General features: G+C 45.6%; 9 protein-coding genes and 1 pseudogene across 29 annotated transcripts in view; 6 read left to right on the top strand and 4 right to left on the bottom strand.

Annotated features, from left to right (window-relative positions):
* Positions 1-637, bottom strand: part of LOC135376151 (legumain-like) — a 4,278-nt gene extending 3,641 nt beyond the window's left edge. Inside the window, 3 exon segments of the mRNA XM_064608751.1 lie at positions 1-38; positions 41-143; positions 623-637. The exon segment at positions 1-38 is cut by the window's left edge and continues 195 nt beyond it. Coding sequence (XP_064464821.1) covers positions 1-38; positions 41-143; positions 623-637 — 156 coding nt within the window.
* Positions 638-3,181: 2,544 nt separating this feature from the next.
* Positions 3,182-5,599, top strand: LOC135376143 (putative nuclease HARBI1). Its single transcript, XM_064608721.1, has 5 exons — positions 3,182-3,548; positions 3,724-3,993; positions 4,064-4,176; positions 4,267-4,402; positions 4,987-5,599. The coding sequence occupies exons 1-5, from the start codon at positions 3,365-3,367 to the stop codon at positions 5,400-5,402; spliced, it is 1,119 nt and encodes a 372-aa protein (XP_064464791.1). The 5' UTR covers positions 3,182-3,364; the 3' UTR covers positions 5,403-5,599.
* A 4,278-nt stretch (positions 5,600-9,877) lies between these two features.
* Positions 9,878-11,368, bottom strand: LOC135376148 (legumain-like). Of its 2 annotated transcripts, XM_064608748.1 has the most exons (2): positions 11,233-11,305; positions 9,878-11,180 (listed from the first exon to the last, which is right to left on the bottom strand). In XM_064608748.1, exon 2 carries the CDS (start codon positions 11,105-11,107, stop codon positions 9,995-9,997), a length of 1,113 nt encoding a protein of 370 aa, XP_064464818.1. In that variant the 5' UTR covers positions 11,108-11,180; positions 11,233-11,305; the 3' UTR covers positions 9,878-9,994. The 2 variants fall into 2 exon arrangements, with proteins under 2 accessions (XP_064464818.1, XP_064464817.1); XM_064608747.1 differs by having other exon boundaries at positions 9,878-11,368.
* Positions 11,369-22,136: 10,768 nt separating this feature from the next.
* Positions 22,137-27,449, top strand: LOC135376150 (uncharacterized). The gene has a single exon (XM_064608750.1). The coding sequence runs from the start codon at positions 22,137-22,139 to the stop codon at positions 27,447-27,449; it is 5,313 nt and encodes a 1,770-aa protein (XP_064464820.1).
* A 9,784-nt stretch (positions 27,450-37,233) lies between these two features.
* LOC135376149 (putative nuclease HARBI1) lies at positions 37,234-38,120 on the top strand (annotated as a pseudogene).
* Positions 38,121-48,432: 10,312 nt separating this feature from the next.
* LOC135376144 (papilin-like) lies at positions 48,433-118,780 on the top strand. 16 transcript variants are annotated; one of them, XM_064608722.1, is made up of 32 exons: positions 48,435-48,535; positions 53,962-54,013; positions 54,082-54,162; positions 56,657-56,830; positions 59,781-59,843; positions 63,814-63,987; positions 68,742-68,795; positions 71,366-71,542; positions 73,388-73,450; positions 73,967-74,140; positions 74,835-74,894; positions 75,402-75,572; positions 78,858-78,917; positions 79,411-79,581; positions 82,660-82,719; positions 83,234-83,404; positions 87,707-87,766; positions 88,250-88,420; positions 91,681-91,740; positions 92,246-92,416; positions 95,501-95,560; positions 96,075-96,245; positions 100,253-100,312; positions 100,829-100,999; positions 102,403-102,462; positions 102,977-103,147; positions 104,414-104,473; positions 105,730-105,900; positions 107,219-107,293; positions 111,759-111,932; positions 115,840-115,902; positions 118,661-118,780. In XM_064608722.1, the coding sequence occupies exons 2-32, from the start codon at positions 53,980-53,982 to the stop codon at positions 118,681-118,683; spliced, it is 3,408 nt and encodes a 1,135-aa protein (XP_064464792.1). In that variant the 5' UTR covers positions 48,435-48,535; positions 53,962-53,979; the 3' UTR covers positions 118,684-118,780. The 16 variants fall into 16 exon arrangements, with proteins under 16 accessions (XP_064464807.1, XP_064464808.1, XP_064464793.1 ...); XM_064608723.1 differs by lacking the exon at positions 68,742-68,795 and having other exon boundaries at positions 48,434-48,535; XM_064608732.1 differs by lacking the exons at positions 75,402-75,572; positions 78,858-78,917 and having other exon boundaries at positions 48,434-48,535.
* An 8,353-nt stretch (positions 118,781-127,133) lies between these two features.
* On the bottom strand, positions 127,134-228,765 carry LOC135376146 (kunitz-type serine protease inhibitor C3-like). 4 transcript variants are annotated; one of them, XM_064608745.1, is made up of 7 exons: positions 228,720-228,765; positions 223,089-223,153; positions 222,962-223,021; positions 215,523-215,693; positions 208,551-208,727; positions 205,412-205,450; positions 127,134-127,183 (listed from the first exon to the last, which is right to left on the bottom strand). In XM_064608745.1, the coding sequence occupies exons 2-6, from the start codon at positions 223,123-223,125 to the stop codon at positions 205,425-205,427; spliced, it is 471 nt and encodes a 156-aa protein (XP_064464815.1). In that variant the 5' UTR covers positions 223,126-223,153; positions 228,720-228,765; the 3' UTR covers positions 127,134-127,183; positions 205,412-205,424. The 4 variants fall into 4 exon arrangements, with proteins under 4 accessions (XP_064464815.1, XP_064464813.1, XP_064464812.1 ...); XM_064608743.1 differs by lacking the exon at positions 127,134-127,183 and adding an exon at positions 159,233-159,264; XM_064608742.1 differs by lacking the exon at positions 127,134-127,183 and adding an exon at positions 201,069-201,124.
* Positions 141,337-142,846, top strand: LOC135376153 (legumain-like). Its single transcript, XM_064608753.1, has one exon. It carries the CDS (start codon positions 141,386-141,388, stop codon positions 142,727-142,729), a length of 1,344 nt encoding a protein of 447 aa, XP_064464823.1. The 5' UTR covers positions 141,337-141,385; the 3' UTR covers positions 142,730-142,846.
* LOC135376147 (legumain-like) lies at positions 170,959-172,496 on the top strand. Its single transcript, XM_064608746.1, has one exon. It carries the CDS (start codon positions 171,022-171,024, stop codon positions 172,363-172,365), a length of 1,344 nt encoding a protein of 447 aa, XP_064464816.1. The 5' UTR covers positions 170,959-171,021; the 3' UTR covers positions 172,366-172,496.
* A 6,086-nt stretch (positions 228,766-234,851) lies between the features above and the next one.
* LOC135376145 (kunitz-type serine protease inhibitor bitisilin-3-like) lies at positions 234,852-284,224 on the bottom strand. 2 transcript variants are annotated; one of them, XM_064608741.1, is made up of 9 exons: positions 283,986-284,224; positions 280,041-280,092; positions 279,888-279,968; positions 278,739-278,912; positions 275,054-275,116; positions 265,061-265,231; positions 262,264-262,440; positions 248,092-248,130; positions 234,852-234,902 (listed from the first exon to the last, which is right to left on the bottom strand). In XM_064608741.1, exons 2-8 carry the CDS (start codon positions 280,072-280,074, stop codon positions 248,105-248,107), a joined length of 726 nt encoding a protein of 241 aa, XP_064464811.1. In that variant the 5' UTR covers positions 280,075-280,092; positions 283,986-284,224; the 3' UTR covers positions 234,852-234,902; positions 248,092-248,104. The 2 variants fall into 2 exon arrangements, with proteins under 2 accessions (XP_064464811.1, XP_064464810.1); XM_064608740.1 differs by lacking the exon at positions 234,852-234,902 and adding an exon at positions 238,078-238,133.
* Positions 284,225-288,358: the final 4,134 nt, after the last annotated feature.

The raw sequence follows: 288,358 nt of genomic DNA, 5'->3' as shown, positions 1-288,358 counted from the left end.
GTTGTGGAGAACGTGGTACGCGTGACAGACATCCGCTTATGCCTATAGTTGTAGTACGTGTTAGAGCCAGCTACGAGAAGCGCCCATATCTTGTCTTCCTGTGGTGCAGCATCTCGGAGAGATCCTTCTAGAGTAACCACAGGCTACGACAATCACGGCCAGGAAGGCCAACGTCAGCAGTGCAACTCTGGTCATTGTGGGTATTGACTAGCGTCGGGTCGAGCTACAAACCGGTGCGTCGTGAAGTGCTGACCGCCGGTCACGCTCACGCTTTATGGAAAGTGAGTGAGAATGGAAGATAAGCTTGCTGTGTCTGGAGAGGGAACGCTTGTTTCCCGCTATCGGTAGACACGTAAATACGTCTGAGGCGTGAGGTGTTGGACAGAAGGCCCTGTATTTTTGACATAGAGATAGCTTTCATGCTTTTATCTTTTGTCAGGTAAGTCGCGGCTGTCGTTGTTTCTGCAGGAAACAGATCTCGCGTGTAAATTGAGTCATATTTCTTGAAGCATCAATGGGCGGAAGAGGGGGAACTGATGATGGTTCATATCGCAACACTGCAGCACTCAGACAGGGCACGTCGCGTGGGATTTTACATTATGTATCAATTTGACCAGCTCACTTGCATCGTAGCCATCTTTTCATTGCCAATTGTCCCGTGAGCTCCAGTGTTGCGATATGTACTTGAAACGTCCACCTGCGAGCAGATTTGCAACCAAGAGGGTGGTCGTGATTGCTATACAAAAGTGAAGCCTCTCCGGAGTTGATTTCTGAAACATGAATTTATGTCGAGGCATACGAAAACTCATCAACCTTGGTACCAGTCTAGCTGGGATAAGGAATCCCGAGTCGTTTTTACAGGTCTGGGATTTGTGAATTACTAAATGTCGGTTCTAGGATCACGGGGCAGGAGTGTGATTTTTCGCAAGTATCGCCACGATGTCGTATGACCACCTACTCATCCCAGGATTTCGGGATCTCGGGATCCGAATCCTATTCGAGCGGACATGCTGATACAGGAGGGGGTACTGAAAAGTTATCGATCGAAAAGGAAGGACGCGGCCAATAGAGTAATGAACATTTAATTATACTCGAACATTGCTCGCTCTGTAAGTGAGGTTGGAGATGAAAATAAAACGTGTTCACAGCATTCTCTCGTTTCGTCAAGACAGTTTTTTGCGAAGCTTCGTGCAGAGAAATGTCGCGTTGAGGAATACAGCGACCACAAAATTCGAGCGACTTCTGGACAAAACCATGTCGAACAGTACGTTCTGTAATGCGATACAAAATGTGAGACGGATGAAAGGTACGCTATAGCCTAGGACAAAGAGAGCGCACTCCGAAAAGCTAGCTGTGTCGACAGTCAGCGTTTTTACAATCTGCGTGAGAAGTTGATCTTGTACGAGATGAAACAGCATCGCATCCGAGTGTAGAACCAAAATTTTACTTTCATCATGTGATGAGTATTCTCGGGAGCGAATTTAAATGGCGAAGGGAGGACAGCTTCCGCCGCGCCGTGGCGAGCTGCCGAGCGGAGACACAGCGAGTAACTTGACGGGACCACGGCCAACACGTCATCGTGACGGTCCCGCCAGGAGCATGCGCCATAGGATCCCGCGTATGCGTTCATCGGGAGTGGAAATCTCCATGATGACCGCGCGATGCTCGCAGTCTATCGCAGTCGCATCCTGTGGTTTTCGTCGACATGCCGAGACTATGTTAGATCGTTGGTTGCCCTAATTTACGTCAATATTCGCCCTGCATCTAATGTCATATATTTCCCAGTGACGAGACAGACAGCTTTTGATGCCACGAAGCAATCGGACTGCCGGAGTGGAAAGACAATGCGGTGTCATCGACTCCTCGTGTTTGTAGCTGACATTTCCATGATTGAATTTACGAAGGGTACGCTGAATCTCTGCAACGTACTGGATAACGAGCTCAGTGTCGTCTGAATCAAGGTGTAGCACCATCACAATACCTGTCCACACCGGGGAAAGAACATCCACCTAAACGGCGCAAAAGTGTGATTATTTTTCTTTATTGGGGCTAACAAAGGTCTCAGTCCGTGTGGTTCAAATGCTATCACAGATTTCAGGATTGTGTAAATGGGTTAATTCTCATCTGCATGACTCTGAACTTTTCCGCCGCTTACGGCACAGAGAGAGCAACAAAAAAAAAAAAAAAAAAAAGACAAAATAGAAGTTACCGAATCTAGTCCCTAAGCTCAGGTGGTGCACTGTTGATAAAAGTATACTTCGTTTAGCATGATCTTAGAAACCATACTTCAACAGAATATTTATGTAATATGTTGAACATACGTGTCCGTTCTTTTCTCTTCACTCATCTGCTTTCATGTTTGCAGGTGACTTCCTCAGCGGAGCCTGAAACCCCTTAGGTGAGACAGCATGGTCATTGCAACCCACTATTCAGAGCAGACAAATGGTGTGCACCCTCTTTCCAGATTCCTCTTTGATGCAGTGTCTTTCCTACCATTCGGACTCTGTATATTGTTCAATAGCATTTCCCGGCATGCGCGCTGCTCCTTCGAACTTTTGCAAATGGCCTATTCATTGTGTGTGTTTACAGTAGTGATCTGTGATCAAGTAGGCCAATAGCGAGCTACGATGCTTGATGCAACCCTGGTTTTATACTCTGGTAAGTGCAGTGACGATCTGGAAGAGAGGCGGTTGGGCTATCGTACCCCCGAAAAAACAACAACATTAGTTTACGCATTGCATTTCCATTTTTCCCCTCCCCACTACGCGCTTCGACAAAGAAACCACCCTCTCCCTTAACCATAATGGTGTGGATCCGCCTTAGCTGTTGAATTCATCATTGTTATTATACATGTAAACTAGTTTGGGGAACTAATAAAGGACAAGCGTTGATTATGTCAGAACAAGTGAGCATTTTCTGTTGTTTGATGACCATAATCTCTTCAACAAGGCTCTTCTCAAACAGCATCGATCAGCACATGTCCTGATCGATGCTGTTTGAAAACCTCTACCATGTTGAACGCTGTAATAACAATAAGGCTAGCACCTCCGCAGAGCTGACATGCTGTGCAGGGAAGCCCACTTCGAGTGAATGCATAACCTCCTGTAGCGGGCCGTGGACAACGACGACGATGGCCACGCGCCTGGGGCGCGTTCTTGGCCACGATCGCTTAGCGCAGCTCGTCACCGTTGCCACGGCAACGGCACGCGCACGTGACCCCTATCGTCACCTGCACGTGGAACGCCGTTCTTGGCCATCCTCCACCGCAGCTGCGCATCTCGGTAACCGTCATTTGGGCGAGGGTGACAGACGACAGAAATCTTTGCGTCGTTCGTCCTCAGTGAGCGTCGTCTGCGAAGAAAACATGGCGGAGCTCTACGCATTTTTCGAGGATGTTGGCGTGCGTGAGGACGAAATAACACGCGTATTTCGTTCTAACAGTGACGCATTCACTGTCCTGTCAGACGATGCGTTCATCAGGCACTTCCGGCTTTCTAAAGAAGCAGATCGAGAAGTCTGCGATGCCGTCAGGGAAGACTTGAAACGACGTATGTATTGCTTTTCGTTTATTCATGGCGAGGTGCTGTCATTGTATTGCCTCTACGCGATCTTCAACATGTTAAATATCGCTAGAGCGAGTAGAGTAAGAGTAACATATAGTAAAGTAAGGTGGGATAACTTCACTGTGGATAGTATCTGTACTCACAATCGCAACACTTGCAGCGCAGCAGTGGCGATCCACCACGCTTACCGTCGAACAAAGGGTGCTCATGGCACTGCGTTTCTACGGGACCGGGGCCTTTCTTGGTAATATAGCTCATGAAGAATATTTCACCACGACCAAGGGCCCTGTCTCGGAGTCTCTACACGCCGTCAGCCTGGCTGTGATAAAACATCTCGCACCCAAGTACCTGCGCTTCCCACAAACACCGGAGGAGAAGCTGGCCGTGAAACGTGGGTTCTACGACGTTGCAGGCCTGCCTGGATGCCTTGGTATGTTGTAAAAGAACGCTCAGGGCTCAGGTGAATGTTATTACGACCTATGGGGTCCCTATTCACGCAGGTGCAGTCGACGGCACAGCGGTCGCAATCATAGCACCCAGCACCAAGGATCCACGTTTCACTGATGGCAATTATTACAGCCACAAGGGGTACCATGCACTGAACGTGCTGGGGGTACGTGATGGGAATCATGCTTTTTAGAATAGATGATTGGTAGAAATGTTGCTATGGAAAAAAAATATCAACGTTACTGTTCATGCACAGATTTGCGATGCTAATCGCAGAATCCTCCGCCTAAATGCACGCTATCCGGGGAGCTGTCACGACGCTGCTGTCTGGTCAATGTGCAGGATACGGCAGAGGGCTTCAGTCCTGTTCGACCAAGGGGGGTGGCTGCTGGGTAAGTTACATGTTTGTGGGCCAAATAAACTCACAATCTATGTACACAAATATGGGACATTTATTGCTAAAAGAAAGGATAGTGGTAGAGACAGTAAAGAAATATACGCCATGTAGAAAGACATAGCTGGAAAGTTTGAGCATTACTATTTGTACACAATGATGGATGTTACAATGAATGTTAGCATTAATGTACGTGTCAGATAAGACAAGGTACAAAGGCTAGTTATGGAATATTTGAATAGTGTAACAAGTTAAATAGATACACGAACACTATACATGTTTAATAATCCTATACATGTACTATATGTAGCAGGAAAAGTCAGAGGATGACAAAGAGCTTACAGAAAAGCACAAAGGGGAGTTTAGTAACACCGATGTGGGTGAGGTGTTGGCAGACAGTGCCACAGTCCAGGAGGACTGATCGAAGGCAGCGGTAAACATTGACCCCAGTCTCTATCAGTGTTAATAAATTCCTCTGTTTTCGTGTAAGCTCTTTGACCCCTTTTGACTTTTCGTACTTGTATGGAGTATATATATATACACACACACACACACATATGTAACACATCATTTTCTTCAAAGGAGATCTTGGCTACCCCCTTGAGCCATGGTTGATGACTCCATTCCGGGCTCCGGCATCAGACAAAGAAGTGGCATATAATGCAGCTCACAGCAGGACTAGGGTTCGAATCGAGCAATGCTTCGGAGTGCTGAAAATGCGATTCCGGTGCCTGCAAAGGTACCGCACCCTTCACTTTGCACCAGACAGAGCCTGCAATATCATCACTGCTTGTGCTGTGCTACACAATATGTGCATTTCATACCATTTGCCTGAGCCTGCAGAGGAGCCTGAACCGGCAGCTACAGAACATGACAGTGCCACAGTTACAGTGACTGAGGACGAACCCAGCGAGGAGGGTGAACCCATCAGTCGAAATGACTCCTTCATATCACAGGCAATGCGCGTACGTGAGACAATTGTCAACAGGTACTTCTAGCAGCCTGTCAAGAAATGTATATACATCATCACAACTGCTTTGTCGTTTGTGCATCACCTTTAATTGTTAGTGTATGCTTTGAGAGCAGTAAGTCTTTTTTCACACTTTACAGCCTCTCCATTTTCGTTTGATTTTTGCAACTATGGTTGTCACAAAACGTTAGAAAGCCGTCTGTTTGTTTCGCTAACATGCCGTTCAACTGTGTTCATGCTAGGGTGGCCAGATAGTTGTCGAGCCACCTTCTGTTTTGTTTTTGCACCTACTGTTATGTATGTCAATATGTTATGCCATTACTTTGTTGCGTTGGGTCCATGTTTAACTTTGCAGTTGTACACTTTAGCTATCAGTATGCATTGTGAATTTTGTTGCATCATGTCAGCCACGGTAGCACCTCATCTCAGTTTGAGTTGGATAGCCTTGCATACCAAACTACTCAGTTTTGACTTCAGTTCACAGCTCTATACATTGAACTGAAAAACTCGGCTTTTCGTTTCCGTTTCCGTTTCTGGAGGATTTTCGGTAGCGGTTTCTATTTCCGTTTCCGAGGTAACCGAGGTACTGGTTTCTGTTTCTCATTCGGAACTCGTACTGTCTGGTTTTGACTTTTTCATGTCAGATATTCTAGTTACATAATAGATGCTAAAGGACAGCCACACCAAACACAACCACTAAAGACTTTAATGCAAAGTTCGTCACGAATCTTGTACACCGCAAGTAGATACCTCTCTAGGTTGCGGAAATTTAAGTTTCAAAAGTCTGCGCTCGTGCGCAAAAATAACACGTCATCCAAAACTTTCGCGTCCGTCTTGCTGCGCAGTGAGCTCAACAGAGAAGAAAGTCCCGAAAATAAACGAATGAATGAATGATGACTGGAAGAATATAGTGCGGATATATATAATTTTCATATTAATGCGAAAACACCGAGGGAAACATTCTGCGAATTTGGTTTCCGTTAACGTTAACCACTTTTGAATTTCGTTTCCGTTTCGGTTTCTGGTAGTGGAAACTAAAACAATTTTGTTTCCGTTCCCATTTTCGTTTCCTGTTGAATTTCGGTAATTACCGTTTCTCGTTTCCGTTTCCGGTAGCCAACCCTGGTGATTACACACTTGCATTCACATTCAAGAGCAGTTGCCGCTCAAAGTTCCCGTCACTGAGCCTAACACGTTTTTTGGTGAACGTATCGGCAGACACACATGACGGAACGGCGGTATTCAGCTTGAGGAACGCCCCGTGCACTCTTGGATAACCCTGCTTTAACGATGTCAAATTAAAGTTATCTGGCACAAAGAGGTACTGAGTAAGCTCACGATCAGCTGGATCTGCTGTAGAAGTTGACTCCCGAAAAGAAAAGAAATCATCTGCATGGAGCTCGCTCATTGGATTCCTCGGCGCGCTCACTTGGTTCGACCGAACACCTTAACATTTCGTTTACGATCAAGCTGGTTACTTCCTTTCGTTGGTTTTCATCCTTGAGCCATGAGAGCTTGAACCTCGGGATTAAGACAGCAGCGGTTTGAAGGCTGACATGAATCGGTCGAGCCTAAAGTGAATAGCATGTATCGTTACCGATTTCGCAGTTGAATACGATACGGAGCATGTAGTAAAATCACCTTTAGACGCTAGAATATAGCGTCTAATTTATTTTATTTTCTCCCTCAAAAGTAGCGGTAGCGGAGGCGGTTCCGCTACTCAAAACTGTAGCGGAAATTACTTTCCCGCTACAAATAACAACTCTAGCGGAATTACACCTCCGCTACTGAAAAAAGTAGCGATTACAGTAGCGCCGCTACACACAACACTGGTGTGCACCGATGCTGTTTGTCGGCGGCCAAGTTCACTACTGCCGCGCTTTTCGAAAATTCCGATTGCTGTGAAATACCAGAAATATCGGTGAGTCTCATAACAGAATCCGTTTCAGTTTCTTTTCTGTGTAGGTACCAAAGTACTTACAAGTGATAGAGTGCTTAGAAAGCACCGATTGGAATATTACGCATCCAGAAAGAAAAATCTGAGTCTGGAAGCGAGAAAGCACCAACAACGAGACATCTTTTTTGTCCTTCTTATGTCGACATGCTTTCTCATGATGGGGGGTACGTAACTTGAACCGTCGACACTGAACCTCAGGTTGGAAAAATCCCGGCTTTGCTATGCAAGCACGACAGTTGGCTGCAGCTAATTAAAGGTACTATAAAGCAGTCGAGGGCGAACCTATGCAATCAGCATGACGTGAGAGTGCTTGACTCAAAGGCTCAGCACAACGAGCAATATGTTCAGGAGTTGACTCTAAGTATTTTTAATCGGTAAATAAAAACGCAGTCAAGAATGTCGGGGCGACGCCTGGTGGGAAGAAGCCCTCAGTTTGTCAAGCAACCCTGTAAGCAAGGAGACCGATAAACAGATGGCTTTCCTGTCGGGATTTGCAAATACTACCTTTTGAGAAAAATGTAACGTGTGTGAAAGAAAATAAACACAAGCCGAATCTTGCACTCAGTAGCTAAGTTACACATGGCGCACATGGTTCCAAGTTCCAACCTATCAAGTACTTCCGTGGCGCCCGAGGTGCCGCTGTGTTCGGCCCAGAGTCGTGCGCATGAGACATTTTCGCCGCCGTACTTGGCGGAGTGGACGTTTCGTCCGTCTGCTTCGCCACAGTGTTGCCAGTAGATTTTAATTTTGATTTTTTCGGGATCTACAACGTCTATGTGAGAAAATTTTGCGGCATTTTACTCCTATAAATATGAGGTTGCACCTCGACTGCTTTATGGTACCTTTAACATTTCGCAACCAAGGGGTAGTATAAAAGCCAATTTAGAGAATGTCTTAGTAATAATGTCAAAAGTAGAGGGAACACTGGGGAATAAATGCAGGCAAAAATATTCATCTGTGAACTTTGGCCATACAGAGTTGGTTTTATGCATTTTAACTAATTTATTCAATGGCGTCAGCTAAACCTCCAAGTCTGTAAAGTGGATGTAACTTGAGGATGAGTGCGGGAATGAAAATTCGTACCCCCCACCCGCACAACCTGCACCCGCAGCAATGTCATTTGGCTCAACCCGCACATCCGCATCCCGTCGATATACCCGCTGCCCAAAGACAGCGCGAAATGATTTAGTAATGCACTTTTCCAACGCGTAGTCTGGATGGATGGATGAATGGTTGGTTGGGCATTCAAGATATAATCATAAGATCATAATAACTGAATCCATATTTACGAGGCACAGCTGTACCACGATATAGTGTAGTATACGGAAATGCTTGTCTCTTCATTACAGGACCTCAATAGAAGAGGACTCCAGGTACCCACGGTGACCTGTTTCTAGCAGCAGCTTATGTGTTACTGTCCAAGGACTATCCCTGATGTGCCATCAGCTGTGTCATTGCAAATAAGCATCTACTGGGTTTTCAACATCGGATATGCCACGCCATTGCAGCAAACATTTGCTTAGCTTGAACACCCTTTCACCGAGAGCTGCAACTGTCTTGTCTGCATCATAAATGCATGTACAAAATGATTTGTGTTTCAAGCCGCGGAGCTGCCGCATGCTTCTGTAGTTCCTCATTTGATGAAGCACATGATATAATGTGCGACAGTGGTATTACCTGATTTGCATTCTTTCACTCTCAATGCACAATGTACACTGTAAGGAGTGAGGATGCCTCTTCCAATGGCATAGCCTTTCTTGAGGGGTGGATCCGTACACTCCATAAGGGAGTTGTATTACCTCTCAAAAAGGTGTAAGAACACACCCCTTTTTCTTATAGTGTAGTTGCAGTGCCTCCTTACCTGCCATTATGCGATTGACTGCTACCGGCGCGAAGGAAATACCAGATGTGACGTCACAAGTTTCACTTGACGTGGGCAGACGACGCTTGTATGTCAAACAGCAGCTCGCTGCATTTTTGCGCGTCAACTGCGAGGTATGCAACGTGACACAAATCGCCTTCAGATAAAACTCATCCTTGAATTCTTCACCGAGAACTCAAAATTCCCGGGAGTGTTTTTATTGTCTCATAAAAAAGTGTCACGAGGGAAGGTAAACGCAATCCTTCTTTTATTTTATCTGCAGATTTCCACGGCCACCTAAACACAGAATGCCGGTAGATGGCCTTCCGTGAAATGAACGTCGGCTACAGCACAGTTTCTCCCTCAGCAGAAAGTATACAAACAGCTCCACAGACTTGCCTCGCGGTCCCGTTATCAAACCTGTAACGGTAGACAGTGTTGAGAATAAAAATATCTCTCTCATTACCCACCCGTAGTGATGTAGCGAGGCTGGCCCGACCACAGGACGTTATTTAGCGGACTAATGAAGATAAGTCTGCCACGATCAGACAAGATCTGCACGACAGGATGCAAAAGAAAGCAACATTTGAAAAGCGAGAGAACAGGGTTTTCTTCTACTTTTGTTTCCGTGGTAAGTGTTGTAAACTAAATTTAAACAAGAGTCACGAGAGTTTAATACCATCGGTATCATTAACACTTTTATTCAGACATCGTACAAACTACTAAGGAGGGGCTTCGGTTATAACTGAAGGAGTAAATGTTGCTCAAAACGTGATTACAATTTACGAGGTAAGCGAGTGTTTCAAAGTGCTCCGACTATTGAATCATGCGTGCATACAGCCTCAATAGCAGCACGAATGGAGGCCGGTGTATGGCCGAGGGCACAAAGATTGCTCAGGAGTCCAAGCTTGGCCAAAGCGTAAGGGTTGTCGGAGAGATCGAAGCAATGTGCGTCGAAGTGACGCACGGACGCCTTGTAACACAGGTGGTCGGCGTCACCGCGTAGCGGAAAACGGCTGTTGAGCACATGGCGCAGCCTGATGTTTTCCCCGAAGGTTGCTTCCTTCGCAAGCTCTTCTACCGTCATATCGACAAATAATCTCTTAGACAGGATGTCTTCAATCTGCTTCGCGATACTTTCTCGCTCTTCCGGGGCTGCAGCTGCGAGCTTCTTTCTCAAAGTGACCAGGGCAACTTCTCGACTGTCAACTTCATCGAATGGAAATTTCGGGGCAACAATAGGTTCAGCCTGTTTCTCTCCCTGAAATTCGCTCACTTTCGACTTGGCCAACCGCAAATCTCCGTACTCGCTCACGTGACTCTTTTTGGTTTCATTTTTCACGATACGAAACTGCTTCTCCAGGCTCTCTTTGTGTAGGTCTTCCTTGTCCGAATCCTCCATCCAGTTGATACTGTAGCAATCACCCAGGTAGACGCCTCGTTCCACGTCCCAGTAGCAGGCGTAGGATGACTCATGATTATTTGCTGCAGTTGTTGCATACACGTTGATATCAGGCGAAAGGATGCCTTCAAACATAGACCCAGACTCGCAAGCTTCCACGTACAGGACTAACTTGGAGTACCTCTTCTGGCGGTGGAGATCAAGAATGGTGTCATTCAGGTCCTTCGCGTGCAAATCGTCGTTTGGGAATGCAATAAGGCCTGGAGCGCCGTGGTCGGCGAAATAAACGAAGACATGGTCGTCGGGGCCGCTGTTGATCACTTTGTGACTTCCCTTGGTGTGCTTGACGAGATCGGCCCTTCCCTGTAGGACGTGTAAGAAATTCTGCGGCGTGACGTCGTCTCCCGTGTAGTCTTTGGGAACCTTAAGGTAGACGTTCGGTCCGTTGGGGGCATTGATGATGATACCAGGAGTAGGATTGTTCTCATGGTAGGCGATGTCGTCGTACATCATGACGACAATTTGCTCGTCAGGGATGCCGTGGTTGTGGAGAACATGGTACGCGTGGCAGATGTCCGCTTGATGCCTATAATTGAGCCATCTGTTAGAGCCAGCTACCAGAAGAGCCCATATCTTGCCTTTCTGTGGAGCAGCGTCTCGCAGAGCTCCTTTTAGAGTAGCCTTACCACAGGCTACGGCAATCACGGCCATGAAGGCCAACGTCAGCAGTGCAACTCTGGTCATTGCGGTATTGACTGGCGTCGGCTCGAGCTACAAACCGACGCGACATGAACTGGTGACCGCCGGCCACGCTCGCGTTTTATGGAACGGGAGAATGGAAGATAAGACTGTTAGTAGGGTGTCGGGGGAGGGAACGACTGTTTCTCGCTACCGGTAGGGAGGTTAAATGCGTCAGATACGTAAGGTGTTGGCACTCTACCTTTGACATAGAGATAGCTTTCATGCTCTTATCTTTGGATCACAGCTGCCGTTGCTTCTATAGGAAACAGATGAGTCGTATTACTTGAAGCTGGAGGTCACTATAGTGAGTTGAAGACTGCAGCACTCGCATGGGGTTTTACATCAACTTGACCAGCTCACTTGCTTCTTTTCTGAGTGCTATATGTGCATCCACTTAGGAGTAGTTTTGCAACTAAGAAGGTGCTCCTGATCATTAAACGAAACTGAAGCTTCCCTCTACAGAGTCTGTTTCTGAAGCTTGAATTTATAACGAGGCATACGAGAACTCATCGTCCTTAGCACCAATCGTAACAAGGGTTAGGAATCCCAAGTAGTTTCTGCAATTCGGAGATTTGTGAATTTGTAAATGTCATTTCTGGGATCACGGATCATCAATTGTCTCCACGATGTCGTATGACACTGTATCCACAAGCGACGCGAGTGTCAAGAGGCAAAAGAAGACTACCACGAGAAACAAACAATCTCTGAATGTCGTACAAGCCTCCAACATCACTCTGTCCTTCGTGGCATTGGCCGGTTGAGCGCAAGAAATAATTTCAGTTCGCCAGTTGCCGTACTGCCGATCTCAGGTTCTTCCTTACGCAGGGCTGGCGTCTACGGGAGGCAGGAGGGGCAACCGCCCCATGAGCCTGCCTGAAGGTGCGCAAAAAAGATACCTTTCGAAAAGTAAGAATACGAGGAGGGGGGGGCGCAGATTTCCCATTTCTCTCCCTGGAGGCGAAAAATAGACGCCAGTACTGGTGAGTATGAGGCGAGAATTGTCTCGAAATGTTTTAAGGAATCGTCTCTGCCTCACGTCTGAGACTTTACTCATTTCATTACGAACTCAGCGTGGATAGTTCTCATCACGGTTTTGTTCAATATGCAAACGGCCCTCGTCCTCAACGTGTCAGTGGCACTATAAAGGGTGTCTCTTTTGAGCTGCAACAAATTTCCCTAAAATGGGGAGCTGCGTTAAGGAGCTTTTGCTTTTGTCATTGGAGTACTCAACGGGCTGTCTTCTCAATTAGGGGATTAATTACAAGAGATACTCCAAAAAAAACTTTTCAATTACTGATTTTAGGGAGCACATTGCAATTGCGATACTAAAGACCGATCTTCACATGTCCTGCTCGAACCGCTGATGTATCGCCCTGGTATCGCCACCTGGCTGGCTCTAAAGAAGCGTGATTTTCAGCGACGTGACTTTATATGAATGGTAATGTATCTCCAACAATATGACATGTTTCGCCAGCGTATTAGAAGAAGGACCGAAAATAGTATGACAGGACAAGGCTGTAATTTCAACTATAAGCAAATATTTCGAATAAGGGGCGTTCAAATAAATCTTAAAATAAATATTTCGATCCTCGCACGCGTGCAACCAACAGAACCACAACCACGACTGCAACACGTGACAATCTCACTCCCAACATAAACGAAGTATGATTCATTATCTCCAAGAAGGCATCTCGTGATATTTTTGCAGCACAATGGGATGTTTCATCGTCACGAACACATAGCGTCGGCAGTGACGGGTCAACATGATAACTGTTTGTTGGCAGAGGAATCTTTTTAGGAGCTTTTACTTTTGTCATTGGAATGCTCAACGGAGCTGCTACTAGGAAACCGCAGTTAGGGGATTAACTGCCAGATGTATTTAAAAAAAAAACTTTTCAATTACTGATTTCAGGGAGCACATTGCAATTGGGATAATAAAACCTGATCTTCACATGTCCCGCTTGAACCGCTGATGTATCGCCCTGGTATCGCCACCTGGCTGGCTTTAAAGAAGCGTGATTTTCAGCGACGTGACTTTATATGAATGCTAATGTATCTCCAAGGATATGACATGTTTCGACAGTGCATTGGAAGGAGGACCGAAAATAGTATGACAGGACAACGCTGTAATTTCAACTGAGCGAATGTATCGAATAAGGGACTTTCAAACAGATTGAAATAAATATTTCCATCCTGACACTAGTGCAACCAACAGAACCACAAACACAACTGCAACACGTGACAATCTGACTCCCAACATAAACGAAGTATGATTCATTATATCCAAGAAGCCATATCGTGATATTTTTGCAGCACAATGGGATGTTTCATCGTCACGAACACATGACATCGGTAGTGACGGGTCAACATGATAACTGTTTGTTGGCAGAGGAATCTTTGAAATGGGGATCCGTTCTTGGGTGTCACTGAAGATGGCGTCACTAGAGCGCAGTATGTCTTCCCTTAATACGAACAAAATTATATGAAACGCGTAACTGTCTTTAGAAAAAGAATGCGATAAATAGGGTACATTTGTGGATATATACAGGGTGTTTCACCTAAAGTGATAAAAAAAAATTTAACTGGCGACGTACTCGTCGGAGGATCGTGAGATTTTCGGCAATTTTTTTTATCACGTTAGGTGAAACAACCTGTATAAATGGGAAACCTCATGACCGCACCAGCAACCTCTCAAGGTTACTTGTTTCTAGATAGTGTTTTCAATCTGATAGATAGTTGTTTTCAATCTGATTTGTAACTAGTTACTTGTAACTACGAGTAGTATAGAAAGGAGTCCTATAGCCAAGAGTTTTCTCTAATCCAATCCAATTCCAATCCAATTCTAAGCCATAATCCAGTTATAATCCAACACAATCCAGTTCTAAGCCAACACAAGCCAAATCCAAAGCCATCTGATTGGCCTCCATTAGCTCCGCCCACTTCACGTTGATTGGCCCCTGCTAAGCCTACTGATCTTTGATTGGCTGACCGTAGCTCCGCTCCTTTATGCTAATTAATTGGCTTGGCTCCACCCAGTTCGTGCTGAATGGCCCGTGCTAAGCCTACTGATCATTGATTGGTTGACTGTAGCTCCGCCCCTTTATGCTAATTACTCGGCTCTTCACGCTGATTGGTGCATGCGTATCGCTGAGCACGCCGCGTTATGCTAATTAACCGGCTCCGCTGATTGGTCTATTGTAGGCCTACTGATCACTCTCCCACGCTTTCTAAGCCCTCTGATTGGCCGTCCCCACCGATTGGCCCATTCTAAGCCCACCGATTGGCCCGCTGAACATAGCCTTCAGTAGCGCCCGCCAGACGGCAGCGGCCCCGCTGCGGCTTTATCTCAGATGTTCAAACTTACCCATGCCCCGGGCTAGCGGGTGGCCTAGCCTTCACCGGCGCCCGCCAGATGGCAGCGACTCCACTGCGGCTTTATCTCAGATGTTCAAACTTACCTTGTGGTGTGCTACTTTCCGCCCACTTCATGCTGATTGGTCTGATTCAGACGTCTAAGCCTACTGATCACCCTTCCAATGTAAGCCTGCCGATTGGCCCGTTCTAAGCCCACTGACACCGGATGGTGCAACCCTTTACTGGCTCCGCCCACTTCACGCTGATTGGCCCATTCTAAGCCTACCGATGGCTGGCCCTGATTGGTCCACGCTAAGCCTACTGAACGGTGATTGGCTTACCTGTCGCTCCTAAGCAGCTTCAGACAAGACACACGACAATTGTTGATTTCAACCTTTATTTGGTACAACAGCCTCCTGGTCCAGCTGTGGGTAGGTTCAGCTGCATCAGAGAGATCATTGGTCCATAATTCCATGTGGACATCTCTCACGCTCTCTCGGCTCCCTCGGTAGCTTCCAACTGTTATTGGTTCATCTGACTGCACGTGACCGCTCACCCAGCTCCTTATTGGTTCTAGTCGGTCACTGCTCCCTCATAGGCTCCAACTCCGATTGGTCCATCTAACAGCAAGTGAACAATGCTATTGATCCATTGAACCGCAAGCCACTCATTGGTCACTCACACTCATCTCTAGAAGAGATAAATTTAACTGTGGAACTTTTACCATAAGATAACTTTAGCGGGGGCTGGTAGGCTCCAACGGCTATTGGCCCGCGCTAACCGCATGCCTCCACCCATTGGTTCACAATGCGCATGCTCTGACGGCGCCGAAGAAGGTTCCCTACACATTTAATAGAAATTATGCTATTGGTCCAGCTGCGTCATAGGGCACGGCTTGGTTCTGCTGTGGCTGGCCCTGATGCTACTTACTTCGTGGCGCAACTCTTTAATGGCTCCACCCACTTCGCATTGATTGGTCCGTTTTAAGCCTACTGACTTCTAAGCCAGTCCACGCTAAGCCTACTGATCACTCTACCAGCGCTCTGATTGGCCGCTACCAATTGGCCCTCGTTCTAAGTCCACTGACACCAGATGGCGCAACTCTTCACCAGCTCTGCCTACTTCATGCTGATTGGTCCATTCTAAGCCTACTGACTTCTAAGCCGAACCACGCTAAGCCTACTGATTGTCCCTTCACACCAAAGCCTACCGGTGTCTGGCCCTGATTAGTCCACGTTAAGCCTACTGAAGAGTGATTGGCTAGCCTGTCGCTCCTAAACCACAATGCAGCAGATTCAGACAAGACACACGACAATTGTTGATTTCAACCTTTATTTGGTACAACAGCCTGTGGGTAGGTTCAGCTGCATCAGAGAGATCCCGGTCATCTCTTGCGCTCATTGGTCACTCAGCTCCCTCGATAGACACCATATGGCTCATCTAACTGCAAGTGCTCATTGGCCCATCTGACTACAAGCCTCTCATTGGTCACTTATGTCTAGGGCTCCCTAACAGGCTCCAACTGCTATCGGCCCATGCCTCCATCCGCGGCTGCTCACTGGTTCACAATGGAACTTTTTCACATGCTCTGCCCTACACAGACAAGAGATGGCGCCGCTTGTCTTTGCAAAGATGGACAGCTGCCATTGCATTGGTGACTCATTTCTATCCAACTGGTTCATACTTCTAGAGAGCCAGCGTGCTGAACAGCTTACATGCCGCCGCCTCCCGCTATTCACATAGCCACAGTTGGAAATGGGGAAAAAATTTTTTTTTCAGAGTACACATCTCAAAACACACTCTACACGAGTAAAGTTGGCTTCCCCCGGTTGCACGCGGGCGTTAGGTCAAGCCCGTCCCATCCGCGGCTGCTCACTGGTTCACAATGAAACCTTTTCACATGCTCTGCCCTGCACATACAAGAGATGGCGTCGCTTGTCTTTGCAAAGATGAACAGCTGCCATTGCATTGGTGACTAATTTCTATCCAACTGGTTCATACTTCTAGAGAGCCAGCGTGCTGAACAGCTTACATGCCGCCGCCTCCCGCTGTTCACATAGCCACAGTTGGAAATGGGGAAAAAATTTTTTTTCAGGGTACACATCTCAAAACACACTCTACACGAGTAAAGTTGGCTTCCCCCGGTTGCACGCGGGCGTTAGGTCAATCCCACCCCATGAGAACAAGCTTAGGATCGTTTAGGATGTGTGTGCTTTGCAGTTCAACCTAAAAACTGTCTCAATCAAGCAGAATGGCAAATGATGCAATGGAGCGCGTTCATTCTTGAGAACGAATTTTGGGACAGAACATAAACAAAACAAAACATTTCAATGTGCAAAAAACTCATCGTGATGCTAATCAGGGAAGCCAGCACGCGTTCGAAATAAGCAAGAAGAAGCACATGATCAAGAAAACAACGATAGTTGATGTTGTGCAGAGAAGCTGGTTTGAGGGAAAACAGCTTGTATGATCAATAAACCCCATAGAGCTTGGGCCTGTTTTTATTTTAGACAGCGCGCATTCAACACGCGAAATTAAATAAATCGAGCAGAATGACAATAGCATAGTGGCGCTATGTGGTGAAGCTCAAGACGCACTGACACTCCAACGCTTATTAAACAATGCTATGCACGCACGTACTGAAGCTAAAAAAGAAAAAGGCTGACTCAACCCAAGCTGAGTATGAAGAAACACAATTTCACACTGCTCCCCTGAGAATACTCTGTTCAAACATAGCCAGTGTACACGACACAGCTCGCAGTCCTGGAAGCACTCTTAGAAATATAAGTCCAAGGCACAACGCCGCACTATGAACGAGTTCACCTCGGAAAAAATGCGCGCTCACCTTCGCAGACGGGCACATAGATTCACGAGCACCATGCCGCAATATCTGAAACATGCGGCGCGTGGACAGCTCACGCGACTTTAGCCAGCCCATGTTTTCGCAAGTTTTAGACTTCAACATAAGAAATTAACTAAATCAAGCACAAAGCACAGTGATGCTATGTCGTGACTGACGCCCCAACGCTTATTAAACAATGCTATGCAGTGAAGCTTCGCACGTACTCAATGTTAAAAACGGACACTCAACCCAAAACTGAGTATGAAGAAACACAATTTCAGATTGCTCTCTCCCGCAGAACATCCCGTGCACCTCCGCGTTCCTTCTCTATACTGGAAGCGGCAATATTAAGATCGTCGCACTATGAACAAGTTCATCTCATAAAAAAAGAAAGGGCTTACCTCATCACACCGGTATTACGCACGTAGACTCTTGTCGCATGGCGCGGTACAGCAGGGTAGGGAAACACGGCCGCGTGGACAGCTCACACGATTTCAGCCTGCCCGCGCACACCTCACAACATGCGCCGACACACCCAACATGTCGACCACTTACCGTGCCAGCCGCACGGAAAACTTGATAGCCGAAACACAGGCGCGTAACACACCCCTCCGGTTGGGACCATCTCTTTTATATCAGTGCTCGCTCGTTTCCGCAAGGTTGCAAGCCCGAGAAATTGGGTCACCTTGAAGATGTGTTGGAGCCATCTGTTTTATATCAAAAACGCACTTCATGGCCAAACTCTGCGGCGGACCCTAGCGGAAAAAAATGTTGCGTCAAGGTGATGTAAATAGGCCTTCTCCGAGAAACTGGGTCACCTCGTAAATCATGTTTTCCGAGGCCGCACGTATTAAAACCAGTGATCACACCATGCTATGCAAAGGGAAAAAAAATATCCCTATGAGCCCACCTGCTCATTGCCGAAACAAGCTTTCTCTAACCAAGAACAAAGGGTTCGCTTATGCAGTTTCCAAGAAGTTCCAAATGTCCTTCGCAGCTAACGGGCGCGCATCACGGGCCGTTCCTGCGTGATTGTGTAAACAAAATCGCACCAGCCTCCAAGGGCGCATTTGAGTTCCGTCCATCGGTCGACTCTGGGTTAAGCGCACAACGAGGAAGATGAGGAAATTTCTCATTTTCAGTTCATTCGGCACTATTTCCTGTTTTTAGAGGGGAAAATTCTGTGTTGTGTAATGGAGAAGCTATATAGATAGGTGATAAGGAGAAGGATTATATAGCACGTACTCATCGACTAAACGAGTATAGTTTGTGTAGAGCGCCACGCTATTTTAAAGCCATTTTATATCATATCCCAAACGTTCTGCGCGATCGAACGGAAGAAGAAAACCGTTTCACGCATCACGGTGCGTGCGCGTTTCAGCGTGCTCAAACAAGTTCTGGCTATTATTAAGAGAAGTAGTTTTGGGTTCCCAGGCGGGTTCTGCATGGTGTTTCCAGCGCATCAGGCGATGTTCTACAACAACGTAAACTGTTCTGCGCGATCAAACAAGTCCCGCTCCCACGCGCGTACCATATCATAACTTGTTTCAGCGTGCTCAAACAAGTTCTGGCTTTTGTGGTGAGACTCGTATGATGGTACAGATGTGTAAGAAACACTGAAGAGATTCAAGGATGATCCTCCGACATGAGAAAAGTGATGAGCAGCGACTTGACAACCGCGAAACTGCGAAGCCTCAGTGTGTCGTGTGAGATGGATCAGTTCGTATGCAAACGCATGCTGGCAGGTTTACAATGCCTACACAACTTTTTAAATGGACACGGAGAAGAGAGTGATTTTAGTGACATTTTGAGAGCTATTCCCGTGCGGAGCACCCATAAAATAAGACAGTTTGTGAGATACAAGTTGGAACTGTTGGAGCGATATAGAAACGGAGAACCCATCGACGAGACAATCATAAATGCCGGGTTTTCCATCCCCGTGGTGCGCGACTACTGGAAAAAGAACCACACGAGCTTGGACATTACCGTCGTCGAGGGAAATGAACGTGTTGTCTCCACGTTAGAAGACGTCCTCGCTAAAGTGTTGTGAATACAGTGTTTACCACAAACAATTTTTTCATAATCTCTATTGTTTGTGACATAAAGTTCGCACGAAATAAATGCGGGAATGAAGCAACCACTATAGTTTTATGGTATAAAACAAATCCACCTCGCGAACTACGCCGGGGTCTTGCCACCCATTGAGTAGATATCTAGTGACAGCGCGAAATATTCATTGTTTACGCACATTGAGATCATCCATAGATTTTTTATGAAAAGAAATGTTTATTTGCCTGTGCTGTGTCACTCAATCCTTGGAAATATAAACCGACCGCTCACTTGGTAAATCGTACAACAACAACATTGATTCCACCGATAGACCAGCATGCGTAGCAGAAGGAGAGCTTGAAGAATATCTACAGGTACAATGTCTTCGTAGCTCGACCTCCTTAGGACTTCATCGAGATTACGTGATATTTTGAATAGAAATGAGACTCCTTGCTTTCGCTCGATTACATAGTACATGCGTAAGATCTTGTCCACGGCGCTGTCTATCCTGTCATCTGCGCTGAATCTTTTGTTGATGAAAGCTTCATATATTCCTTCCGGCACTTCCTGTTCAGGTATCCATTGGAAGAAGGTTGTTACAACATCGAGGACCACGCGTCCTACAGAAAATGTGATTTTCGTCAGTTCTGTGATGAGAGGGCAAGAAATCGATTTACCCCTTCTTCTATCAAACACCATGCTGTGTCGATGGTCTATCCCGAATGGTGTGCGGTGGGAGCTCGAATTGCACAGCGTGTTGCCTATTTACAGATATAGAGGGAGAGTATTTTCGCACACCAGGCTTCGATAGTACCTTATTCCACGTACTTTGTTTTAGAGTTACTCCATGTGTGGTTATAAAGATACGCGATGTCAAACGCCCGCGTGGCAATTTCAAAAAGTGCGTCGAATGAGGTAGGCTGGACGTTCGAAACCGTCTGTTCATGCATTCAAAAATCTTTTGTGCGGACGAAAGAGCTTTATTTTACGTGAGGATTACACAGCAGTTTCACTCGATCTTTAGGGGACAGCCATCCGGTTCGTACATGATACGACAGCATTCATTCCAGAGGTAAACTAAGACGTGCAGCAGATGAAGAGCTTGAAGAATATCTATGCCCGCGATGTCTCTGTAGCCGTATCTCTTTAGGACTTCGCCGAGATCGCGTGATATCATGAATAGGTTCGCATCTCCTTTTTCTAGCTCAATTTCGTGGTATACTCGTAGGATCTCGTCCACAGCATCGTCTACCCTATCGATGGTGGTGAATCGATTCCCGATGAAAGCTTCATAGAGACCCCGCAGTACTGCATCTTCCGGAATCCAACCGAAAAACGCCGTCAAAACATCGAGGACCGTTCGCCCTGCAGAAAATAGTGCTTTTGATTAGACAGCGAGGATAAAATCGCAATACCTTTTCTAATTCGGCCGTCGATTTCCATTGTGTGTGCCCTTGAATCTCTTCAGTGTTTCTTACAAATCTGTACCATCATACGAGTCTCACCACAAAAGCCAGAACTTGTTTGAGCACGCTGAAACAAGTTATGATATGGCACGCGCGTGGGAGCGGGACTTGTTTTGATCGCGCAGAACAATTTACGTTGTTGTAGAATATCGTCTGATGCGCTGGAAACCTTTTACTAATAGCCAGAACTTGTTTGAGCACGCTGAAACAAGTTATGATATGGTACGCGCGTGGGAGCGGGACTTGTTTGATCGCGCAGAACAGTTTACGTTGTTGTAGAACATCGCCTGATGCGCTGGAAACACTATCTATGGATGATCTCAATGTGCGTAAACAATGAATATTTCGCGCTCTCACTAGATATCTACTCAATGGGTGGCAAGACCCCGGCGTAGTTCGCGAGGTGGATTTGTTTTATACCATAAAACTATAGTGGTTGCTTCATTCCCGCATTTATTTCGTGCGAACTTTATGTCACAAACAATAGAGATTATGAAAAAATTGTTTGTGGTAAACACTGTATTCACAACACTTTAGCGAGGACGTCTTCTAACGTGGAGACAACACGTTCATTTCCCTCGACGACGGTAATGTCCAAGCTCGTGTGGTTCTTTTTCCAGTAGTCGCGCACCACGGGGATGGAAAACCCGGCATTTATGATTGTCTCGTCGATGGGTTCTCCGTTTCTATATCGCTCCAACAGTTCCAACTTGTATCTCACAAACTGTCTTATTTTATGGGTACTCCGCACGGGAATAGCTTTTTGCAGATTTGAGTTAAGTAACTTCGTTGTCGTTGCCGTTCGTAAGTAGAGGAGGACGATGTGGGCTCTCGGGGACCTTAAATAGCGTGTGAGCCAATGATTGGGTGATATTTTCTTGTTTGTTATGTTGCTGTTGTTGGATGGAGCGAAGCGCTCCGACCAGTTCCATAAAGAAGTTTGAAGTTTTCTCGAAGTCGTGGGTCCATTCTTGAATATTATTGGTGCCGAAACCCGGGACGTCGACTCGGTGACATACCGGAACGATCGATTCGAGGACCTGCTGACTTGGGAAATCTACTATCGAAGGTTCATCAACGGCCAGCACTGATGGAACGTCTGAAGGTCAAGCGAGGAGCGCGACGTGGACAGTCAACGAGGATTATCAATGAGGCGACGGCTGCCCTCGCAGACACGGGAACTACGGCACATACGTACAAGTCACTGTTGGAGAGACTTCTTACGACCAGCAGAGAAATCGGTCAACTCGACTCGGAGCTGGAAGCGTTGGTGGCAACGGAGAGCCTCGCTGAAGAGTACGCTATGGTCCTGGAATACGAGGATCGCATCGCTCACACGACAGCGCTGTTGAAGGCGAAGATTGCGGAGTTAACGGAAGGTGACCGCAGACCTCCTGCGGCCTCTGCAGTAACCGAAGAGGGAACGAGAGGTAGGTCAAAGAGGATAAAGCTACCCAAGCTACAGCTACAGACCTTCCGTGGAGATTTGGATCGATGGCTCCCTTTCTGGGAACAATTCTGCGAAGCGGTGCACGAAAATGACGATCTCACAAAAAGTGAGAAATTTCAATACCTGCGGACGCTCTTGTCTGGACCACCCGCTGCCGCTATAGCTGGTCTGCAAGCTTCGGAGGCGTGCTACGAGGACGCTGTCAAGATACTAACCCATCGATTTGGGGACCGGAAAAGGATCACCCAGGACCACCTTGCGAAGCTCCGGACTCTCCCAGCGGTGACGTCACCAAGTGATGTCAGAGGACTTCGACGGCTGTACGATCACACGCAGGCTCATATCCGTGGTCTGCGAGCTCTGGGAGTTGCCAACTCAGCGTACGCTGCTTTGCTGGTGGACATCCTTCTCAAGGCGCTACCCAGCGACATCACACTGGAGTACTATCGCCGATCAGCACGTGCAACCACAGCAGTCGCTGTTCAACAGGACAGTGCATCGGGAGACGGTCAACGAGAAGTACAGCACGAGACCTCGTACACCGAAAAAGAGTTAGAGAGAGTGCTGGACTTCCTGCGTATCGAAGTGGAAAGCCGTGAGAAGTCCGGTATGGTCAGCACGAACAGAGACGGGCCACCCAGAGGTGGAACCCTGGGAAAGAGTCTGCGGAAAGAGAAGAACGTCCCAGCCGCGGCCGTACTGCAGTCATTAGCGAAAGCCACGTCAAAGTGCATCTTCTGCGACTCGGAAGACCACAGCAGTGGAGATTGCAACACACCCATTGAACTGGAACGAAAGAAGAAGGTACTCGCGACGGACGGCCGCTGCTTCAGGTGTACCGTCAAGGGGCACCGAGCTAAGGACTGTAGGCGAAAAGTCACATGCTTAACATGCAAGGGGAAACACGTGACCTCCATGTGCGACCCTAAATGGTCGGGAAGCTCGTCAACGAAAGCGAAAGAAGTTGACACAGTTGCCATGCACGCAGCAAGCTCCGATCGAGACAGGGTCAGTGCCACTGTACTTTTGCAGACGTTCCGCTCATGGGTCATCGCTGGCAATCAGTCCGCATATATCCGAGGTATTTTCGACGGCGGCAGTCAGAAAACGTTCGTTCGAGAAGATGTGTCACGGCAGCTGGGGCTACCGGTACTGGATGAAGTAACCGTGCGACTGAACACATTTGGGGACCCAGAAACGTCAGTAAGTTCACACACAAGACTGGTCCAGGTGCGTTTGCGGAGCCAGTACGATCAGAAAGAGCATCTGATTGAAGCCGTAGAAATTCCTTTCATCTGTAAGGACCTGGCAGAAGCCACGGCAAATGACAGCTTCGTGGACGCCATCAGAAGGGAGGGCGGTTCCATTGCCGACGAAATGTTCTTCCCAGGAGCGAAAGCCGAAGCAGGAATCTGTCTTCTGATTGGAGCGGATCAGATGTGGAGGTTCCTAAAGTCCGATGTGCGACGGTCAGGGACGGACGACCGTACAGTTGCGGTGAACACGCAGTTAGGCTGGACGTTCCAAGGTCCCACCGCTGTCCTGTCGTCAGTCACCGGAGACGTCACGCTAACCTGCGCGTTACACGTGGAGGCAAGCAACGAGGAAAGGCCGTTTGATCTCCGAATGTTCTGGGAGCTGGAAGGTCTTGGGATAACAGACGGCGCAAATGACCAGCGCTCCGAGGACGACGCAGTGTGGCTACATTTCCAGGACACCATACAAAAGGAGGACGGCCGATATAAGGTGAGTTTGCCGTGGAAGACTGGCAGTGCCACGCTGAGGGACAACCGGGAAGTGGCTGAGCGTAGGCTGAGAAGCCTGATGAAGAGACTTCGTTCGAACAAAACTCTTCTGCTGGAGTACGATTGTGCGATGAGGAAGTACCTCAACGACGGACATGCAGAGGTAGTTACCGAAGCGGAGCAAGTACCAACAGAGCATATTTACTATATGCCACACCAGGCGGTTGTCCGGGAGAATTCAACGACAACGAAGCTCAGAGTTGTCTTTGATGCTTCTTCGCATGCCCCGGGGACCGCATCTCTGAACGCGCATCTCGAAAAGGGACCGAAGCTAAACACGGAACTACTGCCGCTGCTGTTGCGCTTTCGGACGGTCAAGGTCGCTCTGGTGGCGGACATTGCCAAAGCGTTTCTCCAGATTGTAGTCAGGGAAGAGGATCGTGACGCACTTCGTTTCCTGTGGTGTAACGAAACGCCGAAGGAAGATGGTCAGCTGCCCAACGTGGAAGTCTGGAGAATGACCAGAGTACCGTTCGGTACAACCTCCAGTCCTTTCCTTTTGTCGGCGACAATACGGTACCATCTAGAGAATGTGGAAGAGCACCTACAGGAAACGGCAGCGCATCTTGCAAATTCCTTTTATGTGGACGATCTATTGACTGGCGCTTCAAGCGAGGATGAAGCTGAACAACTGTACAAGGACGCGAATACCGTCATGAGGGCGGCTGGGATGGAGTTAAGAAAGTGGGCATCGAATTCCCCTGTTCTCAATCGCCTCTTCGCAGATCACGAGCCACGCTTAGAAGAGCACTACGCTGCGACCATAGAAACAGGACTTTTGGGATTACGGTGGAATCGACACACTGACAGCATCAAGCTCGCGGAATGCAGCCCACCCAACACCACGTCGGCGGGCAACACGAAACGGTCGGTGCTGCAGCTCTCAGCCTCGATTTTCGACCCACTTGGTGTTGCCAGTCCATTCACGATACGGGCTCGCATGCTCTTCCAGCGCATCTGGCAGCATGGTCTTAATTGGGACGACGAACTACCTGAAGAAATAGCTTTGGAGTGGAAGCGCTGGTGCGAGGAACTGCCGGACATGGCAAGAATCGAAATATCTCGGTATGTGAGCCAAGGGGTTGAAGACATTGCGAACGCAATCCAGGTGCACGTCTTCACGGACGCCAGTCAGTCGGCTTACGGAGCCACCGTATACCTGCGCACAGAGGACGTCAATGGAAAGGTCGTGGTCACGCTGATGGTTGCTAAAGCACGAGTTGCGCCGCTAAAAACACTGACCCTACCCCGCCTAGAACTCATGGGAGCTCTAATAGGATGTAGGCTGGCCAAAAGCCTTTTGGGTTCGCTCTCTCACCTTCCCCTCCAGCTAATCTTCTGGACAGACTCGAACATCGTACTCTGTTGGATTAAAGGATCGGCACTGCGGTGGAAGCAGTTTGTACGCAACAGGGTGACAGAAATTCAAACTGCAACCGATCCAGCTGCTTGGAGGCACTGTCCAGGGGAGCAAAATCCAGCGGACCTGCTCACAAGAGGTGAAAGCATGGAGAAACTGCTACACAGCAAGATATGGTTTAGAGGCCCTGCATGGTTGTCGGAGTCGGCGGAGTTATGGCCCAGCGGCACGCACGAACCACAGGTGAACGAAGAGACTGTAGAAGCAGAACGGGTAAAGATACAAGTGCTCTTCGTGGACACAGACACTACTACTTCCAGCCTACTGAGGCTAGAGAACTACAGTAGTTGGTATTTCGTGTTGAGGCTCACAGCATGGATTCGCCGCTTTGCAGACCGTTGCTGGCGAAAGAAGAGGCGGCAAGGGCCCCTAACTGCTAATGAGATTCATGAGGCGGAGGTCCATTGGGTTAAAGAGGCACAAAGGTCCGAGTACTACAAGGAGCTGCAGGAGCTCGCAGGTGGGGGCATGGTGAGCCAGAAGTCTCCGATCGCCCTCTTGCAGCCAGTTCTGGACCAGGATGATATTTTAAGGATCTCGGGACGGTTGCAGCACTCGACATTGCCAACGGACGTAAGACATCCGGTACTCCTCCCGCACGGACACAGAGTCACCGAACTGATCGTTGAGGCGGCTCATCGACGGCTTCTCCACGGGGGTGTGCAAGACACCATAACCGAAGTGCGAGAGCGATATTGGGTACAGCGATGCCGGCAACTAGTCAAAAAAGTTCTCTTTCGATGCAACGCATGCAAACGACACCGGGTAAAGCCAGCGTCGGCACCTGTTGCACCACTGCCCAGCGAGCGGGTGACTGAGAACCGGCCATTTCAAGTGGTTGGGATAGATTTCGCGGGACCGTTGATCATCACACCAGCAGGTGGAGGCAACAAGAAGTCTTACATAGCGCTATTTACATGCGCAGTCACCCGTGCAGTGCACTTGGAACTAGTATCGGATATGACGACTCAAAGTTTTCTCCTGGCGTTCAAACGGTTCACTTCCCGGCGAGGGCTTCCATCGGTTATCTACAGCGACAACGCCGCAACCTTCAAGAAGGCCGAGAAGCAAGTGTGGAAAGCACTGAAAGACCCAGCCTTCCAGGACCACCTCACCACCGTAGGAATTAATTGGAAATATATCGTCGAACGCGCGCCCTGGTGGGGCGGTTTCTGGGAGCGACTGGTGAGAAGTGTCAAGACTGCGCTAAGACGGACGCTCGGGAAGAACTGCTTCAGCTTCGAGGAGCTCACCACTGTTTTACATGGCGTAGAGGCAGTCATCAACTCTCGCCCTCTGACGGCTGTGAACGATACACCAGAAGACAGAGAGCCACTGACACCGGCCCACTTCCTGGTAGGGAAGCGGGTGACTTCTTTGCCACCTTTCGACATCAACCTTCAGGGGCCGACCACCGACACGCGGGCGTACTGGAAGCTTCATCAACAACTACTAGATTGTTTTTGGAAACGTTGGAGAACTGAATATCTTCTGCAGCTGCGGTCCGCCCATAGTGTCAAATCCACCGGTGGAACGACACCGCTTCGCGTCGGGGACCTGGTCATAGTGCACAATGAAAAGTTGCCCCGGCACATGTGGAAGACAGGACTGGTTGTGGAGCTGTTTCCCGGAAGAGATCGTAACGTCCGTGCGTGCGCTGTAAGATTGACTGATGGGACAGTGCTACGGAGACCAATTCAGTTGCTGTATCCATTAGAGGTTTATTGACTTAGTTATCGTGTGTTAGAAAAATGAGACTTCTCATTTTGCCGGGGAGGATTTTGCAGATTTGAGTTAAGTAACTTCGTTGTCGTTGCCGTTCGTAAGTAGAGGAGGACGATGTGGGCTCTCGGGGACCTTAAATAGCGTGTGAGCCAATGATTGGGTGATATTTTCTTGTTTGTTATGTTGCTGTTGTTGGATGGAGCGAAGCGCTCCGACCAGTTCCATAAAGAAGTTTGAAGTTTTCTCGAAGTCGTGGGTCCATTCTTGAATATAGCTCTCAAAATGTCACTAAAATCACTCTCTTCTCCGTGTCCATTTAAAAAGTTGTGTAGGCATTGTAAACCTGCCAGCATGCGTTTGCATACGAACTGATCCATCTCACACGACACACTGAGGCTTCGCAGTTTCGCGGTTGTCAAGTCGCTGCTCATCACTTTTCTCATGTCGGAGGATCATCCTTGAATCTCTTCAGTGTTTCTTACACATCTGTACCATCATACGAGTCTCACCACAAAAGCCAGAACTTGTTTGAGCACGCTGAAACAAGTTATGATATGGTACGCGCGTGGGAGCGGGACTTGTTTGATCGCGCAGAACAGTTTACGTTGTTGTAGAACATCGCCTGATGCGCTGGAAACACCATGCAGAACCCGCCTGGGAACCCAAAACTACTTCTCTTAATAATAGCCAGAACTTGTTTGAGCACGCTGAAACGCGCACGCACCGTGATGCGTGAAACGGTTTTCTTCTTCCGTTTGATCGCGCAGAACGTTTGGGATATGATATAAAATGGCTTTAAAATAGCGTGGCGCTCTCCACAAACTATACTCGTTTAGTCGATGAGTACGTGCTATATAATCCTTCTCCTTATCACCTATCTATATAGCTTCTCCATCACACAACACAGAATTTTCCCCTCTAAAAACAGGAAATAGTGCCGAATGAACTGAAAATGAGAAATTTCCTCATCTTCCTCGTTGTGCGCTTAACCCAGAGTCGACCGATGGACGGAACTCAAATGCGCCCTTGGAGGCTGGTGCGATTTTGTTTACACAATCACGCAGGAACGGCCCGTGATGCGCGCCCGTTAGCTGCGAAGGACATTTGGAACTTCTTGGAAACTGCATAAGCGAACCCTTTGTTCTTGGTTAGAGAAAGCTTGTTTCGGCAATGAGCAGGTGGGCTCATAGGGATATTTTTTTTCCCTTCGCATAGCATGGTGTGATCACTGGTTTTAATACGTGCGGCCTCGGAAAACATGATTTACGAGGTGACCCAGTTTCTCGGAGAAGGCCTATTTACATCACCTTGACGCAACATTTTTTTCCGCTAGGGTCCGCCGCAGAGTTTGGCCATGAAGTGCGTTTTTGATATAAAACAGATGGCTCCAACACATCTTCAAGGTGACCCAATTTCTCGGGCTTGCAACCTTGCGGAAACGAGCGAGCACTGATATAAAAGAGATGGTCCCAACCGGAGGGGTGTGTTACGCGCCTGTGTTTCGGCTATCAAGTTTTCCGTGCGGCTGGCACGGTAAGTGGTCGACATGTTGGGTGTGTCGGCGCATGTTGTGAGGTGTGCGCGGGCAGGCTGAAATCGTGTGAACTGTCCACGCGGCCGTGTTTCCCTACCCTGCTGTACCGCGCCATGCGACAAGAGTCTACGTGCGTAATACCGGTGTGATGAGGTAAGCCCTTTCTTTTTTTATGAGATGAACTTGTTCATAGTGCGACGATCTTAATATTGCTGCTTCCAGTATAGAGAAGAAACGCGGAGGTGCACGGGATGTTCTGCGGGAGAGAGCAATCTGAAATTGTGTTTCTTCATACTCAGTTTTGGGTTGAGTGTCCGTTTTTAACATTGAGTACGTGCGAAGCTTCACTGCATAGCATTGTTTAATAAGCGTTGGGGCGTCAGTCACGACATAGCATCACTGTGCTTTGTGCTTGATTTAGTTAATTTCTTATGTTGAAGTCTAAAACTTGCGAAAACATGGGCTGGCTAAAGTCGCGTGAGCTGTCCACGCGCCGCATGTTTCAGATATTGCGGCATGGTGCTCGTGAATCTATGTGCCCGTCTGCGAAGGTGAGCGCGCATTTTTTCCGAGGTGAACTCGTTCATAGTGCGGCGTTGTGCCTTGGACTTATATTTCTAAGAGTGCTTCCAGGACTGCGAGCTGTGTCGTGTACACTGGCTATGTTTGAACAGAGTATTCTCAGGGGAGCAGTGTGAAATTGTGTTTCTTCATACTCAGCTTGGGTTGAGTCAGCCTTTTTCTTTTTTAGCTTCAGTACGTGCGTGCATAGCATTGTTTAATAAGCGTTGGAGTGTCAGTGCGTCTTGAGCTTCACCACATAGCGCCACTATGCTATTGTCATTCTGCTCGATTTATTTAATTTCGCGTGTTGAATGCGCGCTGTCTAAAATAAAAACAGGCCCAAGCTCTATGGGGTTTATTGATCATACAAGCTGTTTTCCCTCAAACCAGCTTCTCTGCACAACATCAACTATCGTTGTTTTCTTGATCATGTGCTTCTTCTTGCTTATTTCGAACGCGTGCTGGCTTCCCTGATTAGCATCACGATGAGTTTTTTTCACATTGAAATGTTTTGTTTTGTTTATGTTCTGTCACAAAATTCGTTCTCAAGAATGAACGCGCTCCATTGCATCATTTGCCATTCTGCTTGATTGAAACAGTTTTTAGGTTGAACTGCAAAGCACACACATCCTAAACGATCCTAAGCTTGTTCTCATGGGGTGGGCTTGACCTAACGCCCGCGTGCAACCGGGGAAAGCCAACTTTACTCGTGTAGAGTGTGTTTTGAGATGTGTACCCTGAAAAAAAATTTTTTTCCCCATTTCCAACTGTGGCTATGTGAATAGCGGGAGGCGGCGGCATGTAAGCTGTTCAGAACGCTGGCTCTCTAGAAGTATGAACCAGTTGGATAGAAATGAGTCACCAATGCAATGGCAGCTGTCCATCTTTGCAAAGACAAGCGGCGCCATCTCTTGTCTGTGTAGGGCAGAGCATGTGAAAAAGTTCCATTGTGAACCAGTGAGCAGCCGCGGATGGAGGCATGGGCCGATAGCAGTTGGAGCCTGTTAGGGAGCCCTAGACATAAGTGACCAATGAGAGGCTTGTAGTCAGATGGGCCAATGAGCACTTGCAGTTAGATGAGCCATATGGTGTCTATCGAGGGAGCTGAGTGACCAATGAGCGCAAGAGATGACCGGGATCTCTCTGATGCAGCAGAACCTACCCACAGGCTGTTGTACCAAATAAAGGTTGAAATCAACAATTGTCGTGTGTCTTGTCTGAAGCTGGTGCATTGTGGTTTAGGAGCGACAGGCTAGCCAATCACTGTTCAGTAGGCTTAACGTGGACCAATCAGGGCCAGACACCGGTAGGCTTTGGTGTGAAGGGACAATCAGTAGGCTTAGCGTGGTTCGGCTTAGAAGTCAGTAGGCTTAGGCTTAGGCAGAGCTGGTGAAGAGTTGTGCCATCTGGTGTCAGTGGACTTAGAACAAGGGCCAATTGGTAGCGGCCAATCAGAAGCGGCCAATGCGAAGTGGGTGGAGCCATTAAAGAGTTGCGCCACGAAGTAAGTAGCATCAGGGCCAGCCACAGCAGAACCAAGCCGTGCCCTATGACGCAGCTGGACCAATAGCATAATTTCTATTAAATGTGTAGGGAACCTTCTTCGGCGCCGTCAGAGCATGCGCATTGTGAACCAATGGGTGGAGGCATGCGGTTAGCGCGGGCCAATAGCCGTTGGAGCCTACCAGCCCCCGCTAAAGTTATCTTATGGTAAAAGTTCCACAGTTAAATTTATCTCTTCTAGAGATGAGTGTGAGTGACCAATGAGTGGCTTGCGGTTCAATGATTCAATAGCAGTGATCACTTGCTGTTAGATGGACCAATCGGAGTTGGAGCCTATGAGGGAGCAGTGACCGACTAGAACCAATAAGGAGCTGGGTGAGCGGCCACGTGCAGTCAGATGAACCAATAACAGTTGGAATCTACCGAGGGAGCCGAGAGAGCGTGAGAGATGTCCACATGGAATTATGGACCAATGATCTCTCTGATGCAGCTGAACCTACCCACAGCTGGACCAGGAGGCTGTTGTACCAAATAAAGGTTGAAATCAACAATTGTCGTGTGTCTTGTCTGAAGCTGCTTAGGAGCGACAGGTAAGCCAATCACCGTTCAGTAGGCTTAGCGTGGACCAATCAGGGCCAGCCATCGGTAGGCTTAGAATGGGCCAATCAGCGTGAAGTGGGCGGAGCCAGTAAAAGGTTGCACCATCCGGTGTCAGTGGGCTTAGAACGGGCCAATCGGCAGGCTTACATTGGAAGGGTGATCAGTAGGCTTAGACGTCTGGATCAGACCAATCAGCATGAAGTGGGCGGAAAGTTGCACACCACAAGGTAAGTTTGAACATCTGAGATAAAGCCGCAGTGGAGTCGCTGCCACCTGGCGGGCGCCGGTGAAGGCTAGGCCACCCGCTAGCCCGGGGCATGGGTAAGTTTCAACATCTGAGATAAAGCCGCAGCGGGGCCGCTGCCGTCTGGAAGGCGCTACTGAAGGCTATGTTCAGCGGGCCAATCGGTGGGCTTAGAATCGGCCAATCGGTGGGGACGGCCAATCAGAGGGCTTAGAAAGCGTGGGAGAGTGATCAGTAGGCCTACAATGGACCAATCAGCGGAGCCGGTTAATAAGCATAACGGGGCGTGCTCAGCGATACGCATGCACCAATCAGCGTGAAGAGCCGAGTAATTAGCATAAAGGGGCGGAGCTACAGTCAACCAATCAATGATCAGTAGGCTTAGCACGGGCCATTCAGCACGAACTGGGTGGAGCCAAGCCAATTAATTAGCATAAAGGAGCGGAGCTACGGTCAGCCAATCAAAGATCAGTAGGCTTAGCAGGGGCCAATCAACGTGAAGTGGGCGGAGCTAATGGCGGCCAATCAGATGGCTTTGGATTTGGCTTGTGTTGGCTTAGAACTGGATTGTGTTGGATTATAACTGGATTATGGCTTAGAATTGGATTGGAATTGGATTAGAATTGGATTAGAGAAAACTCTTGGCTATAGGACTCCTTTCTATACTACTACTACGTTACTTCCCACAACAACAACAGCAACATAGATGAATGGATGATGATGATGTGGGATGTTTCCCTGCGTTGAGTGCAGGACCCTACCCCATTCCAAAAAGGTTCACATGAAACGATGACGAGGGAAGGAAATTCCTACAGTTCGTGAAGGAGGCCGGTGGCAGTCAGAAAGAAAAGAAAAGCGCCAAGTGCACGACCACTGATGTCCAGGGTTACTCCATGGGCTGAGAACTTTGCGGATGTCGAATGGCCTCTGATCCAGCATTTCAAGTTGACATTTAAAGGCCCGTCGCTCGCGTACGTACTGGCTGCAGTCTTCCAGAATGTGTCGGATTGTTGCCGGGAAACCACAAGTTGTACACAGCGCCGTGTTGCTGTGGCCCAGGCTATACCGGGGTGCAGGGGTGAATGCGACGCTAAGTCGTAAACGACGCACGAGAGACGTAAAGAGGCGAGGGAAACCGCCTTGCATTTCAAATAAAAGCGTTGGGTCAACAGCATACAGAAGCGACCACCGGGTGATGTCATGGCACCATTCCTGATGGGCCCAAGGCGACGTCAACGCGACCAAGAGGGAGCGCCTATCCCCATTCGAAAGTATGATGGAGACTGCTGACCGGCGGTGGTGAGCCGCAGCAGCTGCCCGATCCGCTGCCTCATTGCCTCTTATTCCAATGTGGCTAGGGACCCATTGGAGGGTGAACCGGTGGCCCCTGTCTTCTAAAACCTTGAGCGTCGTCAGGATGTTCACTACCACCGGAGCCAAGGAGCCACGGATGCCCATGTTGTCTATGCACTGCAGCGCTGCCCGCGAATCTGTGTAAACCACCCAGAGGCGGGGGTGGTGATCCAAAATAGACTTTAGGAATAGCAGGATGGCAAACAACTCCGCAGAGGTGGCCGAGGTGCGGTGCGATAGGCGGAACCCCCGTGAAATTGACTCCTCTGGAATTACAAATGCCGCAGATGAGCCGCCAGTAGTGGAGGAAGCGTCCGTATATACGGCGGTTTGGTTTCCGTATGCAGCGTCAATCCACTCCAGAGTATCCGGCTTGAGGACTGGAGCAGGGGTTTGGCTCTTCGACCCCTTGATCCCCGGGATGTAAGACGAGATGGATGGTTTCGGCAGTGTCCATGGTGCTACTGAAGTAGTGGTTGTGGCAACAGTGAAGGCAGGTATATGGTCCGTTAGTTCTTGCGCACACTGCGCGATTTTGCTGCGGTTCCGCTTACGAAGCTTATGAACCAGTGGGTGACGGCGATGATGAGCGCGCAATCGCAAATTGTGGCGGAAAGTTCCTCTCTTGCGGAGGACGCTAATTGGGAGTTCCCTGGCTTCGGCTACCACCATCCTCGTCTCAGCGCAACGCGGAACGCCAAGACATTTCCGCAAGCTTCGCGCCAAGACGCAGCGGAGCTTGTGGTCGGACGTCCGTGATAGTCTGTGCAACACAGGAAGGCTGTAGACTACTGAGCCACGAACAAGCGCTTTGTGGAGTGCAAGAAGGTCCCGCTCAGTACACTCTTAAAACAACCGTGTACTTTAACTCCTTTCCTTGCCACATATATAACACCCTTTTGGAGAGTACAATTACGCTCAAAAGGGTGTCTCCTCACTCCCTCAAAGGAGTAACACCTTCTCACTGCAGGGGAGTAATATTACTCTCCCAAGAGCAGCATTCCGCGACACCCCCCTCCGAAACCCGGCTTGACATGATAGCAGAGGACTACACAAGGAAGGTAAGTTTAGAAGGTGGTGCGTGAGTACGTGAGGAGGAACAGATTTGGGCAGGGAGAGGAGGACATATCTGAGCCGAACAATTCCCTTTTCGCGCCCTGACCTGATAATAACACCGATAACACGCCCGGGAGCTTTGGCGTAAGATAAAGAATAAGACGTGATGTACAACTGTGGGAACGAGTATGAGACTTTCCAGATATCGGGAGATTGCCGGATGAAATTGGCAGGCTGGGGCCTGTGGTAGCCTTCTGGACGACAAATTGACTAAATGCGAGTTCTAAGGGTGCAGCAAGGACAACAGCTACGGTCCGCAGACGATACACATACTACGTAATTTTATGATGATACCGTCAGTATCAAGTTGGTATCAAGAGTTATTACGAGCTAAAATAGAGGAAACTGACAATTTGGCGCCAGTGAGTTCCACTTGGGCGACGATTTCGCGAAATGTCTGAAGTATATAGATTGGGCTTGTTGGTGCAAATCCACAAGCGACCAAAAACAAACACGAAACAGCGACTTGTGTGTGATCTTGTCTCCTGTTTGTTCTTTGGTCGCTTGAAAATTAACGATTTGACCAAACGCTACTTCGCAGGCTGTATAGCAAAAGAAACAGGTATGTGCCGCGGACTCATAGCTATACGCTCTGCAAGTAACCGAGCGTTCTGCGCATATCTCCTCTCCCGGTTACTCCACTCGGGAAGCCCCATTGGCTACGGCGGCACCCTCCCCCTTCCCTCTCACTGCCTCCTCTCATGCGCAGAGACGCACTTGCACACCGTATTAAGTATGGATATACAGACTAAGCAATTGAATGATGACATCGAAGATGTCACGTTGATATCCAGAGTTATTATTAAATGAAATGGAAGATATGGACAATTTGGCGTCTGCGAGTGCTGTGGCGATGCGAGTGGTGGCGTCTGCGAGTGGCGATGATTTGATCAAACGCCACTTCGTTGGACCAGAGATTTTGGTGCAGAACTAAATACATTCAGAATCGAAGGCGTGTATATTCCCAAATCCCAGCAGTGGGTAGGAATACAGAAGGTCACCGACACACGAGGTGGTGAAGAAGTAGAGAACACTGAGTGAATTTTATTTTAGTGTATTTACAATACTGTTTACCCATACTTATAGGTATAGTCGCAGGTGGATAGGTCTCACGGCAAATTACAACAACACAAGAACCCCTGTCAGATTTTGCCTTCCGCAGGTAGGAAAATTTGATTGGCTGAAGTTTGGGAAAGGAAAATGAGTGACTAAACCAAAATATCATGAAAATGAGCATTTTTCTGGGGGTTCATTTTGAAACGTGTTCGGTGGTGTGTTATCGCATCTCTGAATGACAATACACGTCTGCCCCCCCCCCCCCCCCCCCCGCCTGGAAAGGAAACATTTCCGTGACGTGATCTAGCGGGTGAAAGTATTTCTACCGAGGTGACATTCGTCCCTTACAACTACAAATGTAGGATGCATCGGATGCACCGTACGGATCTTGTTGTATTGTATTTGGTTTTTTTTATTGCGTGTTAGCGCTGCGAAGAAACTGCGGCTATGAGCGCCGCACAGGCGTTGACGTTGACGTTATGCGTGGAAAATGTAAGGTGCTCCAAAAATAAATTGCCTAGCAATCAGCGAGTTTAGATCAGCTTGAAACGAAACAACAATAACGCGTTTGATGGTGCGACCCGTTCCTCCAGTTGCAGCCTATACCTTTCAACATGGTCTCCAATGTTTATTGTAGATTTCCAATAAGCATTTGTATGGATTCATGGCATGAAGACTGGCATGGGATTGAGTATAGCCTGTATAGGGAAGTAGAAACTGGAACAGAGTAGAATATCGCCTGCGGCGATTAGACACCCCAACTTCAAAAATAAAGTTGTTCATTAGCAGATTTGGAGATAACGCTAAACAAGTGTTACGAGCCCTCGAGTACATTATTTATTTCTCGCTTAAGATCAAGCAATGCTTAGATCAGGGTAATCAGGGCTCTCACACACGCGGGCTGCATGTGCATGGCTTGCAGTCATGCACATTTCAGCAGTCAGCTATTCTGTGCCCCGAGGTCTCTTGACCACTAAATAGAATAAAACTGCCCCCCCCCCCAACAATGAAGAATTCGAAATGAATGGAATGACCAGGTTTTCAGGCATTGTTTTTGCCCTTGTTCGATGTAGTGCTGCTCCTGTCGACGTTACGAAGTACATTCCATAGGTCGGCATTTTCCTAAGAATTCATTCAACATCACATCATGGCCAGTTTTCTGCAAAGCCAATCACATCACATCACCGTCATAAATCATCACATCACGAGCCCGTAACTCAACTTTAACTTCAGAATTCATCACTTCATAACCCATCATTCAACTTCAACTTCAGAATTCATCACATCATAACCCATCATTCAACTTCAACTTCAGAACCCATCACATCACATCACATCACATCATTCAACTTCAGAACCCATCATCGACTTCAACTTCAGAAACCATCACTGACTTCAGAGCCCATCATCAGAATTCAACTTCAGATCCCATCGCGGTTTTGAAGTTGAATTCCTATGATGGGTTCTGAAGTCGGTGATGGATCTTGAAATTGAAGTTTGTGATGGGGCTTTGAAGTTGAATTCCTATGACGGGTGCTGAAGTCGGTGATGGGATTTTGAAGTTGAACTCCAACAAAGGCCTACGTGGGGTGCGTCCGGCTGCAGGATTACGACGCTAGCGTCCTGGGCTCGCTTGCACGAAACAAACTTAGTGTAATACTTAACGAGTTCCCCACTTAGTGTAGTGCCGGAGCCGTAAGTGGCTTGCACGAAACTTCTACAACACTAAAGTGGTGGCGCTCGCTCCGCGCAATTTAGGACGCTGGCCAAGGGTCCTAGGAGCACCCTAAACTACCGCACTAAAGCTTAGGACTAACATGTCGGCCGCCATGAACCGAGCAGCGAGGGTTCGTCGTCGGCACCAACTGTATCTCGCATTGTCCCTGTCACGACAGAGAGTGTACCGGGACCGAGAGAACCCGCTGGAGTACCTGGAGGACGGTGAACTGCAAAGACGGTTTCGATTTACGCGAGAGGGGATATTCTTTATCACCTCTCTCGTCGCTCACGACATCGAGCCCTCGACCCGTCGAAGTCAGTCGCTTCCGTCGTCGCTACAGGTACTCCTCACGCTGCAGTATCTCGCAACCGGGAACTTTCTAATCACGGCAGGTGACATTGTGAGTGTGCACGAGTCGACGGCGTGCCGCGTTCTGCACAGGGTCGTCGCTGCACTTTGCAGGCGCGTGAACAGCTTCATCCGGTGAGTATACGTCTATGCTCTTTTTTGACCCTTACTTTCTGTTGCGATCTACAATGCGATCTACAATATTTATTCAGATGGCCAACGGCTGAGGAAGTAAGAGCAGCGCAGCAGGACTTTTAAGAGTTGGCTGGATTTCCTAGGGTCGTGGGAGCTGTAGATGGCACGCACGTCCGCATCCAGGCACCGTCGGAACACGAGGGATCCTACGTCAACCGCAAGAACTACCATTCGATCAATGTTCAACTGATCGTAGCGGCTGACTGTAGGATCTTGGATGTGGTCGCCAACTGGCCAGGAAGCACCCATGACTCCCGGATTCTGCGCGACAGCACCATAGGCAGGGAGTTTGAACGTGGGGTCCACACTGGACTTCTTCTGGGGGACAGTGGTTACCCATGCAAACGCTGGCTCATGACTCCGTTCCTCCAGCCACGAGACAGGCCGCAAGCGAATTACAACACTTCGCATTCGACAACGCGGGCTGTCGTTGAACGGTAAGCTCATTGACCCTGTACCTTTTGTAACATTTCATTGTACAACATGGTTGATATGTACTGCACGACGAATGGCCAGCTGAAGCGGCGGTTTCACTGCCTTCACTCTGAACTGCGTGTTGCAACCCGGCACTGCTGCCCCATCATCACGGCGTGCTGCGTGTTGCATAACATCGCCAAGCAGTTCGGCAGCGAAGTGAGGGAGTCCCCCAGAGATTCCGACGACGACGACCCTGTAATGGTGCCTCGTTACGAGGGGCAGCAAGATGGCTTCCTTTACAGGAATGCAATCGTGCGGCAGCACTTTACATGAGTGTAAGTTGACTACTCAACACATGAGAACCATCAGCTGAACAATATTTATATGCAAATATATACATTATATACAAATTGTTCACCGGTAATTACATGGGATTCGTCACAACATTTATGCAAGTATGTATAATATAGAACTACAGGGTGTCTAAAAACTTGGAAAAGGGTGATTACAAGGGAAATTGGATGCTAGATGGAAAAATCAAGGGATGGTGAGTGAATTTGCTACAAAGCAGCTGAAGTCAGGGAAAATAGCCCACAAGTGCAGCAAATTTCGAGACCACGTGGCTGAACAGCCACACCGCCACAGTGTAACCCGAGTGGCACATCGACAATACGACAACCTCAGAGGTAGAAAAGTAGGGCATCCTCAATGTTACTCAGTCAATTATGTTTTATGAAGTATCTGCATGAAAACGTTACGGCAAGCAGCAAGTTCCCTTTTGGTCAGGGACTTTGCTTGAAATAGTAAGTGAAAACATGGAAAAGTCAGGGGACTGAAAGACTGCAGTTTCGTAGGCACCCTCAATAAATGTTGTGATATACATACAATATATACAAGTGTAAAAAGAAAAGAAAGTTAAAAACAGAGAAAAGGAGATACAGAGGAGGCACACAATTAATTAAAGTTGCGTCTCGAGTTTTTCAATCTCAAGGCGCAACTTTGTTAGTCGCAGCCTCTGTATTTCCTCTTCCATGGAGAGGACCCTTTTTCGTACAATTTCATTTTGAAATCGACATTCCTGGAACTCTAGTTCCTTTAAAGCAATCTTTCGCTTGATTTCAAGTAGTTGCTGTTCACACCTCGCGGTCTCCGTGTCCGCTTGCGGGAGCCCAGCATAAGTTTCTGTTACACTTTCTGCAGTGCCACCCCTTGTTGCCCGCCTTTGCCGTCTCCAGTGGCGTATCTAGGGTGTGGCAGGTGTGGACAGTTGCCATGGGCGCCAGGTGAACAGGGGCGCCATTATGTAGTCGGGTGTGAATGTGCCAGGTCGTGCACTCAACCTGGCACATTCATAAATGATCTAAAGCACCCGCCATTAGAGAGGTTATAGTGTGAAACCTAGTGCGGACCACACGAAAACGCATCCCCAAGGACCATGTTAACCATGTTGCCATGGGCGCAGGTAGCTCTAGATACGCCACTGGCCGTCTCCGCCGCTGTTCCGGCTGTTGCTGGTCGCCCTCCTCACTGCCAGTGAACTCCGGAGAGGGGGAGATTCCTGCACCCTGCACCTCGCAGGACACGACGACTTGGCCACCCTGATCCAACACGTCGAATGGAACGACATCCTGGACCAGGGCGTCGCTCCTGTCATCCTGTGATGTGGAGGGCAAGCTGGCCATTATATCTTCAATCACAGCAGCACTGCAGAAACCTTTGTTAATAGAAAATTAATTTGGACGCTTGCATAATGTACTAGTAAGCATATGTGTGTGTGTGTATATATATATATATATATAAAGAGGGGGAAAGCCATTAAAAGATAACTAAATGACGCTAGACGTGTTTGAAATTCAAACTTACAGATTAAGATGGCTTCTATGGCTGCACGTAGAGAAACAGATACTCATGGAACGATGCGACAGCACCAGAGGACACGTGTTTCGCCGTGTTTGCGGCTCGTCAGCCCTGGGTAGCTGCGCATCGTTCGTGATTGGCAAACCAGGGGTCACTCAGCGAGCGAGTGACCCCTGGCTTGCCAATCACGAACGATGCGCAGCTACCCAGGGCTGACGAGCCGCAAACACGGCGAAACACGTGTCCTCTGGTGCTGTCGCATCGTTCCATGAGTATCTATCTATATATAGTTTTCCTTTATGACAAATGTACATCATTTCTTAACTAGCTCATTGTTTCAATACAAAAGTACGTATAAATGCATGTTTTTCATCTTACAATGCACAGCGCTGGAGCGTGCATTAAGCAGCCTTCCCACACACTACTAGTGTCCATTTTTACTTGTATTTCTTCTGTGCAGGTTGCAAATTTGTTAATAACTTTTTCTGTATATGTAATGCATACATGTATGTATGTGCTTCTCTAGTTTATCCAGGGCATACGCACCACTGAGCATTGTCACGTTGTTCTTAGTAACCGTTTTGTTACAGTAGTGGCCACCACTCCACAAGTTATCGTGTTTCGTAAACTTTTGTCCTAATGTGTAGTATTCTATTTGTGTTCATCAATCAAGGGAGTGTGAATACCGGGCTCAGCACAGACAAAGACAATAGTCGTCTATGCAGACGACTTGTCCATGATTGTTCAGAGTGAAAAGGACACATCGAGAACACGTTGCGGGTTTTAGCAGGTTATGGGACAAGAAGTGGAGCAATAATTAACAAAGAGAAATCGAAAATGTTGTACATGGGGGACGAGTACCGAAGGAGAGATCTAGGGCTGAGGATTGTTAATGAAGTAAAAATTTTAGGTATCCTATTTGATAAGCATGGAGCGTCTTGCAGTAATTGGTCCTACTTGAAGGCAGCAGTCGAAAAGATTATGGAAGATCACGACGAGCCTGCAATGTCACCGATGGCTAAAGCACAGGTCATTAAAGCTATCGTGGTGCCAAAGTACACATACTTGTTCTCGGCCATTCACCCATCTCGGGATGTATGCCGAGGAATAGAGAAACGTTGTTTTAGCTTCATTTGAAGTGGAAAGACTCAGTGGGTGGCGCAAGGAAGATTAAAGCTTCCACTAGGGGATGGTGGCCTGCGAATTTCGGACTTTCGACATTCGCCACAGGCATACGCTGTACATGGAACTTACAGGGTGCTAGCTCAGGAAGGTTCCGGGAAACTGTTATCGAGATTTTGGCTGGGGACTAACATAAAACGTTTTAGGCAAGAAAGCATTGATCATAGAGTGCCAATGTCCAGCTTAAAAAGTTGAACAATAAGAAGGACTATGGCGATTGGAAGGTCGTGGAAATCTACAAAGACTTGAGGAAAGAATTAGTTGAGAGCTCCTCTTCCCAGATAACACGAGAGGGATGGAGAAGACCGAATAGCTTCTGGTTGTATAGTAAATGGAAATCGTTGTTGTGGAGAATAGGGCATGGAGTACTACCTGTGAAAGACAGATTCTATTTATGGGGTAAGACCAGTAGACGGAGCTGCGCACTTTGTAGTCGCACAGAAACAATAAAACATGCAATTTTTGAGTGTAAAGTGCCTGCATACCTGTGGTTATGCTTCAAAAAATATTTTGGATTAAGTAGTCTAACTTTTGAACAAACTGTGAGGATCCATTTCGGGCAGGTAGTTAAGAAGCAGCAAAGACTCTATATATTGATGGCCGCAGAAATTGTCTATCAAGTTTGGCTTAGAAGATGTAGGGTTGTTCATGGAGGTGATTGTTGGAGCAAGGCGAAATTTAGGAATCTTGTGAGCTATTATGTGCGGATGTGGCGGAAAGGTTACGTTTGGGGCCGCAAAATTTCTTCAAGCAGTGGCAGAAATAGGCTTTAGGGTGGTGGAAGGGATCATCAAGTTCCACTTCAGTGAGTACGTATGAATGAAATTATGTTTATCCAGCATTTTAAAGCTATGCAGGGTGGTTTAAGTGTGAAGCACAGTGGTGTTGGCACTCCTCGAGAGTGTACGATGGGATGCTGCACTTGACTGCGATAGCAATGTGGCAGTGTTTTAGAACTTGTCTCAGTTGTTGACTCTAGGATAAAAATAGGCAAGATACGGATAACAAGCGGGATAAATGGTTAGGGAAAGTTTAGGAAGATGGGTACACAATCTTCTGTGGCTCATCTCATAGAGTCAACAATACAACAACAACAACTGTTAATGGGACAAAGACTGAGGACGAAGCTACCCAGGAGGGAAGCCGTCATCGGTTCGCCTGAAGACAGTAGCCGAGCAGCAGGCAAGCAACTTTAGCTACCGACATCGGACTCCCCCAGTGCAAGACGGAGATCGAGTGTGGGTGGTTGCAGTCACAGAGGGTACCGGCAGTCGTACTAAGGCCCGCTCAGCGCCCAAGGTCGTTCGATAACTCACAGAAAAAAGGGTGGAGCCGTTATACATTTCAGGAGGTAATAGTTGTCACATCTGACTCTCTGCCACGAATGATAGGGTTCCCACTTCTGATTCGGTGAGCGAAGAGGGCGTATGCCTTTTTGTTGCAATTGGGATAGATGGTAATTGCTTTTACCACCCTTTTACGCCCTTTATCAGACGCTATGTTGATCTAGGTGGTAACTATACAAGTTACCACCTTTTCACACCCTTTTTTTCTTAGAGTGATAGTGGATGGCACCATACTCCAGAGAAACCGAAGAAACTTGGTACCATTCGAGCAGGAAGAACGGTTGACGGCAGGACCTCCTGACCACCAAGTTGATGGCGCGACACCGCAGGATTGTCTACCAGAGAAGAGACCCAAGAACGAGTGGACATTCTCAGTGAAGGCCTGAGAACGCAGAGTGGTCGACTGGTCGTTAGACCTCAGCGTTTGGACTTTCAAAAACACGCGGCCTCGTGCGCTTCCTTCAAGAAACGGCCCTCGCGGAAAGACCACTCTAGCGCACCTCTCATCTACAGTGTGCTTCCGTCCCATCAGTATCGGTCATCCTGCCTATGCATCACTTTGAAATCGTCAACTCTCCTCTGCCCCTCTTTTTTCTTTTTTTCTTTTTTTTTTTTGCTATAGTCGTGACGATGTCCACTTGAGTGCGGCCAACAACGGCAAGCTACTTCGACACCCCCCTCCTCGGATTTGTGAATTCAGAACTTGTCAACTTAGAATTAGAATTTGTGAATTTGTGGACTTGGAACTCCTTTCGGACAAAAGGGGGGAAATGTAGAGGGCGCTGCCCATTGTTTGTTTTGACAGGTTTGGAGTTGGCAACCTGTGCTGTGACATTGGCTATAAAAGAAACTTGAAAGGAACTCTCTTACGTCGTTTGCACTCGTGGGTCTCTGACATCGTCCACGCCTCTCACAGCCACAGTTGCCTCGCGGCGCTAACACGGAGTTAAAAAAGAAACAATTTTCTTGCTAGAGCGAACAATGCCTACTAGATTGGACCGGGACAAGATATCATCGCCGTTCAAAACAGTATCTATATAAAAATGGAGCTTTTACCGGCACGGCTTTAAACTCCGGTACGAATCGATACCGTATTTGATCTTCATAACGAACCATGAAACTGGGGGAAAACACACTAAACAGGAGTCTCGGGTTCGTTATGAAGATCAATTATCACCAGCTCGCCTACTTTCTCGTCGCTCTTTACGATACCGTATTTGTTTAATTGTGTTATCCTCTCGAGGTGATTTTAACTTTCGTCAATAACTATCAATATTAATAACATTGTATTATCGGCTGGATGTTCCCTGCTTTCTAATCTCAAAACAGATATGGTTTCGCTGACGTTCAGCCTCATGAAAGCTACAGCTGCGTCGGACGATCTACTGCCATGTTTGCAAGACTTGCAGTCAGTAAGCGCACTTGGAGTAAGTAGCCGCTCTGGACGAGACTTTTGTACCATTATTGACTCACTCACTCGGAACAGATAAGAGAAGTGAAGATTACGCACTCTTCGCGTAAGGTGCTTGGGTTGTCGTTATAGACGCTGTTGTGTAGGAAGCACTTGAGCTAGAGGGCCATCTACTCAGCACATGGAAAAAGTGCTTTTCGGTTTCTAACACGTCTTGCAACGTATTGCTTGACTCCTAAGTCGTCATGTTTATTCATTACAAAGGCTGCGTTTGATACTACGACAGAGACTGAGAGCTACGTTGCAGGAAAATGGCACAGGACGGGCTGTTTTCCTGCAGCTCTCTGTGTCTGTCGCGGTGAACAACCAACTAACCCAGCTGTAGACTAGACGGTGCACTTGATATTACGAAGCCTTATTGATGAGCAATGGATATCGCTGAACCGGAATTTCAATTGTAAACTGCGGCAGCTGCTCTGGATTTTGCGGCAAAGTGTGGAATGGTCCTGCTGGCCATAGGCGATCTACTAGAGAATCACGTATTGAGAACGCGTATAATTCAGTTCTAAGTCGTTGATAATGTAAATTAGCTCGCCCCTAACGGTTATTAATTACGCGAATTAAACTAAGGAGGGCTTCGCACGAGCTAAACCTGTAATTAGCAACTGTAGCATCCGCTGCGTGCCCCCCAGTGTTGATATGGAACTGGAGAGTTGACAGACGGAGTCAAGTGTTTTTATTACTTTCGAGCTTCAGAATGTAGACCGTCTTATTAGGGTAAGCGGGGGAACATCTTCCCCTTCCCCGGCTCCGACTTTCACGTCTGTTCTATTGGCTTGGCATGCAACACTGCGCGCGTTAAGAGCGCCTCTTACGCTTTAGCGGAGCGAGTTGGACGTAATCCGGGCACATAATTGCGTTCACTCATCGCGGAATATCGGGACATGACTGCATCGCTTTTTCAAACAGCAACAAGCAACAGAAACCCGGGAAACCTGACGTCGCATGAAACTTGCACGGAATATATAGTGACCGGCGGGGCAGATGCCTGCTGCATTTTTATCTCACATCTATTCTCTCAATATTGGTCTTTCAGGTAGGTAGTAATGCCCCTCAAGTCGGCCCAGGATACATACCAATCTGTATGGCGCTCATAGCCACAGTTGCTTCGTGACGCTAACATGAAATAAAAAAGCGATATTCCGTCCTATCTAGTGTTCTTCGTTGTTTCTGAAAATGCGGGTTGTCAGATGTACGAGGGGTGTTCAAGTCAAACCGGGTCTTTCTGTCTCCTGAGTGTACAAATGGCTCGCGATACTTCTTTTTCGTCATTTTCGCACGCGACAGGCCTCCGCGATCACCACGTGGTGGTCCAAAGTTTGCGCAAAACAGAAGACACGTGCTGGACAAGGTGGCCGACAACGAGGTGAGCGCGCACATTGAACAGCGAATTGTCATCAAGTTTCTCGTGAATGAAGGCGTAAAGTCATCTGAAATTCACAGAAGACTTCAGGCTCAGTATAGCCACGATAGACTTAGCCGCAGCAAAGCGTTTGAGTGGTGCAAACGGTTCCGAGACGGCCGTACATCAGTGCAGGACGATCCCGGCCGGGGCGGTTCAACGCCCAGTGTCAGAGTTCCTGAGAACATCCAACTTGTGGAGCGCCTGATCCTCAAGGACCGACGGATAACATGTCTCGAACTGGTTCGAAAGACGGACCTTTCTGTGGGACCTATGCTCGAATTCTCGCCCGCATGGAGAATACTGTTACGCTTTCCCTCATTGCACGGGCAAATGACGCAAGCTTTTGAAAGCGAACACAGGACGGTTACGATTGTCGAATTTCAGTGGAGTTTCTGTTGTGTGTGGATGGTGACACTTTAATATATATAACTCTGATATATGCGCAGCTACTTTAGAGTGACGAGTACTGCCTTGTGATCTGCGAAGTGAGTGGTGATGTGTAGAGCTGGAATTAGCTGGTCAAAAATTGGGACTAAAATAGGGATAAAATCTAGAAGGGAAACGCTGAAGAATAGGGACACTTACTAATAATAATTGGGTGTTTACGTCGCGAGACAACTGAGATCATGAGCGACGCCACAGCGGTCGGTCTGTGGATTGATTTTGCCCACCTGAGGGTTCTTTAACGTGCGATGAAAGCTCACCACACGGCACCCCGTATTTAACGTCCCTCACGGAAGACGGCGTGTCTAAGCAACTTGTACCCTGCCACCAAGTTGCTGGCGTCCTCGGCCGGGTTCAAACCCGCGATCTCGGGATCAGAAGGCGATGGACGCTTACCGGATCAACGTGCCCACATCTGAGTATGTCAAAACCGCTTTTATAAGCTCTACATTATTGTAACTCGTTTTGCACCCAGAAACCGAAACTGAGAGTTTTGAGATTTCCCAAGACCTTCCCGGTTAACAGCTACCGCTGTAAAACAGGAAGAACTCATGTTCGTATCTGCCACAACGTTGTCGTGATACCCAGAAAACGATTGCGATATATTCTCTTTCTTTCGCGCAAGCCAGAAGAACGTACACGTCGTCCACTCCCTGCTTACAGGTACAGCTCACGTCAACCTTAATAATAACGATGAAAAAACTTGGGTCTCATCTCCGAACGCGGCAACAGGCACCCCAAGAATGTTAAGTGAACAAAATGATTGCGTTAAACTAACAGAATAATTTGTAAACTTACAGAGACCTTGTTTGTGGTGTCATTTTTTGTCCCCTCGTCTCGGGTTTTTATGTTATGGGTAACAATTTTGTTGAATTTTGATTTGATTATGACCACAAGAGTTGCTGTAATAGCGTTCGGGAACGAGACCACATTTTCCACGATAGGCAAGCCTGAGCGATGGGCAAGACACGTAAACAAACACAAACACGAAGGCTCAAAAAGCCTTCTGTTTGAGCCTTCGTGTTTGTGTTTGTTTACGTGTCTTGCCCATCGCTCAGGCTTGCCTATCATGGAATTTATCCACCAGTTAGCCTGCATTTACGCCATTCTGTCGAGACCACATTTACTAGTGTTATTATTCAAGTTGTCGTGAGCAGAACCAGCCTTAACACGGACTTATTCCAATGACTTGTACAGTGAAGCGTAAGACACACAAACAGTATTCATGAAAGGAAAGGCAAGCATAAAGGCGGTGGCCGCAGCGGGGACGGCAGACGAGCAGCCGCTTCTCCGCTTTGGAAGCGAAGGTGTCGAACCTACATTTGCACTGTAGTCGCACTCTCCTGAAGTAGTGCCGACGGTACAGGCCTAATCGAAATAAAGTTGGCGTTCCTTCCTATCTTCATTTTCGCGCTTGTGCAGTGAAAACGAAATAATTATGTGCGACACATATTTTTCCGTTTGCCTGTAATGTATGCAAGCAGCAAAAGAAGATGCTCAGCATACCCACTCAGCAATGCCAGTCGATCCTGTCCAGAGAGTATCGCACGTGACCTTGAAGTTGGGTTGGGCGGCATGAGAAGCTCAAGGTCAGCAGGGAAAGCTGCTCTCAGCTGTATTCTAAAACTTGCAGGAGTCAGGCATTTTCTTTTTCTACTTTTATCCGCTCCCTGATAATTTTCCGACAGCCGACCATGGATAGCCTGCTATCGATAGTACAATCGATAGTTTTCCTACTATCGACAGTCAGCTATCGATAGTGGTATCGATAGTTTTCTTACTTTTTTTTATTCCGTATGAGCGCCGCGAAGCAACTGTGGCTATGAGCGGCGTACAGACATGGACAGATGGAGAGAGGACAGCAGGAAGGACTGGGGGAGTTTTCTTACTATCGATAGTTCGATTCTCATACGACCGTGATAGTATCGATAGTACTAGCGATAGTTTTGCACTAGTACACATCCCCCGCTAGACGTTGTCGTGATCGTGCAACCCGTCACCCGAGGGTTGCTCCGTAAAATGGTAACTGGGTGGCAGCGCTGAGCAGGGTTGTTGTAATCGATTGGGTCCCTTATAGAAAACAAGAAGAAGGAAAAACGAAGCAACGATGAGATATCGTAAATGAGGCATATAGCTACCTGTCTCATCTTGAAAGGGACTTTGAAGCACGACAAGTTGGCTCATATTCGTGGTTACCTGCCTTCAACGTCCGTACTGTGCAGTACTCAAAAAAGATCCCGCTTTCCCCATTGGAAACTAAAGTGAAAAGCGAAATAAAACATCACTCTACATTAGAAATCTGGCACCCAACAGAGGCATGTTGCGATTTGCGAGCTCCTCCGATAGGATCATCATTCCTACAAAAAGAACCCAAGCTTTGGCGATTGTCACGCGAAGAAAGAAAGAAAAAAAAAAGAGCTTTCGCTTCACGCTCTAGTCTGTCAACTACAGTGCTTGCACATCGTTTCTAGAGTGTCTTGATATGTTATCTGTGGGAAAGTTCGAGGAATGCCACGCACCACCATGTAAAAAGAAAAACAGAAACACTTGGAGAACACACGCGTAAGACCTGTCGTTCAAGTTCTGAGCCAATCAGGAAATTTGCTCGTAAAGTTATCTTCCCCACGGTACCCCGAAAGGAACATCCTCCGTGGTTAGCGCAAACAGCGAAGCATATAAGAAGCCCCATTCGCATCGGCGACTTCGGTGGCACTTCGCGGTCTGTTCCTGAAACGTAAGTGTTTTCAATATTTCAGCTGCTCTTTCCTCTAAAGGGAGACTTCGGAAGGATTCGAAAAAAAAAAAAAAATAGGTGAGCATCATACCGAACACGGGTCGCTCCCTTGATACCGAATACAACATTCGCATTCAGTTTGTGCGACTAATTAATTCGTAAATGATGACAATACCAAACACCGAAACCAACATGCAAATGGCATAGCGGTTCGCCAGGAGGGAAGTACTGTGACGTCACCCGGCATTGTCGTCTGCTACGATGCTCCCATTCTTCTATGCAGGATGACGTCGGCAATGTTGTTTCGGCTCCCTCTTGCTTCACGGAGGCCGAAGCGCTCACTTCGTAATAATTCGTTCGAATAAAATCTGCGCACTCTGGGAACGCGATATTTCGTATGTATGTTCCTGACGGCGCAAGGGTTACTGCTATGTCACAATCGTTGTGGTGACTTTGTTGCGGGGTCACACTTTAAGCACCAACGGGTCAACGGGGACTACATGACCCGTCCCATTCATGAGTCCCTGTCGGGATTAAATGCGCCGACATTTCGGGGCTGTCCGCAACGCTCGGGAGTAAATATCGGGGACTACAATGAGAGTGTGTTAGTTCCGAAGAAAAATCCTGCAGTATCAGTCTCATTCTGAAAGAGCGTATCTGATCTGAATGTGCAAGACGGTGCGTGAACCTTTTTGAGGAAACGCCACTGCGAAAGAGAAACAACCCGCATGGATCGAGTGCACGGCATGCAAGAGACGCCCTTAATTGGGTTCACACTCGGTGGAGTACTAATGCAACATACACTGCACAGTATCGCGTACCAGCATTGGAAAAAAGACAACAACAACAACAATAAATGAAGAAGTGATGATGACATGGGATGTTTCCCCGTGGTAGCCTCAGGACACTACCCCATTTCACAGTGGTTGATATGAGAGGATGAATTATGGTGAGAATGAAGCAACAACAGGTCGGAGTTCTGTTTAGAGCTCTTCAAGGAGTCCAGTGGCCTGCATGAAAACAAAAAGGGAGCGAAGAGCCCGGCACTGATGTTCAGGGGAGCTCCATGGGCCAAGTACTTTGGACAAGCTGGAAAAAAGACGCCACATGTGAAACATGCCGAATGCAGCAATCTACTCTATTATTGTGCCTAGTTAATAAGATTGGAACAATTAGCAAATTTTTAGCGTTGTAAATACTGGTTTGTGCGTACTAAACATACATATCGAAACACAAAGTTTCTGCAAGCTTACGAATATATTGAACCATGACATTTTGCTTGCTTCTTTGAAGCGGCCTATCGCATAGCGCGGCAAAGTTTTGCTTCACGGCCGCAGGCGACGCCACCGTCCAAAGCTCACATGGCCTAACATATCCTCAACAAATTCCCATAACGAAACACGAAGGCCACCAGCGTAGTGCTATTGTCGTTTTGTTCCCCAAGATACTGTTTTTGTGTTTGCAGAATGATTTGTGCTATTGGAATTTTAGGCGAGTTAAAAGCAGCGTTTATAGTTCAGCTAACAGATATATGTTAGTTGGCGTCGTTAGTATTGACTCTGATCGCTGCTGATCGGTTGTGATCAACAGTTGTGCTGGGAAATGAAATGGCTCGCAGTCAACTGCAGTGGACAATTTCGTTCCCCTGGGGAAATGGGAAAGAGTACGGAACCTGTCGCTTCAGCAATTGCAGTCAAAGCGCTTCCCTGGCACTCGATACGTGTATTTAAGGATCTATGATCGATATAAAAAATACAAGAATCTAAGAGGAGCGTTGCAACGATGTCTTCAACGTAGCAGAAAACGTAATATGCCTACGAGTTTAAAGATGAAAATGTCAGCTGCGCATGACTTTCGCCGAACGAAGGTCATGCTGAAAGGACACTCCGACGAAGGCTTATCTGACAAGGCAAAGCGGTTCATCTGGCTCTGGCCACCAGATCCTTCAATCTTCTGCATAGTTCCCGTGGCCCTGAGACGTGGAATGAGCGCTGTACTCCTCGTGCTCCAGACAAGCGCAGTTTCGGTTTCCTTCTCATCTATTTTGCATAACAAAATTCGGCCATGGATATTTCAGTGCACGTGCGCGTTTCAGGGAATGGAATAGCTTTCAAGTCAATGGAATAGGATCGACTTCCATTCACCTATTTCGCTGTTGTACGAAATTCCCTAATTAAACGGTGAATTAACGAATTTTAGGTTATACATACTCTCTTCGAGACGATGTCCACCTGGCCGGACCCGACTGCAAAAACGACATCTATGCTGCTCCCGTAGTTTTTTTAAGGAAAAAAACCGTAAATGTTAGAAAGACGCACTGTATATCCATCTTTAAATAATCTACTAGTAAGAAAATATGCAACTTTTCGCGCCATGCCCCTTATGCATGCAAATCACTATGAAACAAAGTCAGTGCATTATATTTGTATACAACTCTTCTACCTCCTGCCACACACAATCAGGATTGGTACTCGATTATGATCGTGGCTACCCGGGTCAACATTGCTACGCCGTCCGACAAGTTGATGTTCATATTGGTGGTGGGTGTGGAAGGGCTCAACGTCGCGACAACGTCACGACTAGAGTTGCGGAGTTACAACTCCGGAGCTGGAATGATTCCGGAATGATTCCAGATTTATGAAAGCCTGCAATGGAATGGCGGAAACTGCCGTACGGATGGAATGGGAATGGAATTGGGATGGAAAAGTCTGAGTGCCCAGGTGGTAGTTTTGGTTTCAACCCGGTTGTTTCTGTCCCCTTCTGCCCTGAAATAACCTCGTCTTTGCGCTTTTCCGTGCTGGGTAATGTCAATCTCCTCTAGCACTGCTAGTCTACCCAGCACGGTTACCGGTCCTTTTTCTTTTATTGATGGAATTAAAGGAATTGAATAGGGTTGCCAAGCCATTCCAGGAGTGGGAACTGACCATACCTTTTCATTCCGAGGAATTGAAAGGAATGGAATTATCGCAAATGCCCATTTTCGGAATGGAATTGGAATGGAATGGTTGACCCCATTCCGCAACGCAGGTCATGATTGACGGCCTGGGAATGCGCGTCCTGGGCCGACTTCTAAGGTAATATTGCCGACATTAGCACCGCGGGCACTTGTTTCCCGTTCATGAACGGCATTAAGCACTCCTAGGATCATCAGCCCAGGCTTCTTTTTTCCCTGTCGGGGCTATACATTTGAAATATGAATGGTATCAGACATTTCGGATACTATACAACGAAATATACAGGCAGTGTTTTTCGCGGCAATTTTCTAAACCCTGGGGATCATACGCATGTAGTTGTTTTATTTTAGTTTGAGACCAAGTTGTGACCTTAATAATTCTTTCCGCGTTAAAATTTTATAAGGTTATGACAGTCGATCACAACTCAACGTGGTAAGTCTGGAGCACCGCATTTGGTAAGAGGTGCCTACACACCTTATAGTTTAATCTTGGTTTACGCTGATGGCATATTTCCAAAGGCGCATGATCCCAGGGTACATTCTATGTCCTTTTTCCGCAGAATTATGTTAAGCGATGAACGTCCGCCTATTTTTGCGTTGAAAACACGCTGACGTTATACGACTCCAGCAGCAATTTGTACCTGAAGCGTATTGCAACCTCCGACTACAATAATGAACCACTCAGCTACACTGTTAGAAAAGTCTATACCTGTTCATTCATTCATACATTCTTCTGCATTGCCCACACTACGTACCATCCGACTCTATTAACCAGCTGGGCCTCTCGCCTGCCCTCCCCTCCACTCTCTCTCTCAAAATTACTTGATCTCTGGCCACATCCATCCCACCATCGCTCTGTCCTCAAAGCTTTCTCGTCCCTTCTGGATACCACAGGGCATCCATCCTTCTTGCAAAGAGTATCATTATTTCATTCCCCACACCACCACCAGCAATACGAGGTATAGGATCGCCGCTGGCGATGAAACTTTCTATTCATCATCTTCAAAGTTAAGTTGTTGTTGATATGCCTTTTTGGGTAGAGACGGCTTGTCGTATATCGTCTGAGGCATCCTTCGTCAAGGTGTGCTAATTTTATACCTCCCTGAAGGAATATTATTGGCACCTCAATGTATAAACATATACCCTTAGACAGTACCTTCTGAAAATGTAGTGGTATTATTTCGCAAAACGGGAACATTCGATTTATTTCCGCCCTGTGTAGAGAGTGGCCTTTCCAGTCCCGTTTGCAACAAATTGGAAAAGAAAAAGAAATTTGAAGAATATGCGCTTCCATCACAACGATCCCCGCAGGCACAAAAAAAAAAGTTCAACACGCACGCAGAAAAGCACGTAAGATCACCTCATGAGTCCTGGCCAATCTCCCTTGCGGATAAGCACCATCCCGCTCGAGGAGCAGCAACAACAACAACAACATTGAGAAAATATGGGTATGAGAGGAAAGCTCGCGCAGATTACTCTTTATTGGTACTTGGATGAAGGGATAAGACCCAATAGCTGACCACATCGCCTTGCAAAATGATTACTGCCCTCGTCCTAAAAATGGGCAGCAGATTACTCGCCACGAACCAGCAGAACGTGAGGGTATTTTGCATTTGTTGGGTGTAAGGTGGGTTATTTCAGGAACAACTAATACGCTGCCATAAATCACTACCCCTAGCGATCAAAGTACTACTGCGCTGACGACTGCGTTTTTAAATTAAGTTGCCGCTTAACTGAGACGATACCGTCCCTAGCGCAGATCAGTGTGGAGCTAAACCTTACCCATGGAAAAGTATTCAAAATAACGAAGGTATAAACGTAATAGAGAAGTCGCTGGAAAGTATATAGACTCGGTGATGTGTACTTTGTCGGTGGTTTGAAAGCAGGGTATAAACATTGGTTATAAGCAACAAGCATGGTATAGCCCGGATTTGTACTTTTTATACTTCTTCTATAACCTTTTTTTTTTTTTTTTGTACAGGGTGTACATTAAACACACGAGCCATAACGAATGTAAACTTAGACAAGTAGAAATCCAGCGAGCCGTTAGGAAAGTGCTGATATTTCGAACAGTCTCTGGCGAAATATTGGCGCCTCTCGTCCTGAGGCAACTCCCTTCAAACAAATGTCAAGTGCTACATATCGATCATATTCTCCGGGTGACTTGCAAGTTTTCCATGAAGTCGAACTGGCGCGTGTACTCTCTACCGCCTGTCCTCATAGCGAGAGTGGCCTCCGCGATCCTCGCACGAAGTAAAAACATGCCCGGATAATTATGTCCTCGATTACCCAACGTTACATTTGTAAGAACAGACTTATGAACTTGTAGGGTTTCCGTGTGCGTCCGTATCCAAGGTCTTATTTCTACAATGTTTTTGTTCCCTTTGCTGAAACAAGCAACATGATATCTTCATATTTCGAACGTGCACCTACACTATAAAGTAACGGTATCATCTTTGTTTGACCCACATAGCCAAGCAAGAAGACAGCCATGAAGAGAGCGCTCTCGTTGCTGGTAGCAATATGTGAGTAACTATCGACAGTTCCATTAATGCGGACAAAATATCGTTGTGACGATTTTTTTTTTCTGCAGGTATTGCTATCCAGTCTTCCGTAGCGCAGGAATACAGCTACACGGACCAGTTGCGTATGGCTCGCGACCAGGCCTACGGAGGTGAGATATTTGTTTTTTATTCATTGCTTCGAGGAAAAGTACGACGAAAACACTTATCGATAAGTATATAACGAAAGAACAAAATGTTTCCTAACGAAGTCACCTGAATTGAGGGGAATATGATAGGCAGAGGTGGACCTCACTGGTAGGTCTCAATGGTAGGACGGACAGAGGTGGGTGGCATACAGGGGGCTCCGGGGAAGTGCAAAATTGTTCCATTCGTCGTACCAGGTCAGGCGCGGAATATTCCAATATTCTATTGGAGGAGGAGAGGTGAAACATTTGCACACGGGGGCAGGACTTTCGCCAGTTCCATTGGGAGTTCCAGCCTGGACCCATACCAAAATTTTCCTCTCTCAATGGAACTGACAAATGGAACAGGGCGTAGTTCCGCCTCAACTTCAAATAATTACAAATTGGACTGGTCGACCTGGAGCGGGCATCCGGATCGGCTGCACAACGGCAAAGCCAGCCACGGATGAAATCACCGGAGCCTTACAACCATGCTCTGGCCAAGGACTTGACGGACGTCGCCGACCACATCCGGTAAAGTCGCCGTTTCTCGGCCTTGCAATATCCGGAAGTGACGACGGGGACTGTTTGGACTTCCGGGTTTTGAAATACGACTCAGTCGCAGAGCAGGAAAAGCCGCTCCAGTCCATTTGTTTTTTTTTTTTACTCGAGCACAGCATTGTAACATTATACCAAACACCTGGCGTCACTTCATATAGGGACACATTGTAAGATTCTGGTTGCTTCCGCGTAATTGAGAACAGCATGGTTTGTACTGTTCACATTGTAGCAGACTGACGCAAAGATCCCGCATTGATGCGACCTCGCTCAAGTTGGCGACGACGGATAGAGCACAAGTGTTGATTTTATCACTTGTCCTAGATAGCGACGTCCAACATAATTCAGCATCCAGCAATGTCGTCACAGAGGAAGTCAATCATTCCCGTTGGTTCCGATAAACGCGTGACCTTACCCGCGGTCCCGTCAGTCATAGTTTTGGTATTTGCTTTGCTGGGTTTTCACAGTCTGTATATTGCCTTCCCCTCCTTTGCAACGGGTTGGACTAGGACATTGCACTGAAAGTAATCGTTGATTATAGCGTACGACTTTATAGTCTGTTCGGCACAATATCTGGTCAAGCGCGACAACGGATGAATAATTCAAGCTGGCTGCCGCTTGGTGCAGGCATAATAAGATGATACATCGTAAAATGTCAATCCACTAAACCTCCGTTCCATGGCTATGGAAGACGTGAATGTGGTCCAGGGTAAGTTGACATGCAACGACAGGTGGTATGCTGTTTTTGTTAGCAATGCCAGGCACAGAGCCATGTACGATGGGCTGATTTAGCGTCCACGTAGGTGGCGTGTACTCAGCAGAGGTGACACTGTGAGGGATGAGCTCCTAAGACGAAACAGAGCACGACAGAATGCGGACGACGGACAAATCACAGATAATGATGCACATGTCGGCTGACGAATCGAGCGGATGCCCCAAGAGTTTTTTTTCTTCTTTTTTTTTGTCGCGCAGAATCTGGCCTGGAGGTTCTCGCGCCTCTGCCAGAACCATAGAACTCTCATAATAACTAGAAACCAAGCCAGCGATGGGGGGTCTCTCAACATGGGAGCCGCCATGATCGATACGGTAGGCCTAGCGTTTTACGAACGGTGTCTCCTACGAGTTCTGTGCGCCGTTCTTTCATGTCGCAGCACAAGGTTTAAACCATACAATGCTCGTTCCCTACGGAATCCAAGCGCACAGGTGATGGCAAACAAACACATTTCGCACATGACATGACACACGGAGCTCAGCGGAAGCGGAAGCGACTTGCATTGGATTGGGTACCGTTGCGGCGAAAGCACCTGGTCTTCACACGTGGAAATTCCATGACCTACTACTATACTAGAGACCTGGACATCCGCAGTGCTCCCAGCACCGGGGTAGTAGTTCTGGCAATCGCCACTTGGCTATGGGATTTGGCGCTAGCTCGCACTATTCGTTACCACGTGACTTGTCGAAACCGCGGCGATGTATGGTAGGCTGTGTTGACAACGACGAAGCAGGAGAGATAATAGCGCGTGCTTAACAACAGCCTGTGCTTCCCTGCGTAGCAGACTAAAGGCGGTGGCAAGGGTGATTCCCTCTCCCCAATAATGCTATGTGGCGCTTGCAGCGGTCACTAACGTAACTAACCCGTGACCCGTCTCTCCCATAGGAGATCGCCAGCTGTCCAGGTCTCCAGTATAGAGTAGGTCGTGGGAAATTATGTGGCAAATCCGGCCGAATCCAAAATATTGATCATGGCGCCTGCCCGGCTTGGACATTGGGAGAGGGTCTTGCCCTCGTACAGCTCCTTTGCTCTCCTCCATCACTCTTTCGCCCAGCTTTTCTTCTAGCCTGTTCTTATGATTTCTATGGCCAGAGCAGAGTTCATAAACCGAGGGTTGACGGTATTCTAATCACAAGCTGTTCCTTTATGCAGGAGAGGCGTCAGATGTCTGTAATCTGGAGAGCGATATGGGACCCTGCAAGGGATTCTTTCCCAGATACTACTTTGATGCGCATCAGGGTAAATGCACACAATTCGTCTACGGAGGTTGCTATGGGAACCTCAACAACTTTGAGACGTTGGCCGAGTGCCAAAGTACTTGCGACGGTAAGTCATTCTAAGCTTCTTCGAGGCTATGTAAGTGCGTAAATACTGGTATTTGTGACTGTCTGCCATCTAGCAAGGATGGCCCACATGCCAAAAGGCACAGGCCTTCCTGTTTTGTGTGTGTGTGTATAAAACCAGTACAATAAAGTCATTATTAGTTAAAGCAAGTCAGACATAGTTGTAGGCAAGGTTCAACGCCATCTAGATACAGAAGTCCTGGTGAAAGATGAAAGTCACTGAAAAGGTTAGTCAGCTGTAGGATTCGAACCCACATCTTCTGGATTACCGGTCCAGACCTCTTACCAATTGAGCTAAGCTAACACGCCTCCCCAGTGACTTCCAAGGGAGCATCACCGTTCATTTCTTAGGCAATTTGAGGCTTGTATGTGTTTGTCCTTTCTATGTTGTTCCAGCCTCAGAAAACCAGTTCTCTCTTGTTCAACAGAACGACTGTTTATTGCCTCCTCTCAGTCCTTCGCTGCGTGGACATATAAAGTCAGAATTCGTCTTCTAGTGCGATTTGCCGTTCTGCGAATTCAATAACTCGCAAATGATTGGAGCTAACTTGGAACTTGTTGCCCTGAATCTGTAGACAAAAAGTGCAGCACGCTTTCCAGAAAATCAGTCTTGAGAAAGGTACGGGACCGTTTTGCGCTTTATTTTAAAGTTTTCCCATTTAGTATCGCAGAGGCGTTCAGTCAGTACTCGCAGACGACGGTGGTCTGTCTCCAAGGCTACGAGCGCTTAAAGCACGTTCGTGATTGGTTACCGCTTTTGAAGACACGATCCTGATTGGCTAACTCTTAGTTACTACGTCACGTCGACACGTAAGCAGGTTTTCTCTATCTAGGTGGTGTTTGCAGGTTACTGTTATGCCTGATTACATTTTTCTCGTCCGCGTTTTTAATGGTGGCAGAACGGACCCATTGGAACCTAAGGGGCTCGATTGCTCTTAGCTTTTATTTTTGAAGCAAATGGACGACAAAAACGGACGTGTGAAGGAGGCACCCCATGTTCCCCTCCTTCAGAGCCAAAGAAGGCCACGAGTGGACTGTCGGTGGTGATGCAACTGTTTGTCGTAGTCGGCCACGCTCAACGCCATGACCCGCGGGGGAACTGTCGCCATCCATAGAGGCTGGCACGTTAGCGTGGCGCGCGTTCTCACGTGGGACTTTTTTTTTTTCTGTTTATCTATTCATTTCTCAAATGTGGTCGGAATCCGAGATAAGATTTAGAAATTGTATTTATTTATTTGGCCCTAGGAGGAGCGGCTTCCGTGTCCTATACAGATAGCAAGAAAAGTGGTGGGTGGTGGTGGTGGTGGTGATATGGCTTGCCGTTGTCGGCCTCACGTGTGTGGGCAACGTCACGACTCACGCCCTGGGGGAATGTGCGTCCTGGGCCGACTTCTAAGGGAACAGTGCCGACATATGTCTGAAAGCGTCTGAGGAAAACCCAGGAAAAACCCCAGACAGCACAGCCGGCACCGGGATTCGAACCCGGGTACCTCCCAGTCTGGGACAAAGTGGTGGGACATATGTCGGTGCGTCACGAGAGGCGAGCCATTAGGATGATGTCTTCTGGTGCCCGAGATTACGGGCCTGATTCTCACGGACTCAGTCGTCGTCGTCCTCTGCACCACGCCACATTTTTACTATTTATTTACATTAAGCTAGTGCTAGGTTTTCAAATTCCATTACATTCGAGCAGGCCATATCACAGATAAATATACAGGGTTTCCCAGAAAACGTGTCATTGAATTATAATAAAAAAAAACTACACCACCTAGAATCATGCGGTCAACGGCATTTGTTCTTATTATACGTTTTTGCCACCTCCTAATGTGAATGTCACGTAACGTAAGTTTAATAGTGTAACTTTTTGCGAACTGAACCCGGAAATTTGCCAAGTAAAGGTCACTTTTACTTAAGCCACCAATATGAAGATCCTACCGAATTTACTCGATTTCATGGTAATTGACAGTGATATTCAGGAGCTATCCCATCTGAAAAAATAACAAAACACGTTGCTTTTCGGAGCACACGAACATAGCGCGCCGAGGACTTTTTGAGCCCAATCGCTGTCAGTCCGAGGAAAATATAGAGTGATAGAGAAAAAGTGACAGTTCCTGAAATTGGGAGAGGGAAGGCATGATCCCAGCGGAAACCGGACGCGATTCTCTATCTACGATGCCGGCGTGGGATGGTTTCCTAACCTCCTTTCGTCGGACTGACAGCGATTGCGCCGAAAAATTCTTCGCGGGCTATCCTCTGGAAGCTCCATAAAGCATTATGTTGGGCTATTTTTGTCGATTTGATAACTCCTCAATATCCCAGTCAATTATCATTAATTTGAGTGAACTCGGCACTCTCTTCACGTTGGTGGGGTAAAGAAGTGACATTTACTTGGGAAATTTTCGACTTCAATTCGCAAAAATTTACACGAAATATACGTTGCATGACATTCACGTCAAGAGGTCGCGAAAACCTAGAACCTTTTAAGAACAAATGCCGTTCACCGCATGTTTCTAGGTGGTGTACTTTTTTATTATCGTTATAATTCAATGAGACTTTTTTTTAGCACACTGTATAAGCTGCACCGTTTTTTAAGGTAAAAACAACTTGGACTTGTGGAAATTCTGGCTCGTTTCTCGCGATGCACGCTGTACATGTAAACCGTATTTACAAACATACAATAGAATAACAAGTGGCGAAGATATCAAATGAACTTTTCGGGTGACTTGAACGGATTAAGGGAGTCTTTGTTGTTCGAATCATCGACAGTTTTCTAAAAAAAAGGAGTTCCTAAACGTACCTTTAAGAGCATAAGTTGGGTTAAATGATGTACAGGTACGTTGTATCGTATCTCCATAGCTCGTATGTTAGATGTGTAATTGGTCAGAATTAATTTTTCATTTGTGAGTATAAATTACACGGCATCTCGTATGCAGGAACCTCGAGGAAATTCGGTCCCAAAGCGTCGGCACGTGGTCTTGCGTCGGAATCCGAAGACGGTAAGTACCCCAGGAAAATAAATCCTAGTCAATTTAATTTGTTTCACCCTCGAGAAGTATGGGCAGAGATGAAAGCTTTGTGGACACCGATTGACGGAAGGGGTGCCCTTACATCGTGGAACGCTAATAAGAGAATTCCTAGCATTCAATGGCCAACGCATGGTTAATTACCCCGACCATAAGGAGCAATCGCTGTACACTACTTACACGGTTAATGATGGCGGCGGGAATATTTAGGTGTTTAGTGTGGGATTGATGGCCTGAAGTAAATTTTGTCCCACCCTTACCAGGCTGCCTCAAGGTACTTGGCATTCATTTGCACATTCGGTATTGTTACTCATTATAAGAAAAGCCTCACACTCAGCGTCAAGGCGACTGACACCACAATGACCATTCAAAACTGCACTCTGAGAAAGATATTACTATGTTTCCAGTCTTTCTGGATACCACTAGGGGCACTGCTAGACGTATTGAGGGCTAATTGAATATCGCAGAGTGGGATTGCACCATTGGGTACATTGTCCATGTACATAAAAAAAAAATACGTGTAACTGGTAGGTAAAGTTGTAAATCGAAATTATTTGTCAGGAAAGAAGCATGATTTCTTACTGAGTCTGCAAAAATTGCTGGTGATCTATGAAAGCCCCGTCACGTTGCATTCAGTGGAAAATCCTTATAGGAACTGTTTGCTGCGCTAGGGAGTAACTTTCAGGGTGAGAACATTAAAATGGGGAGTGTAATTACAACTCACGGTACTGTAATTACTTACTTACAGTTATATATTACAGTTACTTATTACCAGTGATGGCCAGTAGTTAACTACATGTAGTTAAACTACTAGTTAAACTACCAGATTGTAGTTAAAAAGTAGTTATCAACTACTTGCAGAAATGTAGTGGCAACTACTAGTTAAACTACTATTTCAAGTAGTTAACTACAGTAGTTAGGTTACTGAAGGCACGAACTACTTCCGATTTTGCCCAAGCTTTACGGCACGATTGTGCTTCCCACTTTTACCTTGAGCTACTTGTTTGATGAGAACGGAGGTGGAGAACAATTGTGTCGTGCATGTGCACTAAATCTTCAGTTTTAATGCTCGTCCAGCAGTGTTGCGGATTGAACGAGTCGAATTGGATTTAAATTAAATCCATGATTTTCGGAACACCGCAAATCAAATCCAAATCAAGTCCGGATTTAAACTTGAGGCGACAAATCAAATCGTTTTAAATCCAGATTTGTTTTTGGTGTGCTAAATCAAATCCGGTTTTAAATCAGGATTCATCAAATCCGTCAACGAATCCGGGAGCTAAAGTTCCCGAAATAACTGTAGCATGCAGCTGACCATGTCTACAAGGTACAATTACTGCATGCATTTGCTGGGTAAGACCCGTGACATGGTATAAACAACTATAAATCTCACCTGCAGCGAAGAGTATTAACAGTCAATATAGCGATACGAAGGTTGACACTGACATTTTGTTTTCACCTGGATATCGGAGTAAGATATTTGTCAAATACGCTTACTCGGCACTTATGATAAAGCCAACTGCCGGGAATTATGTTGTGTTAAATGTGATGGCTGCGTGCTGCACACCGCAGTCGTGTTATAACAAACTCAATGGTACATCCGCCCAACACGCGTAAGCAGTCTTATTCTCTCAGGTTCTTGTTTAGAAAGACCAGCTGCTCCAATGTAGCTGGTTGCAGCCTGTTTCTTTTCACGGTCTTGATCAGGCTGGCTGCAGAGAGCACTCGTTCAACTGCTCTAGAACTTGCAGGTACTGCAAATACATGTTTCGCTACTTCCGAAAGCAGCGGGTAGCGGGCCACACCAAGTTGACCATAAGCAAGCCACTATGAAAAAGGGCAACCAACATTCACATTCCTGTTCCTGGACACAATGACCTCATACAACTGGTTCTCATGTGGACATTTCGGGACTTATTTTAGCAATCTCTGGGACACCAGAACGCGACATCAGTCGCAGTTCCGAACCAACAAAAACAGACAAAATACGTGTATGGTAGTCCTTTTCTCGAACGTACATTGCCTGAGCTCGGTGGACCAGTGGTGTGCTTTCTCCAATGCGTTCCATTTCTAAGGAATTATTGAAAGCTGTGATACCGTTGTGAATTAGACATCGAACTACCCATGTGATTATGTGTGAGAGTATTGCATGACGTACCTTTAGTGCTCGGAAGGGGAGATGGCTATAGGCCTTAGAGGTGGTCTGTCTGACAGACAAACCAGCTCTTAAACTTGAAGCAGTCTACAAACAGTGTCCGTAGACTGCTTCACGCAATCAAAAAATCATGGGATTTCTTTTTAAACGAAACAGAACTTTTGGCGGGACATTGGGAACAGAGATGGCGGAATGCAAGGCAACCCATCTCAAATCCAAACATTTTTTAGACCTTCTCCTCATTAAGAGTTACATTGTATCATGTGTAAACATATGTGAAATGCAATTCAGCCAAATGTCTTGTAAAAACGTAATTACAGAGACGGACTCAGATACGACTGACAAAGAATCTGCCCGCCCGTCAACGTCAAATTTCGCAGCAGTCAAAATCCAACCATTTTCCTTCAGGAGCTTGACCAAATACACATCCAATTCCGTCGAAAAAAAAAACATGATTCAATCCAAATCATCTGTCAAAAGTGTGATTCAATCTAAATCCAAATCGTCGTCCTATTTTCCCCGTAAACCAAATCCCAAATCAAATCCACGAGCCCTTTGATGAATTTAAATCAAATCCCTGGATTCAAATCCGCAACACTGTTGTCCAGTGAACCCTCATTTGCTGTGAAATAATTATGCAACTTAGTTTATCGCGTAGGCACAGAAAGAATCCCGCCGCAAGCTTTGTATTTGACGATCGTAGCAGTGGCTTGAGCCAAAGTTTATCATTGCTTGTGATTCATATCTAGGTGTCTAAGAACACTACATGGGATTAGTGTTGATGGACAACGTTAAGTAGTTATAGGTGTAGTTAAACTACATTGCAGTAGTTAAAGAAGTAGTTTTAACCACTCCCCTGAAAAGTAGTTGAACTACTAGTTAAACTACTCCATCACGAAGTAGTTAGTAGTTATAGTTAAACTACTGTAGAAGTAGTTAGTGGCCATCACTGCTTATTACAGTTTACTCGTTATTGCGGTAAAGTCTGGCACAAAGCCCGTTTCCCATTTTATGGCACGACGTAGCTTGCGGGATTCCAACTTTCTCACGATGCTTCATTGGGAAAGGAGGTGACGCTTTGGAGACGCTTATACGCAAGATTGTTTTATTATTTCTTTCATTGGTGTCTCGTGCGTGGGAGTTTTTCTTAGAAGGTGTAAGGGCCGCATAATTCTCCCTCAAGTGGCGCTACACCGACAGGCAGATTTTTCTTTTATTTAGTTTATTTCCCATTCCGAATACAATGACCGGGGTGGTGGCGAAAAGCTTCAGAACCAGCTTGACGAGCCCGCGGACACCGGCAGGTATTAGAAGATGTACACATGTAACAAAAGATTGCCACGGGAACGGTGTTAGTAAATTATAATATCCTACATCATCCTACATATTACTACATGCAACAAGAAGAAATGGCACAACGAGGTAACATTAGACGCATTGACAAATTAAAACATGACGCAGCAAATGTCACAAATGAAAAAAAAAAAGGAAGTTTACGAGAAAAGCCTTACGGTTTTCGCAAACTCCCTCAATCACCTTCATCACTTGGCAATGATCTGCAGCACTTGTTTACCTGAGGTGTGTACAATATCTACATTAAGGTCAATGCAATCGGTGGTAGTCTATGGCGCAGACTGTGTATACCATAATTTACTCGGCAAGCATACGTCATCAACCAACCATCCAATCAATATAGAGCGTTAATGCTCCACCGAGATTCTCAGCGATAGTGTAGGCTATTACAAACGTACGAGCTACGTATCATCTTTTCTGCTCACTCCTATGCAGCCAATATACCGAGCATCTGCAACCAGCCTAAAGAACGAGGACCATGCGCCGGTTACTTCCCGAGGTACTACTACGACTCTATCGGAGGTACCTGCAAGGCCTTCGTCTATGGAGGTTGCCTAGGAAACGATAACAACTTTCCTACCATCGAGCAGTGCAACCAGACTTGTAGTGGTGAGCATAAAGTTTGTCGTCACTTTCGGAGGTACTTGTCTGAAATATCTCACTGTTCCTCCCTTAGCAGCCCTTTTGCTGACATACATCGTGCGCATAGCTTGGGTTTTTCACACAATTGAGACATACCACACAATTATGTCGCAGCAATTCCATCATATACCCTCTCGTCGTCTGTGACTCCTCCTATATTCTTATACTGGATCTTTTATTTATTTATTTTTTTAATCTATAGTTCTCCCTTCACCTTCACGGGTTTGGGTCCCTAACTTCATTATTCGCGACTACTCTTCTTTTCTTTTAAGTTCTTCTTCTTTTGTCTTGTTCTTCTTTTATTATTTCAAATTTCAGTACATTGCAAAGGCACAGTGAGGGTGTTTCATGGTCGGAGGGCAAATATACCGAGTGTCTCAATTAAATCGCCGGGCTAAATAACTCGCGAACGGGTGCACCAATCGACGAACTTTCTTTTTTTACGGTATCTGTCCGATACCACCTACAAGCTGCGTACCGTATGAATGAGTGGGAGGCGCTCATTATTTAAATAAAAATCCAAATGAGTTTCATAAAAAACATGACTTCCAAAGCAGGCCGCTGTCGGCATTAAAATGGGTACCACCCCTTTTGGAACCTTCAATAGACACCTTTTAGAGAAAAACCTCCAACCGAAGCGGGTCATTTATTGCAGTAATTAATTGGTTTCGGTTTACATATTTTGTCGCAGCAGGTCGCGGTGAAGCGCAAAAGGACGTAATTCATTGGCGTAATTCATTTGTGTAAGGGCATAATTCATTGGTCGATAAGGGAGGGGAGGAGCGTCCTTTTGCGCTTTACCGCGACCAGCCGCGACAAAAATATGTAAACCGAAACCAATTAATTACTGCAACAAATGACCCGCTTCGGTGGCAGATCTTTCTCTACAAAGTGTCCACTGAAGGCCCCAAAAGGGGTAGTACCCATTTGAATGCCGACAGCGCCCTGCTTTAGAAGTTAGTTTTTTTGTTTGTTTTTTTACGAAACGCATTTGAATTTTTACTTAAATAATGAGCGCCTCCCAGTCATTCACACGGTACGCAGCTTATAGGTGGTATCGGACAGATACTCGTAAAAAGTTTTGTCGATTGGTGCACCCGTTCGCGAATTATTTAGCCCGGGGATTTAACTGAGAAACCCGTATATGCGGATAATGCAAAGACAAGAACAACTTTATTTGAATGATGATGAGTGGAGAGTTTCATCGCCAGGGGGCGATGATAATGCAATAGTACGATGAAAGCAGTCACCAACTCCTAATTAAACAACTAACACGTAGAAAGCGAAGAAAGTGTATTAACGAGGGGAGGCACATGTGGTGTAATGCATAACGGAAACCTTCAGAGTTGTTATGATGACAAGGTTGCCAGGGTAAACGATTTCATTGGAACATATCTGGAAAGAAACATTTAATGAAACAAGTCCTGCCCAGGAGAGCGATCAGGCATTGAGGAAATGTGGCTTGGTGGTATACGTGCAGTATTAGAAGAAGAGCAAAGATGCAGTATAACAAGGTTGAATCATTAGAAATGCTTTGCAGAAATAAATTCACCTGCTGCAGTTGGTCGCATCAACGAGTCCAGCTTCATGTTCAGCCGGTAGCGTGGCTTCTGAGCTTAAAGAAACTATGAAACGATTTTTTTCTTCGTTTCGTTCGAAAGAAGACATTTTTCTGAGTCTAGAACCGAAATTTTACTTTCGTCGCGCGAGCGGATTTCTCGGGAGCGAATTTAAACGGAGCGGCGAAGGGAGGACAGCTGGCGCCACGCCGTGGAGAGCTGCCGAGCGGAGACACAACGGGCAACTTGACGCGACCACGGCCGGCTCAGCAACACGTCATCGTGACGTGTTGCCGAGCCGAGGAATCCCACCAGGAGCATGCGCCGTAGGATCCCGCGTATGCGGTCATCGGGAGTGGAAATCTCCATGACAGCAGCTTTCGCGCGATCGGCAGATTTCGGCAGTGGCGGCAGCCACAGCGCGAGCTCGCGGCATTACTTGCCATTGTGCAACACCGGTGACGTAACGGGGAACCGAAGAGCGGTCCGTACAGTTACACCATCGGCAGGGAAATATGCGCGGGAGAGGAGGAACGCGGAAGAGACATTTCCAGCGCGCGCTCCTCGCAGAGTGGAGCGATTTCGTCCGGAAACATTTGTGGCATATTAGTTTCTCTGCGGGAAGAACAGTTTCCATCGAAAAAAAGTATGGGGGTTCGGGAAATTTCATAGTCCCTTTAAGATCGCAGGTTTCATTCCGGCCGAGTGAGGAGGAGGTAAACATTGCTTCCAGCACCGGGTGTCGGAAATTTCCGGCGCACGGCAAAAGAACCCCAGGTGGTTGAAATTACCCGCAGTTCTACCCTGCAGCATGTCGCCACACAGGCTGACACACGCTACTTTTAAATCTACTCCAGTTACTTCAAGTGTCCAACTACGTAATGCTTTCCGTATTCATCTATCGTAACATTTCGGATCATGCAGACTCCCCTTTTCTTTAGGTTTCAACAACAATAACAACTTTATTTCGGGATAATGGGTGGGGAGTTTCATCGCCGGGGGAGATACTCTACCCCATTGCTGGAGGTGAAGCAGGGAATGAAGTAATGGGTCCCGTTACAATGAGGATCTTTAGGTTTCAAATTTAAACATTCGCACGCAAAATATGGTTTTCTTACAAGATGGCGGAAAGATGTTGCATGAGTGTTACGATATGAATTTATTCGTGTCTTAGAACGGCCACATGGGCCCTGATATTCGTCAAATTACAGGGTATGGGCTACTATACATAAAACGCACAATATTTCATCAAATATAGACACTAATATAACAAAACCATGTAGTCAGGCAAAGGGGTGGGCACCTTGACGTCGTAATCTCTTATCTCCGGGAGGTTGAAAGCGACAACGAAACCGACCTGGACCTTCCTCTCAGTTCCCCGCGTTTCAAGTTGGCTATCAAAAGGGTGATTCACTCTGCCTCGTTTGCGTTGCCAAAAGGGTGAAGTAGAGTCACAGCACTACATACTACAATTTGTGGTGATCGGTAGTAAAGTACAGGATTCATCTCTGGGTGTATCAAGGGCACCAGCTTGAAGTGCCTAAGTTTATGGCTAATGAAAGCAGGCATTTGTGAGGTCTATAGGTGTCATTACGTAAGTTAATTCAGTTACTATCGTCCAATGCTGCAGTAATAGACCTCTACCCAAAAAACGTCACCGTGACGTAATCATGACGATGGTGGCTCGGACGGGAAACCCCGTTCTTTCGCTAGTCGTATTCCCTCACGAAGGTCGTCTCTTCGTATTAATGGCACACACAAATGAGGTCACGTTTTTAGTGGCTTCGGTGTCTCTAGCAGCATCCGCTTCGCGTTCTCGGTCCGTCACCCCAGGGTTGGATCTCACCATTGTGGCATCAACGAGTCCACAGCTTCATGTTATTCGCTAATTTTGATTTTCGCTGGGACCTCCGTCACCTTTACGAAAAGGAACTCAAGGGCCTACTGCATAATGCTTTCCTTCCGTATTCATCGTATCGAAACTTTCCGGAAGAAGCAGAAACCTCGTTTCTTTAGCTGTGAAATTTTAACATTCAATTCCTCGCCGCCCTCCCCCCCCCCAAAAAAAAATGAAAATAATACGAAAAAGATGATTCTCTTATAAATTTACATGATGATGAAAGAAAGATCTTGCTCATGTATTATCCTCTTTACAACAAAATGTGAATTCTGAAAGCGCGGCCTTCGTGCACATATAATAGAATGTTATCAGTTATTGTGCACCTTGTCCGCGTAGGTTCTAATGTTTACGTTCGTAGTAATACGCCGGGTACGAGCTACTACAGAGTTTTAGGAGAACGTTGAAGTTACGCATTAACGTTCTCGAAAACATGATCGCCTGATTCCTTTGGAGTGGATGACATCACGTTGCTGATATGTGATTGCCTGACTGCGATACGGAGTCGGCATCGGGGGGCGCTTACGATTTTCTAAAACTCCCCACTTAAGGAACTGGAATAAAGATTAAGAGGCTTTTCCCCTGGGAACCGGGTCTGGCCCAAAGTATGTAGTCTCGATCACCTTTTCTTCGCAGCATGATGTCACGAGTGTTAAGACTCAAGCCTACCTTTAGTGCAAACAACGTTCATTGCTGAGTTCACACGACCGATCCATCGAGGCAACATCATCTCAAACCGCGACGCCAACAAGGATAACGCGGGAAGTGTTCGCAGTCGCTTGACGTCAGCAATGCCTTCTCTCTTTTGGTTTGTCGAAAATAGGAGGCCTTTTTGTCAACATGGCTTAACTCCTACGCTCAACTCAAACCAGAGGCGATGGCACTGTGGTTGGCATGTAGAGCTTGTTATGCGGTCAGGTCTCTGCGTTTAGAGTGTCACTTCCATGTTTCTGTGGAAGAAGTTGCACAGGTTAGCGTAGATAACGTTTCTGCGACGTTGCACAGTGTTCGTCAGGCGGTGAATCCTACAAGATGTCAAAGTACTTCGCCGTTTGAGCTGCCCAGAAAAAAAGTTTCTACGAGCGTACAACACAAATTTGATTTAATGTATATCGACTTCGTTTCTGGCAAAATGATTTGTGAATATACAGTACTGGATGACTGAATGGAATATGCTGATATTTTACTTTTTGTTTTTGTTCTTTGTGTGTGTGTGCAATTATTCCGGATTTCTAGCTGATAACTCTTGGCACTGTTTGTCACAGGCGCTTCTCAGCCAGAATCACGCAAGATGATACCTTCCTTCGTTATCAAATCAAGTAAGTCATCGTGACAGTATAGATCAATACTAAATAATAATCACATATATATCGCACTGGCATATCTTAACCGTCAGTGGAGCCAAATATGCAATGCACACCCAAAAATGTTTTATTATTTACTTTGTTGTATTTAGTTTGATTTTTCACGATTACTTTATCATAAAACAAAGCCACCCTGAGTCAATACAAGAAATACAACTGCCACCTTTTCTCAAATTTCTAAATTGTTTTTCCAATTATAAAACCGAAGTTCCATTGTGTCGTGATTTGACCTACAGAAGCATCTTGTAACGCACCCATGCTCAAAAACTGCAGTCCATAGGCGTTCCGCAAAGAACACGTACGTTGTGCTTTTATAAGAGATGTTTCAGTATGGCCCGCATACATCCCAGCGTGTGGCCATATTCAGCACAAGGTTATCAAGAAGCTGTTGAGGCAATGGAATCCCATCAGACTTCTTCATAGGTCGTAAAGAGCGGATCACGTTGTGGAACCAAAGCGTCCCACGCATGCTCAATGGCAAAGAAGTGACATTTAACGAAACCCTGCTTCATCCGTGAAGCTGTCCACCAGAAGTCGCAATGCAAAATATTTTCGCTCTGCAGCGTATTGTCACCGCGCAATAAAATATACAAAAGACAGTTGGAGATAGCATTCGCAGCCGAGAGACACGAGCCCCGCGTGACGTACAAACTGCCTTTCTTTCTTCTCGGCTCACGCGCTGCTTGTAGAACAGTTCCGTTGGACATCACTGGTCACTCGCCGGAGCCCGTGATGCGTCACGACTTTTCCGCGTTCGCCGATGTGCCCTTTGCACGTGGAGAAGGTTTTTTTCAAGGCGGAACAGAGCCTTGCGCGTGCTCTGTAGGGGACATGCACACATCGTTCTTTGGCAGGAGCACATTCTATTCGTTGCAGATGATGTTGCAGTGAAAAACAAAAAATAAGGATGTTTTGGGGTCCACTTCCATGCTCCTTTAAATCCGGAGAGTGAGCGGCTGATATTCATTACGTGGATCAGGCTGGAGGTGACTGTTGTCGTTATGGAGCTGCTTGACGTAGTCTGCAACGTCACGACTATCGCAGAGGGGCATCACGCGTCTTGGGCCGACTTCACAGGAAATTGTGCCGACATTTGTCTTAAAGTGTTTCAAGAAAGCCCAGGGGGAAAACACCCATACAGCACAGCCAGCGCGAAGCCGGTTCACCTTCCCAGCCTCCAAGTGGGGATCACCTTTGTTATCGCCCGTGACACCAACCAGTCGCGGGCAAGGGAGATATGTCCCTGAACAGATTTCAAAAACCGGGCATAGATATTTTGCAATAATAGCACAACACGTCATGAGAAATATATCTTATCGACATTCGGAATCTCTCATAGATATTCGAATCTCGGTATTCTCGACGTAAGGAATAATTCGGTGCTTTTTGTCTCTGGCAAATGCGGATAAGTATAGCTCGTACATTGTAAGTGAAAGCACATACCAAATAAATTAATATCAGCGTAGCGTAGAATTTAGCGTTTCGGACTGGACAATCGTCAACCTTCTCCACAGGTTGGATCAACTCTAGCTAATCGGTACGACGGATACACTGTAGATTTCGTGGACCTAGTTGTCAAACTGAATTGGTATTTTCCACGCTTGCAGATTCATGAATGAAAAGTCTGAGTCAACTCTGAGAAAAATCCGACAAAATCTGAGTGAAAAGAACCGTTTCACCAGTTTCGTATGGTGCTGCTGGTGCTACCTTGGCCACCTCACCAGTACCTTTTCAACACTAAAAAGTCGGTTGTCAAGTTCCGCGAGGGCGTTCTTCAGTGTTCGCCGACTAGAGTCAAAGAGCGGCCGGTGACCAACACGTGCTCCGTGTTCTCCACAGTTCCGCAACTTGAACAGTTCGGCGATCCAACGACACCTATCTTCGTATAGTTTCGTATCAAGTCCGACTGATAGCAGAAATTTAATAGAGCTCTGAAATGTATTTTGATTTGCAATCGAAAGAACAGGCTCAATTGAAACCTGGCTTCTTTCATTGGGTTTACTTCACGTGCGTTGTGGTAGAGCGAAACGTAAAGCCAGTTGGCAGCTTCACAGAGTCTGAAGCCGCACCAGTTCCAAGTTTGCAAATATTAATTCAAAATTGTAGAGAATTGGCTCAATCAAAAAATTACCCGTTATAATTTTTCTTAGTTTCTATTAATTTCAATTCAATTCAATTTGTCATGTACATAATGGTCGAACAAAAGTTAAGCATACCCACTGGCAACCTGCCAAGCGTTCCGTGGTAAAGTTTTTGGATTTTGAAATATTCGTTTGATGATCACACACAGTTATAGTTACACAGACATCATTTTTCAGGTGCGCCTTATTTCGGTGAGGTCGAGTTAAAATGGGTCCTTGAACACTGTTTTTTGATTACAGAAAGTGTTACGATACAAAGGGTCTTTGTCAGATTTTATTTGTTGGTTTAATGAATTAATGAAACGCTAAGCGACCTCTATCAGTGATTGTCGAATCTGCGCAGTGTGTGTGTCGCCCAATCATGATACATTTTCCTCCACACAGGCAGCAGCAGGATTGTGATCTGCCATCTGAAACCTGACAGAGGACCGTGCCCCGGGTACCTCCCGAGATTTTACTACGATCCCGCCTCGAAAAGCTGCAACCAATTCAATTATGGTGGTTGCCAAGGAAACGCCAACAACTTTGAGTCGACTGATGAGTGTATGAAGGCTTGTGCGGGTAAGTGGACCCGACGGGTGTTCCTCTTTAAACATCGGCTGCCGTACATTCCGCCGGTGCAGTTGTACTAGGACCCAGCAGATCCCCCATAGAGCTCATAGTTTAAAACAATTCACACGACACTCAAAACAATACCCAAACGCCAACACAAATGAAATATCACTCTAGCGAGGTTCAATACCAACTAAAACTGGGAAACCTGCAAGGCTGCGCCCGTCCTTAAAGCTGGTGGCCCTAAATGTCCTCCGAATTACATATCCATATCCCTGCTATTTACCAGCGGTAAGAGTCTGAAACACTACATAATCAATCAAGTAATCACTTATTCTCGAACACGGCTTCTTTTGGCACGTCCAACACGGTATTTTCAATCCATTTGCCTCTTACTTTTCCTCCTCGCTTTTTCACGAGCCACATTTTTATATCTTTGTAACTTGCCTCGTGAAAACTCAACCTTTCCGGGTTTGAGTCATGTTTTTGTCCTGTCCCTCTGTTTTTTTTTTCCTCAGGCTTTTCGCATTGCTTTGTCCACCACCTGCCCTGCATCTATATCATACCCTGAGTGAGACACAGATTTCGTCGACGTCTTTCAATCGTAGCGCGATTTGCTGAAACATAGTTCATACAGTCCAAGCAGTTCAATGATTCGAGGTTTTACAGAGGGTAGGTACAGGTTACCACGTTGTTAAGCGCCAAAAGTCGACGCTATCTTCCAGGATTTCAAAAAAGGCATTTTACAGAGTATTTTACCCCATACTGTTGAGGAAACTAGACGTCATAACACAACACGATGTTCTGATTAGAGTCAGTAAATAGAGTACAGAGTATCGTATTCCTTTTCCGTACCGGAGCCGCCGTCCAGTGTTCGCCATTGGGCCGATTGTGTCAGGTGGTTCCCCTTCCAAGAAATCGTCGTCCATGTTGAGTCCCCTCCACCCAAAATCCGGTTTCCTGGGTTACGAGCTGGATCGACTGAGCGTTGTTCTCCACCGGTGAAGGGGGAGATTGGCGTCCCATTGCTAGGCGACGCAGACGCGCCGGACTCAATATGGCGGGCTCGCTCGCCGGCGTGGCTACTAAGTGTCACTACTCTACTCCCTATTTAGTGATTCCAGTTCTCATTAGATGGCTCTCGTTCTACCTTCAGAATACACCTCCTCCGAGGTTGCGGAGTTACCACTCCAGGGTTGGAATGATTCTGGAATCATTCCAGATTTATCAGAGCCCAGAATGGAATTGGAATGGAATGGTGGAAACTGTCCTACGAATCGAATGGGAATGAAATTCAGCATCTTTCGCGGACGGAATGGAATCAGAATTGAACGTTCTGGTTGCCACGCGGTCAAGGGCGAAATAATCTTGTCTTTGTGCTTTTTCCGTGCTGGGTAATGTCAATCATCTCTAGCACTGCTGGGCTAGCCAGTACGGTCCCTTTTCTTTTGTTGGTGGAATTAAAGGAATGGAATGGGGTTGCAAAGCCATTCCAAGAGTGGGAACTGACCATACCTTTGCATTCCAAGGAATTGAAAAAAAAAAGTTTTCCATTCCTCGGAATGGAATTGATGACCCCATTCCGCAACCCTGGTATCTATCATCTCGGGTGTTCTCCGTGGCTCCATTTTGGGACCGATTCCTCGTCTATTCCACATACATGGCATCGCAAACATTGTGTCTGTACCGAAATACGTTATTCGCAGATGATTGGGTTCTTTTGAATGCTGTTTAAAATTCCGACGATCCTGAAGATTTACGCTTTCGGATGACAGTGAGCCGTTGCCAATGCCTTTTCCATATTGCTTTTCGGGACGAATCGTGCCTAATGCAGTTTAACTACTTTTTATGCAGAAGTCTCAAGAATCCCCGTGAACGAATGGTCTGCTCGTAGCCTCATGTCTGAGTCTGAATTGGGTAAGAGTTTCTGCGAAACAGCCAGCACTATATTATTCCTATCTCAGCATTGCGTGTTTATTCGTACGTCGACTTTGACCGATCGACCCCTAACCGATGAACAGAGTGTGTGGTGAGCGGACAATGTCTATAACTCCAGAGGATGATATTCTGGAATCGACGTGCGGAATCTTGCGGAGTGCGTTTACGGAGTAATTAATAACTGATAAATCCTTACGAATAAATATATGGGAGACCTATATTCACCCTTGTTCTACTACTGCTATGCTTCTACTACTATATTGGCACTGTTTTCTAATACTCGGCAGTTTTCATGCCGAGGGGGTCGACTAACATCCTTGTCATAACGTCAAGGTTAATATACCGGTGAAAATAAGGCATTCTCGACATTCTGAATATATCTTTTTTCTTTGTCGCTCTGATGCGTGGAGAAGTATGGTTCTTATATCGTAACTGCGCGTACATACTACAAATTAAATTTTATTCTTTGAGCATGTGTGTAATCTCTATTTACAGCGGAGAAACCCGCTATCTGCAACCTGCCGGTAGACAAGGGACCTTGTTTGGCCTTCGTTCCAAGTTACTATTTCGACACTGCGGAAGGTATCTGCAAAGAATTTATTTACGGTGGATGCAAAGGAAACGACAACAACTTCCACACAATTGAGCAGTGCAACCAAACCTGCGGCGGTGAGTTTGGATCAACTATACTGCACTTGTCGTAACATCTATAGACCAGCAACGCCACTAGTAGTAAATAGTCATTATGTCACCGGCTTTCTCAGCACTATTTCTTCTTTGTTTTGGCGATGTTACGTATGTCTTTACAGCAAATACGTTATTTGACTAATTCTAACGACTAATACCTTAACCTGGAGCCCTATTCTTGTCAACGTAATCGACCTCGATTACTTTGTGTCTTTGCCTGTCATTGGTCTTTACGTGAAGGAGTGGCCACTAAGGTCTAACGACCAATGATATGCGAGACACAGAGTAATCGAGCTCGATTACTTTGACGAGAATAGGACCCCAGTACGAACTAATACCTCGACTTCATAAGTTCTGGTACCTTGTGTGTTCGTTATTTCAAAACGGTGAATATATAGAGAATGTCCTCCACGGCTATGGGTCTTTTGTACCTCAGCCATGCAAATCTGCACATCTGTTTCTTTTTTCACGATGCATAGAGAGTGAGGTCGTGTTTTTTTTTTTTTTGTCCTCTCATATAATCCCCAGTTTTGAAGCAAGTTCCTTATCTTCTGAACTCTTTTTAATGATGTTTAAAATTTCGTGTTCTGACAATCAGCAGCTGCCAATGCCTTTTCCATGTTCCTTTCCGTGACGAATCATGCTTAATGCAATTGAACAACTTTTTATCCACCAGTCTCAAGAACCCCATCCGAAGAATGGTCTCCTCGCAGTCTTACGTTGGAGTCTGATTCGGGTAAGAGTTTCTCCGAAACAGCCAACTCCGTATTATTACCGATCTCAATATAGCATGTTTATTCGTATACGTCGACTCGGTTAATCGGAAATATTGATCCGAAATTACGCCTTGAACTGCAATCGTGAACAACATGTGTGATGAGCGGAAGATATCTACAACAGCGTATTTGATATTCTGGAACCGGCTTGTGGAATTTTGCGGAGTACGTTTACGGAGTAATTAATAACGGCTGGTATTGAAACAAATTCCTCCTTACTATTAAATATACTGTGGTTGTTGATTCCTAATACTGGGCAGGTTTCATGCAGTATAAGGCCGACCAATATTTGTGTCATAAGGTTAACATAAGGTTAAAATAAAGTATTTGTGCCAACATCTCGATATGCGGAACACCGATACTCTACGAATACTCTCTATCAAAATTGCACTATATTGTAACTGCGAGTACATACCAAAAATGTAATGGTATTCTTTGAGCACGTTTCTTATCTCTATTTACAATAGAGAAGCCCTTTATCTGCAACCTGCCGAAAGCCACAGGACGTTGCTTGGCCTACATCCCAAGGTACTATTTCGACTCCGCGGAAGGAATCTGCAAACAATTTATTTACGGTGGTTGCGAAGGAAACGAAAACAACTTTGAGACAATTGAGCAGTGCAAGCAAACCTGCAGCGGTGAGTTGCAATCAGCTATATTCCATTTGTCGTCACACATCGTTGCTAGTTGTAACTAGTAATTCCTTCACCGCTGCACTGTTTCCTCTGCTTTCTTTTGGTGATGTTACAAATGTCTTTTCGGAAACTATTTCATTTTACGAAATCTATCGACTAACTCCTTAATTTATACTATCTAATACCTCGACTAATTCTTGGTAACTTATGACCTTCGTTGTCGCTGCGCCAAAATAATCCCAATAATCAATCATTCAATCTTCGTAAGTTCTAATACCTTTAGTATTCACTATTTCACGACGGTCAATATGGAATGTCCTCCACAGTTATGGGTTCTTTGTTCATCAAAAATGCCTCTTTACCTCAATTATAAAGAGTTAAACGAAAGTTTTACCTAAATTATTAAAAACAGTTACTTAAAAGTACTTCAGTTGGACCTCTTTTTCAACGATGCATAGACAGTGAGGTCGCTTTTTTTCCCGTCTCATACAATCCCCAGTTTTGAATGTTATGTATCGAATTTATGAACGGTAGACTAGTGGCGAATTCGGGCTGTCATTTCATGGCAACACGACCTAGCACTAGGAAATCGCTAGGTCGGCGCCCCCGCGTGAGTCACGTCACCGTTGCCACAGGAACCTGAGTCTCAGGAATCTGGCCGTTTTAGAAGCATGGAATCACGCCAGGGGCATCGCGGTCGCTCCTCTTCCGGTTCCGTCGTCTGCTAACCCACGTCAACTTGGTCGTGTGTGCGGGCCAATGAGGGCCATCGTCACCCTCGCGATGTGAAAGTGAACACACCGCATGTAGTTGGGATATCCACTGCCCGGTCTCTTCGATGCCGGGCCAGAGCGCGTTAGCTGGCCAATTCGTAGCACTCCTAAGGCGCCACGCGAACATGCGAGATTTGGCAAAACTGGCGACAACAGGCGGGATCTGGCAAAAATAGTTGCCACGAAATGACCGCTCGAATTGCAGAGAAATCATCTACGGAGGCTGTCATGGAAATTAAAACAACTTTGAGACGTTCGAGATCTGCAACCTTATTCACTAGTAAGAAATGGTTTAGTTCAATCACGATGGATTAATCCCCATACTTAGATAAAGCCACGATCCTTCGATACTACGAGTATATAGACGACCTGAGCCCGTGACGTAATTGATTACGTAGCGCCGCCGCGCAAAGCATGTTGCTGGGCACTATCAGCTTTATCGGCCTATCCACCGACGCGTTTTTGCCGCTTGTTGTCCACCACCCCAATATATAACCTCGAACCTGTCTTCTCATGCCGTCACATGTTTGTAAACACAAGGTGGTCTATTGAAGGGACGTGATAAAGCCTCGTCTCCATTATTAGGCAACAAGAAATTCCATTCTTTGTTCCGTTGATCTTCCTGTGGCGTCTATATTGAGTGTCCTTTTCGTTCTTCTAAGGTCGTGGAGGTCTCTTTGAAGTGGGACTCCGCAACAAAATCTCCACAAAGGTTGTGGCATATCCCTAAACTTTGGGATGTCATGAACATGTGTACGAAATATCTCGTTCCGAAACTGCGTAGATTTTATTCCAACGAATTTATTACGGAACGAGCGCTTCGCCACTGTGAACTTAGATGGCACTGAAAGCAAAACAGTGATGACATCATCCGGCAAGGGAGAATGCAGGCTTCGTAGCAGACGGAAATGCTGGGTGACGTCACGGTGTCCTCCTCCGGGAGAAGCGCCATAGTATGGGCCTGTTGCACTAAAGCATCGTCTGGCGACCGCAGCGCCATCTGTCCTCCTCTTGTGTAGAGCGCCCTTACTAGTGGGTCGTGTCCCGTATGTGTTCTGCCTTACCGCCGTACGGGGAACGTCATCTCTTTTGTGGAAATCCCTGCGCCACGATTTCTCAGAGCCGCAGTGTAGGTGATAGATGCCCATGTACGGAAAAACATCCGGAGGCACTTCAGAATACGGTTCGTAGTTCCCTCATACGTCGTGAAAGAGGCCCATGGGGCTCTGTTTTCTGCTTTTCGCATTTCGGTTTAGGTGTGTTTCGGTTTCGCCAAGGCCTTCCAATCGTAGCGCGTTTTGTTGAAACATCGGTTGAAGCAATTCATATATTTGCTGAAATATTAAGCGCGAACCACACTCTCTCGATCTCTCAATCAGCTGGAATCTAGCCCACTTTCTCTCAAAACTTCTTGGTCCCTGGCCAGATCCAGCCCAACAATGCTGTGCCCTCTAAGCTCTTTTGACCGTCTTGGACACCACATGACTTGAGTCCTTATTGTGAATGGTCTCATTATTTCATTCCCCTCGTCACCACCAGCAATCGGGTAGGGTATCGCCCGTGGCGATGAAACTCCATTCATCATATCTCCATAATGTTGTTGTTATTGTTGTTAAAGGAGCCCAGAAAGCCATCCAAAAGAATTTCTGTTTCTGGCGAATTACCAACGGACGTAACTTGGCGTGACAACTAGCACACACACACAAATCCTATGTACGCAGTATTTTTCTTGGAATAAAACACCCCTGAACATCGCCGCGCGCGTTCCCGCTCTACTCGCTCTGCAGGCCGAAACGAGGAGGAGGAGGAGGAGGAGGTGGTGGTGGTGGTGATGAAAGGGCTCGCCGTTGTCGGCCTCACAGATGTGGGCAACGTCACGACTGACGCCCTGGGGGAATGTGCGTCCTGGGCCGACTTTTAAGGGAACTGTGTCGACATATGTCTGAAAGCGTCTGAGGAAAACCCAGGAAAAACCCCAGACAGCACAGCCGGAACCGGGATTCGAACCCGGGTACCTCCCAGGAGGAGGAGGAGGATTGCGATGTTATCGTGGTTGCGCTCCAATCGGGGCCGGCGCTTTTCCCACTTTTTTTCTTTTTCTTTTCTACTCCCACTTTTCTCTCTGTGTAGCAGACGACACTTCTCCAAACAAGCAAACCAGTTAGCGGGCTGCCCCGCAATGACGTCAAAGCGACCCTGGCGGGTATAGTTGCGGGCATTGCCGCCGTTGCGCGCGTTCGCGATTTGTAGAATCGAATTCCGCGATATGTATGCATCTGTCGAGTGAATCATTTCGCATGGAGCGTTTTAGCAGTTTTCTGTCCTCTTTAAGTGCCAAAAGTCGACGTTATCTTAATATGATGTTTATAGGATAATGATAGATAATTATGTTTAAAATTCCGATGATCCTGAAGGATCACCGTGTTCAGACAATCAGCAGCTGCCAATGCCTTTTCCATGTTCCTTTTCGTGACGAATCATGCTTAATGCAGTTGAACAACTTTTTACCCACCAGTCTCAGGAACCCCATCGAAAGAATGGTCTCCTCGCAGTCTTACGTTGGAGTCTGATTCGGGTAAGAGTTTCTCCGAAACAGCCAACTCTGTATTATTACCGATCTCAACATAGCATGTTTATTCGTAAACGTCGACTCGGTTAATCGGAAATATTGATCCGAAATTACGCGTTGAACTGCAATCGTGAGCAACATGTGTGATGAGCGGAAGATGTCTACAACTGCGTCATTGATATTCTGGAACTGACGTGTGGAAATTGGCGGAGTACGTTTACGGAGTAATTAATAACGGCTGGTATTGAAACAAATTCCTCCTTACTATTAAATATACTGTGGTTGGTGATTCCTAATACTGGGCAGTTTCCATGCAGTATAAGGCCGACCAATATTTGTGCCATAAGGTTAACATAAGGTTAAAATAAAGTATTTGCCAACATCTCGATATGCTGAACACCGATACTCTCTATCCAAAGTGCACTATATTGTAACTGCGAGTACATACCAAAAATTTAATGGTATCTTTGAGCACGTGTCTTATCTCTATTTACAACAGAGAAGCCCCCTACCTGCAACGTGCCGAAAGACAAAGGACCTTGCAAGGGCTACTTCCCAAGGTACTATTTCGACTCCGCGGAAGGGATCTGCAAACAATTTATTTACGGTGGTTGCCAAGGAAACGAAAACAACTTCGAGACAATTGAGCAGTGCAAACAAACCTGCAGGGGTGAGTTGCAATCAGCTATATTCCATTTGTCGTCACACCTAGATCAGCATCGTTGCTAGTAGTAACTAGTAACTCCTTCACCGGCGTTGTTAGCACTGTTTCCTCCACTTTCTTTTGGTGATGTTACAAATGTCTTTTCGAAAACTATTTCCTTTTACGAAATCTAACGACGAACACCCTAATTAATGCTATCAAATACCTCGACTAATCCTTCGGAAGTTCTAATACCTTTAGTATTCACAATTTCACAACGGTCAATATATGGAATGTCCTCCACAGTTATGGGTTCTTTGTACATCAAAAATGCCTCTTTACCTAAATTATAGTGTTAAACGAAACTTTTACCTAAATTATTAAAAATTGTTACTTAAAAGTACTTCAGTTACACCTCTTTTTCAACGATGCACAGACAGTGAGGTCGCGTTTTTTTTGTTTTTGTTTTTTTGTCCTCTCATATAATCCCCAGTTTTGAAACACGTACCTTATGTTATGTATCGAATTTATGAACGGTAGACTAATGGCGAATTCGGGCTGTCATTTCATGGTAACACGACCTAGCACTAGGAAATCGCTAGGTCGGCGCCCCCGCTGAGTCACGTGACCGTTGCCACACGAACATGAGTGTCAGGAATCTGGCCATTTTAGAAGCATGGAATCACGCTAGGGGCGTCGCGGTCGCTCGTCTTCCGGTTCCGTCGTCTCCTAACCCACGTCAACTTGGACGTGCGTGCGAGCCAATGAGGGCCCTCGTCACCCTCGCGATGCGAAAGTGGAGACACCGGATGTAGTTGGGAAATCCGCTGCCCGGTCTCTTCGATGCCGGGCCAGAGCGCGCTAGCTGGCAAATTCCTGGCACTCGTATGTTGCCACGAAATGAGCACTCGAATTGCACATATTCATCTACGGAGGCTGTCGTGGAAATCAAAACATCTTTGAGACCTTCGAGATCTGCAACAACCTTTGCTCTAGTAAGGAATGGTTTAGTTCAATCACTATCGATTAATCCCCAGTCCTAGATAAAGCCACGATCCTTCGATACTACGAATATAGACGACCTGAGCCCCTGACGTCATTGATTACGTAGCCCCTCCGCGCAAAGCATGTTGGGTTGGTGGGCGCTATCAGGTTTATCAGCCTATTAACCGACGCGTTTTTCCCGCTTGTTGACCACCACCAGAATATGTAACCTCGAACCTGTCTTCTCATGCCGTCATATGTTTGTAAACACAAGGTCGTCTATTGAAGTGACGTCATAAAGCCTCGTCTGCATTATGAGGCAATTTCCTTGTTCCGTTGGTCATCCTGTGGCGCCTATATTGAGTGTCCTTTTCGTTCTTCTAAGGTCGTGGAGGTCCCTTTCTAGTGGGACTCCGCAACAAGATCTCCACAAAGGTTGTGGCATATCCCTAAACTTTGCGACGTCATGAACATGGGTACGAAATATCTCGTTCCGAAACTGCGTTGATTTTATTCCAACGAATTTATTACGGAGCGAGCGCTTCGCCACTGTGAACCGGGATGGCACTGAAAGCAAAACAGTGCTGACATCATCCGGGAAGGGAGAATGCAGGCTTCGTAGCAGACGGAAATGCTGGGTGACGTCACGGTGTCCTCCTCCGGGGGAACCGCCATAGTATGGGCCTGTTGCACTAAAACATCGTCTGACGACCGCAGCGCCATCTGTCCTCCTCTAGTGTAGAGCGGCCCTACTAGTCGGTGGTGTCCGGTATGTTCCCTGCCTTACTGTCGTACCGGGAACGTCATCTCTCTTGTGGAAATCCTTGCGGCGCGATTTTTCAGAGCCGCAGTGTAGGTGATAGATGCCCATTTACGGAAAAACCTCCGGAGGCGCATCAGAATACGGTTTAGAGTACCCCCAAACGTCGTGCAAGAAGCCCATAGGGCTCTTTTTTCTACTCCTCGCGTTTCGGTTTCGCCGAGGCCTTCCAGTTTCTCTCTCTCTCTTTCTCTTAACAGCCAGACGACGAACGAACAGGTTAAAAAAATTGTCAGCCCGTTAAGGGCAAACTCAAAATAGCTGCTACAGATTACCTTACACCTTTATCTGACTTCCGCACCAGGAAAGAGCACAATTTACAATTCAGACATTTTTTGCCACCTAACGACTGTTACGAATTTAGTTATTTCCCGTTGATCGAATGGAATCGCTTGTCCGCAGATGCTGTCAATGCTAAAAATGTTGAATGCTTTGTTAAACTGGGGGACGGGTCGTGACATCAATGCGTTATTCATTGTCTTCGTTTGTTTGAGTACACACCTATACTGTAGCCCTCTCCTGCCTTGGCCCCCAACAGGGGGCTGGCAGTATGTCGAATAAATAAACAAACACCCCCGAACATCCCCGTTCCCGCTCGACTCGCTCTGCAGGTCGTAACGAGGAGGAGGAGGAGGAGGATTGTGACGTCATCGTGGTTACTAGAGAGAGACTGCGCTCCCAGTCGGGGTCTGCGCTTTTCCCACTTTTTTTTTTCTTTCCTTCTCCCGCTTTTCTCTTTGTGTAGCAGACGACACTTCTCCAAACAAGGAAACCAGTTAGCGGGCTTCCCCGCAATGACGTCAAAGCGACCGTGGCGGGTAGTTGCGGGTATTGCCACCATTGCGCGCGTTTGCGATTTTCAAAATCGAATTACGCGATATGCGTGCATCTGTCGAGTGAATCATTTCGCATGGAACGTTTTAGCAGTTTTCTATCCTCTTTAAGCGCCAAAAGTCGACGTTATCTTCGAGGATGTCAAAAGGGTGTTTGATAGGTTACGTCACCCGATACGGTTGAGGAAACTAGACGACGTAACACAACAGGATATTCTGATGAGATGTCTTCTCATTCTACCTTGAGAACAGATTGCGATGTGTACACCTCCTCCAAGGCATCTGTTATCTCAGGTGTCTCCTTGTTGTGACCGATTCTCTGTCTCAACTCTTTTTAATGATGTTTAAAATTTCGATGATCCTGGAGGATCACCGTGTTCAGGCAATCAGTAGCTGCCAATACCTTTTCCATGTTCCTTTTCGTGACGAATCGTGCTTAATGCAGTTGAACAACTTTTTACCCACCAGTCTCAAGAACTCCATCAGAAGAATGGTCTCCTCGCAGTCTTACGTTGGAGTCTGATTCGGGTAAGAGTTTCTCCGAAACAGCCAACTCTGTATTATTACCGATCTCAACATAGCATGTTTATTCGTAAACGTCGACTCGGTTAATCGGAAATATTGAACCGAAATTACGCCTTGAACTGCAATCGTGAACAACATGTGTGATGAGCGGAACATGTCTACAACTGCGTGATTGATATTCTGGAACCGGCTTGTGGAATTTTGCGGATTACGTTTACGGAGTAATTAATAACGGCTGGTATTGAAACAAATTCCTCCTTACTATTAAATATACTCTGGCTGTTGATTCCTAATACTGAGCAGCTTTCAAGCAGTATAAGGCCGACCAATATTTGTGCCATAAGGTTAACATCAGGTTAAAATAGAGTATTTGTGCCAACCTCTCGATATGCGTAACACCGATACGCTCTACGAATACACTCTATTAAAAGTGCACTATATTGTAACTGCGAGTACATAAAAAAACTTTAATTGTATTCTTTGAGCACGTGTCTTATCTCTCTTATCTCTACAACAGAGAAGCCCTCTATCTGCAACCTGCCGAAAGAAGAAGGACCTTGCAAGGGCTACTTCCCAAGGTACTATTTCGACTCCGCGGAAGGAATCTGCAAACAGTTTGTTTACGGTGGTTGCCAAGGAAACGAAAACAACTTCGTGACATTTGAGCAGTGCAACCAAACCTGCAGCGGTGAGTTTCAATCTGCTATGTTCCATTTGTAATCACACCTAGATCAGCATCGTTGCTAGTAGTAACTAGCAATTCCTTCACCGGCGTTGTCAGCACTGTCTCCTCTACCTTCTTTTGGTGATGTTACAAATGTCTTTTCGGAAACTATTTCATTTTACGAAATCTAACGACTAACTCCTTAATTAATACTATCGAATACCTCGACTAATTCTTCGTAAGGTATGACCTTCGTTGTCGCTGCGCCAAAAAAATCCCAATAATCAATCAATCTTCGTAAGTTCTAATACCTTTAGTATTCACTATTTCACGACGGTCAATATGGAATGTACTCCACAGTTATGGGTTCTTTGTACCTTTACCTCAATTATGAAGAGTTGAACGAAAGTTTTACCTAGATTATTAAAAATAGTTACTTCAAAGTACTTCAGTTGCACCTCTTTTTCAACGATGCATAGACAGTGAGGTCTTTTTTTTTTCTTTGTCCTCATATAATCCCCAGTTTTGAAACAAGTTCCTTATGTTATGTATAGAATTTATGAATGGTAGACTAATGGCGAATATGGGCTGTCATTTCATGGCAACACGACCTAGCACTAGGAAATTGCTAGGTCGGCGCCCCCGCTGAGACACGTGACCGTTGCCACAAGAACATGAGTGTCGGGAATCTAGCCATTTTAGAAGCATGGAATCACGCTAGGGGCATCGCGGTCGCTGTGTCTTCCGGTTCCGTCGTCTGCTAACCCACGTGAACTTGGACGTGCCTGCGGGCCAATGAGGACCCTCGCCACCCTCGCGATGCGAAAGTGGAGACACCGGATGTAGTTTGGAAATCTGCTGCCCGGTCTCTTCGAGGCCGGGCCAGAGCGCGCAAGCTGGCAAATTCCTGGCACTCGTAAGGCTCCGACGCGAACATGCGAGATTCGGCAAACCTGGTAACAACAGGCGGGACCTTGCAAAAATAGTTGCCACGAAATGACCGCTCGAATCGCGGAGAATTCATTTACGGAGGCTGTCATGGAAGTCAAAACAACTTTGAGACGTTACAGATCTGCAACGACCTTTGCACTAATAAGAAATGGTTTAGTTCAATCACTATGGATTAACACCCATACCTAGATAAAGCAATCGTCCTACGGTACCATCAGTATAGACGACTTGATCCCGTGACGTCACTGATTACGTGGCGCCGCCGCGCAAAGAATGTTGGTGGGCACTATCAGCTTTATCAGCCTATCAACCGACGCGTTTTTCCCGCTTCTTGTCCACCACTCCAAAATATAACCTCGAACCTGTCTTCTCATGCCGTCACATGTTTGTAAACACAAGGTCGTCTATTGAAGGGACTTGATAAAGTCTCCTCTCTATTATTAGGCAATACGAAATCCTATCCTTGGTTCCGTTCGTCTTCGTGCGGCGCCTATATTGAGTGTCCTTCTCGTTCTGCTAACGTCGTGGAGATCTCTTTTAAATGGGACTCCGCAACAAAATCTCCACAAAGGTTGTGGCATATCCCTAAACTTTGGGATGTCATGAACATGGGTACGAAATATCTCGTTCCGAAACTGCGCAGATTTTATTCCAACGAATTTATTACGAAACGAGCGCTTCGCCACTGTGAACCGGGATGGCACTGAAAGCAAAACAGTGCTGACATCATCCGGGAAGGGAGAATGCAGGCTTCGTAGCAGACGGAAATGCTGGGTGACGTCACGGGGTCCTCCTCCGGGGGAACCGCCCTAGTATGGGTCTGTTGCACTAAAGCATCGTCTGACGACCGCAGCGCCATCTGTCCTCCTCTTGTGTAGAGCGCCCCTACTAGTCGGTGGTGTCCGGTATGTTCCCTGCCTTACTGTCGTACCGGGAACGTCATCTCTGTTGTGGAAATCCTTGCGGCACGATTTTTCAGAGCCGCAGGGTAGGTGATAGATGCTTATGTACGGGAAAACCTCCAGAGCCGCTTCAGAATACGGCTCGGAGTGTCCCCAAACGTCGTCAAAGAGAGCCATGGGGCTCTGTTTCCTGCTCTTCGAGTTTTTGTTTCGCCGAGACCTTCCAGTCGTAGCGCGTTTTGTTGAAACATCGGTCGAAACAATTCATATAATTGCTGAAATATTAAGCGCAAACCATACACTCTCGATCTCTCGATCAGGTGGACTCGCGCCACCTCTCTCTCAAAACTACTTAGTCCCTGGTCAGATCCAGCCCAACAACGCCGCGTCCTCAAAGCTCTTTTGACCTTCTTGGACACCATATGACTTCAGCCCTTCTTGTGAAGAGGCTCATTATTTCATTCCCCTCATCCCCACCAGCAATAAGGTAGAGTATCCCCTCCCTCCCGGTGATGAAACTCCCATTCATCATCTCTCCATAAAGTTGTTTTTGTTGTTGTTGTTAAAGGAGCACAGAAAGCCACCCAAAATAATTTCTCTTTCTGGCGAATTACGAACGGACGTAACTTGGCGTGACAACTTACACACACAAAAATTCTCTGTACGCAGTATTTTTCTTTGAATAAAACACCCCCGAGCGTCGACGCTCGTGTTCCCGTTTAACTCGCTCTGCATGCCGAGACGTGGAGGATGAGGAGGAGAAGGAGGAGGAGGAGGATTGTGATGTCATCGTGGTTACAAGAGAGACAGCGCCAGGGAAGGGTAATGGTAACGGAAACAGAAACGGTATATTACCGAACTTGGAGATAGTAACGATAACGGAAACGCGTACCACTCTCCTGCATTACCGGAAACAGAAACGGGAACGAAAATTATCGTCGGGTATTGAATTCGGGTAATGGCTATTACTGTTGTGCCATGACATTTCAGTGACTTTTCATGTTACTCTTTTTTATTTTTATAACTTTGTTCCCTGTAATGCTCTAAATATTACACGACAGCACGGAAACAAAGTGCTATATTGGATATCGAGGGCGCACCACTCGCTTACCTACTCGTGACGTTACCTAAATACGTGGCATCAAGAAATGAGACTTACACAACATAGACTCAACGCACTCTACTCCACCATACCACGAGGATGACAGCGTATGATTTCTTTTTTCTTTTTGCTTTCTTAATTTCACCGTGGCTATGGTAGTATTGTTTGCTACTGAGAACGTCCGCCTATGAATGCAACATTGGAGGAAGGTTACGCCAATCTTGGGTTGCTCAACTCAGAATTACTGAAGACATCCCAGGAGAAAAATGTTTGTAATCCAAAGTGGTTTATGAGAGGATTTCCACTGGAAATCACTCTGAACCACTTTGGACGTAAGCGGTTTCAAGTGGAAATCCTTTCATCAACCATTTGGGATTGCAGACGTTTTTCACCTGGGATGTTCATCTTGCAAAATGTGCCCATCCCAACGGATTAAAATTACTTGTCTAGTGTGTACGCGTAGCACCGAAGCAGCACTTGGGCAAAACAGGGTGCTGACAGAGCCGGACGGGCTGTCCTCCTGCAGCTCTGTAACACCCGTTCCATTACCAGAAACGGTAACGGAAACGTAACGGAGACGAAATTAAAAGCTGGTATGAGAAAGGGATAACGGAAACCAAAATGCAACAGTAACAAAAATGGAAACGGTAACAAAAATATGTCCGTTATCCCTCCCCGGACAGCGCTGCAATCGGGGCTGGAGCTTTTCCCTTTTTTTTTTTTCGTTTCTACTCCCACTTCTCTCTGTGTAGAAGACGACACTTCTCCAAACAAAGAAACCAGTTAGCGGGCTGACCCGTAACGAGGTCAAAGCGACCCTGGCGGGTAGTTGCGGACATTGCCACGGTTGCGCGCGTTCGGGATTTTTAAAATCGAATTCCGCGATGTGTGCATCTGTCGCGTGAATCATTTCGCATGGAGCGTTTTAGCAGTTTTCTATCCTCTTTAAGCGCCAAAAATCGACGTTATCTTCGAGGATTTCAAAACGGCGTTTGATAGGTTACGTCACCCGATACTGTTTAGGAAACTAAACGACATAACACAACAGGATATTCTGGTGAGATGACTTCTCGTTCTACCTTCAGAACAGACTGCAATATGTACACCTCCTCCAAGGCGTCTGTCATCTCATGTGTCTACTTGTTGTGACCGATTCTTTGTCTGGAGTACATGTATGAGATCGCAAACGTTGTGTCTGTGCCGTATATGTTATACGCATATGATAGCGTTCTTTTTAATTAGGTTTAAAATTCTGATGATCCCGAAGGATCACCGTGTTCTGATGACAATCAACCGCTGCCGATGCCTTTTCTTTGTTCCTTTTCGTGACGAATCATGCTTAATGCAGTTGAACAACTTTTTACCCACCAGTCTCAAGAACTCCATCGGAAGAATGGTCTCCTCGCAGTCTTACGTTGGAGTCTGATTTGGGTAAGAGTTTCTCCAAAACAGCCAACTCTATATTATTACCTATCTCAACATAGCCTGTTTATTGGTAAACGTCGACTGGTTGTACTGCAAGCGTGAACAACATGTGTGATGAGCGGAAGATATCTACAACTGCGTCATTGATTATTCTGGAACTGAAGTGTGGAAATTGGCGGAGTACGTTTACGGAGTAATTAATAACGGCTGGTGTTGAAACAAATTCCTCCTTACTATTAAATATATTGTGGTTGTTGTTTCCTAATACTGGGCAGCTTTCATGCAGTATAAGGCCGACCAATATTTGTGCCATAAGGTTAACATCAGGTTAAAATAAAGTATTTGTGCCAACATCCCGATATGCGGAACACCGATACTCTCTACGAATACTCTCTATGAAAATTGCACTATATTGTATCAGCGAGTACGTACGAAATGTTTAATGTTATTCTTTGAGCACGTGTCTTATCTCTCTTATCTCTACAACAGAGAAGCCCTCTATCTGCAACCTGCCGAAAGAAGAAGGACCTTGCAACGGCTACTTCCCAAGGTACTATTTCGACTCCGCGGAAGGAATCTGCAAACAATTTGTTTACGGTGGTTGCCAAGCAAACGAAAACAACTTCGTGACATTTGAGCAGTGCAACCAAACCTGCAGCGGTGAGTTTGAATCAGCTATGTTCCATTTGTAATCACACCTAGATCAGCATCGTTGCTAGTAGTAACTAGTAATTTCTTCACCGGCGTTATCAGCACTCTTTCCTGGTGATGTTACAAATGTCTTCCCGGAAATTATTTCATTTTACGAAATCTAACGACTAACTCCTTAATTAATGCTCTAGTACCTCGAGTAATACCTTCGTTGTCGCTGGGCAAAAAAAAAAAAAAAAAAAAAAGAAATCCCAATAATCAATCAATCAATCTTTGTAAGTGCTATAACCATTAGTATTCACTATTTCACGACGGTCAATATATGGAATTATGGAATGTCCTCCACAGTTAAGGGTACTTTGTACCTCAAAAATGCCCCTTTACCTCAATTATAAAGAGTTAAACGAAAGTTTTACCTAAATTAACAAAAATACTTACTTAAAAGTACTTCAGTTGCACCTCTTTTTCAACGATGCATAGACAGTGAGGTTGCTTTTCTTTTTTTTTTTCTTTTTTTTTGTCCTCTCATATAATCTCCAGTTTTGAAACAAGTTGCTTACGTTACGTATGGAATTTATGAATGGTAGACTAATGGCGAATTCGGGCTGTCATTTCATGGCAACACGACCTAGCACTAGGAAATTGCTAGGTCGGCACCTCCGCTGAGTCACGTGACCGTTGCGAGACGAACATGAGTGTCAGGAATCTAGCCGTTTTAGAAGCATGGAATCACGCTAGGGGCATCGCGGTCGCTCGTCTTCCGGTTTCGTCGTCTCCTAACCCACGTGAACTTGGTGTGTGTGTGGGCCAATGATGGCCCTCATACTACGGATAATTGAGATAACTCATTCTCATATGAGATAATTCATCTACGGAGGCTGTCACGGAAATCAAAACATCTTTGAGACGTTCGAGATTTGCAACGACCTTTGCACTAATAAGAAATGGTTTAGTTCAATCACTATGGATTAATCCCCATACCTATATAAAGCCATCGTCCTACGGTACCACCAGTATAGACGACTTGAGCCCGTGACGTCACTGATTACGTGGCGCCGCCGCGCAAAGCATGTTGGTGGGCACTATCAGCTTTATCAGCCTATCAACCGACGCGTTTTTCCCGCTTCTTGTCCAGTCCACCACTCCAAAATATAACCTCGAACCTGTCTTCTCATGCCGTCACATGTTTGTAAACACAAGGTCGTCTATTGAAGGGACGTGATAAAGTCTCGTCTCTATTATTAGGCAATAAGAAATCCTATCCTTGGTTCCGTTCGTCTTCGTGCGGCGCCTATATTGAGTGTCCTTTTCGTTCTTCTAACGTCGTGGATATCTCTTTTAAATGGGACTCCTCAACAAAATCTCCACAAAGGTTGTGGCATATCCCTAAATTTTGGGATGTCATGAACATGGGTACGAAATATATCGTTCCGAAACTGCGCAGATTTTATTCCAACGAATTTATTACGGAGCGAGCGCTTCGCCACTGTGAACCGGGATGGCTCTGAAAGCAAAACAGTGCTGACATCATCCGGGAAGGGAGAATGCAGGCTTCGTAGCAGACGGAGATGCTGGGTGACGTCACGGTGTCCTCTTCCGGGGGAACCGCCATAGTATGGGCCTGTTGCACTAAAGTATCGTCTGGCGACCGCAGCGCCAACTGTCGTTCTCTAGTGTAGAGCGCCCTTACTAGTCGGTCGTGTCCGGTATGTTCCCTGCCTTACCGCCGTACGGGGAACGTCATCCCTTTTGTGGAAATCCTTGCGGCACGATTTTTCAGAGCCGCAGTGTAGGTGATACATGCCTATGTACGGAAAAATCCTGCGGAGGCACTTCAGAATACGGTTCGGAGTGCCCTCATACCTCGTGAAAGAGGCCCATGGGGCTCTGTTTTCTGCTCTTCGCATTTCGGTTTAGGTGTGTTTCGGTTTCACCAGACCTTCCAGTCGTAGCGCGTTTTATTGAAACATCGGTGGAAACAATTCATATATTTGCTGAAATATTAAGCGCGAAACACACTCTCTCGGTCTCTTAATCAGCTGGACTCTAGACCACTTTCTCTCAAAACTTCTTGGTCCCTGGCCAGATCCAGCCCAACAACGCTGTGTCCTCAAAGCTCTTTTGACATTTCTGAACACCATCAGACTTGGAACGTTATTGCAAAGGGTCTCATTATTTCATTCCCCTCGTCACCACCAGCAGTAGGATAGAGTATCGCCCCCGGTGATGAAACTCCCATTCATCATCTCATAGAGTCAACAATACACACATTCGTCATATCTCCATAAAGTTGTTGTTATTGTTGCTAAAGGAGCCCAGAAAGTCATCCAAAAGAATTTCTGTTTCTGGCAAATTACCAACGGACGTAGCTTGTCGTGACAACTTACACAAACACACAAAAAAAAACATCTGTACGCAGTATTTTTCTTTGAATAAAACACCCCCGAAATTCGACGCGCGCGTTCCTGTTCGACTCGCTTTGCAGGCCGAAACGTGGAGGAGGAGGATTGCGATGTTATCGTGGTTGCGCTCCAATCGGAGCCTGCGCTTCTCCTACTTTTCTGTTTCTCTTTCGTTTCTACTCCCACTTTTCTCTCTGTGTAGCAGACGACACTCCTCCAAACAAGCAAACCAGTTAGCGGGCTGCCCCGCAATGACGTCAAAGCAACTCTGGCGGGTAGTTGCGGGCATTTCCACCGTTGCGCGCGGTCGCGATTTGTAGAACCGAATTCCGCAATATGTATGCATCTGTCGAGTGAATCATTTCGCATGGTGCGTTTTAGCAGTCCGGTTAACCGCTTGGTTTGAAAAAAAAAAAAATGTCGTTATTGAAGCGCTTTCTGTCCTCTTTAAGCTCTACAACTCGACGTTATCTTCAAGGATTTCAAAAGGGCGTTTGAAACGATATTTCACCACATACTGTTGAGGAAGCTAGACGACATAACACAACAGGATGTTCTGATGAGATGGCTTCTCATTCTACTTTCAGAACAGACTGCAATATGTACACCTCCTCCAAGGCGTCTGTCATCTCATGTGTCTACTTGTTGTGACCGATTCTTTGTCTGATGTATGAGATCGCAAACGTTGTGTCTGTGCCGTATATGTTATAGGCATATGATAGCGTTCTTTTTAATTAGGTTTAAAATTCTGATGATCCCGAAGGATCACCGTGTTCTGATGACAATCAGCCGCTGCCTATGCCTTTTCCATGTTCCTTTTCGTGACGAATCATGCTTAATGCAGTTGAACAACTTTTTACCCAACAGTCTCAAGGACTCCATCAGAAGATTGGTCTCCTCGCAGTCTTACGTTGGAGTCTGATTCGGGTAAGAGTTTCTCCGAAACAGCCAACTCTGTATTATTACCTATCTCAACATAGCATGTTTATTCGTATACGTCGACTCGGTTAATAGGAAATATTGAACCGAAATTACGCGTTGAACTGCAATCGTGAACAAAATATGTGATGAGCGGAGGATATCTACAGCTGCGTGATTGATATTCTGGAACCGGCTTGTGGAATTTTGCGGAGTACGTTTACGGAGTAATTAATAACGACTGGTATTGAAACAAATTCCTCCTTACTATTAAATATACTGTGGTTGTTGATTCCTAATACTGGGCAGTTTCCATGCAGTATAAGGCCGACCAATATTTGTGTCATAAGGTTAACATAAGGTTAAAATAAAGTATTTGTGCCAACATCTCGATATGCGGAACACCGATACTCTACGAATACTCTCTATCAAAATTGCACTATATTGTAACTGCGAGTACATACCAAAATTTAATGGTATCTTTGAGCACGTGTCTTATCTCTATTTACAACAGAGAAGCCCCCTACCTGCAGCGTGCCGAAAGACAAAGGACCTTGCAAGGGCTACTTCCCAAGGTACTATTTCGACTCCGCGGAAGGGATCTGCAAACAATTTATTTACGGTGGTTGCCAAGGAAACGAAAACAACTTCGAGACAATTGAGCAGTGCAAACAAACCTGCAGGGGTGAGTTGCAATCAGCTATATTCCATTTGTAATCACACCTAGATCAGCATCGTTGCTAGTAGTAACTAGTAACTCCTTCACCGGCGTTGTTAGCACTGTTTCCTCCACTTTCTTTTGGTGATGTTACAAATGTCTTTTCGAAAACTATTTCCTTTTACGAAATCTAACGACGAACACCCTAATTAATGCTATCAAATACCTCGACTAATCCTTCGGAAGTTCTATTAACTTTAGTATTCACAATTTCACAACGGTCAATATATGGAATGTCCTCCACAGTTATGGGTTCTTTGTACATCAAAAATGCCTCTTTACCTAAATTATAGTGTTAAACGAAAGTTTTACCTAAATTATTAAAAATTGTTACTTAAAAGTACTTCAGTTACACCTCTTTTTCAACGATGCACAGACAGTGAGGTCGCGTTTTTTTTTTGTTTTTTTTTTTGTCCTCTCATATAATCCCCAGTTTTGAAACACGTACCTTATGTTATGTATCGAATTTATGAACGGTAGACTAATGGCGAATTCGGGCTGTCATTTCATGGCAACACGACCTAGCACTAGGAAATCGCTAGGTCGGCGCCCCCGCTGAGTCACGTGACCGTTGCCACACGAACATGAGTGTCAGGAATCTAGCCGTTTTAGAAGCATGGAATCACGCTAGGGGCGTCGCGGTCGCTCGTCTTCCGGTTCCGTCGTCTCCTAACCCACGTCAACTTGGACGTGCGTGCGAGCCAATGAGGGCCCTCGTCACCCTCGCGATGCGAAAGTGGAGACACCGGATGTAGTTGGGAAATCCGCTGCCCGGTCTCTTCGATGCCGGGCCAGAGCGCGCTAGCTGGCAAATTCCTGGCACTCGTATGTTGCCACGAAATGAGCACTCGAATTGCAGATATTCATCTACGGAGGCTGTCGTGGAAATCAAAACATCTTTGAGACCTTCGAGATCTGCAACAACCTTTGCTCTAGTAAGGAATGGTTTAGTTCAATCACTATCGATTAATCCCCAGTCCTAGATAAAGCCACGATCCTTCGATACTACGAATATAGACGACCTGAGCCCCTGACGTCATTGATTACGTAGCCCCTCCGCGCAAAGCATGTTGGGTTGGTGGGCGCTATCAGGTTTATCAGCCTATTAACCGACGCGTTTTTCCCGCTTGTTGACCACCACCTGAATATGTAACCTCGAACCTGTCTTCTCATACCGTCATATGTTTGTAAACACAAGGTCGTCTATTGAAGTGACGTCATAAAGCCTCGTCTCCATTATGAGGCAATAAGAAATTCCATTCCTTGTTCCGTTGGTCATCCTGTGGCGCCTATATTGAGTGTCCTTTTCGTTCTTCTAAGGTCGTGGAGGTCCCTTTCTAGTGGGACTCCGCAACAAAATCTCCACAAAGGTTGTGGCATATCCCTAAACTTTGAGATGTCATGAACATGGGTACGAAATATCTCGTTCCGAAACTGCGCAGATTTTATTCCAACGAATTTATTACGGAGCGAGCGCTTCGCCACTGTGAACCTAGATGGCACTGAAAGCAAAACAGTGCTGACATCATCCGGGAAGGGAGAATGCAGGCTTCGTAGCAGACGGCATTGCTGGGTGACGTCACGGTATCCTTCTCCCGGGGAACCGCCATAGTATGGGCCTGTTGCACTAAAGCATCGTCTGGCGACCCAGCGCCATCTGTCCTCCTCTTGTGTAGAGCGCCCCTACTAGTCGGTGGTGTCCGGTATGTTCCCTGCCTTACTGTCGTACCGGGAACGTCATCTCTCTTGTGGAAATCCTTGCGGCGCGATTTTTCAGAGCCGCAGTGTAGGTGATAGATGCCCATTTACGGAAAAACTTCCGGAGGCGCATCAGAATACGGTTTTGAGTACCCCCAAACGTCGTGCAAGAAGCCCATAGGGCTCTGTTTTCTACTCCTCGCGTTTCGGTTTCGCCGAGGCCTTCCAGTTTCTCTCTCTCTTTCTCTTAGCAGCCAGACGACGAACGAACAGGTTAAAAAAATTATCAGCCAGTTAAGGGCAAACTCAAAATAGCTGCTACAGATTACCTTACACCTTTATCTGACTTCCGCACCAGGAAAGAGCACAATTTACAATTCAGACATTTTTTGCCACGTAACGACTGTTACGAATTTAGTTATTTCCCGTTGATCGAATGGAATCGCTTGTCCGCCGATGCTGTCAATGCTAAAAATGTTGAATGCTTTGTTAAACTGGGGGACGGGTCGTGACATCAATGCGTTATTCATTGTCTTCGTTTGTTTGAGTACACACCTATACTGTAGCCCTCTCCTGCCTTGGCCCCCAACAGGGGGCTGGCAGTATGTCGAATAAATAAACAAACACCCCCGAACATCCCCGTTCCCGCTCGACTCGCTCTGCACGTCATAACGAGGAGGAGGAGGAGGATGATTGTGATGTCATCGTGGTTACTAGAGAGAGACTGCGCTCCCAGTCGGGGTCTGCGCTTTTCCCACTTTTTTTTTCTTTCCTACTCCCGCTTTTCTCTCTGTGTAGCAGACGACACTTCTCCAAACAAGGAAACCAGTTAGCGGGCTTACCCGCAATGACGTCAAAGCGACCGTGGCGGGTAGTTGCGGGTATTGCCACCGCTGCGCGCGTTCGCGATTTTCAAAATCGAATTACGCGATGTGCGTGCATCTGTCGAGTGAATCATTTCGCATGGAACGTTTTAGCAGTTTTCTGTCCTCTTAAGCGCCAAAAGTCGACGTTATCTTCGAGGATTTCAAAAGGGCGTTTGATAGGTTACGTCACCCGATACGGTTGAGGAAACTAGACGACGTAACACAACAGGATATTCTGATGAGATGTCTTCTCATTCTACCTTGAGAACAGATTGCGATGTGTACACCTCCTCCAAGGCATCTGTTATCTCAGGTGTCTCCTTGTTGTGACCCATTCTCTGTCTCAACTCTTTTCAATGATGTTTAAAATTTCGATGATCCTGGAGGATCACCGTGTTCAGGCAATCAGTAGCTGCCAATACCTTTTCCATGTTCCTTTTCGTGACGAATCGTGCTTAATGCAGTTGAACAATTTTTTACCCACCAGTCTCAAGAACTCCATCAGAAGAATGGTCTCCTCGCAGTCTTACGTTGGAGTCTGATTCGGGTAAGAGTTTCTCCAAAACAGCCAACTCTGTATTATTACCTATCTCAACATAGCATGTTTATTCGTAAACGTCGACTCGGTTAATCGGAAATATTGATCCGAAATTACGCCTTGAACTGCAATCGTGAACAACATGTGTGATGAGCGGAAGATGTCTGCAACTGCGTGATTGATATTCTGGAACCGGCTTGTGGAATTTCGCGGAGTACGTTTACGGAGTAATTAATAACGGCTGGTATTGAAACAAATTCCTCCTTACCATGAAATATACTCTGGCTGTTGATTCCTAATACTGGGCAGCTTTCATGCAGTATAAGGCCGACCAATATTTGTACCATAAGGTTAACATCAGGTTAAAATAGAGTATTTGTGCCAACCTCTCGATATGCGGAACGCCGATACTCTCTACGAATACTCTCTATTAAAAGTGCACTATATTGTAACTGCGAGTACATACAAAACCTATAATGTTATCCTTTGAGCACGTGTCTTATCTCTCTTATCTCTAAAACAGAGAAGCCCTCTATCTGCAACCTACCGAAAGAAGAAGGACCTTGCAACGGCTACTTCCCAAGGTACTATTTCGACTCCGCGGAAGGAATCTGCAAACAGTTTGTTTACGGTGGTTGCCAAGCAAACGCAAACAACTTCGTGACATTTGAGCAGTGCAACCAAACCTGCAGCGGTGAGTTTGAATCAGCTATGTTCCATTTGTAATCACACCTAGATCAGCATCGTTGCTAGTAGTAACTAGTACTTCCTTCACCGGCGTTGTCAGCACTGTTTCCTCTACTTTCTTTTGGTGATGTTACAAATGTCTTTTCGGAAACTATTTCATTTTACTAAATCTATCGACTAACTCCTTAATTAATACTATCGAATACCTCGACTAATTCTTCGTAAGGTATGACCTTCGTTGTCGCTGCGCCAAAAAAAATCCCAATAATCAATCAATCAATCTTCGTAAGTTCTAATACCTTTAGTATTCACTATTTCACGACGGTCAATATGGAATGTACTCCACAGTTATGGGTTCTTTGTACCTTCACCTCAATTATAAAGAGTTGAACGAAGTTTTACCTAGGTTATTAAAAATAGTTACTTGAAAGTACTTCAGTTGCACCTCTTTTTCAACGATGCATAGACAGTGAGGTCTTTTTTTTTCTTTGTCCTCATATAATCCCCAGTATTGAAACAAGTTCCTTATGTTATGTATAGAATTTATGAATGGTAGACTAATGGCGAATATGGGCTGCCATTTCATGGCAACACGACCTAGCACTAGGAAATTGCTAGGTCGGCGCCCCCGCTGAGTCACGTGACAGTTGCCACAAGAACATGAGTGTCGGGAATCTAGCCATTTTAGAAGCATGGAATCACGCTAGGGGCATCGCGGTCGCTCGTCTTCCGGTTCCGTCGTCTGCTAACCCACGTGAACTTGGACGTGCCTGCGGGCCAATGAGGACCCTCGTCACCCTCGCGATGCGAAAGTGGAGACACCGGATGTAGTTGGGAAATCTGCTGCCCGGTCTCTTCGAGGCCGGGCCAGAGCGCGCAAATTCCTGGCACTCGTAAGGCTCCGACGCGAACATGCGAGATTTGGCAAACCTGGTAACAACAGGCGGGACCTGGCAAAAATAGTTGCCACGAAATGACCGCTCGAATCGCGGAGAATTCATTTACGGAGGCTGTCATGGAAGTCAAAACAACTTTGAGACGTTACAGATCTGCAATGACCTTTGCACTAATAAGAAATGGTTTAGTTCAATCACTATGGATTAATCCCCATACCTAGATAAAGCCATCGTCCTACGGTACCACCAGTATAGACGACTTGAGCCCGTGACGTCACTGATTACGTGGCGCCGCCGCGCAAAGCATGTTGGTGGGCACTATCAGCTTTATCAGCCTATCAACCGACGCGTTTTTCCCGCTTCTTGTCCACCACTCCAAAATATAACCTCGAACCTGTCTTCTCATGCCGTCACATGTTTGTAAACACAAGGTCGTCTATTGAAGGGACGTCATAAAGTCTCGTCTCTATTATTAGGCAATAAGAAATCCTATCCTTGGTTCCGTTCGTCTTCGTGCGGCGCCTATATTGAGTGTCCTTTTCTTTCTTCTAACGTCGTGGAGGTCTCTTTTAAATGGGACTCCTCAACAAAATCTCCACAAAGGTTGTGGCATATCCCTAAATTTTGGGATGTCATGAACATGTGTACGAAATATCTCGTTCCGAAACTGCGTAGATTTTATTCCAACGAATTTATTACGAAGGGAGCGTTTCGCCACTGTGAACCTTGATGGCACTGAAAGCAAAACAGTGCTGACATCATCCGGGAAGGGAGAATGCAGGCTTCGTAGCAGACGGAGATGCTGGGTGACGTCACGGTGTCCTCCTCCGGGGGAACCGCCATAGTATGGGCCTGTTGCACTAAAGCATCGTCTGGCGACCGCAGCGCCAAGTGTCTTCATCTAGTGTAGAGCGCCCTTACTAGTCGGTGGTGTCCGGTATGTTCCCTGCCTTACCGCCGTACGGGGAACGTCATCCCTTTTGTGGAAATCCTTGCGGCACGATTTTTCAGAGCCGCAGTGTAGGTAATACGTGCCTATGTACGGAAAAACCTGCGGAGGCACTTCAGAGTACGGTTCGGAGTGCCCCCATTCGTCGTGAAAGAGGCCCATGGGGCTCTGTTTTCTGCTCTTCGCATTTCGGTTTAGGTGTGTTTCAGTTTCACCAGACCTTCCAGTCGTAGCGCGTTTTATTGAAACATCGCTCGAAACAATTCATATATTTGCTGAAACATTAAAGGGACTATGAAACGATTTTTTTCTTCGTTTCGTTCGAAAGAAGACATTTTTCTGAGTCTAGAACTGAAATTTTACTTTCGTCGCGCGAGCGGATTTCTCGGGAGCGAATTTAAACGGAGCGGCGAAGTTAGGACAGCTGGCGCCGCTCCGTGACGAGCTGCCGAGCGGAGACACAACGGGTAACTTGACGCGACCACGGCCGGCTCAGCAACACGTCATCATGACGTGTTGCCGAGCCGAGGAATCCCGCCAGGAGCATGCGCCGTAGGATCCCGCGTATGCGTTCATCGGGAGTGGAAATCTCCATGACAGCAGCTTTCGCGCGATCGGCAGATTTCGGCAGTGGCGGCAGCCACAGCGCGAGCTCGCGGCATTACTTGCCATTGTGCAACACCGGTGACGTAATGGGGAACCGAAGAGCGGTCCGTACAGTTACACCATCGGCAGGGAAATATGCGCGGGAGAGGAGGAACGCGGAAGAGACATTTCCAGCGCGCGCTCCTCGCAGAGTGGAGCGATTTCGTCCGGAAAAATTTGTGGCATATTAGTTTCTCTGCGGGAAGAACAGTTTCCATCGAAAAAAAGTATGGGGGTTCGGGAAATTTCATAGTCCCTTTAAGCGCGAACCACACTCTCTCGATCTCTCAATCAGCTGGACTCTAGCCCACTTTCTCTCAAAACTGGTTGGTCCCTGACCAGATGCAGCCCAACAATGCTGTGCCTTTAAGCTCTTCTGACATTTCTGGACACCATCAGACTTGGAACGTCATTGCAAAGGGTCTCATTATTTCATTCCCCTCGTCACCACCAGCAATAGGATAGAGTATCGCCCCTGGTGATGAAACTCCCATTCATCATCTCATGGAGTCAACAATACACACATTCATCATATCTCCATAAAGTTGTTGTTATTGTTGCTAAAGGAGCCCAGAAAGCCATCCAAAAGAATTTCTGTTTCTGGCAAATTACCAACGGACGTAACTTGGCGTGACAACTTACACACACACAAAAAAAAACATCTGTACGCAGTATTTTTCTTTGAATAAAACATCCCCGAACGTCGACGCGCGCGTTCCTGTTCGACTCGCTTTGCAGGCCGAAACGTGGAGGAGGAGGATTGCGATGTTATCGTGGTTGCGCTCCAATCGGAGCCTGCGCTTCTCCTACTTTTCTGTTTCTCTTTCGTTTCTACTCCCACTTTTCTCTCTGTGTAGCAGACGACACTTCTCCAAACAAGCAAACCAGTTAGCGGGCTGCCCCGCAATGACGTCAAAGCAACTCTGGCGGGTAGTTGCGGGCATTGCCACCGTTGCGCGCGTTCGCGATTTGTAGAATCGAATTCCGCGATATGTATGCATCTGTCGAGTGAATCATTTCGCATGGTGTGTTTTAGCAGTCCGGTTAACCGCTTGGTTTGAAAAAAAAAAAAAAAGGTCGTGATTGAAGCGATTTCTGTCCTCTTTAAGCTCTACAACTCGACGTTATCTTCAAGGATTTCAAAAGGGCGTTTGAAACGATATTTCACCACATACTGTTGAGGAAGCTAGACGACATAACACAACAGGATGTTCTGATGAGATGGCTTCTCATTCTACCTTCAGAACAGACTGCAATATGTACACCTCCTCCAAGGCGTCTGTCATCTCATGTGTCTACTTGTTGTGACCGCTTCTTTGTCTGATGTATGAGATCGCAAACGTTGTGTCTGTGCCGTATATTTTATACGCATATGATAGCGTTCTTTTTAATTAGGTTTAAAATTCTGATTATCTCGTAAGATCACCGTGTTCTGATGACAATGAGCCGCTGCCGATGCCTTTTCCATGTTCCTTTTCGTGACGAATCATGCTTAATGCAGTCGAACAACTTTTTACCCACCAGTCTCAGGAACCCCATCGAAAGAATGGTCTCCTCGCAGTCTTACGTTGGAGTCTGATTCGGGTAAGAGTTTCTCCGAAACAGCCAACTCTGTATCATTACCTATCTCAACATAGCATGTTTATTCGTAAACGTCGACTCGGTTAATCGGAAATATTGATCCGAAATTACGCGTTGAACTGCAATCGTGAACAACATGTGTGATGAGCGGAGGATATCTACAGCTGCGTGATTGATATTCTGGAACCGGCTTGTGGAATTTTGCGGAGTACGTTTACGGAGTAATTATAGTAACGGCTGCTGTTGAAATAAATTCCTCCTAACTAATAAATAGACTGTGGTTGTTTTTTCCTAATACTGGGCAGGTTTCATGCAGTAGAAGGCCGACCAATATTTGTGTCATAAGGTTAACATCAGGTTAAAATAAAGTGTTTGTGCCAACATCTGGATATGCGGAACACCGATACTCTCTACGAATACTCTCTATCAAAATTGCACTATATTCTAACTGCGAGTACATACCAAAAATTTAATGTTATCCTTTGAGCACGTGTCTTATCTCTCTTATCTCTAAAACAGAGAAGCCCTCTATCTGCAACCTGCCGAAAAAGGAAGGACCTTGCAAGGGCTACTTCCCAAGGTACTATTTCGACTCCGCGGAAGGAATCTGCAAACAATTTGTTTACGGTGGTTGCCAAGGAAACGAAAACAACTTCCTGACATTTGAGCAGTGTAACCAAACCTGCAGCGGTGAGTTTGAATCAGCTATATTCCATTTGTAATCACACCTAGATCAGCATCGTTGCTAGTAGTAACTAGTAATTCCTTCACCGGCGTTGTCAGCACTGTTTCCTGTACTCTCTTTTGGTCATGTCACAAATGTCTTTTCGGAAACTATTTCATTTTACGAAATCTAACGACTAACTCCTTAATTAATACTATCTAATACCTCGATTAATTCTTCGTAAGATATGAGTATGACGTTCGTTGTCGCTGCGCCAAAAAAGCCCACCAATCAATCAATCTTCGTAAGTTCTAATACCTTTAGTATTCACTATTTCACGACGGTCAATATTAAATCTACGGATTAAATCTACGGCATATGACTTGAGTCTTTTTTGTGACGGTGCTCATTATATCATTCCCCTCGTCACCACCAGCAGTAGGATAGAGTATCGCCCCCGGCTATGAAAGTCCCATTCATCTTATCTCCATGAAGTTGTTGTTGTTGTTAAAGGAGCCCAGAAAGCCATCCAAAAGATTTTCTCTTTCTGGCGAATTACGAACGGACGTAACTTGACCTGACAACTAACACACACAAAAAAATCCTCTGTACGCAGCATTTTTCTTGGAATAAAACACTCCCGAACGTCGACGCGCGCGTTCCCGTTTGATTCGCTCTGCGGGCCGAAACGTGGAGGAGGAGGATTGCGATGTTATCGTGATTGCGCTCCAATCGGGGCCGGCGCTTCTCCTACTTTTCTGTTTCTTTTTCGTTTCTACTCCCACTTTTCTCTCTGTGTAGCAGACGACACATCTCCAAACAAGCAAACCAGTTAGCGGGCTGCCCCGCAATGACGTCAAAGCGACTCTGGCGGGTAGTTGCGGACATTGCCACCACTGCGCGCGTTCGCGATTTTCAAAATCGAATTCCGTGATATGTGTGCATCTGTCGAGTGAATCATTTCGCATAGTGCGTTTTAGCAGTTTTCTGTCCTCTTTAAGCGCCAAATGTCGATGTTATCTTCGAAGATTTCAAAAGGGCGTTTGATAGGTTACGTCACCCGAGACTGTTGAGGAAACTAGATGACAACACAACAGGATATTCTGATGAGATATGACTTCTCATTCTACCTTCAGAACAGAGTACAGACTGCAATATGTACACCTCCTCCAAGGCGTCTGTCATCTCATGTGTCTACTTGTTGTGACCGGTTCTTTGTCTGAAGTACATGTATGAGATCGCAAACGTTGTGTCTCTGCCGTATATGTTATACTCATATGATAGCGTTCTTTTTAATTAGGTTTAAAATTCTGATGATCCGGAAGGATCACCGTGTTCTGATGACAATCAACCGCTGCCGATGCCTTTTCCATGTTCCTTTTCGTGACGAATCATGCTTAATGCAGTTGAACAACTTTTTACCCACCAGTCTCAAGAACTCCATCGGAAGAATGGTCTCCTCGCAGTCTTACGTTGGAGGCTGATTCGGGTAAGAGTTTCTCCGAAACAGACAACTCTGTATTATTACCTATCTCAACATAGCATGTTTATTCGTAAACGTCGACTCGGTTAATCGGAAATATTGATCCGAAATTACGCGTTGAACTGCAATCGCGAACAACATGTGTGATGGGCGGAAGATGTCTACAACTGCGTGATTGATATTCTGGAACTGACGTGTGAAAATTTGCGGAGTACGTTTACGGAGTAATTAATAACGGCTGGTATTGAAACAAATTTCTCCTTACTATTAAATATACTGTGGTTGTTGATTCCTAATACTGGGCAGCTTTCATGCAGTATAAGGCCGACCAATATTTGTGTCATTAGGTTAACATAAGGTTAAAATAAAGTATTTGAGCCAACATCTCGATATGCGGAACACCGATACTCTCAACGAATACTCTCTATCAAAATTGCACTATATTGTAACTGCGAGTACGTACCAAAAATTTAATTGTATTCTTCGAGCACGTGTCCTATCTCTCTTATCTCTACACCAGAGAAGCCCCCTCTCTGCAACCTGCCGAAAGCCATAGGACCTTGCAAGGGCTACTTCCCAAGGTACTATTTCGACTCCGCGGAAGGGATCTGCAAACAATTTATTTACGGTGGTTGCCAAGGAAACGAAAACAACTTTGAGACAATTGAGCAGTGCAAGCAAACCTGCAGCGGTGAGTTTGAATCAGCTATATTCCATTTGTCGTCACTTCAAGATCAGCATCGTTGCTAGTAGTAACTAGCAATTCCTTAGCAATTCCTTCACCGGCGTTGTCAGCACTGATTCCTCTACTTTCTTTTGGTGATGTTACAAATGTCTTTTCGGAAACTATTTAATTTTACCCTGGTCCCTGACCAGATCCAGCCCAACAATGCTGGGCCATCTAAGCTCTTTTGACCGCCTTGGACACCATATGACTTGAGTCCTTATTGTGAAGGGTCTCATTATTTCATTCCCCTCATCACCACCAGCAATCGTGTACAGTGTCGCCCCCGGTGAGGAAACTCTCATTCATCATATCTCCATAACGTCGTTGTTGTTATTCTTAAAGGAGCCCAGAAAGCCATCCATCTTTCTGGGGAATTACCAAAGGACGTAACTTGACCTGACAACTAACACACACAAACAAAAATTCTCTGTACGCAGTTTTTTTCTTGGAAGGAAACGCCCCCGAACATTGACGCGCGCGTTCCCCCTCGACTCGCTCTGCAGGCCGTAACGAGGAGGAGGAGGTGGAGGATTGTGATGTCATAGTTGTTACAAGAGAGACCGCACTCCAATCGGGGTCGGCGCTTTTCCTACTTTTTTTGTTTCTACACACACTTTGCTGTCTGGGTAGCAGACCAAACCTCCAAACAAGCAAAGCAGTAAGCGAGCTGCCCCGCAATGACGTCAAAGCGACTCTAGCGGGTAGTTCCAGGCATTGCCACCGTTGCACGCGTTCGCGATTTTTAAAATCGAATTCCGCGATATGTATTTATCTGTCGAGTGAATCACTTCGCATAGTGCGTTTTAGCAGTCTGGTTAACCGCTTGGTTTGAGAAAAAAAAAGTAGTCATTGAAGCGCTTTCTGTGCTCCTTTAAGCGCCAAAACTCGACGTTATCTACAGGGATTTCGAAAGGGCGTTTGATAAGATATCTCACCCCATACTGTCGAGGAAGCTAGACGACATAACGCAACAGGATGTTCTAATGAGATTGCTTCTCATGCTACCTTGAGAACAGATTGCAATATGTACACCTCCTCCAAGGCGTCTGTCATCTCATATGTCTACTTGTTGTGACCGATCTGTCTGAAGTACATGTTGAGGTTTAAAATTCTGGTGACCTTGAAGGATCACTGTGTTCGGATGACAATCAGCCGTTGCCAATGCCGATTCCATGTTCCTTTTCGTGAGGAATCATGCTTAATGCAGTTGAAAAACTTTTTATCCACCAGTCTCAAGAACCCCATCGAAAGAGTGGTCTGCTCGGGGTCTTACGTTGGAGTCTGATACGGGTAAGAGTTTCTTCGAAACAGCCAACCCTATCTCAATCCAATCTGAACATAGCGTGTTTATTCGTATACGTCGACTCGGTTAATCGGAAATATTGCTTCGAAATTCGGTGTTGAACTACAATGGTGAACAAAATGTGTGGTGAAAGGAAGATATCTACAACTGCGTCATTGATATTATGAAATCGACGTGCGGAATTTTGCGGAGTACGTTTACGGCGTAATTAATAACGGCTGGTGTTGAAAAAAATTCCTCCTTACTAATAAATATACGGGGGTCCTATATTCCCATTGTTTTCTAATTCTGGGCATATTTCATACGCAGTACCGCGGGCCGACTACCATTCGTCTCATAAGGTTAACATAGGGTTAAAGTGTAGCATCAGTAATAAAGTATCCGTATTCCCGATATCGGAATACCGATACTGTTCACGAATACTTTCTATCAAAATTGCACTATATTAGGGAGTTTTAGTTCCCACTACGATAACACGCCGATCGATACGATCTCCGAAAAACACGACTCACGAGTCGATGGGAATGGTTCGTATAGCGCTTGTCCGCAGTTTTAGTTTGCAGACGAAGAGCACTGAGAACGACCCCATCGATACGAAAAATCAAGCGGGACGCCATCTGTCCGCACAAATCTAAAAGCTTCGTTTACTCGTATCATAAGTTAGGTTCCAGTTACATGATGCGCATGAAACGCCCGTTCCAAGCATTTGTATCAATGGTTGTGGAAGACGTAATGTTCCTAAATGGTTCGCTGCGCATTTGTGCGGCGACAACAGTTTTTGGTCAAAAAATTGTCTGCGAAACAATGCACATCTTCACGTAGGCTTAGGCGTCCAGATGGAGGAACAGCTACTGTACCCGTGGTTGTCGCCGAGCCATGATTTCGGGAAGTTGCAGACCAAAATCTTTCGCAGTGCACGCCGCGAGCGAACGATATTGTTTCTGTTGTTGTCAGCCATCTTTTATGTAAGTGAACGCTCTGCGCATGCTCCAGCTGAGTGGGAGCACGAAAGCGCGCAGGAAAGAAGTCCGATAAATTCGGTATGAGTGGGATTCCGATATTTTTCGTAGACGATAGAGATCTCCGACTCAGTTTACGCATGCGCGCTTTGCGGAAAGCGGAGTCGGAAACTTATCTGAGGAGCAGAAGGGGCCAACTAAAACTCCCTATTGTCACTGCGAGTAGGTACGAAATAAATTTAATGATATTCTTTGAGCACGTGTCTTATTTCTATTTACAACAGAGAAGCCCTCAATCTGCAACCTGCCGAAAAAAGAAGGACCTTGCAAGGGCTACTTCCCAAGGTACTATTTCGACTCCGCGGAAGGAATCTGCAAACAATTTATTTACGGTGGTTGCCAAGGGAACGAAAACAACTTCGAGACAATTGAGCAGTGCAAGCAAACCTGCAGCGGTGAGTTTGAATCAGCTATATTCCATTTGTCGTCACTTCTAGATCAGCATTGTTGCTAGTAGTAACTAGTAATTCCTTTCATCGCACCTTAAAGAACCCTCAGGTGGGCAAAAGCAATCCACATACCGACCCCTGTGACGTCACTCATGATCTCAGTTGTCTCGCGGCGTAAACCCTGAATTATTAATTCCTTCACCGGCGTTGTCAGCACTGTTTCCTCTACTTTCTTTTGGTCATATGTTACAAATGTCTTTTCGGAAACTATTTTATTTTACGAAATCTGACGACTAACTCCTTAATACCTGTAGGTACTATATAATACCTCGACTAATTCTTCGGAAGTTCTAATACCTTTGTATTCACTATTTCATGACGGTCAATATATGGGATGTCCTCCACAGTTATGGGTTCTTTGTACATCAAAAATGCCTCTTTACCTCAATTATAAAGAGTTAAACGAAAGTTTTCTCTCGATTATTAAAAATAGTTACTTAAAAGTACTTTAATTACACCTCTTTTTGCACGATGCATAGACAGTAAGGTCGCGTTTTTTTATCCTCTGATATAATGCCCAGTTTTGAAACAAGTGCCTTATCTTATAAAAACTACGATAAAACCTTAGACACGGAACAGAAAAAGACAACACCGGGTTGCTGACAACAAATGGGTGGTGGTGGTGGTGGTGGTGGTGGTGCGATGTTAACAAATGGGTTGCTGTGTTTGAGAACGTGTCGTGTTGTCTTTTTCTCTTCCGTGTCTCAGGTTTTCTCGTCGTTTTCACCAATGTACCAGCTCGTCTGCTCCCTCGCACTTCTACCATCCTTATCTTATGTATCGAATTTACGAACATACCGTTCGAATGGCGAGTTCGGGCTCTCATTTTGTGACAACACGGCCCTGCACTAGGAAAGCGCTGAGTCACGTGACCGTTGCCACACGAACATGAGTATCAGGAATCTGGCTGTTTTAGAAGCTTGGAATCACGCTAGGGGCATCGCAGTCGCTCGTCTTCGGGTGCCGTCGTCTGCTAACCCACGTGAACTTGGACGTGCGTGCGGGCGGGCCAATGAGGGCCCTCGCCACCCTCGCGATGCGAAAGTGGAGACACCGGATGTAGTTGGGAAATCCGCTGTCCGGACTCTTCGAGGCCGGGCCAGAGCGTGCAAATTCCTGGCACTGGTAAGGCGCCGACGCGAACATGCGAGATTTTTTTTTTTTCTTGGACTGATGACAACAGGCCGGATCTGGCGAAAATAGTTGCCACGAAATGAGCACTCGAGTTCGCCATATGTATCTCAATGACTTTCAATCTGTGCAGGTCCCACACGACTGTACGAGGCTCGAGAAGTTTCAAAGACGCAAAAGCCTCGCACGCCTGTTGCTCCTAAACCCAGTAAGTCACCAACTAACAGGGAGGCATTCGTAAAGGGGAACAGTATATTGATGGTCCCACAACAGCCTGGTATTAAGTTTCACAGCTTAGGATAACTAAATATGTCGAACCTCGTAATACAGGTGTTTCCCTTTAGCCTCCTTTCCTGTGGTAGGGGACAAACAAAACGAAACACTCGACATCAAGCCCTTCAACATAGGGATTTCGTTTTCTTAAAGGTACTATAAAGCAGTCGAGGTCGAACCTATGCAATCAGCATGACGTGAGAGTGCTAGACTCAAAGGTTCAGCACAACGAGTAATATGCGCAGGAGTTTACTCTAAGTATTTTTAATTGGTAAATAAAAACGCAGTCAAGAATGTCGGGGCGACGCCTGGTGGGAAGAAGTCCTCAATTTGTCAAGCAACCCTGTAAACAAGGAGACCGATAAACAGATGGCTTTCCTGTTGGGATTTGCAAATACTACCTTTTGAGAAAATGTAATCTGTGTGAAATGAAATAAACAAAAGCTGAATCTTGCACTCAGTAGCGAAACGTCTGTACCTGGGCCTTGTTTCAGCACCGTGGCGCTGCTATCGTACGTCGCTCTGTTTGGCTCAGAGTCGTGCGCATGAGACATTTTCGCCGCCGTACTTGGTGGAGTTGACGTTTCGTCGGTCTGCTTCGCCGCAGTGTCGCCAGTAGATTTAAATTTGCATTTTTTCGGGAGCTATAACGTCTATGTGAGAACATTTTGCGGCATTTTACTCCTGAGGACGTACACAATTCAGGGCACACAAAACATGAGGTTGCACCTGGACTGCTTTATAGTACCTTTAAACTATTTTGCTTTAGGTACTCGCGTACGACAAATGAGTGCGGAAGCATGCGAGACAATCCAGCCGAAACGAGCCAGTGGTGCAATTTGATCCTGTTCCATTTCGCTTAAACAAAACTCTATACGTTCCCTTATGGGTAGGATATCTCATAAGGACGACACATAACACATCGAGGCGACATTTCTGCGCTTCCTTTGCCTGGTCTTAGACAGGAAGGATCGATCTACCTTGCCAAAGATCACATGAAACCAGAACAAATCTGGCGACGCGGTGAGAGGTCAAGAACGGAGCGCGTCTTGGAGCAAGCTTACGATCAATTTCTGATAACATTGTCGCGTCAGCCCGAGGTCATTTACGCTCATAAACTACCGTATAGAGATTAGCTTCACGTCAAGGTATGAAGCTGATTTGTAAATTGTTTGTTTAACTAAGCGATCGAGCATATAGGTAATTCGTAAAAGAATATCACTTTTGAGAGAGTGTTTTCACGTACCTGAGGTAGTCTAGAAGGAGAAAAAAATCGTGCCATTTGTAGAACACGTCCTCCCTTATAACATATTTAAACTCTACAGGCGTATTTATTCTTCAACTAATCTTTTTTATCGTCACCATATTCAGGTGCAGTTTATTCGATAGTTGCGCTCGTCTAGGAGGTAACAAAAAAATATGCCTCTATGACCATCTGGTGTGAAAAGAGACCCTCTGTCCTTTTCTATTTCGAAAATCTACGGGTGTATTTTTTTTTTCTTACGCGAGACCAAAATTACGTTGCTGAATAAACGAGCGGCAAATGGCGTAAACCGTAACAGTGTCATAGGATGGACAACAAAAGACGACGGAGCAGCGCCTGTGGGTATTCCGTAGAATGTTCAGAACTCGGTAGAACGTAGAAGGCTTTTCCTTCAAAGGACTACAACGGTATCTTTGAGACGGGATATGAATGCGCTGACGAAATTCTGTTCTCGCTTGAGCGGAAACATATACACCTGTAGGTTTTGGAAATGTTATAGGAGAGGTTCCCTTCCGCAAATGGACTTTTTTTTTATTTCCTATTCACAATCTCAACTATAGAATGAGCTGCAGCGGCGACGAAAAATATTTTTCTCCCTTAAGAAAAATACCCCTGTGTATATCCCACAAACACAGCCGTAACGGAGCATGTGCCTTTCTTGTTTTTTTTGTGTGTTTTTTTTTGCTATTTAAATTGTTTGGCACGTAACATCGAAAGGTCAATGAATGTTATAGTGAATACCAGACTCTAACTATTTCAAATAACTCCGAAATAGGTCCTGGCGCCAGGATTCAGACCCTCCTGGTTTCCGACCAGGAATATATCGTAACACGCAGTGAGAGACACGTAAGAAAGAATGGTAATGGTTGGTTAAAGGAGCAATGAGGTCATATTTAATGTGGCTCAGTTGACCCAGTGTTTTTCCACAAAAAAAAGAAAAAAGTGAAAGCCGTCGTTTTGAGCTGCGGAAATTGCTTTCTGCGCTCTGAGTCTCCGAAAGAATCGATGGGAGAAGGCCATGCACCCGCCCTTTCTCTCTTTTTTTTTTTTTTTGCCCAAGCTTCTGCTGATAAGAATAGCATAGTTGCCCCGCAAAATTATCTAAAACAAGAGCCAGAAAGAAACCGGTATGGACGGGTGATCGTTTTTTCTTCTGCGGCATCTTGCATTAACCAAAGGAGAACAGAACTTTGGCGACAATTTGCGCGCCTGGGAACGACGGTTTTCGCAATTGCTTTTAGCTGTTTCCCAAAGTAGAATGGAATCAATTTTGCAACGCCTTTGCGTAAATTCGACCTGCGCTTTCTGTTTTTCACAAACAAACGTCGGAGTGACTTGGCAAATTTTGGAGATCAATTGGGAAAAAATCAATTTATTGCGAATTAAATTTGGCAATGTCGGTCAGAGGTAATGGCCAAATCTGCACCCTAGATAAACAGCGTTTGCCGCATAATTTTCCGACAAGTAGATTTTCAAATAGACCTTTATTTCATTAATTAATTTACTGAAGAAATGTATTTAATAGAATTACGTAGAAAACACCCAATATGTATTTGTTGCGCAGGACGTTGCGTTGTGGTGCACTCTTGAGTGAAGGCGCCGTTATTTTACCCGATCATCCGATTAGATACACATATTTTGTGCATTCGATGCAGTGCTTTTCCAAGAACAAGGAAACACATTACATACATTCATGAATTTTACAGAATATTTTTATTTTATTTTATTTATTTATTTATTTCTATTTATTCATTCATATACTGCAGACCCAGTTGTGGGTTCTAGTAGGTGTGGACATTCTTATTAAGCTGTGATGCACCCGCCTGCTCGCGTTGCACCACATTAATGTTTAACACAACCAAAACGGGTGGGCCCACGGTGAGGTGAGGAAAAACGAGACGAGACCGCTTTACAGTTATAGCATCTTTACTTTCCTAGCCGTACAACATCGCAACATGTGTGACAGGCTCACCCTTTCGACGTGGCTTGCAGGCTGTTCTGGCTGACAGGCCTTCGTTGACGACGGCACCCTGGGCGATGGTGTCGGTCGCACCACGTTGGTGTTCAGTTCAGATCCGGGGACGCAGACATGTCGGCTATGACGCAGGGCCTGGTCGGCGTTGTTCCGGGAGGCGGTTTGTGTCAACAGGCGATCTCAGAGCTCCCACTCGTCAGGAGATGTTTTCTCCTTGGTTGTCGGGTCTCCTCTGTCCACCGTGAAGGCCCGGTCTCTTTGTTTCTCGCTCGCCTGCTTGTTTCTCTTCGAACACCCCGCACATATGGTTTTCATTCGCCTCGAAGTACGCGCCCCTTTGATGCCGCCGTCAGATGCCAGCGTGTCGCCGGAGGTGATGGGGTCCTCTAATTGCTCCCAGACGCGGAGCCTTGTCGCGTCGCTTGCTCCTTTGTACGTCACCTGGTCTGCATCACCTGACCCACCCAGCATATTGTTCATGTCCCAGGTTCACCAGAAGGGTACGTCACAATGCCATGAACAAAAAACGTTATAATCTTGAATGAGGACAGCTTCCTCAGGCAGCCTGTTCCAATCCCGCGTTGTGCGTTGCAAAAATGAAAACTTGTGAGCGTCAATTTTTGATGGCTGTATTTCTAGAGACATCGTATGATTCAGTTTCCTGGATCCTGTAACCCGCACAGTAAAACAAACAAACAAACAAACAAACAATGCCACAATCAAGTTTATGACGAAGAGGCAGATGAAAAAAAAATTGCCTTCTCCTTCCACGAGGCACAGCGAGGGTCTCAGGCTCACACTTACACAACAAGTCATTAACAGAAACAGTCCTTCTGTAATCAGAAGAGGTAAAGCAAACATATTGAGATATGCAGTCACATTGCTTGGTCCCAGCCCATCCAACGCCCTGACCTAAAAGCTATTTTGACCTTTCTGGACACAATTGGACTTATTGCGAAGGGGCTCATTATGTCATTCCCCACATCACCACCGGCAATGGTATTGACCCTGGCGATGAAACTCCACATTCATCATCTCGAAGTAGTAGTAGTAGTAGTAGTTGTTGTTACAAGACTTTTGGTGCATAGTTCCATGCATATTTCTCGAGTTTTCAGTGCACATTTATCCGCGCTTTAATGATGGCTGTGTGTTTCTACACAGGAAGCGTCATCGACATCTGCCAACTTCCACGAGAGGTGGGACCGTGCAAAGGAAACGTTCCCAGATATTACTACGATTCCGAGTCACGCAGCTGTAAGAGATTCGTCTATGGGGGTTGCAAAGGAAACGCCAACAACTTCCACACGAAGAAGGAATGCATTAAGACGTGCAGATGTAAGTTTATGATTTGCGTACAACAGCAAGTATACATTACGTTTTATTTGTTTGCAAATCTGAAGAGCAGCACAGAAATAGGTACTGTGACTGACATGTTCTCCAACCTAACAGGGAACGTGCAATAGCTACGAGTGGATTGCAACACATTGATAAACACTGCAAGTCTGCAACTAGAGAAGAAAGACATCGCAGACTAGGTGCCCGCAAAGCCCGAGACAGGGAACGCGAAGATGATACGACGAATTTATCGGAGATATGTTTCTTTGAGGAACAATTTATTTCTACACTTTCTCTAGAAATTCTTCCTGTCATCTTCTTCCGTCATGTTCGGTCTACGCGGTTTTTGTACAATTTAATTACAATGCACTAGCTAGCTAGTCCTCGGCCTCTCACTTCAACAGTTGCAGTGTTTATCAACGTGTTGTAATTGGTTTGTACCTATTGCGCATTCCCCGTAATATTGCAACAGGTGTCAACTGCTGCTTGCGTTGTCTGCAAAACACGATATCGGTGTCAGTCTTCAGCTGTACAACCTTGCAACCCCAATTTACGTGCAACTATCTTCTGCGCCAGCATTCTTCAAGGGGGTTTCTTCAGCAGGTGAACGCGGGTCGTATCAGTCATATATGCGTTATCTTTTTATATAAATGTTGTCGCGTTACTCTCAAACCACTAGTCTCCGTGCGCTCCTTAGCCTCGTTCCCAGCGACGGCACGACAGTGGTGAACTGCCAAAACTGCTCTTTCTATTGGGATGAATATTGGTGACAGCCGTCTTTAAAGGGACTATGAAACGATTTTTTTCTTCGTTTCGTTCGAAAGAAGACATTTTTCTGAGTCTAGAACCGAAATTTTACTTTCGTCGCGCGAGCGGACTTCTCGGGAGCGAATTTAAACGGAGCGGCGAAGGGAGGACAGCTGGCGCCGCGCCGTGGGGAGCTGCCGAGCGGAGACACAACGAGTAACTTGACGCGACCACGGCCGGCTCAGCAACACGTCATCGTGACGTGTTGCCGAGCCGAGGAATCCCGCCAGGAGCATGCGCCGTAGGATCCCGCGTATGCGTTCATCGGGAGTGGAAATCTCCATGACAGCAGCTTTCGCGCGATCGGCAGATTTCGGCAGTGGCGGCAGCCACAGCGCGAGCTCGCGGCATTACTTGCCATTGTGCAACACCGGTGACGTAACGGGGAACCGAAGTGCGGTCCGTACAGTTACACCATCGGCAGGGAAATATGCGCGAGAGAGGAGGAACGCGGAAGAGACATTTCCAGCGCGCGCTCCTCGCAGAGTGGAGCGATTTCGTCCGGAAAAATTTCTGGCATATTAGTTTCTCTGCGGGAAGAACAGTTTCCATCGAAAAAAAGTATGGGGGTTCGGGAAATTTCATAGTCCCTTTAATGAGTACGACTGACGATAACATAACATTCCATAAAACAAGTCATCCGGAAGTAAACATCGAAGGATAAAAAAAAAAAGAAGAAGATTGCTTGCTTCCGCGTGCGATTACACAGTTGTTCGCGTGAGGAGTGCTGGCGGATTCGATATCTTTTGTACACTGGTTCTCGAGCGGGAGAAAATGAACGAAAACACAGACGGGAAAAATGAAGGAACTCTGCGAACGGCAGTCCACACGTGACTACCACGAGGTGGCAGCACTAATGGCGGCGCCCATTCCGTGAATCGCGTTTTTGTCTGTAGGCAGTGTGTCCTTTTCACACTGCTAATCTTCGTGGGTTCCAGCCTCAACAGGTTTCACAATGGAGGTGATATCCATCGACTGATAGGGATGGATAATTGGCCCTCAACAAAACCAAAAATGCTACTCCATCTTAGTTGGCAGATAACAACTGACAATGTTATGGGTGTTGTAGTATAAATGGGATATTGCGGACACGTCGACTGTTGAGAGGTCTCTGATAAGGGCTTGTAACCAAAGGCGAACTGTCAAAGTGGCTGGGCCAAGTGACCGGATGAGCTGGGCTTAATGGTTCGCTGAGTTTATCACAACTGATAAAGTCTGACAGAGTGAGACTGATAAGGAAGTGCATGAACAATGTCTCATGCTGCCCTTGGGGATAAGTACGAAGACCTGCCGTCTAGTAAGCACCTACCAACGAGGAACAGGTAACCGATAACAGCTAACTAATCGAGATAACTGCTGGAAACTAAACTACTAATTGGGGAGCATTGGTAAGTGCTCGTTGGCCGGCATGTCTTAACACTGAGCTCAGATCAGATATACAGTCATGTCTCGATTATTCGGACACCTCGGGAGTCGTCCCTTTTCGTCCGGATAACGAATTTCCGGATAACCGGGTTAAGCAAACTTCAGGGTAAACCTGGAAAATTTGGTTGACCTTTCTAAAGCTAAAGAAAAGAAAACAAGGAAAAGATGCCTACTTGAAAAATTGGTGCGAAGTGAGCTGCTTGAAGCTGCAGCACGCGTGTGACGGAATTTCGGTCACAACCACGGCACCCGCTGCGTCACCCTGCTGTTTCAAGAAGGGTCTCAGAAAGTTGGTCCCGTGCACATGTTTTTGCAAATGCCTTCCGCATAGGCCGAAAGACGGGCGATGCTTTCGGACGACATTGACGTTCGCACGTGGATTTCTTGCGCATGGTGGGTAGCAAAAGGGAGTCACACAGTACAGAAGGCTGTTGCGAGCCTGGGGAAGATAGGTGGCCGAACTTCCCAACGCCGGTAGGCACAAACGAGGCAGAGGCCAGTTGACAAGGGAGACAACGTATATATTACATAATGTACAAACAGAGACAAGTCTGGGCACCGGGTCAACGCTTAAATAGTCGGCGCGTCGTGGGAAAGGGATTGGAGACCTTGGTGGGTTCCGAGAAGCTGACCCTCTTTTCCCTTTTCTTGCGGGTGTGGAAAGATTCCAGCTGCTGTCGAGTAAGATGTCCGCTCGAGTGGCCAGGGATGCCCAAAATGGCGATGAAGTCGTAATAAGGCCCCGTAAGATGTGACCCTTTTCCGGAACAATGCGAACACACCAGGGACAGAGGACATTGGCTCTTTTCCGGATAAGCCAATCAGAATGTCCTGGAAGATTGTTCCCCGTACTTGCTGTCCGGATACGGATAACGAACTCCGGATAACAGAGACAAAATTCAATGGTAGCAGGTTCGTTCCCAGTAATGTAGTCCGGATATCTCAACTCCGGATAAGCGAGACACGACTGTAGTAAGGAAGGAGCGCATACTAACTGGTGCTTGATTAGGAAGGAAGGAAAAACCACAACGGTCACAGTTCGAGATCATTTCCTTACTCGTACAACATCCCGAGGACGGCCATCACAATAGCACGTTTTAGCAAAACTTTGGTAAGTCTTTGGTGCCTATCGGAACCAATCGCAATCGTGTGTGACTCAGAATGTTATTCACTGATTGGCTCCGGTTCGAGGCAAGCTAGTTATGAATAAACGAATGACAAAACTCAGGGAAAAGGGGTGCTGACGTCAGGAATATTTTCCCTGAGTTGTTGCATTCGTTGATTTCTGGGCGTTTGAGGCTTACTTGTTTATGTCGTCCCTAATTGTGGTTTGCCTCGGCGAAATGTCATTGTTTACGTAGTTATGAATAGTTTGCTTAAACTTTTACCGTTTGCATACGGATGCCCTTGGGACTACGTAAGGGCGCGCAGATGTCAAAACGTCTCCCCATTTGCGGTTCGATCTAACAAATGACGCTCATATATGAACGAAGACTTGTGTTCAATGTCCGCGCCGCACATGGAATCATCTAATTCCTCTAATATTTACACGAGACAAACAACGATGTCGTGCTTTCACCTCTAAGAAAACTATCAGATGTCGAGCAATAAGTGACGTATTTTACTTTACCTAATCTGACTATCCTACAGAGATTAATTGTTCTGACTCCCGCAGATACATCTGGACAGCACGAGAGCCAACACAGGAGCCCTATCATAAACCCTGTCCCTGACACCCGTAAGTTACCATCGTCATCGACAGCATTACTTCATTGAGTTTTATACGTATTTGTCTCCATCAAACCTTTTGTGACATTGTATCAATTTTTTGGACACCAGATATCTTAATGGCTTACAACGATGTTCTTGTATATATGTCGACTTTTGAGCTAGTTTCTCCGTCATCTCTTTCATCATGATCTTTCTATCTGTAAATTAAATTTAGCGTATTTCACGAAAGCTCGATACACGGTACCCTGAGTTCCTCAAGTCGTCGTCATCAGGAGACCACACAACAGAACAATGAATATTAAAGTTGACTCCTGTCAGAAGAGATCACGAATGCGGATTTAGATTGCTTTTACAACCAGTCATTTCACCCAGTGCAGCATAATCGTCAAGTTAATGAACCAAACCATAACGTAAATAGCCGTTTCTCTTCTTTTTGAGGGAGAAAGTACGCCGCTTTTAACTGTTCCTGTGAACATAAATCTTCTTCGGCATGCAATTACGGACCTCCAAATGCATTCTCCGAGTATTAAACAGATTTCAAGTTGCATTCTGTTGGAGCGTGACGCATTGGTGACTTAGCGACGTACACAACTATACGCGTTCATTATCCAATGTAGCGTATACAACTGTAAAATGAGAACCTCACCTCATAACACGGTGTGGGACAACCATTACAGTTACAGTTACAAATTCGGGCCTTTTGTAGCAAATAACAGGTAGCCAAATTACTACAGGTGGTGGGGTGGTGAAGGGACTCCCCGTTATTATAGAGAAAGGGGTACACCTCACACTTTCAACAAATCAATAATGGTCATTATACTATCCTAACTGATGACTGGCTTTGAGCGTTCTATGCGGTGCAGTCTAGTTTTGTTAGACTTGCAATGTTAGCGCAGCGTTGGGCTTCTTTCAGTAGTGCATATTGTCTACCGCTATATGAATCTTCCTATTGGGAAACTGCTCCATGAGACAGCGTTGTGACTATGTGCCAACGAACCTCCAGATACAGAACACACTCGTTGGTTGGAGCTAAGACTCGGAGCTGCTTGGTTCGTGTTCAGTCATCAACTGTAAGGGTGTTCCGGCAAATTTTCCGGAGCGACGTCTGCTCAGTTCCCCTGAAGATTCCCCAGGACGCATACTAACCCACTGTGCCCACACTTTTTTTCTTTTCTGCTTTCCATTTCTCAAGATCAGTACGCTGCTCGTATCAGCACTTGCTTCGTCGTGATATAACATATGAAGGAAAGCGTCACGCCGATTCTTTCGGCTTAAAGCGCGGTCAAAATATCTTTTCTTGGGGATCGTATCGAAATTATGCCATTGTAATCCGCGTGTCTCGTATGACTATCCTAAACCATAATGATAGACGGAACGCAGCAAGGGACACGGACGAGGAAACCAACGCCAGCAGTTCGTTTGTGCGCTTCCTTGTTCGTGTCCCTGGCTGCGTTCCTGGCTGCGTTCCGTCTATCATTATGTACTGTTCGCCAACTAATCCGCATTTCACCGCTTATCCTAAAATTTTTTTTCTCCCTGTGATGCGAATATAACTTCTAGATCTGAGGAGTATGACTACATATAATGGACCAATGTACCGAAGCGTCTGGCAACATTGCTCTTTGAAGGTCCATTTCCTTCATCTGCAGGCAGACCTCGAACGTTGGGGGGAGTGAAGAGAACCCTCGATGACGTCATGCACGTTTTCCGGCTTTTTTGTGCAAGCGAGTACTGAGGCATTTATATTTCGCAAACTGTGACTCCCCGCGACACAATAATGAAAATGGGTATCATTTTTTAGTGCGTAACTGGACAAACGAAAAGAACACAATGAAATTTGTCTGTTCACGTAAGGGCTACGAAAGATCACTCGCACTGGCACACCTGAATGCGTAAAATATCATCTGTGGATTCCAGTGAGATTGTCCCACGGTGTCTTGAATCTGACGTCACTGGTAAGGGACAGCATGCCCTAGCTACTTGTACTCTGCCACCTAGTTGCTGGAGGGGGGGGGGGGTTCGAACACGCAACCTTGGGATCAGTCGGTTGATACGCTGCAAACTGATCAGGTTGTCTTGTAGATCCTCCTGAACACCTTTCCCAATAGACAGTGTTACTCAATTTGTCCATGCGGAAATATACCGAGACACAGTGCGAAGGCTCCCGTGAAATGCACTTTTTGACTTTGTACTGGAGCTAGATGTCACGCGGCTACAGGTAAAGAAGGCGTCATCGCAGTTTCATAGGTGGGTGGGTGGGTAGGTAGGTAGGTATTTTATTTATTGGTCAAAGAAATATACAGTTTTTCAACGTGATCGCAAGGCGCACCTGTGACGCGGTCCCTTTCAGTCTGCAAGCTGATACGTGTACAAAACTACACACTGACAAACAATGAAAAGTCATATTTACCTGGGGAACCAGAACATAAAATCCAACACATATACACACACAAAGGAAAAAGAAACTAACTAGTGAACTAACAATCCGCCCATAACATTTGAGAAATCTCACTTTTGAAAACGAACAAGGTTGTAATTTTACGTATTTCTCATGGAAGAGTATTCCAGTTTTTTCCTGCATAGTAAACTACCTAATTAAAGAATGAATTTTTTTTCTAATTCGTCACCTACTGATTCACTCACCTACGTCACTCTTTTCGAAAGGACGGCCAGACGTACAATTCATCTGTAAATACGATATCCATAGCTTGTTTGTCTCCATTGTGTTATGTATAAAAGTTTGTGTTTTATCTCTACTGCAACAGGAATCTATTGGGGCGACCACTAGCCACAAGACATGGAAGCGCACGTGCTTTCGACACCTGTAGTATATTAATTGTTCTTTCTGTGTTTCATTAATAAATCACGTGGTTGTCACTACCCAATTGCTGTGTATGTAGTTGCTCTGCTCGTAATGCGGGCAAAAATACGTTAGATGAATTTAAAAATAAACGCAAAATACTTTGCCGTAAATTGCGTTTAAATACTTAGCATAAGTACTTTGCAAGAGGAATATTTATATATAAAATATAAGTACAGTATTTGAATGCTCTAAACACTTCCATAAATACCTTAAACAACAAATAATTATGATAAATGTAAAGTAAATAGCTGTTTTATGGGCTATTCTAGAGACAGAGACTGTTCCACTCTGATTCAGCGTGTGGGTTGCGAAGCAAGGCAACAATTGCGATTTTCAATCACGCTGATTTGAATATCAAGTTTTTTTCGACGATTTTTGTCATCCGTGCACGGTGCACCTTGTATTTTGTCAGAGCGATGACGTTCACAAGGTCCGTGTCTTTCTCTCTGACAAGACCCTGCTGCTTTATAGATGAGAATTCGAGCTACGTAATCCTCTTGTCATTCGCACCACTTCATCTTGAAGGACGGATACGATAGACATGCCAGAATGGCTTTTTGCTCTTCCTCCCACGGACGAAGAAAATAAATGAAAATTGAAACTGAAGCCTCATTCTGAAGGCCTTTCTTCGCACTCCCGGTATGTGCTTACTGAGCGATATTTCTGCCGCTGTAGATGAAGAAGCTAGTACTGTGACAGAATATGAGTGAGTTTTGTCACAGATTCTATGAAGTAGGGTCCTTGTACTTAAGCACTTGTTTCATTCGAAAACCGTTCACAGTGAAGGTACGATACACATGCCAGAACTGAAGGATCATTCTGAACGCCTTCTTTCACAACCCCGGTATCATTGCACACGGTATATCATGGAGCTAGTACAGTGACAGAACGTGAGTGCGTTCTAGTAGGGAACGACTACAATCAGCGGGCAATACGCAGACTACTCGGGGACGTCATTAATTAGCAATTCAAACAGGTAGGAGCCTCATGGCAATTATGATCATCCAGTGAGTCATTTCACTAATTGGGGAGCATCTGACAAGTGTCCAAACCACTCTGCATGTTGGCATCTAGTCTCAGTCATAAAAAATTAAGAAATAGAAATAGAGTGGAGAGGAACAACTTATTTGAAAATCAACGATGCCATATAGGAGAAATCGTTCTGGAATGGCCACTGACAAGAGGCAGCCATCTTGCTCGCAGGAGACAATGGCTGGTAGCAGAGATCGACGACAGGTGACTACCTAGTTGCAAGGCGTCACACTAGGTGGCGCCAACGTCTTCATGGCCGTTTGCATGAAAGACAGAAAAGGCAACAAAAAATACTAGCGGCAGTAGAAATTGCAACAAGAAAGGCACTGCTAAACAAGTCGAGAGGTCCGACAGCGTATACAAAACACTGCTGGTGCCAGATCAAGGCACTTGGTATGTATGCAGCACACTGATGTCGAGGTAGTAACACAGGCTGACTGGAAATCAGGGAGGTTGGTTTCCTACCTACAGCACAAATTCTTTGCAAACTGCCCTAGCCTGACAAGCTTTACACAAGGCAGCTTCATCAAATTGCCAAACTGTTCTGCTGAAACTTACATCCAGTGCTACATACAGTTGGTACACAAACAGCTCAAGTATGCTGCAGTTGTAAAATTATGTGTGAAAAATATACAGCCAGAGTTCCAGGCCTTTTCCTCCTTGCTGGATTTGCATGGACCTCTTGCATGAGAGCCCATGCTTCATTATACCTTTTCACAAACCACCTCAACACCTGAAGGAGCTGTACAGTTTGTAAGCACTGCACAGAGAGTCAAATCTATATTTAATGGTTCGGTTCACGTTCAGCTTTTAGGGTTCGGTCCCAGATGGCAATCATAATAGTGTAAACAATTTCGTTTTCACACAATTCAGCTTTACGGACACTGTTTCATGGACGAGAACGGACTCTCCACTAGCAGAGACACTTGAAACACGACTTGACGCTGAATGCCTTCCCCACAAAGCAGCAAGATGGCGGCCGCTTCCAACAAGTGGAAGGTTGAGTTGTTCAGTTCTAGTGAACATTATAATGGGATTGCCACATATGTTGACTATTTCGAACAATATGTATGATCTGCGGGAAGTTGTTGGATGTAATGACGTATTGAATGGAGCATTTTACACGCTTCAACGTCCAATGCCACTTAGGCATTTATGCAACACAGGTACGTAAAATTTTCTGCATCTTCAAGTCAATATGGGGAGTACACGTGCAATATGGGGCACATGTTGCCAGGATTTTCCCCATATTGGCAAAACAGGTCCAATATTGGACCTCTATCTCCAATGATCAGCCAATATGGGCTCAGTATTGTGTAATGCTTGGGTGGGTATGAAAACAAAACGTGTTCACAGCATCCTTTCAATCTGCCAAGACAATTTTTTCCAAACATTCGTGCAGAGAAACGACACATTATGAATGCCGCGCCCATTACCTCTGTGACATTGCGTAACGTTATCCTGCATCTGCATTTGGTCAAGCTATTTGCCGTTTACTAAGCAACATCCCCTCAACCTCCACCCGTACCTTCTTTGCGCCACCCATCTGGACACTTCACTACCCCACTGTACAAACGTCAATTCCGGGCCTTAGGAAAAAGAAGGTTGTGCCAACAGTTGTGGCCTGCCAACTGACCTTGTACCACATCTACAGTCACCACCGGCATCGAACCCAAATATACACCGATGCTTCAGTTTCTCTAGTTGGGTCGTCTGCTGCCTTCTGCATCCCAAAGGATGGAGCTGAGCACGGCTTCAAGCTCCCTCTTATGTCATCTGCTGAGGCCGAGGCATTCGCACTACTGGCCGCTTTGAGACATGTCTCCTCGTGTGCGCCAAGAGCCTGGTCGATCCTCACCGGCAGTAAAGTGGTTCTGGAGGCGCTGGCCTCTTACTCTGCCGCAGTCATCAGTGACACCTACACCACGATCATCGCCCTGCACTCTGAACTTGTATCACTGGGACACGAAGAGGTGTTTTTCGTTTTCGTCATTTTCACGTTCGTAGTGACAGTTGCATCTTGTACAAGACGAAACAGCGTCGCATCAAATGCACGCACCCCATTTATGTGTGTTTTGATATTTTAGAGATATCCCCAGTCCGAATGTACAGCTTCATTTACGAGTTGCTCTTTTCTCGCTTGACATGTCCAGTGCAGTTGGTCTATGGTGATACGCACAGTGTGAAGCCTCGAAGAGCAGCTGATGAAAATTGAGGATGAGTTAGATATGTACTCCTATCCACCGGACCACCCGCTTTTCAAAGACGTGCACGCGAACCTCATAGGGCACTTCAAAGACGAGACGGGAGGTGGTGTTATTCAAGAAGTCGTAACCATCCGAGCCAAAACGTACAGCATTCTTTTAGCCGGACCCACAAAACAGATCGCCAGAGTGAAAGGAGTTAAGAACGATGTCCTCAGCAGCACACAATATTGGGCCCATGTTGGCTGGTCATTGGCGATACGGGTCCAATATGGGGCCCGTTTTGCCAATATGGGGAAAATCCTGGCAATAAGGGCCCCGTATTGCCAAGTTTGAGCCAATATTGGGAAAATCCTGGGAATATGGGCCCCATATTGCCCGTGTACACCCCGTATTGACTGAAAATACAGAAAATGGTACGTACCCGTGTTACACAAATGCCCAAACAGCACGACAAGATTGGACGTTGAAGCGTGTGAAATGCATTACATCCGACAACTGCCCGTAGATGATACACATTGTTTGGAACAGTCAACATACGTGGCCATTCCATGATAACGTTCACTCGACAACTCAACTTTCCACGCTCTGGAAGTAACCGCCATCTTGTTTCGCGATGCCAATGCCAATCGGTCAAGCCGACTGAAACATCGATACATCGCTGATATATGTATAATATGGGAACACGGGGAACACGAAATTCAAAAGTTCGCAGATCTACTAAACACCGCGCACAGCACTATAAGGTTCACATCACCAACACTCAACTCACTCAATCAACTTTCTCGGCACCACAATATAGCTAGGCAACGGCAACCTCACCACAATCCTGTGCAAAAAGCCAAGTGACAAACAGGGTGCGTCATCTGAAGGGACGACAAACCAGCCACTCACTCTCACTCCTTTCACTCTTACATACGACGGAAATCGACGCAAGCGGCACCTGTTGAACAAGAGAGAAACTGATGTTCTGAGGCTGGAACAACATAGAAGGGACAGATACAAACAAAGCCTCAAATTGCCTAAGAAATCAACGATGAAAGATGAAAGTCACTGAAAAGGTTAGCCAGCTGTAGGGATCGAACCCACATCTTCTGGATTACCGGTTCAGAGCTCTACCAATTGGGCTAAGCTAACACGCCTCTCCAGCGGCTTTCGGTGTGCGTCATCTGAAGAGACGACTTGTTCACCAGGTGCCGCTTGCATCGATTTCCGTCGTATGAATGTGTACGATCCCTACAGCTGGTTAACCTTTTCAGTGACTTTCATCTTTCATCGTTGATTTCTTAGGCAATTTGAGGCTTTGTTTATATCTGTTCCTTCTATGTTGTTCCAGCCTCAGAACATCAGTTTCTCTCTTGTTCAACAGGTGCCGCTTGCGTCGATTTCCGTCGTATGAATGTGTGTATGAGTGACCAAAAAATGTATGAGTGAAAGGAGGGTGAGTGAGTGGCTGGTTTGTCGTCCCTTCAGATGACGCACCCCGAAAGTCGCTGGAGGGGCGTGTTAGCTTAGCTCAATTGGTAGAGCCGTAGCCCGGTAATCCAGAAGATGTGGGTTCGATCCCTACAGCTGGCTAACCTTTTCAGTGACTTTCATCTTTCATCGTTGATTTCTTAGGCAATTTGAGGCTTTGCTTGTATCTGTCCCTTCTATGTTGTTCCAGCCTCAGAACATCAGTTTCTCTCTTGTTCAACAGGTGCCGCTTGCGTCGATCTCCGTCGTATGAATGTGTGTATGAGTGAGCAAAAAATGTAAGAGTGAAAGGAGGGTGAGTGAGAGTGAGTGGCTGGTTTGTCGTCCCTTCAGATGACGCACCCCGAAAGTAGCTGGAGAGGCGTGTTAGCTTAGGTGTACTTGTGTGTACTTCTGTGTTTTGTTAATAAAAGGTGGAAAAGAAAAAAAGTGTTAGCTTAGCTCAGTTGGTAGAGCCCTGGACCGGTAATCCAGAAGATGTGGGTTCGATTCCAAGTGACAAACAACGATACCGTCACTTGAACAGTCACCACGCCCGCGCCACTGTAAGGTTGGCATTCCTAATGGGCAGAGTGTCAGACTGCGCAGAGTTTGTTCAAACGACACAGATTATACTGAGAAGCTCGTCGAACTCTGTAGCACACTTGCCCAAAGAGACTACCCAGACTCCCTTCTAACCGAATTCCATCGCAAGGCACTCACACTGGATCGAAACGATGTTTTGGAACACCGAAAAGATTCTGACACGAGCCAAAGAAGCTTCATCGCAAGATATTCCAACGCACATCCAAACAACAAAGTCATTCTAGGAAACATGAGCCCCTCCTCTAAAGCAATGACGGACTCAGGAGTATGTTCACCCATTCAATACAGCTAACGTACCGACGCCGGAAAACCCTAGCAAACTCCTTGGCCAATGCAAGAAAAAAAAAAACGAACACCCAGTACAATGGAACACGCCTCTGCAACACATGCATGGACGTTCAACACGCTAACTCCATCAAAAGCACTGCGAGCAATTACACCCACTCTGTTAACGACGCATTCACATGCACAAGCTCTAATGTCATATACTGCATTGAATGCGGCGACTGCTCTATGTAATACGTTGGTGAAACGGGCCAACAAATGAACAACCGCCTCACCGGACACAGAACCGACTCCTGAAACAAACTCCTCAAAGCAGTCGCTGAACACTTCAACACTCCTGCCACTACTCCATTGCATGCCACAACTGTGTATTACAAATATATATGTTACAAAAAAAATAGTTGGCTTGCTCTGAAAATTTCCCCACGTAACATAAGTGGGGAAGTTACTTTTATTTTCTAGTGCACTGCCGTTACTCACTACTTTTTCAAAAAGTAACGCGTTACGTTATTGGTTGCTGTTGTGGTAGTAGGGAACGCGCTACTGTCGCCGTTACTTCTGATAAGTAATGCAGTTACTTTTGCATTACTTCACCAATTGTCCTTATAATATGTACCATTTGTGGTTGAGTCGCATAAGTGCATTCCGCAAGTCAATACAAACAATGTTGGGGACAAACGAGGGTCACGCATAAACACAACTTACATGTACGGTTTATTGCAACGCAGAAGTAGTTGATGTTCAAAATTTTCATCTGTGAGCTTCGCACGTTGGGCTGAGAGGACGCCTAATGCTCCTTGTCAAGGTTGGTAGAGACGGTGACCTTTTATCTCACACAGTACAAATCCAAACAGCCAATCCCTTGGTACCTTGGCGGTACACAAAGGTGACATCTCAACCAGGGTAGGTCAATAACCCTTCTTCTGCGTTCTTCGTGGATGTCGATGTTACTTTCTTGTCATTGTTGAAGATGAATAGATAGATGTGACCTTCTTGGTCAAGCTTTCAAGTTTAGACGACGAATCAATGTTCTTGAACACGCAGTAACGCATAACGCGTTACGCGTTCGTTATTAAAAATGTAATGACGTTACGTTACTCCTCACTTTGCTCCCAAATGTAATGCGTTACCATATTCCACTACTCGAATGTAACGCGTTACTTAGTAGTGCGTTACTCCCACCTATACCACGTAACCACTAACCTCCTTATCTTTCGGAATGGTCGCCCATTCCTGCCTGTTGTCCCGTTGTTCGTTGACTTCGCTTGACGTTAACGTCGAGACTGGGAGGTACCCGGGTTCGAATCCCGGTGCCGGCTGTGCTGTCTGGGGTTTTTCCTGGGTTTTCCTCAGACGCTTTCAGACATATGTCGGCACAGTTCCCTTAGAAGTCGGCCCAGGACGCACATTCCCCCAGGGCGTGAGTCGTGACGTTGCCCACATACGTGAGGCCGACAACGGCAAGCCCTATCACCACCACCACCACCACCACATCGTTGACTTCGCATTTCTGTAACCGGCCTGGAGCCAGGGTTCACATAATCCCCTCCACACTCTTACAAAGCGGCCATTCACTTCGGCCGTAAAAGCCTTCCTTCCCCCGGGGCTGTTGACCCACAATTCGCATGAACCTTTAACGCCTATTTCGTACGCTCTGGAGGTCTATGGGCTGACCTATCCCTCCACCCTTCTTCCTATTTTACACTCCCAAAGAAGGGCCCTGAGGATAATGTTGTTCATACCCCCCTGCGAATCAATAGCGTTTGCCTTTCAGTGTTTGTCAGTGCAAAATGTTTATTCTCTTGTTAAGCATAAAGTCGCACTTTTCATGTACAAGTTGATCCATGGGGCTATCACGGACCACTTGATCTCTCTCAATCGTGTTCATACATTGTACAACCTACGTCATCAGCCTGACATGCTTCAACCTCCTTCTTCACGTACAAATTATGGTATATTTTCAATGTCTTTCTTTGGTTCCAAGGTATGGAATTCCCTACCGTTGCATATCAGAACCCTGTCTTCCTTTTTTCAATTTAAGAGATATTCCCGTTTACATCTATCACAATGGTAATGGGACACGACAGCTCTATGATTTAGTAATGATCTCTTCCTTTCTTTCTTGACATAACACGCCCTTGATATTACTTATACAATTGTTTTATCTATGTCGGTAATGCTCTTTGCTTACTATAGGTTGCACCATAATGTTTCACTTTCCTTGTCAATGCATTTTTGTCAATTGTTTGTCAATGTCTTTTTTTTTCTTCTTTCTTTCCCACAAGGCTTGTTATATATTCATGTACGTCTGTGTATCTACTGCTGGGACTGTTACACAGGGCACGCCCTCACAGTCCCATTTGTAATTCATTGAAACTCAGAAAGAGTAAATAAAACCTGAAACCTGAAACCTGAAACCTGAAACGCCGCCTTTAAATACCATGTCAATCATGAGCACGGTGCCCAGAAGAAGAGTCTGTTCGAAATATCGCCGCTTCTCGTCCTGAGGCAATTCCCTTCCTACATCATACGATACATCTTCCTGCCTTAGAAAACAGGCCGTAGCCTTTGATGAATCAGGCCAACGTTCCCGAGTTAAATAACAATAAATTTTGCAATCCGTAAACTTTCGGCCTTGCAACCTAGATATTAATAGAGTTTTCTTCACCCGTGTTCCGAGCATGAATAGCTTAGTAAACGCATGCGTCCACATTCAAACTACTTTGGACTGTGCTGACACTTGAGTCGCCACAGTGTGTTACTTAGTTGCGGAATTTCAAGTCGAGGAATTCTCAAGTCATTTTGAGCTTTATTGCAAGAACCTTTTCTTTCCCCTCGTCAGCCTGCAAGAGAGAGAATAAAAACTTTAGTATGGTGCGCACTAAAAAACAAGTCTTTCCACTTGATAATTTTTACGAAGCTGAAGAAACAAATTGTGAAAGATGTAATTTGCGTTCCCATGATGCCGCTGACGATAAGATGGGATCTTTTCAAATGTGTCATCAAGGCTGTTTTCGGACGAGTGGAACATCCAGTTAACAGGGAGGTTTCTCTCTTTCCACCAATTTGAGGGCTGTACGCAGAAATAAAATCTGAACTCTGAACTTTTCAGGATCGTTCTCATCCCCGTTTTATTCTATGTGCAAACGGCCCTCATCCTCAACCTGTCAATGTGGCACTATACAGGGTGTCTCATTTGAGCTGCAACAAATTTGCCTAAAATAGGGAGTTGCATTCAGGAGCTTTTACTTTTATCATTGGAGTACTCAACGGGGCTGCTACTAGGAAACCGCTGTCTGCTGACCACAACCTGCAACACGTGATAATCTCACTCCCAACATAAACGAAGTATGATTCATTATCTCCAAGAAGCCATCTCGTGATATTTTTGCAGCACAATGGGATGCTTCATCGTCACGAACACATGGCTTCGGTAGTGAAGGGTCAACATGATAACTGTTTGTTCGCAGAAAGCTTTGAAATGGGGATCCGTTCTTGGGCGTCACTGAAGATGGCATCACTAGAGCGCAGCATGTCTTCCCTTACTATAAACAGAATTATATGAAACACGTAACTGTCTTTAGAAAAAAAAATGTGATGAATTATCGTCCAGGATGGATCACTCTAAAAAAATTGGACCATTGCGTTTTTCAACGAGTGTTTTAAAGCAATCTTTCTTTTGTTCCACCATCCCAGAGTGGAATTCTCTGCCCCAAGAAGCCGTTAATGCTGCCAATAATACATTATTTATGGCTAAGATTAGGTGTCTTATGCACTGATTCTTTGTTTTTGTTGTTACTCTTCTTTTTTTTTTCGTTTCTACCATGTAATACTGTGTGTAGTCAGTGTACAATATTGGTGTGTTTTTCCTGAGAATGATGCAAGTAGCATCACCATTGTACTTCCTCACTCCTCTGCTGTAATGCCTCACGGCGCTGCAGAGCTCTCTGAATAAATAAATAAATGGGGTACATTTGTGGATGTTTCACCTAAAGTGTTAAAAAATTCTATCTAGCGACGTACTCGTCGGAGGATTACGGAATTTTCAGCAATTACCTTACGGAAACTTTTGCCGTCATTGAGGAAGGCAATTTTTAATAGTTAGTAATTTATTTTTCTCAATTGGAATTTGAAAAGTGCCCGGCGAACCTTGCATTTTTTTAAAAGTATGATGTCCTTCACGAATAACCGCACACCCACCAAAAACTATGCACAGTATCGCAACGGATACAAATTACGCTTTAGTCCCGCTTGTTTCATTTTCGCAAGGAAGCGAAAAATGTGCCAAAAGGAGGAGGCGTTCACTCGTTTTGCCTTCTCTGACGGTTGTTGCGTTTTCGTTGTGACAACACGGTTGCCACCAGCATTAAGGTCAAAGCGGATGACAGAAAGCTAAAACGAGAGGCGGGAACATCTCCTGCACTCATCTCCACTTACCTTCCGTGCGTTCTCCTTTGCGACAATCGAGCGGAATTTTTACTAATTGTTTCAGACTATTTTTGTTGCGTCACTGCGCATAGTTTTTGTTGGAGCTGCGGTCATTCGTGGATGACTTTCCCTCATCTGACTATCATGACACGATAAATTTCCCCGAATTAAATGTTGTCCGAAGCCTTCCGAAATGGCGGCAAAAGTTTCCAGAAGGTAATTGGGGAAAGTCCCACAATCCTTCGGCAAGTAAGTCGCCAGAGAGAATATTGTTTTTTCCTTACACCTTTTTGACATTTCACTGACCTTAGAATGCGTGCTGGTGGCGTCATGGTCGGGTTTCCATGAGTCGTTTGGTGATCCTTACGCTGTCATGTTCTGAAAGATCCTGGATATGTATCATTCAGGTGTTTTCACACTCCTTGGAATAATCAGGGTGGAGTCAAGGAGTCCTTCACGGATGGAAAATACAAAATAGATTGAAGAGTTTAAATTCCACACCGCCGTCTTCCTGTATCACACAGTAGAGTTAAATGATAATATGATAAAAGTATAGTAAAAGTATGATAAAATAGGATTCGCACCATACCCGTTTAGGAGTTGCGGATCATCTCTGAAAAAAAAAAAAGAAATAGCAACTTTCGGGAAATATAATTCGGCTGTGCAGGGGGTTGGTCTCTCACTCGGTGTATTCCTGTGTGCCGGAGCACAACCATCGGAGCGGGCATATTCTATTTATTGTGTCAGTCCATGTCAACCAACAGGCTCGCGATATCTTTGTACTAATCGATTATGAGACCAAAATGATATACTGTAGCCCGCAAGAAAATTCAAGTTTTGCGGGAGGGACTTTTCAAAGCTTATGATGGCACATGATATAAATTGATTTTTCTATCTTTCCTGATGTTATATTTTAGAACAGAAGGATGTACGGCGCACTTCATGGAAGTACCAGACAAGAAGACTTTATTTGATTCGCCCCTCAAGCCTTAGAAAGCGTGTGCCTCACTGCTCACCTGGCAGTTATCAGTCAACATAGCAAACGTTTCATGACGGAACTAATGTTCTGAGGCTGGAACAACATAGAAGGGACAAATACATACAAAGCCTCAATTTGCCTCATCTTTCAAACGTTTCATGTTTACCATCTATGCACTGATAAAGAAGGCACAACTACTACACTTGAGAAGCTAGAGAAGCTATGGTGAGTATGAGGCGAGGATTTTCTCGAAATGTTTTACGCAATCGTCTCACGTCTGAGACTTTACTCATTTCATTACGAACTCAGCGTGGGCTCGTTCTCATCACCGTTTTGTTGTATATGCAAACGGCCCTCGTCCTCAACGTGTAAATGTGGCACAACTGCTACACTTCAGAATCTAGAGAACAGCTCATCTCCTTCACTAGGAGTGCTTGGAGTGAATACATAGATAAGCTTATCTTGTACCACACGCTGGTCTAGATTAAGGTTATTGTTGACGAGTCTGTACCCAGGCAGCACAATGTGCTGTAAGTCGAGTGCAATTTGGGTGGACGGGTAGGTGGAAGGCCTTGAACACATTCGTGAATGGAAAGAACATTGGGCAGGAGAGCCTTGTCAAGTTACTTCCGGTAACTTTTAGCTTTGCTGTCCCACCATGCAATGTGGTAAATCAATAAACTGAATTGAATTGAATTGATAAGACACATATCCGGCACATTGCGACCAACTACAGACCGATCAGTATTTTATGCGCGCCTTCTAAGGCGTTTGAGCACATCATATATACGCACTTGTCGTCGTTTTTCAAACGCAAGCTCGTTGACTCTCAACATGGCTTCATGGCAGGCAGATCTACGGTAACAAATTTGGCATCCTTCATGTCTTCCGTTGCCCCTGTCGTCAGTGCTCGCGGTCAGATTGAGGTTGTCTACTTCGATGTGTCAAAAGCTTTCGATTTAATGAGTCACGGCCTCCTACTAGATAAGCTACGTACATCCGGTGTTTCTGACCCGCTTGTTGCATTCTTCGAGTCATACCTAAGTCAGCGTTCCTGTTCTGTTTTTGTCTCGGGCACGTACTCAGATGCATATGTTCCCACATCTGGGGTCCCTCAGGGATCCAACCTAGGTCCCCTGCTTTTTAATATCTTTGTGAATGACATGTCATCCTGCCTCAAACATTCCACTCTACTTCAGTATGCGGATGATTTCAAATTAATGAAAGCAATCTCTTCGGTTTCCGACAGCTTACAGCTACAGGCAGATATATCCAGTATACTGTCATGGTGCAGTGCCAACGGTCTCAATATTAACAGCGCAAAGACGAAGGTTGCCTCGTTAACACGCAAGACAAATATCTCTGTGTTTCGATACTTCTCCGACATTGAAATATGTCGTGTTGACAGTATCCGAGATTTAGGAGTTATTTTTGATGCCAAGCTGCTATTCCATGAACATGTCGCAGCGGTTCGTTCTTCCGCCCTTCGCACGCTGGGCCTCCTGTCATATACATGCAAAGAGTTTCAGACTCCTGCTGTCTTCGTTAAACTTTACAAGTCCTATGTTCTTCCCAGGCTTGAATATGCCTCTGTTGCTTGGAACGCACTTTCAGGTACTGATACAAAGCGTCTTGAGGCTGTACAAAAACGAGCGCTCCATATCATACACAATGTTTTTTTACGAAAAAAGTTATTGTATGACTATGACACACTATTGCAATATTTTCACCTTCACCCACTGGCCACACGTCGCTCTATCGCCGACGCCCTATTTCTGTACAAATGTGTCCATGCCCGTGTTGATTCGCCACTCCTGCTGAGCCCCCTAAACTTTTGTATTCCTAGCGCGGCTTTTCGTAATCCACCAGTCTTCTACGTTAAACGCTTCTGCCCCAGCGATCCACTTACCCGATGCCAAATTTTTCTGAACTCGCTTCCCCCCACATGTGATATTTTCCACGCCTCCAGCGCATCCCTTAAACGCGACGTTATTTCTTTCCTTCATCAGTGAATTTTCAATCGTGATATTCTTTCTTTTGTTTTGTACAGTATATCGTCTCATTCCATCTTATAACTTATGAGCTGTGCGTAATCTATGTATTGTAGTTTTGTTGCTGATATTTCATTGCGTGTACTGCGTGTTATACTTGTCTGTAAATATGTAAGTACGTATGCGTGTTATGTTTGTAATGTACCTCTGTTTGTATCCCACTGTATACGTATTATATATATATATCTGTACATAATTATTTGTGTGTTTATGTCTGTATTGAGCCTTAGCTGCCGTTCTTGGGCACTAATAAAAATTATTATTATTATTATTATTATTATTATTATTATTATTATTATTATTATTATTATTATTATTATTATCGTTCACCCCTATAGGCCTCCTGCACTAACCAGGCGGCGCTGCCATTTCCCGACACATGCGTCACGGCCGCCCAGACACGAATAACTTCCTAGTTGTCCGGCGGTCAGTCGTGCTGGCCTGATGTCATTTCTCCGTTTAGGACCTTTCTGCCATTTTTACTGATGTGCAGTACTGCGCAAAATAAATCGTATGTTAGTCAACACACATTTGTTTGATGATGTGAAACGTAAGTTAACTAGAATACGAGAGAAATTATGTGTCCTCTTCACACGTGAGATTAAAGTTACAGGTGTTTTTTTTCCGTTCAGGAGAATGTAAACGTTTACGCACTGAATCGCAAGTTGGACATGGTCGCGAACCTGAGCAATGTAGTCATTATCTTGTATCTGCTACTCTCAAAACTGCGCATTAGACGTGACATTCGAGGCATCAGCAGAATTGGATCTTTGTTCTCACTACGACCTTCCAAAAAGCCCTTTATCAATCAGTATGAGGTCATTTGGTGAAATCTTAATAAGCTGTTGTGCTTTTTGTCTGTTCAAAGATTCACAACGTATGTGTCATTGTAAAACATGAAAACTCGTTCCCGTCGTCTCTTATTCCAAAGCAAATACAAACAAAGCCAATACAAACCAAAGCAAATACAAACAAAGCACATAAAGGAAATGAAAAAAATGAAAGCAAAACAGTCACGCAGTGCAGTGCAGTACAGGCACGAAAGAAAGTTCAAGAATGTCCAGTCAGAGGGCAGACGTAAGGCCCGAGTCTTTTAAGAAGCGGAGCAGGGCTGTAGTTATACCGCCCACTGAGTACGCCGAAGGACGGGACCAAGGAGGGTGGACAATGTGTTGCAACCCAGCTATATTAGACGGCGATGGAGGGCTTGCCGTTCGGGAATGTGCTGATGGCAGTGCAGAAGACCATGAGGAATGTCGGCCACCTCGCCACAGCTGGAACATAAGGGGGAGCTGGATTGGCCCATTTTCTAAAGAAGCAATGGGGTGCGGGCAACGTTGAGACGGAGGCGGCGCAGCAATGATTCTTCAAGACGACTGCAGCGACACGCAATGAAAAAGGTAACCGAGGGGTCGATGGACTGCACGTGACTGTTGTAGGCGACGGCCTCAGATCTGAATGCTTGGGCACGGGCTGCACACCGGCGGCGAATAGCTAAATGGCAAGCCGAAAGTGTAAGTGGTGGACGTGCATTGGCAGGAGTAGCAGCTGCGGCGGCTCGTCTTGCAGCCGCGTCTGCGCGTGTGTTACCGGTCAGTCCCACATGACCGGGCACCCATTGAAGGGACAAAGCATGACCATTGGCACGGAGTCTGTTATACATCTGAATGATCATGTTGGAAAGAACACACTGTCGTCCCAGGGCTATCCTAAGGTCGTCAGATGGGGACAGATGACATCCTTGGTATGTCAAAATCTGATCGTCAGAGTATCATATTACTGTCACTCATATGAGAGGACGTCCCTGAGGCTGTCCCTCGCTCATCCTCAGGGGCCAATTTAGGACAGTTTAAGTACACATGGAAGACATTGCTTTCCCCGAATTCCCTGCTTTGATTTGTTTTACTTTGCTATTTATGACACATTTGTTTTTTAATCTCCCGTTTTAATTCTCGTTATTTCCATATTCTTTTCCTCTGGTTTCTGGGCCAATATGGCCACCATCGAGGCCAAAGGAACATGTCTCCAGTTGAGCGCTGTGGAGTTGTAATTCGCCAGTATGAATATTAGGCGCGTAAATACATGTTGAGTTGATAAGTTCCTCTTAGCTTTCGCATTTAAATGTTGAACAATTCAGCAACAATATTAACCACGAAAAGTCTAAGAAATTGTAAGGTTGCGATACAGACTCCCGATCCGAATAGCAGCGACAGCTGAAAATCGCACTGAGTGTGTGTGACTACCTGATGTCGTCTATGGGAAACGGAGCAAGAACAGCTGTTGTTTTGAATGAAAGCTGTTTATGAGGTAATTACTTTTATACTTTATAAAAGTTTTATTAAGAAGCCCCGTCAAATCGTGCGCAGTTTTCAACAGAAAGAAGTAAAGCTGGACATTCAGGTGGCATACCCAAGCAGCACAATGTACTGAAAGTCGAGTGCAACAGGCCTGTTGCACTGGAGGTTTTCGCAGAGCCAGCTAGTGATAGACATACAAACTAGTCCCTAGTTCAGCGGCCTCACATGTGTACATTTTTGCGTAATTTTCATGGGAATGGGAAGAAGCGCACGACAGCGAAAACAGCGAAATATTAAAATTTAGCTGTTATTCTTGTTAGGTTGTAGCCACAGCCTACATAAATTCAGAAGATAATCATGTCTCTACAGCCTTACAAACAAACCATGCGAAAGGTGTCGCAGCCACCGTTGGATTAGTGCCCTTCGATGTGCGATTTACAAGATTCTGAATGGAATGACTCCAGCTACCTTGATCTAGGACTCGGACAAGAGGTTTCACATGTCATTTGGCACACAGCAGGTGTGATCAAATTCGGCAACAAATATGCGAAGCACGTGGTTCTACCGTTGGAATAACAGACGACGGAAACGAGTTTTCACGTTTTGCAATGACACATACACGTTGTGAACCTTTGAACAGACAAAAAGCACAGCAGCTTATTAACATGATTTCACCAAGGGGCCTCGTACTGACTGATAAAGGGCTTTCTGGAATTCAAGGTCGTAGTGAGAACAAAGAACCAATTCTGCTGATGCCTCCAATTTCATGTCTAATGCGCAGTTTTGAGAGTCGCAAATACAAGATAATGACTACATTGCTCAGGTTCGCAACCATGTCCAACGTGCGATTCAGTGCGTAAACGTTTACATTCTCCTGAACGGAAAAAACATCTGTAACTTCAATCTCACGTGCAAATAGGACACATAATTGCTCTCGTATTCTAGCTAACTTACATTTCACATCATTAAACAAATGTGTGTTGACTAACATACGATTTAATTTGCGCAGTACTGCACATCAGTAAAAACGGCAGAAATGACCTAAACGGAGAAATCCCATCAGGCCAGCACGACCGACCGCCGGAGAACTAGGAAGTTATTCGTGTCTTGGCGGCCGTGGCGCATGTGTCAGGAAATGGCAGCGCCGCCTGGTTAGTGCAGGAGGCCTATAGGGGTGAACTATATGTGTCTTATCAATGTCCTTTCCATTCACGAATGTGTTCAAGGCCTTCCACCTTCCCGTCCACCCACCCAAGCAGCACAATGTACTGAAAGTCGAGTGCAATAGGGGTGGGCGGAATTTGTCTGATCAATGTTCTTTAGTTTCACGAGTCTGTTCAAGGCTTTCCACCTACCCGTCCACCCCTATTGCACTCGACTTTCAGTACAACGTGCTGCTTGGGCAAATTGCACTCGACTTACAGCACATTGTGCTGCCTGGGTATAGACTCGTCAACAATAACTAGGCGATCTAGGCGAGCACGTGTTACAAGATAAGCTTATCTATGTATTCTCTCCAAGCACTCCTACCCAAACAGCACAATGCACTGAAAGCCGAGTGCAATAGGGGTGGACGGGCAGGTGGAAGGCCTTGAACAGACTCGTGAAACTAAAGACATTGATAAGACACATACCGTCCACCCCTATTGCACTCGACTTTCGGTACATTGTGCTGCTTGGGTAGTGAAGGAGATGAGCTGTTCTCTAGATTCTAAAGTGTTGTATAGTTGTGTCTTCTTTATCAGTGCATAGAGGGTAAACATGAAATGTTTGCTATGTTGATTGATAACTGCCAGGTGAGCAGTGACGGCACATGCTTTGTAAGGCTTGAAGGACGGATCAAATAAAGTCTTCTTGTCTGGTACTTCCATGAAGTGCGTCGTACATCCTTCTCTTCTCAAACTGTAACATCAGGAAAGATAGAAAAATCAATTTATATCATGTGCCATCATAAGCTTTGAAAAGTCCCTCCCGCAAAACTTGAATTTTCTTGCGGGCTACAGTATATCATTTTGGTCTCATAATCGATTAGTACAAAGATATCGCGAGCCTGTTGGTTGACATGGACTGACACAATAAATAGAATATGCCCGCTCCGATGGTTGTGCTCCGGCACACAGGAATACACCGAGTGAGAGGCCAACCCCCTGCACAGCCGAATTATATTTCCCGAAAGTTGCGATTCTTTTTTTTTTTTTTTTTTTTCAGAGATGCTTCGCAACTCCTAAGCGGGTACGGTGAGAATCCTATTTTATCATACTTTTACTATACTTTTATCATATTATCATTTAACTGTACTGTGTGATACAGGAAGACGGCGGTGTGGAATTTAGACTCTTCAATTCCTCTTCTAGTTTCAATCTTCCAACCGTGAAAGACGCCTTGACCCAACCCAGACAATTCCAAGGACTGTAACAACACATGAGTGATACATATCCAGTGTCTTTCAGAACTTGACAGCATAACAATCACCAAATGGAAACCCGACCATGACTTCATCAGCACGGATCCTAAGGTGAGTCGTGACTCATTAACCCTGTGGACGGCGCCGCCGAAACGTTCACTTTACATTCTTATATCTCTGAAGTCACGTATTTAACATTTCTTGAACGTATGATCTTCTTGTCTGGCTGAACTTCTATCTATCAGATTGAAAACACTATCTAGAAACAATTAACCCTGAGAGGTTGCTGGTGCGGTCATGAGGTGGCCCATTTATACAGGGTGTTTCACCTCACGTGATAAAAAAATTCTATCTGGCGACTTACTTGCCGAAGGACTGTGGGACTTTCGGCAATTACCCTCTGGAAACTTTTTCCGGCATTTAGGAAGGCTTTGGACAACATTTAATTGTGGGAAATTTATTTTCGTCAATTGAACTTTGAAAATTGCAAAGCGAACCTCACTCTTTTTTTACATAAATATTAAGTTCTCCATGAATGATCGCAGCTCCAACAAAAACTATGCACAGTACCGCAACAGAAATAGTCTAAAACAATTAGTAAAAATTCCGCCTTAGCCCCGCCTGCTTGATTGTCACAAAGGAGAACGCACGGAAGGTAAGTGGAGATGAGTGCAGGAAATGTGCCCGCCTCTCGTTTTAGCTTTCTGTCATCCGCTTTCACCTAAATGCTGGTGGCAACCGTGTTGTCACAACGAAAACGCAACAACCGTCAGAGAAGGCAAAACGAGTGAACACATCTTCCTCCTTTAAACACACATTTCGCTTCCTTGCAAAAATGAAGCCAGCAGGGCGAAAGCGTAATTTGTATCCGTTGCGATACTGTGCATAGTTTTTGTTGGGTATGCGGTTATTCGTGGAGGACAACATATTTTAAAGGAATGTAAGGCTCGCCGGCCAATTTTCTAATTTCAAATGAGAAAATAAATTAGTCACAATTAAAAATTGCCTTCCTCAATGGTGGCAAAAGTTTCCGTAAGGTGTTTGCCGAAAATCCCACAATCCTCCGACGAGTACGTCGCCGGTTACATCCACGAATGTACCCACATTACTTTTCTAAAGACAGTTACGTGTTTCATAAAATTCTGTTTATAATAAGGGAAGACATGCTGCGCTCTAGTGACGCCACCTTCAGTGACGCCCAAGAACGGATCCCCATTTCAAAGCTTTCTGCGAACAAACAGTTATCATGTTGACCCTTCACTACCGAAGCCATGTGTTCGTGACGATGAAGCATCCCATTGTGCTGCAAAAATATCACGAGATGGCTTCTTGGAGATAATGAATCATACTCCGTTGATGTTGGGAGTGAGATTGTCACGTGTTGCAGTTGTGGTCGTGGTTCTGTTGGTTGCACGTGTGCCACGATGGAAAGATTTATTGAAATCTATTTGAACGCCCCTTATTCGATACATTTGCTCAGTTGAAATTACAGATTTGTCCTGTCATACTACTTTCGGTCCTTCTTCTACTACGCTGTCGAAACATGTCATATTCTTGGAGATACATTAGCATTCATATAAAGTCACGTCGCTGAAAATCACGCTTCTTTAAAGCCAGCCAGGTGGCGATAACAGGGGGATATATCAGTGGTTCGAGCGGGACATGTGAAGATCAGGCTTTGGTATCGCAATTGCAATGTGCTCCCTGCAATCAATAATTGAAAAGTTTTTTTAAAAATATGTCCGTTAATGAATCCCCTAATTGAGAAGAGAGCGGTTTCCTAGTAGCAGCCCCGTTGAGTACTGCAATGACAAAAGTAAAAGCTCCTTAATGCAACCTCCCGTTTTAGGAAAGTTTGTTGCAGCTCAGAAGAGACACCCTGTATAGTGCCACATTGACAGGTTGAGGATGAGGGCCGTTTGCACATAGAACAAAACGGTGATGAGAACGATCCCACGCTGAGTTCGTAATGAAATGAGTAAAGTCTCAGACGTGAGGCAAAGACGATTGCCGTAAAACATTTTGAGACAATTCTCGCCTCATACTCACCAGTACTCGCGTCCATTTTTCGCCTCCCGGGAGAGAAATGGGAAATCTGCACCCCCTTCCTCGTATTCTTACTTCCCGTAAGGTGTCTTTTTTTGCGCCCCTTCAGGCAGGCTCATGGGGCGTTTGCCCCTCCCCGCCGGCCCTCTGTAAGGAATAACCTGGGATGGGCAACTGGCGAGCGGAAATTACGTCTTGCGCTCAACCGGCCAATGCCACGAAGGACAGCGCGATGTCAGAGGCTTGTACGACATTCAGAGATTGTCTGTTTCTCGCAGTAGTCTTCTTTTGCCTCTTGTCATTCGCGTCAAACCACGGGAGCTAGAGCTAAATTTTACAATTACTGTATCGTGAAACTCTGCAGTGCAATATGCTCACAATTTGGTCTACGGAAGGCATATATCCAGCCCCGCTTTTCAAAATGGCGACGGATTCTGTCGTCCACGTAAGTTGCTACAACAACATGAACACTCGCACACAGATATTTTAGTAACTTCACCGGATTGTAAAGTACTTCTGTTCGATAAAATGGACCCCAAGCTTCGTGTGCATTGTTATTTTGCATGATGAACACAGCAATCTGCATCTCGTGGCTGTCTCCATGCGGATGAACGGCAGTGAAACGGAACACAAATTAGAGAGAAGGAAGATTAAAACTGGAACATGGAAGATGAAAAATGAATGGTCAAATATTTCCAATCTGACAAGAAATGTGTCCATTACAAAGCAACTGGCTACATGTGAGTGGCAGATCAAGAACTTATACCTTGTGTATTCAAGCAGAGCAACCATTCTCAAGTTGAAAAGGCATTTGAGCATGGTAGTTACCGGTCTCAAAATCTGAGATCGCTACACAACAACGCGTTCAGGCGCTATCTCAAATTTGCTTTCTGCTCAGACGATTGAGCTCCAAGTTGACTTGAACCGATCTCGAAGAGCTTTATGCAAACGGGCCAATATTTCACCCTCCTGAGGATGCCATCCCCGTCCATGCATAATGTTCTTAGGATATCCCTGGGATGACAGTGTGGAGACTCTCACGGAGTGATAGGAGCAGCCCAAGCATATTTTTTAGAGCAGACGCCGAGGCGATCCTCGCGCGAATTACGTTTTTTTTTTTCTCGTTACCTCACGCGCCGCTTATATCTGCATGGGCTGTGTCGCCAAATGACAAGAGTCACATGCCTGGGGACCACGCAACGTCACGACGTTCCCTTTCTCTTCTATACGCAATTTTCACGAGTGGAGGGTTTTTTAACCTTTGTGGTGCACCAATAAGAAGACTCTAGTGGTTGTTTTGGGGCACCTGAACAAAAATAATTATTATTTAAAGGGTGCGCGGGGTCACCTGCACTCGTCGTTCTTTTTCATCCTATTCTTTGGTGGAACACGCCAGAGCGAAAGAAAAATGGGTCATCTCTGTGTTCTTTTAAAGACATTTCAGGAACGATGTGCATTGAACGTTCAGGTTGAATATGTCAAAGTATTATTAAACGTGGATGACTCTACAGGCAGCGTTCTTTTCAGTACGTCTCCCCCCTCCCCTATAGCAACGCTCGGCTAGGATTCGAATCCCAACATGTTTTCATCTCCTCAAACTACCTGTGTTCCAGGATAACAAATGAAAGTACGATATCACAAATAAATTAAAAAGATGATAACGTACACGAAATGTATCGATCCGTGAGACTACACCAAATATTGCAGGAAATGAAGAGGAGACGAGAGAGGAGACCAAAACCACCGCAAGCCACGGTTCCTAAAGTGCCCCAGCCGAAGATGCGAAAAAAACATCGTTGCCTTCTGCTCTCGCGTAAGACAAACGTCGAGGTTTTTTTTTTTTCATGCGCCGCTAACTGCGAGGAATATCCTGCAGCACAGTCAGAATAAGGGCTCAGCTCCTATGGTATCCAGACTGTATGGTAACAGGACGACACTTGATTACGACAGGAAGAGACGCAAAAGACGCCGGCACGGGGTTATTGCTCCAAGCAATACGCGACGCGACTTTTGCCCCGTGAACAGCATTTTTTGTTTTGTTTTGTTTCTTTTTTTTTTTCGTGTTCTTCGACTAGGATATTCCCTGCACATGTCCTCGTGTAATACGCGAAATAGGTAGGAAGCGAGCACTGTATTGTTGAACATGAGGGAACTGATGATAACATGGATACGCATGTGGATACAGTGTCCTACGACATCGTGAGGACAATTGCGAAAATTCCCTTTCCGTGATCCCAGAAATGACATTTACAAATTCACAAATCCCCGCAAAAACTACTCGGAATTCCTAACCCTCGTTAGGATTGGTGGTAAGGACGATGAGTTCTCGTATGCCTCGTTACAAATTCAAGCTTCAGAAACAGACTCTGTAGAGGGAAGCTTCAGTTTCGTTTAATGATCAGGAGCACCTTCTTAGTTGAAAAACTACTCCTAAGTGGATGCACATATAGCATTCAGAAAAGAAGCAAGTGAGCTGGTCAAGTTGATGTAAAACCTTATGCGAATGCTGCAGTGTTGCGATATGAACTATCGCCAACTCCCTATAGTAATCTCCAGCTTCCAGTAATACGACTCATCTGTTTCCTATAGAAGCAACGACAGCTGTGATCCAAAGATAAGAACGTGAAAGCTATCTCTGTGTCAAAGGTAGAGTGCCAACACCTGACGTCTCTGACGCATTTAATCTGCCTACCGGTAGCGAGAAACAGTCGTTCCCTCCCCCCACACTCCTAACAATCTTATCTTCCATTCTCCTGTCCCATAAAACGCGAGCGTGCCTGGCACTCACCAGTTCACGTCGTGTCGGTTTGTAGCCCGAGCCGACGCCAGTCAATACCGCAATGAGCAAAGTTGCACTGCTGACGTTGGCCTTCATGGCCATGATTGCCGTAGCCTGTGGTAAGGCTACTCTAGAAGGATCTCTCCGAGATGCTGGACCACAGAAAGGCAAGATATGGGCGCTTCTCGTAGCTGGCTCTAAGGGCTGGCTCAATTATAGGCATCAAGCGGACGTCTGCCACGCGTACCATGTTCTCCACAACCATGGCATCCCTGACGAGCAAATTGTTGTCATGATGTACGACGACATCGCCTACAATGTGAACAATAATAATCCTGGTATCATCATCAATGCCCCCAACGGACCGAACGTCTACCTTAAGGTTCCCAAAGACTACACGGGAGACGACGTCACGCCGCAGAACTTCTTACACGTCCTACAGGGAAGGGCCGATCTCGTCAAGCACACCAAGGGAAGTCACAAAGTGATCAACAGCGGCCCCGACGACAATATCTTCGTTTATTTCGCCGACCACGGGGGTCATGGCCTCGTTGCATTCCCAAACGACATGCTGTACGCGAAGGACCTGAATGACACCATTTTTGATCTTCATCGCCAGAAGAGGTACTCCAAGTTAGTCCTGTACGTAGAAGCTTGCGACGCTGGGTCTATGTTTGAAGGCATCCTTTCGCCTGATATCAACGTGTATGCAACAACTGCAGCAAATAATCATGAGTCATCCTACGCCTGCTACTGGGACGAGGCCCTATGGGCCTTCCTAGGTGATTGCTACAGTGTCAACTGGATGCAGGATTCGGACAAGGAAGACCTGCACAAAGAGACCCTGGAGAAGCAGTTTCTTATCGTGAAAAATGAAACCAAAAAGAGTCACGTGTGCAAATACGGAGATTTGCAGTTGGCCAAGTTGAAAGTGAGCGAATTTCAGGGAGAGAAATCGGCTGAACCTATTGTTGCCCCGAAATTTCCATTCGATGAAGTTGACAGTCGAGAAGTTGCCCTGGTCACTTTGAGAAAGAAGCTCGCAGCTGCAGCCCCGGAAGAGCGAGAAAGTATCGCGAAGCAGATTGAAGACATCCTGTCTAAGAGATCATTTGTCGATATGACGGTAGAAGAGCTTGCGAAGGAAGCAACCTTCGGGGAAAACATCAGGCTGCGCCATGTGCTCAACAGCCGTTTTCCGCTACGCGGTGATGCCGACCACCTGTGTTACAAGGCGTCCGTGCGTCACTTCGACGAACATTGCTTCGATCTCTCCGACAACCCTTACGCTTTGGCCAAACTTGGACTCCTGAGCAATCTTTGTGCCCTCGGCCATACACCGGCCTCCATTCGTGCTGCTATTGAGGCTGTATGCACGCATGATTCAATAGTCGGAGCACTTTGAAACACTCGCTTACCTCGTAAATTGTAATCACGTTTTGAGCAACATTTACTCCTTCAGTTATAACCGAAGCCCCTCCTTAGTAGTTTGTATGATGTCTGAATAAAAGTGTTAATGATATCGATGGCATTAAACTCTCGTGACTCTTGTTTAACTTTACTTTAGAACACTTACCACGGAAACAAAAGTAGAAGAAAACCCTGTTCTCTCGCTTTTCAAATGTTGCTTTCTTTTGCATCCTGTCGTGCACATCTTGTCTGATCGTGGCAGACTTATCTTCATTAGTCGGCTAAATAACGTCCTGTGATCGGGGCAGCCTCGCTACATCACTACGGGTGGGTAATGAGAGAGAGAGAGATATATATATTTTTATTCTCAACACTGTCTACCGTTACAGGTCTGATAACGGGACCGCGTGGCAAGTCTATGGAGCTGTTTGTATACTTTCTGCTGAGGGAGAAACTGTGCTTTAGTCGACGTTCATTTCACGGAAGACCATCTACCGGCATTCTGTGTTTAGGCGGCCGTTTCGCTCCGGCTCCTCTAGCTCCGGCTGCATATGAGAAAGAAACGTTTATGCTCTACTACCATCTCACTCCAGATGTGGAAGTGCAGTCGCTGAGTCCAGTGGTACAAGCCAATGTTCGTTTCACCCTAACATTTGGTGGAAATCTTACAGAGGCTGTTACAGTTCTCTTTGTTTCAGAAACACCTCGTGTGCTAGAAATCAACAAAGACAGACGAGTCAAATTCGTATAGAAAAAAAACGGAGGAATGGGAATTTTATGCAGCCTTTGCTCGAAATCACTGCACAAGGCCACTGTTTCGTGGAACATTTGCATGCAATGAAATTGCAAGTCAAAAAGCTGAACCAGGGCTGTATGTTGTAAACACAGCTCCTAGATCCTCTCCTGGAGAACACTGGACCTTATGTTACATCTCTAAGAACAACAGCATTTCTTATTTCGACAGCTACGGCATACGACCAGTTTGCAAAGAAATCTACCAGTTTATTCACCCAACATCTTCCTTTCACTACAATGCAAAACGACTTCAGGGATATGGATCTGCTACATGTGGACTGTACTGCTTGTATGTAGGTAGTCTTCTAGCCTGTGGTTTCTCTCTTCAAGAGTGCACTCAGAAGTTTTCACCAACCAACTTCAGACACAATGACAGATTGATAGAAACACTTGTTCGAAAAAATTTCCCAAGAACAACAGAGGATATGTCATGCTGTAGTGTACTATGAGCATTCAATAAAATTTCAGTTTGCCTGAAAAGAGCTTTATTTGTCAACTTAATTTGCACACTATATAATGAATCATTGGTAATAAAAAAAAATCTCATCTGAGATAGGCTATTTACAAACAGTGACTTGCAAACAAAGACATTGTTGATGATTACATACATGCTATTAGAAACTGGTTATTTCATACACATACAGTCAAACTCCTTTATAGCGAACACCTTTTTAACGAAAATACCACTACAGCAAATTTTTTTGCGGTCCTGCTGGAGCCCTATAGGTCCAATAATGGACATCCTTTTTAACGAAAATACCTTTACTGCGAATTTTTTTTGCTGTCCCCTGAGTTTCGTTGTAAAGGAGTTTGACTGTATAATCAAAAATTTTCTGACACGGATCATTTACAAACAGTGACTCTCATCTGAGACAGGCTATTTACAAACACTGACTTGCAAACAAAGACGTTGTTATAGATTACATACATGCTATTAGAAACTGGTTATCACATACTCTTATAATCAAATTCTTAGGAAACAGATTATTTCACACACATATAATCAAATTCGTCTGAGACGGTCCATTTACAAACAGTGACTTGCAGACAAAGTCAGTTGTTATTTCCATCGCAAATGCATGCAGCAATATGGGAAAGCAAACTGTCTCTTTCACTCACATCAAGAGCTACACATTACTTCAGGAAGACATGAAATTCATCAGACCAGGTCTTAGGTTAGTCATCACTCGTGGCTAACAAATATCCTCTAGCTCCTAACTCACAGTTGTAAGTAATCCCACACTGACAACCATAGATGTGGAATAATGCAATAGCTTTAGTTCATGGTTCTAACATGACATCGTTCTAATATATGACAAACCATAGCTATATGGATGTAACTTCTTTAATACATTTTTTTTTCTGTGGGACCAGGAATAGAAGGGCAACATCTGTTGCGGGGTGATAACAGATGAGTTCCCTCCTACTCCCGTATGCCAACTCTGTAATGAAACCTCGTGACGGTGCACACTCCAACACCATCGCTTCATTAGAGAGACCAATCCGAACAGACTGACTAAATTGGAACAAGATGACGTGAGAGCTCAGAGGGCGGAACTGTTTCAAGTTTTGTTTACGTAGAAGCTTCAACACTTGCTCATCTTTTACTGTGAGGCGACAATTTACGAATTTCCTGACTTGCATACATGTCCTGCCATATACACTATTAATCATTAGCTTTGATTGCTGTTTCTCAAATGCGTTTGTAGCTCGCTTCCGAAGTTCGTGATTGAAGTCGACATAGGATCGCAGAAAGGGCTTTTGATTGAACTTGAGAACCCTGTGAACTTTAGTGAGACGCAACCCCAATTGCAGATACAGTTGCAAATTGCGATAGTGGAGAAAGTACCTCCCTTTATCAAATAATGTTAGCAACGGTTTTGCTTCAGCAGCTTTCTGTGGAAGATTGAACTTCTTCATGAGCGTCTTCTGATAGTCTGACAATAGCTCATAACGAACGGACATTTTTTCACGGGCAACGGGAAGATCTCTGTGGCGTTCATGAGTTGCTCGGTCATACACTAGGTCTACCTCAAGAAAGTAACCCACAGGGGTATCATCTCGTATCTGAGCTATATCCAAGTTAACAATTTCCTCCTCAGTGAGCCACTCAAATCCTCCGTAAGGCAATGGTTCTCTCATGACTGCTCCATACAGGCCATTTACATCAATGTAGTTAATTATCTTTTTTTCTTTTTCGGGATCAAACTGTTCTGTTCCTGGCACATTCGCAGTTGCTTTTCTCAAGGAGCACTGTGTGACACCTCCTCGTAACCCATTCTCGATGAGCAGGTACGCGTTGGGGTCGTTAATTAGTTCTAGTTCTACCTGACTCATTTTTAGTGCACAAGGCATGCTTAATCCTGGAAGGGATACAAAATGAAACGGTTCAATCTTGTGCACATCGAGTGTTCACTTTCGAAAGTTCTGAAACACATCTGCTAAAAGCAGTGTGTCTGTCAGAAGGTATAAGTCCAAATACTCTCCAAGACTCTTGAGCCGAAATTTTTCATACACATTCTGCGCGTGGTTGTAGTCTTGTTCACTTACTTCGGTTCCATTCAAAATGTTAAAGAACTTATCTCGAGGTGGTAGCGAAGGCTCATCATAGGCTTCAAAACTGGTGACAAAGTTATAACAGAAGACCCCCTTACGAACAACCAGCTGAAAGTGTTCCTCATTTGGAAAAAACTGGCGAAGGCATTGAAAGTTGGATTCACCTTTATCACGTAGATTTTTCACCAGTGTTTCAAGGCTTGCGTTCAGAAAACTCAAACTGTCCAAGAATCGATAAGAGCCGATGTCAATTGCTTTAAATTTTTGACAGCTGGTGGCAATCACATTGATGTCTGACTTCTTAAGCAGATGTAAATGAGACAGGAGAAAACTCATGTCATAGCATTATGTGCAATGATTGGAATCTTGGGTGGCACTCTCAGTTTCAGGTTACACGTCTGACATAGTGTTTGTCGAAATTCTCTGCTTACATGGTCATGGTCTCGAACTTTTTGTCTTTCAGCAAGGATTCTTTGCAGATATTACAATGAGTGGCTGCTGTATGTTGACGCTCATTCTCTTCGGTCATTTCTAGAGGTGCAAAAGCATGTATCCATCCTAAAATTTCGTCATGCAATTTCCGCAGCAGCTCCATAAATACTGTGACACAATTAGGACCACGGAAAAGATGCTTTTGCAACACGTGTGAGTCGGATGCACGTATAACCAAAAGGCAAAATGAGGAAGGACAGTGATCCTCATACATGTTTGTTTCCTCCAAACAAGGTGACAAAACACTTTCAAAATCATATACACAGTAGAAAGGGACTTCCGACAGGAGATGTTCCCCGGCAAATGCTACCGTCTCTCCCTTCTTAGGGTAAATTGTCTTAGCAACCTTCTGATGCAAACACATCTTTAAATGATCACTGAGGATTCTGTCTGATGAGAAGCACATCATACACCTCTTGCAATGAAACCGTCCGCTAGGTTGAAATAATCCATTAAAATTTGTGATAAGCAGACAATGAGAGTCGATTAGCAACAGATCCACATGTTTCTCACGCTCGTCATCGACAACCTTGATGGGGTACAGAGATTTGTCTTCCCTTTCGTAGGCGTACACATTGATACTGATACCATTATTTTTTTCGAATGCTTCAACCTCTTTTGGGAAAGCTACCGGGAATGTTTTCGGAAAAACATACTCAGAAATATATGGTCTGTATGAAGATGCCCTACGCCTGCAATAACCAGTAGCAGGATGCAGTGCAGGTATTACAGAGAAGGCAAAACACATGTTCTGCTCATCTTCATGCAAACCAAAGTCCACACACAACAGAGAACGAAACTTATGCTTCAATTCTTGCGGTAACTCAAACTTGGCACATCCAATCAGTTGAGGCATCAAACGTCCAATGTTCATGATACAGGCATGAATGCGAAAGAGAAAAAACCTGAACCGTCTACTTCTAGGTTTTCCAAATTTTGTGCTATTTCAGCAGTCACTTGAGTGATAGAAGGTTCTACATCTGCCTCTGACCATACTGTCACTACTTTGGAAGGCACGAAACTAATTTCGAGCTGTAACTCATCGTCTGGCATGTGATGACCAAGTTCCACTTTAAGCAATACAAAATAGCGCAGTGGGAACCAAAGTGTCGTAAGACATCAGCAATGTACTGTCTGTACTCGTGAAAAAAGGTTGTAACATCATGTCCGCTAACGTCCCTGTCGTGTAAATGTAGCTCGAACCGATTAGTATAGTTTCACAGTGTGCACAAAGTCTCACAAAAAGGAATGCAGGGGGCTTGAAGATTGTGAACATTTGCCAAGTGAATCTGAAGACCTAATGCTCTTGCATAATACTGCCGTTCGTGCTGGGAGCATAAGTGACACGTCACCATATCTCATCACTTTCTCTTCGAATTGGTGAAGATAATATCTGGCGCAATGACTTTTTTACCATCTTTGGTAAACCGTTCTTTCTTCTCCATTTTGAGATTTGGAAGCAGTCGCATTTCCTCTAGCTCTTCCTCCGACAATTTTTTGAAGCGTCCAGGTAGATACACTTTCACTGGCTTGTCGTTTTCCATGCGGAGCTCCACGTATACTGCCTCGCCATACATAGTGTCAATTAATTGAATGTCCAGCACTTCGAACTTTTCGTTTTTGCGTATGTTGCTCATTTTCTGAATTTCACCGTCACCACATTTTTTCAGTTTAGCCAACTTTTCCATGACGGATGATATAGCTTACTTGTGTTATGGAGACTTTGCTGTTATGATGACAATTTGCTTTCTCCTCTTGCTGTATAGAATGAAGTGAAAGAGAAGAATAGATTTGTAAACTCTTACATCTTCCACAGGAATATGTAACTCACCTCCTCAGTCTGACGTTCTGAATGAAGAACCACTCTCTATGTCTGCTCTTATATAGCGATTGCATGCAGCTCTCTAACATGTGTGCACAGCCTTGAACGTCTACATCCTTGCAACGTTATACGTGAAGACATGTTTCAGCGTGTCCTATCTAACTTCATTGGTCTGGTAACTAACATACCTGCGTGCACAGCCTTGAATGTCTACAACCTTGAACGTGTGTACTTCGACTTTGGGCAAGCTTAGAGCACAGACTTGTCTTTGCTTTTTGTTGTAACCTTCCATTATAGAATGCTCCTGGTCTGATAACTAACACGGCTGTGTGCAACCTTGAATGTCTACAACCTTGAATGTCTGTATTTCAGTTTAGCCAATCTGAGAGTGATGTACAGGCTCGTCTTTGCTGTAACCTTCCTTTATATAATGTTGTGATTTCATAACATGCTTCATTCGTTTGCAAAAGATGGCTGAGGTTGGACCTTATAGGTTTACCACTCCGGTCTCAATGACCATATCAGGTCAAATCCAGAGTGGAAAGACGACACTTGTTACACGTCTAATTAAACATAGAGCTGCTGTCTTCGACAAACCATTTGATCATATATTGTACATATACTTGTACAAACAACCAATCTTCGATAATTTTCCAGAGGTAACCTTCAGTCAGGATATTCCTACTAATCTTGATACTGTAAGAAATTCTTTAATTATATTTGATGATTGCTTAGCCGACAAACAAAGGCTCAAAGAAATCTGCAATTTTTATGTAGCTGGCTGTCACCACCTCAACTGTTCAGCTATTTCCATAACACAATATTTATTTATTAATGATCCTCTGTATAGATGCATTCAGTTTAACAGCAGTGCCTTAATTTTATGTCGTTCCGCCCGCACTGCGGACCAAATGCAAATACTTTCACGACAACTGTTTGGTCGAAAGAAAAGTGAACTACTGCCAAGTATATATAAAGATGCTTGCAAGAAACCATATTCATACCTTGTAATTGACCTATCCCAAAACTGTTCAGACCAATTTAGGGTGTGGACTAATATATTTCCAGACGATCAGCGACAAATAGTATATAAAACATGAAACGTGTCAAGAAGAATATTTATTTTCTTCAGTTGCTTGCTAGCTGATGCAAAGTTGCCGGAGCAACGTTATTTTCTCCTGGAACATGCTACGAGAGAGCAACTAACTGCTATTCGAGAGATTTGTATGAATCTTTGTAAAGGAAACATTAAGGTAGCTCCAAGAGTGAGAAATCAGTTGCAACCTTATGCAACACCTATCCGCTTTTTGGCAAAATGAGACACTACAGGAGTGAAGAAAGTTCGAAAGGTATTGCAACAATCTGGTGGTTTTCTACAGTTCCTTTTGCCACCTTTGCTGGGTCTCCTCTCGACTTTAGGTGGAAGGGCGATAGCAAAAGCAATCGGAGTGTAGTCGATGCAGAAATACGAGCTTGTGCCTTACCGGGAAACCCCCATCCCACAGATATTGAAGAAAGATGAACCAGACGATATCAAAGCAAAAGAGATAATCCAGTATCTTCACTCCTTGCTACATCCCACTGTGAGTGAGAGCACACCTACACTGGGTTCAACAACAGCGAGAGAAGAGGAAACACAGACCGAGGAAAAAAGTAATACTGTCGTTGATTTCATGAGCAGTGGCTATAAAATCAGAACACAAAACCTATTACGTCTTCTGGAACCAACGATCTCATGGGATAGGAAAACATTTCAGATAATTGTCGACGGTGAGCGACTAGACAATACTAATATAATTGACCTCGTATACTATCTCGTGACGAAAGCAAGAAATGTTCAAAGACCACCCTATTTTGATCGGATTTTGCCGCTATTGGTCAAGCTAAACTTACCAGCACTTATTGTGCACCCATCTCGTCTTCAAAAACATACAGCAGAGAAAACTCTGGCCACTCCTTCACCTCATTCCGTAAGTGAAGCTTCCACACCTCGACGTGCGTCACCACCGCTCACACGAGCCGCGAAGCGCGCACGACAGCTCACATGGACACCGTACTGAACTCCGAAGAGAGAGGCTACTTCGAAGAAGAAAAAATACTGTCACACTTCCCTCCAAGACATCATAAAAAGGTATTAGCTATGCTTCAGCTGATGACAACGGTTCTGGCTTACGACGAGTACGGAAGAGTTATCTGCCACGGAAAGGTGGTGCCACACTCATCTATTGTTGAGCTTTTGAAGTACGAACTTCACAACAGGCAACCTCCCTGGATGAGAGGAGGCGTTTCAGCTACAATCAACGCTTATCTATCACTCGATGCTCTTAGAGTTTGCAGTAGGAAGAAGTACTAATGGCAGCCTACTATGACCCGCAACATGTCGGAAGCTTTGGTGGAGTGCAGAGACTTGCTCGAGCCATTGGCGAAGTCACTAAATTTCTGGAGACAAGTGATGTGTACAGTTTGCATAAGGAATACAAGCGACCCACGAAGTTTCGAAAAACCATTGCACTTGGACTTCGCGAACTATTCCAGGCTGACCTAAAGGATTTGCAAAGTCTAAAGAACCAGAACGATGGTTTTCGCTATTTGCTCTTTTGTATATAGATGCTTTCTCTCGGCTTCTTGCCATTGTACCTATTCGTAATAAACGATCTCCCGAGGTTATTCGAGCTTTTAAACTTGCCTTTAAAAGAATTGGGACACCCAAGCTTTTGCACACAGATCGTGGAACAGAATTTACAAACAAGGCGGTACAACAGTTTCTGAAAGCAAGGGGGATCCGGCTCATCCATACAAATTCACCTATGAAGGCCTCAATCTGCGAGCGATCTCAGCGAAGTATTGTGACCACACTGTACCGTATCTTCACATTCCAGGGTCACAAGCGATATGTGAACATTTTACCTCAAGTAGTGAAAGCTTACAACAATCGCGTACACAGATCGCTTTCTGCCAGACCAGTGGACGTAAAGAAACAAAACGAGCACATTTTCCGAGAGAGACTGTACCCCAGCCCGGTTGGACCACCAAAAAAGCCGCGCTACAGTGTTGGAGACGTAGTGAGAATTGCAAAATACAGACATCAGCTAATAAAACGTTATTTAGGGTCATATACGTCAGAACTCTTCGTGGTGAGAGCAATCAAGTTAGGGTATCCTAACACGTACCTATTACGTGATCTTAAAAATGAAGACATCATTGGTGGGTTTTATGAGAGTGAAATTGTACGAGTGAGAGAGGTTCCAAAAGTAGAGAAGATCATAAAACGACGAGTTAGAAATGGGAAGCTTCAGTACTTGGTTCAGCTCACTGGCAGTCTGGACAAGAAGTGGATCGCAGAAAATTACCTTGGTTTGTAATGACCAGTCAAGACAAGTCAGCCGCCGATGACACAACATGGCCTGAGGTTGATCCTCAGCTTGATGGCGCATGGTCGTCATCATCAGACGCAGATGAAGAGCAGCCTGTGCTAGGTAGAGATGTGTGTGACAGATGGAGAAGAGGTTACACACACGAATTTCGGATGCAGTCTGTGTGTCGTCTCAAACACGTCTCCTACAAGGAGATATTGGAATGTGGGTTAACACAAGTAGGCAAAACTTCGCTCGTGGAAGCTTTTAAAATTGTGACGGATATGGTGTTGTTTCAAGCGCTGCCAGATCAACCTCCTGACAGGGTTACTTGGAAAACTGCAAAAACAATGTATGCCAGAGTTCACACCGCCTGTACGTTTGCCTCGGAATCACCTTTCGCCTTACTTGCTGAATGGTCACGTCACGTGGACGAAATTTTGACATATGCTGACGAGGTTGACGCTATGCATCTTGCTGCCGAGAGTCTATGTTTCATGGAACAAGCCGAGTCTGAAGGTTGGCACTACTTAACAGGCTACATCAGCAAGCTAACACTTGACCTCTTCAAACATCGACTGGTGCACAATGGAGCATAAAAATAATAATCACCGCTCGTGTATCAGGGAAATAAAAATGTACATTTGTACTAAGCCCTCTCATTTCATTGTGAGTTAACAGACATGGACAGATGTTTGTGTGTTCTCTTCTCCGTTGTGTGGCACACGTTTTTGCTTGTTGTGGTGATCATCGAGCTAACGAAGCTTCCATCCTCTTCCCTTCAGCTTCATCAGGGCAATTGCAGCAAAGAAGCTGATCTGGAAAAATATGTTTATGTACATTCGTGCCCTTCTGACTTGCTTGTGGTACGCATTTGGAGTGAAAACGGTAAACCGAAGCGTTCTGGTGTTACCCTAACACGAAATGAAACACGCCAGCTGCAAAAATGCTTAGAGACAGCCAATCTTACAAGGACCTATTACGATAACGAATGCTCAGATGTATGCTGTTTGTGCTTAGTACGTGAGTTAAAACTTCGCCGCTGCCCAGGCAACATTTACTCTCTTGGCAGAACAATTGGTCGACATCACTCTGGCTATGGAATCTCACTATCTAAAAGGGCTGTGATCTCACTGTCCTTGTATCTAAATAAAAAAAAAAGTAACTGTTTGCAAATGTTTTCACTTCCTGTGATGGACTAGGAAAGCATTCCTTAAATCACAAAGACCTGCATGTCGCCACTGAAAGCGGGAGGCATGAAACCTTGTCGTTCCTCATATTTGCATTTCCATAAATGACTTGCATGTTCATAGAAAAGCATTATATATATATATATGTATTGCAAGAGAGGAGGGCAAATCCATGTACTTACCACAGTCTGTCTTTCAAGTCAAACACTCTCACAAAGAAAAAAATCTTCATCTGGAATCCCGAGTGGATTAACTTGAAAAAAAAAAGTTTTCCACCTCTTCTCCATTGTATAGCACACATTTTTGCCTTGTTGTCAAGGAAGATCTCAAACTCTTCCCTTCAACCTCCTCGGAGTAGTTACAGTAAAAGAAGGAAGATGAACTGGAAAATATGTTTTATGTCAAACCAAAATCAAACGATTAAAAAAAAAACACCGTTTCGCTAAGTTTAAATGCAAAGAAACATGCAGTAGCAAGACTGAACATTTCCTAAAGTAGGCTTTCCCCCAATGCACGTAGGAGTTGGGTGAAGACTAGCTACATCTCACAAATGAAGGTAGACACATTCCTTTCTTTCTGACCTGTTTGCCATTGACGTGCAGGTGAAGTGTTCTGTTGTTACCCGAACATGAAATGAAAGAGAGAAGCTAAAAATGCTTAGAAGAAGTCGATCTTACAAGCCCAAAATGTGAGATGGCCCTTCAACCTCGTCGGAGTAGTTACAACAAAGAATGATGAACTGGAAAATATGTTTTATGAAGAACCAAAGTCAAACAATTAAAAAAAACATCGTTCCGCTGAATTGAAATGCAAAGAAACAAGCAATCCAGCAAGACTGAGCATTTCCTAACGTTGACTTCCCGCAACGCACGTAGAAGTTAGGTGAAGCCGACTTGTAAATTAGCAATGTCCTCCAAAACATACAACGCAATGCAATGTCCTAAATAAAAAAATAATGTTGTACTGTTTGCAATCGTTTATTTTTCATTTCATCTACTGCGTTGATGTAAGAAGGTGCACTTTAAAATCACAAAGATTTACATGTCGGCAGTGGGAAGGAATGAACCTCTTTTCTTTTTTTCTTTCACGTACATGCATTCCATAAATGGCTGTGACCTTGCACGCTCACAGGGGAAGAACTTATAACAAGAGAAAAGAAAAAAGCATGTACTCACCTTAGTCTGCTTTTCCAGTCAAACACCCGCACGGAAAAACCTGAGCTGGAATGTCAAGTGAATCCACCTGAAATCAATCAAGTGGCATTCACTTGACATTCCAGCTCAGTCCGGAAAGCGTTGCGGACGAACCGTCTTATATAGAAATCGCTTCGTTTGCCTATGAGAGTGCAGCGTCGACCGTCTCGCCCCAAAGACGTGATGAGGAAAGTGATATTATCGTTTATCCTTGAGAGGTAATTACGGCTTTACCCGGGCAGGCTCGCTCTGTTCAGAAATCAAAGCAGTCAGCATGGAGGTAGCTGTCATCAGTATACTGCATCTTTTTTTCTTCTTCTTTTTCCTGCGTCGCAACATGTATCGCATAGTAATTACTTTTTCCTGTCTTCGAGTTGCAAAGCCGACACCGGCTAGAGTAAAAAGGTACGACCTTCATCCAACGAGTTGTCTTATATGCAAATGCTTGATATTGCAATAACATCGTGTATCTTCGAGCGTTTATTCGACTTGCTCGCGTACTCATGCAAATCAGCAGAAGAGATATCACAGTCTGAGTGGAAACAGCGTGACCTTCAGCCATAATATGCAAAGCGTCGCTAACACAACAACATCTTAATGGAATACGGAAAAAGTGATCTTATCATTTCTCGAGAGTTAATCCGTGTCGTACAGAAAAACGGATTAATGGGGAGAGGTAGCCTGGTCGACTGCACGTCCAAGCATGTTTAATGAAATCTCTACAATGAATATCATGATGTTCCCCCATGGTGCGTCGGATGTCGAATTTCGAAGCGGTAAACCTTTTGTCGGTTACACGCCCTTAGCACCCTGTCCATAATTACTTCTCAATACTAGCTATGCCATATCCTTGCAATTCGCAACGATGTTGTGGCGGGGGCCGGTGCATTTTTCTTTTTTCGATCGGTTGTCGAAGGTCAGAGCTGTAGGCTCCAGCTGTTTTTGTTTTTTTTCGGTTACGCTCTTAGCGCTCTGAAGTTTAAGTATATACTGTCTCCTCGCACTTCGGAAGGAGTCGATTGGCACATCAACCATTTCCATTAGGCAGACGATAGCGAGGTGTCCTACTTGTCGACTTTAAAACGTAATAAGAAAAAAAAATATTTGAACAATGTTGTGTCATGTATGAATCGAGCTATCGTTTTATCCTTGCAGGGATCCAATAAACAAAATACAGAAGCCGACACTGAAGATTTTTGTTTAAGTTTAATTTGTACAAGCTTTCGCGTGGAGGTCCACGCTTCCTCTGTATTTGTTTATGGGATATACAGGACTTGACTCCCCTCTTCGTATACGCTTTTGCAGGATCGAGTAAGTCCGTCGTATGAATGTGTGTATGAGTGAGCAAAAAAATGTAAGAGTGAAAGGAGGGTGAGTGAGAGTGAGTGGCTGGTTTGTCGTCCCTTCAGATGACGCACCCCGAAAGTCGCTGGAGAGGCGTGTTAGCTTAGCTCAATTGGTAGAGCCCTGGCCCGCTAATCCAGAAGATGTGGGCTCGATCCCTACAGCTGGCTAACCTTTTCAGTGACTTTCATCTTTCATCCTTGATTTCTTAGGCAATTTGAGGCTTTGTTTGTGTCTGTCCCTTCTATGTTGTTCCAGCCTCAGAACATCAGTTTCTCGCTTGTTCAACAGGTGGCGCTTGCGTCAATTTCCGTCGTATGAATGTGTGTATGAGTGAGAAAAAAAAATGTAAGAGTGAAAGGAGGGTGAGTGAGAGTGAGTGGCTGGTTTGTCGTCCCTTCAGATGACGCACCCCGAAAGTCGCCGGAGAGGCGTGTTAGCTTAGCTCAATTGGTAGAGCCCTGGCCCGCTAATCCAGAAGATGTGGGCTCGATCCCTACAACTGGCTAACCTTTTCAGTGACTTTCATCTTTCATCCTTGATTTCTTAGGCAATTTGAGGCTTTGTTTGTATCTGTCCCTTCTATGTTGTTCCAGCCTCAGAACATCAGTTTCTCTCTTGTTCAACAGGTGGCGCTTGCGTCGATTTCCGTCGTATGAGTGAGCAAAAAATGTAAGAGTGAAAGGAGGGTGAGTGAGGGTGAGTGGCTGGTTTGTCGTCTCTTCAGATGACGCACCCCGAAAGTCGCTGGAGAGGCGTGTTAGCTTAGCTCAATTGGTAGAGCCCTGGCCTGATGGGTTCGATCCCTACAGCTGGCTAACCTTTTCAGTGACTTTCGTCTTTCATCGTTGATTTCTTAGGCAATTTGAGGCTTTGTTTGTATGTGTCCCTTCTATGTTGTTCAAGCCTCAGAACATCAGTTTCTCTCTTGTTCAACAGGTGCCGCTTGCGTCGATTTCCGTCGTATGAATGTGTGTATGAGTGAGCAAAAAATGTAAGAGTGATAGGAGGGTGAGTAAGAGTGAGTGGCTGGTTTGTCGTCCCTTCAGATGACGCACGCCGAAAGTCGCTGGAGAGGCGTGTTAGCTTAGCTCAGTTGGTAGAGCCCTGGACCGGTAATCCAGAAGATGTGGGTTCGATCCCAAGTGACAAACAACGATACCGTCACTTGAACAGTCACCACGCCCGCGCCACTGTAAGGTTGGCATTCCTAATGGGCACGGTGTCAGACTGCGCAGAGTTTGTTCAAACCACGACCTACTCTATACTAGACACCTGGACAGCTGGCGATCCCCTATGAGAGAGACGGGTCACGGGTTAGTTACGTTAGTGACCGCTGCAAGCGCCACATAGCATTATTGGGGAGAGGGAATCACCCTTGCCACCGCCTTTAGTCTGCTACGCAGGGATACACAGGCTGTTGCTAAGCACGCGCTATTATCTCTCTTATACTGCTTGGTCGTTGCCAACACAGCCTACCATACATCGCCGCGGTTTCGACAAGTCACGTGGTAACGATAGTGCGAGCTAGCGCCAAATCCCATAGCCAAGCGGCGATTGCCAGAACTACTACCCCGGTGCTGGGAGCATTGCGGATGTCCAGGTCTCTAGTATAGTAGTAGGTCATGGTGGACGAACTCTGTAGCACACTTGCCCAAAGAGACTACCCAGACTCCCTTCTAACCGAATTCCATCGCAAGGCACTCACACTGGATTGAAACGATGTTTTGGAACATCGAAAAGATTCTGACACGAGCCAAAGAAGCTTCATCGCAAGATATTCCAACGCACTTCCAAACAACAAAGTCATTCTAGGAAACATGAGCCCCTCCTCTAAAGCAATGACGGACTCAGGAGTATGTTCACCCATTCAATACAGCTAACGTACCGACGCCGGAAAACCCTAGCAAACTCCTTGGCCAACGCAAGAAGAAAAAAAAAACGAACACCCAGTACAATCGAACACGCCCCTGCAACACATGCATGGACGTTCAACACGCTAACTCCATCAAAAGCACTGCGAGCAATTACACCCACTCTGTTAACGACGCATTCACATGCACAAGCTCTAATGTCATATACTGCATTGAATGCGGCGACTGCTCTATGCAATACGTTGGTGAAACGGGCCAACAAATGAACAATCGCCTCACCGGACACAGAACCGACACCTGAAACAAACTCCTCAAAGCAGTCGCTGAACACGTAAACACTCCTGCCACTACTCCATTGCATGCCACAACTGTGTATTACAAATATATATGTTACAAAAAAAATAGTTGGCTTGCTCTGAGAATTTCCCCACGTAACATAAGTGGGGAAGTTACTTTTATTTTCTAGTGCACTACCGTTACTCGCTACTTTTTCAAAAAGTAACGCGTTACGTTATTGGTTGCTGTTGTGGTAGTAGGTAACGCGCTACTATCGCCGTTACTTCTGATAAGTAATGCAGTTACTTTTGCATTACTTCACCAGTTGTCCTTATAGTATGTACCATTTGTGGTTGAGTCGCATAAGTGCATTCCGCAAGTCAATACAAACAATGTTGGGGACAAACGAGGGTCACGCATAAACACAACTTACATGTACGGTTTATTGCAACGCAGAAGTAGTTGATGTTCAAAATTTTCATCTGTGAGCTTCGCACGTTGGGCTGAGAGGACGCCTAATGCTCCTTGTCAAGGTTGATAGAGACGGTGACCTTTTATCTCACACAGTACAAATCCAAACAGCCAATCCCTTGGTACCTTGTTACTTGTTCAGACGGTAAAGGCTATTTTTCTGCCGCTTTTGCCCCATTCGTCCGAAAAATACCAGAGGGAGTAAGAAACAGAGGCGGTACACAAAGGTGACATCTCAACCAGGGTAGGTCAATAACTCTCCTTCTGCGTTCTTCGTGGATGTCGATGTTACCTTCTTGTCATTGTTGAATAGACAGATGTGACCTTCTTGGTCAAGCTTTCAAGTTTAGACGACGACTCAATGTTCTTGAACACGCGGTAACGCATAACGCGTTACGCGTTCGTTATTAAAAATGTAATGACGTTACGTTACTCCTCACTTTGCTCCCAAATGTAATGCGTTACCATATTCCACTACTCGAATGTAACGCGTTACTGGTAACGCACTACTTTGTAACGGGTTACTCCCACCTATGCCACGTAACCACTAACCTCCTTATCTTTCGGAATGGTCGCCCATTCCTGCCTGTTGTCCCGTTGTTCGTTGACTTGGCATTTCTGTAACCGGCCTGGAGCCAGGGTTCACATAATCCCCTCCACACTCTTACAAAGCGGCCATTCACTTCGGCCGTAAAAGCCTTCCTTCCCCCGGGGCTGTTGACCCACAATTCGCATGAACCTTTAACGCCGCCTTTAAATACCATGTCAATCATGAGCACGGTGCCCAGAAGAAGAGTCTGTTTGAAATATCGCCGTTTCTCGTCCTGAGGCAATTCCCTTCCTACATCATACGATACATCTTCCTGCCTTAGAAAACAGGCCGTAGCCTTTGATGAATCAGGCCAACGTTCCCGAGTTAAATAACAATAAATTTTGCAATCCGTAAACTTTCGGCCTTGCAACCTAGATATTAATAGAGTTTTCTTCACACGTGTTCCGAGCATGAATAGCTTATCAAACGCATGCGTCCACATTCAAACTACTTTGGACTGTGCTGACACTTGAGTCGCCACAGTGTGTTACTAAGTTGCGGAATTTCAAGTCGAGGAATTCTCAAGTCATTTTGAGCTTTGTTGCAAGAACCTTTTCTTTCCCCTCGTCAGCCTGCAAGAGAGAGAATAAAAACTTTAGTATGCTGCGCACTAAGAAACAAGTCTTTCCACTTGATAATTTTTACGAAGCTGAAGAAACAAATTGTGAAAGCTGTAATTTGCGTTCCCATGATGCCGCTGACGACAAGATGGGATCTTTTCAAATGTGTCACCAAGGCTGTTTTCGGACGAGTGGAACATCCAGTTAACAGGGAGGTTTCTCTCTTCCCACCAATTTGAGGGCTGTACGCAGAAATAAAATCTGAACTCTGAACTTTTCAGGATCGTTCTCATCCCCGTTTTATTCTATGTGCAAACGGCCCTCATCCTCAACCTGTCAATGTGGCACTATACAGGGTGTCTCATTTGAGCTGCAACAAATTTGCCTAAAATAGGGAGTTGCATTCAGGAGCTTTTACTTTTGTTATTGGAGTACTCAACGGGGCTGCTACTAGGAAATCGCTGTCTTCTCAGTTAGGGGATTCATTAACGGGCATATTTTTTAAAAACTTTTCAATTATTGTATGCAGGGAGCACATTGCAATTGCGATACCAAAGCCTGATCTTCACATGTCCCGCTCGAACCACTGATATATCGCCCTGTTATCGCCACCTGGCTGGCTTTAAAGAAGCGTGATTTTCAGCGACGTGACTTTATATGAATGCTAATGTATCTCCAAGAATATGACATGTTTCGACAGTGCATTAGAAGAAGGACCGAAAATAGTATGACCGGACAACGCTGTAATTTCAACTGAGCAAATGTATCGAATAAGGGGCGTTCAAGTAGACTGAAATAAATCTTTCCATGCCGGCACACGTGCAACCAACTCGACCACAACTGCAACACGTGACAATCTCACTCCCAACATAATCGGAATATGATTCATTGTCTCCAAGAAGCCATCTCGTGATATTTTTGCAGCACAATGGGATGCTTCATCGTCACGAACACATGGCTTTGGTAGTCACGGGTCAGCATGATAACTGTTTGTTCGCAGAAAGCTTTGAAATGGGGATCCGTTATTGGGCGTCACTGAAGGTGGCATCACTGGAGGGCAGCATGTCTTCCCTTACTATAAACAGAATTATATGAAACACGTAACTGTCTTTAGAAAAAAAAATGTGATAAATTATCGTCCAGGATGGATCACTCTAAAAAAATTGAACCATTGCGTTTTTCAACGAGTGTTTTAAAGCAATCTTTCTTTTGTTCCACCATCCCAGAGTGGAATTCTCTGCCCCAAGAAGCCGTTAATGCTGCCAATAATACATTATTTATGGCTAAGATTAGGTGTCTTATGCACTGATTCTTTGTTTTTGTTGTTACTCTTCTTTTTTTTTTTTTTTCGTTTCTACCATGTAATACTGTGTGTAGTCAGTGTACAATATTGGTGTGTTTTTCCTGAGAATGATGCAAGTAGCATCACCATTGTACATCCTCACTCCTCTGCTGTAATGCCTCACGGCGCTGCAGAGCTCTCTGAATAAATAAATAAATGGGGTACATTTGTGGATGTTTCACCTATAGTGTTAAAAAATTCTATCTAGCGACGTACTCGTCGGCAGGGATGGGCATAAATACACTTTTCGGGTATTTAAATATAAATACAAAATACTACATGTTTTCATGTATTTAAATACTGCCTATAAATACTTTATGATGAAAGTAATTAAATACAAAATATAAATACATTAAGACAGTATTTAAATACTGTAACTACTTTCGTAAATACTTTGAGCCGTCCAGGCACATTATTCTTTTAAATTAGTGTACAAATGGAGCCACCTGTGGATGCATGTCTGCTGCACACGATGCTCACATATTTCTTTATTTTTCCGTGATGCAGTGTGATGATTTCAGCATCTTGCGTGGACCAACGTTCCATTGAACGAAAACGTCTCCTTGAGTCTCAGGAGCAGCGAGAGGGGTACTAGACAGGACGGACACGGGACAAGAACCGACGACGACTCAAAACCAGCAAATGAACAAATGAACACTTTATTCAACATAGAGAAAGTGGAAGAAGCGATAACGAGTTCATTAGCTGGTTTTGAGTCGTCGTCGGTTCTTGTCCCGTGTCCGTCCTGTCTAGTACCCCTCTCGCTGCTCCTGAGACTCAAGGAGACGTTTTCGTTCAATCGTATACACCAGCTTGCTTGCCTCCTCTACTTATGTTCATCGACGTTCCATCTTCAGCGACAACGGTGAAAAACCCCCCGTCAAAAACTGTCGGGTGCGCTGCAGCCATTGTCCTGAGTTCCCAGTGAATGACTGAGTAGAATTGCCGCTAAGGTTGCATTTGAAGAGTTCCCTTTAGACACCAGGCTTTGTCAAGTAACGCAAGAGGGTCACGAATCACATTTTTTCCAAATTGGTGTTCTCATTTCTCTCCTGGTCTCCCCGCTTCCAAGACTGAAGCAACGGGGGTGGTGATGCCATCATTCGCACATTGTGCTGTTTTCTAGAAGGACGGAAATGCCCGAACACATGGGATGAGTGACCTGTAGCCTCTAACCAAGATACCCTTTAGCGCTGGAGGCTAACAATGTGGAACTCGAGAGAAGCCCACAAATACGGGAGGATGAGATATGTGTATTTAAGTGTATTTTAAATATAAATACGCCTAAAATGGCATTTAAATATAAATATAAATACATTTTTCTTGCCTGTATTTAAATACGTATTTTAAATACATGTATTTATATTTTAAATACTATTTTAAATACAATGTATTTAAATACTGCCCATCCCTGCTCGTCGGAGGGTTACGGAATTTTCGGCAATTACCTTACGGAAACGTTTGCCATCATTGAGGAAGGCAATTTTTAATAGTTAGTAATTTATTTTTCTCAATTGGAATTTGACAAGTGCCCGGCGAACCTTGCATTTTTTTAAAAGTATGATGTCCTCCACGAATAACCGCATACCCAACAAAAACTAGGCACAGTATCGCAACGGATACAAATTACGCTTTAGTCCCGCTTGCTTCATTTTCGCAAGGAAGCGAAAAATGTGCCAAAAGGAGGAGGTGTTCACTCGTTTTGCCTTCTCTGAAGGTTGTTGCGTTTTCGTTGTGACAAAACAGTTGGGGGCCACCAGCATCAAGGTCAAAGCGGATGACAGAAAGCTAAAACGAGAGGCGGGAACATTTCCTGCACTCATCTCTACTTACCTTCTGTGCGTTCTCCTTTGCGACAATCGAGCGGAATTTTTACTAATTGTTTTAGACTATTTTTGTTGCGTCACTGTGCATAGTTTTTGTTGGAGCTGCGGTCATTCGTGGATGACTTTCCCTCATCTGACTATCATGACACGATAAATTTCCCCGAATTAAATGTTGTCCGAAGCCTTCCTAAATGGCGGCAAAAGTTTCCAGAAGGTAATTGGCGAAAGTCCCACAATCCTTCGGCAAGTAAGTCGCCAGATAGAATATTGTTTTTTTCCTTACACCTTTTTGACATTTCACTGACCTTAGAATCCGTGCTGGTGACGTCATGGTCGGGTTTCCATGAGTCGTTTGGTGATCGTTATGCTGTCATGTCCTGAAAGATCCTGGATATGTATCATTCAGGTGTTTTCACAGTCCTTGGAATAATCAGGGTGGGGTCAAGGAGTCCTTCACGGATGGAAAATACAAAATAGATTGAAGAGTTTAAATTCCACACCGCCGTCTTCCTGTATCAGACAGTAGAGTTAAATGATAACATGATAAAACTATAGTAAAAGTATGATAAAATAGGATTCTCACCGCACCCGTTTAGGAGTTGCGGAGCATCTTTGAAAAAAAAAAAAAAAGCAACTTTCGGGAAATATAATTCGGCTGTGCAGGGGGTTGGCCTCTCACTCGGTGTATTCCTGTGTGCCGGAGCACAACCATCGGAGCTCGCATATTCTATTTATTGTGTCAGTCGATGTCAACCAACAGACTCGCGATACCTTTGTACTAATCGATTATGAGACCAAAATGATATACTGTAGCCCGCAAGAAAATTCAAGTTTTGCGGGAGTGACTTTTCAAAGCTTATGATGGCACATGATATGAATTGATTTTTCTATCTTTCCTGATGTTACAGTTTGAGAAGAGAAGGATGTACGACGCACTTCATGGAAGTACCAGACAAGAAGACTTTATTTGATTCGCCCCTCAAGCCTTACAAAGCATGTGCCGTCACTGCTCACCTGGCAGTTATTAGTCAACATAGCAAACGTTTCATGACGGAACTGATGTTCTGAGGCTGGAACAACATAGAAGGGACAAATACATACAAAGCCTCAATTTGCCTCATCTTTCAAACGTTCCATGTTTACCATCTATGCACTGATAAAGAAGGCACAACTACTACACTTGAGAAGCTAGAGAACCTATGGTGAGCATGAGGCGAGGATTTTCTCGAAATTTTTTACGCAATCGTCTGAGACTTTACTCATTTCATTACGAACTCAGCGTGGGCTCGTTCTCATCACCGTTTTGTTCTATGTGCAAACGGCCCTCGTCCTCAACCTGTCAATGTGGCACAACTACTACACTTCAGAATCTAGAGAACAGCTCATCTCCTTCACTAGGAGTGCTTGGAGTGAATACATAGATTAGCTTATCTTGTACCACACGCTGGCCTAGATTAAAATTATTGTTGACGAGTCTGTACCCAGGCAGCACAATGTGCTGTAAGTCGAGTGCAATTTGGGTGGACGGGTAGGTGGAAGGCCTTGAACACATTCGTGAATGGAAAGAACATTGGGCAGCTGAGCCTTGTCAAGTTACTTCCGGTAACTTTTAGCTTTGCTGTCGCATCATGCAATGTGGTAAATCAATAAACTGAATTGAATTGAATTGATAAGACACATATCGTTCACCCCTATAGGCCTCCTGCACTAACCAGGGGGCGCTGCCATTTCCCGTCACGGCCGCCCAGACACGAATAACTTCCTAGTTCTCCGGCGGTAGGTCTTGCTGGCCTGATGGGATTTCTCCGTTTAGGACCTTTCTGCCATTTTTACTGATGTGCAGTACTGCGCAAAATAAATCGTATGTTAGTCAACACACATATGTTTGATGATGTGAAACGTAAGTTAACTAGAATACGAGAGCAATTATGTGTCTTATTCACACGTGAGCTTAAATTTACAGATGCTTTTTTTTTCGTTCAGGAGAATGTAAACGTTTACGCACTGAATCGCAAGTTGGACATGGTCGCGAACCTGAGCAATGTAGTCATTATCTTGTATCTGCTACTCTCAAAACTGCGCATTAGACGTGACATTCGAGGCATCAGCAGAATTGGATCTTTGTTCTCACTACGACCTTCCAAAAAGCCCTTTATCAATCAGTATGAGGTCATTTTGTGAAATCTTAATAAGCTGTTGTGCTTTTTGTCTGTTCAAAGATTCACAACGTATGTGTCATTGTAAAACGTGAAAACTCGTTTCCGTCGTCTCTTATTCCAAAGCAAATACAAACAAAGCCAATACAAACCAAAGCAAATACAAACAAAGCACATAAAGGAAATGAAAAAAAAATGAAAGCAAAACAGTCACGCAATGCAGTGCAGTACAGGCACGAAAGAAAGTTCAAGAATGTCCAGTCAGAGGGCAGACGCAAGGCCCGAGTCTTTTAAGAAGCGGAGCAGGGCTGTAGTTATACACATCTGAATGATCATGTTGGGAAGAACACACTGTCGTCCCATGGCTATCCTAAGGTCGTCAGATGGGGACAGATGACATCCTTGGTATGTCAAAATCTGATCGTCAGAGTATCATATTACTGCCACTCATATGAGAGGACGTCCCCGAGGCTCTCCTGTTGGTTGAGTGAGAGGCCAACGCTCTGCACAGCCGAATTATATTTCCCCAAAGTTGCTATTCTTTTCTTCTTTTTTTCTCAGAGGTGCTCCGCAACTCCTAAGCGGGTAGGATGCGAATCCTGTGTTATCATACTTTTACTATACTTTTATCATATTATCATTTAACTCTACTGTGTGATACAGGAAGACGGCGGTGTGGAATTTAGACTCTTCAATCCCTCTTCTAGTTTCAATCTTCCAACCGTGAAAGACGCCTTGACCCTACCCAGACAATTCCAAGGACTGTAACAACACATGAATGATACATATTCAGGGTCTTTCAGAACTTGACAGCATAACAATCCCCAAATGGAAACCCGACCATGATGTCACCAGCACGTATCCTAAGGTGAGTAGTGACTCATTAACCCCGTGGAAGGCGCCGCCGAAACGTTCACTTTACATTCTTATATACCTCTGAAGTCACGTATTTAACATTTCCTGAACGTATAATCTTCTTGTCTGGCTGAACTTCTATCTATCAGATTGAAAACGCTATCTAGAAACAATTAACCCTGAGAGGTTGCTGGTGCGGTATGAGGTGGCTGATTTATACAGGGTATTTCACCTCACGTGATAAAAAAATTCTATCTGGCGACTAACTTGCCGAAGGACTGTGCGACTTTCGGCAATTACCTTCTGGAAACTTTTTCCGGCATTTAGGAAGGCTTTGGACAACATTTAATTGTGGGAAATTTATTTTTGTCAATTGAACTTTGAAAATTGCAAAGCGAACCTCACTCTTTTTTTACATAAATATTAAGTTCTCCATGAATGATCGCAGCTCCAACAAAAACTATGCACAGTACCGCAACAGAAATAGTCTAAAACAATTAGTAAAAATTGCGCCTTAGCCCCGCCTGCAGACTTGTGCCCGTTACCGAAAAAAAGGAACTAAATACCGTTACCCGTTACTTCAGAAAAAAGTAACTAAATACGTTACTCGTTACCAACTTACAAAAGTAACGAGTTCTCGTTACTCACAGGTAACGAGTTACTTTTACGTTACCGCAGCATAGTTAAAGGAGCCAACAAACATGCCGTCACTTGCCTTCAACCCTTTATTAATGAGGAATTGCACTTCAGAAGACGCTGATACTCGAAATTTGTCGTCCGTCCTTCGTGTTCCGTGTCTCTCGGCCCGTTACCTTCTTCCTTGTTTCCGAAGTGTGTGTGTGTGGGGGGGGGGGATCGGAGATTACGAAAACACAAGAAAAAACCCTGGTTTTCGTGCCACCGATCACCAACGGTTCCCAAAAACAGACGAGGGGCTGCGTCATAATTTAGAGCGCTCTGGAGCTTAGCAAAGACCAGAAAAGGCTAGAAGTCGAAATGCGTTTTTTTCTAGCCATAGCACAATTGGTGGCCATTCTTGGGAAGGAGTGATGGTCGGAGATTATGGAAATAAGAGAAAGGACAACAACACATCCAGTGAGGGACTGCAAAAATGCTTTGAGTCACACGTCACGCAGGTCAAATCTGCACGCATTGCGCCACACGGAGTGCCGAAATGTACTCCTCCGCGCTCAAGAAAAGGAACGAGTAACGTCAGTAACCAGTTACCAACTTTTGTAACTGATTCCGTTACTATTACAATTTTTTAAAAAGTAACTGAATCGTTACTTCGTTACCAAAAAAAGTAACCGTTACCAAGTAACGAGTTACTTGTAACGAGTTAGGCACAACTCTGCCCGCCTGCTTGATTGTCGCAAAGGAGAACGCACGGAAGGTAAGTGGAGATGAGTGCAGGAAATGTTCCCGCCTCTCGTTTTAGCTTTCTGTCATCCGCTTTGACCTTGATGCTGGTGGCCCCCAACTGTTTTGTGACAACGAAAACGCAACAACCGTCAGAGAAGGCAAAACGAGTGAACACATCTTCCTCCTTTAAACACACATTTCGCTTCCTTGCCAAAATGAAGCCAGCAGGGCGAAAGCGTAATTTGTATCCGTTGCGATACTGTGCATAGTTTTTGTTGGGTATGCGGTTATTCGTGGAGGACATCATATTTTAAAGGAATGTAAGGCTCGCCGACCAATTTTCTAATTTCAAATGAGAAAATAAATTACTAACAATTAAAAATTGCCTTCCTCAATGGTGGCAAAAGTTTCCGTAAGGTGTTTCCCGAAAATCCCACAATCCTCCTACGAGTACGTCGACGGTTATAATTTTTTATCACTTTAGGCGAAACACCCCGTATACATCCACGAATGTACCCACATTATTTTTCTAAAGACAGTTACGTGTTTCATAAAATTCTGTTCATAATAAGGGAAGACATACTGCGCTCCAGTGACGCCCAAAAACGGATCCCCATTTCAAAGCTTTCTGCGAACAAACAGTTATCATGTTGACCCTTCACTACCGAACCCATGTGTTCGTGACGATGAAGCATCCCATTGTGCTGCAAAAATATCACGAGATGGCTTCTTGGAGATAATGAATCATACTTCGTTGATGTTGGGAGTGAGATTGTCACGTGTTGCAGTTGTTGTCGAGTTGGTTGCACGTGTGCCGGCATGGAAAGATTTATTTCAGTCTACTTGAACGCCCCTTATTCGATACATTTGCTCAGTTGAAATTACAGCGTTGTCCGGTCATACTACTTTCGGTCCTTCTTCTACTACGCTGGCGAAACATGTCATATTCTTGGAGATACATTAGCATTCATATAAAGTCACGTCGCTGAAAATCACGCTTCTTTAAAGCCAGCCAGGTGGCGATAAGAGGGCGATATATCAGTGGGACATGTGAAGATCAGGCTTTGGTATCGCAATTGCAATGTGCTCCCTGCAATCAATAATTGAAAAGTTTAAAAAAATATGTCCGTTAATGAATCCCCTAATTGATAAGAGGGCGGTTTCCCAGTAGCAGCCCCGTTGAGTACTCCAATGACAAAAGTAAAAGCTTCTTAATGCAACTCCTCGTTTTAGGCAAATGTGTTGCAGCTGAAAAGAGACACCCTGTATAGTGCCACATTGACAGGTTGAGGACGAGGGCAGTTTGCATATAGAATAAAACGGTGATGAGAACGATCCCACGCTGAGTTCGTAATGAAATGAGTAAAGTCTCAGACGTGAGGCAAAGACGATTGCGTAAAACATTTCGAGACAATTCTCGCCTCATACTCACCAGTACTTGCGTCCATTTTTCGCCTCCCGGGAGAGAAATGGGAAATCTGCACCCCCTTCCTCGTATTCTTACTTCCCGTAAGGTCTCTTTTTTTGCGCCCCTTCAGGCAGGCTCATGGGGCGTTTGCCCCTCCCCGCCGGCCCTGTGTAAGGAATAACCTGGGATGGGCAACTGGCGAGCGGAAATTACGTCTTGCGCTCAACCGGCCAATGCCACGAAGGACAGAGCGATGTCAGAGGCTTGTACGACATTCAGAGATTGTCTGTTTCTCGCAGTAGTCTTCTTTTGCCTCTTGTCACTCGCGTCAAACCACGGGAGCTAGGGCTAAATTTTACAATTACTGTATCGTGAAACTCTACAGTGCAATATGCTCACAATTTGGTCTACGGAAGGCATATATCCAGCCCCGCTTTTCAAAATGGCGACGGATTCTGTCGTCCACGTAAGTTGCTACAACAACATGAACACTGGCACACAGATATTTTAGTAACTTCACCGGATTGTAAAGTACTTTTGTTCGATAAAATGGACGCCAAGCTTCGTGTGCTTTGTTATTTTGCATGATGGAGACAGCAATCTGCATCTCGTGGCTGTCTCCATGCGGATGAACGGCAGTGAAACGGAACACAAATTAGAGAGAAGGAAGTCTAAAACTGGCACATGAAGATGAAAAACGAATGGTCAAATATTTCCAATCTGACAAGAAATGTGTCCATTACAAAGCAACTGGCTACATGCGAGTGGCAGATCAAGAACTTATACCTTGTGTATTCAAGCAGAGCAACCATTCTCAAGTTGAATAGGCATTTGAGCATGGTAGTTACCAGTCTCAAAATCTGAGATCGCTACACAACAACGCGTTCAGGCGCTATCTCAAATTTGCTTTCTGCTCGGACGATTGAGCTCCAAGTTGACTTGAAGCGATCTCGAAGAGCTTTATGCAAACGGACCAAAATTTCACACTCCTGAGGATGCCATCCCCGTCCATGCATAATGTTCTTAGGATATCCCTGGGATGACAGTGTGGAGACTCTCACGGAGTGATAGGAGCAGCCCAAGCATATTTTTTAGAGCAGACGCCGAGACGATCCTCGCGCGATTTTGTTTGTTTATTTATTTTTTCTTTCTCCTCACCTCACGCGCCGCTTATATCTGCATGGGCTGTGTCGCCAAATGACAAGAGTCACATGCCTGGGGACCACGCAACGTCACGACGTTCCATCTCTCTTCTATACGTAATTTTCACGAGTGGAGGGTTTTTTAACCTTTGTGGTGCACCAATAAGAAGACCCTAGTGGTTGTTTTGGGGCACCTGAACAAAAATAATGTCGTCGTTCTTTTTCATCCTATTCTTTGGTGGAACACGCCAGAGCGAAAGAAAAATGGGTCATCTCTGTGTTCTTTTAAAGACATTTCAGGAACGATGTGCATTGAACGTTCAGGTTGAATATGTCAAAGTATAATTAAACGCGTTCTTTTCAGTACTTCTCCCCCCTCCCCTATAGCAACGCTCGGCTAGGATTGGAATCCCGACATGTTTTCATCTCCTCAAACTACCTGTGTTCCAGGATAACAAATTAAAGTACGATATCACAAATAAATTAAAAAGATGAGAACGTACACGAAATGTATCGATCCGTGAGACTACACGAAATATTGCAGGAAAAAAATACGAGAAAGAAGATCAAAACAACCGCAAGCCACGGTTGCCAAAGTGCCCCAGCCGAAGATGCGAAAAAAACATCGTTGCCTTCTGCTCTCGCGTAAGACAAACGTCGAGGTTTTTTTCTTTTTTTTTCATGCGCCGCTAACTGCGAGGAATATCCTGCAGCACAGTCAGAATAAGGGCTCAGCTCCTATGGTATCCAGACTGTATGGTAACAGGACGACGCTTGATTACGACAGGAAGAGACGCAAGAGACGCCGGCACGGGGTTATTGCTCCAAGCAATACGCGACGCGACTTTTGCCCCGTGAACAGCATTTTTTGTTTTGTTTTGTTTCTTTTTTTTTTTCGTGTTCTTCGACTAGAATATTCCCTGCACATGTCCTCGTGTAATACGCGAATTAGGTAGGAAGCGAGCACTGTATTGTTGAACATGAGGGAACTGATGATAGCATGGATACGCATGTGGATACAGTGTCCTACGACATCGTGGGGACAATTGCGAAAATTCCCTTTCCGTGATTCCAGAAATGACATTTACAAATTCACAAATCCCCGCAAAAACTACTCGGAATTCCTAACCCTCGTTACGATTGGTGGTAAGGAAGATGTGTTCTCGTATACCTCGTTATAAATTCAAGCTTCAGAAACAGACTCTCTAGAGGGAAGCTTCAGTTTCGTTTAACGATCAGGAGCACCTTCTTAGTTGAAAAACTACTCCTAAGTGGATGCACATATAGCATTCAGAAAAGAAGCAAGTGAGCTGGTCAAGTTGATGTAAAACCCCATGCGAATGCTGCAGTGTTGCGATATGAACCATCGCCAACTCCCTATAGTAATCTCCAGCTTCCAGTAATACGACTCATCTGTTTCCCATAGAAGCAACGACAGCTGTGATCCAAAGATAAGAGCGTGAAAGCTATCTCTATGTCAAAGGTAGAGTGCCAACACCTGACGTCTCTGACGCATTTAATCTGCCTACCGGTAGCGAGAAACAGTCGTTCCCTCCCCCGACACTCCTAACAATCTTATCTTCCATTCTCCTGTCCCATAAAACGCGAGCGTGCCTGGCACTCACCAGTTCACGTCGTGTCGGTTTGTAGCCCGAGCCGACGCCAGTCAATACCCACAATGACCAGAGTTGCACTGCTGACGTTGGCCTTCATGGCCATGATTGCCGTAGCCTGTGGTAAGGCTACTCTAGAAGGATCTCTCCGAGATGCTGGATCACAGAAAGGCAAGATATGGGCGCTTCTCGTAGCTGGCTCTAAGGGCTGGCTCAATTATAGGCATCAAGCGGACGTCTGCCACGCGTACCATGTTCTCCACAACCACGGCATCCCTGACGAGCAAATTGTTGTCATGATGTACGACGACATCGCCTACAATGAGAACAATAATTATCCTGGTATCATCATCAATGCCCCCAACGGACCGAACGTCTACCTTAGGGTTCCCAAAGACTACACAGGAGACGACGTCACGCCGCAGAATTTCTTACACGTCCTACAGGGAAGGGCCGATCTCGTCAAGCACACCAAGGGAAGTCACAAAGTGATCAACAGCGGCCCCGACGACCATGTCTTCGTTTATTTCGCCGACCACGGGGGTCATGGCCTCGTTGGATTCCCAAACGACATGTTGTACGCGAAGGACCTGAATGACACCATTTTTGATCTTCATCGCCAGAAGAGGTACTCCAAGTTAGTCCTGTACGTAGAAGCTTGCGACGCTGGGTCTATGTTTGAAGGCATCCTTTCGCCTGATATCAACGTGTATGCAACAACTGCAGCAAATAATCATGAGTCAGCCTACGCCTGCTACTGGGACGAGGCCCTATGGGCCTTCCTGGGTGATTGCTACAGTATCAACTGGATGGAGGATTCGGACAAGGAAGACCTGCACAAAGAGACCCTGGAGAAGCAGTTTCGTATCGTGAAAAATGAAACCAAAAAGAGTCACGTGTGCGAATACGGAGATTTGCAGTTGGCCAAGTCGAAAGTGAGCGAATTTCAGGGAGAGAAACAGGCTGAACCTATTGTTGCCCCGAAATTTCCATTCGATGAAGTTGACAGTCGAGAAGTTGCCCTGGTCACTTTGAGAAAGAAGCTCGCAGCTGCAGCCCCGGAAGAGCGAGAAAGTATCGCGAAGCAGATTGAAGACATCCTGTCTAAGAGATCATTTGTCGATATGACGGTAGAAGAGCTTGCGAAGGAAGCAACCTTCGGGGAAAACATCAGGCTGCGCCATGTGCTCAAGAGCCGTTTTCCGCTACGCGGTGACGCCGACCACCTGTGTTACAAGGCGTCCGTGCGTCACTTCGACGAACATTGCTTCGATCTCTCCGACAACCCTTACGCTTTGGCCAAGCTTGGACTCCTGAGCAATCTTTGTGCCCTCGGCCATACACCGGCCTCCATTCGTGCTGCTATTGAGGCTGTATGCACGCATGATTCAATAGTCGGAGCACTTTGAAACACTCGCTTACCTCGTAAATTGTGATCACGTTTTGAGCAACATTTACTCCTTCAGTTATAACCGAAGCCCCTCCTTAGTTGTTTGTACGATGTCTGAATAAAAGTGTTAAAGATACCGATGGCATTAAACTCTCGTGACTCTTGTTTAACTTTACTTTAGAACACTTACCACGGAAACAAAAGTAGAAGAAAACCCTGTTCTCTCGCTTTTCAAATGTTGCTTTCTTTTGCATCCTGTCTGATCGTGGCAGACTTATCTTCATTAGTCGGCTAAATAACGTCCTGTGATAGGCCCAGCCTCGCTACATCACTACGGGTGGGTAATGAGAGAGAGAGATATTTTTATTCTCAACACTGTCTACCGTTACAGGTCTGATAACGGGACCGCGTGGCAAGTCTATGGAGCTGTTTGTATACTTTCTGCTGAGGGAGAAACTGTGCTTTAGTCGACGTTCATTTCACGGAAGACCATCTACCGGCATTCTGTGTTTAGGCGGCCGTTTCGTGGAAAGTGCAGATAACACAAAAAGAAACAGAAGGTTTGCTCGCACGTTTACCTTCCCTCGTGACACTTTTTTATGGGACAATAAAAACACTCCCGGAAATTTTGAGTTCTCGGTGAAGAACTCATGTGAACGCGATTTGTGTCACGTTGCATACCTCGCAGTTGACGCGCAAAAATGTAGCAAGCTGCTGTTTGACATACAAGCGTGGTCTGCCCACGTCAAGTGAAACTTGTGACGTCACATCTGGTATCTCCGTCACGCCGGTAGCAGTTGATCGCATAATGGCAGATAAGGAGCCACTGCAACTACACTATAAGAAAAAAGGGTGTGTTCTTTCACCTTTTTGAGGGGCAGTACAACTCTTACGGATCCCCCCTCAAGAAAGGCTATGCCCTTGGAAGAGACATCCTCACTCCTAACGGTGTGCGTGCGTTGCGGTGTATACATTGTGCATTGAGAGTGAAAGCATGCTCTCTACCACTGTCTTCGTCGCACATTATATCATGTACATCATCAAATGAGGAACTAAAGAAGCATACGGCCGGTAGACTTGAGACACAAATCATTTTGTACATGCATTTATGATGCAGACAGGGCAGCTTTCAGTGAAAGGGTGTTCAAGCTAAGCAAATGTTTGCTGCAATGGCGTCGCATATCCGATGTTGAAAACCCAGTAGATGCAATAGATAGATAGACCCAGATAGATCTGCAATGACACAGCTGATGGCACATCAGGGATAGTCCTTGGACACATAAGCTGCTGCTAGAAACTTTTCTATTGAGGTCCCGTAATAAAGAAATTACATTTCCGTATACTATACTATATCGTGGTACAGCTGTGCCTCGTAAAGATGGATCCAGTTATTATGGAAATCTCGAATGCCCAACCAACCATTCATCCATCCATCCAGAGTACGCGTTGGAAAAGTGCATTACTAAATCATTTTGTGCTGTCACGATCATGTGGCATAACTGAAACGCTTTGGGCAGCGGGTATATCGACGGGATGCGTATAGGCGTGCGGATGTGCGGGTTGAGCCAAATGATGACAGTGCTGCGGGTGCGGGTGAGGGGTACAAATTTTCATTCCTGTACTCATCTCTAGTTACATCCACTTTACAGACTTGGAGGTTTCGCGGACGCCATTGAATAAATTGGTTAAAATCCATAAAACCAACTCTGTATGGCCAAAGTTCTCAGATGAATATTTTTGCCTGCATATTTTCCCCAGCGTCCCCTCTACTTTTGACATTATTGCTAAGACATTCTCTAAATTAGCTTTTATACTACCCCCTTGTTGCGAAATGTTAATTAGCTGCAGCCAACTGTCGTGCTTGCATAGCAAAGCCGTAATTTGGATTTTTCGAACCTGAGGTTCAGTGTCGACGGTTCAAGTTACGTGTCCCCCATCGTGAGATAGCTTGTACATAAGAAGGAACAAAAAAAATGTCTCGTTGCTGGTGCTTTCTCGGTGCCAGACTCGGATTTTTCTTTGTGGATGTATGATATTCCAATCGGTGCTTTCTAAGCACTCTATCACTTGTAAGTACTTTGGTAACTACACAGAAAAGAAACTGAAACGGATTCTGTTGTGACACCCACCGATATTTCTGGTATTTCACGGCAAACGGAATTTTCGAAAAGCGCGGCAGTAGTGATCATCACCGCCGACAAAAACAGCACCGGTGCACACCTGTATCGATCCGGCCGAAGAACCGCTAAATCTGTGCTCTCTGCCGCGTGATCCCTATATTTCTACTATTTTTCTACTAGCCATCAAAATCCAATCCAAATAGGTCAAATGTAGTTGGCTGGAAAGCCGTTTAGTTCCGAATGAAAAAGAAATTCACGTAGCCAAGTGTGGTGTTATGCTTACCGTAACAACAATGCAACTTCTACTCAACGTGCACGAGCAAACGCAACTACACCGAAACAATTGCTAAGGACTACAGTGTGTGCCCACAGAGTTTTCCAAATGCAAGAAGTGATTCTTCCCAAAGTTTGTCGTGTGGTCATATGTGGTGTAACTCGATCGCGTACAACGTTGTCAGACGTGGCTGGACAGGTACTCGAAAAAGGTCAGACACTTACATATTTTCTTACACATTCACACTACGCATCCGTTGAACATGATGGGAATTGGCACACAGAAAGGACAAATAAGTCCTCAATTGCCTAAGAATGCTTTGTATGCGTTCCCGAACATCAATTCCCATCATATGCTCCAGAAATGTTATTCCGTGTGTCATGTGCATTTAAAGGGGCACTAAAATGCAAAAGCATGTTGACTTGAAATCAAGTTCCACGCTACGTTAATTTCGCACTTGTTATCGTAATTCGAAGCTTTGATTCCGTTACGAAGCTACAATCAAAACTATATATAGGGCACTCTTTCTTGCTTCCACATGAGAACTTGATTTTAGCTCGTGCATCGGTGTTTTTTGTCCAGGCTGCGCGTGCCACGCCGTGGAGTAGTCCCGGCGAAAAACATAGTGCGTATTGCGAACCCGTCTGGCCTCGCTGTCCGGAGGACGTGAAAATAAATTTTTGTAGGCTACAATTCAGTGAGTCGGTATTGAAAAATGAAGCATGCCACGAATATACGCAACAGTATGAACGGACCCGTTCCAAATGAATCCCACGATAAGTATGCGCAGGTTTCTCCTGCTGTCTCATTGGATGACTCTGCTACACTGCGTTTTTACTCTAAACGGTAGCGCTGCGTGAACGGGGTGTTAGCAGACCTGATCCGGCAGCTCCCGATCGTGAAATCGATCCTGTCCGGAGAGAACCCCAGCATGGACACTTTTAGCAAACCGGAGACGCGCTCGTTGCTTTTTAGGCGAAGAAGCATTCAGAAGAGGAAGTTGATAGTTCTAGTGCTTTCCACATTTTCACGATTGAAAGGATTTTCAAAAAAAGTGATATACTTTTTTCCTGACCGTGAACGTTCACAAATGTTATGACCTACAGTATATTCTTGGAAATTTGTCTACCGAGAAAAAAGACAGCTGGCGGCTAAGTCGCTCTTTCGTTCTTGCACGCTTCAAACACTGCTTACTGCTGCCGCAATGTATGTCAAATGCGCCGGAGAGTCTAGGTGTTCTCTCTGAGCTCCTCACGGAGAAAATAAAGGTAACCGATGATCGTAGAACGCTTTCTGCTGGTGTCATACTAGCACACGACGCACTCATTATGGGACTTTTCAGGCCTAAGTGTGTCCCGTAATGGCGGCTAGCGAACGTAGCTCCGGAGAGTTACCGTGCGGTCGGCGTCTTCTGAGCATGCGCAGTTGCGGCGACGGCAACACACCGTGCGGGAGAACGTACGTGGTTTGCTAAAACTCTCTAATTTTGCTCGTGTTATACTAAATGAATCACTTACTTTAATTTGAGAGCAAGTTGTTGCGCATTTTATGCCCTTTTAAGCGTGCTCGGGACAGAAGACAAAACGATGCGTTCTACAACTCACCCGCGTCGACCTGGGTGGTCTGTGACTTGAACTCGATTACGTAAGAATCCATGTACATGAAACGGGTTGCCCACCCGAAGGTATAGTGACTGTGGATGGAGTAGCGCTACTGGGCCTGGGGGCACAACATCACCCCACGGCAAAGGGGTTGGGAATTTTCAAGTCGTTTTCAGATGGGGCGGACAATTATTGAAATAATATAGATTTCTGTAGCCGTGATGATACTTTTAGGTTTTCGCTAGTTGTGTACGCACGCGAAAAATGCCAGTGAGCAATGCGTTTGTGAAGCTGGAACCCCACTTGAGAAGTAAGTTCGTGTTTGCCGCGCGACACGAGTGATATATTTATGTGCTATCGCGTGAAATATTTGTTTACCAACTGTGGCACCGCATCCACTTCCCTCCAGCAGAGGGCAGTACAAGAATGGCGTACTCGCAACGCTCCTGAGGGACGCGTTTCTGTCTAGATTACTGGAAGGAGGTAAAATAAACCTATATTGGTTTGATTGCCTTCGCGCGGACGGGTTGTGGGAACGTAGGTGGGTTATCGTGTTTGCATTGCGATCTATAGGATGGGACGAACGTTTTTAATGGAATGCTCCTCGTTTTGGGCAGTCTATTTTATGAGCTCTCGACGCATTTGATATGCTTTCCTCGTGCTTTGTTCCTGTCGAGTGGCTCACGCTCCAATATTGTACAAGCAGAAGTGAGTATTTGTTAGTATGTGTCTGTCACTCTCGTAGCGGTTTTCAAGCTTACTTTTCTTCGTGAAATTTCGGACTTTATCGTGTTATGCTGTCCGTGTGATTTTCCCTGCTCGCTTGTGAGAATTCCTGTACTCTTGTTCTGTGCTTTCTTTACGCAGGGATAATGCAGTTGTGTGTGTTGCATTATGCAATAATTATTTGATTGCGGAAATGGGTGTCTTGCTCTGAGTTGATTGTTGTTTATCGGCGTATGCAGTTACAGCTATCCAGGAGAAACGCCATTTGCACTACGGTACAAGCCGCTGGGAAAGACATTACGTTACTCGTCGACACTGTGTCGTCTGTTTTGCATTGCATTGCGTGGCATAGTCAACCTTCGCAGAGAACTTGGCGTGGAACTGGACGACTACTCAAGGCCGTCGATCCCAGTCAACACCACCTAGGCATACAAGGCCCTTCCATGCTTCTCGTGCCGTGACGTCACGAAATTCCATCCGACTGCTTCGTTTGCTGATTTGCTAGGTGCCCACTGCGTGCGTGATTATTTTACGACTGAATGAGCTTCCATTGACTAAAAACAGACAGAACGCTACTTTCAACACTTTAATGCATACACACCGCTGTTGTGGTGAATGAGCTTCTTAGCAATATAGCATGTTTGACCGACGAGCCAATTGTGACACGAGTCCAACAGGGATCAATTCCTTAAAGACAAAAGTAATCGCAAAAGGTGTCAACTGTGTCCATAAGGCTTTCTTTGTTGTTCAACTATCACACGACCCATTGAAGGAGCAGAAGATCCTCACATATATGAATACGTATTTAGTACAGGAAGTACATTACTACATACAAGACACTCATTGTGAAAATTCAACATTTCTACATAGGTTTGGCAACTCCATTTTAAGGCAGAACAAATGACAAAAACGTCACCCTATGTTGATCGCAATACAGGGCAGGAAGTCGTAGTTACTGATGGTCGCACGGCTGACTCTTGATGGTGTGCGCTTTATCTGTTATTTGTCTACTGCAATCACGTTACACCTGAGAAGAAAATAACAAAACGGAAATCTCTCTATCTCGGGTTCAAAAACATATGTACCTGTAAATGTACACCTCAAGTACAACTTTTGCACGTATTTTGAAGTATGCTGTTGACAGACCGTTCTAGAACTGTTTCGGACGAATTATTAAAACGTACGCGAGTCCAAACGAGTAGTATAAAGCTGTTCAACTCACCTGTATCCGTGCTTTCGTATACTCGTAACGGAAGAACCTGTAACTTGCTCGGTTTGCCGCCGTGTACGCAATTATTCCCAAAGGTACAAACACTGCAGTCGGATCCCATTCTTTGGAAGCACACGCTGGTTCGCTGTTTCACATCGTGAAAACGGGTGAATTCGTCTTCGAAACAGTATCTCTGACGAACATAACCACACCAAGCAGACGCCATGTTTTCTTCCCGACTGACGGCCCTTGGGTGTGGCCACAAAGCTGTGGAGGGCTGTTGTCCCAGAGCGAGAGTGTATACTTCTTTCCGACAAGTTTAGAACGTGCGCCGCTCAAATTTCGTTCTACGTTGTCTCCCAAGGAACCACTTTGCTTGGATTTAAAGACACCTTCGACGTACGCGTCGATGGGCCATGCCTCGAGTGTCTGAAGACAACATCAGTTACACGATCTACGAAATCCAAATGCGAATTTCCAGAGCTATTTTACGTTTGGGTTCTTGTAAAAGGCTATGAATAAAAGGTCACGGAACGACCAGAAGTCAGTCCAACAATAGCTAAACTGCTTCCACTACAGATACGCGACGACGTCCGAAGGGAGATCAAGAAAGTGTTGGATATGGACGTCATTGATGCTTCACCATGGAAGAAGAAGCTCATAGCTAGCGTTCTCAAAGGCTGCCGCGGAGTACTGCATTACCTCGACGACTTCGTTATATTTGGCAAAACCGAGTAAGAACAGGACAATCATCTTGGGCAAGTTTTGAAACGCATTTCCGATGCTGGCCTACGACTGAAAGACAAATGCGTCTTCGGAGTCAAGGAGCTCTCCTTCGTTGGTCATATGATCACCGAAGGGAAGCTTAAAGGGACTCTGACAAGAAGTTCAACAAATCTTTCATTTTCATCTATTACGAAGGTATAATATGCCTCCAAGCCACACACGAAATATTTTGGCTCTGCGCGGCGGTGAAGTTTGCCAAACGGGGAGCTGAAAACCAGCTTGGCTTTTCTTCCTCAACTCGCGCAATCGGTACCTCTTTGTAGTGGATGTCCGCCAATTTCCGTGTGCGTGACGAAAACATGAGGTTCATGTTTCATTGGGTGCCCGGACCGGAAGTTCTGTTAGCGAATTTGTGAGAGCGCCGGCATCCGGAAAGCCATCTTCAATATATGGACGTCGAAGCTAGAAATGCGGAGCCTTCGAGCCCGGAACTTTTTTCTCACTTTTCTGCGATCGAGAAGGAAATTCTGTGTGCTGAACAGTTCTCGAGCTGCACTTTCGAAAAGTCGCCGATGCCGTAAATGCGAGCCAAAGTCAAAGCTCTACGAACATCGGTCAGACATGAAGCAAACAGGATCGGTCGCCTGTCCTCGACAGCCAGGTAAGCGATGAGCTCTTTAACGCACATTGTGATCGAACGTGTAAACGTTCTAGCTGAAATTTCGTGTCCTGATATTTAATGCGCACTTGCTGTTTAAGGTGCCGGTGTGTCATAATGCCGAAGGAGATCGAATGCTTGTACTGCAAGGAACCCGAAAGCGCAGCCGAATGACAACAATATGACAATCCACGAAGATTGCCAACTTATATGCCCCAGTACGACTGTCCTGAAGGTGGCATATTTTGAATTCCGTGGGCAGCGTGAGCCAATCAGAGTGACCATATTCACAAGTAAGTCACATGTGGCCCTGCCGAGCGACGTTAAAATTTGGGCGCTCAATACTCGTTTGGTCATGCATTAAAGTCTCTAAAAACTCCAGTACAGGAAAGACTACACAAGACAGAACTGTGAATTGGAGAAAAGCAATATAGGCAACTGTGTAATTGTCTGTGTGCTGTGTCTTAAGGCACCTTTTTATGTATTGCCCTGCGCTTAGTTTTTTAGCGTAGGCTTTTAGCGATATTGTGTGTTCTTACTTTCGATTCACTGAAAAGTAAAGAAAAAAGGTTTTTATAGACGGTGTGTGCAGATAAATTGCAGTCGCTCTCAAGTATATGTGGAAATGCCACGGCACACACCCTGTACTGTGACCGATTACGTATTTGCCTAAACTATATTTTCTGTACATCTGCGTAGACGATATGGATGTAATGCATATCGCCAGTTTGCAAGGTGTTTTTACCATATGCTTGAGAAAAACAGGAACATGGTTATCCCAGACTGCGCAGTGAACAGGATCTGGCGAGTCTTCCACACAGAAACTGCCTCTGGCTTCGAGTAGCAGACACAGCGCTAGTCCTTTTTAATGAGTCTTGCGGTATGATAGATGAGCACTCCTTTCGTGACATTGTGTATCGTTGCTACACTGAAAAATTTCTTGAGCAAGGCTGATGAACAAATGAAAAGTAGGGTCTGTCTTTCAAATATGCAGGTTCTTTGTAACTTATGCATTTGTTAAGAGACCCATGTTGATCTCCCCCCTCATGTAATGCCCGCAAGGGCCTTTGAATAAATAAATATTAAAACCAGGAAAAGATGTAACAGCTATTGTAATGCCTGTCCTCTCAGAAGGTATGTTGTCACACTTTGCCTTATTGTGCGTAAAGCCTAATTCCACCTGTTACATGATCTCCACATCCTCAATCTTCAAAGCTGTACAAGGCTAAAGTAATCATGTACTGCATAAAAAGGGAAGAAATTAAAAGCTGACACATCTAAAATCAACCAAACCCTAGTGATCTCTGGGCTACTCATGTCTCTGTCCTGGATCAGATCGCTGTAGAAAACAGCTTTTCGGAGCTGCAGTGATTCATTCCCTTGGTTGGCCTGACTGTGAGGCAATACTCATCGGCTTGGTGGCAAGTGGGCTTGCATCTGGTAATGCGGTTTGGAATAAAAGGAGCAAGGAACATCTCTCTACGGTTTTAAGAAGGATATCAACATAACGTGTCAAGGCAAAGCATTTCATGTTGCTTTCAGTAAGTACAACACCGCTCATAGAAGTTGCGCCCATTCATGTTGGGAAAGCATGCTTAAGTTGCCTCAGACAGTGCATCCAGAAGTGGGAGTCAGCTTCATAGAGAGTACCTTATGAGAGGAACAGCAACAGTGCCTAGTGAAGACACTCCAGTGATTTTGTGCAGGTTTATGGGGTCATGCCTTTTAACAGTTTTGGTAGAAAGAAGGGTGTGTGTAATATTGACCTCTGGTGCATGAGTTCTTGTTATCTACAATCAGGTACCCATGTTCTAGTAACCTGGAAAAGCCTTAGCTCTCTTACAGGAAACTGCTAATGAATCTGAGTGTCTTTTGTGGAAACAGGTTGTAACTGTCTTTCTATACACCTTTCTTAGTTTCCCTAGCGAAATCAAATATGTAGTGCTGCACACAATCTCTAATGCTAGCACACTAATTGCCCTGAGTGTTCTCAGGATCCTGAAATGGAGCTACCTCGTACATACGCTGTGTCATGTCGGCAAGAACATAAATCAGATTGCCTTTACTTTCGAAATTGACCCTTCAGTGCTTCACGTGACTGCAGGAACGGTGTTCCCTTAACGAAAGGCAATAAGAATGACTTCTACAATGTAATGAGCCTTGTAAAACAACAACTTTATTTTGAAATATAATCCAAATGCTGGGTGACGACCTCATAATGAAACAAAGTTTACTGGAAACACCGCTTAACACAACCAGTAAAAACAGAGCGTAAACGTTTTGCCGGCTATCCAAGTGGCATCATCAGTACAACAGAGGTCAAAAACGAGCACCTCAGCCTACTTATCGAAGAGGGCGTCATACACATGCGATAGGGGGCCACGGTTTGTATCACAGGTTGATGCATTACATCTGATAAACCAGGGCTCTAAGAAACCGAGGCTCTGTAATGCAGGACTCTAGGGTCCCATCGCTAGTCATGTGCAAAGGTTACCGCACCATCAAAATTAAATATATGTCCCTTAGGCCAATAATGGTAGACAAAATTCGGTCCTGGTTTGAGTAGCGGTAGAAGCCCTGGCAACGTCCCTTGTGTGCTCTTTTAGTCTTGTCCCATGTATTTTGTTTCCCATGTTTTCCCATGTTTCCCATGTTTCTGTTTTCCCATGTTTCCCATGTTTCTTGTCCCATGTTTTTTCGTCAGTGTAGGTTGCATCACAGTCTATGCACTTAATGCACAGTCTGAATGCTTGATAGGCACAGTGCCCTTCAATTGACGTATGAAACACGTTGGATGAAAGGAATGCACACCACTGATTGGACTCCTTCGATGTTGCTTTTGACTCATCTCTGTTGTAGCGATAATGCGGTATGCGACGAAACGTTCACTCTCTTCGTTCTCAATCGTTGTGTTAAGTCGGTGTTTCCAGTAAAGATTCCACATTATTAACTTTGTTAGATGATGATTAGTGACAAGTTTCATACCCTAGGTCACCACTCTAATAATTGCTTGTGGAAATGTCGTGAAATGGGGTAATGAGCCTTGTAAACAATTTATTACAATTACATAACTGAGGGGCGTGTAATTATAAAAGACCGATCATCAAAAGGCCTTTATAGATTAAAATGTGATGCAATCGTAACATGGCAAACGCTGCATGGTGGCGATATGATAGGTTCTTCTCACGAGTTATTGCCATGATTGCGGTTAGTCAAGAAGCCGCATATCCAGTTATTGGTAGAGCATAAAGCACAGTGTCAAAGGCCATTTTAAAATACAAAAAATACTGCATACAGGTGGACCCAGAAGTCAGGACAGTTCAAAATGATGTGACCGAATTATGTTAGTTTTGCATAAATACCATTTTCCCATGCTAAAACTGAAAAAAAAAATGATAGACTGAACATGGTTAACAATGTGCTAGTATATGATGTGCTGCATTAGCTTACAGGAAACTCTAAAAAGTGGAGCTGGTTAGTAGATATCTCTTCTGAAGACAGAAATTAGCTTGAAGCATATGCCCTCGACTCAGACACGTAAAAGCACCTTTCATGCAGATTAACGCGTCTTCGTTCCAGCACTTCCACCTTCAAATGTTTATCGCTGTTGAGTGGCCTGTCATTCTTTTGAAACAAATGTTCGTTGAAATGCAGGTGCATAAGGGATGCCCTGAAAGAAAAGGGTTTCATTTTAGTCCTCCTAATGTTTCCGAGAACAAACCTCACAGTGACTATCCTTCTTAAGTGAGCAACTCCAGAACGAAAGCAAAGATATATCCGACCATATCATTGTATCCAACTGAAACATGGCACTTCAATTGACGACGATTCAATTTTAATGGCGCATAAGCAACTCTTGCTATAAGTGCGCCAAAACCATGAAAATATTGTGACTATTAAAAATCACACGGTTATACTGAAATAATAACATAGTAAAAATAAGCAGTCCAAGAAAAGGCAGAAACAATTGTCGGAATTCTGTGGCTGGTGTCGAGTTTCCCACACTAGTGTTCAATAATAATGTACGCTAGATATAATTTAGCATCAAAAGTACAGCAATATACACACTCAGTATGTGGTGGGGATATATGAAACAAATATAACATATACTTACATTCCAACTTCTTTGAAAAGTCTCATGCTCTCAAGTCTCATTCTCATGCCAATGCTTTAGAGCAGCATAGCCAAGTAAGGAGCCATCAGAAGGATCACATATAGTATAGCTGGGTTCATGAAGCAGAGGGTTCTGTGGGATACGTGACAAGCATATACCTGTTGCACAGCAGCTGCGAGAATGACCGGATGCACGTGCATGGTTTTGAGTGCGTAGACTTGGAACTGCAAAGTAAATGTGCTAACCTTGTGGAAACTGCTTTTCCGTCAGAACCACACGAGAGCACATTTAGTTTCTTTACACGAAGCTTCAAAGAATTCAACTTGAGCATTTGCAGCACATCATCAGGTCCTGAAGCTCCTTTGAGATGCAACAGACAGAATTTAGCTGAGGCGAGTTTTTGCTGTGGCGGTTCGTTGCTTCGCAGCAGGTCAAGAACAGTACACCGCAATGATAGGTGAAACGTTGAGAATCTGGTGAACAACTCCAACGCCAACCCAATGACCCAGAAAAGGCAAGATGAGCCGGGAATCACACAATTTCGCGAGCTCGTCTTATGGCAACCATTTCGGCTGATCGGATACGGAACCATATGGAACGCAGATTGAAAGGGCAATCGTAGTACCTACTGCATGTGTTAAATGCAAGGTATATTTTTTCTTTTTGAGACACTGTAACAAATATAAATGGCATTTCATTAAGGGAATTGACGGGCTGTTGCGTGGCCACATGACGCATTTGAGCCAATTGTGGGTGTTGCCAGTGGCCCTCATGTTGGGGACATTCTGATGGTTGGCAGGGGTGGATATTTTATATAAACGTATTGTTACGGATGAAAACAGACGAGCGAGACGGTGAATAATCGGCGAACGCTTTATTAAAGGGACTATGAAACGATTTTTTACTTTGTTTCGTTCGAAAGAAGACATTTTTCTGAGTCTAGAACCGAAATTTTAATTTCGTCGCGCGAGCGGATTTCTCGGGAGCGAATTTAAACGGAGCGGCGGACAGCTGGCGCCGCGCCGTGACGAGCTGCCGAGCGGAGACACAACGGGCAACTTGACGCGACCGTGGCCGGCTCAGCAACACGTCATCGTGACGTGCTGCCGAGCCGAGGAATCCCGCCAGGAGCATGCGCCGTAGGATCCCGCGTATGCGTTCATCGGGAGTGGAAATCTCCATGACAGCAGCTTTCGCGCGATCGGCAGATTTCGGTAGTGGCGGCAGCCACAGCGCGAGCTCGCGGCATTACTTGCCATTGTGCAACACCGGTGACGTAACGGGGAACCGAAGTGCGGTCCGTACAGTTACACCGTCGACAGGGAAATATGCGCGGGAGAGGAGGAACGCGGAAGGGACATTTCCAGCGCGCGCTCCTCGCAGAGTGGAGCGATTTCGTCCGGAAAAATTTGTGGCATATTAGTTTCTCTGCGGGAAGAACAGTTTCCATCGAAAAAAAGTATGGGGGTTCGGGAAATTTCATAGTCCCTTTAAGCTGTTTAGCTCCTTAGAAGAGCGGTAGCCCTCAAACACAACCAAGGTGCTCCGAGTGGGAGCTTTTATACACAGCGGTGAACATTGTAGAAAACACGCTCGATGGAGAGGAGGAAATACCGAAGTCTGTCCTTGAGATTGATGCGAGCGAAAGAGCAGATGCTTTAGGAAGGAACGCTCGCTAATCAGCGCGGCGTGTCGTGGATTTCAACTCGTCGTTTGACACCTGTTGCTGTTCCGTGTGGTCGCTTCAAAGATGATACGCGGCAGTATGTCTTCTCGGTTTGACGCTAGGCGTGCTGCACTCGATCAAGTCGCACGTTTAAAATTTGAGTTTAGAGAAACCCTGAGGTTTTAATGCGTGAATTTTCGCAAGGAGAGTCCTTGTTGTGTGCTTTATCGACTGCAAGCACGAAAGAGCTCCCGCAGCTTCTGGTCAGAGCTCCTTTAATATTCGTGGAAAGAACGAATAAAATCTGCGTGCTTTTTGGCCAGCGTTACTCTACGTGTTTCCCTGCGCGTTTCCGACCTTCAGGTCACGGGCGAACGCCTAAAATAAGCGTCTTCTTCCTTTTAGGCGGAACAGGAAGCGTTTCCGACTCTAGAGTGTAGTCCGACTTTGAAGAAGTATGAAATACAAATAAATTACACCGAGCAAGACATGACGAATTTAGTACAACAAGCTTTCGTGCGAAGGCCTCACATCTTCGTGTTACGAAAATATTAATAATTCTATTGAGCAATATATTAAGCATAATAATAATGTCCTTATAATAGGCCTTGTAGGTCTGCGACAGGTCCCACGTCGGTTTTTTGCAAACCCAAAACTTTGTCCTTTGAGTCGGGAAAAAAAGGATTCGTTAGAGGTACAAAGTTGCAATCGACGGGTTTCGTGTCTTTGTATCGCCCTCTACAACTTTCTTGCTCACAATTTGGCTCTAGTCCTTATGATTAAAAACAGACTAATTAATTTTACTTATTTAATTAATTGCGAAACAAAAACAGCTTGAGTATTCTCTCTCGATTGGTAACGCTACGCATTCCTTTTTTTTAATGTGCGATGAACCTTTTTTTAACTGTGGCTCATTTTTTGTGAAACACCCTGTATGATATAAAAGGATGATGTTACGAATATTAATTGAAATTATCAACCATGATAGATTACTCAGGCTCTTCCTGCTGATGCTGGCGAATTCAATCATTTTGTCGTAACCGAGCAGTGGTTTCCCAATCTCAAAGGAAACGGCTTCCATAATGAATGCTACCCATTATCAGCTGCAATCTCCATTTCCATTCTTTGTTTTTTGAGGTATGGAATCCAAAAGTTTGCTAGACCATCCACAGGGCAATCACCCTCCAAACGACACAAAGAGGAACAGAATATTCCCCACTGTCCGTAATCTGACTTAAAGAGCTCTACATTAATTCGCAATGCATAACTGCAAAAGAGCCACGGCGCAGGTTGACAAGGGGGAAAGAAAGACGACACGTTTTCTGTCGTTCTTCCCCTCCCTGTCTCAGATTATCCTCCAATTACAATACACAGGTTCATCCAAGGACATGAAAGAAACCAGCGCAGAAACACAGAAGACAGATACCACTGGCAGTGAAGCGATGCTTTGTAGCTTCCGGTTCCGGCTGAATTTTAGCGCCACGTTACAGGAAACTCTGGAGTTGCAATGATGAATGACTTGTGAATGGCAATCATGGTTAACGATATGGTTTAACTATTAAAAACTCAAGCAGCTATTTTTGCGACTGCATTATTCGTGGTTGATGCACATGATACACACGGGCTGCATAATTTATTTTTTCCGGTGTCGAGAGCAGGGATTTGTTTTTGAATAACTTCGGCAGTAATACATTTGTGCTTACTAATACTAATGCATGCTGATAATAGAAGTATGAAATAAAGAGCGAGAACGATGGAGATTAGACCACTGTGCAAGATGGTGATAGTGATGATCCACACAGTAAAATCTTTAATCAGAAACGAACAAAAAGGTCGGTCGCTATACATTTATTTCCAATTCTGAAAAGATTCCAGAACCGGCAACACCACAACATTTTTTTCGGTTCAGTTCCGGTTCGGTTCAGCACAAGTAGAAAATTGTTGGGGCTCGACAGAAAATAACTTTTTTTGGTTTTCGGTTCGGCCTCAACTCCGGTTCCGATCCCTGCTCATGAGGCCTCGCATCTCATATGGCTTACAGTGAGTGTACTCGTGAGGTCTTGAACCTCATAAGGCCTATCATGAGTGGACTCACATGAGGCGTTTGAAGTGTGTGGGTCTGCTCCGGCGCCACTCACTGATGAGGCATTTGAGGGGACAGTGTTGACAGCAACTTTAATTTCATTGTATTTAACTTTTGTAGCAACACAACAGAACAATGTAATTCGGCTTACTGTTTATTGCTGAGTGCTAGTAGTAAAACCACTAGCATATTGCACTTTTAAGATGCATCGCACACCCATTTATGGATGTGTGTAACTTCGGCCAGAAGGACAGCGGAGCAATGTAATTTGAATCACGTACGTTTTGCAGCTTTCACGCCGCTGGTGCCACCGATATATTGCGCTTTAAAGGCACACGCTTCATGAATTTTTAACTTCTTCCAGACGCACGGTGGATCAATGGAGTCTGGATTGCTGTTTACCGCTTTCATGCCACTGGTACCACCGGTATATTACACATGCACATATTGGGGCGGCGCACATGTTTTCAGGAATTTTATTTAACTTCTGCCAGAAGCACAATACACCAATGTAATTTAGATTAATGTTTACCGCTTGCACGGTGCTAGGTATGACGCATATTAAAAGGGGCAGTGCACACGCTAGTAGTGTAGATCCCGGGCACACAACTGCCACTATTTTCTAATCCAGTTCTAGGAATTTCTAATCCAATGCAGCAAATTCTAATCCAAGTCAAACTACTTCTAGTTCCTTTGGTAGCTCGGTCAGAGCTATCCAGGCTCTGTTCCTTTACAATAATCCATACAATGCCTACTTGATTGGCTAACCTTCATTGCCACCTGCTCAACTGATTCACTCATAGGCACCAAAAGGGTCACTTCCATTCATTTCTAAACCTAGTGGTTTGCTCAGGACAGTCTATTCTGTTAATTACTAAGTCTACTCATTGGCCCCCAAATTTGCTCACCTCTCTATTGATTCAGAGACTCAATTTCTAAACCTAGTGATTGGCTCAGGTACCTATCGGCTTCCTCTCGTACATGCTCAATACACTGATTGGTAAAGACCACTCACAGGTTACTTGCTGATATCCCAGATAACACAAAATGATTCGAGGAATGTCTCTGGGGCGTCCCTCTGCGGCTGTTGAGGACGTCCGAGCGATGTGCGAGTTCAGTTCAATAAAAGTCCGAAACACGTCTTTATGAAACTCCAATGAATGTAGTTTAAATGTTACAGGGACGTTCATTGTGATCTCTATTGGACTTCTAGGAGTCCTCATTGGGACGTTATGCATTCACTTGAAGTGGGCTTCTCTGCACAGCATGTCAGCTCTGCAGAGGTGCTAGCCTTGTTGTTATTACCGTGTTGAACATGGTAGAGGTTTTCAAACAGCGTCGATCAGCACATGTCCTGATCGATGCTGTTTGAGAGGAGCCTTGTTGTGAGGAGCTTATTATGGTCATCAAACAACAGAAAATGGTTACTTGTTTGGACATAATCAACGCTTGTCCTTTATTAGATCTCCAAACTAGTTTACATGTATAATAACAATGATGAATTCAATAGCTAAGGCAGTGGTGGACCCATACCATTATGGTTAGGGGAGAGGGTGGTTTCTTTGTCAAAGTGCATAGTGGGGAGGGAAGAAATGGAATGCATAAACTAATGTTGTTTTTTGGGGGGTACAATAGCCCATCCGCCCCTCTCCCAGATCATCACTGCACTTACCAGAGTATAAAACCAGGGTTGCATCAAGCATCGTAGCTTGCTATTGGCGTACTTTATCACAGATCACTACTGTAAACACACACTGAATAGGCCATTTGCAAAAGTTCTAAGGAGCAGTGCACATGCAAGGAAATGCTGTGCAAAATGACAGTGACGGTGCATACACCAGTACGACGACGACGATAAAAGACGATAGCAAACCGCTGTCGTTTTGCTCAGCATTTCCTGGCACACCCTGCCAGAGCGCGCGCTGCTCCCTGGAACTTTTCCAAATGGCCTATATTGCATCACTAAATCCCTATCAGAAAGTAATACGAAAAAATATCCGATGCACACAAAATTCATCACTGTCCTCCTTCAGATTCACTGTCTGTTGCACTCCCCCAGTAACTTGTCGTGCGTAGCGCAACCTGCATGGTGCAACCATGACATTGTTGCTTGCTGAACTTCTTGAAGGGTGGCATCATTGAAGAAGCACCCTGGCCTTCTGTCAAATAGCCTGGAAACAAAGCAAAAATATACTCAATTTTTGCAAAATTCATACACAACTTATGTGTTGCACATTCCAGGAACCTTGTCCTATCAACCAAGCGCCGTCGCACACAGGCCCGTACATGCGCTTAGTTGGACAAAAAATGTTGTGCAGAATGTCCAGATCATTGCTCATTCAAACAACAGTACCTTCTGTCACGTTTAATGAATTCGAATGTAGGAATCGGCTACATACCTTACTCGTCATTCTGCTCTCGCCTGCACTTCACAAGCTAGGCTAGCACACGCACTGCCAACACGGAGGACATGTCAATGGAAATTTGCCTTCCTGCCACTTTCAAAGGTCAGCTTCAGCAAGCCACACGTCTGTACTCGTCCTCATAACGTGAACAACAACCACGAATTATTACCACAAACGTAAACATCAACGAGAAGATTAATGTCGACCGCAGCAGTGCCTCGTATTCTGCTCGGAAATACGATGGAAACTCATCAAACAAAACGACGTTAGAGATCCGTTGTCACACGGACGCCTCAGACCACCTGCTCTTTCCCTCTTTCTCTCAACAACTTGGGAGAGTGCGACGAGCTCACGCTGCTTGGCACTCCGACTAACATTTCTGGGACTTCCTTAGCAAAAAAACAACAAGCAAAGCCATACTGTACGAGGAACACCTCCCAGGAATGCAGCGTCTGGGAGCTGAGACGTTGGGGCCTTTTTCGGACGTCCGAATAAATTTTCGTGTTGTCTGGGATGCTTTCTACTGCTTACTGGTTCATAATTTCAACTGAAACACAGACAACAGCTCGTGGGTCATTTCCATTCATTTTTGGGTCAGCTCACACGCTCCAGAATGGCATATTGGCCCAGGATGCTTTGTAGTTTGGCCTGGACAGATCTTCGCAATGGTAGAGACATAGAAAAACACGCAAAATAGTTTTCACCATTTATTAAGCACATTATGACAGTCACAAAGAGATTGTAGTTTTCTCTCCAGGCACAGTGGACATCTCCACTCACATCCATAGCATTCCTCGCATGGCTACCATGTGTATCACACAGGCATTTGCTCCTCTCCTTCTACGGTTCAATACCAAACTGCACGAAAGGACAGCATGTCACAGAAGCATCAGTTCTCTCCTGCACATCTTCTGAAGTGAAAAAAGAACATTATGAGCTTCACTATATAGATCATCCATTTAAAATTACCATATTCGCAGCTTCACATCATTACATTCATCATGTTACATTATACACGGTAGCTTGAGTTAAAACTATGATAGTTGCCAGGATGGGTGTCAGGAACGTTCACAGTATTCGCTGACATAGATTGCAGACTCACGCAACCTAACTGCAAAGACGTTATCACTGTTGCAAACGTCATACGCCACGTTACACTTCATGAACGTACTCCAACAATTTGTATTTCAGTATATGCTCGTTCTGGTATCTCTTGAAATCTGCGTACGCGGTCGAGGGGCCAAAAGTGGAGCCTGCGTCTCATATCGTGAAAGGTGAAAGCACATTTATTAATGCGCGGTCTACATTAGTCTTGGATTAGGGCGGAAAGGCCTCTGGGCCAAAATTTTTCAAAATTAAGCTTTCACTAGCACTTTATAAATAGGCGAACAAAAGAAAACTGGTGCTATTTTTTCTGTTCCTTGAGTAAGAAACAGGTGCTACATAATTAGCAGCACTTTTTTCTTTTTTCTTACACAAGTAGCGTAAAGTTATCAACTAGTTTCCTGTCATCACTGTGTTTGTGTAGAGCTCATGAAAGCTTAATTTTGAACACTCTGTATAAAGATTGTTGCAATCTATATATGATATGTACACTTCCTCGTTATTAGATCGTAGCCACTGCACAGATGGTTGTTTGCACACAAATGATGTCTACTCGCCTGCAGAGTCCACATCTAACACCTGATTCAATGCTTCTCCAGTAAACCACAAATATCCCAGGTACGTCCCACAAAAGTCGCATATGTCCGCCACGTCTGTGCGACGTTACCTGTTCGTCCACAATGTGACTTTGAAAAACATCTTACTTTCTATATCCCATCACGTAAGCAAAAGGGAAAATTTTTGGGTTTACTACCTTATTTACCAAGTAATCACATTATACACGGTAGCTTGAGTTAAAAGCATGATAGTTGCCAGGATGGGGTGTCAGGAACGTTCACAGTATTCGCTGACATCGATTGCAGACTCACGCAACCTAACTGCAAAGACGTTGTCACTGTTGCAAACGTCATACGCCACGTTACACTTCATGAACGTACTCCAACAATTTGTATTTCAGTATATGCTCGTTCTGGTATCTCTTGAAATCCGCGTATGCGGTCGAGGGGCCAAAAAGGGAGCCTGCGTCTCATATCGTGAAAGGCGAAAGCACATTTATTAATGCGCGGTCTACATTCGTCTTGGATTAGGACGGAAAGGCCTCTGGGCTGCCATTTACCACACTACAATACGCTTATGGTGCCAAGAACCTAGCCATAATGTAGCCTTGAAATAAAACATTGTTACATGTCTTATGAGAATGTGTGGCACCCCATTGCATAGTATATAGCACATTTCTGAAAGAACACATAGCAATATGTGCACATTTGAGAACATCCTGTGAATATCCAAATATCCCGAAGTTGACGTCCGTGGAATGTGGAAAAAGTGGGACAAACCATAATCGCCAGGACGTACGTGGGACGTCTACGGGCTCTCTGCAATGATCCATGGTATATCCAAACATCCAAGTTGGGGTATCAGGTGGACATCTCCTAGACATCTATGGCTTACCGGGTCTGTACATCTCCTCTTCGAAGATCAATTCCAATTTCGCCTGCATGTAACTTGGGGTGCATTGCCACGAATAGGATGCTAGAGAAACGAAATGAAGCAATTCCAATCCGCATGCGCTGTAGCACAGGCATCAGAAGTGCTGCATTATGTCTGCGTGTAATAGGCATTCGTTTTCAGGTATAATGCCTGATAATCCTGTAAACTGGAGCACCCAAAATACATTCAAATGTTCAAATACATACTATACGTTCAAATACATGCAGAGCGTATTGGTAGTCCTCATCACTTATACCTTCCACAGTTAGATGGTTTCCAAAGCCACATTTTTCTGGTAGGACCATTTTATCGTACACCGTGAAAGTAATATAGCTGTGCGGGAATACAGCTTTACGAAGCGAAACGTCGTAGTCGTCTTCAAATACGTGCTTAAGGCATTGGAACACATCTGCGCTCCCCATGCATTCAACGGTTTCCACGAGCTCCCCCAACGAGGAATTTACGTACTGCATGGTACCTCTGAAGGAGGTAGCAATTTTGAACGCACAAATTTTTTCCATGAAACTCGCCACAGTGAAGGGAGGTCGCCTCAACCCGAGAACGTGAAATTCCCATAAAAGTCCAGCCAGATCGTAAGACAAATTGTGCATCATGGTCTGTAACTTTTCCCCGGTAGTGCACGCCACATTGCAGGAATTACACAATGTCGTGACATATTTTATCGCGCCCGCGGTACAATGCTTCGAATAATCATGATGTCGGACACGACGTAGGTCTTTCGTGAACTCCTGTATGCGCAGTGCACAGTGGCACGTCGTGTTGCTCAGCGCTATGGTGGCAGGGCAAGCATTCAAAGCGATTATTTCATCGCGCGTTTCCATGAGTGCCCTCACACACTGCTTCGTGGTGTCTTCCCCATGCTGTGTTCTAATGCACATTACCTTTGAGTCCTGGGTGCGCACAAGCACAGCCCCAGCAAACCATTAATATCCATGGGACATCCCTACAAGGTCGCGAACGTCCTGAATATCTCAACATCCATAGGATATCTATGGGATATCGCACAATTTCATTGCGTTTTGCGCTTACTCCAGTAAACAACAGATGTCCCTGGTATGTTGGAAGGATATCGCGCTCTGGATGTTTGAATGCCCCATGACAAGCAGCCTGCAGATCCTAGGGATGTCTATGGGAGATCCAGGCAATATTTGTTTGTCCTTATAGAGATGGTAACTTGAATTAAAAACAGAGTAGTTGATAGGAAGGGATGTCAGAAATGTTGTTGGGTATACTGTGGGTTGATGCAGAAACACAGGAATTGCGAAGATACATCTTCGTCACCGTTACAATTGGTTTACGCCAGGCTACCCCTAACGAACGTGTGTGTAACGATTTGTATTTCAGTATATGCTCCATCCAGCTCGCAAATAGAGTTTTCTGCGGGTTTTTCCAAGTGGTCCACGTGAGGTGGGAAGGGTTCGACACTTATGCTGGCGTGTCCCACGGTGTTGCTGTACTGTGATGAATCCTGTTAGGCTTAGGTAATGTTTTCGTTCCCAATAGTATCAAATGGGTTAAAACACACAATAAATATTATTTGCTGGAAAACAGTTGCAGTGGTCTCTACGCACTCTACAAACACTAAATATCCGATGCACAAAATTGTTAAAAGCAAAATATGTATGATATTCGTGACCTCCCGTATATATCCAAATATCCATCACAGACGTCGCAGGGACTTTCAGTGGATCTACAAACATGGCAGAAATGCTAGTCGCTGGGATATCGCATGGATGTAAAACGGATCTGTGGCAAACTCCACTGGATATCCGAACGTCCCGGGCAAGATATCTTACGGATATTTGCTGGATGTATCTGGTTTGCTGTGACGTTGCATGCTAACACCACTGGGCACAAGTACGCTCTGTGTGTTCATGTGATGATGTAGTTGTACTGCTGCATGTACTGTGTTTTAGTAAAATTTTTCCCGGCAAGCAAAATTCCAATAGAATTTCATTTTCAGTCGTGCACAGGCGTCGATGTTTCGCCATTCTCGTTAACTCCTTAAAAGAGCGCGTGCAACTTTCGCATACGAAACGGTTACTTCTTTTTGTCAACAAACGCTGAGAGACTTTATTCCAACAAAATGCTCATCAACCTCCACAAGATGAATTTCCTTTGCGAATTCCAGTTTTGCGGGTCGCGATACGAGCACAGCCTGATCGACGTAGGTGTACACGTACATAGATATCTCGTTTTGGATTTCAAACTCATCCAGATCAGAGAATGAAACATGAAAGCGGCTAGGCCACAAGTACCTTGTTGCATAATTTTCATATCTTTTCCATCTGTTCCTTTCCAGCAGACGCAAAAGGGCGAGCGTATTGTATTTAAACCACTCCCCTTGCCAGTAAAGGGACATTCGTTATGACATTCCTACGATTAGCCAGGTGAGTTGGAAGTACCCCATTGCACCCGAACTTTTTAGTTTTCACAGCGGAGATACACGTTTGAACGTTTTGGACGTCAGTGGATACAAACTCACTACCCTCGCGCTCGTAATTTTCAATACGCCCAGTGGAGTATCAAGTTCGTCAAAGTACTTGATACTCCACTGGGCGTATTGAAAATTACGAGCGCAAGGATAGTGAGTTTGTATCCACTGACGTCCAAAACGTTCAAACGTGTATCTCCGCTGTGAAAACTAAAAAGTTCGGGTGCAATGGGGTACTTCCAACTCACCTGGCTAATCGTAGGAATGTCATAACGAATGTCCCTTTACTGGCAAGGGGAGTGGTTTAAATACAATACGCTCGCCCTTTTGCGTCTGCTGGAAAGGAACAGATGGAAAAGATATGAAAATTATGCAACAAGGTACTTGTGGCCTAGCCGCTTTCATGTTTCATTCTCTGATCTGGATGAGTTTGAAATCCAAAACGAGATATCTATGTACATGTACACCTACGTCAATCAGGCTGTGCTCGTATCGCGACCCGCAAAACTGGAATTCGCAAAGGAAATTCATCTTGTGGAGGTCGATGAGCATTTTGTTGGAATAAAGTCTCTCAGCATTTGTTGACAAAAAGAAGTAACCGTTTCGTATGCGAAAGTTGCACGCGCTCTTTTAAGGAGTTAACGAGAATGGCGAAACATCGACGCCTGTGCACGAATGAAAATGAAATTCTATTGGAATTTTGCTTGCCGGGAAAAATTTTACTAAAACACAGTACATGCAGCAGTACAACTACATCATCGCATGAACACACAGAGCGTACTTGTGCCCAGTGGTGTTAGCATGCAACGTCACACTCCCTCTAGCTTCTGTGCCCCAGCAAACCAGATACATCCAGCAAATATCCGTAAGATATCTTGCCCGGGACGTTCGGATATCCAGTGGAGTTTGCCACAGATCCGTTTTACATCCATGCGATATCCCAGCGACTAGCATTTCTGCCATGTTTATAGATCCACTGAAAGTCCCTGCGACGTCTGTGACGGATATTTGGATATATACGGGAGATTACGAATATCATACATATTTTGCTTTTAACAATTTTGTGCATCGGATATTTAGTGTTTGTAGAGTGCGTAGAGACCACTGCAACTGTTTTCCAGCAAATAATATTTATTGTGTGTTTTAACCCATTTGATACTATTGGGAACGAAAACATTACCTAAGCCTAACAGGATTCATCACAGTACAGCAACACCGTGGGACACGCCAGCATAAGTGTCGAACCCTTCCCACCTCACGTGGACCACTTGGAAAAACCCGCAGAAAACTCTATTTGCGAGCTGGATGGAGCATATACTGAAATACAAATCGTTACACACACGTTCGTTAGGGGTAGCCTGGCGTAAACCAATTGTAACGGTGACGAAGATGTATCTTCGCAATTCCTGTGTTTCTGCATCAACCCACAGTATACCCAACAACATTTCTGACATCCCTTCCTATCAACTACTGTGTTTTTAATTCAAGTTACCATCTCTATAAGGACAAACAAATATTGCCTGGATCTCCCATAGACATCCCTAGGATCTGCAGGCTGCTTGTCATGGGGCATTCAAACATCCAGAGCGCGATATCCTTCCAACATACCAGGGACATCTGTTGTTTACTGGAGTAGTGTTTACTGTTCGGTTTTGTTGTCTTTTCCCATTCCTACTTAGGCTTCCAGGAGGAAGCCAGTAGTATTTGAAATAAATAAATAAAAATAAACGCGCGCGCAAAGAAAGGAGAGCGAAACCGAAACTCAGGAGCTACCCGTCGCCGCTAGGAGCGCGCGCGCGCGCAGCGGAGAGCCGAAACCGAAAACACCCGCGGGCGGGCGGCGCAGAGGCCGCTAGGAGCGCTTGCGCATGCGTAGCTGCCGCGGCGCATCGCCTCAGTCAGTATCTCGCTGGCTGTCGCCGAGAGCAGACGTGTGCTCGGTTGCTCCGCAGTCCCCGCGCTCGCTCAGTTTCTGGCTGGCTGTCGCGCATAGCAGACGTGTGCTCGGTTGCTCCGCACCCGCTCAGTTTCTGCCTGGCTGATGAGCAGTTGCCGTGGGGGAAAAGGTGAGTGATTTACCGCGCTCCTTTTCTCGCATGTTTGCCGTGTTTAGCGGTGACCAACGAGTGATTTGCCGATGTTTGACCGCGCTCGTGCCTTTTCTCGCATGTTTAGACTTCTTCAGCAGTGACCAAGCCTGTTGACGCACGTTTAGCGGTTCCCGCCTTGTGTTAGCTGCATAGTGTTGTGACGCTGTGGTTAGGCCTAAGCGATTGCCTTTTCCCCGTTGTGTACTGTTTTCTGTTTAGCAGTAGCGGTTAGACCTTTTCTCTTGCATGCCTAGACTTGTTCAGCAGTGTTGACATTTTTTACCCGCCGCTTGTATCTTGTTCTATCTTTCTTGCCTAGAGCTATGATGGTGGCGCCATCTGGTGTGATGCCTTGCAACTAAGTGGCCACCTGTCGTCGATCTCTGCAACTGCCCGTCGCCAACTACCAACATGGCGGGCGCTGGTCACTCGGGTGTTGCGGAGCGGCTTCTTCGCCGCGGCATCGTCGATTTTCGAATACCGTAATTTCACGCGTATAAGCTGCAGGACGCGTTTTTTGGGACGTTTTGAAAATTTTCTGGCAGATAAGCCGCACCTGCAGATAAGCCGCGGGCAATACGAGACGACTGATTTGTGCGACAAAGGAGACCATAGAGAAGGCCATAAACCCTGTAGTCCATACTCTGGGAGTGGCACAGTGTACAACAGAGGAGGTCAGTTCTGGAGTTCTACCAAGATCGGATTGTGCCCTTGTCGGGTGTTTTTCGTGGACTGATGGGTCAGTGATCTTCCAGAAGACGTGAATCACAGTCACCACTTTCGTTAAAGCTGCTTTGGGGAATGCACCAGGAAGATTAATCTACTCGAATGTGGACCCATCCCTGTTACGCACTGTTCGTGCATCGGCAGGGCTGTGCTGTTCCAGAGACACTGTCGGCCCTTTCGTTAAAATCGGCGTATGTGGACAATACCAGGAAAAAATAGTCATCAGATAAGCCGCACCGGTGGATAAGCCGCAGGGCGCCCGTAAGAAAAAAAAATCGCGCATAAGCCGCGGCTAATACGCGTGAAAATACGGTAAATTGTTTCTCTTCACTCTATTTCTATATATCTATTTCATTTTCTACCTATTTTTTTATTTTTTATGGACTCTCGTAGTGCACAACGCTCAGCTGTTCTGGACACGAGTTAGACGCTCCCCAATTAGTGTGGTGTCTCCCTGGAGGGTGCTGATTAATGTGGGGGGCCCAATTAGCTCTAATTAATAAATTAATCGTGTTCAGGCCAGTTGATCGTTGTGCACCATGAGAGTCCAGTCATTACTACTGAAACGAAGGTGCGTTTCGGGGGAAGTTGGATGTGCTCGTTCTGAATATCACAACCGCTTTAACACATCGGGAAATCGGCGTAGCTGACCTTTAACACTCCTGGTCACAATTTTGACAACATTAAACTATATATTCTAGAAACCGGGTCCAGATCCACAATTGACAGACGTGACATGGAGTCTTATCTCATATACAAGTTCATCGCCCTTCACCCGTTCGGTATTAACAAATCACGAGGCACCCTAGAACCGCTTCACAAATAAAATACGCCAAGACCTTTTTCCTACTACTATTCTATCCCCTTTATCATCTATCGACACTGTTATGTTCTGAATGGCCACTACTTCATTGCACGCCACAACTGTGTACAGTCGACCCCCGTTTATCCGGACTTCATTTATCCGGATCCCGCGGTATCCGGACAAAAGGCACGGGAACGGATTTTCCTCCATGTATTTTGTTCTCGTTTATCCGGACTTCAGCTTCCGGACTCGGACAAGAATTCCAGGGAACGAAAGTCGAAAATCCTTGTAATCCAGCTTCAGTTATCCGGACTACGGTGAGTAAGAGGAGACGCTGACCCCGCTTCGTCACCCTTTTCGCTGTGTTGGGGTCCCGTCATACGTCAGGGACCTACATTCCTCCGTAGGGGAGACAACTGTGCACCCCTTTTCTATTTGTGTGCGTTGGGTCACGTTGACCAGTCGAGTCATTTGGAAATATCTCGAGCAACTGTCCGGTTCTAGAGGGAAAACCTCCAACCCGAGGGCCTGCTGCTTACGGCCCGTTGGCCGATGAAGACATTCCCCTAGCTGAGCTGCGATCCCTGATGCAGAGGCTCACTGCGACTGCCGTACATGATGCTGCGGTTTCTGACTACGTTGACGTTGATAAGGATGATGACGCGTGTGCAGCTATGACTGATGACGATGTGATTGCTGCTGTTGCCTCCGATGATGTGCAGCAAGACTGTGCCGATGACGCCAGTGAGAAACAAGGCTCCGACATTGACACTTTGCGTCCGCACTGACATTCTTCGAGCAGCGCAACAGCGTGGCTCAACTCTATGCAACTAGCAAAAGTTTGCAGGAATCGAGTGCCTACACTACTATGTAACAGCTGTCATTGACGAGATTTCTGTGTTTTAATTCAACCTTGCTCTGTAGGACGTTTCTATTCGGTCGTTTCATTTATCCGGATGCCCCGGTATCCGGACGATTTCGCCGGGAACGGCACTGTCCGGATAAACGGGGGTCGACTGTATTACAAATATACAGGTTTTTGCTGTAACGTGTCCTTGAATTATATAAAAAATCTAGACATTGTACGTACAAGGATGCCGCTCGCTGCATTGGTCTTTGCGGCACTTTTGCCACCAGGGAAGACGCATTTGGTCATATTTTAACTGCAATAAATTGAATTTTCAAAATTGATCTCGCTAAGTCTCCAATTCAACCTCACGTTTTCCCAACGCAAATGGAAAGCACATGTTCGATTTACCTCGAAACATCACTGAAGGCTTCCAGCACCACAGCAAGAACACATGAAAAATATGCAAAAAAAAGCGCCGTTTTGGGACTTGCATGTCGCCGGGCTTCAGCGCTATGCAGGTCGTCGTTGCTCCGCCCTCTTGACATTCCCTCGCCGCACAAAATTTGCTGCCGCTCATAAGGTCACACCTTCATTTTCACCTGACGCTTCCTGTCGCTCCACGCGTATCTCTTCGTACCTTGAACGACGGCCCGCATAGCGTTGAAATAGCGCCCGGCGACTTACCGGTCCCAAAACGGCGCTTTTTGCATATTTTTTCATGTGTTCCCGCTGTGGTGCTGGACGCCTTCAGTGATGTTTCGGGGTAAATCCAGCATGCACTTTCCGTTTCCGTTGGAAAAACGTGAGATTGACTTGGCAAATCAGCGAGATCAATTTGAAAAATTCAATTTATTGCAGTTGAAATTTGACAGAGTTCGTCTTCCCTGATGGCAAAACTGCCGCAAAGGCCAATGCAGCAAGCGGCATCCTTGTACAATGTCTAGATTTTTTTATATAATTCAGGGACACGTTACAGTAAACACCCTGTACATGTTACAAAAAAAAAAACAATTGGCTTGCTCTGAAAATTTGCCCACGTAACTACCAACCTCCTTATCTTTCGGAATGCTCGCCTATTCCTGCCTGTTGTCCCGTTGTTTGTTCACTTGGCAGTTCTGTAACCGGCCTGGAGTCAAGATGACTTGATTCACATAAACCCCTCTACAGTCTAACAAAGCGGCCATTCACTTCGGCCGTAAAAGCCTTTCTTCCCCCCAGGCTGTTGACCCACAATTCGCATGAACCTTTAACACCGCCTTTAAATACCATGTCAATCATGAGCACGGTGCCCAGAAGAAGAGTCTCTGTTCGAAATATCGGCGTTTCTCGTCGTGAGGCAATTCCCTTCATCCATCATATACGATACATCTTCCTGCCTTAGAAAACAGGCCGTAGCCTTTGATGAATCAGGCCAACTCTCCTGAGTTAAATAACAACATATTTTGCAAGCTGTAAACTTTCAGCCTTGCAACCCAGATATTATGGAGTTTTCTTCACCCGTGTTCTGAGCAGGAATAGCTTAGTAAACGCATGTGTCCACATTCAAACTACTTTAGACTATGCTGACACTTGAGTCGCCACAGTGTGTTACTTAGTTGCAGAATTTCAAGTCGAGGAATTCATTCCAGTCATTTTGAGCTTTATTGCAAGAACCTTTTCTTTCCCCTCGTCAGTCTGCAAGAGAGAGAATAAAAACTTTAGGTTGCTGAGCACTAAAAAAACAACTCTTTGCACTTGATATTTTTACGAAGCTGCAGAAACAAATTGTGAAACATGCTATTTGCGTTCCTATGATGGCGGTGACGACAAGATGGGATCTTTTCAAATGTGTCATCAAGGCTGTTTTCGGACGAGTGGAACATCCAGTTAACAGGGAGGTTTCTCTCTTTCCACCAATTTGAGGGCTGTACGCAGAAATGAATCTTTTAAAATAGAACATTAAAAAATCCACGCTTAAAGTTCCACCACTCAAAATCCATTTTCTGAAATAAACCGCTTAAAAATACACGGTCTCAATGTAAACGACGTTAAAATAAATCATGGTTAGGCTTAGCAAGGTAATGTTCCGTATGATAGTCTATGGGCGACACGATGTTCTTTTCGGAGGAACATGCTATTCTAATATTTCTTACTCATGTTTGTACTGTTACCAAGTACATTTCTTCTTCAAAGAACAACTTTGGATTTCTAAATATCCAGTTTAAAAGTGATGAGGATGCTGCGCGTATGAATATAAGACACACCCTCTTGACCCTTGAACCAGCTGAGAGCTCTGTGCACGAGGGTAACAGGCTGGGGGGGGGGGGCTAAGATGGTTATGGCGGTGTTGTGGACGGATTGCGCGGCGACGGTCATTCGCACTGGATGTTATTATGCCAGCGAGACATATATATATATATATATATGTTATTGGTATTGTATCCTGGCCGGCTATATATATATATATAGCCGGCCAAGATACAATACCAATAAAATTCGCTAGCCGACCTACAGTCCTTTGCGAGGTGTCGTCGTTTGCCGCATTTGAAGCAGCACCCGGACCGCTTGAGCAGGGGTAATGGGCAGCTTACAATCTGCGGCATGATGCTAAGAGGAGTCGCAGATGACACACTTGGTAATAAGTAACATCATCTTTAATAACATCATTAAAGACTGTTCCTCCATTAATATGTGATTGATTACATATTAATTCGCCCTGCTCTCCTCGTGCTAACGGATCGTCGTTCTCGTTGCACACGACCTGTGATGCTTCGCCGCGTGTTCCGTGCCGTGTACGTCATCCGGTCGCCCTCGCAGTCCCCCTTCAGGAAGTCATAGTTTTCTTCTGTTTTATTGCACCTCCGCGTCTGATAAGGGAAGTGACGTGGCGGACTGTGGGCAACGACCAGGATGGACACGCGCCTGGGGCACCCGCTCCTCAGTTCTACCTGTGTCATCCTAGCGTGAGGCCCCGAACTACTATTTGTCTACTTTATTGGGCGTTCTGAATTCCACATGGACACAAACAGACGCAGCAGCCTTCTCGATGTTGTGGGAGACCTTGTGGACCTACGGAATAGCAGCAACATTTGACCGCAAGTTCATCCTGAAGGGCCCCAAGGGGAGCTCTGCGAGGCCTTGATCAACTGGGTGGAAAACACCGCAGCCTCAGGTCTCTGAACCTGTGACTGAAGGCTGGTCTGCACTATGTGTGTGCACGACTGCTTGAGAGCATTGCCTATGGCTGCTGTGCAGTGGTTTATCCAGAATCCCAAACGTGGAGGGGTGTTAGAAAAAATGGGGGGCATTATTAGAGTTACGTCATTAAAGCTTATCATATCATTACCGACAATTCCGACAAATCGGTTTTTAATCCGGCGGGTCTGAAAACCTCCTCCCCTCGGGCCTCGCTAATACCGAGACGAGCGCCTCCTTTTTTTTTTTTTCTTTTTGCAGTCGCATTTCGTCCCACCTTTCCCGTGTCTCGACTGGTCGCTCTCGCTAGCAGATGATTCTCGGTGGCAAATAAAGCGTCCTCTGCAAGCTGGTGTCACGAGAGGCGAGGAGCCACTCTCTTGCAAAGCAATTTTCTCAGTAAATTCGCACTCCCCGAGGGTGATATTTTGCGTGACAGTTCCTGAAGGTAGTATTCACATGTACGTTCCAAGTCCATTCCATTCTCCTTTAAGAGGGTATCACAATAGAGGAGCCAGATAAATTTTCCAAGCAGTTCAGATTCACAATAGAGGTGATAGCTGTGTTACTGCGCCCTCGGTTGACCTCCTTTCCCTAGAGATAAGGTATGTTAATCGCCAAACCTAGAGTCACTAAATAAGCTACGCTTCAGAGTATCGATACTGAGTTCCAAGAGCGAGCATGCGCCATCTTGTTTCCGCGCCACGCTACCCACGCACATGTGCGGATTTTAGCACACTATGCCATCTATCGTGCGCGGGTGAAATGTTCCTTTCGTTTGCAAGCAGCAATTGACGGCCTTGAGCTCACCTTGACATCATCGGGATGCCGTGACATCTAGTTGACAATACATGGATTATCGCACAACAATCATACACGCTTCTCCATCCCACAGTGAGCATTACGTTAGCGGTCTTTGATCCTCAACTTGGGACGGTACCGATGTGGTGCGGAAACAAGATGGCGCTCCTGCTCTCCCTTGGACCTCAGTGTCGATACTGCGAAGCCAAGCTTATTTAGTGACTCTAACCAAACCTTTTCTGGTGTTTTTCCTCTTTTCTTCGCTTCTGCTCTTCCTGCCAATAAACTTGTAGTCAGTAAAAAAGTAGTCAGCGCTTCGTTTGTCTGCATCCGTCCTTGCGCTGTTTTCTCGTTTTACTATTTTACCGCACAGGGTAAGTACAAGTTGTGGGGAAGCCGATATAAGGGAGCACGACATTGTTAAAGGGACAGACGGGACGTTTAACAGGAGACGACTGCTGTATTTCTACTGTTTTGAGCTGATAGGCCGTTTGGTTGGAGAGAAGTTTTGTTATTGAGTTGGCACAGCGTTTTTTCACGGGCCGGACGGGCGACCCCGTGAGTGGGAATGGTTCCCACAATTGGCGCTCAACGTTTCTAAGGATATGCTCGTACGTTCGGTGACGGAGGGACAGAGTGAGCTTTGTTTTGTAGGTAATTTTATTCTTTTGCGAATGGTTCAAAACACCGCCGTGCTGTTGTTCCGGTGCAAGTTGGCTTCCCTATCTTGGTGATAGGACAGCCGGAAACCCGCGGTATTTTTTTTTTTAATTTCCTTATCACCCGAGTCTCACGACTCCCGCACCACCGGAACGAGCGGGTAACGCGCCGTGTTCTTGAACTTGATCGTACGCCCGGCTGCGTGTGGAACCCAGTGGGTTGCTTAAAGTAACTTTTTTGTTGTTGTTGTTAACGGGAGAAGCGGATTACGTTCCCTCCGTTCAAAATTGTTCAAAATTGTTTACTTTGACTTTTACAGTTCTTTCACTAGCTGTCCAGGGCTTGCCCGGCGCCCAGCATGCACCTCACGGCTATGGGTATGAGTCCCGCAACAAGGGGAGATGCCTCATCGACCGGTCACTTCGATCGGCCTCTTAGACGATGACCCGTTCTCTCAGGCCGTCAGGTCGATGGGGTTATGGTGTCTGCGGCGCCTTCCCACAGGACGTCTATGTTACGGTGCCTCCAGGGCCGTAATTTGACGATGTATTTGACGGTAGAGCAATGCGCAACAGAGCTGTGCACTCTGAGGACGCCGCGCTTTGATGCTAGGTTTCTTTAGCCACCGAAAGCACAGCCGCGCGTACCGTTAGTGCCGACTTGCCCACAGAGTTGCTTTGACGCTGGAAATTTAAATATGAAATACTATGTTCCACTCGGAATTCGCATCGAATGCCTCGGTGTGAAGCACTCTGTTTTCGTGGAATTCCATTTTAGATTCGGAATTTCCATAGAATTCGCAATTACTCAGTTCCGTGCTCGAAAAACAAAACATATGCACGGCCTTATCGTCTTAGGATCAGTGACAGCCGATTCGCGGATTAATTTTAAAATTCCGAAAAATCCTTCACAGCTGTATTTTTCATTGGTTAACTATTCAAATTAGGGTCTTCACAGGAGGGCAATGTACGGCGACGTCTTGGCCCACTACCATGGCGAATCCAGGGGGTCGTTGGGTGATTCCCCCAAATCATTAGGTTAAACATTACTTTCCTCTCCCCCGCTACGCGATTCGACAAACACACACATAAAATGAAGGCCCGGATCCGAAGCCTGCTCACGTCATTGAAGGTAACTCGCAGGGAACATCATGAGCAACGCACGGAACCCATGAAAACTAGCATTCTTAAAAGAGTGCGGTCACAATCGGCACAAAAGAAAACCTATTCCATGCATCATTCAGTTGTAGGGTTCCAGGTGTTGCAACTAATCTCCTCAATTTTTTTAGTCAATTCGAGAACACAATTGACACGTTGCAATGCTTACCATGTGCAGAAGGTTACTCACTCAGCTCATCTGGATTTCCTGCGTAGAATGTAGCCATAAGTTAGTATTGGTCTTCATGGTGGTAGGAAAATTTAATACGACGTGGAACGGTTAGTACATGGACAGCGCCTCGAGAACAATATTTACAATCTATGAGCCATGAGTCTATGAGGAGCGATATATACATTGCTACGCTCCATGATACAAGAGGGATATGCGCACTGTTTACACTCGATGGAGCATGAGACGAGTGATGGGAGGGGTACTGTTCACGGAGGAACACCTTGAACAGATACGCACCAAAAGCGAAGGGTGGAACCGCCACCGCTGCAGAAACTCGTCGCCGCAGAGTGCAAAGAGCTCTTGTTGCAAGCTATTAGTCACGAGAATGCGGAGTTGTAGAACCAGCAGAAAAACGGAGATGTTCCGCCGCCGTTGAGCGACAGCCTTGCAACGGGCCTCCCACAACACTGCAGCGCCACACGCAGTGACTAGCACACTCAGCCTTTTTGGGCGCCTTTGGTCACACCGCACGGGACAGAGCACATTCGTGCAACGCCTAACCAAGTGCCAGAAGATGCGGGAAATTCGCCACTCGAATAGCACATGGTAGTTCGTTTCTGCCCTGCCGCCGTACGGGCAGGCCTCAGTTGATGTCATGTCCCACGGATGCAGCCGGTCGCGTGTGGGAAGTATCCGCCAGGCAAAGGGCCAAGTTATGTCGCGCAGTTGACCAGGAAGCCACGGGCCGACGAACGATGTCAAAGAGATGCCTGAAGCATAGTCCACCCGTCTTCTAAGGCTCTCAGTGGTTGCGGCAGAGTCCAGCAAAACTAGTTTGGTCATCGTTGAAGGCGAAGTGGATTGCAAACTGGAAGTATCGGGGAGCAGAGACGAGACCTTCTTATAGTAAGTCCGAACTGCCACATGAAATCGGTGAGGAGCTGCACGATGGTCTTGTTGGAGAGCGTCCCACCAGAGGACGACCAAGACTTTAGTTGGAGAGTCCGCAGCATCAAGAATTCGCAGTGTGGTGCTAAGCGCAATGCCCCGGTTCATCAGCCGAACATCGGGCAGGTTGACTCCGCCAGCAGACCCCGGGAACGAAAGCATGGTTCGTGAGACTGGTGCCCTTCGCTTCTTCCAGAAGAACGACGAGAGGCATGAATGGATGCGCGTCACAGCAGCGTGTGGGGCGATCGAAACATGACTGAGATGCCACACAGCAGAACACTACGCACCAGATAGGACCGCTCGCGATACGATAGTTCATAGTGGTTTGCAGAGTCACATTTCACTTGCACCTCTTCAAGGGCTGCTGACCATTTGTCAGCAGTTGGCCCGCGTGTGTTAAACACCACACCAAGTATCTGAAGCGATGAGGCGCACACGAACGGCAATGGCATATACTGCGCCGGACTACCGAGCGGCATACACTTGGTCTTCTGATAATTCAACGCTCCTCCAGAGACAGCCGCTTAGGATTCGTATACGCGCATAACCTCGGCTGCTGCGCTTTCGTCACGCAGAAGCGAGGTTATATCATCCGCATATGGCGGCCACTTTCCATTCCCCAGAGGATGGGAGGGGAAAGCCACGAATTCGCTCAGCTGTGTCTAAGAGGACAACCTTGCCGCACACCTATAGACACCGGAAACTGTCCGCTGGATGAGGTACAGGCTGCTCTGGTGATTACTGTACAATTTCTTGATGATACCCCCTCCGGGAAACCGTACACCTCCAGCACAGTGAACATGTAGCTGTGGGCGACACGATCGAATGCCTTCTTTTGGTCGAGAGACAACAGGCACCGTTGGGAACGGTCGGGGCCCCGTAGTGCAAGGCATCCCGCAGACCGGATAAGGTGTCGTACACGTCGCATCTGGGTACACGTACACGTGGGTCGTACACGCCGTATGTGGGTAAGCAGTGCTTTTTTTCTTCGAGGACACACCTTTCAGCCACTGTGATTCCTTTTCAGTGTGGCAACAACCTATGCACTACAAAGGAACGAACCCGAAACGATTGTACACGTCACAGAGTTTTACCCTTGTAGCAGCAAGCCACGAGAACAGCGTTTGATGGCCACGAGTGGGAACGTCACAACGATCTCGCTTGCTTGATGGTTAGCGCAAAACGTGCTGGACAGATAAGGTAGCCGGTCACACCCCTATTGATTGTGTGATTTGTTGATTGATCTTTGATATGAGGACAAAATGGCTCTCTGATATATTTTCCCAGTCGGGAGTGAAGAGTGACGGGCAATCGAAAACCGCTTCAGACAAGAGAGCAGACTTAACATGCACGGCTTGCAGTGCTTACTCAGCAAGGAAAAGACGTGTCTTAAATGGGTGTCTTCTCCAAAGTAAATATAAACTGGTAGCGAAATCCAGCAAAAAACCATGTCACACCTATCGACACGGCCATCTTCATGATGCGCGAGCGATCCTGGGTATTGGTAGTAGAAGTACAATATTGTAAACAAAAAATATTTACGACATGTGTAAGGTCAGTTTCCCCCGAGCCATGCCCAGGTGGTTTCAAAAGATGTTTTGTCCCATGCTCACTAGCCACCTGGGGCATAAGTAGACAGACACGCACATTATCTAAGCTATTGCTAAGCTAAATTCCTTTTAACTTCTGGCACCTGTGTCATTGAAATGTTGTATAACATCCCCTATACCTTCATGACCAGCTGCCAGTTTCGTGACGTACTGTAATGGATGCCCATTCTCTATTAGGGGATTAAAAGAGTCAGCTATACCATGATAGCAGGCAATGTATTTTGTAATGGGTTGGGATTACTCTTACATGTGCTATTTCTGTTTCTGGCAAGAGACGTCACGTTGATTTTGCGAATTTTGGAGTTCAACTCAAGAAAGTAATTTTCTCCGAATTGGAAAGTAATAAAATTATTTTAGTACGTGGCAAAGGTTACCTACAGATGAATGTTGTCGATTACGTATTTTTTCGTAGGATGCTTTTCTTACGAACATTTCTTGGCATGGTTACTGCAACACCCTGTACGGGTACTCGTAGCTTATCACGATGTGTTTTCCTATCGCGTGTGGTGCCCTTTTCACCAGACCACTCTCCCGCCAAAAAATGAAAGATATCGTCAAGCGACGATGGCATTTACCTTCGCAAGCAATGATACACTCATCCTTCGTCTCGAAGTTGTTCCCGTTTCCTTGACAACCGCCGTAGATGAATTCCTTGCAGCTCTTCGTTTCGGGGTCGAAGTAAAACATCTGGAAGTATCCCTTGCAGGGTCCTTTATCTGGGCTTAGATCACAAATGTCAATTGTGCGTTTTCCTGTGTGGAAGAGGGGACACATCGTCACGGATAATGATACTCGTACGTATTTCACGAATGTGTTTTATCCTGTTTTTGCTGATTACACACATTCTGTACTCATTTCATTTATATTATTTTATGTGCTCACAAACGGCCCTAGAGCCTTCATAATGGTGCAAAGAAAAACAATAAAACATTCATTTCATTTCATTTATTTAACCCTTAAAGGCCCGAGGGCATTACATAAGGGACATAGGCAAAGCAAAACACAGTAATGCTAATTACAATGTTACAATAACAATAATAATAACAATAACAAATTACAAACAAAAAAAAAGACTACGATGATGATGCATCTCATTAGTGTACAGCCTACTTTGCAACTATCAAGGTAAGTCTAGTGATAATGAAAACACCTAACAAGTTAGTTCAGTGTTAATCTTTCAGGTGTTCTGTCAGAGACTGTTGAAAGCGTGTGTTATCTGTGATCGTCACTATACTGTTCGGCAGGTTATTCCAGAGGTCAATAGTTCGTGGTAAAAAAGAGTTTTGGAACGAGGTTGTAGAAGCATGAATTGGACAGATTTTTTTCAGGTTGTTAATGCGTGATGAAGACCGGAAGGGTTTCAATATCATGTCGTGTTTTATGTCAAGAGGGCTGTGGCGTGTTTTATGTCAAGAGGGCAAACATATGCACATTTGCAACAACGTAAATTTACTTAGCAAAAACTGGTCAAGAGCATTTTGAATTTTTTGACATTTGAGAAAAAGCGATCAACAACGTGTACTTTATTAAATAAACGTTGGAAACGTATTATTGGATTCAGTAAATTCACTTCAAGCACTTCGACAATCTGATAATGTCCAGTTATCTAGCGGGATAGCTCGGGTCACACATTCACAATCAAGAATACCATGCGCACACTTGTAGAGGAAGACACACGAGTTTTTCGTCTAAAGTCCAACGACTCCATACCACAGCGATTTAGAATTCTCAAGTATTTATATAGAAACGTCTTTGGAAATACCTATCGTAATAGATTCGTACGAATATACGGTGTACATCCTCGATTTTAGATGTTAGAACTAGACCCATTATGTTCAACACTATGGAGCATTATTCGAGCCTCGGGATAACGAGAGAACGGAACAATCTTATAAAAATGGGGATCACTGAACCCACCAGTGATTCTTGCGATAAGGCCCAAAACAGAGAAAGAATTGACAATGTCATTAACATGTTCCGCAGAGTTTAATTGCGCAAATGTGGAAAGGGTGACTGCTGTTTATCCTGTCTTTGGCAGATTATGTACTCTTACAGACTTTATGTATAAACTGGTGATAGGTGACGGAATCTTGTAACTGTTTTTCTATGATGTAAGCATTAGAAAGGAACTTTGCGAACCGCAAGGAATGTCTGACAGTGTGTATGTCAAATGTGTGAAAGTGTGACCGATACAAGCTATGGGCCAAAGAACAGATACTGAAAAAGCGCCATAGAATGCAAGACAGCGTCAATCCAGATCTCCGTGCGGACGACCCAAACGCCTGTCGGAGTATTTTGAGAATAGACATTGACGCATACGATTTTATTTTCCACAAATTGAAGCGAATCTCGAACCCGAACAGGCGCGATAGCGTGCCGACAAGTGATACACTGACGATGACGCTGCGATATCGAGCTACAGGTAGGCACTAATTAATTAAATTAAATCGATTCAATTTTTATTTTCTTTTCGGTAGGAAGCGTACCTTCCAATTATTATGTTTTTATACGTGTATTGGAAAGGTATACAAGCGAACGATTATGTGTAGTCAAGGTTTCTCCAGCGAAAGAAATATCCGCGTTTATAAAACTCACGCTTTGTATTCCGTGTCTGTTTCGCCTCACGGAGAGAAAAATCATCCTATGCAACCCTGCATTGTAGGCATCCATCTACGTATAATTGTTCCGAAGCTGCTCCGCTGGTGTGTCGTTGCACCACTTTCGCGGTAAAGCCAAGCATCGTTGGCGTTCCAATTCAGAATTGGCCAGAGTACAGCGAATGCCGTTGTATGCAGATCAATCCTGATGAAATAAAAAGGATACGCGATGCGTCACCTTCTCCCTCTGCCGACAGCATTTGCCGTCGGTCGTCAGAATCTCTGCCGGGAGGACAAGATATCCGGCTTCCTCTGACTGCCGCATCGGAGACCAGAAAGTGGTGACGAGGCAAAAAGCGCCCGTCACGTGGCACAAGAGAGCGGTGACGGAGAGAGCTGAGCGTCAGTCGGCAGAAAACTGGCTCGTGTGAATACACCGTTACAGACATTATGTATACTGATGAAGCAGGTGACGGAATCTTGTTACAGTTTTTCTTTGATGTAAGCATGAGAAAGGATCATGCGTCCGCTTTGCGAACCGCAAGGAATGTCCGACAGTGTGTGTGACACAAGCGAACGTCGTGATTCTCAGCAAGAAGGTCGCCAATCTCTTGGACACCGAACGTCTTGAGAGTCCATTTGTTCCACTAAAACCTGCTTGTGCCACATTGTATTTCCGCAACAACTCAATACGACGCGGTGTGCAAGTAGTGTCAATATGATATTAGAGACAGGATGACGTAAATATTGAGACGTGACTGTCGCCGAAAGAACGACGGGAATCGAAGCACACACCGCTCATTTGCGGGTCGAGTGCGCTAACCAGTACGCTAGACTGACACGGCTTGTTGACGACTTCACAAGGGGCCTCATTCAACGAATGGGACTCTTCACGGTATCTCCTACATGACGAACAAGAAAATCGAGAGACAAGGCGAGACAACAGAAATACTTTCTCAGACGCTCTTTCTTGTTCGCCACGTACCAGCTTACCAGTGTTTCCGCAATGTTTTTCAGCTTTACCATTCTAGTAGGGAAGGCATTCCGCAATGGAATGGGGAAATTCAACATGCCCTTTCAGTTCGAAAGAACAAAAAGGAAACGTGAGGCTGAGTTTGCTAATTTCGGAGTTAGGCGGGCGTACGATACTGTCAGCCACGCTTCTGTCCTCCATGGTCTTGTTGATGCCGCCCTGCCTTCCAGAGCTCTCTCATGGCTTACTAATTTCCTTCATGGACGGGAACTGTTCGTCCGCACAAGCCAGGGGGTTACAGACTTTGTCGAGTTGACCCATGGGGTGCCCCAGGGGGGTGTTCTGAGCCCCATCTTATTTAACATTGTTATGGCTGGCCTTCGAGGTTGCGTCGGCAGGAAAGTGGCTATCTCCATCTATGCTGATGACATTTGTATCTGGACCAGCGGTAAATCCCGTCCTGCCCTCCAGCGACGCCTCCAACTCGCTCTCGGTGCTATCCAGCAGTACCTGTCACTGGCGGACTTAGACATATCGACGGAAAAGACAGTAATACTCTCTTTTACAAGGCGGAACATGAGGCCCTTCCAGCGTTCCGTTGCTGGCATACCGTTGAAGCACGTGTCTCACCATAGGTTCCTCGGTCTCACTGTTGATGCTAGGCTCTCTTGGCGGAAGCATATTGCAAGCTTGGAGATCAAGATCCACCGTTGGATTGCAGTGATCCGTCGCTTGACAGGCATGAAATGGGGCAGTGACACGAGCTTTCTGTTGGCCGTCCACAGGGCTTTGGCTCGAGGGTCCCTCGCGTATAGTTTGCCGGTACTTAATGGCCTGCCGACATCTTCAGATCATAAGCTGCTGTGCCTCCTGGCGCGAAGCCTTCGTGTGTGCCTCGGCGTCCCCCGAGCAGCAGAGACCCGAGCAGTTGTTGCTGAAGCGAGGGACAACCCGCTCGATGTTCTTCGCTACAGTGAGACTTGCCGACTTTTCCTCCTCCGCCTTTTATCCCATCATCGGCGGCACCCGCACCTATCGAAGATCTTGAGGCGCAAGCACTGCAAGGTCCGCTCGGTGGTGACTCAGCTGAAGCCTAGCGTCCCGCGTTTTGTAGTGAAGACAGTGGCTCCCAGTGCCCCTCTATGGTCTCTGTCAAGCCCAGTCACCCGCCTAACTGCTCCTGGCCTGCGTGGAAGGAAAAGGGATACAACCCCGTGTGTCGCCAAGCAGCTTACCCTGGGCATGACGACAACTACATGTTGTCAACGTCAGTTTTCACTGACGGGTCATCTACTCGAGGTGGACCGTCCTCGGCGTTTGTCATTCCATCTCAGTCCTGTGGTCACCGTCTTTCTCCCAGAAAATCGTCTACGTGTGCCGAGCTTTACGCCAATCTATGTGCTATGCAAAAAATATCAGCCACTCCAGCTCAGCCCTGGGTCGTCTTTACAGACTCAAGACCGTCGCAGCAGTGTGTGGCCAACTTGGGGATACGTGGATCCCTCAGTCCTGTTGTCTTTGACATCCTGCAAGCTTATAAGAAGGCGACCATTGCAGGGCACACTGTAGTACACTCTAAATCGTTTCACACCTTTAAAGGTGTAAAATAGGTGTATTAACAAAGATCACACCCCTTTCACACCCTACAACTTTGTTTTGGAAGTTCCTGAGGGTGTAACAATGGTGTACTACACCCTCAGGTAAAATATTGTGATAAGTGTGTCGCCTGGGTGTAGGAAGGGGTATGTTTATTTTCGTTCACGTGAACAAAAGTAAATGTATAGAACAACCGGGAACGGGAAGTTACATTACAAAAGTTCATGGCGTGGATTTACAACACGTCTACCATCTACAGATTTAGAAGATCCGTTGAAATAGTGCCTAAATTTCTTAAAACACGCTGCTCCTCATTGCAAGACAGAACAAATACATGATAGTGCTCATACTCAACTGTAGTTAATGTTTGTATCAGAAAAATGGTATGAGAGTTAATATCATATATGCCTGTAATCTCAACGAACACTGGTAAGTCATCCTCGGAAGATTCTTTGGCAACAACACAGCCAACAGCAAATGTGTTATCATTATCATCTGCACTTTTTACATAGACAATAGATTGTGCGTGAATATCACGGTAATGAATATAACTCTGAATTGCTTCTGGGGCATGTTGAAGTATTATCTTCTTGGAACCATCAGTAGATGTGGCATTTCTGATGAAGGGCTGCGACCACACATAGATTTGATAAAATTGATGTCTTCTTGCTAATGAAAGGGTTATGTTCTCAAAATGTCGAGTTTTTCTAGCAACATCTTAAAATGCTGGTGTTTCCCTTCGAAACGCATACACAATACAGCTAGGAGAGGACCAAACATCCTGATGAGTCGCGGATAATGAACAATGTAATCATTTTACAGGGATTAGATATTTGTGGGTACAACACTGCAAAGCCTTGAAGAAACGAATAAATGCAACGTTCTAAGTAATGAACATGCATATGGGGGAGGTGCCTGCTCATGAGAGGGTCTAGAGTTTCACGAAAAGCTATATACAGCTGCCATGCTTCATTGCCATACACAGCTGCCACGCCATACATGATTTTCTGTATGTCGGCTGTGGATGTTTACACACATATTTAATCACCTTGCTATTCATACATCTATGGACCTCAATGTGATTATACGCAATATGCTGGTAATTGTGAATACACGGTTACCAGCATATTGCCACGAACCCAGCAGTTTTATTCGGCGTTACAACCTTTACACCCCAATTGCCACGAGGGTGTTAAAATACACCTTAAAAGGTGTGCGCCATTAACATTTTGATTTACACCCTTTAAGGTGTAAAACGATTTAGAGTGTATTGCAGTGGATCCCCGGACATGTGGGTATCAGCGGCAACGAAGAAGCCGACAGAGCCGCATTGAGCGCCCATCAGCACGCAGCTTTTTCCCCGATATGTCGTCGGGCGACCGAAGACACCTCCTCTCGACACTCACCGGTCCCAAGATACAGGCTCAGTGGGAACACGACATAGCTCACTCACTTCTCTCAGATGTAGACCCCACGCTTTCTCTCGTCCTTCCTCCGCGACTATAGCGCCCCTAAACTGCTCTCTTCCACTGCATGAGGCTCAACGTTGCCTTTACACCTGCCTTTCAACACCGTCTCGGCTCCACCTCGTCTTCCCTCTGCCCCACTTGTGGAGTACACGGCGACCTCAGCCACGTCATCCTGGCTTGTGGGCAATACCACCACGAGCGTGTACTATTGGAAGTCTCTATGCAACGCATTGATAAGCGGCCGTTCAACCTATAGCGAAGATCCTCGGTCCGTGGTCGAACGCTGCCCACTAGACGCAGGGCCTTCGTCTTCTGGCGGAGTACTTGCGTTCCACCGGTCTGGTGATGGCTCTTTGGAAGCCCCCATCATCATCCCTTCATCCTCTCCCAACGCGAAATAGGGCAGTGTAACGCCTCAGCGGCGGTGAATCGCCCACCCCATCACCATCCAATGTATGTGTGTGTGTGTGTGTGTCAATTTCTCACGGCTTCAAATGGATAAAAGTGCTCAACAAAAGATCCCCCCAGATAAGTAGCGCTTCAAACGAGTGACGTTTTTATTGTGACGTTTTCATACGTTAGGTGATGCACACGCAATCTTCCATTTTCTTCGTGTGCAAATTAGCCACTTCCAATTATTACGCTTCGTTTTACGCATTTATTCGCTTCAGCTACTTCGTTTTTTTTTAACTTCTCTCAATTTGAAGAACCAGAAAGGTGCAGAGCGGTTCTAGAAATAAACAGCCGTTTCCGTACTTCCTACAACAGTGGTTCTCAAACTGGAAGTACGGAAACAGCTGTTTATTTCTGGAACCACTCTGCATCTTTCTGGTGCTGGTCGCGACAAGTTCGGGGGGGGGGGCAGCACACAAATTAACGAATTGACATAATTGTCATAACATGAGGCCTTACTTCCGCAAGTAGCGTCGCACATCTCGAAAGTCGCGAAGTTGTTTTCGTTTCCATGGCAACCACTGTAGGCGAACGCATCACAGTTCCTGTTTTGAAGGTCGTAATAGAACCTGTACTCGAAGTCGGCGCACGATCCTTGTTCTTTCGGCAGCTCACAGATAGCAGGATTATCTGCAGTACAACAACATCAGTACAACATGGCTATTCATGGCAAGTTACATGCATGTCGGATGGGAGTCAACACCAACCACATAATAAATAAAACTGTCTCGCTCATCGACGAGACGTGGTTTAAGAGTCCGTCAATCACAATCATGCTTTCATGCCATCCTCTCATTTTTCCCCAATAGCAATGGGGTAGCATTCTGCTCAATGAGCGGAAGTCATCCCCATGTCATCGTCATCATGTATTTCTCTCTCTCTCTCTCTCATGCTTTCATGCGAAAAGCCATGGGAAGGAGCCATCATCAACCACAAGGGCAGGAGGCTCGTTGCCGGAGACTTTCTTTGCTTAGAATGATTAGGAAATATATTTTCTTCCACAAAATAATCATATTGATGTGTGTTCAAGTTTACTTATTGTAAATTTATCGTTAATTCCATCGTATTTTCATCTTTCATTCACATATTTGTAAAGTATTGAGCGATTACGTGAAATTTCGACACAAAGAATGCCTGCCTTCACCGTGGAAGGAAAGTGGCTGGGACTTGCAGATACGTATGTCTTGTTGCTCAGCTTTGTAGTTCAGTTGTGAGAAAGAACATATCCTTTAATGTGTCCTTACCATTCAATATGAGATGTGGTATACAGTTGACACGGCAGTATACACGTGTTAACAAAACAGTTTGATACACTCTGAAAACGAGTGACACGTGAGTGACGCCTAAAATAGGTTTGACACTTTTGTGTGCGTGAAAGCGAGCATTGAAAAAGTATCACAGCACAAGCATAGGCTCTGCAACGATCACAGCCGTACTTACGAGTGCTATGCGGGGTCACAACCGTTGCTGGTTACACATCTTTGGAAAAGTGAGGATTTTTTTTTTTTTCTATTTCTTCATCTGCGAAGGGCAGCGGCAGTTCGAGCAACGAACGCGCACGCGGTTACTTAGGTCAGGTTTTCCATGCGGGTTTCTACGAGTGCTCGGACGTCGACCTTGTCGCAACCCGCCGAGGGATATGCTTACATGAGAATGAACACTTGGCATCTTCTGTGCCCGTCGACCATGGGTTTATCGGTGAGTTTCTAATATAATTTCCTTATGAGCGTCACCGACAGCAGAGTTACGACAATTACGTGTCTCTTCGGATAAATGTCAACGCAAATGGTTTCTATGCAGGCCAAGTAATTCACTTTGTGCGCAATCGCATTTGCATTAATGTGTGGAACATAACTTTATGCACTACCTTCCATATCAGTAATGTAGCTGCACCCATAGTAAACCCATGAATACCCAATAAGTCGTTAACGCGCGTAAATACTTTTGAGATAGCACGTCGCACGAGTTAAGCACAGATAAACATGCGTTGGAGGAGTTTCCCTCTCTTGCGGCTTCTCCCCGGCCAGCGCGGTGAGTGCGCTATGCAGGTAAAAAAGAAGGCGAAGCACACAACGTCTGCAAAACCTTGAGACTTGTCTTGCTTTTTCCGTTCCACTTTTCTTTTTCATCAGCTTTAGTTCCGTGTTTTCATGTAAGGTCTACTAATTTACTACGCAGAGGATAAATGCAAAGCCACTGTCACTCCTTCTGGTGCTCGGCTTGTTCTCATCCTGTTTTCACATCAACGCTGCCACCTAGGCAGACGTCAGTAATTATTTGCTTCATTATTCTTCCCGACATCAAATCAGGTTCCCTAATTTATTTACGCTTTGTTTTAGAAGGGCTGCACGCAATGCCCTCACTACATGAAAACAATAAATAAATCGTGACTATGACATGTGACTACATCACAGGCTAGCCTATTGTATATGTTTTCTTTCGTGCATCCGTTAACGGTCATTTTGTACCTATTACCTCGCACACAATGTGACGTGCATTAACTGGTTGGGAACCTTGTCCAGTTAAATGTGTATGATCTGAACATTCTACTTTACACTAGTGTTGCTTTGAACGTCGGTGACCCATCTCTGACGTCAATAGTCAGTTCAGCACAGTTGCCATATCGTGACACTTTCGGATCTGTGACATTTCGCGCACGTGAAGCGTAACGTTTGCAAACAGAAATCCTGTACATGAAATATGGCACTCACCGAAAAAGACTGACAGCGGAGAGATTTCAACCACCATTAGGGAGTAGCAAGCCTACACCGTGGCTAACCTTTCCCTTCTCATTTTTTTTTACGTTGTATTAAACATACCCCCCTCCCCTCAACCACGCATCTCTCGATTACCGTTCAAGCGCCTTGACCAATTCGACCATGCTGGCATCCGCTTTCCGACGACATGTCTGGGAGGTTGTGTCGTGTTTGTCTCTTTGTATGTTATAGGTTCAAAATAATTATTTACCCACAAATGTTGTGACACAACTATCAATATCCCACACTTCACGGAAGCGTCACTTTTTCGATATCTTTTTTTTTTCTTTTCACAAAAAGTGGTACTGTGTAAAGAGTGTATGATGTGCGCATTTGTAGTGGCGACAAACCCCACAGGTGTTACTAGTTTAGGCTGCCAAGGGGGACGTCGGACAAAGTAGGAGACACGACAACAGAAACAGCTTACTCTCAACTGACGAAATTTAATGCAAGGAACAAAAAAAGCACGTGCACGCTTGCCAAGCATCCCAATCAGACAGTGAGGGAGATACACGAGGCCTTCAACATTTTTCAGCATGGTCCCGATTGTGTTTGCTCCCCTTCAATAGCAGCCTTGGTAGCTTTTGCGCCAATAAACCCTAATTATCAATTATCATCCTTCAATAGCATTGTCTTCTGCGGAATGTGGTTATCTAACTGACAGTCGCACAGATCGTGATATCGCCGTTTGAGTGTGCTAACCCTGCTGTCATTGCTGTTGACGTCATCATATCTTGTAGTTCTGAGGTTTTTTTGTTCCTTGCATTAAATTTCGTCAGTTGAGAGTAAGCTGTTTCTGTTGTCGTGTCTCCTACTTTGTCCGACGTCCCCCTTGGCAGCCTAAACTAGTAATGTCACACCAACTACCCCAACTTTGCACTTTGGTACCCACAGGTGTATTTTCAAAATACTTTTGTTCAGTCATACGTGAAATGATTGACATATATTTGCATATAGTGCTCGTAGACGGCTAAAGTGGCATTCGAACGCAGTGATACGAGCTGTGGGTGATGGAAAACCAGGGTCGATCCATTGGTGGATCCGACGGAAATGGGTTAGCATTAAAACTTGAAAACCCTTTGGGAACTCCCCTACAAAAAATTACATGATTCCACGGCGCGTCATATCGTCACGTATGGATCACCGAAATAAATGTGAAATATATATCTATTAGACTTGCTCTTATTTCATGCCTCCTATTTTTCCAGATACATCTCTCACATGGAATAGATTTCCGTCTTAAGGATTCTACATTTTTTTAGTACTCATTTATATTATAAAATTTAAGGTAGGACTGCTAGGTCAAGAAAAACAGACGAAGGTGGGGGAGGGAGAGACGAAAAATACTAGGAGAGAAGGGGAAGGAGGTTAGTTTGGTCTGCGCATGCGCTCTTGAACCAAGCTTGTTCCCGCGCTGTTGATCTTGACCGCTGTGAGTGGCTCTGGAGATCACGAGGTTTGGGAGGCCGCCATTTTCCCTAAACCATTGCGTCTATGGGAGCCTCTGGTGGCTGTATAAGCGGGGTTATTTTTTACTTGACCCCATCTATCTCGGGAACACACTGTCTGATGAGCTTCACACTTTGCTCCGAGGTGTCTTTACGTGTCCGCTTTATTTCGCTCAGGTATTGTCTCGATTGGGAGACGCATTGAAGACACACACACAAATAATAATAATAATTGGGGGTTTACGTAGCGAGACAACTGAGATCCACAAAAAAATCGTCTCTTCATGCCTGGAAGGTGAGGACTCACCAAAAGGACGCGAATTCCTGCGTTTTTCTTTTTTTTTTTTTTCAAGAGTGCAGACGCAGTGCGGTTTTCATAATCTACTATGCCAAAATAAGTTTGCGGTCTATTTGTCAATTTAACTAGGCAGGTTTGTACACAATTTGGACTATCTGGGTTTTTGCTGTTTTCGAGGAACAAAAATTATTTGGGTAAAGACACGCACGTGGCACAACGCGACGGGTTTCATTCGGAGAGGCGTAAGCCAACCATTAAGTAGCATTATGCTTGTTCCTGAGATACTTATTTTTTCACTCATCGTCTGCAGGGTTGTTTCTAACACCCGAGAGACAAACATAGTTTGCGAAGCGAAATATAAGGATGAAATAAGAAGAGCGATCCACGCGATGAAACTCATCATCTCACAATAAAGTTGTTGTTGCCGCTTCGTAGATCATACGGTACAAGAGATACAATTGACAATCTCACAACAGCGCTATCGTAACTGTCTCAACACTGTTCTAGCTTCTTTTCCGCACGCACGTGCAATCTGATGGGTACTGCTCCGCTCGCAATAGGTCATCGGTACTAGCTAAGAATCATGGGGAAAGGGTCGACTTCCGTGTCTAAACTAGCAGACGACGCACACTATTGGTGCTGAAGGTGGACGTGCCTGGCTCCAGAAACATGTTTAGAAAGCGGTAAAGCGCGACTGTCAGAGCCTGACTAATAGACTGTTTTCTGTGTGTGTGTACATAAACTAATTTCCCGACGGTGAGCCGGCACGTAATGTAACATTGAGTATAACGGCTGCAACAAGCAATACCTCGCATTGTAGTCCTGAAGGGAATAATCAGGTCTTCACAACAGCCATCCATGCTACTTCTGAAGCGTCTAAGAAGCCAATTTTAAACACGCAGCGATCACAAAGCACCTTGCCTATATGAACCCGTGAGGCGCTTGACACGGAAGCGAGGACACTGACGTCATTTCCGCACGAAATTATCGGTGACCTAAACCGTCAGATGAAGCGGCATTTGGAAGCGAACGTCACGCTGTGCTGTCGAACGAGATTGTTCGTCCTGCGAAGCATCGTTTCCAATCCATTTAGTTCCTTCGCACCCATTATGAGAGCATGCGGTAAAAAGCTGGTGATAAGGAGATGGAGCACGCTCTGTGAGTCAGCAACTTGATAACGATCTCGTTCCCTGCGAGGTGTATCTCTGTACGTCGCAGCCAAGTCGGAGCACGGCCTTCATTGGACAAAGAGATGGTGTATATCCAATAGAACGATCATATACACCATCTCGGTTCATCATATACCCGCCGGTTCGTCACCACCTCCATTGGTTTCCTCAAACGATTTGGGCGCGTTCGGAGTGACGTACGTGTCTCTTTAAAGACAAGTAAGATTTCATCACGTACGAAGCGACAGATGAATCCCGTTCCATTTGCATTACTGAATTTCGTCCCGCGTGGAGTAATTTTTGCGCTTGAGTGCCCCTTTAAATATGCTGTGCTGAGTGTTGGGCGCACGTTGTGGGACACTCGGGTGGGCAGAACCGACCGCACCGTTGTCGCTCATCAACATGGTTGTCTCGCGACATAAAACCGCCAATTATCATTATCAGTATCAAGTAGATAAACAATAACTAGCTAGGCATGTACAGTGCCGGACAAAACTTTACGGAACACGCTTCAGCGCATTAGTAGTACTTTGGGGAGGGTTCCGAGAGTTCGGAGAGCCAGTGTTAAAAGGGGGTATGGCCATTAGGAAGACCATGTGGAGGCGCTAAAAAAGCGGCTCGACCTGTCAATCAAACTTGTGCGTATTTCATTGGTTACCGTTTTCTATGGGAGCTGCCATGACACCAAATTTTCTACACAATGGAGGATGGTGCTTGGAACGGCGAAGCGGAGATTTCGTCACAAAAAATTTTCACAGACTACTTTAATTTCATACTGCGAGTATGTATCCTCATATACGCAAAATCTGCTTCAGCATTCGCTCCGCCATAATTATTTAGGCGAAAATGGGACGCTTCGTCGCTAACGTTAGGACGGTGTTCCCAAGAAAATAGCATGAAGGACGACCCCTATACGTAGGATTTTGCATTATGTAATAGAATTTTATTTATACATACATCTTTGCCCATTTTTGATTCGATCTACTTACATTACGCGATTTAAAAGTTCATACCGGTGGTCGTCATCGTCATTTCTGCAGTTCTGAGTTTTCCCAACCTGCCTCTCTCCGTGCAGACGGCGTTGATAAAAGTGGGCGCGTTTTCGTCTGTCACCAGGGATATCCGTTTCAATCCAATCAATCCAGTTTCTCCAAAATGGTGGCGCCCAGGGAATAAGGGTGGGGTGTAAGCACTGGATGGATGTAATAATAGACAACTGTATTTTGACCTGTGATTGGCTAGATACCTCAAAAAGTGTGTGGAGCCTCAGGTAGAGGCAGGTCCCATTAATGGCCAGACTTCCTTTTAATATTGGGCACTGGCCAGCTACCCCAGACTGGCTGACATGGTGTGCTCGCTCTCATGGCCAGAAGATACCCAGCACATTAACCTTGGCTTCTGACACTAATCTGATATGACGGCGTCCCCATAGCAGGAGAGACATGACAGTGCTGCCTAAATAGAGAGTTTTTGTGGATCGTTTTACATGCGCTACGATCAGACGTCTGGCGCAGCAAAGATGTGATTGATGTTGCCTGCTTCGTCGCATGAACGGGAATGTCTAGAATTGTATGAAGGAAAACGCGACCAAAAGGAACATCCAGTACAAGTCAATTATGCGTGATGTAGATACAGGAGACGCAACTCGGAAAGGCATGATAATGTCCGTACAGTATTGGGATTCTTGAATCCACATAAAAGAAAACGCCAGACGGTGCGTTATGAGTGTTTTCCATTTTTTTAATTGATAGGTCTGCTGGATAACTGCTAACGGAACAGTCTTTAGGGGAGGGGAACGGGTGACTGAGTGCGTTCTTATCTTGCAGATAGACCACTACTTCCATATTCCATCGGTTATTTTCAATTCACTTCATTTCATTTCACCGGTTAGGTGTGGGGCTCGGGCAAAAAGCTGGAAAATGCAGTTCCCATACAGAGTACAATCAGTATAACATGACGAAACTAGACTATGTCTCCAGAATTCCTAGTTCATGTCGTTATATGCTACATAAACAAACCAGTGGATGCTAATGCGAATGCCAAGTGCATGAACATCAGAATAACTTAAACGCAAATACTGACATGAGGTACATAGCTGTCAGAAAAAAAGAAACATTACATGCAATAGTAAATCCGTCCGACTGAGGTTCTTCATTAAAAACAGTTCAGCATACCACAACAATACTCATCGGAGATGGATGTATTTTTGGGAGTAAAATGATCTTACCCGGTTCAGCACTTCTACGGCTGACTGGGGAAGCAGGGAGGCCTGCGTCGGTTACAGCCACTGCAACAGAGTTATTACAACATCGTAAATATTTCCACATATTTGACGCACGTCGACATATACTCACACGCAACGACGAGGAGTAAAAGGAGGAAGACCTTCATGATTTCTTGATGTTCTTCGCCGTGTCAGCTACAGTGCATATTAGAAAGATGGAGATGCTTGTTATTACCAGAACTGTAAAAGATGGTTGTTCACAAACGTTTCTCTCTTGTTTCCACAGGACACTATTTCAATTATTGCAAATCGAGGGCACACAACACGTTATTCCAGGAACACAGGAGAAAACATATTTTTGGAAGAAGGTTTCTTCGCTGACTTGGGAGCAAAGGTGCTACAGAGGAGGTCCGCATTTATTTATTTATAATTCTACCGCCATGTCGAGAGTGCCACAGAAGGTGTGGATGTTTCGAAAAATACCCTACGTATCATAAGGTATGCCGGATGCAACTGCAGGATGCAAGATATAATTAAGCGACCAGACAGCGGCTCACGAGACATGTGGGAATCAATGCCGCGGCCAAATATCTTTGGTTTCAGAGTTTTCTCATAATCATATCATTATGTAGTGTAAAGTAAAGAAATGAAGGTACAACTTATTCCTGCAACAGATAGTCCAAGTAAAGGGCCACTACGTAGCGTGCAAAACACAGCCCATCTGTACCAGTCACACGTTATGCACGTCGCATCATAGCTTCGACGAACACGGAGTGACAAAAGACACACACCCAGCAGCTCAAACCCACAAATGACACACAACGAAAACTGTGCAACGAGAGAAGGAAAGTCACCAAGGTGACTTAGGGAAACAGGTCAGCTATGCAGAATCTTAGAAGTGGTCAAAAGAAGATTCCCGCGTAGCGAGGTTGGTTTATGCACTTGACTGGCGCTTGACACGCGTTTACGCCTCCACTCCCAATGTGAGAGGGTGAAGGAACACAGTGCCGCCTCATGCGTCGAGAATGAGCTTTAACTTGCGCAAACAAAACAAATGTATCAGGTGACGCTATCGGAACTACCCTTATCTTGGGTTGCATTTTCTGTTTTCTTTTAATCTTTTTCCAGGACGCAAGGGGCGATAGTGTGTTCTTTCACCCTCTCACATTACGTGTGAGGGAAAGATGCGACTCGGAAGATGCGCAATGAACAAAATAAAGAAAAAAATGGTGTTCCTTCACGAATTTTTTGCGGATGATGTATTGAATAGATTTTTGTTCTGAAAACGGATACGGTATCAGGTGACCAAAGGGACCAGATGTTCCCATTGGGACAACTTGGTAGCTTTTCTAATTAAGAAGTTAATTATTGAAAGGTAATTAGGACATTGCCTCTATATATTGCAACTGACTTGATCTCGAAAAAAGTGATATAATATCTGTTCGCATTTAGCTGGGACACCCTGTAATAGCGTCACCCCTGTGACAGACATGGGCTGCGTTTCTCATCTCTAACTGCGTTGACTGGACCCTTTGCGATTGTGGCACTTTCACTGTGACACACAACTGTCCAAGTGACGTACGTGTTTCAATGGCTTCAGCCACAGGTATTGAGGGCGGAGTAGCAGGTCCTGATGACTGAGAACAACCTCCCCACGTACTGTAGCTTCCCCCCCCCCCCGCATGGTCAAGCTTCATCTTGAATTCATATCACCCAATCCAGCAGCTAGCCTGCTGCTGTGCCATCTTATCATTCATACTGTGAAGATTGCCAAAAACATGTATTGTTTATATGACCTTGACATTTGTCAAGTATGCATCCTGAGAAGCGTCATTGGCACAGGAAGTCACGAAGGCGTTCCCACATATCTCCTGGATCAGCAGCGGATTCGCGGCAAGCTGTTGGCTTTTATTTTCCACCAACTCAGAAAAGTGGATGAGAAATTCTTCAGTTTTCTCTTCCCTGTGGACCTTACCCCGCTGTAGGCTCCCACGGAAACTTACAGATAACATTAAATATACAACGATTTCAGTCGGACGTCCTTACAGGACAGTTGTTTTGAGTGAAATACCCCTGGCATAACGTATCTTTCAACAGGTTGAAGGAGTGAGCGTTCCCTTTAAAGCGTTCACCCCAGGGTCCCTATTCATATCCGTGTCGGTAGCGGTTTGGGAGCGAGCGCACGTGCTATGTGACGGACCTAACGCTAGCAGTGAGAATTTGCTAATGTAACACGGTAACACAAACACTGAAACTCACTGTTCGTGTCGACGTGTTTTTTTTTTTCGATTTTAAAGAATTTGATATCTCCTGCGCTCCAAACGCGTCACCCGTACGCGAAGGTGTCGCTGGAGCGAACGACAGCCTCGGCCCTGTCGTTGGCTAAACCAGCGACAACTAGCGCGATTTTCGCGTCGCGCGACGCATCTCTTGTAGCGCGACGGACCAGCGATGTCGCTCTCTTTGTTACCCGCGCGACGTCGCGAGCGACCGACCTGCCAGATTTCCGTCGTTGTCGTCCGGTGCGACACTGGAATCTAGAGCACAAAGCACACGATAAAGAGCGCATGAAACGGGAAAAAAAAGTCCCGAAGTGTGTTGCGCAGTCATGGTGACCATACGCCACCTACACGCATGTTTTTACTGTTTTGTCACTATTGAATACACCCCTACTTCTGGTCGGTACAAGGTCTGCTTTTGTATTGCGGGGTGCGTCACATGTCATCATATGTAATTGTTTTGTGCCTGTTTATCAACGTCGTGTCAGCAGGCATACGACTCGCTCGTCTCGTCACTGTGTGCGCGACATCGCGTTGTTGTTGCGGCTTGTGGTGCGGGACACGACAAGCCACCTCGTCGTCCTTGGTGCGACGATCGCGCTCAAAAATCGTTCCATGTGGTCATGTTGAGGTGACTGCAGGTCACTTCGCGTGGCTCCTATCAACACTGCAACGGTCGGCTCCCACGTTTAGATCGCGCGTTTGAATTAGGTGGGAACGGCTTTTGTGAAGCTTTTTCAGCTTACCAAGGCAGCAGCATGGGACATGTGTGAGGAGCTGAGCCCTGCCTTGACGCCAACGTCGTTGAGACACGGCCAGGCGGATACAGCAAAGGCGGGTCTTATACTACACTTTGCGTTCGTCGTGGGATAAACTGAGTGTGTATTCTATCATACGAACTTCAACCGCGATCAGCGTAGCCGTGTAATATCCAAGTTAAAAATATGTTTGGAAGCAAGAAAATGTAACGTAACGTAACGTAGTTTTTGAGAAGTGTACCAGCTTTTCAAAAATGCGATGATTGATTATGAAATTAATGATCGAGGATTAAAAAAAATCAGTGGCGATTTAGCAGTAAATGCGAGAGAAATGCGTTATCATTCAGTGTCTTTTCCGGTCCATACTTGACTTCCGGGTATCCACTTCCGGTCTAAACTCGACTTCCGGTTGTCCACTACCCGTCTATACCTGACTTCCAGTATCAACTTCCGGTCCAACTCGACCTTCGGTTCTCCACTTCCAGTCTATACTTGACTTCCGGTTCTACACTTTCAATTACTATATGTAAGTCAATTTAATGAACCTCTGATTAACCTAAATTACCTTCAATTACCCTGTAATTACCCTTTAATTACCGAAGGTAACCGCAGGTTACATGAGGTAATCTTGAATTTCATTTAATTCCCTTTAGTTACGTTTACTTGCTTTAATTACTCTCAATTCCCCTCTAATTGATGTTCATTACTTTTAATTACATTTAACTACCTCCGGTAACCTGTAGTTACCTTCTGTAAAATTTATTTCATTTACTATTTCTCTTACTTACATAGATCTTACATTCATAGCCCTTAAACTCAACTTTCTTGGTTTAATTGCCTTTAATTACCTCTAATTACCTTCAATTACTCTTACCTCTCAATTACCTTCGACTATTTCAATTGCAAATAATTTACCTCGTCTGAAATGAGACTTCTGTCCTCTGCTATGCAATTTAAATCGGAGTTACGCTCTTTCTTGAATACCCGTAATAGCTTTATGTAGTAAATTTTCTATATAAACTCTGCTGCCATTTTGAAGTTGCTTTGTTATGTCTAATTGTTGTGTATAAGGATCGACATAGCTCTGTACTGACATGTGATGATTGATTGATTGAAAGAAAGAAAAAAATGGGGATTGTAGCCCTCATCACGATCGTGTATAAGGATCGACATAGCTCTGTACTGACATGTGCTAGCCCCTTTTGAATTTGTTAGTGTACATGTTCCCAAACTCATTTCTTTTCCCTTTAAATTTGCTCTATAAGCTTTGCTGTCATTTTGAAGCTGCTTTGTTATATGTCTAATTGCTGTCTTTCATAGTTCTGTATTTCCCTATTCTTTCTGTGCTGACATGTGCTAGCCTCTTTTGAATTGATAGCGTACACGCTCCGCCGAAAACAATTCTCCCCACAAAGTAGCTAGTTTTTGTTCACTGTGCAAAGACTGTATTACAGGGCTTGCCCTCACAGTCTTATTTCCTATTGATTTTCATGTAACTAGTGAATAAAAGAACCAGAACCTCTATTTGCACTTGCCCTCTTATATCCCTTTACATGTCCACTTATACCGACACATAGACGCACTTACACACAGCTTTTTGCCAGTTTGACACTCCTAATGCTAACGCATTAATAAACACGGTGATTGATACACCTGCATAGTGTTCTTGTCTATTTGCTTTCATTTTGTGACAATAAGCTTAGCAATGCAAACTCTGCGTTACATTGTACAGGGTGTTTTTTTCTAGACATATTTTTCATTTAAAAACTATAAGGGCTAGAGACATGCCGTTTTCACTTCTATCGTCTCTGGCCCGGCGGACGTTCTTGGCCATATGTTGCTCAACCGTCAAGTGACTAATTACCTAAAAATCGTTATTTAACTTTTTAATTATAAAAGCTACGAAGTTATCCCAATGAGAACATCTGTTCCTTACGGTGACCTGATATCGAAGCCGTTTTCAGAACAAAAATCCGTTCGGTAGATCGTCCGCAAAACATTCGTGAAGGAACACATTTTCTTTTTCTTTATTTTGTTCATTGCGCATCTTCGCACACCCGTCTTTCCTTCACCCCCAATAATCACCACCATACACAGAGATTTACTAAAACTTACTTAGCAACTGTCTTAACAGATTTCAATATCGCGGCTAATTCTGTCCACTCCTTTTGCTTGTATGATAGCGTGTAGGACGGCTACAAGATGTCCATCCATAAATTGCGGTGCTCGATCATGAACTGTCTGGTCATGCATGCGTTGGCCGCGAAGCGGCAGACTTTTGCTCCATAGTTAACGCGTTAATCTGTCGTCTGCTTCTAAAGCCAGCGGCATTCGACGTCATTGTCGTCCTGCTGCGCAATTGGCTGAGAGCGCGGCGTCTAAACTCTGCATCCAAGTTGAACTATCCCGAGCGCGTCATCCTTACAGGCGACATGGGAATACCAAAACTGGCAGGCATCACCTCCATGGGTACTCCTCTATCGACACTATCGGTGGCGCTGCTCGGAATAGTACCCCCAGCGTTTATAGCCACTCACGTTAAACGAGAAGAGAAGTCCTTGGTTCCAAATTTGACCATCGATAGATATGTAAAGATCGCAGAAAATAGAGCAACTCTAAGATCGGGACGCACTGTACTTTTTAGATGGCCGTAACAGTCAGTAAAGTACCGTAGTAGTAGTCAAGTAGCACTGGGTATGTGGACAGGGGCAGAATGTGGCTTACTATTTGGTCAGGAGTGCAGAAGTTTCGCAGACGACTACTGTTTCTGTCAGCGTGGCTGTCGTTTATAAACCCCCGAGACATCCGGGAGCAAGTACGCGTGCAGTGATTTGATTGGTTAGAGAGGATCAACTCATATACTGTATACTCTTGTTAACACTACGCCGGTTTATGTAACATCACCAGAAGCCTCGAATGGATGGATGCATATACAAAGAAAAAAAATGGATAAAGCCTCATATTGTGGCATCTAATAGATTGTATTGGCTCATTGTAAAAACTGGCCAAAAATCATATAAAACACCGACCATTATCTGCGCTATACAAAATATATCCCAAGTTATACATCGTTTAATAAAACACAATGCTGCACGTCCCCGCTTATATTAAGGACACTAAAGACCGCCGCGGGAAAAAAAGAAAAATATGAAATAGTGAAGAACCAGCATTCATAACTGCAACCCCATATGCGCTCATCGTTGTTATTTCTCTGCACTACACGAGGAAGGTGACCACGTAGACGAACAGATGCTTAAATATTCAATTTGACACACGTTTGCTGTTGTCCGACTTTTAGAAGCAGTGCTATCAAGTGTACGAACTTTCAAAGTTTAGGGGGCAACTTTGAGTTTCCGCATTCCTCCCAAACTATACAAACATCTTTTTAGGAGCACCTGAAAAGCTTCTGACATCAGCTCATCAACTCTTTTTCAGGAATGGACCACATATATTAACCTGATCGCTTTTCCAGGCATTTAACTCCATTCAGTACGTTCTTGCTCAATTACTCCGCAACAGAGGTATATCTTTTCCGTGGAACATTATCACTCAAAGTCATTTTTACCTTTTCCTTACATCATTACCTTCATATTAATGTTTTTCGCGGAAAGTTTCTGAGAAAACATCTGGTTTTGAACAAGTCAGAAGAAGACGAGTCTCTGTTGGAAATGTCTCGCCCTGAAGTTCTTCTCCACCGGTCGCTGGATTGCTTTTCCTTTGACCAAGGCACCTCTTCTATGACCACTCCCTTCTCCTCCAGCGCATTTTGGCAGAAAACATAGACCTTATTTGGACACTGTTGAAATCTTCAGTGATTTCGTTGAACGCGAATCTCATCGGGATAGCACAACAAGGTCCCGATAAGACACACTTCTTGGATAAGTAGTCCATCGTACGTCTTGTCGTCCAGAACAACTGCAATGGCTTCAGTGAGCAATGAAAAAATCGTTCAGCGTGAACCGCATGGACCGAAAAACGTCCGAATTCTTTCCGAAACCAAGTCGGTACCGAGCTATTTTCGGCCACTAAAGCTTCGGTCTGAGATATCTCCGCCGAAATCGGAACTGTGGGCAGCCGAAAAACCAGAAGGGAGAAGGGGACCATAGCAACAATGACGTGGCAAACTGTTCCTTCTATGAATACAGGGATTATCTAATTGAGCTGGAAGTCTGAAAGGAGATGTCCCTTCTATGTTGTTCCAGCCTCAGAACATCAGTTCTCTCATGGTACCCATGTTCAGAAACCTTCGGAACTTCGGCTCCAGTTCGGTAGCAGGCGGTCATGCGCCGAAAAAGGTTCGGTCCCGATTTCGGTTCGGGCAGACTTCGGTTAGTTTTTCGTGCCATGCGGTTCAGCCTTTATTGGAATTCCACTCGAATATATTTTTTAGATGCGATGTGGGCAAGCATTGCGGTTGTATCGTCATACAGTTGGCAATACAAAATATATCCAACGTGCATAGAAATACATTTCTTCGTATGGCTTCCACGGTGGTATTTGGTAACTCAAACACAACAGAGTCACTAGTTCTGAGCTATCAAGTTTTGATCTGTGTGACCCTAAAGTGCGCCAAACTTGTCACTTCAATGGCTGGTGCACTGCGATCGAATGTACAGTCAATCGTATTCCTGCCAATATAGAGGAGTCACTTATTTGCGAGACTACCAATTTTTGTTAACTGATAAGCATAAGAATCTTCAATACCCAAGATATCACGTGCGAAATATTCATGTAGATAAATTCAGCCATGGCTGCCGCAGGTAGAGCCATTGACCCTGTTCATTTTAAGTTGTCCAGTTAGAGTCATTTCGGATTACAGTGATTGAGGTCGCGGGTACTTGAGTTCGACCGAGCGAAATAATCACGAGTTCGTTCCAATTATAAAAATGCCAATCATTGTCACCTGCCAGGATTCATATATTTAGTGGCTACTTGTTACCTATTCTCAAACACGTGTTAAGACTAACAACACTGTATTTTTTTCTCACACCAGAACATTGTCCGAGGCGTTGTTCCTAAAGCAAAATCTGGTGTGAAGGGAAGTGGACGCCGATAGGCTGTTCGAAGAGAGAATGATCTTCTGTTTGTGTAAACATACTCAGGCACTTTCCTCTACATTCCCTTACCGGTTCGCTGGGTTTTCTACGCTTAAAATCTCGTGGTTGTTCGTTGATGCATTTTATTTCTAATCATTAACAGTATGTTTCGTCAGTCATGTAGACCCATTTCCCATTATAGCTCACCTATGCGCCGACTTCTTCCTTCGAACATATGTATATCGTTCTTTCCTTTGAACGCGTAAATGGAGCATAGTCCAGCATGTACGATCCACTGCTCCGCCGTCTGCAGGACATCAAGGTCACCATTTTATTTCTCAACAAGGCGGGGTCCTCGCCTCAACACAAAGCTGACGATATAGTTAAGTTCCCCCTAACACGCGTTTCGATGGTGTCGCCATTAATAATAGCGCGTAAATATTGTTCCCTCCCCTAGTTCTGTTGAACGCACTTAATTTATTTTAAGTATTTTGATAACCTCTAACGATCCTTCATTACATTTCTTTTCAATAGAAGATTTATTCCTTTATGAGAATGTAGTACGACGCGTGGACTAGGCAAATCACAGCCGGGAAGTCCTCGTCAAATGGCGAACGCTGTTGAAAGATTAACGGCATCGATTTCCTTTCAAAGGGTTTCGGAAACAATTTGTGCAAAGCCTGGTCTACTTCCGTTTCCTACGTGTCCCATTATTATTGTAGACGGTTACACATTAGAAGGATATCATGAGTTCGGTCTGAATGAAAAGGAGTTTCCTTTGAAAGGAAACAGGATGTACTACTGCTGTTGAGAGAACTGGCACAAATTGTTGCCACTAGTGCTGCATAGAGAGGTCCTACACCGAAGCCCTCCGGCTTTGCTGTCTTATTCAGAATTATCCCCGCATTTTAGTAGACGTAATGTCTCAGTTAAGAAACAGTTATCTACCATGTTCAATAACGCTATTGTGTGAGGTGGGAGTACATTGATCATTACATGCAATAGAGCCTAAGAAAACAAGAGTAAAGGGATCGCAATTGCGCACGCTGTTGGCTGGTTTTGAGTTTGCCCTGTTCACTTCGTAGTGTTTGTCGTCTTGTTTTGCGACGTAAATTGTGACCCTCGTGCACGAGTGAAGGCAGGCGTGAAAGCGAGGCTGTGTGACGCATCGAAAACGTCGTGTATCCCACATGCATTTATGAGAAAACCCCGGCTCTTCCTGGTAACGCAGAATAACGGGCGCATTTTTTCTTTTAGTTAGTGGGTCGCGCCCCACAGTTTGGGAACCCCTGCTAGAAGCAATTGATTTCTGACAGTATTTCACATGTTCAGGGATGATATTTTTCTCTCTCTCAATGTTTCATTACGGAGGTGATCTCACACGGGTAGACTCTCTCTGAGGGACTCAAACTCCCGCGAAAAGCGTATTAAACGTATATTTTCGAATACTCAAAAGCTTCGTAAGGAAAGCCGTCGTGTGGCTGGAAGAAGTGAAGCAGCGGCTAGGCAACAACATTAACTCCTAATTCCTGCGAGACCTAAGCTTTGGCGCAGTATGCCCAGAGCACAGCGTTGGCCCTGGCGAGAGCAAACATTATGCCATTCGTGTGATGTTTTCACCTCATGGTAGATACTTATTGATGACTCGATGTGTGGTCGCTTATCATGGCAGCTGCGCCACTTGATCACAGTGATCAATCCGTCGACAGGAAGCAGACGGAAGAGTATGCGGTTGGGATCCGCGGATCCGACAAAATGCTATCAAAGCAGGAAAATTGTCTTGCGCTTCAAACATTCTGACGGGAAAATTATGAAATTCACATATGCGTCATGTGCATCAAATTACGTCCAAGATGCGTATCATCTCAAGGTCAAGATCAATGTGAAATAATATATATTGGCTGTAGGTAGTGGTATATTTTATACTGCATGCCAGCTATGTGAGCGAACTTAAATATTGCACCGTCTTTAGATACATTCGACAACGACATGTCTAGGTATTGCACAGAGAAGGCTGCAGTAACGGATAAGTACCGTCTTTGTATTTACGTTACACTTTTTGGTAGCAGTAATTGTATCTGGTTACTTTTACAAATTTGTACCGACGCTAGTATTGCGTTACTTTTCTATGCAGTAGCGGGCAGCGGTATTTCGTTACTAAGGTTTGGTAGCGGGTACAACACCGATTAAAACCCACTATGTACCTTCGATACATCGCTGACATACGTATAATATGGGAACACGGGGAACACGAAATTCAAAAGTTCGCAGATCTACTAAACACCGCGCACAGCACTATAAGGTTCACATCACAACATTTAACTCACCCAATCAACTTTCTCGGCACCACAATATAGCTAGGCAACGGCAACCTCACCAAAACCCTGTGCAAAAAGCCAAGTGACAAACAACGATACCGTCACTTGAACAGTCACCACCCGCACCACTGTAAGGTTGGCATTCCTAATGGGCAGAGTGTCAGACTGCGTAGAGTTAATTTGTTCAAACGACACAGATTACACTGAGAAGCACGACCAACTCTGTAGCACACTTGCCCAAAGAGACTACCCAGACTCCCTTCTAACCGAATTCCATCGCAAGGCACTCACACTGGATCGAAACGATGTTCTGGAACACCGAAAAGATTCTGACACGAGCCAAAGAAGCTTCGTCGCAAGATATTCCAACGCACTTCCAAACAACAAAGCCATTCTAGGAAACACGAGCCCCTTCTCTAAAGCAATTAGTGACTCTGGAGTATGTTCACCCATTCAATACAGCTAACGTACCGACGCGCAAAAACCCTAGCAAACTCCTTGGTCAACGCAAGAAAAACATAAACAAATAAACGAACACCCAGTACAATGGAACACACCCCTGCAACCACCCGCGCTGCAAAACTTGCGAGCACGTTCAACATGCTAACTCCATCAAAAGCACAGCGAACAATTACACCCACTCTGTTAACGACGCATTCACATGCACAAGCTCTAATGTCATATACTGCATTGAATGCGGCGACTGCTCTATGCAATACGTTGGTGAAACGGGCCAACAAATGAACAACCGCCTCACCGGACACAGAACCGACACCTGAAACAAACTCCTCAAAGCAGTCGCTGAACGCCTTAACACTCCTGGTCACAATTTTGACAACATTAAACTATATACCCTTCGTGCAAAGCGTCCGCCGCGCCACGGAGAATCCTGGCGGCAGCCATAAGAACTTGTTGTGTGAGTCCGCTCGGTTCTCGAGGGTTATTCGTACGCTTTCAATATTCACCTTGCTTCGGTGACGCCGCGCCTGAGTTGATAGATGCTAAAAGTAATGCCGCAACGAACTGTTGCGTCGTTGGGTGCACAAATACGTACGAGAACGCCGGGCGTAGCAAAAAAATGGTCCCTGGTTATGTGGGCAGAAAAATGGTCCCACATGTTCCTGCGCGCCCAAAAATACAGGGGCGTGGTTGCGGATAACTGATGAAACAAATCACAGCCGACCAAGTGTTACCACTCGCTCTCCCCATTCGTTGAAAAACGAGGCATAGGCCTTTTTCATCTGTTAATAGATAATAAAATCTGCAGGTCATTCAATGAGTAACATAAAAGCGACATCATTCGCAGCACTAGTTCGCTAGCGATATCGTTCGCTGGACGCTAGTATTTCTCTACTGTTGGTCAGAGACCAGTTTTGAGTTTATAAGTTTGAGCTTTATTGTAAAAGAAGAAAAGAAAAGGAGACACGAGTTTTACAATTGTCCCCTGCACCTTTTCCGTGTTGATGTTTATGGACAATAAAAGCTGTTGCCCTCTCATTCGGTGATTCATTGGCTCTTCAACTCCGCTTCTGCTGATGATACGGTTCATCGACCTAGAAAGTATGACAGAACAACTGTAAAACCTGTCTGACCAACAATAGGAAAACACTAGCTTGAATTGGGAATAGCAACATTAGGTTGAATTGGGAACTACATCCAACGACCTCCCCCCGTACAGCAAGTGTGAGGTGGGAGCCAGGCTAGTGAGCTCAGTGCAAAGCGTTTATGTGTGTTTCATTTTATCGGTACGAATACACAAGGTAATATACCTCTTTGCTTACTCCTCTGTAATCCCTCCTGTTATAAAAGAACGCAGGTACCATTTTTCGCACATATCTGTACCCAAGCAGCACAGTGTACCGAAAGGCGAGTGCAATAGGGGTGGACGGGTAGGTGGAAGGCCTTGAACAGACTCATGAAGCTAAAGAACATTGATAAGACACATACCATCCACCCCTATTGCACTCGACTTTCAGTACATTGTGCTGCTTGGGTAAGAAATCGCATTATCTGTACCCCACACACACACAAAAAAGAGAGGAAAAGAGAGAGGAACAGAAGGAACAGTCGGCAATGCGCTCAATACAGCCGGTGCAGCGAATGTAATCGCTTTCCCGCCAAATCCACACGAAGTGGACAGGAGTAGAAGATGGGTGTGGGCCGTCAAACGTACGTGTCACAAAATAAGCTACTCCGTGAATTCCGTCTTTTTTAGGCCAGTGACCATAATTGATTGCCGTAATCAGACCGTATATCATTCGTGATGTATGTTTTCAATTCAGACATGAACTTCCAACTAGCTTGGACCTTGTCGCTTTGTCCCGCTCAGGTAATGAGACTTCTGCATCCTTTTGGTGTGGGTGCAACCTTTGCAAAGTTACTGTAAAAGGTATAAAAGAAAACGCACGCAAATGAGGTGCACAGGAAGAAAAGCTAAAAAAATTGTAATAACGCTGACAAACCTGCTTCTGCATACGGTCTTATGCCTTATTGAAAGCTGAGGACGGAAATTAGTCGTTCTCTGTTTAAAGCGATTGAAACTGGCAAAATTACATAACCGATTTCACACATTTTTGATCCGCATGACGCCCGCCACATACACTTTTGACTGGTTCCGATATCCGACGACTCACACAAAAAGTTCGCTTTCCCACCGCTACGTGGCCACGCAAAGCGCCACCTTTAGTCTGTGCACGAGGCGTATATTCTAGAAACCGGGTTCAGATCCACAATTGACAGACGTGACAGGGAGTCTTATCTCATATACAAGTTCATCGCCCTTCACCCGTTCGGTATTAACAAATCACGAGGCACCCTAGAACCGCTTCACAAATAAAATACGCCAAGACCTTTTTCCTACTACTATTCTACTCCCTTAATCATCTATCGACGCTGTTATGTTCTGAATGGCCACTACTTCATTGCATGCCACAAGTGTGTATAATATGTGGTATAATATAAAGGGTGTTTGCTGTAACGTGTCCCTGAATTATATAAAAAATATAGACATTGTACGTAACACGGATGCCGCTCGCTGCATTGGTCTTTGCGGCACTTTTGCCACTAGGGAAGACTGATTTTGTCAAATTTTAACTGCAATAAATTGAATTTTTAAAATTGATCTCGCTAATTTGCCAAGTCAACCTCACGTTTTGCCAACGGAAATGGAAAGCACATATTCGATTTACCCCGAAACATCACTGAAGGCGTCCAGCACCACAGCGGGAACATATGAAAAAATATGCAAAAAGCGCGTTTCGGGACCCGCAAGTCGCCGGGCGCGAGTATTTCAGCGCTATGCGGGTCGTCGTTGCTCCGCCCCCTTGACATTCCCCCGCCTCACAAAATTTACTGCCTCTCAAAAGGTCACCCCTTCATTTTGACCTGACGCTTCCTGTCGCTCCACGCGTATCTCTTCGTACCTTGAACGACGGCCCGCATAGCGTTGAAATACGCGCGCCCGGCGACTTGCCCGTCCCAAAACGGCGCTTTTTGCATATTTTTTCATGTGTTCCCGCTGTGGTGCTGGACGCCTTCAGTGATGTTTCGGGGTAAATCCAACATGCACTTTCCGTTTCCGTTGCAAAAACGTGAGATTGACTTGGCAAATCAGCGAGATCAATTTGAAGAATTCAATTTATTGCAGTTGAAATTTGACAAAATCCGTCTTCCCTGCTGGTAAAACTGCCGCAAAGGCCAATGCACCAAGCGGCATCCTTGTACAATGTCTAGATTTTTTATATAATTCATGGACACGTTACAGCAAACACCCTGTACATGTTACAAAAAAAAAAAAGAAAACAGTTGGCTTGCTCTGAAAATTTGCCCACGTAACCACTAACCTCCTTATCTTTCGGAATGCTCGCCCATTTCTGCCTGTTACCAGCTCCGGTGGCGCAGCGGTAACGCGTGCGCTTGGAGACTGGGAGGTCCGCGGTTCGAATACGCGGGCCGGCTGTGCCGTCTGGGGTTTTTCCTGGGTTTCCCTCAGATGTGTAATAGGCGTATGCCGGCACAGTTCCCCTGAAGTCGGCCCATGGACGCAGCTATCCTCCCCCCGAGCGGATTCCGCTCGGTCTTCCACTTCACCCTTTCCTCTCCTCCTCTCCACCACCTTTCCCTTCCCGAGAAACATGCCGCCTAATCAGGCAGGCAGACCTCTCGGGTTCCTCCCAACGACACTCCTCCTCCTCCTCCTCCGTTGTCCCGTTGTTTGTTGACTTCGCATTTCTGTAACCGGCCAGGAGTCATGATGACTTGATTCACATAATCCCCTCTACACTCTAACAAAGCGGCCATTCACTTCGGCCGTAAAAGCCTTCCTTCCCCCCGGGCTGTTGACCCACAATTCCCATGAACCTTTAACAGCACCTTTAAATACCATGTTAGTGATGAGGACGGTGCCCAGAAGAAGAGTCTGTTCGAAATATCACAGTTACTCGTCCTCAGGCAATTCACTTCATCCATCATACGATACGTCTTTCTGCCTTAGAAAACAGGCCGTAGCCTTTGATGAATCAGGCCAACGTTCCCGAGTTAAGTAACAATAAATTTTGCAATCCGTAAACCTTCAGCCTTGCAACCTAGATATTAATAGAGTTTTCTTCACCCGTGTTCCGAGCAGGAATAGCTTAGTAAACGCATGCGTCCACATTCAAACTACTTTACTGTGCTGACACTTGAGTCGCCACAGTGTGTTACTTAGTTGCGGAATTTCAAGTCGAGGAATTCATTCAGGTCATTTTGAGCTTTATTGCAAGAACCTTTTCTTTCCCCTCGTCAGCCTGCAAGAGAGAGAATGAAAACTTTAGGTTGCTGAGCACTAAAAAACAACTCTTTGCACTCGATATTTTTACGAAGCTGAAGAAACAAATTGTGAAACATGCTATTTGCGTTCCCATGATGCCGCTGACGACAAGATGGGATCTTTTCAAATGTGTCATAAAGGCTGTTTTCGGACGAGTGGAACATCCAGTTAACAGGGAGGTTGCTCTCTTTCCACCAATTCGAGAGGTGGTGGGAATCTGCCAAAATCACCAACCGAGGTCAACACTGCTTGATAGGAGCCCATCACGGTATGGATACCTATCGAGGTGACCCAGCGTTCTCTTTGGCCAATCGCTGCCGAGTACGCTACCTAGATACAGAAGGCTGCCTGCTCTCCCTCCTTCGCTACGTGGACGTCAGAATTAGTCTGCTACTGCGATTCGTCCTTCTGCAAATTCAAGAACACGCAAATGATTGTAGAACCTGTAGACTTATTGAATCTGGGGACCCAAAGTGCAACACGCTTTCCAGAAAATCAGTCTTGAGCAATATATGGAACCGTTTTGCGCCTTATCTTAAAGTTTTCCCATTTAGTACGCGGGGACGTTGAATCACTACTCGCAGACGATGCTTGTGGTTCGACTACGACCGCCGAAAGCACGTTCGTGATTGGCTACGGCAGTTGAAAACACGATCCCCATTGGCTGACTCTTACTTGTTACGTCACGTCGACGGGTAAGCAGGCTATCTGTATCTAGGTGCTGTTGGTTTTCTCCCACTCTCGACGGCCCCACACACGGGCTACTTAGCACCTTGCACAGTTGCTGGGGCAAACTATTAATACCACGATTCATGTGTGTCGTGGCCTATCTGTCCCTCCTTCCAATAATGCAAACTTGCTATCCAATCCGTTTCAGTTTCGTGTACGTAATGCACTTCTACTACCAGGAAATGGTAAGATATTCTAGCTTCGTTAATTCACACAAATAAGCCAAAATACAGCAAACACTTGAAACATTCTTCCATTTTGCTCCCGACCTGATGCACGAGAATGGGTTTCTGCAAAATTTGAAATACTTTCTGACGTTTTGCTTCGTAGATAACGTCTTTCCATCACATCTTTTAATTGTCACTACGGTTCCTGGTACAGGGGGGGGGGGGGGGGTATGTACAGGTAGCTTCGGAAACATTCGATGTTGATGTTGTCGAAAAAAATAATAGGGAGAGATTGAATTCGTCAGACGACAAATTCGGCTCCTCCCATAAAGGAAACATTCGAATATTTTGAAGGCAGCGCGCTTTCGCCGAAAATTCAAACATGTAATTCTACAGGGTGTTTGCTCTAACGTGTCCAGAAATTGTATTTAAAGCGAGCGCTAAAAGAGAAACGAGCGCTACTTTTCAGCTACTCGACTAAGAAACAGGTGCTACTAGTGAAGCAGTACCTGTTTCACACAGGCAGCAGAAAAGTACCACTCGCTTTTCTTTTATCGCTCGCTTTAAATATATTTTCTGGACACGTCAGAGCAAACACCCTGCATATTCGACTCGGAATTCGCATCAAATATCTTCATGTGAAGCAGCACTCGCTTTGTTCCCTCTCGATGCGTTTTTGTGTTTACGAATGCAGGTTTCGGAATATTCGAATGCTTTGAAGGGAGATAACTTTGACTGGAAATTTAACACGAGGAAGCAGCGCAAGAACGGGACAAGATGCAAACAAACGAAGCGCTTACTAGCAACTGAAGTTTATTGTCAGGAAGAGAAGAAGCAAAGAAAAGAGAAAAAAAAAACCTGAAAGGGTTTCGAACACACGAACGTGATTCGCGGTTTTGATTCCAGCTGTAGTTGGATTTTCTGCCTTGGCAGGATAACATCATTAAAGACTGTTCTTCCATTAATATGTGGTTGATTACATATTAATTGGCCCCGCTCTTCTCGAGCTAACGCATCGTCGTTCCCGTTGAACACGACCTGTGGTGCTTCGCCGCGTGTGCCGTGTCTCAACCTGTAAAACCATGTACGTCATCCACGCAGTCCTCCTTCAGGGAGTCGTAGTTTTCTTCTGTTTTATCGGAGCTCCGCGTCTGACGGGGGGAGTGATGTGGCGGACCGTGGACAACGACGAAGATGGACATGCGCCTGGAACACCCGCTCCTCAGTTCCGGCGCCGTCCTAGCGTGAGGGCCCGAACATCTGCCCCCGCCGATCAGGACTCATGTAGAGGGACACCATCTCCCCTACAAGACCCTCCCCGTTGACCCGTCGGAACAATCCGCCCAGTTTATTGAGCGTTCTGAATTCCGCACGGACACCAACAGACGCAGCAGCCTTTGTTGTGAGAGACCTTGTGGACCTGCGGCATAGCTGCAACATTTGACCGCAAGTTCATCCGGAAGGGCCCCATTATCCCGCTTTCACTCTCCTCTCAAGAGGACCTCTGCGAGGCCTTGATCAACTGGCTGGAGAACCCCGCAGCCTCAAGTGTCCGAACCTGTGACAGAAGGCTGGACTGCACTTTGTGAGTGCGCGACTGCTTGAGAGCATTGCCTATGGCTGTCGTGGCTATGCCACGCTTGACCAACTTCGAGTGCGCCGACGAAAAAGGTAGAAGGCTCTTTCCTCGAGCGCAGGGCATATGCCCAGCACAGATGATGAGGTTCCACTTTTTCTACGTGTTCACATTGCCAGTTTTCTTTGCCAACCGTAATATGTGACATAATCCACCGAGAGAAATTCAGGGACTGCGAAAAAAGTGTTTCGTACCAGGTTCCCAGGTCGAGTGGTGCTGTGTACGTCGGCCAAACGGGCCGTTGTGTGAGCCGACGCCTTAGTTGGCACATCCGCTCCCTTCTGCATCTGGACCTCAGCTTTCCGCCGCGATACGATCCAAGAACGTCTGCAGACCGCTCTAGACACTATTGTATCCTACCTCGCCGACCGCGGGCTCTCGATCTCACCAAACAAAACGGTAGCCATGGCTTTTACGCGCCGCTCTTTTAGCAAGTACCCTTTACATGTTGGGGGTCTACCGCTGAAGTTTGTCTCGCGTTATAAATACTTGGGCATCATCATAGACAGAGGGTTGACATGGTCGAAACACCTCAAGTCAATTTTGACCAAAACCAACAACTATACCAACGTTCTACGACGCGTCGCTGGAGCATCCTGGGGGTCGACGTGTGCTGACCTGCGTCAGCTACACTCCCTCATAATAGCAACCCTAAGGTACAGCTTGCCGGCCCTACACGGCCTCAGTAGAAATGGAGAGATGGAACTTCTACGGATCCAAGCACATAGTCTCCGAGTATGCCTACGAGTTCCTAGGACCACTGAGACATACTCCGTCTTAGCTGAGGCGAAGGAACCACCGGCGCATGTCCTGCGAGACAGAGAGACACTCCGTACCTACACGCGATTTCTCACCCGACACCAATCACATTACCTCCAGTGTATCGAGTCGAACTGCCCCTCGTCAACGTTTGGAGCTGCAGTCTCCCGTCTAAAAAGCTGCGTACCATCGTCCACTGCACATTTCTCATATGCTCCACCTATGTGGACCCTTTGTACCCCTCCACACGGACATCCCTGGCCTAGCAAAGAAGAGTAACGTGCCCCCTATCACCGCGCGCCAACTTGCGCTTCAACATTTAGCCACCGCGCGCCAGCAATGAAGGGAAGTGTACACTGACGGATCTGTGGTACCAGGCAGTTCAACGGCTGCCTTCTACGTGCCGAGTTGTAACATCCAGCAAGGACTTAAGCTTCCTCATGAAACGTCTTCCACAGAGGCAGAGCTCTACGCCATCTACGCAGCATTGTCATACATATCGCGTTCATCAGCGCACAATTGGACCATTCTCACTGACAGCAGGTCAGCATTACAGATGATAGCCTCATACTGTGCAAATACGATTAACGACATCTGCACAAGGATCGCAAAGCGTTACAGTGAATCACTCGCCTCAGGCCACAGTGTCTGGTTCCAGTGGGTGCCAGGCCATATTGGCCTGCACGAGAACGCTGCGCGCCGCGCTCATGAGGAAGGTGAGCTAATTGCATCAGTACCGATGTCGTCGTGCGCAAGCAGAATTCAGGTGAGGCGGCTCTGCGCCCGCAATACGCTACACTTCATAGAAAATGCTGTGCCTGAAAACACGTTCCTACACTCCATCGACCCGAAGATGGAATACACGACCACCCTGCGGCTCACCCGAAGGGAAGAAACTATCGTATACCGTTTACGGTTATACGTAGCCCGAACACCGCCATTGCTATACAAGATGGGCCAACTAAACTCCTCAGCATGCGCAACGTGCAGGGTGGAAGCAGACACAGCGCATCTACTACTGCACTGCAGACGTTACGACACTGCACGCGACACCCTCAAAGGACGCCTGACTGCTCTGGGACACACACACATAGACCTTCCTGTATTACTTGGCCCTGTCCGACACTCCCGTCAGTGGTGCGCCACTCGAGCTTTACTCGACTTTCTCCACACGACAGACCTCATGGACAAATTATGAGTTGACCTTTCATGTCACCTACGCATCACGCCACCCTCATCATCTTATATTTGTTTTTACTTCATCTTTGTGATACATTTTGATTTAGGAATAACAAACCGACCTTCGGTCAGCCTGACCTTTCCGAAATAAACGGATATCCCCCCCCCGCTCCCTTCAGTGCGCGCCTCTTCTCCATCTAAAGCCACATGTCACGGACTGCGGCTGTTGTGTTCAGTCTCACGACACGTCTACATCTAGGGTTACCACAGATCACAACGGGAACGCGAGATCCTAGAGGCCTCCCTCATTGCTAAAGGAGGGACCAGCCATGCCTCGATCGCTCTTTCGAATGATGAACTAGAGTTTCTAGGCCATCCTTCCGGTTGGCACGCTAATCCCCCAGCTTACGGGTTATCCCGGAAGTCGCCTAACCTTGTACCAGTACCGGCTTCTCTCTTGAAATAAACTTAGTTGTTAGTATGAGCTCGTCCTGTGCTGTTCGTGTGCGCTCGCTTATCGCCATGTCAAATAATCTTATCTGTACGCTGGTACATATAAATTCTGTAATGTTATTGACATACATAAGAAAGCAAGAGTCCTAATACGAAACCCTGTGGCACCCCTGATAACTAGAGAGCGAATTTTTAAGCACTAACAGAGGGCGCTCTTGACCGCATAGCACGCAGTATGCCAGTCATAATCGCGGATGATATCGCTCCGTTTCCCGATAAGCTGAGAAAAGGGCCGGACACCGTTTTATGTATCAACGTTCCTTCCAATCGGAAGATAACACCATACGATTCTGAAGGTTGGTTGGCCTAGAATGATTTATGCGACGAAAGGCGCTATCTGTTAGTACCTAAAAATCTGCTCTCTACTGATAACACACTCAATAGACCTCTAACCGAGAAACGTCATCATGACGTTGGGAGACAGACTGAAAACGAAACAAATCGGAAGGGGAGGGCTGGGTTTCACGAATGGGCACTTGTTTGCAGCTCCCTATTGAAAGAAAAGTAGGACCAAATGTCGCATCTCTTTCAGGGACTATCGTACTCCCCTCATGACCATGGCCTTCGGGTGCGACCTTGTTCACCCCTAGTTTCGAGCGTAGTTCAGTTCTACCAAATTGGCGGCGCTGTCCAACACTATGACGTCATTTGTGTACAAACTGGGATATGTCTATTCACCAGATTTCGTGTTAGATATATTTAAGAGTCTTAGTGCATCGTACGCTATCGCCTTTGCGTACGTAGGGGATAGCGTTGTGATGCGTAGCGTCTGCGCAATGCGCAAAGCTCTCTTTTATGTGTTGTGCGTGCGCAGAACCAACAACGCCATCGCTTACGTGCAGGAGATAACGTACGATTCACTAAAACTCACTATGAACGTATTGACAGCGGTTTCTCAAGTAGGCAGACATTCAGTTCGCAATCTTGTTGGATAACACAACTCTTTTAAGTTTATGAATAAGTTGTGAGTGAGTGACGGAATCAAATACATTTGCCAGGTCTAAGGAAGTTGCATCTATTTGTCCTTTCTGATCGACCGCAGCAGCGAAGTCATGGTTTGTGACAACAAGTTGCGTGACACTAGAAAGCTTTTGACGAAAACCATGTTGAAAGCTACGAAGCAGGCCCGTAGTATTCAAGATGGAATTTATGTGTTTCTATACAATATTGCTGAAGAATATGTTTGTATAGAATATGTGCTAAAGGAGCATGGATAGACTGGAGATTAAATATATCGGGAGAACTATTGGCGGTCACTAGGTGTGGGGATCCTCGTTTCTCTTACTTACAGTAAAAACTGTCATATCGGAATGAAAATACGACTTACTTGGAACACGTATGTCGCTTTCGTCATGCGTTATCAGGCAACACCAACTCTGAAGAGCCTCTTATGCGTGCAATGCAATGTGGGAATACTACCCGGGAATATCCCCACGACATCGTTCGTTCAGTGAACACCAGGGGGCGACTCCGAAACTTCTCGGCGCCATACAAGCCCTGTGACACACATTCGCAACAGAGCCGTAGCGACCGGGGCCGAGAGGGGCAGCTCGCCAGAGAGGGCGCCGAACGGCAGGCCCTGGTAGGTCGGTTTTACAGGATAAAGCGTGAACGAAGAAGATTTCAATCTACGATCTCGGCGGTCCAAATGAGCGTTTTCATTTCTTTGTTTACAGGATTGTTGACGGCAGTGGGAGAGGGAGGGCGCCTCAAGTTTACCCTGCCCTTTGCGCAAACTTGCCTCGCTGCGGCTCTGATTCGCACAAAAACTGCGTGTGTAGCGCATAGTACAGGAGCGCAAGAGAGCTTTCAATCCGGCGGGTTAGAAAACCTCCTCCCCTCGGATGCCAGTCTACAACGTCATTTGCCTCACCAATACCGAGGCGAGCGCCTCCTTTTTCTCTTTTTGCAGTCGCATTTCGCTCCACCCTTCCCGTGTCGCTCTCGCTAGCAGGTGATTCTCGATGGCGCAGGGAGTGTCCTCTGCAAGCTGGTGTCACGAGAGGCGAGGAGCCTCTCTCTTGCAAAACAATTTTCTCAGTAAGTTCGCACTCCCCGAGGGAGATATTTTGCATGACGGTTCCTGAAGGTAGTATTCACGTATGATGCAGTAAAAAAATATACCTTCCAAGTCTCTTCCATGCTCCTTTAAGAGGGTACCAAGATAGAAGAGCCAGATACATTTTCGAAGCAGTTCAGATTCACAATAGAGGTGATAATTGTGTCACTGCGCCCTCGGTTGACCTCCTTGCCCGAGAGATATGCTATGTTAATCACTAAACCCTTTCTGGAGGTTTTCCTCTTTTCTTCGCTTCTGCTCTTCCTGCCAATAAACTTCTAGTCAGTAAAAAAAGTAGTCAGCGCTTCGTTTGTCTGCATCATGTCCCGTTCTTGCGCTGTTTTCTCGTGTTACTATTTTACTGCACGGGGTAAGTACACGTTATGGAGAAGCCGATATAAGGGATCGCGACATCGTTAAAGGGAGAGACGGGACGTTTACCAGGAGACGACTGCTGCGGGCGGCTGCTGTATTTCTACTGTTTTGAGCTTATAAGCCGTTTGGTTGGAAAGGTATGAAATAAACCCTCGCTTTGTTATTGAGTTGTTTGTTTGTTTGTTTGAGGGTAAAAGGAAGGTTAGCCATCATAGGAGAGGCTTGCTGCACGACCCCGAGAGTGGGAATGGTTCCCACCAATTGGCGCCCAACGTTTCTAAAGATATGCTCGTACGTTTGGTGGCGGAGGGCCAGAGTGAGCTTTGTTTTGTAGGTAATTTTATTCTTTTGCGGATGGTTTAAACAGCGCCGGGCTGTTGTTCCGGTGCTAGTTGGCTTCCCTATCTTGGTGATAGGATAGCCGGAAACCCACGGTATTTTTTTTTCCTTATCACCCGAGTCTCATGACTCAGCACCACCGGAACGGGCGGGTAACGTCCCGTTTCTTGAACTTGATCGTACGCCCGGCTGCGTGTGGAACCCAGTGGGTTGCTTAAAGTAACTTTTTTGTTGTTAACGGGAGAAGCGGATTACGTTCCCTCCGTTCAAAATTGTCAGGTAAGGGATTAGTATCGAGGGTTTCTTTCGTTTATTCCAGTATCGTGGCTCCTCAGGGTGTTTATTTTGAGTTTTGCAGTTGTTTTACTAGCTGTCCAGGGCCTGCCTGGCGCCCAGCATGCACTTCACGGCTATAGGGCTGTTGCACTGAAGTTTGCACAGCGCCATTTCGGGCCCAAACGGCCGCGGATCCCAACAGTAAGGAGTTCCATCAGAGGGTTTTGCATGGTGTGTCAAACGGTGTGGTGCCAAGGAAGCTACAAAACCTGTAGGAAATCAACAGAAAAAGCGGTGCTTCTTGAAAAGCGCGAACAACTCGAAACCGTGTACTTGAAAGTGCCGCGTCGTCTGCTAAACTGGGGAGTGTTGCATGATTTGGGGCGCTGATATTGCTGCTCACTCGCGCCACCTGGCCCAGAGCAACAGGCCCATGGGTATGAGTCCCGGGCCAAGGGGAGATGCCTCACCGACCGGTCACTTCGGTCGGCCTCTTAGACGGTGACCCGTTCTCTCAGGCCGTCAAGTCGATGGGGTTATGGTGTCTGCAGCGCCTTCCCACAGGACGTCTATGTTACGGTGCCGCCAGGGCCGTAATTTGACGCTGCATTTAACGGTAGAGCAACGCGCAACAGAGCTGTGAAGGCTAAGGACGCAGCGCTTCGATGCTAGGTTGGTTTAGCCGCCGCAAGCACAGCCGCGCGTACCGTTAGTGCCGACTTGCCCACAGAGTTGCTTTGACGCTGGAAATTTAAATATGAAATTCTATGTTTCACTCGGAAGCACTCTGTTTTCGTGGAACTCCATTTTAGATTCGGAATTTGCATAGAATACGCAATTATTCGGTTCCGTACTCGAAAAACACGAACATACGCACTGCCCTATCGTCTTAGGACCAGTGACAGCCGATTCGCGGATTAATTTTAAAATTGCGGAAAATCCTTCACAGCTGCACCACGGGTGCTTTTCATTGATTAACTATTCAAATTAGGGTCTTCACAGGAGGGCAACGTACGGCGACGTCTTGGCCCACTACCATGGCGGATCCAGGGGGTGGTTGCGTGATTTCCCCCAAATCATCAGCTTATAAACATTAATTTCCCCTACTCCCCTCCCCCGCTACGCGATTCGACAAACAAACCGCCCCCCCCCCACACACACACACCTAAAATGAAGGTCTGGATCCGAACCCTGCCCACTTCATTGAAGGTCACTCGCAGGGAACAGCACACACACACACACACACACGTACATTGGATGGTGATGGGGTGGGCGATTCACCGCCGCTGAGGCGGTACACTGCCGTATCTCGCGGGGACAGATTTAGAGACTTGCATTAGTGCACGCTCGTGGTGGCATTGCCCACAAGCCAGGATGACGTGGCTGAGGTCGCCGTGTACTCCACAAGTGGGGCAGAGGGAAGACGAGGTGGAGCCGAGACGGTGTTGAAAGGCAGGTGTAAAGGCAACGTTGAGCCTCATGCGGTGGAAGAGAGCAGTAAAGGGGCGCGGTAGTCGCGGAGGAAGGACGAGAGAAAGCGTGGGGTCTACATCAGAGAGAAGGGAGTGAGCTATGTCGTGTTGCCACTGAGCCTGCATCTTGGAACTGGTGAGTGTCGAGAGGCGGTGTCTTCGGTCGCCCGATGACATCATTATCGGGGGGAAAGCAGCGTGCTGATGGGCGCTCAATGCGGCTCTGTCTGTTTCTTCGTTGCCGCTGATGAGACTGGAGCGCGGGTCTTGAGTGGAACAGCATGAACAACGCACGGAAGCTAGGAAAACTAGCATTCTTAAAAGAGTGCGGTCACAATCGGCACAAAAGAAAACCTATTCCAGATGTTGCAACTAATCTCGTCATTTTTTTAGTCAATTCGAGAACACAATTGACACGTTGCAATGCTTACCATGTGCAGAAGGTTACTCACTCAGCTCATCTGGATTTCCTGCGTAGAATGTAGCCATAAGTTAGTATTGGTCTTCATGGTAGGAAGTGTATGGACAATGCACACAGAGAATTATTCAGAGAAGAATGTGGATGAAGAAACGTTAGTTGCAACATAGGTGCGTGGACGAAACATTGTATGTGGGTAAGTAGCGCTTTTTTCGGGTACACTCCTTTCAGCCATTGTAATTCCTTTTCAGTGTGGCAACAACCCATGCACTACAAAGGAACGAACCCGAAACGATTGTGCACGTCACAGGGTTTTACCCTTGTAGCAGCAAGCTATGAGAACAGCGTTCAGCGTCCAGCGTTCAGTGTCCCATGGTCACTCTGTTACCTGAGGCATAAGTAGCCAGACTCGCACATTATCTAAGCTATTGCTAAGCTAAATTCCTTTTAACTTCTGGCACCTGTGTCATTGAAATGTTGTATAACATCCCCTATACCTTCAGGGTCAGCTGCCAGTTTCGTGACATTCTGAAAGGGATGCCCATTCTCTATTATATTAAAATTAAATTAAGATTAAGGTGATTAAAAGAGTCACTAAGTGAAGGGGGATAATATCGCCCGCGACTGTTGACGTTGGCCTGTCCCTGGGCCGTGCACTTAAAGGAGTACAGAGGGCCATAAAAAAAATCAGATTAAGACGTCTGATGAAAGTGTGTGTGTCATTTTACGGAACAGCGCGAAAGGTTTTGATGTGTGCAATTTGTTTCCCAGAAAAAAACTCACATAAACATGGCTCCACGCGTTCACCCTTAATTCGCCACTCCAGGTATAACGAGGATGAGGAGGTATGATGTCACGTCACTGATGACGTTATAAGGAGAACTCGTTCTGGTTCGCCGGTCAGTGGGGGTCAGCGCCTTGTCCCTTTAACGGTAAAGTAGTTTTGCCAGTTCTCCTGGAGAATTGGGGATAGAAGGTGCGGCCGAAGCATTACCGAGTCAGGAGAAAGGCTTTTTCAGAACCCCGAACAGCCAAGTAGCAGACGACAGCGAAGTAGCAGACAACATTTCCCTAGACCAATCAGCGAGCATTCTCCTTATAGCGTCAGCGCGAGGTTCCAAGCAGATCACAGGGTGGTACTGCTCTTCAGCACCGTTGCGCACGGTCGCTTTTTGCGGCGTATTTTAAATTCAGTTTCTGAGATAATTATGACTCTGTGGTGTGAATTCCTTCACATGGTGCATCTTACTGGCCTACTGAACAGTTTTATAGGAAGAAAACAGGGTGTTAAAAATGACTTCTGTGCTACTTTAAGGGATGTCTCCATTACAAAGAGCTTGGTCAACTACGGTAGCAGACGCCGGAACGAATTTTACCGGCTGTCTCCGGATTCGCAAATGACAGGCGGAGCCAAAGACTCTGGCTATAAAATCCCGAGTTAGCCCTGGTGAAACAACTCGGCCTGGGGACTTGCGGCGAGCAGGTCCGGGACCTCGTCGTTAACCTTAACTGCGGCGAGTTCCCGTCTACGCTGTCTGTCTGCTGTAAATCTTGTATTCACAACTTCAGTTGCGTCGACGTCCTGCTTCCACTTCAACTGGTCCGAGTCTAGGGATATCAAAGGACCATAATCGGGATTTCCATCACGGCATCCCGGAGTCCCGGAACAAAAACTTTTTCTGGCGCAGTCGACAGGATATCCCTCATCGGATCGTCAACTGGAGTGAGGAAGTCCATTGACGAGCATCGTGAAGAAGCAAGGACAAGTTGGTGACATCGCAGCAGGGAAGGAAATGACAGCGCAGCGAAACCGAGGAAGGACAGTGAGAGTTCGGTGGAGAAGCTGGCGGACATTGAATGGACATTGGGCTCCTGTGACACACTGGGTGTGGAAAAACGGCGCTGGGCTTCAAGACGGTCGACACAAGACAACATTCAAGTGACCGAGGGTGGAACAAAGCATCGTCTGCGAGGTAGGTCGGCATTACTTGTTCCCAGGGTCCTTGTTAGGTGAGGCGCTAGTCGAGTAGGTCTACGTTGTAGATTTGTTCCGCCGGCGAGGAAGTATCGCATGCTGAGCTTTTCTTGATGTACCGCGCAGGGTACATCGCGTTAGTCAGGATGTACTAGTATTGCTCACGTAGGGTGCAGGCTTGTAGTGTGATGTATGTTAACCTGTAGCAAAAGGAAGAAAATAGGGGCAACGGGGATCATGAATAATACTGAGCAAGATAGTAGAGAGGTTGCCGCTAGCAACGCGCCAGAGGAAAGAATGGTCAAGATCTTGCAGCTTGAGATCGAGTTGGAACTAGCCCGATCAAAAAGGATCGAGCTCGAAAACGCCAGGGCCAGTGACGTGGGACGCTTTTCGGTCGATCAACAACCGTGCGGACGCGCGAAGAGAAGTTGGAGTTCTATTCGAAATGTTTGGAAAGTGTGCTGCTTCCGCTTCCCGTTGACCGTCAGGTGCCAGTGGGGTTCGGGAGGATCGAAGCCATATTCAGTTCGTACCGAGTGCCGGACGAGGTCAAAAGTCACTTGATTCTGCCACTCGTCGCGGGTAGAGTTGGGCACATATCAGTGATTTCCCCAGAAATGGGGGGTGCCGAGCTTTCAAGGGGGCGGGGGTTATGCATGGTGTAGATTTCACTTAAGGAATTTTCCTTAATCACGGAGAGAATCGTACACAATGGTGACGTCTCTGCACAGCTTTCCCGTTTTATTTGTACATGTTATTACGTTAGAACACAGTACATTAGAATACAGATTCATTATGAACGGCATTTCAACATTAAGATGCATAATCACACGACCGACAACGGAAAAAGACTAGCTCCTTGTCTCACGAAGCTCAATGAATACCTAGCAACCAACGGTGAAAACCTTATACGAAAAAAGCAGACTACCTCGCTTGGGCTTGGACGCAAATGGTTCTTGATGAGTTTGCGTGACCGCACGCATTCCTGCTCGTATATGCGCGCAATATATGCATTGAACAGTCACTTTCAAATGATTTGGGACAAATGCATCGTAAGATCATCTGCATGACTGTGGTCCTACAGCCCATGTTTGACAGCACAGGATGTAATTCGCTACCCCAGATTCTACCAGAACGTGTTAGTGGCCGAGCTGGTTGGGGTCACTCGAGAAATTTCAGGGGGGTATTGCAAAAATGCAGGGGAGGTGTAGGAAAATCCCTGGCACCTATACACCAAATACGAAACTGTAAAAGACGCGGTCTGACAGCGCTGCGATTGTCCCCTGGTGACTACCGGAAACGGTTCGCAGAAGCGAGTAAGTTGAACGACTAAACTTGGCCAAATTTTTGGGCTCGCTTGTGCAGTTACTATAGGCTCGTTTACATGACGGCGATAAAAGTCGACTGGACGAGACAAGTCGATTGCCCCTCTGCATATAAACCGGCGTACATCGACTTAAGAGGGGATACCAGCTCCAAAGGCCCCATGTATTTTCTATGGAACACGTTTCGTCCTTAATCTCGGCTAATATTCGACGGATTTTCACCCGGTTTGTTTTGTACGATAGCTTGTCCAATGGTGCATTTGAGCTTCAGAACCGATTTTTTATTTTCGCTCTTGACATTTTTCTAGGCGTTGCGAAAGCACGGGAAAAATTGAATGCAACTTTGAAGCGCTCTTGTTAAAAAGTAAGAAGAAAAACGAAAAAATCCGTATTGAAACTCGGATGCAGAATTCTTTCCAGAGTATTTTGATACCATACTCATTGAAATCCGCTCACCCGTTATCGAGATTAAGGGCAAAATGCAGATGTACCGAGAGCCGTGGGAGATGGTCCTGTCTTCCCTCTGCATAGTAGCGCCATGCAGCGATTAGAAGGGAGAAGTACCACTCCGCGTGAGGAAGCTCCCGTATTCCAAACCCATATCCTTCCTTCTCGTGGTGTGAGTCAGAAGGGACCAGAAGCCCATTGTAGGAGGCCCACTTGGTGCCTTCAAAGCGGATTAACTGATGGCCAAGGTAGATAATACCCGCCCTCGGTAGGCTTGCCAAGTGAAAACGGGTAGCAGCCTTTTTGTCGGGGACGTCTCATCCACCAAGGAAACGAAAGGGAGCACACATGTTATATTACCAATTTCGCTTTTGGTAGCGGAAAAGACAAAATATAGCAGATGAAAAACAGAAAGCATAAAAGGTTATTTAGAGATTCCCGTAAATATTCCAATAATCCGTGCGTTGTCAGGAACCAAAGGTGGAAGAGGGGCATTGTAGCGACGTGAACGTTGTCAGGAATGCTTGTTCAATAAATACCGATAAATGTATGACACATGGTACTGCCTCATAACAGAGAACCATGTCCATTTTTATCGAATGATTTCTTGTTATCTCTCGGCGGAAAGTTGTATGTGAACGTTTCACGAGTATTTGTACGAATTAGAAGCGTATGTGTATGGCTCAAGATGAAAGTTTCGATGAAGGTTAAAGCATCAAGTTTAAGATCAAGGTAGAACGGCAACAGAAGATGGTTTTGTGACAAATTTACAAATTTGTGACAAATGTCACGTCAGGAAACGTGTCACATGACTCTATAAGAAAATGACTCTACGGGGAAATTTTGGATTAAAGGCTTTCCTCCGGCACATTGGTTTGCCACCGTTGAAAAAATATTTGTGTTCATATTCAACTGAAGTAAATTTGATTTCTTGAATTGAACTTTGCCCAGTCAACCTTTTTCTAAAGCGTCGGCCGCGACAGCCCACGTAGAGGCCAAGGAGGAGACACAAGAGGTCGCGTCGCGTGGCTCTCCTTTACACAGCGTTCTTTTACGCAAAGGTTATAACACAGAGGTGAACGCCACATTCCCAGAATACCAAAAGACTTTGACCTGTCTTGTTATCTCCTTTCTACTGTTTTGTGCATACGGTCAGCCACGTTCTCCCCTGGAACGGTGAACGATCCCGTGACGGATCTAGGTCGGTGGTCAAGTGCCGGGAGTGCTTTTACATTCACAATGTGGGGGAATTTGACCGAAATTTAGGCTGCCGATTCCACACTTCTGCTACCTCTCGTTGCGGAAAGTTCTCCAATTCGAAGGATGGTCCGAAGTTATGTCGTTGGTGCCCGTAAGCGAAGAACGATAGCGCAGTTGACTTCACTTCGACGTGCGAGAGCTCAGCGGAAGACGAATACTGAAGCACCAGGTCGACATGTTGACGTATCTTGCGAGGAGGACAGTTTTGATCCAACCAGCAGCAACGTGGAGCACGATTCTTCAACTGAGTCTGTTGACGCTGCCTTGTCCCAGGCTAATGAGACACCCTCCAGTGAGAATCATTGCCATGAAGATTCGGATGCAATCACTGGACGACGTATCATCGACATTGGACATTTCTTCTCAACTCTGAAAAGCGTGTCGAAACACACGCCGTTTGACTGCGGCTTGGCTGATATGGACATCATATCAGAACAGCGGAACGGGTTACGTAGCTCGTTCACTCTTCGCTGCCAAATGTGCAACAAAACTGTCATAGTTCACTCTGACGAACGATTTTCGAGAGAGAACCAGTGCCGCATCGACGTCAACACAGCTGCAGTTTCCGGCATAATCTCTATCGGCTCTGGCTTATCTGGTCTCCAGGAGCTGCTTGGCTCTCTCGATATCCCGTGCATGGCGAGTGATACCTTTAGTAGGTGCCAGGATACCGTTGCTGAAGGAATAGAAAAGGCTGCGTGGGAAGAAATGAGGCAGGCTGGCGTGGAAGAAGCCAGGTTAGCAAGAGAAGCTGGTGAGGTGGACAATGAAGGCTATCCATTGATCACTGCGGTTGCTGACGGCGCATGGGCAAAGCGGTCGTATAAAAACAAGTACGATTCCCTTTCGGGAATGGTAAGTGGATTCTATTCACTCCTTTGGTCTTTGGAGTGCATTATCCGAGTAAAAATCTATACAAATGAACATGCACGGCACTACACGGATTTGTCCAAATGCAGGATATTTATAATCGTTTGACATTTCACCTGTGATTTATTCCATCGTTTTCTACCTTTCTCTAAAGGCATGTAATTTTGGCCACCGCAATCTGCAAATCTTATACTGGTTCACTTTCAGGGCACCATCGTTGGTTACCGCACGCAAAAGGTTCTTTTCCTCGGTGTCCGCAACAAGTTCTGTACCATGTGTGCCCGGACAAAACCCGGTGATACTCCGAGACAGCGAAATCCCCGGTTGCGATATTGCAGGTCTTGAAGTCCTCCGGCTCAAAATAAATACTAAAATTCCTAACCACTTACTAAGGGTTTTTACTTTGAAGCTCGACCAACTTTCACTTACAATTTCTCGTAGGGAATACACTGCAATCAATTTCACGTTCGTTGATACAACGTGACACGGGTTCGAATCCTGTCACCAGGTGTGCTCTCTGAGGTTTTCCCTGGGTTTTCCGTCGGACTTTCCTGATGAATGTCCGCTCACTTAGCCCTGAAGTCGGCCCAGGACGCATACTAACCCCCTGTCACCCTCCCTCCTGCTGTCCTCCGTCCACGCCTGTACACCGCGTACAGCAATAGTTGCTTCGCAGCGCTAACACGGAAAAACATTTTCTCTGCTAATTAGCACAAATGTGAAGTGTCACAGAAAGTAGTACGCCGTCCAGTTTCAACAAATCAGGAGAGAAGACGCCATTCGGATTGACCAGGAGCCTGTCAAGTTCTTTTTTAGAAGTGCGCAGATCGACGTGCACGGTGATGTGTGAAGAGGAAAATAAAATGCGGGGGGAAAGCAACAAAATTGACAGACAAAAATATATTCCAGTATGTCTAGCGGTATCACATCTCGGGAGCCCCATGACTGTACAGGCCGCATTGTTGCAAGACACAATGAAGTAAATTCACCAAAACTGACGCACAGCGACTACCTAGGCAAAGAAATGCTATGTGTGAATAGTCATTTTAAAATGGAAATGAATACGAATAAATTAAGTGACTCGTTGAATAACCGTAATTGGATACATATACAACATATATTGGAGTACAAACATGTACGGTACGTATACAGGGTGTCCCAGAAAACGTGTAATTGAATTATAATAAAAAAACTACGCCACCTACAATCATGCGGTCAACGGCATTTGTTTTTATTAGGTTTTTGCTACTTCATAATGTGAATGTCATGTACTCCGAGTTTAATTATGTAAATATTTGCGAACTGAACTCGGAAATTTGCCAAGTAAATGTCACTTTTTTACCCCACCAATATGAAGAGCGTGCCGAATTCACTCAAATTCATGATAATTGACAGTGATATTCACGAGCTATCCCATCGGAAAAAATAGCCGAATATCATGCTTTTTGGAGCATCGGACCATAACGCGCGATGACTTTTTGAGCGCAATCGCTGTCAATCCGACGAAAGGAGGTTCCGAAGCCAGCCCACAGAGTGATAGTAGAAAAAGTAACAGGTCCTAAAATTGGGAGAGGGAAAGTATTATCCAAGCGAAAGTCGGACGTGATAAGCCGTGCCTGTTTTATCTCTTTCTGCGATGTCGGGGAGGGCTGGGTTTCCAACCTCCTTTCGTCGGATTGACAAAGATTGCGCTGAAAAATTCATTGTGCGCTATTCTGTGCGACCTCCGTAGAGCATGATGTTCGGCTATTTTTTCCGATGGGATAGCTCCTGAATATCCCTGTCAATTATCATCCACTTGACAAAATTAGGCACGCTCTTCACATTGGTGGGATAGAAGAGTGACCTTTGCTAGGCAAATTTCCGACTTAAGGTCGCAAAAATGTACATAATTAAACTTACGTTACACGACATTCACAACAGGAGGTGGCAAAAACCCAGTAAGAACAAATGCCATTGACCGCATGACTCTAGGTGGTGTAGTTCTTTTATTATAATTCAATGACACGTTTTCTGGGACACCCTGTATGTATGCGTAAGTATAGCGCTTACTCTTTTTTTTTTTTTTTTGTTCTCCATGTGCCGGGTCTCTTCAAATATATTCAGTTTAGTAGAAGCATCACTTCGATTTGGAATTCCATATTTGATTAGGAAATGGAATAGGATATACGGTTACTCGCTTCGGTGCTCAAAAATCCAAACATTCACACCGTCCTAAAGTCAACGTCCGAAGTCAACCAGTCTACGCGTACCAAAAGTGAATTTTCCTCAGGGGACATTTTTTCCGGGGACGTTTCTTCCAGGGAACATTTCTTCTGGGGACAATTCTTTCGGGGGCATTTCTTCCGGGGACATTTTTTCCGGGGACATTTCTTCCTGGACCCAGATACGAGAACTGTTATCCCAACATCTGCGATTAAAATTAGCTGTACAATTTATGTAGGATAGACTTCTCGTGAATTAATACAGCAAATAAGTTATTTCACCGAACTTCGCTTTAATAACCTGCTTTCGATCACTTAGGGGAAAGAAATGGAAACCTATGAAGGTGCCCTTTCATGGGGTACATGCTCGGAGACCATCGCATGCGAAATTCATAAGTTAATTTTTATTCAATTGGTGTCAGTATGCAAATAAACGTTACGCGGCATATCTTGTAGCCGGCGCATCACTAATACCAACCCAAAAGAAATTATTTCACCAGCATGAACCGTTTTCGAGTCATTCAGTCGGGAGATTTTAGTGAGGAGCACGCTGTAAGTCAAAAGCTGCAAGACGATACACAAGTCGAACAGAGTGCGAACCAAGGAAGAAACCGCAGACACATATGTCCCACAAAGCTGCATTCCCTTCAAGAACTCCTCTTTTCTTAGGAGATTAGCCGTACATTCTTGTCGATCCGAACAAATGCAACAAGGTCACGCGTGTTGTTGGAACTACATGCCCCAGCGGCGTATTGCGCACTTCCTGAACAACGGTACTGGGTACGGCACCCGGCGCCTATAGCGCCATCTGGTGGCTGTCTAGACCCCGGCGCCATCTCGTGCCAAGAGTCGGCGAAACGCCGCGGCTGGTATCCCCTCTTAAAAGGGAAGTCGACACAGAGGAAGGAAGTCGCTACGATGGGGTGGTTCAGACGACAGCTGTCGACTGAAACCGGTCATGCAACTTATCCAGCAGGTTCCCCTAAGCTTCAGTCGAGCGCTGTGCGACCTTGGGAGTCCCAGCCGATTGTCATGTACACCCTCGCCATCCGACCTTGACGTTTAGTCGACTGGGGCTTTCAATCGATTTATCAGTCCACGTGAACGCAGTTTATGGGTCGTACCACGGTCCTTCAATACTTTTTCTGGTCAGGAAACTCCGCTCGAATACAACAGACTAGGTCACTTTGGGACAATTGCTCCCGCTTGGGGAGATCGCGTCGTTCGGGGGGAGACACCCTCGTGGAGCAGACGACGTTTCCCCAGCACTGCGTGCTTTCAGGGAATATTTGATAAGCTACTTTTTAAAGTTCATTTCGTGTTCATAGCAGAAACAATTAATTCTCGAAGCGATTCATGATTTGAGCCGTCACATTTCAGTTCAGTGAACGTAAATTTGCTGATTTGTCGCGTATATTGCAACTTTCGTTGTTGTCTTTCTTTGACACAGAAAATTTTAATTTTTCTCTCACTCGCGGCTCTCAATGATGGTCTAGAAACATATTATTGCATTTTGTTGCACAATCACTCAATCCAGTGACATATGGTAGCTAATGACGCTTTCCGTAGTTATTGCGTGAGCGCGAAACTTTCCAAACTCGTGATTTTCTTGTTTTCCTCGTGGCAGTTTGTTGAACACAGATAAAATTACGAGGTGATTCTATTCCAGCGCAGACAGATAAGACTTCAGAAGAAGTACGTATGGAAATCCTGTATTTTAATAATCTAAAATGATCTCGGGTGGTATGAGATGGACGAACTCTAACCGGACACTTTTCCATCATCACTTTCTCATCCCTTCCACAAGCGCAATGGGGCAGTGTAACCGCCATAAAGGCGGAGAATGACCCACTACATCATCATCCCATTTATGTGTGTGTGTGTGGCTGTATGAGAGCCGGGGGATACACATGCTATAAATTGTATGGCTCGATCGTTTTCGGCGAGGAAATATATTTATATTGTTTTTTGATGTGGTGGAGTGCCATGCACAAGGTTTAACGTATCGTAGAGAGCAATTTTTACATACTTTGGGAAGAGATGATGGGAAAACTCGTTGTGAGAGATCACAACAAAACCAGCAGGCACAATGATTGGTGCCTCCTGAATGTAGTCTGGGCGAATACTCTGAAATTACGGAGGAAACGATATGTTCCTTTGCCGATTCCAACGAGATTCAAGCCGGGCTATTAAATTAACACGATAGAATTTCCTATTGCTGAAGTGTGGCCTGATAGCGCTTTCCAACTATAGAATTTTGTTGACAAGATTCAGATGTCAAATTCAACGGCTCCACTATCATCGCGTTGTAGATAGCCTCGGCATATCGGTCAGGTCAGTTCCAGGACATTTCACTGAACACACTATTTAAAATGGTGGAATGGAGTTTTATTTGGGAGGTCAGAAGGAAATTTTGGGATTGCCCAAAAAACTACATTTACGAGAACAACACGGTGGTATCTGGTAACAAAAAAAAAAAAACTGGAAAGAGATAAGCAGGGGGAAGGAGAGAAAATCTCTTGTGTTAGCCTTTCTCTTCAAATTCAGCACGAAGACAAGGAAACTATATATTTTTAGCACTATATCACGGCCATGAATGGACTCTAGAGTCTGTAGTTTATGGTCCGTAGAAGCTTTTGACGCATTGCAGAAGCATTGCAGAAAGAAAAAGGAAAAATGAGTAGATAAAAACAGAAAAACATCACCTCTCCCTCTGCCTGCTTCCAGTGCAGCAAAAACCAATAGGTATGAGCGGACTTCGTATACTACGCCGAATTGGCATTACATCTTTTCCCCCAAGTTGTACCTTAATATATGTTATTGTATTGATATCATGTTGAATGATATATATTTGAAAATTTTACTGTTCTTAGTGTTTGATGCTACACATGTCACACAGTGATCAACCTGAAGGAGCTCAACAAACCACACTCATTGCAGTACATCTCCAATAAGGCTATTAGTGAATGTTTTCTGTTTATACCCGTAGACCAAGTCATCGCTGTTTTTTAGGGAAAGAAAAAATTATTTCATTCAGTCCTCGTCAAGTTAAGGCTCCTCTTCTATGAAGAGCATATAGTCATCACGAAATGCTTCACGCTCGAATCAGGCGATGTCTCCTTTATATGTGCAGATCATTCTTACATACGAACAGAGTGCAAAGATTGCAATAAACTTCGAGGATATTTAAAAAAAGAACCTCCGCTTACGCACTCAAAGCGCAAGCACAAAGGAAGAAAAGGTGTACACTTCTAAACACCCATAGAAACACTATGCAAGCCATATGCGCAGGCACCGGCGGACACGAAAGTCTCCCCCCGAACGATCGCCGCGCCGCTCGGCCGCCGAAATGAAGTTCTCGCGCGAGTTTCCTGACCAGAAAGAGTATTGAGTGACCGTGGTCGTACGCAAAAGCGCGGGAGTGTGAGGATTATGACTCTCTCCTCACGCTTATCGTGGCCGATCAGTTTCTAGAGACCCTTAGCGATGAGGCACAGGAATTCCTAAAGCTTTAGCGTGGAAAGCTTAAGCCGTCCGAAGACCAGTTTATTAAATTTGTTGCGAAATTTGAGGATGCAAAAGGAAGGAATAGCGCGGTAGGGCGAAGCAAAGAGAAATGCACCAGTGAGTGATCAGCGAGGGGGAAAAAGGGAAGCCGGAAAACGAGCGGCAGGTGCGAGCTTCGCAGGCGGCAAACAGAGAATGGCGGCTGCGAAGGAACAACTGTTACACATGTGGCAGAGACAACTGGGCGAGGGATTGTCCCGAGAAAGGTCAGGTCAAGGGCACGAACGAAGCCAGAAGAGGCTCAAACGGAAAACGGGAAACAAAGGGTAGTAAACCGGGTGGCGGTCTCCGAGGTGATAACGCAAAGCGGGTGGCAACTGAAAGGCAAATGGTAGAGGGATTGCAGGTTATAGTTGTGAAGGTCAGCGGATTCGATGCCCGAGACCCATAAAAGACGGCTACCGTCTGGGAACTAGAACTGCGGTGCGGAACTGCCCGCATTGATAGTGGAGCCGATATAACAGTAGTTCCCGCTAGGATGTTTCCTGAGTTCGCGTGCGATGCACAGGCCGACCTTTGGTTAGTGTCAGCATTCGGTCACCTGACGTGCGCCAAGCTCGGTATTTTACCCCTTTTGTTTCCAGCCGAGGAGGCTGGTGGTGATGTAAATCGCATTGTACCAATCGATTGTGCGTTTGTGGAAACGTTGGGGCCTAGCACCGAATGCTTGCCATCACTAGCAGCGTGGAACGCTCCAAACACTACACATCAGGGCAGATCAGATGACGAAGTAGACACTCTGGCGACCAGAGAAAAGACGCGAGAAGTTAGACGCGGGGACCCAACCGACATGCTAGGGAGTTTGTTCGGGGACGAAGAACTAACCGATGATAAACCGACATCTGGCGTAGAGCCCTGCACGGGCCCGGGCCCCCGGCCCGGCCTGCGGGCCGGGCCGTTAAAATACGCCACCACCGCGGGCCGGGGCTGGCCGGGCCCGGGCCGACGAATATGTTCCCGAGAGTCAGGCCCGGCCGGGCCACGCAGCTAATTCCACCCAATGGAGATGCATTAGTTCATATCATCATGCGCTTGCGTCATTCCTGTGCATATTTTGCAAAGACAAGCAAAGGATACCGCATTATGCATATGATTCGATCCTCTAGAACATTTTCCAAGCCACTTTACATTGCTCCTCACTCCTCACATATTTCACAATCACTTTGGCAAAGCTTGGTGAGAGGGGTAGGGACTGGGAGAAGCAGTTTCTCGACAGCATGCTCTACCTCGGCAATCTTGACAGTGTAACGATAACGCCCATGCCCGCGTGCGTTCTGGATTTAATTTGGTCTCGTGCGGTTACGGTGTTAAACCGCCATCCATCACTTGTATGTTTGTCTTCTCTCCTTATAAATTTACTTATAAATTTGTTTGATAATCGCCAGAAACGCGTACGTCGCGGCTGGAAATACTAGGCCGGGATCTACTCGCCGGGCCGGGCTCTATTTGCTTGGACGCCGGGTCGGGCCGGGCCGCATAAAAATATGAAGGTCCGGGCCCGGAAAAGTCGGCCCGTGCAGGGCTCTAATCTGGCGTAATGGTTAACGCGATCTCGAATGATGATGACGATGCGCTAACGCCACTCGAACAAAGAAGAGCTTTCAGAAGCGGTCGAAGGGAAGACCGGAGTTTAGCTCAGGCATGGGAGCAGGCGGCGGCTGGCTCTCACGGCATGAAATGCATGGAGGACATGCTACACCACGACGACAAAGTTGCCGGGAAAAAGGTAAGGCAGTTGGTACTGCCGAACAGTAAATGGCGAGATACTGCAGCCCGCACACGACAGCGCTTGTGGAGGACACCCGGGGTTGGGGAAAACGCTGTCTCGAATTAAAGCTAGTTTTTACTGGCCGGGTATTGAGGGCGATGGGCGCGAACATTGTCGCACGCGCATTGGGTGCCAGGTTAATTTTGACCGGGAGAGTACTCCTAAATGTGCTATTTTTGTTTCTGGCAAGAAACGTCACGTTGATTTTGCGAATTTTGGAGTTCAATTCCAGAAAGTAATTTTCTCCGAATTGGGAAGTAATAAAATTATTGTAGTACGTGTTGTAGTACGTGGCAAAAGCTACCTACAGATGAATGTTGTCGATTACATATTTTATCGTAGGATGCTTTTCTCGCGAACATTTCTTGGCATGGTTACTGCAACACCCAGGGGGCTTAATCGCTTCATCGTCGTTACGGTCGTTACAAGCTAACGAGAGGCGGGAAATTCAAAAAGGCGGGCGGGAAGTTTAAAAAGGTGGGCACGTGATGAAACACGTGCACGGCGCTCTTCGCGCGATACGTGAAGGCCGTGGTACACGTCACGCGCAATTTGTCACGTGCCCACCTTTTTTAATTTCCCGCCACTCGTTAGCTTGTAACGACCGTAACGACGATGAAGCGATTAAGCCCCCTGTACGGGTACTCGTAGCTTATCACGGTGTGTTTTCCTATCGCTTGTGTGGTGCCCTTTTCACTACTCCACTCTCCCCCCAAAAAGGAAACGAAACAAAGCGGGGGTATCATCAAGCGACGATGACATTTACCTTCGCATGCAATGATACACTCATCCTGCGTCTCGAAGTTGTTCCCGTTTCCTTGACAACCGCCGTAGATGAATTTCTTGCAGCTTTTCGTTTCGGGGTCGAAGTAAAACATCTGGAAGTATCCCTTGCAGGGTCCTTTATCCGGGCTTAGATGACAAATGTCAATTGTGCTTTTTCCTGTGTGGAAGAACGCACACACCGTCACGGATAATGATACAAATGTGGAAATGGTGTCTGCTGTTTTATCCTGTTTTTGCTGATTACACACATTATGAACGCATTTCATTTTATTTATTTCATGCGTCCATAAACGGCCCTAGAGCCTTCATAATGGTGCAAAGAAAAACAATAAAACATATTCACATTCGCAACAACATAAACTTAATTGGCAAAAACTAGTGAAGAGCATTTTGAATTTTTTAACATTTGAGATAAAGCGATCAATACCACAAGGGAAACGTGTACTTTATTAAATAAACGTTGCAACCATATTATTGGATTCAGTAAATTCACTTCAAGCATTTCGACAATCTGATAATGTCCATTTATCTAGCGGGATAGCTCGGGTCACACATTCACAATCAAGAATACCATGCGCACACTTGTAGAGGAAGACACACGAGTTTTTCGTCCAAAGTCCAACGACTTCATATCACAGCGATTTAGAATTCTCAAGTATTTATATAGAAACATCTTCGGAAATACCTATCGTAATAGATTCATACGAATAAACGGTGTACATCCTCGGTTTTAGATGCTAGAACTAGACCCATTCTGTTCAACACTATGGAGCATTATTCGAGCCTCGGGATAACGAGAGAACGGAACAATCTTATAAAAATGGGGATCACTGAACCCACCAGTGATTCTTGCGATAAGCCCCAAAACAGAGAAAGAATTGACAATGTCATTAACATGTTCCGCAAAGTGTAGTTGCGCAAATGTGGAAAGGGTGACTGCTGTTTACCCTGACTTTGCAGATTATGTACTCTTACAGGCATTATGTAAACTGATGAGGCCGGTGACGGAATATTGTAGCAGTTTTTCTACGATGTAAGCATGAGGAATGATCATGCGTCCACTTTGCGAACCGCAAGGAATGTCCGACAGTGTGTGTGAAATGTGTGACACAAGCACAAGCAAGAAATGTGTGACACACACGTAGTGATTCGCAGCAAGAAGGTCGCGAATCTCTTGGACACCGAACGTCTTGAGGCTTTAGAGTCCATTTGTTCCACTAACACCTGCCTGCGCCACATTGTATTTCCGCAACAACTCAATACGACGCGGTGTGCAATTAATGTCAATATGATATTAGAAACAGGATGACGTAAATATTGAAACGTGGCTGTCGCCGAAAGAGCTACGGGAATCGAAGCACACACCGCTCATTTGCGGGTCGAGTGCGCTAACCAGTACTCTAGACTGACACGGCTTGTTGAGGACTTCCCAAGGGGCCTCATTCAACGAATGGGACTCTTCACAGTATCTCCTACATGACGAACAAGAAAATCGAGAGACCAGGCAAGACAACAGAAATACTTTCTCAGACGCTTTTTCTTGTTGGTCATGTACCAGCTTACGAGTGTTTTGAATTGAATTTGAATTAAATTTTATTTCACACATGGTGTGAGAAACTATGGCAAAAAAAAAGTGGTTTTTCGCAATGGTTTTCAGCTTTACCATTCTAGTTGGGAAGGCATTTCGGAATGGAATGGGGTAATTCGACATGCCCTTTCAGTTTCAAAGAACAAAAAAGAAACGCGAGGCTGAGTTTGCTAATTTCGGAGTTCAATTCAGAAAATTCAATTTCTCCCGGCTTCAAATGGAAAAAAATGCTCAACAAAAGCTCCCCGAGCTCAAACGAGTACACTTTTTAATGTGACGTTTTGATACGTTAGGTGATGCACACGCTATCTTCCATTTTCTTCGTGCGCAAATGAGCCACTTTCAATTATTACTCTTGGTTTTACGCGTTTATTCGCTTCAGCTACTTCCTTTCTTTTAACTTCTCTCAATTTGAAGAACCAGAAATGTGCAGAGCGGTTCTAGAAATAAACAGTGAAAGTTGAAAGTCACTGAAAAAGTTAGCCAGCTGTAGGGATCGAACCCACATCTTCTGGATCTTTCGGTCCAGGGCTCTACCGCTATCCCTACAGCTGGCTAACCTTTTCAGTGACTTTCATCTTTCATCTTTGATTTCTTAGGCAATTTGAGGCTTTGTTTGTATCTGTCCCTTCTATGTTGTTCCAGCCTCAGAACATCAGTTTCTCTCTTGTTCAACAGGTGCCGCTTGCGTCGATTTCCATCGTATGAATGTGTGTATGAGTGAGCAAAAAATGTACGACTGAAAGGAGGGTGAGTGAGAATGAGTGGCTGGTTTGTCGTTCCTTCAGATGACGCACCCCGAAAGTCGCTGGAGAGGCGTGTTAGCTTAGCTCAATTGGTAGAGCCCTGGACCGGTAGAAGATGTGGGTTCGATCCCTACAGCTGGCTAACCTTTTCAGTGACTGTTGATCTTTCATCGTTGATTTCTTAGGCAATTTGAGGCTTTGTTTGTATTAGAGTCACTAACTAAGCTACACGTAGCTTATTTAGTGACTGTAGTTTGTATCTGTCCTTTCTATGTTGTTCCAGCCTCAGAACATCAGTTTCTCTCTCTTTCTCTCTAGAAATAAACAGCCGTTTCCGTACTTCCTACAACAGTGGTTCCCAAACTGGGGGTCGCGACAAGTTCGGATGGGGATCGGCACACAAAGTAACGAATTGACATAACTGTCGTAAGATGAGGCCTTACTTCCGCAAGTAGCGTCGCACATCTCGAACGTCTCGAAGTTGTTTTCGTTTCCTTGGCAACCACTGTAGACGAATGGCTCGCAGTTCCTGTCCTGAAGGTCGTAATAGAACCTGATCACGAAGTCGTCGCACATTCCTTGTTCTTTCGGCAGCTCACAGATAGCAGGATTATCTGCAGTACAACATCAATACAGGTTACATGCATGTCGGATGGGAGTCGCACTGTCAACAACACCCACATAATAAATAAAACTGTCTCGCTGGTCGACGAGACGTGGTTTAAGAGTCCGTCAATCCCAAGCATGCTTTCATGCGAAGAGCCATGGGAAGGAGCCGTCATCAACCACAAGGGCAGACACTCGTTGCCGAAGACTTTCTTTGCTCAGAATGATTAGGAAATATGCTAATATTTTACCGGCATGGCATTGCAAAATATTCAAATAGATTTGTGTTCAAGTTTACTTATTGTAAATTTATCGTTATTGTATCGTATTTTCACCTTTCATTCACATATTTGTAAAGTATCGAGCGATTACGTGAAGTTTCGACACAAAGAATGCCTGCCTTCACAGCGGGAGGAAAGTGGCTGGGACTTGCAGATACGTATGTCTTGTGGTTCAGCTTTCTAGTTTAGTTGTGAGAGTGAACATCTCCTTCAATGTGTCCTTACCATTCAATATGAGATGCGGCATACAGTTGACACGGCAGTGTACACAAAACAGTTTGATACACTCTAAAAACGAGTGACACCTAAAGTAGGTGTGACAGTTTTGTGTGCGTGAAAGCGAGCATTTAAAAAGTGTCACAGCACAAACTTAGGCTCTGCAACGATCAAAGGCGCCTTTATGAGTATCACACGGGGTTACCAGACGTCTCACCGTAAATAAAAAGCTCTTCGTTAGCCTTCTGGCGGGACGCTCGTGGAAACTGCGGTTTTTCTTTCTATTTCTTCATCAGCAGGTTTTCCATGCGTGTTTCTACGAGTGCTCGGACGTCGACCTAGTCCCAACACGCCGAGGGATGTGCAGGTGCTTAGCTTTCAATGAACACTTGGCATCCTCTGTGCCCGACAGACATCATGTACGGCCACCTTCACGTTGAGCATGGGTTCATCGGTGAGTTTCTAATATAATTTCCGCGTAACCGTGAGCAGCGTTATGATAATTACGCGTCTCATCGGATAAATGTCAAAGCAAATGGTTTCTGTGCAGGCCAAGTAATTCACTTTGTACGCAATCGCATCCGCAGCATGAACGTGTGAAACATAACTTGATGCTCAACGTGCACTACCTTCCATATCTAGTAATGTAGCTGCACCCATAATAAACCCACGAATACGCAATATGTCGCTAACGCGCCCAATACTTTTGATATGCCACGTCGCACGCATTAAGAACACAGAAAGATGCGTTGGAGGAGTTTCGCTTTCTCGCGGCTTATCCCCGACCAGCGCGGGCGAGTGCTCTATGCCGGTAAAAAAGGAAGGCGAACCGCAAAAAAATTCACACAACGTTCAGACTTCCCTTGCTTTTTCCGTTTCTTTGCTCTGATACTTTTTATTTTTCATCTGCTTTAGTTCCGTGTTTTCATGCAAATTTACAAATCTACAAATTTACAACGCAGAGGATATGCCATTTGCCAACCAAATACAAACACACTGTCACTCCTTCTGCTGCTGTCGGTAGCTCGGCAATTGTAACGTTGGCCATATTCGTTCTCATTCTGTTTTCAGAAATAATGTCTTCTCACACCAACGCTGCCACATAGGAAGACGTCTGTAATTATTTTCTTCATTATTCTTTCCGAAATCAGATAAGGTTCCCTAATTTATTTAGCTTTGTTTTAGCCGGTCTGCACCCAATGCCCTCTCTACATCACAACAACAAATAAATCGTGACTATGACATGTGATTATATCACATTTTAGCCTATTGTTATGTGTTCTGTCGTTCGTAGTGCGGATCCGTTGACAGTCATTTGTAACTATTACTTCACACACAATGTGACGTGCATTAACTGGTTGGGTCAAATGTGTATGATCTGATCATGCTGGTCTACACTAGTGTTGCTTTGAGCATCGGTGACCCATCTCAGTGCAGCACAGTCATAGTCAGCCAGTGGCACAGCCATAGTCACACACATGGCACAGTGGCACAGCCATACACAGTGACACACAGTGGCACAGCCATAGTCAGTGCAGCACAGTTGCCATATCGTGACACTTACCAGACCTGTGACACTTGGAGCACGTGAAGCGTGACGTTTGCGAACAGAAATCCTGTACATGAAATATGGCAGTTACTGAAAAAGCGGAGAGATTTGAACCACGCATCTCTCGATTACCGGCCTTGACCAATTCGACCACGCTGGCATCCGCTTTCCGACGACTTGTCTGGGAGGTTGTGTCATGTTTGTCCCAGGGTGTCGAACCGTACCCGAACTGTTATTTTTGCCGGAACCGAACCCGAACCGAAATTTTCCTGACACTGTTGAACCTGAACTGGTATGACCGTAAAAAATAATGGCGGTAACCAGTTCGCAACTGAACGGTTCGGACATAAAGGAAGTCAGCATAAGAGTTCAAGTGCCTCTCAACCCCCGAACGACAACACACTGGTCTTCGTATCACGGCTTTCGCAAATTCTCAGCTAACAGTCAAACGAGGACGTATGGGCCTGTTGCTCTGGGCCAGGTGGCGCGAGTGAGCAGCAACAACAGCGCCCCAAATCATGCAACACTCCCCAGTTAAGCAGACGACGCGGCACTTTCAAGTACACGGTTTCGAGTTGTTCGCGCTTTTCAAGAAGCACCGCTTTTTCTGTTGATTTCCTACAGGTTTTGTAGCTTCCTTGGCACCATACCGTTTGACACACCATGCAAAACCCGCTGATGGAACTCCTTACTGTTGGGATCCGCGGCCGTTTGGGCCCGAAATGGCGCTGTGCAAACTTCACTGCAACAGCCCTATAGTAAGTATGCTTTCAGCGTCTTTTTAAACACGTTGAAGCGCAGTTGTCCTTGTGAGCGCCGCGGCTAGCTCCCCACGCACGGGCTGAGTGTCTACTCTTCAGAGAGGAGGCGCCACGCGGACGCTTGTCAAACTCTGGGTTCCCAAGCAAACGACGCGGCCGTCCTCTGCTAGCAACTGTTGTATTTTCTTAAAGGTGAGTGGCCTGCCGTCGCCCACCTAATGAGGCAGGAATGGAGAAGTGTAGCTCTATAAGACGAATATGTGATTAAGCAAGCGCCTAACATATCCCTTTACACGTGAGCAGTAAGATTCACACAAGTCAGAAATATCGGAAGTGGAGAAGGAGCATACGCGGAACGGTGCCTGTTTGATTGGTCGTGCTTTGAAAAGTAAATGTAGTTCTGCTTATTCGTAGTGCAACTGTGTTGTGACACATTGCCGTTGTGTTGTGAATTAACACACTGCGGTTGTCAGCTCGGACAGAGCAAGGTTTGCAGACTTATTTTCGACATGCTTCAGTACGGTTCCAGATCGATTCACACTGCGAATGTAGTGTGTCGGGGGGGGGGGAGATATTTATGATACCAAAGGAAAAAAGAGGGAGGAGGTGAGTCGGCTTGCTAGTGTGTCGGGTCAGTGCCGTCGTCTACGTAGAATGCTGTCTATCTGCTTTGGCTTCCTTTAAGTGTATCTTGCTGGCACTGTACGTGCGAAAACAAGTAGTTTTAGGAAGACAGTGGCAGGAATAAGCCGGTTCTTCAGAGTGGATGCTATTTGCAAGCGTTCATCCATTTCTCCTTTCTCTCGCTGAAGGGAGTACCGGGCCACTAAAAGCGTCAATGCAGACAACAGTAGTTGGCTATTAGCCACGCATTTCCTGATAAAAGCAGTTTTATGGGAGATATACCTTGAACCGGTCCGCGAACTGGTTCGATTTTTGGCGCGGCCGAACCGTAACTGAGCCAGAACGAAATTCCAGCAACGCGAACCCGAACCCGTATTTCTTGCGGTTCGACACCCTGCTTTATATGCTTCAGCCTCGGAACAATTATTTTCCAACAAATCTTGTGACACAAGTGTGAGGTGTCACGCGCGTCACACACTTCACTGAAGCTGTTTAAATAGTGTATGATGCCGTGACAACGAACCCAACCAGTGTATTCTCAAAGTACTTTTTTTTTCATTCATACGTGAAATGATTGTAATGTATTTGCATATCTTTTAATAATGTTCGTAGACGGCTAAAATGGCATATTCTAACGCCGTAATACGGGCTGTGGGAGATGAAATTACCACATGATTAGTGGAAGAGACTGTTCCTTCTTCTGGGCATATTATTAGGCATATTCTCCACACTCCTTCCAGCTCTCCATACGTCCATGGCCCGGTGTTCTACTTGTCGATATCCTACAAAGGGCGTCAAATGCATCACCTCGCACCGTGGTGGTGCTGGTGGTGAAAGCGCTCGCCGTTGTCGGCCTTATTTATGTGGGCAACGTCACCACTCACGCCCTGGGGAATGTGCGTCCTGGGCCGACTTCTAGGTGAACTGTGCCGGCGTATGTCTGAAAGCGTCTGAGGAAAACCCAGAAAAATGCCCACACAGCACAGCTGGCACCAGGATTCGAACCCGGGTACCTTCTAGTCTCGATGTGACATGGCCAGCACGCTAATCACTGAACCACGGGAGCTGGTCCTCGCACCGTCATTCGCCACCAGCTCTTGCTCGAGCCTATCAAAGCGGCTGTGGAGCGCGCCAACTTTAAATATAACGATAACGATCGCTATGTGAGAGTTGAAAATCGTGTGTACCCCGCTCATAGCCACAGTTGGACCTCTTTCTTCACGGAATGTCCATCAACTGTAATAAGTTTCTCCTTTTCTAGAATCTTATTGCCCAAAGTTTGAGCTTTTCTGCTGCGGATTGCTTGCATTGTCTCTCTTATGGCGGCATATTATCGCATTTTGCAAGAGTTGCTGAGTACGGCATCAAAGGACGCAGAAAGTACGTTCTTGAGCTGTGTCGGCCATTTGCACATTCTTCGATATCGTAATACGTCCTGCTGGAGCTATAATGTGAGCGAAATCAGGACAGCTTTCTGATTAATCAAAGTGAGAAGGTCTGTAGAATGGCACGGGGCAGTTAGTGCTTCAGCTACTGCCTCCGTAAATAGGACAGTGTTCACTGCAATTCGACTTTTAGGCCCCTGCAACTGATGCTGTTTACGTGCAGCATATCGTCCATTTCCAGGTTGATTTTACTAAGAGTGCGGTTCACGTGAACGGCGTCATATGAAAGTTTCTTCTTCTTTCTTTTTTTTTTTATTGCTGCATGCACACAGTAGCCTACCACGTACGTATATTAACGTAGGTAGGCTTTCCTACTTCTCTGCAACATCGTGCTTGGTGACATCGGTGTCGAAGAGTCTGTGGGGTGCATTTCTGCTTTGCAAGCTTTTGTAGAAAGTGCAGCATTTTTAGTAGAATAACCTGACACGCCCAGAATGATATCATTCTCTTTTCTCGTTCGTTTCGTAGTTTTTCTATTTGGGAGAAGAAATTCATTTACCTTGCAGATTGCAAACACGGTGCGGTTTTTCATAGCTTACCATGTCAAAATAAGTTTGCATTCTATTTGTCAATTTATCTAACGAGGCTTCTACAAAATTTGGGATATCTCGGTTTGCTGTTTTTGAGAAGAAACTTTTACTCGGGTAAGGACATGCACGGGACACAACGCGACTTTCTTTCATTCGCAAAGGCGTAAGCCAACCATTAAAGGGACCATGAAAGGATATTTGAAAAACCCACGATCATTTTTAACCTGTTCCCCTGTACTAAAGCATTGACTCTGTGAAATATGAAGTTGAAAATCGTTCAAATAGCGAAGATATTCTATATTAACCACGGGCGTGAATGGCAGCTGCTACGGCAGCTTCTAAGGCGAACTGGCCGTGACATCATACACAGAACATGTTGCCGATTCGTGGACGGGCTTTTGCGAGCAAACTGCAAAATTTGCAAACAAGCTTACATACTTCGCCATGAAATATATTTTAATTTGACCTGGGGGCAAGATTGTATCTAGCCGTTGACACAGAATCCTCCGAAAAATGTAATATAGCCGTTGACTGTCAGCATGGTTACCGGAGCACCAGAGCCGTATATTAAAAGGGAGTCTGGCCATTAATGGGTCATGCCTATACCTGAAGCTCCACCCACTTTTTCCACTTTCAATGAGGTCTTGAAATATGGGCGCTATCAATCAACCTATCCTCACTATTTCTCCCTGTATCCAACATGGGCAGCGCCATTTTGGGTGGCAAGTGGATTGGATGCGATTGAAATGGATACCTCTTGCAATCTGCAAAACTAGTGGATTTTTGGTGCAAATTTGATGCACGCCACCTAGGGAGCGTAAGGCACGTCGGGAATTGTCGTCTGCTTCCGTTGTTGTACCGCTGCCGGCAAAACCACCTGCTGGGACGCATTCTGTCGTCGGTATGGTTTTTAAACAAATCTACATTAATAGTTGGAATATAAAAACAAGAATGTTTATATCCATGAAATCATGCAATTAAATATAAGATTAATTAATTACGTCTTGAAATATAGGGCCCCTATCCAACATGGGCGGCAGCTGGATATGGATGGGATTGAAATCGATATTTCTCCCGATCTGCAAAACTAGTAGATTTTTTTAGCAAATTTGATGAACGCCACCGCAAGGCACGTCGGGAATTGTCGTCTGCTTCGGTTGTTGTACCGCTGGCGGCAGAACCACCTGCTCGTGCACATCCTGTCGTTGTATTATTTTTTTACTTATCTACGTGAATATTTGGAACAGAAAAAGGCAAGAATCTGTATATGCATAGGATTCAGAAATTAAATTCAAAATTGTACAGCACAGTGCCGTTTTTGTTATGATTTCGTTGTGATCGCCGTGTTCACTAGGCCTAACACCGGCGGCAGAACGTATTATTTTCAGTTAGACATCGATGGATGAGTATAAGTTGAAACTGATTTCCAGGAAGCGTATATGAGGATGTACGCTAGCAGCGTAAAATCAGAGTAGTCTGTGAAGATTTTTGTCACGAAATCCCCGCTTCACTGCGTTTGTTTTCGTCGCCATTTTGGGTGGCAATAAGATGTCATGGCGGCCCCCTTCGTAAAAACAAACCAATCAGATGACCGAAACTGTGATTGACAGGTCGAGCCTCTTTTTGTGACTCCTCCCAATGGCCAGACTCCCTTTCAATATACGGCTCTGCGGAGCACGTTTTCCTCTTTGAACTTCTTCTTCGTCAGAACATACCTCCGTCGGTGACATTTTCGAGCTGCAGAGTACCGAACGATCCATAGACGCTGTGTGTGTCGCATAATCTCTTCCTCCATTGCTGACAATTTGCCTTTCGCCGTATTTCGAGTGATTTCGACGGGAGATATACAACGTCGTTGTTGTCCAAACCGAAACCATGCACCCACATGGTCCCGCGGGGTGTGTCTTTCTCGTCGTTGACATTTGGCTGAGAGAATTGGATGGCGATGACGTAAGCCCGCTTCGAAGGCATATATTCAGCGGTCACGCCCCGCTATTTTTGTCTGATAACTGCGCCCCTGTTGTACAGAATACGGTTAAAAGTCGATGTGTGTACGATAGTGAGGGATCATGAGAACGGTTTCCTGCAGAGTACTCGGAATTCGCGAAAATCATTTCATGGTTCCTTTAAGTAGCATTATGCTTGTTCCTTAGATATTTATTGTTCACTCATCCTCTGGAATGTTCCTAACATACGAGATACAAACAGGTTTTGCGAAGCGAAATATGAGGATGAAATAAGAAGAGCGATCCACGTGGACTGGTAGTGGACCCATGCAAAGAGATGGACTCATCAAGATTGCATTCGGGAACTTGACTTATCTTGCTTCCATTGCAAGAACGAACTAGGTTCTTCTTTTCTAGGTCTACCTTTTTCTATGTTGTCACCCCACAATTGAAGTACGATAAGACCAATGTGACTTCTTTTAAGTATTTTTGTGTTAGTGTATTTTTGTGTTAGACTTGTTGTACTGCTTTTATATTTCCAGGTCCCAAGCTCGCAGTCCCCTAAGAAAGCTCTTATGATCTTTCGTTCGAAATAAGAGTGCTAATAAAAAATCACGAAAGTGCAGTGGAGATGACGACGTATAGGGAGTGTGCAACAAACTGGTGGCGCCGCGATGCGGCCTCCGGAGAAAGTACTTTGCGTGATAGCCTCCGGGTAGCCAGCTTTGTTTACATGTGAAGTGCGGGCGTCTTTTTTTGCCACACTGGAACTGTTGCATTGCTAACTGCGCCAGCACCTAAAAGAACTCTTCATTAGGGACCATGTTTCATTTCTCGTGATCTCTATGCTTCCAATACCACCGAGCGCACTAGACTCGCAGGAATAGCGTTTGTGACGCGCGTTCGGCCATTGCATGAGGTGTGCACAACATATTATATTTCTTTTGTTCTAGTTTCCATGAAACTGAATGAGGACCTGCAAAATGATCAATGATTTACAGTTGCCACTTTCGTGACGGTGAAACGCCGCTGGATACTGATAGCATCGTCAAATGCACCGACCAAACGGCAACCTATTTCGAGATAATGATTGAGGTGTTTCATCGCCAGTGCCCAGAGCCGATATTGCTCCCGGTAATCTAGTTGACGAGTCTCACAGTGAGAACGGAAGTTCTACGTTGTCAAAAAGGTTTAGTTTTAGTATTTACGCACTGACCATTTCACAGCTGTCGTGCCGCAAGCCTACGGCGGTAGCCGAAGTATAAACTCATGTAATTACTTCGTTGAGGATCTCTTTAGCGTTATTGTATCTGAAGGTACTGGAAAAACTGCAGTACAAGTTTAGACAATAAGTTGTGACCTCATCTGTTTATTTGTACGGACAAAAAGGGCACGATGTAGATTTCAGTGACGAAGCTATGTGTGTGCAAAGAGGACGAAAGAAATTCAAGACTCAGTCAAAAACACGATATTACAAGTGGCTGGAATCCGAGAAATACACGTACATAGCCTTCGCTAGCAAGCCAGGATTTTGTGAGGCGTCAAATAACCATCCTCTCGACGTATCACTTACAGGTATTTTGACTAGACAGACGTGAGTGAGTGGCTCTTCTCCTCCCGCACTATTAGATACATTATAAATACGGTAGTTGCTTCTGTGCAGTTTGTCTCCATAAATGTTTGTCTCTCCGTGTTTGCCGCCCCAGAAAGGTTCGAAAATTAGCCCTTCTAATTACGGCGGTCGCCACGCAAGCTACGGTTCCACTTGAGAATGCATAGAACGGGCGGCGTGGTATCACGTCGGATGCTTCCAAGACCGCCACTGGCGGCGCTTTCGCGACGGAGCAGCGCGCCCCCTTTAGGTGTCGCACGGTCCCTATAGGGCACGTCATGACCACGTTGTATAGATCATGTCACTGTAGCCGACCAATCTGCGGTGAGACGTCGCCACAAGTGGGACAAACAATCCTGCTGCCAGCGTAGTTGACGTTGACCGGCACGAGACAGTAGCGACGGACAAGTAATGCGATAAATTTCGTAGCAGTGTCACTACACTCAGTGAACTTTTAGGAGAAACAATTACGTATCAATTAAGCTACACGATTAAGCTTGTCTCCAAGCTTCAGCGAGCTGGGAGAGGATAATTGTTTGTCCCAGTTGCTTCCCCTCACCCAAACTTCCGGAATGACTTCACACTCGCTTGTCATTTTTCTTTCCTCCTTGCCGTAAAACGACCTAGGAAAACTGCACCCACTTCTGCCCCAAAGACACCTAACACCGAACCTTCCCGGCGATGAAGAAGACCGAGAGACACAGAAGACGACACACGTAAGTTCTCAGTGCCTCTGAGTCTTCTTCGTGGATATACACCAGCAAGCCCGCACCCTTTGCCTTGTTTCCCTGCCTTATTTGGCGTTCTCTCAAACCCACCCTTGTGGAAGAAAAGAGAGTGAAGTACATTTGGGATGAAGCGCTTACCCGATTCAGCATCCGAGGCAAGACCACGCGCAGACGACTTGGGCCCATATTTTCTCGAGGTTCCTGCATAGAGTACATTGTAAGGTATTCTCCGAGAACCACGTACTCTTACGAAAACCCTTTAATTTCGCGATACGAATTTTTCGCACATCGGGCCTACGGCACATATGCGCCGCCACTAAATTTCGCGAAATATAGATGCTAAAGTTCGTGGCTTGCTTACCTCACTTTGTGATTTAATTTTGTCTTACTATATATTTAATTTAGGCAGCATTTGGCACGCCTGTGCTGTAAAGCTGTACAAATATTGCTAGCACCCAAGGGTGAAACAGAGATCCTATTATATCACTGTTTTGAAAGTGTCGACCTTTGCTTAATATTTTCATATAGCCTTGAAGTTCGCGAACTTTTCAGTTCGCGAGGTTGGCCAACATTATGGGCACGCGAACAATAAGGGTTTTACAGTATTGTACACGGTGCCAATAATATGACGATACAATATCGGCCACCGTCAGACTTAACCGCAACGCAAGACAACGCAGCGTCGGCCGCGTGGGATTCATACTGGGTCTTGGCAGGTATGCGCTGCTTCAAGACAGCGGCTCGGCGAGGGATCTGGTGCGAGTACTCGTTCGGTTCGTCACAAGGAGTGCTGCGTACGCTCCGGGACCTAGTCTCAAACCTAACGGCCGACATACCGCTGAGCTTCCTGTAGTCCTGCAGTCTTCTCGGCACAGTGTCGCGACTTTCCCTTGCTGGGTATCTCCTTCTGCTGGCGGACCCCGTCTGTGTCGCATCTCCTGCGACGATTGGGCCCGCGTTCGTGTGGGGTCCCCCGGTTTGGAAATGGGGGCCGTTCGGAGTGCACACCAGATCATCCATCAGGTCTCAGTCCTCGGACCCTCGTGACGGGCAGCGCGGAATGCGGCGGAAGCGTTCCTCACAATTCTTGTGTCATCACGCTCCGTGGTGATTGCGGTACCCTGGACGGTTGCTACCTTGTACGGCCGCGGCTCATACCGAGGCTCGTGAGCCAACGGTGACGGTCCCATCACAAAAACAGTGTCCCCTGGGCGAAGGCTGTGTGCGTATTGTCTTGAGTTTTTCGTCAGCATAGCTCTTCATCTTTCGTTTCCGTCGTCGGTCGACGGACTCAACTTCTCCTCTGGAGTGTTCTTCTCGTAACTGGGGGAGCTTCACTCGGATCTTCCTGCCGAATAGTAATTCGGATGGTATGACACATGTCGTGGGGTGCGGAGTTGCTCCATAACTTAGAAGATACTCGTTCAGCTCTTCCTTCCAATCGTTCCCTCTAACACACGCAGCCTTGACGGTCTTCTTTACGTTCCGTATGAACCTCTCCACTTCGCCGTTTGCTTGCGGTGTTGTGCGGTGGTGTCGTACACAATTCAGGGGCAGAAATTCAGCAAACTCCTTCCCAAAGAAAGGGGAACCATTTCAGTCTTCAAATCATATCGCATTCTATGCTCAGCGAATATGCCGCTCAGTCTATCCACGACGGTTTTCGCGTTTAGAGACGGGAGCGTGGAAACCACTGGAAACCGCGAGTATTCGTCCACGACGACTAGCAGGTACTTCTGGCCTCGCGGAGGCCTTGCAAAGTCCGCTGCAAGTGATCGCCACGCTCCGTCTGGGTAGCGGTGTCATCACAAGTGGCGTCTTCTTCTCCTGAACTATTCTTTGGCACGCTGCGGAATGTCTGATTGCTGCCTCTACTTGCTTGTCAATTCCCGGGAACCAAATATTTTCCCTGGTGCGCTGTTTTTGTCTTCACGATGCCTTGGGGCCCTTGGTGCGCCAAGTGGATACCCTGGGTTCGTAAATTTTCTGGAATCACCAGTCGTGTTCCTCTTAGGACAATGTTGTCCTCAGTCACTGTCAGCTCGTCCCGAATCTGGAGGAAGGGCGAGGAAGGGCTTCAGCCTGTCGTCCTTCCAGAGACTCTCAAGTGACCTTCTCGTAGTGCCTTGAGAAGTAAGCTTATCTGCGGGTCGTCTTTGTATGCTTTCTCCACATCTTGCATCGGTATTGCCTTGGATGTAGCCGCTCTGAGAACGAAGGAGACGTCTTCTTCTACTGCAAGAGTTTCCTGAGCTGGGCGGTCATCTCGATTTTGTACTAGGTGCCTGGATAAGTAGTCAGCCGGATTTTCCTTTCCGGGAATTTGCTGCACGTCGAAAAGGTAGTGCTGTAGTGTAAGGCTCAGCGGCTCCAATCTCGTTGACGGTGCTTGGGTTCTTGAGAATGGACACCAGTGGTAGTCTGGTAGATGATCCGTTCTTACAGTGAACTTGGCTCCTGCCAAGTACGCACGGAAACGTTCCGCCGTCGACACCATTGCCAACATCTCTTTGTCAATGTGGGGATCCTTCACCAAGTTTTTAAGGACGATCTATCGAACGGATTTTTATTCCGAAAACGTCTTCGGCATCAGGAGACCGAAGGGATCAGATGTTCTTATTGGGAAAACTCCGTAGCTTTTACAATTATAAAGCTAATTATAGAAAGTTCATCGAGACACTGTCTTAGGAGCTTGCTGATGCCTTCCTAAGGAGTGTTCTGCACCCTATGGTATAATGCAGTTGATTTCATATCGGAAAAAGTGTTGTATATACGAGGGACGTTCCGGGACTTTCTGTCTTCTGAGTGTACAAATGGCTCCCGCTACTTATTTTTCATCCTTTTCACACGCGACAGGCCTCCACGTGTTTGTGCAAAACAGAAGACAAGTGCTAGACAAGATGGCCGAGAATGAGGTGAGCGCACACATCGAACAGCGAATTGTCATGAAGTTTCTCGTGAGTGAAGGCGTAAAGTCATCTGAAATTCACAGAAGACTTCAGGCTCAGTATGGCTACGATACACTTAGCCGCAGCAAAGCGTTTGAGTGGTGCAAACCGTTCCGAGACGGCCGTACATCATTGCAGGACGATACCGGCCGGGGAGGCTCAGAGCCCAGTGTCAGAGTTCCTGAGAACATTCAACTTGTAGAGCGCCTGATCCTCAAGGACCGACGGATAACATGTCTTGAACTGGCTCGAAAGACGGACGTTTCTAGGGGAACGTTGAACACTATCATTCATGAACACATAAAGTTTCGGAAAGCCGGGCCTCATTACCAAAGGACTCCTCCTCCTACAGGACAATGCACGCCCGCATACCACGCACCTTACAGGAACTTGGCTGGGAGTTGCTGCCACATCCCCCTTACAGACTAGACCTCGCCCCAAGCGATTTCCATCTCTTCGGGCCACTGAAGGCGTTCCTTGGGGGCCGCCACTTCAGCTGCGACGACGAGGTCAAGAATGCGGTCCGATCATGGCTGCTACGCGTCGGTAAAGATTTCTACGCTGCTGGCATCCAAGCCCTCGTGAAACGCTGGGACAAGTGCATTAGTGCAGTTGGAGATTACGTTGAAAAATAAAACTAATTTCTCGAAAAATGAAAAGTCCCGGTTTGACTTGAACGCCCGTCGTATTTTCAAAGAATATGTTCCCATTTAGCTGGTACACCCTGTATGTGTCTTTCATAACGAACTTATCTTCCCCCTTCGTCATGTAATGCCCTTCTAATGGCATTAGACGCTGCCTAACCTTAATCCATAAGTCACCCCCAACCAACCCAACTATGTTCAACTTGCTCGGCCTTCTTTGTTGTTTCTTACCCCCACAAACCTTCTTGCACTCGTTGTACGTGTCGAAGTTGTTGAGGTTTCCATAGCAGCCTCCATAGATGAACTCTTTGCATTGGCCGTCACTCGTATCATAGAAATACTTGGGATAGAACCCCTTGCAGAGTCCTTCATCTTTGAGAAGATGGCAGATTTCTGTCGCATTTCCTACATAGAGGTACACTTTGCGATTAAATACGTAATGTTGAGGCGTCGGAGATACTCAAGGTAGGAGGCGACAAGAAGAGAAGTTTAATGCGCAGCACTTCCAAGCGAGAAACAGGCAACTATCCGTACCACGACTCAAACTGCCTGTTCCTGTGCTTTATGCGTTATGACAGTTCGCTCCAAGTGAAACCAGACGCACTTACGTAAAAAACGGCTCGCAAACATAGATCGCAATATCGCAAACATCGCAAATCGATCGGAAACATACATTCTATATCTCACAGAAAGGAGGTTATTCGGAAATACGCACCGCGAATAAAAAAAAAACAAGAATAAAAGAAACAAGAGGCATCGACAATAACACCCAATAGGAATGACCAAAGCCCTCTCCCTTGTGACGCCATAGTTCGCTGTGCGCTCCAAGGGCTGCATCATCATCATTCTTTTATGGAAATATGTAAGTGGGCGTTGTGCGGATTAATCCACAAGTTCGCTCCAAATCACTTTATATACCTTGTTCATTTCGAAACGATGTTATAACTGCAAATTTGGATTCAGTCATGAACTTACAATGTTTACTTTACAATGCCGAAGTCTCTTTTTTTTTTTGTCCCCCTTCCCCCGCTTCACTTCACGCACGGAAGTGCATGTCCCACTACGGGGTGGTTTCCCTTTAAAGGAACAGTGCAACCTGTAAAACGATATCGAGTCGGTCACAGACAGCTGCACACAGACAGAAAGATGCACCGGAACATTTCTAAGTAATGTTAAAAATACCAATTTAATGAGTTTCTGAAAACACGACAACGCGGGTGACGTGGTCTACTTATGCATGATGCTAAGACAGGCGAAGTGGTGTCTGATGATGATAGGCAGCATGCCGTAAAAGTCCGGACACCCAGGGCTGTCGATTTGAGTCCCACTTCTGACGCCAGTTTCGCCGACTGTCAATCAATTGTTCAATCTATCTCTCACCTACGTAGACATGCGCGCGAGACATGCGCAGCTGGTCCATATAGTGGTATTGACGGGCTGCTGAAAACTGGATCGCAAAACCTGCAGTAAAGCTCTTTTTCGTCACAACGATACTATTTTATATTAATCGTAGTAGTGATAATAAAGACTCACATATTGCGACTAGGAACGACAACACACTCGCCATGGTTTCCTTTTTAGGTCACTGTGGGAGAGATTATTTATTTATTTATGCATAAACGTCAAAGGCTCTTGCGGGCGTTACATGACGACATGCATGACGTCATCTCAAGTTGCCCAGGCTAATAAATGAAAAAGGCGGTTATTTGTATCCACGTAAATATGCAATTGCAAGTTTTTCAGCAAAGAGGGCAATATATAGTGACGGTGGTGTCGGCCACACTCGGGTGAACAGTTTCATCACAACCAGAGCCGTATATTAAAAGGGAGTCTGGCCATTAATGGGTCATGCCTATACCTGAAGCTCCACCCACTTTTTCCGCTTTCCGACCAATGAAGTCTTGAAATATAGGGCGCTATCCATGGAGGAAGGAAACACAAGGAGCGGCTCTTCGCTCCAGATTAGCGTAGCCACCCTCTAGCGGTCGCGCAGTCAAAATCGCCATTGCTTCCTGTCCACCACGTGATCCCCTCTAAAGTTTCGCTTTTGCAAGGCTGTGTTTCTCGCGTTGCTCTCCGTGTGATTTTGCTTTTTGAAAGTAATTTATTGTGAAGATGTGAGCACCATCGTAGAAACGACGTATGGTAATTTGTTCCTGTCCCGGCTGCGGCTCTCGTTGAAGTGAAAGCAGCTCTGTCGCGGGAACACGTTTTGTTCGTAAGTGCATGATCAGATGTTTTAGTCCCCTGTATATATTCGAGTCATCTTGAACTGTTCGTTTGGGACCTGACACTGTGCCTCAGATTAATTTCATATCCTCTGTTGTTGTACAAATCTGATTAATAGTGTTCTAAGTAAGGCATTCTTCAACTCTTAATCAACAAACGTACATACGTTGGAAGTCACCGTTGCCCACTCCAGTCCCGCGTACTCCTTTTGCGTTCTGCACATTGTGACTGGTCTTCTAGAGTAAACATTCGAACATGCAGAAATAAACTGCAAGCACGCGTTCAACGTAACACTGCCATCTGAACTGCTACACAGCTACAACTCGCGTCGTCTGCTCCGGTGGCGCCCTGCTGTCTGGAGGTCACGTGAGCAGTCACGTGGTAGACAGGAGTATCCCAGAATGCAATGCGAAGCAGGCTACGCTCGTCCCGATAGAAAACTGTCGGAAGGGCCGCTCCTGGTATTTCGTTCCTCCATGGCGCTATCAATCAACCTATCCTCACTATTTCTCCCTGTATCCAACATGGGCAGCGCCATTTTGGGTGGCAAGTGGATTGGATGGGATTGAAATGGATACCTCTTGCAATCTGCAAAACTAGTGGATTTTTGGTGCAAATTTGATGCACGCCACCTAGGGAGGGTAAGGCACGTCGGGAATTGTCGTCTGCTTCCGTTGTTGTACCGCTGCCCGCAGAACCACCTGCTGGGACACATTCTGTCGTCGGTATGACTTTTAAACAAATCTACATTAATAGTTGGAATATAAAAGGCAAGAACGTTTATATCGACGAAATCATGCAATTGAATATAAGATTGTAAAGCACAGTGCCGTTTTTGTTATGATTTCGTTGTGATCGCCGTGATCACTAGGCCTAACACCGGCGGCAAAACGTATTATTTTCAGTTAGACATCGATGGATGAGCATAAGTTGAAACTGATTTCCAGGAAGCGTATATGAGGATGTACGTTTGCAGCGTAAAATCTGAGTAGTCTGTGAAGATTTTTTGTCACGAAATCCCCGCTTCACTGCGTTTGTTTTCGTCGCCATTTTGGGTGGCAATAAGGTGTGATGGCGGCCCCCTTCTTAAAAAGCAAACTAATCACAGGACCGAAACTGTGATTGACCGGTCGAGCCTCTTTTTGTGACTCCTCCCAAGACCAGACTCCCTTTCAATATACGGCTCTGATCACAACCGCCAGCTATTGTCTCTAGAATAGAAAATCGTCACAGTAAGTCATCCAGCAGCAACATTGACTCCGCCAGTGAGGAGGCCGCGAGATAGCTCACGTGCTTACAAGAACCAATAGGAATGGCCGAGCTCGTCTGACGTTCGAGCCCGAATGTGAGGTTGTGTTCGAGGGTCTGTATTTCTCTATTCCGATACTGAGAAAAATAACTGACATCTTTCGATGTGGGACATCTTTTTGTCAGACGGGTTACGTCATCTGCAGAACGCATACTGTTGGCGCGTGAATCCTCTAAAAATCTGCCGCTCTTTGCAGCGCCGAGGTGGAGCCAGCGTCGTATGTTCCCTGCCTGGCGCTGCTCAAAATTATGCGTTGTGAAGGGAGCGTATCGTAGTTTCACTAAGCAATTTGACTACGTTGGGACTGTTTCATTCGGCCTAAAAAATCTTACGCCCAGTGATTCATCCAGAAACGTCTAAAGCCAAGTTTCAAGCCAGTCATGTGTCTAATAACGAAGGCCCCCCGTGTAGGAGGTGCGCAGGGGAAAAATATGGGGTGTTGCTAAACATTTGTGGGATGTAGGGGGCCTGGATAAATCACTGCTTACGCCAAAGATTCTGATGGACGTGTTATGAGACTAGCGGCCCATAAGTCTCCTGGACAGATTTTTACGTGGCGTACCGACTGTAACAGGGTCAGGAACCTGTGAACACACGTTGCTGACTATTCCTGAAGAAACGTGTGCTAGGAGATCGCGAACTGCATTATCTGATCGCCCATGTAGAAAGAGTGGATTTTTGGGAAATCCTATTGACGCTTCATCTAGACATGATCGGACATACCCATATGAACATGACGCACGTAATCTCAGTGGCCTATTTCTCGGATTATTACATTTATGGGTTCGCATAAACTATTCCCAAACGGTTGAGTTCAGGTCATAAATCCAGATTAGGACTGCCCGCGGTGTTGAGATGGCGGTTCGGAAGCGTGGTGGCTGCCTTGAATTAAATAAATTATGTCAGTATGAGCTCGCATGCATAACTTTACTAGAATACTCTGCAAAAGTTACAATTTTCGCTGTTGCTCAATTTTCTTGCTTCAAGGGAAGCAGACAATCCACACCGGTGGTACTGCATAAACGTTGACATGTGGATGACAGACATCGCTACAGATGGTGGAGAAGCTGTGATGCAGGCAGCTCAAACACCTGGAACACCTAGGCAATCTGCCTTACCCCAATGACAGAATGCCCCTCCCCCCCCCCCCCAATTGTTCCGACCTCCTGAAACCTCTCAAAGCACAAACATAGAAACTATCCCATGTCTTTCCAGTGATTAGAAATTATCCGTGTAAGCCGAAATCACCATACAGATCACTTAGCATGAGATGGGACACCTTATTTATTTAGCGATACTGTCTGCCTCTGATTACAGGAAATGAAAAAATATAAGAAAAGTAATAACATTCACCATATAGAATCACTATCAACTTGTATGATGCACATAGTGCACGCGCTGATTTCGGAAGTGAACATTTTCATCGAAATATACTTTCTAAAAGTCCGCTACAAACAATGAACAAGTAAACTACAAAAACTTGGATACGTAGCGGCAGGGGCACAATCCTCTGAAAAAAAAAAAAAAAAGAACAGCTGAAGGAGTGCATCCTATCAAGAGTATGACTGGAATGTTTGTGTCTAGATGGCCGAGTGTTAGACGTCTTGATTCGTATTCTATTGTATGACCACCGTTAATAAGTCAGGATTTCATTTTCCTACGCGTCTCCAGGGAATCAACTGTAAAGGAGAGAGGGGGGAGCCTATAGTTACCGTAGAAAAAGCGTACCGCTAAGCTTTCAACTTTTTCAACCTTATTAATGTTAGAAGATATAAAAGGCTCCCAAAACCTCTGATGCATGTTCAAGAATTGGCCGAACCAGGGTTTTGTATATGCAGTTAACTTTGGTTCGTATGTTTTGTCATAGCGAGCATTTTCGCCGTTGCTAAATATACGTAACTGAATAGTTAAAAAGCTACGTAAATCATGAAAACACTTACGTTTGTGGAGGGCTTGCGAGGTGCCTCTCTTGCGGAGTAGCTTCTGTTTGCGTTGATAATCGAGAATGTCTTTTTCAGCTACTGCTAAAAGAACCCCGCGCGTCAGAAATCTCCTGATTGGTTGGAAACAGAAGGCACCACGACTACAATACGAATGCGTTATCCAAACTCTTTCCTTTGAGTTTGACACGTTCGAGCGCTCTCGACGGTTTCATTTGAACCCTTCCCTGTGATACAGTATACAGAAATGACAGGTGTTAGATAAGACGTCCAGAAATAAAATGTCAGCAGTGTACTTGAGAAGTGCTCCCCATGTAGAAATGGCTTCTCTATCGGGTGAGTGTTGACTCGTGCTTGCGTTGCATCTGGAAACGAGAATGCTCGGCAACCCGATATCTTTTCGCGGAGTGTGTTCAAATCTACAGCACCTTTGAAAGCAGTGCCGGAACACGATTTGTTTCTCGCTAATTCGAGACAACTTGCCAACAGTTCAAAAGATGGAGGAACGAAACACAGGAGCGGCGGTTTCAAATGTGTGTGGTACCCCTCTGGCGGCCGCTCCAGTCCAAACCACCATTACTTCCTGTTCATCACGTGACTTTCTTTTCAGTTTCCATTTGCGTCGCTTTGTTATGTGCATCGACGTCTGCGTAATTAATTATTTGTCGCCCTTTATAGCACCTATTGCGATGCCAAAGGCGTCATTAATGTCCCGTTTATTTAATTGATCGTGCGTCCCGTCGTATTCTATGTACCTTAATGGGCCGGTCTCGCAGATTGCTGCAACAACAACGATGCCCAACGTAAGAGAGAGAGAGAGAGCATATAGTGTAAATATGTACAACGCAATACATGCAGATAACTCTGATTGTTTGCTATATACAAAGAAACGTGAATGCATAATAGAGAAAGGGAATATTTTTCATGTTCGATTAAGAATATTATCCGGCGTAATATATGGGTAACTGCTAGGTGAGGTAATCCTATGTCTGGGGGGATCTACACCACAACTTTGTCGAACACTTGGAAGAATGTGCTGAATATGCTAGACGACGGCTGCACGGCTGAAATAGTCGGTACACAACAGTGCCTGTCGAAACAATCCAAACACAGAATGATATAGTCTTTCGAAAGAAGGATTCGATAGCGGCATCAAATAATTGTCCAAAGTGGCTATTAAAGTGAAGTGGAGGCTTATTTTCTTGCAATCATGAGTGCAGCTTGCTGGACGCAAGCTTTCTCGAGGAAGGCTGTCAGCGAAACACAATCCTTGTCGACGTTGCGCGCAGAACGTCTCAATCCATGTCGTCCAAGGAAAGCTTAGATGGTCAAAGAGGAAAAGATAACGAACAGCGAAACGGAACAACCACAGCGGTTGGTACGTCCATAAATTTTGCCTGACTGAGGGAGAGCGAATTTTCTCTCCTTTGTTTAACGACCCCTTGATGGCTCGATAGATAAATAAATAAATACAGGAGATGTCTGAATTACATAAGTAAACACCATATTTCACCCAACACGTTATAAATTCCTATAAAAATCTACTTGTCCGAAAAAGACAATGTCAACGATATTCATGTTCGGGAAACTGTTGCCAGGACTTAGGACTACTTTATTTATTTATTTATATTTATTTATAATACTCTCAGAGCCATGAGGCATTGAACAGGAGATGGGCGTTATCACACGACAATAGACAATAGCATTTACGGGACACGCACAAAAAAAAGCAAGCAGATAATACAAAGAAGAAGAAGAGGAGGAGACAGCTTCACAAAATGCATAAACACACAGGGCGTATGTGGATCAGTACATGTAGAAACATGACATGGCGTCACTGAACGCGGGCAGGCTGTCCATGTTCGCAATGTCTCGTGGGAGCTGGTTCCATTCTGAAGCGGAACGGATGAAGAAAGAGTCAAAAAACGATTTGGTGTTACCAGTATTTACATAGACTTTCCGAAAATGGTGAATGCGGTGAGAGATGTGGGCAGAGGATGACAGGTATGACGAGAGAACCGGGTCCTCATGGTGCTACTATATCTTGAAAAAGATGGTGAGATTTTGCGACGATTAGAGAGGAAGAGGAGAGGAGGTTTACATACTCTTTCATTTGAGTCACACGGGATGTGGGGTTCTAGTTAGAATAAACCTGGCGGCTCGGTTCTGGATTAACTCAAGCATTTTCATGGGGCAGACAGAGGTGAGATCCCAAATAGAAACCGCGTATTCTAGTTTGGGTCGGACGAGGGATCTGTACAGTTGCCTGATGGAATGTGCGCCTGATAAAGCCAAGAGATGAGTTTGCGGCGTTGCAAATATGAGTAATGTGTGTCTTCCACGTCAAGTCGGATGTTATGTGCACACCAAGGTACTTGTACGAGCAGATTGTTTCACGTCGTTCACCATTGATGTTATAGATGACAGATGATGATTTATGTGAACGAGAAATTCTGCGGTGTTCCCACTTACTAATGCTAAATTTTATAGACCAGTTAGAGCATCAATTTTCGGGTGAGGACAGGTCAGGTTGCTAGCATCAGCCGAGCTGGTAAATGACACTACGCAATCGTCAGCATAAAGATGGATAGAAGAGGAGACACAATCGGGTAAGCGATTCATGAAAGTTGGAAACAATAAAGGGCCCTAGACGGATCTTTGGTGTACGCCAGATGAGACCGCTGTTAGTGAAGTTACAGCGATCAAGTGCGACCGGGAGATAAGAGAAGCTTGAATCTATGCGAGGATCGCAGGGTCGATGTTGAGATTAGGAAGCTTGAAAAGCAGCTTATCATGAGGTAACTTATCAAATGCCTTACTGAAATCAAGAAATATCCAGTCAACTTCTAAGCCGGTATGAAGTGGACAGTGAAGTACTTTGTGCCATTGAAGTCAAATTTGGTCAGAACATCAGGAGGCAAAGGGAAATAGGATGGCAGAAGTTATTTTGCTCTAAAGTAAGTTGAAGTTTAGAAAAGAGTGGACAAAGTGAACGGAATGGGCATCGGAGTGCGATACAGGATACTTGATCGCTGTAATCTTGACTGAGGGATAAATATGAGTGCCATTGAAATCAAATTTGGTCAGAACATCAGGAGGCAAAGGGAAATAGGATGGCAGAAGTTATTTTGCTCTAGAGTAAGTTGAAGTTTAGAAAAGAGTGGACAAAGTGAACGGAATGGGCATCGGAGAGCGATACAGGTCTGCCCAATCTTGACTGAGGGATAAATATCAGTGCCATTGAAATCAAATTTGGGTCAGAACATCAGGAGGCAAAGGGAAATAGGATGGCAGAAGTTATTTTGCTCTAAAGTAAGTTGAAGTTTAGAAATGAGTGGACAAAATGAACGGAATGGGCATAGGAGAGCGATACAGGATACTTGATCGCTGTAATCTTGACTGAGGGATAAATATGAGTGCCATTGAAATCAAATTTGAGTCAGAACATCAGGAGGCAAAGGGAAATAGGATGGCAGAGGTTATTTTGCTCTAGAGTAAGTTGAAGTTTAGAAAAGAGTGGACAAAGTGAACGGAATGGGCATCGGAGAGCGATACAGGTCTGCCCAATCTTGACTGAGGGATAAATATGAGTGCCATTGAAATCAAATTTGGGTCAGAACATCAGGAGGCAAAGGGAAATAGGATGGCAGAAGTTATTTTGCTCTAGAGTAAGTTCAAGTTTAGAAAAGAGTGGACAAAGTGAACGGAATGGGCATCGGAGAGCGATACAGGTCTGCCCAATCTTGACTGAGGGATAAATATGAGTGCCATTGAAATCAAATTTGGGTCAGAACATCAGGAGGCAAAGGGAAATAGGATGGCAGAAGTTATTTTGCTCTAGAGTAAGTTCAAGTTTAGAAAAGAGTGGACAAAGTGAACGGAATGGGCATCGGAGAGCGATACAGGTCTGCCCAATCTTGACTGAGGGATAAATATGAGTGCCATTGAAATCAAATTTGGGTCAGAACATCAGGAGGCAAAGGGAAATAGGATGGCAGAAGTTATTTTGCTCTAGAGTAAGTTCAAGTTTAGAAAAGAGTGGACAAAGTGAACGGAATGGGCATCGGAGAGCGATACAGGTCTGCCCAATCTTGACTGAGGGATAAATATGAGTGCCATTGAAATCAAATTTGGGTCAGAACATCAGGAGGCAAAGGGAAATAGGATGGCAGAAGTTATTTTGCTCTAGAGTAAGTTCAAGTTTAGAAAAGAGTGGACAAAGTGAACGGAATGGGCATCGGAGAGCGATACAGGTCTGCCCAATCTTGACTGAGGGATAAATATGAGTGCCATTGAAATCAAATTTGGGTCAGAACATCAGGAGGCAAAGGGAAATAGGATGGCAGAAGTTATTTTGCTCTAGAGTAAGTTCA

Source organism: Ornithodoros turicata, unplaced genomic scaffold, assembly GCF_037126465.1.
Source record: "Ornithodoros turicata isolate Travis unplaced genomic scaffold, ASM3712646v1 ctg00001047.1, whole genome shotgun sequence".
Taxonomy (NCBI): domain Eukaryota; kingdom Metazoa; phylum Arthropoda; class Arachnida; order Ixodida; family Argasidae; genus Ornithodoros; species Ornithodoros turicata.
Note: the sequence above shows the minus strand (reverse complement) of the source record. Positions and strands in the feature narration are given on the sequence as shown.

What these genes read in the sequence shown, in the direction of transcription:
- LOC135376143 (XM_064608721.1), top strand. Translation starts at nt 3,365, where the DNA reads ATGGCGGAGCTCTACGCATTTTTCGAGGATGTTGGCGTGCGTGAGGAC. An exon ending in CAGGGAAGACTTGAAACGAC is followed by an intron (nt 3,549 to 3,723) that starts GTATGTATTGCT and finishes CAACACTTGCAG; the next exon opens with CGCAGCAGTGGCGATCCACC. An exon ending in CCAAGGGGGGTGGCTGCTGG is followed by an intron (nt 4,403 to 4,986) that starts GTAAGTTACATG and finishes TTTTCTTCAAAG; the next exon opens with GAGATCTTGGCTACCCCCTT.
- LOC135376153 (XM_064608753.1), top strand. Translation starts at nt 141,386, where the DNA reads ATGAGCAAAGTTGCACTGCTGACGTTGGCCTTCATGGCCATGATTGCC.
- LOC135376148 (XM_064608747.1), bottom strand. Translation starts at nt 11,338, where the DNA reads ATGACCAGAGTTGCACTGCTGACGTTGGCCTTCATGGCCGTGATTGCC.
- LOC135376147 (XM_064608746.1), top strand. Translation starts at nt 171,022, where the DNA reads ATGACCAGAGTTGCACTGCTGACGTTGGCCTTCATGGCCATGATTGCC.
- LOC135376145 (XM_064608741.1), bottom strand. Translation starts at nt 280,074, where the DNA reads ATGGCGAGTGTGTTGTCGTTCCTAGTCGCAATAT. An exon ending in GTGCAAGAAGGTTTGTGGGG is followed by an intron (nt 275,117 to 278,738) that starts GTAAGAAACAAC and finishes TACTCTATGCAG; the next exon opens with GAACCTCGAGAAAATATGGG. An exon ending in GTGTATCATTGCATGCGAAG is followed by an intron (nt 248,131 to 262,263) that starts GTAAATGTCATC and finishes CATTCTACGCAG; the next exon opens with GAAATCCAGATGAGCTGAGT.
- LOC135376150 (XM_064608750.1), top strand. Translation starts at nt 22,137, where the DNA reads ATGGAACGTCTGAAGGTCAAGCGAGGAGCGCGACGTGGACAGTCAACG.
- LOC135376146 (XM_064608745.1), bottom strand. Translation starts at nt 223,125, where the DNA reads ATGAAGGTCTTCCTCCTTTTACTCCTCGTCGTTGCGT. An exon ending in GTGCGACGCTACTTGCGGAA is followed by an intron (nt 208,728 to 215,522) that starts GTAAGGCCTCAT and finishes TCTTCCACACAG; the next exon opens with GAAAACGCACAATTGACATT. An exon ending in GTGTATCATTGCTTGCGAAG is followed by an intron (nt 205,451 to 208,550) that starts GTAAATGCCATC and finishes CATTCTACGCAG; the next exon opens with GAAATCCAGATGAGCTGAGT.
- LOC135376144 (XM_064608722.1), top strand. Translation starts at nt 53,980, where the DNA reads ATGAAGAGAGCGCTCTCGTTGCTGGTAGCAATAT. An exon ending in TACGTTGGAGGCTGATTCGG is followed by an intron (nt 102,463 to 102,976) that starts GTAAGAGTTTCT and finishes TCTCTACACCAG; the next exon opens with AGAAGCCCCCTCTCTGCAAC. An exon ending in GTGCAAGCAAACCTGCAGCG is followed by an intron (nt 103,148 to 104,413) that starts GTGAGTTTGAAT and finishes TTTATCCACCAG; the next exon opens with TCTCAAGAACCCCATCGAAA.